General features: G+C 52.5%; 21 protein-coding genes and 1 long non-coding RNA gene across 45 annotated transcripts in view; 10 read left to right on the top strand and 12 right to left on the bottom strand.

Annotated features, from left to right (window-relative positions):
• Positions 1-13,901: 13,901 nt before the first annotated feature.
• On the bottom strand, positions 13,902-16,549 carry LOC128094083 (glutathione S-transferase P 2-like). The gene is made up of 6 exons (XM_052712163.1): positions 16,519-16,549; positions 16,020-16,126; positions 15,828-15,915; positions 14,640-14,743; positions 14,430-14,537; positions 13,902-14,256 (listed from the first exon to the last, which is right to left on the bottom strand). Exons 2-6 carry the CDS (start codon positions 16,110-16,112, stop codon positions 14,068-14,070), a joined length of 582 nt encoding a protein of 193 aa, XP_052568123.1. The 5' UTR covers positions 16,113-16,126; positions 16,519-16,549; the 3' UTR covers positions 13,902-14,067.
• Positions 16,550-24,215: 7,666 nt separating this feature from the next.
• On the top strand, positions 24,216-28,786 carry Cabp2 (calcium binding protein 2). 3 transcript variants are annotated; one of them, XM_052713186.1, is made up of 7 exons: positions 25,122-25,178; positions 25,705-25,863; positions 26,535-26,565; positions 27,246-27,380; positions 27,840-27,949; positions 28,070-28,217; positions 28,761-28,786. In XM_052713186.1, exons 1-7 carry the CDS (start codon positions 25,122-25,124, stop codon positions 28,784-28,786), a joined length of 666 nt encoding a protein of 221 aa, XP_052569146.1. The 3 variants fall into 3 exon arrangements, with proteins under 3 accessions (XP_052569147.1, XP_052569146.1, XP_052569148.1); XM_052713187.1 differs by lacking the exons at positions 25,122-25,178; positions 25,705-25,863 and adding an exon at positions 24,216-24,414; XM_052713188.1 differs by lacking the exon at positions 25,705-25,863.
• Positions 28,787-39,559: 10,773 nt separating this feature from the next.
• Cdk2ap2 (cyclin dependent kinase 2 associated protein 2) lies at positions 39,560-41,674 on the top strand. The gene is made up of 4 exons (XM_052760996.1): positions 39,560-40,157; positions 40,465-40,565; positions 40,653-40,785; positions 41,160-41,674. The coding sequence occupies exons 1-4, from the start codon at positions 40,076-40,078 to the stop codon at positions 41,225-41,227; spliced, it is 384 nt and encodes a 127-aa protein (XP_052616956.1). The 5' UTR covers positions 39,560-40,075; the 3' UTR covers positions 41,228-41,674.
• A 1,049-nt stretch (positions 41,675-42,723) lies between these two features.
• Positions 42,724-56,599, top strand: Pitpnm1 (phosphatidylinositol transfer protein membrane associated 1). 2 transcript variants are annotated; one of them, XM_052760992.1, is made up of 24 exons: positions 42,724-42,901; positions 43,811-43,929; positions 45,379-45,593; positions 45,683-45,804; positions 45,985-46,209; positions 47,628-47,954; positions 48,041-48,136; positions 48,232-48,339; positions 49,260-49,321; positions 49,413-49,663; positions 50,517-50,706; positions 50,810-50,917; positions 51,147-51,304; positions 51,387-51,592; positions 52,365-52,535; positions 53,081-53,245; positions 53,422-53,570; positions 53,659-53,769; positions 54,184-54,300; positions 54,463-54,611; positions 54,692-54,841; positions 54,920-55,103; positions 55,334-55,462; positions 56,096-56,599. In XM_052760992.1, exons 2-24 carry the CDS (start codon positions 43,852-43,854, stop codon positions 56,357-56,359), a joined length of 3,735 nt encoding a protein of 1,244 aa, XP_052616952.1. In that variant the 5' UTR covers positions 42,724-42,901; positions 43,811-43,851; the 3' UTR covers positions 56,360-56,599. The 2 variants fall into 2 exon arrangements, with proteins under 2 accessions (XP_052616952.1, XP_052616953.1); XM_052760993.1 differs by having other exon boundaries at positions 42,813-42,917.
• A 478-nt stretch (positions 56,600-57,077) lies between these two features.
• On the bottom strand, positions 57,078-64,804 carry Aip (aryl hydrocarbon receptor interacting protein). The gene is made up of 6 exons (XM_052760994.1): positions 64,595-64,804; positions 61,750-61,929; positions 58,610-58,798; positions 57,911-58,087; positions 57,685-57,826; positions 57,078-57,392 (listed from the first exon to the last, which is right to left on the bottom strand). Exons 1-6 carry the CDS (start codon positions 64,691-64,693, stop codon positions 57,187-57,189), a joined length of 993 nt encoding a protein of 330 aa, XP_052616954.1. The 5' UTR covers positions 64,694-64,804; the 3' UTR covers positions 57,078-57,186.
• Positions 64,805-69,377: 4,573 nt separating this feature from the next.
• Positions 69,378-75,172, top strand: Tmem134 (transmembrane protein 134). The gene is made up of 7 exons (XM_052760995.1): positions 69,378-69,615; positions 70,458-70,522; positions 70,951-71,040; positions 71,142-71,218; positions 74,485-74,529; positions 74,672-74,725; positions 74,803-75,172. The coding sequence occupies exons 1-7, from the start codon at positions 69,442-69,444 to the stop codon at positions 74,883-74,885; spliced, it is 588 nt and encodes a 195-aa protein (XP_052616955.1). The 5' UTR covers positions 69,378-69,441; the 3' UTR covers positions 74,886-75,172.
• Positions 75,173-77,067: 1,895 nt separating this feature from the next.
• On the bottom strand, positions 77,068-84,402 carry Cabp4 (calcium binding protein 4). The gene is made up of 6 exons (XM_052760998.1): positions 82,838-84,402; positions 82,257-82,287; positions 82,032-82,175; positions 80,229-80,338; positions 79,395-79,542; positions 77,068-79,295 (listed from the first exon to the last, which is right to left on the bottom strand). Exons 1-6 carry the CDS (start codon positions 83,189-83,191, stop codon positions 79,267-79,269), a joined length of 816 nt encoding a protein of 271 aa, XP_052616958.1. The 5' UTR covers positions 83,192-84,402; the 3' UTR covers positions 77,068-79,266.
• A 2,903-nt stretch (positions 84,403-87,305) lies between these two features.
• Positions 87,306-94,354, top strand: Gpr152 (G protein-coupled receptor 152). The gene has a single exon (XM_052712773.1). It carries the CDS (start codon positions 87,827-87,829, stop codon positions 89,432-89,434), a length of 1,608 nt encoding a protein of 535 aa, XP_052568733.1. The 5' UTR covers positions 87,306-87,826; the 3' UTR covers positions 89,435-94,354.
• Positions 94,355-94,597: 243 nt separating this feature from the next.
• Positions 94,598-100,235, top strand: Coro1b (coronin 1B). 2 transcript variants are annotated; one of them, XM_052712774.1, is made up of 11 exons: positions 94,598-94,725; positions 95,370-95,572; positions 95,902-96,024; positions 96,119-96,248; positions 96,433-96,614; positions 96,700-96,819; positions 97,399-97,503; positions 97,586-97,731; positions 98,486-98,543; positions 99,427-99,690; positions 99,797-100,235. In XM_052712774.1, the coding sequence occupies exons 2-11, from the start codon at positions 95,372-95,374 to the stop codon at positions 99,920-99,922; spliced, it is 1,455 nt and encodes a 484-aa protein (XP_052568734.1). In that variant the 5' UTR covers positions 94,598-94,725; positions 95,370-95,371; the 3' UTR covers positions 99,923-100,235. The 2 variants fall into 2 exon arrangements, with proteins under 2 accessions (XP_052568734.1, XP_052568735.1); XM_052712775.1 differs by having other exon boundaries at positions 94,618-94,732.
• A 124-nt stretch (positions 100,236-100,359) lies between these two features.
• Positions 100,360-103,294, top strand: Ptprcap (protein tyrosine phosphatase receptor type C associated protein). Its single transcript, XM_052712793.1, has 2 exons — positions 100,360-101,355; positions 102,479-103,294. Exons 1-2 carry the CDS (start codon positions 101,353-101,355, stop codon positions 103,082-103,084), a joined length of 609 nt encoding a protein of 202 aa, XP_052568753.1. The 5' UTR covers positions 100,360-101,352; the 3' UTR covers positions 103,085-103,294.
• An 80-nt stretch (positions 103,295-103,374) lies between these two features.
• Positions 103,375-110,261, bottom strand: Rps6kb2 (ribosomal protein S6 kinase B2). The gene is made up of 15 exons (XM_052712779.1): positions 110,069-110,261; positions 109,733-109,773; positions 109,515-109,635; positions 109,198-109,266; positions 107,352-107,499; positions 105,977-106,034; positions 105,802-105,902; positions 105,575-105,665; positions 105,402-105,492; positions 105,179-105,286; positions 104,599-104,661; positions 104,411-104,488; positions 104,214-104,321; positions 104,010-104,122; positions 103,375-103,799 (listed from the first exon to the last, which is right to left on the bottom strand). Exons 1-15 carry the CDS (start codon positions 110,144-110,146, stop codon positions 103,610-103,612), a joined length of 1,458 nt encoding a protein of 485 aa, XP_052568739.1. The 5' UTR covers positions 110,147-110,261; the 3' UTR covers positions 103,375-103,609.
• Positions 110,262-113,124: 2,863 nt separating this feature from the next.
• On the bottom strand, positions 113,125-123,061 carry Carns1 (carnosine synthase 1). Of its 2 annotated transcripts, XM_052712771.1 has the most exons (10): positions 122,929-123,061; positions 122,538-122,564; positions 120,563-120,836; positions 119,753-119,842; positions 119,020-119,507; positions 118,601-118,775; positions 118,429-118,514; positions 117,504-117,735; positions 117,138-117,418; positions 113,125-114,741 (listed from the first exon to the last, which is right to left on the bottom strand). In XM_052712771.1, exons 2-10 carry the CDS (start codon positions 122,538-122,540, stop codon positions 113,515-113,517), a joined length of 2,856 nt encoding a protein of 951 aa, XP_052568731.1. In that variant the 5' UTR covers positions 122,541-122,564; positions 122,929-123,061; the 3' UTR covers positions 113,125-113,514. The 2 variants fall into 2 exon arrangements, with proteins under 2 accessions (XP_052568731.1, XP_052568732.1); XM_052712772.1 differs by lacking the exons at positions 120,563-120,836; positions 122,538-122,564; positions 122,929-123,061 and adding an exon at positions 120,238-120,454.
• Positions 123,062-130,361: 7,300 nt separating this feature from the next.
• Positions 130,362-137,778, bottom strand: Tbc1d10c (TBC1 domain family member 10C). Of its 2 annotated transcripts, none has more exons than XM_052712776.1 (10): positions 136,696-137,778; positions 136,337-136,514; positions 135,374-135,473; positions 135,133-135,240; positions 134,940-135,046; positions 134,649-134,763; positions 133,968-134,033; positions 133,650-133,839; positions 131,333-131,487; positions 130,362-131,050 (listed from the first exon to the last, which is right to left on the bottom strand). In XM_052712776.1, exons 1-10 carry the CDS (start codon positions 136,826-136,828, stop codon positions 130,703-130,705), a joined length of 1,500 nt encoding a protein of 499 aa, XP_052568736.1. In that variant the 5' UTR covers positions 136,829-137,778; the 3' UTR covers positions 130,362-130,702. The 2 variants fall into 2 exon arrangements, with proteins under 2 accessions (XP_052568736.1, XP_052568738.1); XM_052712778.1 differs by having other exon boundaries at positions 137,268-137,778.
• A 29-nt stretch (positions 137,779-137,807) lies between these two features.
• On the top strand, positions 137,808-140,849 carry Ppp1ca (protein phosphatase 1 catalytic subunit alpha). The gene is made up of 7 exons (XM_052712784.1): positions 137,808-137,943; positions 138,409-138,540; positions 138,685-138,915; positions 139,444-139,548; positions 139,897-140,120; positions 140,198-140,332; positions 140,405-140,849. Exons 1-7 carry the CDS (start codon positions 137,889-137,891, stop codon positions 140,513-140,515), a joined length of 993 nt encoding a protein of 330 aa, XP_052568744.1. The 5' UTR covers positions 137,808-137,888; the 3' UTR covers positions 140,516-140,849.
• On the bottom strand, positions 140,629-148,465 carry Rad9a (RAD9 checkpoint clamp component A). 3 transcript variants are annotated; one of them, XM_052712780.1, is made up of 11 exons: positions 147,747-148,465; positions 147,593-147,663; positions 147,024-147,152; positions 146,542-146,656; positions 146,339-146,438; positions 143,133-143,242; positions 142,936-143,045; positions 142,798-142,862; positions 142,566-142,703; positions 141,623-141,842; positions 140,629-141,532 (listed from the first exon to the last, which is right to left on the bottom strand). In XM_052712780.1, the coding sequence occupies exons 1-11, from the start codon at positions 147,778-147,780 to the stop codon at positions 141,437-141,439; spliced, it is 1,188 nt and encodes a 395-aa protein (XP_052568740.1). In that variant the 5' UTR covers positions 147,781-148,465; the 3' UTR covers positions 140,629-141,436. The 3 variants fall into 3 exon arrangements, with proteins under 3 accessions (XP_052568740.1, XP_052568741.1, XP_052568743.1); XM_052712781.1 differs by having other exon boundaries at positions 146,542-146,705; positions 147,822-148,465; XM_052712783.1 differs by having other exon boundaries at positions 147,822-147,858.
• Clcf1 (cardiotrophin like cytokine factor 1) lies at positions 141,867-170,839 on the top strand. 8 transcript variants are annotated; one of them, XM_052712792.1, is made up of 4 exons: positions 141,867-141,936; positions 164,737-164,894; positions 167,471-167,637; positions 169,375-170,839. In XM_052712792.1, the coding sequence occupies exons 3-4, from the start codon at positions 167,485-167,487 to the stop codon at positions 169,867-169,869; spliced, it is 648 nt and encodes a 215-aa protein (XP_052568752.1). In that variant the 5' UTR covers positions 141,867-141,936; positions 164,737-164,894; positions 167,471-167,484; the 3' UTR covers positions 169,870-170,839. The 8 variants fall into 8 exon arrangements, with proteins under 8 accessions (XP_052568752.1, XP_052568745.1, XP_052568746.1 ...); XM_052712785.1 differs by lacking the exon at positions 141,867-141,936 and adding an exon at positions 156,967-158,632; XM_052712786.1 differs by lacking the exon at positions 141,867-141,936 and adding an exon at positions 161,490-161,601.
• An 8,365-nt stretch (positions 170,840-179,204) lies between these two features.
• Pold4 (DNA polymerase delta 4, accessory subunit) lies at positions 179,205-211,120 on the top strand. 3 transcript variants are annotated; one of them, XM_052714678.1, is made up of 5 exons: positions 179,205-179,511; positions 179,801-179,890; positions 180,092-180,203; positions 194,851-194,932; positions 209,644-211,120. In XM_052714678.1, the coding sequence occupies exons 1-5, from the start codon at positions 179,415-179,417 to the stop codon at positions 209,893-209,895; spliced, it is 633 nt and encodes a 210-aa protein (XP_052570638.1). In that variant the 5' UTR covers positions 179,205-179,414; the 3' UTR covers positions 209,896-211,120. The 3 variants fall into 3 exon arrangements, with proteins under 3 accessions (XP_052570638.1, XP_052570639.1, XP_052570640.1); XM_052714679.1 differs by lacking the exons at positions 194,851-194,932; positions 209,644-211,120 and adding an exon at positions 180,622-180,940 and having other exon boundaries at positions 179,209-179,511; XM_052714680.1 differs by lacking the exons at positions 194,851-194,932; positions 209,644-211,120 and adding an exon at positions 180,559-180,940 and having other exon boundaries at positions 179,211-179,511.
• LOC128095581 (uncharacterized) lies at positions 185,306-209,758 on the bottom strand. The gene is made up of 2 exons (XR_008213265.1): positions 209,037-209,758; positions 185,306-189,969 (listed from the first exon to the last, which is right to left on the bottom strand). It is a non-coding gene; the product is annotated as an uncharacterized LOC128095581 (long non-coding RNA).
• Positions 211,121-212,261: 1,141 nt separating the features above from the next.
• Ssh3 (slingshot protein phosphatase 3) lies at positions 212,262-220,992 on the bottom strand. Of its 3 annotated transcripts, none has more exons than XM_052714670.1 (14): positions 219,921-220,992; positions 219,447-219,487; positions 218,668-218,899; positions 217,087-217,202; positions 216,940-217,011; positions 216,673-216,738; positions 216,370-216,558; positions 216,187-216,280; positions 215,884-216,012; positions 215,721-215,767; positions 214,935-215,081; positions 214,520-214,720; positions 214,163-214,427; positions 212,262-213,180 (listed from the first exon to the last, which is right to left on the bottom strand). In XM_052714670.1, the coding sequence occupies exons 1-14, from the start codon at positions 219,984-219,986 to the stop codon at positions 212,908-212,910; spliced, it is 1,938 nt and encodes a 645-aa protein (XP_052570630.1). In that variant the 5' UTR covers positions 219,987-220,992; the 3' UTR covers positions 212,262-212,907. The 3 variants fall into 3 exon arrangements, with proteins under 3 accessions (XP_052570630.1, XP_052570631.1, XP_052570632.1); XM_052714671.1 differs by having other exon boundaries at positions 219,447-219,484; XM_052714672.1 differs by having other exon boundaries at positions 218,668-218,895; positions 219,447-219,484; positions 219,921-219,971.
• A 118-nt stretch (positions 220,993-221,110) lies between these two features.
• On the bottom strand, positions 221,111-229,894 carry Ankrd13d (ankyrin repeat domain 13D). Of its 4 annotated transcripts, XM_052714674.1 has the most exons (15): positions 229,621-229,892; positions 228,941-229,076; positions 228,726-228,850; positions 227,975-228,020; positions 227,750-227,893; positions 227,336-227,525; positions 224,439-224,505; positions 223,960-224,041; positions 223,700-223,761; positions 223,473-223,603; positions 222,362-222,519; positions 222,151-222,267; positions 221,897-222,060; positions 221,725-221,816; positions 221,111-221,479 (listed from the first exon to the last, which is right to left on the bottom strand). In XM_052714674.1, the coding sequence occupies exons 1-15, from the start codon at positions 229,708-229,710 to the stop codon at positions 221,266-221,268; spliced, it is 1,818 nt and encodes a 605-aa protein (XP_052570634.1). In that variant the 5' UTR covers positions 229,711-229,892; the 3' UTR covers positions 221,111-221,265. The 4 variants fall into 4 exon arrangements, with proteins under 4 accessions (XP_052570634.1, XP_052570633.1, XP_052570636.1 ...); XM_052714673.1 differs by having other exon boundaries at positions 221,897-222,267; positions 229,621-229,894; XM_052714676.1 differs by lacking the exon at positions 229,621-229,892 and having other exon boundaries at positions 228,726-228,864; positions 228,941-229,036.
• Positions 229,895-233,037: 3,143 nt separating this feature from the next.
• On the bottom strand, positions 233,038-255,092 carry Grk2 (G protein-coupled receptor kinase 2). Its single transcript, XM_052714669.1, has 21 exons — positions 254,861-255,092; positions 242,171-242,247; positions 240,106-240,179; positions 239,887-239,988; positions 239,693-239,767; positions 239,477-239,538; positions 238,897-238,948; positions 238,542-238,633; positions 238,066-238,165; positions 237,902-237,980; positions 237,686-237,816; positions 237,363-237,457; positions 237,186-237,293; positions 236,912-236,978; positions 236,537-236,637; positions 235,727-235,793; positions 235,553-235,648; positions 235,141-235,303; positions 234,864-235,000; positions 234,659-234,772; positions 233,038-234,340 (listed from the first exon to the last, which is right to left on the bottom strand). The coding sequence occupies exons 1-21, from the start codon at positions 254,971-254,973 to the stop codon at positions 234,176-234,178; spliced, it is 2,070 nt and encodes a 689-aa protein (XP_052570629.1). The 5' UTR covers positions 254,974-255,092; the 3' UTR covers positions 233,038-234,175.
• A 12,007-nt stretch (positions 255,093-267,099) lies between these two features.
• The window catches only part of Kdm2a (lysine demethylase 2A), an 85,082-nt gene continuing 80,414 nt past the window's right edge, over positions 267,100-271,767 (bottom strand). For both annotated transcript variants that reach the window (XM_052761202.1, XM_052761203.1), the window contains exons 20-21: positions 271,179-271,394; positions 267,100-270,197 (exon numbers count right to left, since the gene is read on the bottom strand). In XM_052761202.1, coding sequence (XP_052617162.1) covers positions 270,016-270,197; positions 271,179-271,394 — 398 coding nt within the window. In that variant the 3' untranslated portion in view covers positions 267,100-270,015. The remainder of the gene's footprint in view (positions 270,198-271,178; positions 271,395-271,767) is intronic.

The following is a 271,767-nucleotide window of genomic DNA, read 5'->3' as shown; positions in this document are numbered from 1 at the left end:
GAGGATTTGGGCTCTTCCTGTGTTCTTTGGGTTTTTTCCTCCCCTTGTGGAAATAGCGTTTTCCTAACTTTGGGCTTTGTTCCTTGAAGTTCCTGCTCTCTGTTCCTAAGCATGAGGTCTTCTTCTATCCTACATTTTCATCTCTTATTGATTTTTTTGCTTTTACTTTTTTATTTATTTATCTAACAAAGCTCAAGAAACCTGACGGGCCTTGAACTCACTATATGGCTGAGGATGACTTTCAACTCCTGATCCTCCTGCCTCCACCTTCTGAGCACTGGAATCACAGGCTTGTGTCACCTCCTCGGGTTTGTATGGCACTGGAGCCTGAACTCAGGGCTCCATGCATGCTAAGCAAGCACTATAGATTGGTGAACTTTAGTTTATCAGGGAACTCTGCCTCAATTAAAAAAACAAAAACAGAGCAATTGAGGATGATGGCCTGGTGTCAATTCCAGACCCCTACACACATGTGTACATGCATTCATACACATGCAAAGACACACACACGGATATCACATACACATGCAAAAGAAAATTGATCTGAGCTGAGCATAATGGTGCATGTCTAGAATCCTGGTGCTCTGGAGGCTGAGGCAGGAGGATTGTGACTTCAAAGGAAACCTGATCTATATACCGAGGCTCTATCTAAAATAACTCCCTAAGATGCTGTGGAGGGCAGAGAATTCTCTGTTTTTACCAGTGTCATGGAAGGAATTTCTGCATCCTCTCCAGCAGGAACAAATCACATCCCAAGGAGAGATGAACTCCAGTTCCAGAAACTGCATTCTCATGCCTGTGACACTGAGAAAAAGCTGAAACTCACAGGAGGAAACAGGTGAAGGATGGCCAGGAGCAAGGAGGTGGGTGAGGATGTGATAGTTTTATTGCTGAATCATAGTGAATCGACTAGATTGCTGCAGTTCATCCGTTTGCCAGATGTAGCTCACTGGAGCTCATGGAGAGGCTGGAGCCAGCCACGCTAAGTGGTTGTGTGTTGGCTGAGTAAACAGCGGGGCTCACCAACGAGTATGAAAATGGCTGAGTCCTGCAGGAAGAACAGGTTTAAATAGCTGAAGAACACGGCGAAATAGCCGAGACAATGAGCCGGTGCCCTTAACAACCCTACAATCTGCTGACGATTCCGTAATTTTCTTTCCTGCTTGTCCGCCCCACCTTGTGTTTTTAGAGTATAAAATGAAAATACAAACTGGACCCAGAATCAAAGCCTCTTGTGAGCTATCCTGGTTTCTCTCGGAATCTCCTCCCTTGCACTCTTATTGACACTGGAGTGCTTATTCCAGAAAGATCCTCACATTTCTGGGGTCCCACCCAGCGAGATCTCCTTCACCAATTGGTGGAAAGAGGCTGCAGCTCCCGGGACCTCTCAGCCCACCGAAGGTCTCAGGAACTGGGAAGGGCACGCCCTCAAGGGGATTCCCGGGTCCCCTTCCAGTAGCTTAAAGGAACTGTAAAACCCAGGACCGGAATCTCTTGGTGGAAGAGGAGACTAAACTAGGCATCCGGACCAGATAAAGTCGCCCGCATTAGGAGACAAAATTAATAAAAACAAACAGTTTAAAATGTAACAGTTGTGGGCTTTTTGTTATTGTTGCCTTGTTTCTGGATTTTTGTTTTTGAAACAAGGTCTCTCAATGTAGGGTAGGCTTGCCTGGAATTTTCAGTAATCCTCCTGTCTCAGGCTTCCACATGCCGGGATTATAGGCATGAGCCACCGTGAATGACAACCATCACGGTTTGTCAAATTTGAGAAGTCTGCCTAATCTAAGAGAGAGGGAGATCTCTGAGTCAGGCGTGGTGGGGCACAGCTGGACTACACCGGAGGCCTGGAGAACGATGCTGTGTTCTGTCTCTTGGTTTGTTACCACTTAGAAAACGTACACCATGGTTCTGGTGTGACTTCCCTGACAGTCTCCACTGCATCTGCCGCTCACCGTTTCATTCTGCAGTTTAAGCGCCTTGAAGTGCTATGTATTTGTTTACTGACCATGTCCACTCTGACACAGGTGGGCCTCAAACTCTCCAAGTCGTGGGGCATGACCTTGAACCTCTGATCCTCCCTGCTCCTGCCTCCCTGGGAACGCAGGGTGTGCCGCCACACCCAGTTTCTATGGTGCTGGGGATGCACATGCTAAGCAAACATTATGCAAAGGCCCAGCACCCTTGATCCCTTGATTTGTATTTTTTTTTTTTTTTTTTTTTTGGTTTTTCGAGACAGGGTTTCTCTGTGTAGTTTTGTGCCTTTCCTGGAACTCGCTTTGGAGACCAGGCTGGCCTCGAACTCACAGAGATCCGCCTGCCTCTGCCTCCCGAGTTGATTTGTATTTAAGACAGGGTCTCGGGATGTTGCTTAGGTTGGCCTTTGGCTCCCGGGCTCTAGCCATCCTCCTGCCTCAGCATCCCATGTAGCTGCAACCAGTGCCCCTTACTGCAACCAGTTTTTTTTAGCCATCAGTTTTATATGGCAAATGACTGTTATTCACTTTCAACTCTGAAAACTTATTTATTTCTTTCTCTACTTACTGTGTTGTGTGAAGGCATGCCACAGCAGGCATGTGGAGGTCAGAGGTCAGCTTGTAGGAGTCAGTTCTCTCCTTCTCCGTGGATTCCGGGCACTGCAGGTGGTCAGGTTTGGCCGCGAACCTCTTCGTCTGTTCAGCCCTCTTGCTGGACCTTCAACTCTTACTTTTGCATCCACTGTTTCTTCTGTTTCGTATTAGTAACTGTCCTTTGGGTGCTTCTGTGTTTCTAGAATGTGTGTTCTCTCTCTCTCTCTGTGTGTGTGTGTGTGTGTGTGTGTGTGTGTGTGTGTGTGTGTGTGTGTGTGTTTCTGCCGAAAGGGCAAGACATCTTCTGGGACTTGTGAGCCTGTGCCCCTGGTGGGCTTGATTTAGTCTGTAATTGTTTACTTTGTCAAACTATGGTTTACTAAAACTCTGGTTTTAGTTGCCAAACAAGCCAGCCTATGGCTTCAAGAGGGAAGAAGCCAGGGAAATCTTGTATGCCTCCATGTCACCCCCCAAGCAGAGACCCTGGGGGCAGGGAGGAAGCTTCTGGGCTCTAATGTGTCAGTCCTAGGGCATTTAAGGGGAAAGCATGAGAGAAATTCCTCTGCCCCCAGTGCCTCAGCCCAGCAGTCTGAGGCTGTCCCTGGGACTGGGAATGCCCGCAGCTGGGCTGGGCTGCGTTAGTGTGGGCGACAACAGTGACACAATCCGTCTCAACCTACACACACACACACACACACACACACACACCTATATACACAGACACACAGGTTCAAACCAACCATCTATCTCTAAGAAGTATCTGCTCAACAACCCCCAATGTTTTATCATTTTCTTAAAACATTGATTTATCTTATTTTATGTGCACAAGTGTTTGCCCTGCATATATGTATGTGCACCACATGCATGATGGTGCTCCTGGAGGTAAGAAGAGGGCATCAGATACCCTGGAACTGGGGTGGTGTATAGTTGTGAACTACCCATGTGAGTGCTGGGCACTGTACCCAGGTCCTCTGGAAGAGCAACCAGTGCTTTTAATCACTGAGTCATCTCTCCAATCCTGTCTGGTTTTGTTTACTCCATTTTCCCCTGAAACTCCACTTCTCTCTGCAGTCTCCTGCTGGAGTTGAGGTTAGTGTGTGCTAGCTTACCATAGAAAGTGAGGGCTGCCGTGTGGTGGACCTTGGCCATCGCCTTCTCTATAAAGTTTTGTGGGATCCTGGTCATGTTTATTTTTACATGGTTATCTGTTTGCTTTTGTTAAACAGCAGCAGGGACAATGGGCCCCACAGCTTTTGTTCTATTCCCAGGATTAAACAATTGCTCTCTGCCCTGTGTAGAAACCATGATGACCCCTTATACAAACTCCAGTCTTCTGAGACACTGAATCGTGAGCAACTTTCAGTATCATTTGCTTCACCAGGTCAGTTGCTTTGGAGTGCCCCATAGCAATGCCCAGCAATTCCCAACATCCCTGAACAGACCTCAGGGTCCAAGCCAGGGTGGGAGCCACAGGGGTATTCCTGCAGGGTGGGAGCCACAGGGGTATTCCTGCAGGGTGGGAGTCACAGGGGTATTCCTGCAGGGTGGGAGCCACAGGGGTATTCCTGCAGGGTGGGAGTCACAGGGGTATTCCTGCAGGGTGGGAGTCACAGGGGTATTCCTGCAGGGTGGGAGCCACAGGGGTATTCCTGCAGGGTGGGAGCCACAGGGGTATTCCTGCAGGGTAGGAGCCACAGGGGTATTCCTGCAATACGCTCAGAGGGTCATCAGGCAGCTGAAGATCCTACTTCACTGCTCCTGGGCCACAAGAGAACCCTGCTGAGCTGGCTGAAGACTTACATTTTCACAGACTATGGTCCCCCCAAGTGAGCTCTTCTCTCCCTAGAAGAATTAGGGCAGATCCCACTGCCAGGCAATGTGCTGAGGTCATGATGGCCTCCCAGGAAGCAGAGGGCACCTGTGGGCTCAGCAAGGTTCTCTGCACTTTTTAGACACTTTTCTGTTATATGTGTGTGTGTGTGTGTGTGTGTGTGTGTGTGAGAGAGAGAGAGAGAGAGAGAGAGAGAGAGAGAGAGAGAGAGAGAGAGGACAATCAGCTGGAGTTGGTTTTCTCACTGTACCACGTGAGACCCAGGGATAGAGCTCATGCCATCAAGCTTGGTGGCATGTACCTTTATTCACTAAGTTATCTTGATAGCCCATGATTTTCAATTCTTTTTTCTTTTTTTTTTTTTTTTTTTTTTTTGGTTTTTTCGAGACAGGGTTTCTCTGTGTAGCTTTGCGCCTTTCCTGGAACTCGCTTTGGAGACCAGGCTGGCCTCGAACTCACAGAGATCCGCCTGGCTCTGCCTCCCGAGTGCTGGGATTAAAGGCGTGCGCCACCACCGCCCGGCTGATTCTCAATTCTTATTCTGTGCAAATTAGACTTTGATGCAGAAGTCCAGATAGAGAAGTGTTGTGGAATATTATTTTAAGATGTGTTATATTTGTTTATGCTGTGGAATATTTGTTTAATGATGCAAAGATGTGTTGCGTTCTTTTATGTTGCATCTGTTTAACTCTGTGAAGCTGTGTTACTTTGCCTGCCTAAAACACATGATCGGTCTAATAAGGAGCTGAACGGCCAATAGCAAGGCAGGAGAAAGGATAGGCAGGGCTGGCAGGCAGAGAGAAGAAATAGACGGAGAAAAAAAGGGATCAGAAAGCAAGAGAGATCAAGGAGTGAGGAAAGAAGGGGCCAGCCACCCAGCCACCCAGCCACCCAGCCACCCAGCCACCCAGCCACCCAGCCACCCAGCCACCCAGCCAGACACCAAATAAGAGGGAAAGAGAAGATATACAGAAATAGAGTCAGGTAAAAGCCCAGAGGCAAAAGGTAGTTAAGAAAAGCTGGCTGGAAATAAGTCAAGCTAAGGCCAGGCATTCATAAGTAAGAAGAAGACTCCATGAGTATTTATTTGGGAGCCGGGTAGTGGGCCCCCCAAGAAGCCAAAAGAGTAAAAGGTAAAAAACAAACACCAGGGAAGCATTCCCACCTTCTCCCTCTCGCTCAACACCTCCAAGGGCTTGATTTAGAGGTGAGGAGGAAAGGGGGAATGGAAGCTGTGCAGTGGAGCCAGTGAACACTGGCGTCTCCTCCGTGACAGGCGCTGTGAGGATCTCCGTAGCTTAGAATCCCAATTGTAGTGACAGACTAGATGGTCACCGCTGTCAACCTTGACTTTGAAAGATGTTAATAACAAAAGTTAGGGGGTGGAAGCTGAAAGGGAGGTGCCATCACCGAGAACTTTGCAAAGAAAACAATTATAAATTGATGTCTGTAATTTACTACATGAGTAATGAAGATCTTGGTTTTTGAGGTAGGGTTTCACTGTGTAGACCAGACTCACAGATCCATCTGCCTCAGCTTTCTGACAGCTGGGGTTAGAGTGTGTCTATGTAAGTATAAATAAAAAATAAAAATTTTATTTTATTTTTTTTTATTTTTTATTTTTTATTTTTTTTGGTTTTTCGAGACAGGGTTTCTCTGTGTAGCTTTGCGCCTTTCCTGGATCTCGCACTGTAGACCAGGCTGGCCTCGAACTCACAGAGATCCGCCTGTCTCTGCCTCCCGAGTGCTGGGATTAAAGGCGTGCGCCACCACCGCCCGGCAAATTTTATTTTTTAATTGTGTGTGTATGTGTACCCACATCTGTGTATAGGTATGTGCATGAGAGTGCAGTGCCCACAGAGACCAGAAGAGGGCATCAGATCTCTTAGTACTCAAGCAGTAGTGAGCTGTCCCACCTGGGTACTGGGCTCCACCCGACAGTCTTCTGCTGCAGCATTATGTGATCTTAACTGCTACACCATCTCTCCTGCCTCATAGTTTTAGTTCTGTTTGCTCAATTTAAAATTTTCATTTTGATTGTGTGTGTTTGTATGTGCATGATATGTGTTCATGGGCACTTGAGTGCCACAGCACACGTGAAGGTCAGAAGACAACTTTGTGGAGTCAGTCCTCTCTTTCTACCTTCTGTGGGCTGTGGCGATTGAACTCAGGTGGCCAGGCTTGCACCACAAGCCCCCTTACCAACCAAACCATCTTGCCAAACCTACTTTTAGTTTTTGTGTGTGTGCTGGAGTTAAATCTCAGGGCCTTGGACTTGCTAAGTTATTACTCTCCCGCTGAACTCTAACCAATGATATGGTTGTTTGTTTTGGAAACATTGTTCTTTTTTCTTTCCTGAGACAGATTCTCAGTATGTACCCCAGACTGGCCTTGAACTAATGACCCTTCTGTCCCAGCCTCCCAAGTCCTGGTACTGCAGACATGTTTCACCACCGAGTCCAGTTCTACACAGCTTCTTGTTGTTTGAGACAGGGTTCCTCTTTGTGGCCCTGGCTGTCCTGGAGGTGTTTTTTTTTTCCCCCAGTTGAGGAAACACGACTCTATATTAAGAAGGTAATGTGGTTACTATAATCTCATTTCCAAAATAGAGGAACTGAAAATAGTGTTGTGCTCCCTGGGGGAGAGTAGCAAAAGGGATGGGACACTGCCCACCTAGGAAGCAGATCTATAGAGACCACTCCAAGCTGACAGGTTAGAAAACAATGTTGTAATAAAGAGTAATTCACTTTCTCAACAAACAAAAAGAGTCAACCACTGTAAGCCCAGATCTATGAGTTAAAGTGTTTGCCACCAGGGGGCGCTGGCGTACAGAGGCCGAGACAGAGGGTTGCTTCCATCCACCTGCTCTCTGGGAAAAAAAAAAAAAATTTGTTTTTTTTGAAGACTGCTAATATTCTATCAACATGTTTCTATTTTTTGAGTCTTGCATCTTCAGGCTCTCATGGCCACAATTTCAAGTGACAAATGAAAGTCTAGGTCCCCGAGTGCTTTCCTGTGTTCTGCCCAGGAGAGGGCTTGAGCATTCTGAGTCACTCTGTCCCTTCCACAGCTTGCCCCTTGTAGGGCTTCATCCTGAAGCTTTTTCTGAGTTGTGCCTTTTTTAGCAACTACATAAATGTGAGTGAAATTTTGCCAGAGGTCTGAGAGCCATTTTAGCAATTGAATGAACCTGCCGAGGAGGCCACCGGGACCCCCAGGTTTGTAGTAAATTTGTCAGGGTACAGGAGGTCTAGGCTTGCTTTCAAATCCCACCACTGGGGAGACAGAGACAGGTGGATCCCTGTTAGTTTGAGACCAGCCTGGTCTACATAGTGAATTCTAAGCCAGCCAGGACGACATAATGAGACTCTGTCTAAAAAAAAAAGGCAGGCGGCCCGAGGCTTGTGACTGGTGGACTGGTTCTGAAGTGGGGATGGAGGGGGTCGATGAGACTAAGTCCCCTTGGGGATCTGTGTTGGCTTGGGGCAGCTGAGTGTCCGAACAGAGTTGAACTGTGAGCCTACAGCTATGTTGGCCATCTGGTAGTGAGAATGGAAACCATCGGTGAAATCCCTCAGATCTGGTGCCCACACCACTCCACTGCCTGCTGGCACTGCCCCCTTTGATCCCCTTGTAGAAAGCCCACTCTCTGCCCTGGGCACTGGTGCATCAGCCTGTGCTGGAGTATTTGCCCAGTGTGCATGTAGCCCTGGGCTCCACCTCTAGTATCACATTAAAAAAAAGGAAGAAAGGGGGGGGGGCAGGCAGAGGGATAGGGAGAAAAGAGAAGGGAAGGGAGGTTAAAGGCAGAGGAATGTAGTCGGTAAGAGAGCAGGCACTGGGCATATCGAAAATACTTGACACAGTACCTGGCATACAATACATGATCAGCAAAGAACTGAAGACAAATTCTGTGAATCAAAGGTCTGATCAGAACCATTAGCTCTGTGTCATATCGATTTCTTGAGAAATCAGGGTATTTGTCATTATAGCATTTTCCTTCTTGGCTCTTTTTTTTTTTTCCTTCGAGGCAGGGTTTCTCTGTGTAACAGCCCTGGCTGTCCTGGAACTTGCTTTGTAGACCAGGCTGGCCTTGAACTCACAGAGATCCGCCTGGCTCTGCCTCCCATGTGCTGGGACTAAAGGCGTGTGTCACCACCACCCGGCATTTTCCTACATGCATTGCTTAGCTAGTATTCACCCTAATATTTTATTTAGTATTATTATTATTATTACTTTGGGTTTTTGGGACAGTTTCTCTCTGTGACCCTGGCTGTCCTGGAACTCGCTGTGTAGACCAGGCTGGCCTCAAACTCAGAGATCTGCCTGCCTCTGCCTCCCAAGTGCTGGGATCAAAGGTGAGCCTGGCGCTGACACCACCGCCGCCGCCGCCACCGCCGCCGCCACCACCACCACCAAGCTCTTACCTAGTATTTTGTTTGTTTGTTTGTAATTTTTATTTTCTTGTATTCTTTTTTCTTTCTTCTCTCTCTCTCTCTCTCTCTCTCTCTCTCTCTCTCTCTCTCTCTCTCTCTCTCTCTCGGTCTCATGTAATCCAAGTTGGCCTTGAACTCTATATATAGCCCAAGCTGGCCTCAAACTCATGATCTTCCTGCATCAACCTGCCTACTGCTATGATTATAAGCAAATGCCACTATGCTGAGATTGACAGCCCTTTTAATAAGAACTAGAACCTCACAAATCAAAACCAAAGAAGCCTACAAAAAGTGTGCTCAGGGCCGGAGAGATGGCTCAGTGGTTAAGAGCACTGGCTGCTCTGCCAGAGGACCTGGGTTCAATTCCCAGCATCCACATGGTGGCTCACAACCGTCTGTAACTCCAATTGCAGGGGATCCAACACCTTCACACAGATGTACATGCAGGTAAAACACTAATGCATATAAAACAAATAAATCTTTAAAGAAAAATAAAGAAAAAGTTTGCTTTTCAGAGGCTGAGAAAACCCCACCTAGGCTTTTCTACTTGTGTGTGTGTGTGTGTGTGTGTGTGTTGTATGCACATATACACGTTTATGTGTGCACAGGCTTGTGTGTGGAGGCAGGGGGTTGATGCAGGGTACTTCCTCTGTTGCTGTCCACCTTATTTTTTAAGGCAGAACTCTCCATGAACCTGGAACTTATTGATTTGATTGACTAGGTGGCCCCCAAGCTCCAGGGATCCTCCAGGCCCTGCCTCCTCAGCACTGGGGTGACAGGTGTATTCCCTGTGTCTAGCTTTTTACATGGATATTGGTGTGGTGGAATATTATTTTAACTGGGCAAAGATGTATTACATTTGTTTCTGCTGCCTTTGTTAACGATATAAAGATGTGTTACATTTGTTTCTGCTGCATTTGTATGGCCAATAGCTAGGCAGAAGAGGGATAGGTGGGGCTGGCGGGCAGAGAGAATAGGTAGGAGGAGAAATCTAGGCTCCAGAGAGAACGAGGGAGAAAGAGAGAGAGACACCTGGGGCCAGAAGCCAGGCAACTGTGCAGCCAGACACGGAGACAGCCGGAGAGTAAGATATACAGAGAGAAAGAAAGGCAAAAAGCCCCTCAGCAAAATGTAGATGAAGAGAAACAGGTTAAGTTATAAGGGCTGGTGGGACAAGCAGAAGGTAAGGCTGAGCACTCATAACTAATAAGAAGTCTCTATGTCATGATCTGGGAGCTGGTTGGTGGCCCAAAAGAAAAAGCCTGGTACATACTGGCACTCAGTACCCGCTCAGACTCAGTACCCACTGGGACTCAGGTCCTCATGCTTGTGGGCAAACACTCTATTAACTGGCTTGCCTTCCCAGCCCCTACCGCTCCTTCTTGTTTAGACACTGGGTTCTGTATAAATCAGATCAATTCAGATTCAGTGACAGAGACTTCCAATTATGGCAGCTAATGCTTAAACACTTTCCTCAGGCCGGGCGGTGGTGGTGCACACCTTTAATCCCAGCACTTGGGAGGCAGAGCCAGGTGGATCTCTGTGAGTTCGAGGTCAGCCTGGTCTACAGAGCCAGATCCAGGACAGCACCAAAGCTACACAGAGAAACCCTGTCTCGAAAGACCAAAACAAAACAAACTTTCCTCATTCAGTCACAAGTCCAGGGTCATCTGGATGGACTGGTGTACACCTCATGGTGTTATGTGCCCAGTCTGCTGTCCCTGTCACAACGATGGTTACCTCCATATTCCACATCCCAAGCCCTGAGATGGGAGGAGGTGTCCTCTGAACATCCCCTTCTGGGGAGGCAGATTCTAGGGCTTACAATGTCAATGGTAAAATATTCCATGTGCCTGTTTTTCCACCTTGTCTATGAAGTAGAGGCAGGAGTTCAAGCCTAGCCTGGGCTATATAGGTAGATCCTGTCTCAACACTTGTCAACACACAGCCTGACCCCATGGTGTGGTGTGGAAATTCTGACTTCCAATTGACAATGACGTTTAGGGATCACCACACAGAGAGTGAAGAGAGGTGCCAATGTCATTAAGAAGCGCTCTTTTCTCCCTCTTGTGGTTGATTTATAACCCACTCATTATTTAAGGGATCAAGCAGAAGTAGGTGGGAGATATCACACCACATGCAGGTTTTTCCAGTGACATCTGTCTGCTGCTGGGTAAGCTCCCGGTGGTCTCTGACTTTGTGAGGTCACAGTCTTGCCTAGTAGCACAGTACTGGGCTCCAACCCCAGCACTACACACACACACACACACACACACACACACACATGCATACACACACACACACACACACACACACACACACATGCATACACACACACACACGCACATACACACACATGCACATACACACACACGCACATACAAGGGTGCACATACAATTCCTTCAGCTATCATGGGTTTACATTCTTTTCTTTTTAAAATATGCTAATGAACTCCAGGGACCCAACAGGTTTCTGCTTCCTAGCTCACAATTGCTGGGAATTCAAGCACGTGGCTGCTACACTCAGCTTTTACATGGATTCTGGGGTGGAAGTCAGATTCCCACCCTTTATTTATTTATTTTGGTTTTTCAAGACAAGGTTTCTCTGTGTAGTCCTGGCTGTCCTAGATCACACTCTGTAGACCAGGCTGGCCTTGAACTCACAGAGATCCTCCTGCCTCTGCCTCCCGAGTACTGGGATAAGGGTGTGTGCCGCCATGGCCAGGCACAAATTGTACTTTCAAAGGGAAGTGTTTGTGGTTCACACCACCAACCAGGAGAAAGATGGAGAGAAGGTAATGTCTCAAGCCTGGAACCGAGAACCTAAAGTCTCTTCATCCTGCTCTGATGGTGAAGCAAGGAGAGGCAGAGAGAGGATAGAGATGTATATTTAAGTGACCAGAATGAAGCCCACCCCACCTGACCCCCACCTCAGAGGAGGCCTCCTCTCTCAGAAGAGGCTCTACTGCAGAGGAGGGAAAAATTAAGGGCCGCCACGGCGGGGGTGCTCCTGGCCTCTGACCAACTGTGCCAGCGAGATGAGGTAGTCCATCAGTGATGACTCAGTTTGGCCCAGTTCCGTTCCTTGGGAGCTGACCTCTGCTTCCATTGCTACAGCCAGAGCTGGGGCTCTGTGATTGGCTAGCCTGGGGTCACATGTTAATCCTGCATCTAGAGCGCAAGGCCTGGCACAGGAGGAGGTACTGGAGCAGGGAGGAAGAGGTGCCCGGGTGGTTGCCAGGTCGGAACTGGGCAGCCACCCCAAATGTGTATGCAACTGTTGCCTTGGCCGAGTTTATGAGCCGAAGGTCGTGGCCGCCCTATTTTTGGAACAGCAGGAAAAAGCAACTGCTTCAAACTTGCAAAATGGTAACTTTCCACAAAAACAGCCTAGGCAGATTTGTGGGAAGACCTCAGCCTCCTGCACCTGAACCTTGGAGAGGCGGCTACCTCAGGGGGTCACCACACTTTTAAGATCAAAGCAGTCCCAGGAGCAGAAGTCTTCCTGTCATTTTCTCTCCTGCTCTGACAAGAACCAGGGTCAGGACAGAAAATAAGTCGAATGGAAACAACAAAGCTTGTGCCCATGGGTCCAGGGCCACATCTCTACCTTGTGGTAGAAAATAGCCATGCAGGCACGAAGTAGAGCTTCTCCCTCGGGTCTCCGTCCAAAGTCGACAGAAGGGTGTTCAGAGCTCAGGGGTGGGGGTGGGTTTGGGGATTGGAATGTCCATGGGTAGGTGAGAAGAGACTTGTGACTAGAGCCCCACTCCACCCCCAGACTTCGTCCCCCACCCAGGCTGCCGGAGTTTGGACGTGACCTGAAATTTGTACCACTTGACTTCAGCCTGAGTATTTAATATCTAACTACCATCCGTTTTAAATAGCCACGGCACTTGTCCAGGGGACATGCAAAAGTAGTTCCGGGGGCTGGTTGGAGAAGAGTGCAGGCTTAGTATCCACCTGCCTGGGTGCAAATTCCAGTTCTGGTCTCAGTGTGAGGGAGCACTCCCAGAGAGGGTCAGCTACATTTCCAAGGGCCCACTAGGTAAGAGCAGTCAGAGTCCCCTCAGGGTATGGAGAATCCTCAGGACAAGGTGGGGCAATTAGCAGTTGCTGTGGAAGCACCACTGAGTGAGAGGGTGGAAAATTCCCATAGACTTCCCGCCTTCATGATGTAGCCGAGGCATGCAACCCAAAGGGTAAGCGCTGATCCCAGGACTGAACCTTCATCCCTGAGCTAAGCTCTGATCCCAGGACTGAACCCTAATCCCTGGACTAAGCCCTGATCCCTGAGCTGAATCCTGATTCCAGTCCTAAGACCTGCTCTTCGTGGTGAGCCCTGACCCCTGGGTTAAACCTCCTGCCTGAGCTGATCCCTGATCTCAGGTTGGAGGGCTGAGTCCTGCGCCCTTCTTGTTTCCCAGCCCTCTCCATCCTGGGAGGGCTGTAAAAGGACCAATGTTTGTAGAATGAGGCCAGTCCCTTACGGCCGCCCTTTCTGCTCCATCCCAAGCAGCAGCTGGCCAGCGCTTTCCACCTGTGAGCACAGATCTAGCCACTAGTCTCCAAGTGTTCCCACATTCAAATGAGCTGGGAGCCCTCGGCCTGCCTGCCTTGGGACCCTTGCACCGGAGACCTGCTCATTGCCTGTACATGGGACAGAAGCATCCAACTGTCCTCAGAATGCACACGTGACACACCCAAGTATGTGTGTCACTCCTGAGGGTAAGTGTCTGCCCAGAACCAAACGGAACAGCAACTAGCTGATAGCCTTAGGGCTCCAGCTATCTTTTTCTTGGATGAAAGAACTCTGGGCTTAAAGGTCAGCTATTCCCCAGCAGGGACCCGTCCAGTGGGACCTAGGGGTTTAGATCCCCAAAGGCCTTCTTCCCCAGCAGCTCTGGGCCTGATACTGTTGCAGGGGTGACCTAGGTATCAATCCTGAAGGTCCCCAGTGCCCTCGCACCTCCCGTAAAGACCACAGTACCGCTTCCTGCTATTGTTTTTCTTTTCTTTTTCAAAGATTTTCGAGACGGGGGTAGGGGGGGGTGTTCTCTGTGTAGCCCTGAATGTCCTTTAACTCACTCTGTAGACCATCGAACTCACAGATCTGACTGTCTCTGCCTCCTGGGTGCTGGGATTACAGGCCTGCCTTGTGCCCCCACCACCCGGCCCCTGCCACTGTTTTTATCGGTCCATGAGTAGGGGTTGCAGGAGGCAGGTGGGCTCATATCTTTAGGCGAGCAGAAACGGGCCGGTTCACATGCTCAGGGGACTCCAGGAAGGCTTTGAGCTTGGGTCGGGCTCTGAGGCGGGCCACATAGGCAGAGAGCAAAGGGTAGTCATTCAAGTAACCAGGGAACAGGAGCTCATGGTTCAGGAGCAAGTCTAGCAGGCGGTAATCAGCAAAGGAGATCTACGGGACAAAAGTGTAGGACAGGGCTTGAGCTGGGGCTGGAGGGAGAGAAGCTCCACGGAGCTAAACACTGGATGCTTCCTGCCTCCACCTCTCCATCGGGGAACTTGGCCTCAGTTCCGAGAGAGGATCTGATATTGAGTAGAGTGGGAAAGGCCTGACCCCGTACTCACCTGGTCACCCACAATGAAGGACTGGCCACCCTTGTTCTGGGCCAGCAGAGTTTCAAACGGCTTCAGGTGTCCTGGAAGTTCCTTGAGGTACTGGACCTTGGCCTCCTCCTGTGGACGGAAGTGACCCTAGCTGGGGATGTGCAGCCAGACTGACCAAAGTGATCTCCTTTCCTGACCCCCTGCGTGGCACTGGCCTGCAGCCGTACGTACACAGTTATGGAGGAACTGCTGGCTAAGGTGCCGGATGAGGTCTTCCAGGCCATCGTTCACCATGTCCACCAGAGCGGCTTCTTGCTGGTCTCTGCCGTAGAGCCCTGGGTCAGGAGGCAGGCGGCAGGCTCAGGCTCTGTACTCGTCCTCAACTCAGACCTCAGCCTGGGCCCTCCGGACCCTACTCTCTAGCTTTGCTTTGGAGGTCTTCCCTGCCTACCTCGGCCACGCCACCTTCACAAGGGAAGAGTCTACCAGCTCCCAGGGCCACAAGCAACTGAAGCCCAGGCCTGTTTTCTGGGCCACACCTGTCACCTGGAACTGCCACACCAAGGTAAGACAAAGACTCTGGTTTGTCGCTCCCCTAGAACAAGCTGTCTAAGGACCTAGACAGACTAGGGTATGAAGGTCGCTATGCAGATGCATCATCAGATGCACAAGGCAGATGAGAAGATGGCAGGCCCCTGCCCAAGGCCTCAGTCTGCTCTCTGGGTCCTGCAGAAGTTGGAGTTGGCCTGAGCGACTCGCACTTCCCATCTACTCCCAGGTTACCACGTCTTCATGGAACTCCAGGCACCCCTTTCCTAACGAGGCGCACAGAGAGTGCCTTCGCTACCTTCCTGCCATTCTTCACACAGGCTGAGGCCTCCTCACTGTGACTGTGGGTTTCTCAGACTCAGGCATGGCCAGGTTAGGAAGAAATGGGCAGGAAGGTCTACTGGGAAGTATCCAGTCCCACTGTATTGTCACACATAGAAGCTAGTGGCCTCAGCCGGGCAGTGGTGGCGCACGCCTTTGATCCCAGCACTCGGGAGGCAGAGGCAGGTGGATCTCTCTGAGTTTGAGGCCAGCCTGGTCTACAGAGCGAGATCCAGGACAGGCACCAAAAAGCACTACACAGAGAAACCCTGTGTCGAGAAAACAAAACAAAAAAGAAAGAAAAACTAGTGGCCTCTATGAGATGTCATCTAGGAAAAATGATACAAGTTCAGTGGAAACTCACAACCCCTGGCTGTGCACAGAGACAGCCCAGCACCACACCTGGGAGCCTGGAACCTTCCTCTGGGGTGACCCACTTGTCCTTTATCCAGGTGGGATACTGGTTGCTGCAAGTGAAGCAGCTTGAAGCCCCAGGGCATTTGCAGGACATCTGTCAGGTGTCTTTCAGGGCTGAACTCCAGGACTCACCGAAGGAGCGGCCCAGGTGCCGCAGGATGGCATTCGATTGGTACAGGGTAAGGTCTCCATCCTGGAACTTGGGGAGCTGCCCAAACAGCTAGGAGAAGACAGCTTTGTAAGGGGTGCTGAACCTGGCTGCCCTCAACCCTAGTCACAGCACCCTAAGGCTGCGCCCCAACCTGCTGAAGTATAATCACTCACACAGGAAGCCTTGAGTGTACCCTGCCCCCAGGCATCCAAGGTCACCACCTCCTCCTTCCAACTCTGGCCCTGGTCGGCTAGCAGCATGCGCATAACCTCGCAGCGCCCTGTATTGGGGTACAGAACAGGGACTGGGGAACAGTGAAGAGACCTGGGAGAGTTTGGAAGAGTGGAAAGCCCACAGGGGACTGAACCGAAAGGCTAGCTTCGGAGCATCGTAGGGAGGGGAGAAATGTGGTAGAGGCCATGTCCTAACAGTACCTTGGAGAGCCGGGACCCAGCCCCACAACGGCCCAGGAAAGCAAGCCAGATAAAGTGCAGCGGCCTAAGGGGGCCGCGAGGGCAGTCGTGGCCCCACCAACCACAGCTACATGTAGTCCCGCCCCAAGTCTCGGTCCCGCCCCAACACGGCCTTGGCCACGCCCCTCCGGCTCGACTGTCTGGAGCCACCGGAGCGCTACAGCTTGTGCCCTTCATCTTGAAAGCACTGAGTCCACACCTCGGGAGGGGAAATAGACGATGGTGTAAGGCGGCACTAGGAGAGAGAGACAGAAACCATGATGAAGAAAGACCTCATGGGGGTCCGGGGTAGGTGTCAACTCTGCCCAGACCCCGCCCTCACCGCCCAGACCCCGCCCTCACCGCCCAGACCCCGCCCTCACCGCCCAGACCCCGCCCACACCACCCAGCTCCTACTTTTGGGCGAAGCAGTGCGGTGCAAGCTTAGCAGAAAGAGAGGAAGTGACCCAGGGCCTTATATTTACAGCGCAGCTCCGCCTCCTCACACCTCCCACCGTGCCCCAGGAATATGCCAAGTCACCAGGCAAAGGCCAGGCCCGGAGATGGGGCAGTGCGGACCAGATCCGCCTGTACCTCTGCAGTGTTGTACTGTACTGGGGCTTTTCAAGAGGCACGTGTGCTAAGCCTCACACGTTCACACACCCAAAGCACACGGTTCCTGGTGTCCTCAGGGGCTTGAACAGTGCTTTGCACACATGAAGGTCTCCAGCCAACAGCACATAGTAGATGCTCAATAAATGCTCGTTGTAAGATGCTGCCTGGCGTGGTGGCACACGCCTTTAATCCCAGCACTCAGGGTGCAAAGGCCCCCAGCTCTCTGAGTTAAAGGCCAGCTTGGTCTACACCTAGAGCACCATGACAGCCAGAGCTATACAGTGAGACCTTGTCTTTTCAAGAAAAGAAAAGAATAAGGAAATTTTAACAAATGAACTATCCCCTCCTGTCTTGGTGATACTGTAACAGAAAACTCTCAGGCAGCAAAGAAGACTTTGTGTACCACATCCTCAAGACTAGCACTGTTCCTATTTTATAGAGACGGGAACAGAGAGGTGAAGTGGCATGCCCAAGGTCACACAGCTAGTGAACAGAATTCACACTGGCTTGGTCTGGCCAATTCCCTGGGAACCTCACTTTTTAAGCCCATTATTTTTTTCTCTTTGATACCTTCTTGTTGAAGAAAAAAGAATGTGTCCCTTCAAAATATGCTTCTATGACATCAAATGTATCTTTGAGGCTTCCCATAGCCGTGCATACCTGGACTCTTAGCATTTGTGAGGTCCAAGAAGGAAGGTCACGGGTGAGACCAGCCTGGGCTGCATCACCTTTTCTGAGCAGGAGGACAGGTCTCTCACTGGCCGGGCGCAGGGTAGGTTGGTCGGCCAGTGAGCCCCAAGGACCATCCTTCCTCCTTCAGCGTTCTGCCTGTTGTTGTTTGTTTTGTTTTAACTGGGTCCCGGGGGGTTCAAGTCAGGTCCTTGTGTTCACAAGGCAAGCAGCTGACGGACTGAGCCGTCTCCCAAGCCTGGAAGCTAATTGCTTGAGCCCAAACCTCATCAGCCCGGAGGAATCTGGAGACCAACTCCACTTGCTGGTCAGTGGAACCACAAGCCGCCACCTGCCTTTTCTGCCCAAGTTTCTCCCATGACTTACTGCTTTTATAGTTTTTGAAATATGTTTTCAATCTATTTATTTTTGAGGGTCTCACTATGTAGACCGCTGGTTTTCCCGCAAAACTCAGCAAGGTTGAGGGAAAGCATTCCATGCCTCCAGTATGGTGTCTCCAAACCATTTCCTGAACCCGGGTGTCCTATGCCCTTTCCATACAGGCCAGATGTGGCGTCAGAACAGAACAGAATACAGGAGAGCTCAGGCCTGCTGGCATGCCCAGGACCCTAGCCAGTTCCCTGCGGGGTCTCTCGATGGAGGCTCTCAGTGGTCAGAGCCACGAGGAAAGTGGAGGGGCAGAGCCATCCATCTAGAACTTGGGGGGACCAAAATGACCCCATCAGGAGAACTCCAACAACCAAGGCTCATGCTGGGGAATTCCTTCCCCTCCCTTGAGCCCCCGGCTTTGTGGGGCTGGGAGCAAGTGGAGGAGGTGGTGCCAGAGCTGGGCTCTCATCCCTGGCTCACAGCTGGAGGAACATCTGCCCAGCATGGAGCCGCTTACTAAGAGCTTTCATAGAAACGATCTCATTTCATCTCCCATGCAACCCTGGGAAGAAGTGAAGGAGGAAGGGAGGGAGGCAGGGAGGCAGGGAGGGAGGGAGGGAGGGAGGGAGAGAGGGAGGCAGGGAGGCAGGGAAGGAGGGAGGGAGGCAGGGAGGCAGGGAGGGAGGGAGGGAGGGAGGCTTGTTGCCATTATGCAGGTGGGACATGGTGTCTGCAAGACATTCCTTCATTAGGTAGAAGCATCACAGACTTTGGAAAGCAGGTGCTATAGTTTGAATAGGTGACCCCAAAGGTCTATGTATTAAAGACTTGGTTATCAGACTGTGTGGTACTGTTAGGACAGTGGTTCTCAAACTGTGGGTCACGCTATTTATATTACATTACAATTCATAACAGTAGCAAAATTACAGTTATGAAGCAGCAATGAAATAATTTTGTGGTTGGGGGAGTCACCACAGCATGAGAAGCTAGCTGTATTAAAGGGTTGCAGCATTAAGAAGATTGAGAAGCACCACCTTATAGAGTTCCAGGTGACTGCCTGAACTCGCAGGCCTTCGGTTCTACAAGCCCAGACCTTGATCTGGCTCTGGGATCACCCCAGAAGCATATCCTTGACAGTTCAATGGACCAAGCAGTTCCCTCTGTCCATCCCCAACATCTAGACTGTGTGTCTATCCACACATGTTTCTAAGGTAATTCAAAGGCACATACAGCCTCGGTTTATGTAAAATTCACCCTTATATAATGGATGTTCTGTGGGTTTTATTATGTGCAGCACTGAGTAATTGTCACCACCGTCCAAGTCCAAAACATTATCATTGAGTCCAGAAAGAAACCCCATGGCCGTTAGCAGTGGCTCCGCATCACCCGGGTACCGAGCGTTCACTTTTCTGATGAGGTCTATGAAAGGACTCAGACAGTGTTATCTTTTGTCTTTCTGGCACCTTTCATTTAGCATAGCATTTTCCAAAATTCATCCACATTTGGGTATGCGTCAATACTCTATAACTATTTATGGAGGTGGAAGGTTCAGAAGTTCAAGCTCATCCTCCACTACATAGAGAATTCAAGGGCAGCCTGGGCTACATGAGAGTCAGAAAAGCAAGCCACACAAAGCTGGGTGGTGGTGGCACACATCGTTAATCCCAGCACTCGGGAGGCAGAGGCAGGTGGATCTCTGTGAGTTTGAGGCCAGCCTGGGCTACAGAGTGAGATCCAGAACAGTCAGGGCTACACAGAGAAACCCTGTCTGGAAACACCCCCCCCCAAAAAAGAAGCCCTATTACATGTATGACATTTCTTGAGACAGAGTCTCATTATAGAACTCAAGCTGCCTTAAACTTTCTTTTCTTTTCTTTCTTTCTTTCTTTCTTTCTTTCTTTCTTTCTTTCTTTCTTTCTTTCTTTCTTTCTTTCTCTCTTTCTTTCTTCGTCGTCATCATCGTCTTTCAAGGCAGGGTTTCTCTGTGTATCCCTGGCTGTCCTGGAACTCGCTTTGTAGACCAGGCTGGCCACCTCGAACTCACAGAGATCCACCTGCCTCTCCTTCCTGAGTGCTGAGATTAAAGGCGTGCGCCACCGTGGCCCAGCACTCATTTTCTTGAGTATGTACCTAGGAGCTGGCTTTTGGAGTCATGTGGCCACTTGTTCTAAAGGACACTGGACTCATGCGGCAGTGCTCACACCACGGAGAACGGCACCATCAGGCTAGAGCGCTCCAGCTTCCCTGATCCTTGCCTCTTTCACTGCGGCTTGCGTGTGGTGCTTCTGAAGTGCCAAGCTCTGGGCTCGACCTGTGGAGCACCCAGGAGAGAGGGCGCTGTCTTTGTCACCAAAGGTGTTGCAGCTGAAAGTCAGGGGGATGACAGACACATCTGATTAGTAAGGGTCAGTCAGTGACGTGGGGGAGGGCACCCATTGGGCTATGGTTTCCACCCTAAGCCATGATCTATAAACAACATAACCCAAGAGCTAGAGAGATGGAAAAATTGGTAAGTGCTTGTGGTGCCAGCATGAGGACCAGAGTTTTACCTCCAGGACCCATGTAAAAGGCACTGGGTATGGTGGCATGTAGTGCAGTCCCAGGGCACGGGAGAGACGGCAGGTCTCTAGGGCATGCTGGCCGGCAGGTCTACCCTTCTCGGTGAGTTCCAGGCCAGTGAGATATCCTGTCTCAGGAAAACAAAGTCGATGGTGCAGAGGACACTTCTGACATCCACATACATGTCACACACACACATACACATACACAGACACACAAAAGACACACACATGCACACACACATGCACACAACACATACACACAGAGACACACACAGATACACACAGAGACACACACGTGCACACAATACATACACACAGAGACACACACAACAAACAAACACACACTCCACACACACACACACACACACACACACGCACGCATAAGGATAAACAGATTATAACTCAGGCACTGTGGCTCACACCTGTAAGCTCAGCACTGAGGAGGCTAAAGCAGGTGGTTGCCCTAAGTTTGGGGCTAATCTGGGTTACATAGTGAATTCTAGGCCAGCTTGGGCTGCGTGAGACCATGTGTTTAATATATATATATATATATATATATATATATATATATATATATATATATGATCCTGCACTTATCTGTCTGCTTCCATTCATCTGTCTTCCCATCTATCTAGTTATTCAACAAACATTCAGCCCTCACTCCACATACTCATTTACCCGGGCAATCAGCCTCCACGAGGTCATTCAACCATATTTTCATCAGCCCTTTCAGCATCTGTCTGTGCAATCCCCATCTATCCACCTATCAGCATTTGTCTCATCAGATATCATCCATCTATCCGTTTGTACATCCAGCTATCCAATTTCCCCTCCACCGACCCAACTGCCTATCCATGAACCGTTTGTCCATTCATCCCTCCCTCTGTCCACCTATCGATTATCTACCCTTCCAACTACTAACCACTCAAACGTCAGTATATCTGGCTATGCATCCCCCCATCCTTCCTCTCCTCCATCCCTTATCCATCCATCTACCCAGTGCCGAAGGTGCTGCTCCTGCCAGATGGAAGGTTCTAGAAGTAAGGCTAATCTCCTGCACCGAGCACTTGGAGCTGACACACTGCCAACGCCACCCTCTTGCCATCCATCCCCTCTGTAGAGGCCACTGACCCTTTTTGTGCCTCCCGAGGGCCTCTGCCCAGCGTGCCCCGATCTATTGACCGACAACCCTAGACCCCAGGGCTGGAACCTCAGTTTGGCTGAGTCAAATCGAGGTCATGGAGATGAGCTCTCCAGGACACTGCTCCCTGAATGCAAGCCAGGAGGGGCTTCCAGCCAGGAGACAAAGCCTTTGTCCCCGTGGAAAACTTCACCCACTAACTTTTGACCACCTTGGACTGCGCTTTGAGACACACATTTCTCATCACTTCCTTCCTTCCTAAAGGCAAACACAGGTTAGCCTCCATTTTTTTCCTTCTTTTCCGATAAATCACTGAACGTACTGAATGGTGCATGCCTACGATCCCAGCTGCTTGACAGAAGGAAAGGAGAAAGAAAAGAGAGGGGAGAGAAGAAACAGCTGGCAGTGGAGCTCACTGGTAGAGTACTTGTCTAGCATGTATGAGGCCCTAAGTTTAATCCCCAGTGCTGAAAAAGATTGAAAAGAGGGTCACGGGGTAAAGAATTCTCCCAGGGGGCCCAGCCTATCAGCTCCCTCTAAGATCTTGCAGAACTTAGGGGAATGTTTTCAAGGATGTCCCTGCCCGGTGCAGAGGGGCTGAAGAAAGCCACAAGCTGAGTCACCGTGAACAATAACAAGATGCCCTTCCCAACCTTGACCACCTTGGCCAGAGTCCACACACCTCTCAGGCTTGACCTGGCTCAGATCGCACAACTTCCTCTAGGCTGTGTTCAGAGTTCCCTCTTCGTGGAGGCCACCTACTCCCAGTCAAAAGTTCCGGAAGTGAGGCTGGCTGCCTGCTCCCAGGATCAGAGGGTTCAGGGCTGACCCTCAACTGACACCACCCTCTGATGCCCCCATCTCTTGCTGCTCATACTTCTACAGAGGCCACTGGTGCCCTTCCCTGCCTCCTGAGGCCTCTGTCCAACGCTAACGGAGGGTTCCAGCACCCAGACACCGCCAGGTCACTGGTGACGACTGTCAGCCTCAACCAGGGCTAGCCTGACGTCAGCGGACCCAGCCTTTGCCTTCCTCTTACCTGCCTGGGTGGGTGTTCCCAAGCACACACAGACGGCTTGGTGGCCCTTGTTTGAGTTAGAGTCACCCGAAACTGGAGTCCTTAGGGCAGGTGGGGTCTGTTATGTGGTCCCAGCTCCCGGCCTGGGACTAGATACTACCCTGGGGTTTTTTCATGTAATCCAGGCCGGTCTAGAACTTACTATGTAGCCAAGGATGACCTTGAACTTCCGATTCTTCTACCTCCACCCCTGGGTATTTCACAGGTGTACGCCACTATGCCTGGTTTATTGGGTACTGGGAATTGAGACCAGGGTCTGTCTACCTGCTAGGCAAGCACTCTACCTAGTGAACTAGAGGCCCAGCCTCTCTCTTTCCCCTGCCCTGGCCTTGATGTTTGCAAGAGAGTCATTGATGGATGATAGAGTCGCCAGCTCAGATGGCAGACATGGCGTGGGATCTGGTTCCCCAGGACAAAGGCTGGTGCAGAGGGCAAGTGAATAAATCATGAGGGGCCCGCAGCAGGCCAGCAGGCCACAGCTGACCTCATTCTGGAAGTGAGGAAGGAGTGACCAGCTGTGTGGTGAGTGGCTGGGGTGTGGCAAGGGGGAAGGAGGTTTTGTGGCACCTCTGCCCTTGTTCCTTGAGAAGAACTTGCAGGTCAGTGGGGAGGTCCACACAGGAGGTGGGGAGGCAGAGGTTGGAACAGGGGTGTCCTATAAGAGTAGGAAGGGCAGACAGACAGAACAAGGTGAGAAAGAGCCTCCAAGAAACAATGAAAGGGGCTGAGGGGAGCAGACAGGGGCTGAGGGGAGCAGGCAGGGGCTGAGGGGAGCAGGCAGGGGCTGAGGGGAGCAGGCAGGGGCTGAGGGGAACAGACAGGGGCTGAGGGGAGCAGGCAGGGGCTGAGGGGAACAGACAGGGGCTGAGGGGAGCAGGCAGGGGCTGAGGGGAGCAGGCAGGGGCTGAGGGGAGCAGGCAGGGGCTGAGGGGAACAGACAGGGGCTGAGGGGAGCAGGCAGGGGCTGAAGGGAACAGACAGGGGCTGAGGGGAGCAGGCAGGGGCTGAGGGGAACAGACAGGGGCTGAGGGGAGCAGGCAGGGGCTGAGGGGAGCAGAGAAAGGTAAAGGCACAGAGAGAGGCTGAAGGGCCTGAGGGTCATGGGAACACTGCTTGACCAAGACAAAGATGGTAGTTAGCAAAGGCCAAGGCAGATGGAGAGTGAGCAGGAAGATACTTCTCAGACCACCAGCCAGAGACGTGCAGACAGGACATGGGGACGGAACAAGGCCAGCCAGCTTGGGAGCCCGATCACCTGGGTCAGCAAAGAGCCCCAGGATGCAGTCTGTGAAGTATAGGAGTAGTATAGGAGGAAGGTGAAGATTTCAAAGATGTGCTATGGGAGGGGCAATGGAAGAAGATAGTGACTTTAGGGGAGTAGGCTCTACTAACCTCCAGAGCCAGATATATATATGTATGTATATCTCCACACTTCCCACTGAGCCACCTACCTACAGGTCGAGACTCAGCAGGAACAGAAAAGATACCACACCCATGTCCATGGCCCTGCCTGAGGGCCCGGCAGATGGCAGCCTCCCTGAAGGGGACTCCAGCCCATCTACAGACACTCCAGGACCCAGCCAGGACCTAGCCAGCCCCACTGCCCGCAGGCGGGCCCTCCTCCGTGAGCTGGAGGCCCAGGTGCAGGCTGCCTATGGGCAGGTAAGGGCCAGGGACTATCCTTTACTAAGGGACCCCACATCCAAGCTAGAAGTAAGACAGACCTAGGGCCAAGTTCATACATAGGTGACCAGAGGGGTCAGGAGAAGTTAGGGACCCATCTGCCATCTCTGTTGATACTGAGGGATCCAGTCAGTGCCTAGAGCTGGCCCTTTATGCAAGGTATCGGACACTGGTCCAAGCACAGGGTTAATGAGCCCTGAATGGAGACAGGGTCCTGGTGCAGAGACTTCAGATTGGGCCAAGGTAAAAGCAGGTAGGCTCTCTCTCCAAGAACTTCATCCTCCAGTCCCCAGTTGCCACTCAGGGAGAGTTGGGATCCAGCTGGCCCAGGCACCGGGTGCTAGCTTCTTCTGTGGAGATCCAAGCCTGCTTCTAAAGATGCTGACTGGGGAGATTAGTGCAAGTCTGAGAGGAGAAGGGCTAGAGGGGGTGTACAGAAGACCGGGAGGCTGTGCCTTCCAGGGGCCTTGACTCTGAGTACCCCCCCACACTCGCAGAGATACTCAGAGATAATCCCGGATTGGATTAGGGCCCAAGCCCCAGGCCCAGGGTTCCCCGCCTGCCCACCCGCCCCTGATCTTGCCCACAAAACCCCAGGAAAATCCTCTCCAGTGCTCCAGGCTGTCCCTGGAAACAGCAGGGGGCTGGCAGAATCCACAGCATCCTCCCAGGACTCAGGGCCTGGCATGGTTCAGGGACCCATGGGGAACTGTGCCAAGCGGCCCTGGCGCCGGGGGCCTAAGGTAGGAAGACCAAGGGGAGACCTGAGGCCAGAAATCTGGGTGGCCCCGTGTGCTGGGCAGGTAGTAGACAGAGACTTGGAGGTGCTGGGCTGGGTTAGAGGTGGGCCAGGGGCTTTGAAGAAGGTAAAGGAAGCATACGCATAAATGCATGTATGCGTTTCTTGAAGGAGATGTTTTCCTGGACAACACTCCCCCCCCCCCCCCCCCCCCCCCCGTAAGCCTTGGCTAGGTCTCCCCTGCGAAGTTAATAGACCAGCTGCCCATTCTGTGCAGGCCCTACTCACTCAGCCTTGGCCAGAGTGACCAGAGCTACAGGCCACAGTTCACAGGTTTCCTCAAGGACCTGGCCGAGGCCCTCACCTCTTAGAGTGGAACCCTTCCTGCCCAGAGTGTTAACGGGTCTTGTGTAGCCAGAGGCCCCGCCCCCTCTGGCAGGTGCTGAGCTCCAGAGAAAGGAGCCGCTGAGAACTGGAGAGGGTCGGGGGAGAGGGGGCATTGCTTCAGCTCATGGCTGGCTTTGCTACAGGAACGCTGGCAGTGGCCTGGAGCCCCCCTAGGGGGCTCCAGCCCCAACCCTGGCCCCAGAGTTGAGGAGCAGGAGGGCACACAGGGCTACTCGGTGCTCGGCAGCCTGGTGGGGCCAGCCTGCATCTTCCTCCGACCCAGCATCGCCGCTACCCAGCTCGTATGTACAGTCACTCCTCTGCCAGCCTGCTGCTCTGGTCCCTTAGCCTCATCGCTCCCGGAATAGGAGGGAGAGGCTGGAGAGGACGTCAGACGATAGACGTGCAACCCCGGGGTGGGGGGCAGAGCGGTAACTTCAGAAAAAGTTAAGAGTTCAGGGAGCCCCCAGAGCCGTACCAGGCATGGGGGGTGGGTAGGGACCCAGAGAAACAGCCACCCAAGGGTTGGGGTGCAGCCCAGTGGCAGAGCACTTACTTATAGCAAGGCCAGGGTTATACCCTCATCACTGCAAAAATAGAAAAGGAAGTACTTCCAAGGGGAAGATGGCTAGAGGTGGCCGGCTCCTCAGGAGAGGGACAGGGGGCAAGGCAGACTTGCAGTGACATTGAGGCCAGTTGGGTTGAGTCTGAGGCTGTCCGACCCTGGGATCTACCTCTGTCAAAAGGAGGCATGTACCTCAGGAGACAGTGTGGGAACAGGGGTCCTGGGGGTCCCCTGGAAGGTTTCAGGGAAAGGGAACCCCAAGACACCCAGGCAGGTGAGCAGGACTGGGCAGAATATGGCACAGGCCCTGGGTGTGCTGTGGCATGGGCTGGCTGACAAACCCCAAGAAATGGAAGGTGCTGAGGCCTGGGTGGGCCGAGGAACCCCTAAGCCGTCTGTGCCCTGCAGGACCGGGAGCTGAGACCAGAGGAGATCGAAGGTAAAGGGCTCAAGGGGGGCTAGTTGAGGTGGGGCACGGACGGAGATTAGAAGAGGAGGTTTGGGGCTGGGGCCTCTGCAGGGTCCAGGAGGGGTAAGAAGGTCATGGGGTGAGAGTGGGTAGGGAGGGGTGGCAAACCCTCCCTTCTGCTGCTGCCAACCCCTTGGTCTCAGCAACCACACTGGTCAAGGACGCTTTCAGATTTGTCCATCTGGCTGACACTTCCTGGCCCCTCACTGAGAACCAGGAAACACTGCTAAGCCGGTAGATGAGGTCCCCACCTTCTGAGATAGCTGCACTGCAGCTGTGTAGAGCCCTCAAGGAAACCAATGCACGCGCTGGAGGGAAGAGCAGGGACGTCTTCCTGGAGTAGGTGACGTTGAACCCGAGGGGGGAGAATGTAGCCCCCCCCCGAGGTCATAGCTTTTCTGTCTTTCCTCCCTCCCTCTCTTCCTTCTCTTTTTAATCCCCTAGAGCAGAAACTGACACATAGCAGATGCTTCTTAAACAGTTCACAAGAGAACAAAACTTTAAGACCCTATGTGCAAGGCCCTGAGACAACAAATAGGAACTGAGGCTTAAAAGCAAGAAGTGGTGGGAACCAAGGCAATAGATGGGCTGGTCCCAGACGGCAGCCAGGGAGGGTTTGGGAAAAGGACTAACCTCACTCTGCCCGGCAGAGCTGCAGGTCGCCTTCCAGGAGTTTGACCGAGACCGGGATGGCTACATTGGCTACCGGGAGCTGGGTGCCTGCATGCGGACACTGGGCTACATGCCCACGGAGATGGAGCTCATCGAGATATCACAACAAATCAGTATGTACTTCAGACCCACCCACCCTCCTACTCCAGCCCTGGCCCAGACCTGAGGTAGCTGCATGGGCTGTTCCAAGAGCCCAGGGCATAATTGTCATCAAAGAGAGAACTGCCTCCTTAGACTCTACTAGGAGAGTGAGGATGCTGACACAACCCCCCCACACACCACACACACCCCACACTCCCACCCCTGTTCACCAATAGAGACTGAAGCTCAGAGAGGTGAAGTATTTATCTAGAGTCACACAGCAGAGGCTTGGGAAAGAACAGTGAGTCATAAGAGCCCAGTGGAGGACAAGTCCCACCAATAGCTGAAGATGATGTAGCCATTGGTACCCAGGGATGAGAACTCATCTAATGCCATGTAGGAGGGGGCCAGGGGCCAGAGGGAAGGCAGCAGGCTGGGGAAGGCAGGTCAGGTGCTAGGCCGGGGTCTTTAATGGACGGATGTACCCTCAGGTGGTGGGAAGGTGGATTTTGAAGATTTTGTGGAGCTGATGGGCCCCAAACTGCTGGCAGAGACTGCAGATATGATTGGCGTGAGGGAGCTTCGAGACGCCTTCCGGGAGGTGCACCTGGGGTAGAAGGGGTGGAGGGTGGGTGGGACCGTGGGGCTGCAGGGGGGTGAGAGACTGAGTAGATGTAAGGCTCAGTTGGTGACCCCCATGCCACCATTGATGCTGCCACAGTTTGACACCAACAGAGACGGCTGTATCAGCGTGGGGGAGCTCCGAGCAGCCCTCAAGGCCCTGCTAGGGGAACGCCTCAGCCAGAGGGAGGTAGATGAGATCCTCCAAGACATCGATCTCAATGGAGACGGCTTGGTTGACTTTGAAGGTAATGCCTCCCCTGCTTAGCTGCATGTGCCCTGGAAGAGTCTAAACCATCGGTTCTCAACCTGCGGGTCACGACCCCTTTGGGGGTTGCATATCAGATAACTATTATGATTATCAGATAGCATTATGATTCATAATAATAGCAGAATTGCAGTTGTGAAGTATCAATGAAAATAATTTTATGGTTCCTCACCACAACATGAGGAACTGTATTAACGGATCACAGCATCAGGAAGGTTGAGAACCACTGATCTAAACAGACCTGGGTTGAACATGGAGGATCAAGGAGGCAAGGCTGTTACACTCCCTACTGTCGAGAGAAGAAACTCCTGTTAATTCTCAGGAAAGCTGAAGTGCTCACTTAGGAACAGGAAATGGGGAGAGCCAAGATTGTAATCTGGGCAGCTGAGGCCCCTCCCGCCTGATTCACAGATGTCTTTGAAGGTCTCCTCAAGCACACTCTAGCCCACCCTCGGGCAGGCACATCTGCCATCCCCAGTGGAGTCAGGAGGGCAGACCTAAAACCTTGGCTTTGTCCTGGCAGAATTTGTTCGGATGATGTCTCGATGAGCCTATATAGAAGCTGGAGTGGACCAGCCGGGAGGAAACCAGCCTCTGAACCGCAGAGGATCCCATGTGTTCCTTGAAACTCATTATGTACAGGACTGTGTGCCTCCTCTCCATCCCTGCCTGGGCACAGTGCCCTCTCCTGTCATCACCCCTTACTCTCCCTGGTTCTCTGACAATAAAGCATCTTCCAGCTTGTGGAGAAAGAGTTTTCCCCTACTTGCCTATCCTGGAGGCCTGGCATGTGACCCCAAAACTCAACTCCCGGAGCTGTGCTTTCTAACCACAAGTAACCTCAGTTGTGAGCTCCAGTGGGTATGGAGATCCCCTCTTCTTCCTTTCTGGATCCTGGGCTCAGCCCAAAGCAAGTGCCAAAAGGTATCTCTGAGCTAGGCATGCTGGCACGCACCCTTAATCCCAGCTCTCAGGAGACAAGCAGATGGATCTCTATGAGTTCGAGGCCAGCCTGGTCTACAAAGTGAGTTCCAGGCCAGCCAGGACTACCTAGGGAGACCTTGTCTTAAAAACAAAAAATAAAAACAGACATCTTTGGGCTGGTAAACACACACACACACACACACACACACAAACACATGCACACACATGCATATGCACACACAGACATATGTACATGCACACATCAGTGCTTCTGAGTTCTGTGCTTGAAGTTCCCAGGACAAGCCCTTCTCCCAGCTCTGTGGCATGTGTCTTACTGCCACAGCCTGGGAGGGGCACTGCTCAGAGCTCAGCCTTCACCTTCCAGGAGGGAGGCAGCAGACAGATGAACCCCCCAGGAGGCACCTCTGTCTGACAGCTGGGACTTCTTTCCTCCGGGAGCCCCCAGCACTTCCTGAGCACAGTGGGAAGGGAATAGCCTGGCCAGTCCTGTGGGGCTGCAGGGGGGTGAGAGGCTGAGTGGATGTAAGGCTCAGTCGGTGACCCCCATGCCACCATCAATGCTGCCACAGTTTGACACCAGCATAGATTCAAGGCCCATCTAATGGACAGTCTGTGTTGGGGGGCCTTTTAGGTCAATGTAGAACATAGGGCCTGCCTAGCAGGAATCAGGGCCCTCCTGCCCTAACTAGCTACCTGTCCTTTTCTTTACTAGTGTCCTAAATCTTCATGCTGCTAGAGACTCACATCTTTGCACAAAGAGCCTTCACACAAGGGCCTTGTTCTAGCCCTTGGATGCTGGGAAGCTGTGGGTCTCCATTCAATGCCATTTTTGTCTTTTTCCTGAGACAGGGTTTCTCTGTGTAGCTCTGGCTGTCCTGGAACTCACTCTGTAGACCAGGCTGGCCTCGAACTCACAGAGATCTGCTTGCCTCTGCCACCCGAGTGCTGGGATTAAAGGTGTGCACCACCACCACCCGGCTTGTAGAGATATTTTAATTTAAAACTCTCAGGTCTAGAAGCTGAGAAGCCCAAAATCAAGACTTAGGCAGAGGCAGGAGGCAGTGACACACACTATAACCAGCACTCAGAAGGCTGAGGCAGGAAGATCAAGAGTCTGAGGCTAGCCTCAGCTATATAGTGAGACCCTGACTCAAAAAGGGGAAGGAGGGGCAGTTGGTGTGGTGGTGCACACCATTAATCCCAGCCAGTCTAGCCAAAACAGGGGGCTCCAGGTTCAGTGAAAGACGCTGCCTCAAAAAATAAGGAGCCAGTGGTGCATGCCTTTAATCCCAGCACTTGGAGGCTGGGGCAGGAAATCTCTGTGAGTTTGAGGCCAGCCTGGTCTACATAGGGAGTTCTAAGGCAGGACTACAAAGAGAGTCTCTAATGATAATAATAAGGAGAAGGAGGAGAGTGGTTGGGGAAGGCATCATTGCCAACCTCTGACTCACACACACAGTAAATAAAATAAAATGGCTAGGAGTTGGGGGCACACTGGTCCTCACAAGGTGGTCTCAGGTAGAGTATGCTGGCAGGCCCAGTGCCCTGAGCAGCAGCCTGGGATCTGGACTTTGAGGTGCCAGGGCTGGCTTCAGCAGCCTCAGCAGCACCCACCCATCTTGCAGATCCCAATTAATCCTTAATCCTCAATTAAGTGATCCCTCCTGCCAAGCCTACAGCCCCAGTCCCGCGGCTTTTTCCAACGCTGACATAGACAGCATCACCCATGAGAAGACGTCTCTGCAGGAGCTGGGGGTGGCAACCACCACAATCGAGGGGAAAGCAGGCTGGGTCCATCGCCCACTGCCCCCCCCCGCCCCTCCCAAGCCTCTGTGGGTGGATGGTGAAGGCCACCAAAGAAGATCTTAGTCACAGCATGTTTGCTGACACTGAAAGTGCTCATGGACCCCCCCAGAGGTCATGTGTGCCCCCCGACACACACGCACAAAAAGGCCTCTAGTACAGACGTCCCAAAAGATCCTGGTTGGAGGGCCAGGGCCAGGAGGGGAGCCAAAGGTAGGTCTATGCTGGGGGCAGCGGGGTGCTGTGTGTGACCTGGGTTTCCCAGTCATTAATGTGTGCTTCCCTGGGAACAGGTCACTGCCTGGCTCCCAGGGCTCGGGTGTTCTGTGGCCTTTGGCCTTCCAGGTCAGTGGTGGTCCACTCCCAAAGTGGCACCCCTTCTCTGTCTGTGAAACAGCTAGATTACCTACTTGCTTCCATGCTCCGTCTGACTTCCTACATGAACTTTTTTTTTTTTTTTTTGCGGGGGTGGGAGGGTGTTGAGACAGGGTTTCTCTGTGTAGCCCTGGCTGTTCTGGAACTCACTCTGTAGACCAGGCTGGCCTTGCACTCAGATGTCCATCTGCCTCTGCTTCCAGAGTGCTGGGATTACAGACTTGCATCACCATGGCCCCAGTAGATGAACTTTTAAAATTTATGCACATTAAAGTCTGCTCATTGACAAATATTCAGTGTCTTCTAGCCACCCTGATGGAATCATATGAAACAGTTTCACTCTCCTTAAAACACTGCCTAGACTTGATAACCATGCCTTACCTCCAGACCCTTCATCAATCCTCTGACAGCTACTTACCTGCTAGTCTAAGGATAATTTTCCTTTTCTAGCATGCTGTACAATCAGAATCATCCACTCTGTAGCTTTTTCAGGCATTTCTTTTACTTAGCACCGTGCACTTAAGATTTATCTATGCCGAGTGGCTTACACCTTTAATCCCAGCACTCAGAGGCAGAGGCAGGTGGATCTCTGCGAGTTTGAGGCCAGCCACAGAGTGAGTTCCAGGAAAGGCACAAAGCTACACAGAGAAGCCCTGTCTCGAAAAACAAAACAAAACAAAACAAAACAAAAAAAAGATTTACCTACACCATTGTATGGGGCTGGAGAGAGATGGCTCAGTAGTTAATGAGAGATGGCTCACTGGCTGCTCTCTAGAGGACCCAGGCTCTGTTCTCAGCACCCATATGGAGGCTCACAGTGGTCTGTAACTCCAGCTTCATAACATCTTTTGGCATGTGGTGCATAGATATATATGTAGGCAAAACACCAGTAAATATAAAATAATAATTTAAGTTAAAAGATTTATCTATATCATTTTATGCTAGATATGTGATTTCTATTTGTTGCTGAATAATATTCCATTGTATGGATATACCACAGTTAATTCATCTAGTCACTTATGTGGTGATATTTTAATTATGCTGAAATATGATTTTATTTGTATGTTAATAAATAAAGTTTGCCTGAAGATCAGAGGTCATAGCGAGCCAGGGACAGCAGTCAGGTGGTGGCAGCCCACGCCCTTAATCTGATCACATGGCAGGCAGAGTCTCTGTGTGGTCAAGGAAACAGCCAAGCATGGTGAACCTTTAATCCCAGTACCAACCATAGAGACCAGGAGGTCTGTATAGACAGGCAGTGATGAGGAAGTCATGTGGTTGGGTTTAGAGCCAATGAGAAGGCAGAACAGGAAAGCAATGAAAAGACAAGTCAGACAGGAAGAAACTCTCTCTCTCAGGGGAAGCTACTGCTGGTGGTAAGCTAAAGCTAGGTGGCTCTTTGTTTATTTATTTATTTGTTCAATTATTTTTTTTCCATTATCAGCTTGATACAATACAAATTCTTATCCTAATAGTGAAATGTTTCACCTAGGCTTGCCCAGTGATTGAGTAAAACCAAAACTTATTATAAGCCACAGTCATCCCAGGGTCCCCCCTGCTATGTAGCCTCCCTGATTCTGTGGGTTGCAGTCTGATTGTCCTTTGCTTTATATCTAGTATTCACTTATGAGTGAGTATATACCATGTTTGTCCTTCTGAGTCTGGGTTACCTCACTCAGGATGATATTTTCTAGTTCCATCCATTTGCCTGCAAATTTCATGCTGTCATTGTTTTCCTCTGCTGAGTAGTATTCCATTGTGTATATGTACCACATTTTCTTAATCCATTCTTCAGTTGACGGGCATCTAGGTTGTTTCCAGGTTCTGGCTATTACAAATAGTGCTGCTATGGACATAGTTGAGCATGTGTCTTTGTGGTATGATTGAGCATTCCTTGGGTATGTGCCCAAGAGTGGTATGGCTGGGTCTTGAGGTTGATCAATTCCCAATTTTCTGAGAAACCTCCATACTGATTTCCACAGTGGTTGTACAAGTTTGCATTCCCACCAACAGTGGAGGAGTGTTCCCTTTGCTCCAAATCCTCTCCAACATAGACTGTCATTAGTGTTTTTGATCATAGCCATTCTGACAGGTGTAAGGTGATATCTGAGTCATTTTGATTTGCATTTCTCTGATGATTAAGGATGTTGAGTATTTCTTTAAATGTCTTTCAGCCATTTGGGATTCTTCTTTTGAGAATTCTCTATTTAGCTCTTTAGCCCATTTTTTAATTGGATTGTTCAGTATTTTGATGTCTAGTTTCTTGAGTTCTTTATATACTTTGGAGATCAGTCCTCTGTCAGATGTGGGGTTGGTGAAGGTCTTTTCCCATTCTGTAGGCTGTCTTTTTGTCTTATTGACCGTGTCTTTTTTTTAAAGATTTTATTTATTTATTTATTATGTATATGTTCTGACTGCATATATGCCTGCAGGCCAGAAGAGGGCACCAGATCTCATTATAGATGGTTGTGAGCCACCATGTGGTTGCTGGGAATTGAACTCAGGACCCCTGGAAGACCAGTCAGTACTCTTAACCTCTGAGCCATCTCTCCAGCCCCTGACCGTGTCTTTTGCCCTACAAAAGCTTCTCAGTTTCAAGAGGTCCCATTTATTAATTGTTGTGCTCAGTGTCTGTGCTACTGGTGTTATATTTAGGAAGTGATCTCCTGTGCCAATGCGTTCAAGAGTACTTCCTGCTTTCTCGTCTATTAAGTTCAGTGTAACTGGATTTATGTTGAGGTCTTTGATCCACTTGGACTTGAGTTTTGTGTATGGTGACAGATATGGATCTATTTGTAATCTTTTACATGTTGACATCGAGTCATGCCAGCACCATCTGGGGAAGCTACTGCTGGTGGTGAGCTAGAGCTAGGCGGCTCTTGCTCTGACCTCTTTGGCTTTAACTCTGTATTTGGCTCTGTGTTTCTTATTTAATGAAACTGTTTAGAAATTCATCTGCACAGTTGTTTATTTATTTATTTATTTATTTATTTATTTATTTGAAACAGAGTCTCTCTACGTAGTGCTGGCTATCTTGGAACTTTCTATGTAGACCAGGCTGGCCTCAGACTCAGAGTTCCGCCTGTCTCTGCCTCTCCAGTGCTGGGATTAATGGCGTGAGCCACTAAACCCAGCTGTTCCTATTCACCTATGGAAGGGTGTTATAGTTTGTAAATTATTTTTGAGACAAAGTCTGGCTATGTAGCCCAGCCTGGCCTCAAACTCATGGCAATGGTCCTCAGTCTCTCACTGAGCTCTGGGATTACAGGAGTTTCCCACACAGCACCCCTAAAGCTTGCATCTGAATGTCTCCCCAAAGGGGAGGGTTTGGTTCCCCAAGCTCATGGCACTGCTTACTAGGGGTGGTGGAAGCCCTAGGATGTGGGGCCTCCTAAGGCGAGGTCACTGGCACTGTTCTTTTTTTTTTTTTTTTTAAATACAATTTCCTTGTTGTTCTTTGGGAATGTCACATCATGCACCCTAATTCCACTCACCTCCCAGTCCCCCCATATTCCCCCTAAGCCCTTCAGCAGCCCCCCAAGAAATTAAAAAAAACAAAGCAAAGCAAGCAAGCAAACAAACAAAAACAAAAATAAAAAAATCTCTTCAATCCTCCATCTTTCCCGTCTCTCTGACACCTCTTCATCTGTCCTGGTGGCATTGGAACGGTGTGTCACATAGAATACTCTTTAGTCCAATCAGCTTTACTAGCAAATGTTCATTGCAATGAGTCCTTGGTCTGGTTCAAGGCCTCTGGTTTTTGGTACACCATCATTACTGGATCCTCACTGGAACTCCTCTGGGATATCCCGAGGCTGCCCCAAGTCATGGAGATCCTGTGGGTGCCCTTCCACACCATGAGTTCCTTCACAAGCTCCAGGAGGTCCTAGATGGGGTAGATGTTAGGGTGGGCCAACCCAGGGCCACTGGGTGTGGTGCTATATGGCTTGAAATCTAAGAAATAAAAGCTTACCTGAAGATCAGAGGAGAGAACAAGCCACTAGATTAAACATAGAGGCCAGGCAGTGGTGGCACACACCTTTAATTCCAGCACTTGGGATCTCACACCTTTAATCCCAGCACTAGGAAGGTTGAGACAGGAAGTGATATGGCTGGGCAGAGAGAGGCATATAAGGTGTGAGGAGACAGGAACTCACGCACTTTCAGGGCTCTTTCAGGCTGAGGAGTTGGTGAGGTAAGAGGTGGTGGCTGTGGCTTGCTCTGCTTCTCTGATCTTCAAGCAAAATTTATTTTATCAAAATACCACCACAGACAGGGGCTGGGGGTGGAGTCAGCTCCCCTACGCCCATGCCATCAGGGCCAGTTCTCCCAAGTGTGGGGCCAGGTCTCCTGTGACAGGGCCAGCTCTCTTGCTGCAGTGTCACGCAAGAGGCAAGGCCAGCTTTCTCAGGGCCAGTGAAGGGCAGAGCTGGTTCAGCAAGGCCCTCTGATTTCATCACACATGGTTTCTATGGCCCCCTGAGGTGACACAGGCCACAGATTTCAACTCAGTCCCCAGCTGCAGCTAGACTACAAACCCAGACATGGCCCTCACCAGCAGCTTGGTCCTGGAGGACACCATAGCCCCAGGTGGCAGCACAGGCCACCCAGATCAGCGTGGCTCCAGCGGCAGCCCTTGGACACCTCCACAGCCACAGTGGCAGCCCAGACACCGCACATACTTGTGGCCTTTGGTGGCAACATGGGCCATGGATGTCCACAAAGACCCTGGCTGTGGTAGGACCATGGACCCAGACATGTGGGCACTGTTCTTGAAGGGGACACTCCCTGAACAATTCAGATCCTGGCTCTTCCTCTTCATCTTTTTTTGAGTCTCACACACACGAAGTGAACATGTATCCTCTGACACAGGCTCCACCTAGGGTCGAACCACCAAGAACTGAAACCTGAAACCATGAACACACTAAGCTTCCTCCTATTGACTATCAGAGCAGTGAAAACCGACTAACATAGAGCGCATTTGCACTGTTGGAGGTCATGAACTGCCATAGATAGTCATGTGAGCATGTTTTGGGGGACAGACATTTTCAAATCATCTGGGTCAACACCCAGAAATACATTCTCTGGGTCACGTGGTATGACTAAAATTTTGGAAGAAGCTGCTGGAGTACCTTCTGCAGGGGTTGTGCTATTCTGCCCTACCCACCAGCTGTGCAGGAGAGCTCCTGCTGCTGATGTCAGCAACTGACGAGAGTTGATTCTCTAACAAGGGTGTCGAGGCGTCCCCTTGCTCATCCATTCAGATTTTTTCAACATTCTCCTATAAACCTGTATATGGCTGGGTGGCAGTGGTGCACGTCTTTAATCCCAGCACTTGGGAGGCAGAGGCAGGCAGATCTCTGTGAGTTCGAGGCCAGCCTGGTCTACAGAGCGAGATCCAGGACAGCCAAGACTACACAGAGAAACCCTGTCTTGAAAAACAAAAACAAAAACAAAAAAAAAGATGGGCTGTGAGTGTAACGACTTAGCCAACTCTCCAGCCCTAAACTTTACAAACATAAAATGTGGAGAAATATACAGAAATACAAATTGGAACCAGCAAAACAGCTCAGTGGGTAAAGGTCCTTCCTGCCAAGCCTGATGACCTGAGTTCGTTCTCTGAGACCCATAAGGTAGAAGAAGTGAACAGCTACCCAACTCCTTCAGGTTGTCTTCCAATTACACATGCACCATGGCACACACACCCACACACAAAATAAATATACAAAAAAAAAAAATTGAAAGGGACTGGAGAGACGGCTCAGTGGTCGAGAGTGCCACTGCTCCAGAGGACCTGAGTTCAATCCCCAGCACCCATGTTGGATGACTCTCAACTACCTGGAACTCCAGCTCCAGGGGCTCTGACAGCCTCTTCTGGCCTCCTCAAGCACCTGTGCTCACCTGCACACACACACACACACACACACACACACACACACACACACACACACACAGAGGAATGCACAATTCCAGGCCCGGGGAAGGGTTCCCTTGACAAACTGGCCAAGGGGCCTTTGCCATCTCCCCACAGCGAGCAGAGTCTGCTCTGGGTAGGCCACAACTGTCTGCTCTAACATCCCTCAGACGCCTCGTTCCTCAGTGAGGACCCACTTTCTAAGGAGGAGGAACCTCTAAAATCCCTGTTCAGCCCCATGGTTACTTCCCCGGACACACATGTTAAGGGTTGAATGTTTGTGTGTTCCCTTAAACGCAGATGCTGCACCCTTAGTCCCCACTGGCTGAATCTGGAGGTAGGTCTCTGAGGAAGTAATCAAAATGAAATGAGGTCAAAGGGCAGGGCTCTTACCTAGAAACACTGTGTGGGGCCAGGAAGAAAGCCCAAATCAGGAGCTCACCAGGCTGGTACCCTGACCTGACTCTTAGGCCCCTAAGCTGTGTAAAAATAATCTGTGATTTAACTACTCAGTCCATGGCATTTTGTTTGGTTTGGATATTAGTCAGCCCCAACTGCCGAACATATGGAGCAATGGAGAACACAGGAAGGCTTAAGGTTTGAAAGGAGAGGGACTGGGACATTCATAAAGGAATATTTCACAGGAGCTGCTCTTCACACACACCCACTGGAGTTTTTCCCACAGTGCAGTTTTGCTGGCACACTTAGGGGGAGATCTTGGGTAATCTGAGCAGCACTTTTTTTTGAGACAGGATCTATGTAGCCCAGCCTGGCACTGAATTCATGATCCTGCAGCCTCACTTGAGGTTACAAGCACTCATCACCATGCTCAGTCCTTATTTTAATTATGTATTAAAGAATTCTGAAGAGGCACTGATTAAATGCCATGATATATATATATTTAATTTCAGGTTTTGGGGGGTTCTGCTTGTTTGGGTTTGTGTTTGCTTTGTTTGTTTTGTTTTTCTAGACAGGGTTTCTCCGTGTAGCCCTGGCTGTCCTGGAACTTGCTTTGTAGACCAGGCTGTCCTGGAACTCACAGAGCTCCACCTGCCTCTGCCTCTTGAGTGCTGGGATTAAAGGCACTTGTCACCACTGGTTTGTTTTTTAATAGTCTTAAAATGGAGATTTATTTAGCTGGGAGTTGGGGTGCATGCCTTTAATCCTAGCACTTAGAAGGCAGAGAGGATCTCTGTGAGTTCAAGACCAGCTGGTCTATATAATGAGTTCCAGGTTAGCCAGAGATGAATAGTGAGAACATCTCTCTAAATAAATAAATAAATAAGAAGAAAAAAGATTTATTTTTATGTCTAGCATGTTTTGCCTAAATGTATGTTTGTGTACTACATGTTTGCATTGTGTCCACTAAGAACAGAAGCAGGCATAGGGTCCACTGGAAATGCAGTTACAGGTGGTTATTAACTATGTGAATGCTGAGATTCTAACCTGGGTCCTCTGGAAGGGCAGCCTATGATCTTAACTGCTGAGACATCGTTCAGCCTCTTATTTGAGGTTTGTAAAACAGAGTTGGGGGCTGAAGTAGTTCTGCAGACATACATACAGGCAAAACACTCATATTCATAAATATTTTTAATTTAAAAGTGAATCGATTCAAAGGAAGTAGGACTAGATGGCCAGACTCAGGTGGGAGCTTCATTAGTGGATGACGTTAGAAGAATGAACAGCGCAATCAGCTCAGCTCGGTCCACATGGGGCCAGCTCTCATCCCTACTGCTCTGTAACTTCCTAGTTTGCTTTCCAGGGATTATTGTCTCGATGTTTCAGATAAGGAAACTGAGGCACTTTAAGGCAAGAAACTCTGTGGCATGTGCCTGTAAATGCCTAGCATTTGAGAAGTGGAGGTTCAGGAGTCCAAGGTCATCCTCGCCTACACAGTGGGTTCGAGTTCAGACTGGGCTACTTGAGACCTTGTCTCAATCCCACCCAACCTTCCCAAAGGAGAGCCCAGGGAGAAATTGCTAATGAGGGGCTAAGAGACCAACCAAGGGCCTTGACCCAGGTCCTGCTCTTGCCCCAAAGCAGTCCTGGATGCCGGGACGGAGGTGGGAGGCTTAGGGTGCAGGTTTCCAGAGGTGTCGTTGGCTGCCCTGGACCCAGCACCTGCCTCGACCTAAGACTGAAACCAACCCAGAGAAAGAGCGTAGTGATGACTTTGGTAAGGGATCCGTTGCCATGGGAACAAATGAAGGCCTGAGGCGCGCGCATGCGCACAGCCTGAAAGGGGGGGGCGCTGAACCGGTGAAAGGTGACGTAAAGCGCCCGGGGAGGGGCGGAGGGCTCACACTGTAGGAGCTGCAGCCTTTGGTGTTCACAGCAGAGAGAAGGCGCGAGACGGTGAGGACGGAGGGTGTCCGGCGCCCGACCACACGCCATCCGACCGAACTGTGAGGACCACACTGGCCCCGCTGCCGAGGCCCCGCCTCTCGGACCTCGGGACTAATCGGATTGAAAGCGCGCCGGCCCTGGGCCCCGAACTCGCCAATTGAGGAGGGCGGCAGTCACCGCCCAATCCGGGGCAGACAGGTGCGAGGTCCGGAAGGTGCAGGCCAATCGGCAGCGGTTGCGGCCTGCGGGGGCTGGGCTCAGCCAATGAGGAGGCTCGAGTGACAGCTGAGCGCGCCAATCGAGAGTGAGGAGCGGTCGTGCCCGCCCGCCCTTCCGGCCGGAGCTCTATTTACCAGGGGCGTGCAGCCTGCTTGCCAATCAGAGTGCGGCTGAGCGGCCGGACAGCCAACCCCGGAGGAGCGGCCGGCTGGCGGCCGCCGCACCTAGGAGTTGGGATGTCCTACAAACCCATCGCGCCCGCCCCCAGCAGTACCCCCGGCTCCAGCACCCCCGGGCCAGGCACTCCGGTCCCTACAGGTGAGGCTCCCACTCCACCCTTGCTCCCCTTGTCCGGGCAGTCGAGGTCTTGGAAAGGAACGGCTCGAGTTTTGCAATACCGGGCCTGCTAGGCGAGCCTTGCTCAGCCTCAGTTTGCTGGGCTGTGAAGTGGGCGTGGTCACGTAGAGATTGTAGGTGGAGCGCAGGGGGAGGAGTGTGTCTCTGAAGTTGTTCAGCGTGGAATGAAGAAGCATGCCTTTGGAGATAGTCAGGCGAGCGGTCCAGGGATGGGAAAGCTGTGACGGGGCCCTTGCCACACTCTGACCTCTTCCTGGTGCTTTTGCAGCCGGAAGTGTCCCATCGCCGTCGGGCTCCGTGCCAGGAGCTGCAGCTCCTTTCAGACCACTGTTTAACGACTTTGGACCGCCCTCCATGGGGTATGTACAGGTGAGTGTGGCCAAGAGCTTGCTTATGGATGAGGACAGGAGATCCCCTCGGGGTCTGAGGTCACTTCTCTGTTTTCTTTTGACACAGGCGATGAAGCCACCTGGTTCCCAGGGCTCTCAGAGCACCTACACGGACCTGCTGTCTGTCATAGAGGAGATGGGCAAAGAGATCCGGCCCACGTATGCCGGTAGCAAGAGTGCTATGGAGCGCCTGAAGAGAGGTGAGTGAAGACGCGGGCCCGCCCTTGCTCTGCCCAGGACACACACACTGAACGTTAAGACATTTCATCAAGGAGGGAAGATATCTGGAGCCAGTGCAGGACACCTGGGCCAGCCCAGATTGGATCAGAACCTTTACCCAGACAGGTGTTTCAAAATGAACTTGAGTCAGTCTCCAAGACAGTGCCTGGGAACTCAGGGTGAATGTGAGGAGGGTTAGCTAAGCCCTTAATCTCATCTAACTGCATTAGATTAGACCTGCTCTTGCTGAACCGTGAAGGGGGTGGGGGAGCATCTGCTCTAAAGGGTGCGGGTGGTGGCTGTGGAAGGTTGCTGAGACCCTGCTTGTTACTTTCCTGTCCCCACCCCACCTCAGGCATCATCCATGCCCGGGCACTGGTCAGAGAGTGCTTGGCAGAGACAGAACGCAACGCCCGCACGTAACAGGAAGCACCTTGGCCTTTTCGTCGGGACCTTTCCGGCCATTGCAGAGCACCTGCTTCTCCTTGGCCTTCACCCCAAGTTGCTTCCTATCCTGGGCTTCCTGTCCTGTGTCCCTTGGTGGGCGTCCTCCAGGAACCAGGTAGCAGATCTTCTTCCAGTTGGCTGTACAAACTGGGCTCCTCCGTCTGCTGGAGTGAGCGGAGAGGCCACCGTGAGTCCCACCGTGACCTGCTCACAGTGCCGAGCCAACTGTAGCTTGCTCCTGTTTGTGGCCCCACCACATCGCACTTACTTCTTAACTGGTAGTCCAGGCTTCCTCCTCCCTCTCCAACAGGAGTGCAGCAGGTCTCCCTGCCTCATCTCTGGGGCCACAGCCAACTTTTTTTGGTGTGTCTTTTACTAAGTATGCCCTTTTTATATAAATAAAAGATGATTTGGAGTCATTCAGCTCTGAGCCTTTCTGTGTCTGGTTCCTCTGGGGAAGCTGGGTGGCTCCGGCAGGAGGGGAATCGGGGAGGCTGCTTGAACCGAGCTTTGCCTTCCCACCCAGTCCATTGCCACCTCCGGCTCTGCGCCTTCCAGCTGGGGGAGCAGCTGCAAGGCCAGACCACCAGTGGTGGGGACGCCTGCATCGTGCGGTGCCACCAGGGGGCAGCGCAGGACCTTGGCTGCCTTCACAGCTGGAGGCACTGTTGGACAGCCAAGCCTGGAGGGACCTTCCTCTGGATTGGCAGGCATGCCTGGCAGGGTGGAAATACCAGTTCACTTAAGCCTCTCCCTCGAATGCCCTAAGGCCCCTACACTACCCTCCGCTTTAAACTGTCCTTGGAAGGCACTGCATAGACCGGGTCTCTTAACTCCTCGGGGAGGCAGGTAGATGTTCCCTTTCCCCAGTACCTTGGCTTGATGCTGCTCTCCACTGTCCCGACAACCTCCACCAGGCTGGGTGTGGCTCCGTGAGCCAGCCTCGGTGTCTTGGCCTTTGTTCAGAGTCGGGGCAGCTCAGATGGGTGGCCAAATTTGAGACCCTAGCAGCCATGAGTAGGGAAGGACTTGGGCTCCATTAAGGGGATGGCCCAGAGAATTGTAGCGACAGAGACCTCTACCTGGGTATGTAGCTCAGTGACCCTGAAATCCCAACCCTAGACCAAGGTGAGAGCTACCAGTTCCTGGCTAACTTTGAGATGCAGCGTTTCCTCTACCCTGGGACCCAGCCATGTCAAATTCCACCTCTTCCACACACACACAGGAGGGCTGCCCTGGCTGGGCCAGGGTGGGAAATGAAACCAAGAATCCTCTGGGTGTCCAGACAGCACAGAAGTGAAGAACTGTGGCATTTGGGTTTCGGCCTCTTCCCCATCTGCCTTGGAGAAGGAAGGCAGGGGCCTGCCCTGCTGCGCTGCGGGCGGGGCTGCCCCGACCCTGCCCGGGTGGGGAGGGCTCGCCGGGCCCAGGAAGGGGGCGGGGCGGCCGCAGTGACGCGGCGGGGAGGGACAGCAGGGGCGCCGGCGGGCAGACCGGGAAAAAGGTCGGGACTATGGGCCCGCTCTGCGCCTCCAGAGGGTCGGGCTCCATCTGGAATCCGAGGCCGGGGCTGGGGGCGCAACGGACTCCAACCCTGGGGCCGGCCGCCCCTGCCCGGGCCGGGTGAGGGGCGCCCGCCAGAAGCTAGAGGTGAGAGGGGACATCGGTGAGTCGGCGGGTCAAGAGCGCGCCTGGCGACTGGGACGCTGAGCAGAGGGAAGTGGGGACAGAGGGCCTCTCGCCCGCCCGCTGGGTGAAAGGTGGGGGTAGGAGGGGTGTCTGCAGCGGAACTGTGGCGCCGGGCCGGGACGCAGGTGGGCAGAGCGGGCCTCCCAGGGCGGAGGCCGGAGAGACCGTTCCTGCACCAGCCCGGAATGGGCAACCTCGTGGGAGGATGATGGGGTGGCTGCAAGGACGAGTGGAGAGTGGGCGCGAACCGAGGGAACAGTTCAGGACCCGGGTACCCACTAGGGTGGTGAAGGCAGGTTTGGGGGGCGCAGAGGGGTTTATCTGGCCCCGAAAGGTAAGTTAGCATTGGCAGAGTTGCAGAGACACATGGGGCCGCCCCCCTGAGAGATACCTTGGGGGACAAGGGTTTAGGTGGACGTCTGGGAGTGGGGTCTACGGAACCCCACTGACTTCGGGGGATGAAGTGGTGAAGGGGGCGGGTCCCTAAGGTTCTGGTCTTAGAAAGCGGGCGCGGCTCGGAGGGATGCTGTCTGGGGAGGGCGCTGGACGAGGCCACGGTGAAGACGCGAGGCTGGCCTTGCGGCGGCGTGTCGGCCCGCGTCCGCAGCTCTGGGGGGCCCGCGTCAGTGCGCGGTTGCCATGACGACAGGCGGGCGGGGGGGCGGGGGCTGCGTGGAAAAGAGGTCAGCTCTGAGCCTCGTTGCTGCTCCGGGCTCCGGCGGTGCGGGAGGCAACACTGGGTCCGCCTCTGCCTCCTCCGCGGTGGGCCCGGGCATGGGGTTCCACGACTCAAGCCCCTCGGCGGGCGTGCAGGGCTCGGGATCGCGCACCGCCGCCCTGCACTGACAGCCGCGCGGTACCCTGCGCTAGGTGGAGAGGAGGCCGCACGCGGTCAGCGGAGCGTCTTCAGGATGCTCATCAAGGAGTACCACATCCTGCTGCCCATGAGCTTGGACGAGTACCAGGTGGCCCAGCTCTACATGATCCAGGTGAGAACGGTGGGGAGGGCTGTACTGGAGCCGTGCTTCATGGTGGAGTGAAACAGGAATTCACAGGCCGCAGGGGGTTCGTCCCGCTGGATCCCCCCAACCAGTTCCGATAGTGGGTTCTGTAGCCCAGAAGAGGAAAAGACATCCTTTGGATATTAAAGCAGAAGGGAGGGACAGGGGGCAGAAGGGCAAGAAAGGCCATCGGGTGCTTCCCATCCATTAAATGCCCAGCCTGCACAGCCCACATATGGTCTCCTTTAATCCTAAGAATCTAATCCCGTGGGGGAAGGGAAAGCAGTCTATGAGGAGCCGGGGGAGCCAGGGACACTAGATGGTAGGTAGCTTAAGCAGGAAGAGGTTCTGGGAAAAAGTGTAGAATCCTAGCATTTCCAGGAGATCAGAAGGGTGGCAGGTAGATCAGGCCCCAAACTGGCAGGGACGGGGCAGGCAGGAACTGGATGGTGAGGAAAGGCATCTGGCTTTGGGCTGTAAGAAAGATGCTGGATCAAGGCAAGCTATCAGGGCTTCAGGGGTCTGGGCCAGGTCTGTTCCCCAGACCTGTAGAGTATGAGTCTAGGAGTGGAGAAGGCTCCCTCCCACCTCAGTGGGCTTGAGTGAACCACTTCTAGGCTTCAGAGCTATAAAAGGACAGCTGGAGGCCTTCACACTATGAAGGATGTCACAGGAACTGGGAATAAGGTCCCAAAGGGAAGGGGCAAGTCAAGTCTGTGGAGAGGTGGTCTTGCTGCTACTCCTGAACATATTCATCATGCTCTACCACCAAGCTTGCCCAAACTTTCCTGCTTTGAGTCCCCCACCTGGCTCCAGCCCCCTGTGTACACACACACCCCATGTGCAAGCCATGGTCATGTTGTCCTCTCAGTCAGATCTTCTGTGACCATCTTACACATTCAGCTCTTTACCCTTGGTCGTGCTTTTCCTCAGAGCACTCACTCACTTCCTGTTTTCTATTTCCCTCTGCTGCAGCCTAAGTTGTGGCAGGTGGAGGTTCTGTTTGTCAACAAATCGCAGTTCTACATCCCAAACAACCCATGACCAGATCAAGTGCTAGGTTGTAGAACCCTATGGGAACTGGGCAGAACCTGTGATCCCAACCTCAGGAAGTTGCAGGGACCTGAAAAGGCTACACAGGCTGCAGAGCTGGTTCGGGAGTTAAGAGCACTCGCTGGTCTTACAAGAACCTGGATTTTGTTCCCAGCACCCATATGGCAGCTCATAATCAACTGCAGCTCCAATTTCTGGGGATCCAATGCCCTCTTTGGGCACCAGACAAGCATGTGCTTCACATACATATAGGCAGGGAAACACTCATACATTTAGAATAAACAAACCTTTTTTAAAAAGGCTATGCAAAGAACTAGAACCAAGCTGAGGACCCCCGGATTTAAGCTAGGGGCTGAGTTCCCTATTCTCTGTCCTGGACTGCAGAAAAAGAGCCGGGAGGAGTCTAGTGGTGAGGGGAGCGGTGTGGAGATCCTGGCCAACCGGCCCTACACAGATGGGCCTGGAGGCAGCGGACAGTACACACACAAGGTGTACCACGTGGGCTCCCACATCCCAGGCTGGTTCCGGGCACTGCTGCCCAAGGCTGCTCTGCAGGTAGAAGAGGAATCCTGGAATGCTTACCCCTACACTCGAACACGGTGAGTGTGTGAGGTAGGCACAGGCTCAGGGCTGTTAAGGAAACAGTGCTTGTGGACACAGCAGTGACTTTCATACTGCCCTCTGCCAGGTACACCTGCCCCTTTGTGGAGAAATTCTCCATTGAGATAGAGACCTACTACCTGCCTGATGGGGGGCAGCAGCCTAACGTCTTCAACCTGAGTGGGGCTGAGAGGAGACAGAGAATCCTGGGTGAGGCCTTCTTGGGCCCCCTGCTGTATTGGCCTTGGCGGGCAGTCTCGGGACAAGCCCCATTTCTAACTCTCACCTTCCTGTCTCTGAAAGGCTTTCCTCCTAACCCTTGGGGTGGGGTGGGGAGTAGAGATTAGACCAGGGGCTTGGTTTGCTCAGTGCTGGCTGAAACCCCTTCAGACACCATTGACATCGTGCGGGATGCTGTAGCCCCAGGAGAGTACAAGGCAGAAGAGGATCCCCGGCTGTACCGCTCAGTCAAGACCGGCCGCGGGCCACTGGCTGATGACTGGGCACGGACAGCGGCCCAGACAGGACCTCTCATGTGTGCCTATAAGCTGTGCAAGGTTGAGTTCCGCTACTGGGGCATGCAGGCCAAGATTGAGCAGTTCATCCATGATGTCGGTGAGCATCCGGATAGGGAATACCCAGCATGCACTAGGCCCATGTTTGGAACCAGGAATGCTCTCATCCACTGGGGACATGGCAACATGAAGCTGTCATTTCCATCTAGGGTAGAACACAGAGTGGGAGGGGGGTGGGGGGGTAGTGTAGCCTGGCTAGGAGTCAAGGGAGCCTGCTTTGAGGTACCTGAAAGAATTAGAGACAAGAAGCTGGCAGCATGGTCTCCAAGGCCCGTGCTGTCTCTGATACTCAAAGACGTTGCGGCCTTTGTGAAGTTCCTGAGTTTGGGAATACTGTGAGGCTCTCAGGAGGGTCACCAGCCCTCACAGGATTGGCTGAGGATTGCAGGCTAAGAAGCGCTGATTCCAGGACCCTTTTCCATAGGGTGCCTCCTTTCCCCAGCACCCAGGGTCACAGCTATGGCCCTGATGCTGAAGACCCAGTTCTAAGCCTCTTCTGAACCGACCTCCCCACCCCACCCCCAGAGCTGCTACCCAGCCCTGCTTACTTGTCAGGTCCGAGAGACCATCCCCAGGTGCTGGAGTTCCGTAGTCTGGGTTCTACTTCATCACTACTGACCCCCTGTGGCTGTCCCAGCAAGCTGTGAGCCATCTCAGCATCTTAATGTTCCTTTCTGACAGGAGAAAGAGGTGAGGGTGGTGACAGCCAGTGCGGAGCGGTCGGCATGCACCAGATCCCTGAGAATTCTTTGACTGCAGGATCTCCTTTAGCTCCCATGACATCCCTATAAGAAGGGCTACTGCCATTCCCATTTTGCAGATAAGGACACTGAGTTTAGAGAGTAATTCAGACTCCCTGTTATGCATTTGGAAAAAGACCAAAAAGTACAAATAAGAAAATGAAAATCACCAACATAGAACCTCTATGAGGATGCTAATGCATCTCCTTCCAGAGGCTTGTAATTCAACCATTATTACTTTACTTCCTAGGTTCTTCGGAGTCTCTTAACTTTATTTTTCTCCTTAAGATGAAAATATCCCAGGATGGGTATTATCTTTCACTCCACCCTCTGAAGATTGCCAAAATTTCCATTAACTATTAACACCTTCATTAACCATGATGATTTCATTAACTGTTAACACCTTAATTAACTGTTAGCTCCTCAGCAGAAGTCAGCAGGAAGCTGCTGAAAGCAAGCCACAAGCCTTGGTCCTGTCTGCTAGAGTGACAGGGTCAGTGCTCAGAGTGTCCAAAGAAATAAGAAGGAACACGGAGACAAATGCCCCTGTCTCCTCTCCTGCCCCCTAGAGATAGCACAGGCCCTGCTCTACTGTGTGGTTCTTGGTGGGCTGTATGCTTAAGGGAGTCATTACCTAACCTTGCAGACTGGGCATGTGGCTGCAATGGTAGGGAAATGGTGGTGGGAGGCATGGTTCTGACGCCTGGGGCATCTGCAGGTCTGCGCAGGGTGATGCTTCGGGCCCACCGCCAGGCCTGGTGTTGGCAGGATGAGTGGATAGAATTGAGCATGGCTGACATCCGGGCTCTGGAGGAGGAGACTGCTCGCATGCTGGCTCAGCGCATGGCCAAGTGCAACACTGGCAGTGAGGGGCCTGAGGCCCAGACCCCTGGGAAAGCCAGCACTGAGGCCCGGCCTGGGACCAGCAGTGCTGGCACCCCTGACGGGCCTGAGGCCCCTGCTGGCCCTGATGCCTCACCAGATGCCAGCTTTGGGAAGCAGTGGTCCTCATCCTCCCGTTCCTCCTACTCATCCCAACATGGAGGTGAGACAGGGGTACAGGAACCAGGGATGGGAGGGAGCCACTCACCCTACCTGATCCCCCAAGCTGAAGCCCAGGTGGTCCTGCAGGTGGTGTGTCTCCACAGAGCTTGTCGGAGTGGCGCATGCAGAACATCGCCCGAGACTCTGAGAACAGCTCCGAGGAAGAATTTTTTGATGCCCATGGTCAGCATAGAAGCCATATTTATGGAGGGTGGGGGTACTGGAGAGTACCTAAGACAAGACACCCCACCCCATGACACAACCATTTGTCCCCTCAGAAGGCTTCTCGGACAGCGATGAGGTCTTCCCCAAGGAGATGACTAAATGGAACTCCAATGATTTTATCGATGCCTTTGCCTCCCCAACTGAGGTAGAGGGGGTACCAGGTAAAGACCTCATCTCAGGGTACCAGACACCAGCACCCTGTGTGTAGCAGGGACTCAGAACAGCTCAGCCCTGAGGAGTGTCAGTCTGGAGAGAGTTCTCGTCAATACTCAGATGGCGAATGGATAGATAAAGGGTAGAATGATGGATGAGAAAAATGCAGACAGGTCCAAGTGGCACCAGGGAGACTCCTGGGTATTGAGGAAGACTTTCTGTTGGGACTGATGTCTACGCTGGGGCTTATTTAAAGGATTGAACCAAGCTGTTCAAGAGAACTAAGATGTTGGAAATGTTCTAGGTCTGAGCACCTTATGTGGTAACCACTGGCACCATGTGACTTAAATGTGTTTCTTTGTTTTGGGTTTTTTTTGTTGTTGTTTTTTGATTGATTGATTGATTGATTGATTGATTGAGGCAGCATTTCTCTGTGTAGTCTTGGCTGTCCTGGAACTCACTCTTCAGACCAGGCTGGCCTCAAACTCAGAGATTCACCTGCCTCTGTGCGCCACCACTGCCCAGCTCTTAACATTGCATTTTAATTCATTTCAATATAAATAGCCCTGTGTGGCTCATGGCTGCTCTGTTGTTCTCTTGAGGTGGTTGCTGATACTGTTTTGTTGATCTTTTGTGATTTTATTTGGAGGTAGGATACTAAGCCCTGACGCTTGCTAGGCAAGTGCTCTACCACTGAACTAAATCCCCAGTCCTGTGATTTACTGTCAGATGGGTCAGGATGAGAAATTTGCCAGACAACTTTGTGGCAACATCCCAGAGCCAGCATGAAGAAAAGCCTAGAATATAAAATGGCCTGGAGGTTTGGGTAAGAGTAAAATAGGGAGCACCGGGCAGTCTTCATGACTATGGTACCTGAAGTGCCAATGAGTGGCCTCTGGTCCCCTTCATTGGCTCCCTCTTGCCTTAGATCCTGCAATCATGGCTACCAAAGGCGTTGACGATGGGGCCCGAGCTCCCAGGGACTCAGAGGCAAGTATGTTCAACTACTCTATGCCCATGTTCATGCTCACTTGCTGACTGGCCACTGATCTGACACCTCATACTTCATTGTGTCCCTCAGGGCCTGGATGGAGCAGGGGACCTAGGGGTTGAGGCATGCTCTGTGCATGCCCTCTTCCTCATCCTACACAGCGGCAGCATCCTGGACTCTGGCCCTGGAGACACCAACTCCAAGCAGGCTGATGTGCAAACACTGAGCACAGCCTTTGAGGCCGTCACTCGAGTCCATTTCCCCGAAGCCCTGGGCCATGTGGCGCTCCGGCTGGTGCCCTGCCCACCCATCTGTGCAGCTGCCTATGCCCTTGTCTCCAAGTACTGGCCAGGAGTGGAAGGGTGGAGCACACACAGGGTCCCCAAGGGGCAGTCATCTATTTGGGGGACTCCTAAGATCGGGAAGGTCCTGGGGGTGGGAGAAGAATCATATACCTGTATCAGTCCTGCTCATGAATGGGCCAGTTCTGTATCGGTTTGTTTGATTTTGCTTTTATTGCTATTTTATGTGTGTGGATGTTTTGCCTACATGTATATCTGGGCCACACATGAGTGCTTGGTGCCTAGAGGCCAAAAGAGGATGTCTGATACCCTGGGCTGGAGTTACAGACAGTTGTGAGCTGCCGTGTGGGTGCTGGGAATGAAACCCAGGTCCTCTGGAAGAATAGCTAGTGCTTTTAACTGCTGAGCCATCGTCCCAACCCCTGACTTTGCTTTTTTGAGACATGGTTTCACTCCAGCCCAGACTGGCTTGGGATTCATTATAGCTGAAGTAGGTCAACTTGTGAGAATCCTCTTAGCCCAGCCTTCAGAGAAACGGTTCTCAGCCTATGGGTTGCGACCCCCAAAGACCATCAGAAAACACTGATATTTATATTATGATTAATAATGGTAACAAAATTATTATGAGTTACTATGAATTGGCGATAAAATAATTTTATGGTTGGGGGTCACAACATGAGCTTTACTAAAGGGTCTCAGCATTAGGAAGGTTGAGAATCACTGCTCTGGAGTGCTGGGGGTAACAGGGTGCACCATCATGCCTGGATATGCCTCTCAGGTCTGACACCCCACAACAGGATGCTTGCTAGGAGGCCCAGGGGGCCCAGGGGACTTGGTGGCAGTGGTTACACTAAAGGCCTTTACCCACCCCCCACACCTTCTCCTCCTGCAGCCTGAGCCCCTACAGCCATGATGGTGATAGCCTGTCCCGCTCCCAGGACCACATTCCGCTGGCCGCCCTGCCACTGCTGGCCACCTCATCCTCCCGCTACCAGGGTGCTGTGGCCACTGTCATCGCTCGCACCAACCAGGCCTATGCAGCCTTCCTGCGCTCGTCGGAGGGCACGGGTTTCTGCGGGCAGGTCAGGGGTTAGACATGCTCCCAGGAAGCGTCCAGTACCCGTGCAGCTGTGGCCCCACCTGGGTGGTGACAAAGCCTCTCAGTTGTACCACCTTCTCACCCAGGTGGTGCTGATCGGAGATGGTGTTGGTGGCATCCTGGGCTTTGATGCGCTCTGCCACAGTGCCAGTGCAGGCACAGGGAGTCGGGGCAGCAGCCGCCGTGGGAGCATGGTCAGTGTGGCCAAACCCAGCCTCCTCAGGAGGGGGGTTTTCTCCATCTCTAGGTCTCTGCCCCACTGGAATATGGCCTCTTTGCATGTGGGCAGGGCCCCAGCTACAAATTTGAGTCTCCTCTGGGACTCTGCCCGACCCAACCCCAAGCCTGTCTCCTCACTTCCAAATTAAGTAGGAGTCATATAGTCTCAAGCCTAAGGATGCTTCTGTCCTTTGTTCCTTCCAGAACAATGAGATGCTCTCCCCAGAGGTTGGCCCAGTACGAGACCCGTTGGCAGATGGGGTGGAGGTACTGGGTCGTGCTAGCCCAGAACCCTCAGCCCTACCTACTCAGCGTACCTCCGGTGACATGGCCAGTTCTGAGCCTGATGGCTCTCAGAACAGGTGACATCCCTGCCCAATAAGCCCTGCCCTGCGCATAGGCTGGACTTCAGAAGCAATACACTGAGTTTCTCTTCCCCCACAGCCTACAGGTAGCCTCCACAGCCACCTCTACCGGGGATCCCCGTCGGGCAAGCACAGCCTCCTGTCCTCCTTCCGCCGGTTCTGAGGCTCCTGATGGCCCCACTAACGCTGCTCGCCTGGACTTCAAGGTCTCAGGCTTCTTCCTCTTTGGCTCCCCATTGGGCCTGGTGCTGGCTCTACGCAAAACCGTGATGCCTGCCTTGGAGGGTGAGCCCTGGAGTAAAGGGGGTGCCCTTCACCTGCTTCTGTTTGCTTCTTCCCATCTCTGCTAGCCTTGCTGGCTCGCCTGAGACAGGGGGATTCTTACTGTTCTTCTTCAATGCAAAGTCATAGCCTGGCTAGAAACGGGGAAGTGAAAGGCCCAGGAAGGATATGCCAAGGCTGTGTCCCAGAGTGGATCAGGAGGAACTTCCAGGGGGAAGGTATTCTATATAAGAAAGGGCTCCCAAGGCTGGGAAGCTGGCTTAGTGCTTAAGAGTACTTGTTGCTCTTGTAGAGGACCTGGGTTCAATTCCCAGGAACCACATGGCAACTCAACACCATCTGTAACTCAGCCACAGAGCTCACCTTCCTGAACACCAGGCACATGCATGGTACACATACATACATACATACATACAAGACAAACACTCATATACATAAAGTAAACAAATCTAAAAGAAACTTTAAGAAATTCTTAAAAAATAATGGGCCACATGCAGGAAGTGCTCCATCCCAAAACACAGCCACTGGAGGCTTCCACTGCTGCTTGGCCAGGAGACCCGTGCAATGCCTGGCTTAAACCTCCACCTTCTCAGGCCAGGTGGAGTGGCACACCCCTTTAATCTCAGCACTCAGGAGGCAGAGGCAGGCAGATCTCTGAGTTGGAGGTCAGTCTGATCTACATAGTGAGCTCCAGGACAGCCAAGGCTATGTAGAGACCCTGTCTCAAAACAAAACAAAACAAAGCCCTACCTTTCTCTACCTTCTGGCTACACAGTGGCTCAGATGCGTCCAGCCTGCGAACAGATCTACAACCTCTTCCATGCCGCTGACCCCTGTGCCTCCCGCCTGGAGCCCCTGCTGGCCCCCAAGTTCCAGGCCATCGCCCCCCTGGCTGTGCCACGTTACCAGAAGTTTCCCCTAGGAGATGGCTCATCCCTGCTGCTGGGTACAACTCCTCCCCTAGCCAAAATTAAGGAGAGACAGGAACAGTAAAAGACAGGAGGTAGCCCCCCGCATCATAGGTAACCTATCATGTCACCTCTCCCAAGTCCAAGGACCCCTCCCTTTGTCCCATAGGCAGTCAGGATTCCCAGGACCTTTGGACGTGGGTCAAGTAGTAGCCAGTGGTGACTAATTCTAGAGAGCGACTGAGGGGCATTGGCATGCCAATGTGCATATAGCTGCTGTGCCTGTGTGTAAGGTTGCACCATGGCCTCCATGTGTACTGGTTACATGTACTAGAGGGGAACATGTAGTTTATGTTTGCATGTTTGGGGGGTAGCAGGCATTCTGATAAGGATGTAGTTGACTACTGGGTATAACCAGAGACAACACTGTCCCTCCCCTGAAAATCTTCAGCCTCAGCCAAGCAGAGAGGCTAGAAGGGAAGAGCGTAGAGGCCCAGGAGCTGAGTTATTGTGGGACATCTAGAAGAAGAGACCTGGGGGCAGCCTGGCCTCGCCTGGTGCTCAGGTTGGTCCTCTTCCCCAGCTGACACTTTGCAGACCCACTCAGGCCTCTTCCTGGAAGAGCTGGAGATGATGGTGCCCTCCACGCCCACCTCGGCCAGTGGTACCTTCTGGAAGGGCAGTGAATTAGGCAATGAGCCCGCAGCCCAGCCAGCAGCCCCCAGCACCACCAGCGAGGTGGTTAAGAGTAAGTCAGCCAGCTACTGGCCTGCACTTTCAGCCTGTCTGGAAGAGTGTTATTTCATAAAGTCCACACCTTCTCCTAGGCAGATGGAAAGGAGGGAGGGAAGAGTCCCCATAGGCCAGGTAGATGGGCAGTGGGCAGCAGGCCACCCTGACTCGCTGCCCACCATGGCTGTGTAGTCCTGGAACGCTGGTGGGGGACCAAGCGGATCGACTATTCACTGTACTGCCCTGAGGCACTCACCGCCTTTCCCACGGTCACGCTGCCCCACCTCTTCCACGCCAGCTACTGGGAGTCAGCCGACGTGGTGGCCTTCATCCTGCGCCAGGTGAGTGAAGCCAGGGATGTGGGCCAGAAGTCAGGAAGCCTAGGACTATGGAAGAGGGCTAGTGTTTCCTACTGGGTGTCCCGAGCAGGTCATTGAGAAGGAGCAGCCGCAGCTGACAGAGTGTGAGGAACCATCCATCTACAGCCCCGCCTTCCCCAGAGAGAAGTGGCAGCGCAAACGCACGCAGGTCAAGATCCGGGTAAGTGCCCTGGTGCCAGGAGCCAACCTGAGCATCTCCCCGGCATCCTCTTTAAGTCCCATCCTCAGGGTCCTCCCTCAATACCCTTCCTGCCTCCGCTCGGCCCCTGGAAACCTCAGGTTCCTCTGTCTGCCTCTCCTGAGCTCAGGTTGTCAGCCTGGATCCTCACTCACCCTCACCTGACATCAGTCTTGTGTCCTGCCTAGCTCTGACTGTCGGGACACTCCCCCACCACATACACCAGACTTCATATGGGTCTGGAGATGTCCACATGCTCCTCCATTGTCTCCCACAGCAGTCCTACCTCCTTCATGCCCCACCCTGAGAGTGGCCCCGAATCCACCCCTACACTGACCCCTCCTCCCTACATCTGCATCCTTATCCAGTCCCAGCTTACCCTCTCTTTCCCACCAGAACGTCACTTCCAACCATCGGGCAAGTGACACAGTGGTATGTGAAGGCCGTCCCCAGGTGCTGAATGGGCGTTTCATGTATGGACCATTGGATGTGGTCACACTCACTGGAGAGAAGGTCAGGATCAGATGCCCATGCTCCTGGTGCTTCCTACCTTGCCCTAACAGCTGATCTGTGGGGCCTAACCCCCCCCTCCCTGCCCAGCCAGCCTCTGTTCTCACCTGCCCGAAAAATGGTGCCCAAGAGCTCTGCCTCCACAGCCCTCTGCCATCCTTTCAGGTGGATGTCTATGTCATGACACAGCCACTGTCGGGCAAGTGGATCCACTTTGGCACTGAAGTCACCAACAGCTCAGGCCGTCTCACCTTCCCAGTGCCCTCAGAACGTGCGCTGGGCATTGGCGTCTACCCTGTGCGCATGGTGGTCAGGTAAGCAGCAGGTCTTGGGCTCCTGTGGGGCTGGGCTCTGCAGCCTTGCCCCACCTCACTCATGCCTCCCTGGACCATAGGGGCGACCACACCTACGCCGAGTGCTGTCTGACTGTGGTTGCCCGAGGCACTGAGGCCGTAGTCTTCAGCATCGATGGCTCTTTCACAGCCAGTGTCTCTATCATGGGCAGTGACCCCAAGGTGCGCGCTGGCGCTGTGGACGTGGTCAGGTAGGAACTGCAACCCTGCTGGCCACAATGACTGGTCACCACTCTGGACTGTGGCGCTGACTGGCTTCCATCTCACAGGCACTGGCAGGACTCAGGCTACCTGATCGTGTACGTAACTGGCCGGCCTGACATGCAAAAGCACCGTGTGGTAGCCTGGCTCTCACAACACAACTTCCCCCATGGTGTTGTCTCCTTCTGCGATGGCCTCACCCATGACCCGCTGCGGCAGAAAGCTATGTTTCTGCAGAGCCTGGTGCAAGAGGTACTGAGACTGAGAATGGGCCCAACCTGCCCTCACCCCATTCCACATGACAGGGGTCCCACTCCTATCAACCTGGACCTAAGGAAGTCTTTGTGGTCCTTAGGGCCAACAGGGCAGACTGAGCTGTGTTGACTGGGACCTTGCCCCCATCTCCTCACAAATAGTGCTGCCCCTGAAACAGCAACTGGGGGATGCCTGCCATGCCCCCAGCCCTATGGCTCCGCCCACAGGTAGAACTGAACATCGTGGCTGGATATGGGTCCCCGAAGGATGTTGCGGTGTACGCAGCACTGGGACTGTCTCCGAGCCAGACCTACATTGTGGGCCGTGCTGTGCGGAAGCTTCAGGCACAGTGCCAGGTGAGACCCAAGGGAGGCTGGGAGCAGACTCCTGGGGCCAAGGCCAAGGGCTTCCCACTGTGCTGGGTCCCACAAGAGAAGGGCAGATGTAAGGCCTTCGTGGTCCCGGGAACTGTTCCTCCTGAGACGCCCATAGGCTAGACTTGCTGTAGACAGACTAGAAGTGCTCACAGAAGCTGTGACTGCTCAAGGCCTCAGATACTATCCTTTTACCATGGCCTTGGGCAGGTGCTCCGACCTTGCTTAGCCTCTGCTGTGGGTTGCAAATGATGCTAGCACTGTCTGTACTCAATTAGCTTATAACAAAGGTCTCATCATTTACTGCAGGTCAAAGGCTCAGGGCAAGGCCCGAGTGCTCACTAAATGCTAACTGCTGTTATTTCCCCAAGATGCCAGCTGAAGGATGAGTCAGGTCTAGAGAGAGGCAGATTTGGGAGTCAAGCCAAGGTGCCTGGCTCACGGTCCGGGGATATTGCCTATAGGAGGAAGCTTCCTGGCCAGGCTGAGCCATGCTGCCACCTGCCAGTATCACTCATTCTACCTGTCCTGTGCAGGAGCCTAGCAAGAGCAGAGAAGGTGGAATATGGGCTTGAGGTTGGCAGTACCCTCATCCCTACCTCCTTCTGCCCACAGTTCCTGTCAGATGGCTATGTGGCCCACTTAGGCCAGCTGGAGGCAGGCTCCCACTCCCACACCACCTCAGGACCTCCAAGAGCTGCGCTGGCCAAGAGCAGCTATGCTGTGGCTGCCCCTGTGGACTTCCTCCGCAAGCAGAGCCAGCTGCTGCGCTCCAGAGGCCCCAGCCAGGTGGACCGTGAGGGTCCAGGAACACCTCCCACCACCCTGGCCAGAGGCAAGACCAGAAGCATCAGCCTCAAGCTGGACAGTGAAGAGTGAGCGGACTGTGGCTGGACCTGGGTTATTTATTGATACTCATGGGGCCTCAGTGACTGTGTGGAGACTGGGGCCTAGACCTGCGGCCCCAGTCCTGGCCTCACACCCTGTATGGCTACTACTCCTCAGTATTACTTCCATTTGTTGGGGGAACCTAGCCCCCAGGGGAAGAAGGAGGGAGTGGCCTAGGGCCCATCAGCTTTTCCAGTGTGTGAACCCACAAAAATAAACAACTGCACCCTACCAAGTGCCCTCTTGTCTGGGACACTGAAGTGCTGAAAGGGGCCAGGACCCGCTCAGGGTCATGAAGTAGGGCCAGGCTGGAGGCCCCTTCAGTTTCCCCAAGGGTCCTGAGTGTTTTCCTCAAGGTCACTTCCTTCCCCTGCCCCCAGCCTCAGATAGTGTTGGAGTTTTTGTGTTGTATGGCTTCCTATTCTGCAGCCTTTCTTACTCCTGCCCCCAAGGAAATCTCTGTCTCCAAAAGCCACAGCTAGGGGACCACGGGACCTGAGGCTGGAATACAGTGGCCTGTATGGGTCACGCCTGCTTTATCTACTACTTAATACTAGAGGCTCCAGACGCTGCTCAGTACTGGCCAGAAATAAACACTCCCAGAGACCTCAGAAAAGACCAGTAGGAACTAGGATGAGAACCTGATCTCTTGCCTCCCACTAAGCCAGTGATGACCAGCCTTTTGGATGGATTAGCTCTGCAGACCAGAGAGATAAATAAGGCCTTTATATACACAGAAGCGCAAAGTGGCAGTGGGGGTGGACAGGTGGTGGCAGCAGTGGGCTGGGCAGGGCAGGCAGGACAGGAATGAGGCCCTGTCAGTGGGAGAAGATGCCTCGGAAGCGGGCCTTGTCCTCCTCATCCTTCTGCCGGATCCGTGTCTCCAGGGCCCGCAGTTCTCTGCTTACCACAGGCGCCAGGGCAGGATCTAGCTCTAACACTTTGGCAAAGTCAGCCTGGGCTTCCTGGGCATTCCACACAGCAGCATGGGCCTTACCCCGCTTGAAGTAAGCCTTGACATTGTCTGCAGGACACCAGAAAGGAGGCGGCAGACTAAGGCATGAGAGGAGACTGGCCAGCCTGTCTTCCGGCACCTGGGTCCACCACGGGGAGATGTGCTCTACTCTGAACAGCACCCCAACGCCGCCCCACCCCACTGTGTCACTCATACTTCCTGAACACAGCCCTTACCCTCTGGGATGGAGGCTCTGGTCAGGCTCTTGGAAGGAACTCAGAATGGGGAGATCTCAAAGCTAAGAGCTGGACCCAAGCGCCCATAGCGCTGGGTGGGAACCCCAGGGCCGAGAGCTGCTCACCGTCATACTTGTTGAGGATGGAGGAGCAGTGGTCCAGCACTTCGTAATACTCCTGAGCCACCAGCTTGCACTGGCAGTAGTTGAGTAGCAATGGTGTGATCTGCATGTCCAGCTGGATCCAGTCAGGTGACCCAGGCTGCTCCTGGGGTGGGTGGGGGCAAGGAAAGCGGAGACACTGAGACTGGCCCTGGCTCTCCCCGTGTCCCCCGCGGCCTCTGGGACATACCTTCATCTGCAGGTTCTTGAGGCAGGCGATGGCATCATAGTACTTGGCGGCGGCCTCTTTCACCTGCCCCTCACGGTATAAGCGGTTCCCCTCTTGGTGGATGAGTGGTACGGCTTTAGCTTTCTCCTCATCTGTCATCGCCCACGGGTCCTGCTGGTATGTGCCTGGGCTCTCCACCTGCCAGGGCAGGGACCACTTCAAGGCAGAGCCCATGGGGCACCTCAGAGTCCTCTGCAGCAAACTTGACTGGCCAGCAAACCCGAGGCTGGCCCAGCCATACCGAGCACCAAGATCATAGCAATGAAGACGATGGCAAACACCCATGCCCTGGCAGAGCTTATGTCCCATGGCAAATAACCTAGGTGGACGAAAGGAACCACCTAAACCCTTAGTACTTTCCAAGTATGGCCAGCTGTGGAGGAAAAGATGGGCTCATGGACAAAGGATGAAGGAGTTCAAGGTGGATGGTCAGTCCTCCCCAAAGAGGCGATCACTGAGGCCTAGGGAGAAGTGTGGGGTCCTAGGAGCTTCCACAAAATTTTCCTGTCCTTGCCCCTTTCCACAGCAGACCAACCCTGGACAGCAGGGTGTAGCGGGGAGGTAGGACCAGTGCCCACTTTGAGCCAAAGCAGAAGGCCTCACCTTCAGCATCAGCAGGGGGCCCCACCCCTTACCTTCCGCATCAGCAGGGGGCCTTACCTTCAGCATCTCAATGTGGAAGATGAGGGGCTGAGGGTTCTGCTGCAGGGCGTCCAGGTCCGCATGACCCAGGGAATTATGCTCATGCATCTGAGCGATCCCACAGCAATGCCGCTGGCCCTCCAGGGGGTCCTTGCCCTCAGCGATGTTGCGGAGGCTCTTGGCCACCAGGGGGTACAGGACTACATGCTGCAGGAAGGCAGCAGAGGCTCTGTCAATGTGTGCGCATGCTCACTGGGCACAAGAGACGCCTCACCATCATCATCCATACAAGGAAAAACCCTGCTCAGAGGGTTTTCCCCTCTGGTGCCTTGGTTTGTTTTTCAAGACAGGGTTTCTCTGTGTACCCCTGGCTGTCTTGAACTCACTCTGGAGACCAGGCTGCTCTCAAACTCAAAGCACCACCTGCCTCTGCCTCCCGAGTGCCGGGATTAAAGGCGTGCACCACCACTGCCCAGCTTCCCTTGGTGCCTTTCTACCCTCTCAGCCTACTCTCTCACTAAATTCTTCAGCTTTGCCATGATCTCTGGCCACCAAATCCAGCACCTGCCCAACCCACAAACAGAGAGACCCACAATTCACTTCTGTCTCCTGTCCTAGCTCCAGTATTAGTGTCTCCTCTAGGTCCCTTCCCCCTTCTCTCATTAGGGATGAACCCCCAAGCCAAGCTCATTACCACATCCTGTTCCCAGCACCACCTCCTCCCCCCACACTCCTCTTCACGTCAAGGCTCATCTCAGAGCTGGGCTCAGGGCAGCAACTTCAAATCCCCAGAGAACTGGGAGTGTCCACACACACCTTGGCAGGCAGATCCCTGAGCCCTGAGTTCGAGGCCTTCCTGGTCTACAGAGCAAGGTCTAGGACAGCCAGGACTACAGAAAGACCCTGTCTCCAAAAATAAAAACAAATCCCCAGGGGGAGCTACCTTGTTATGAAATATTAGTTGAAGATGTGTTACATTTGTTTATGCTGAAGAACATTTGTTTAATGATGCAAAGATGTGTTGCATTCTTTTATGTTGCATTTGTTAGACTCTGTGAAGCTGTGTTACTTTGCCTGTCTGAAACACCTGACTGGTCTAATAAAGAGCTGAAGAGCCAATAGCTAGGCAGGAGAAATAGGTGGGGCTGCCAGGCAGAAAGAATAAATAGGAAAAGAAATCTAGGCTCAGAAAAAAAAAAAAAGAGTGAGGAGCAAGAAAAGGAGGACACCAGGGGCCAGTCACCCAGCTACTCAACCAGCCACAGAGTAAGAAGGAAAGAAAGATATATAGAATAAAGGAATAAAGGAAGGCAAAAAGCCCAGAGGTAAAACATAGTTAAAGAGAAAGGAATAATTCAAGTTAGAAAAGCTGGCTAGAAACAAGTGAAGCTAAGGGTGAGTATTCATAAGTAAGAATACATTTCCGTGTATTTATTTGGGAGCTGGGTGGTGAGCCCCCAAAAAGTAAAAAACAAAACAAAAACAAAAAAAACCCCACACTACCTGGTACTTTGGTGCACCTATTATCACCTACTCAGGAAGCTGAGGCTGGAGGACCATTTGAGTCCGGGTAGTACAGAGATCCAAAACAACAAAACAAAGCAAATCAGGGGCTTGGGCAGATGGCTTAAAGGGTAAAGTGTAAGCACCTGCATTTAGATTCCCAGTACCCATGTAAAAGCTGAGTGTGAGTCCCAGTGTGCCCGAAACTCCAACACTGGGAAGTAGAGACAGGTGTATCCCTGGAGTTCCCAAGCCAATCTAGAGCACCCATACACACACACACACACACACACACACACACACACACACACACACACACACACACATACACATACCCCAAAACAATAAAACACCTACTTCTAAAGAATGGGGCTGGGTGTGTAGTTCAGAATACTTGCCTAGCATGTGCAATGCCCTGGGTTCAATTCCCAGCACCACAACAAACAAAACTCTGGGAAGATGGGAACAGAAGACTCAACCTAGAACTCTTCCCTTAGAAAGGATGCAAGGATGTTGGAATTCACATAATGGACTCCCCCACTACCCCCTGCTCTCTGCATATGGTGGGCTGCTGGGCAGACATTCACATGCAGATGTTTCTGGACATAGAGCTCTGGGTTGGCTCCATTTGGAAGCAAGAGATAAGAAAAAAGCCAGTTCCCAGAGTGTGTAGGTACAACCAAATAGAAGGCCAGATCTTGACCATACGGGCATGAAGGTAGGAGGACGAAGGGGAGCAATTCAAGAAAACCCCAAGCAGTCAGGGGGACCTTCCCAGGCGTGATTACCAGGAACTGGTTTGAAGTAGGAGGGAGGGTCCTAGCTACAGGAAATGAATGAAAAGTAAGGGCAAGGGGTTGTATATGAGGAGACATTAGCAGGGAACCAGACTCCAAAGGTACATGTAAACAGCCACATTATGCTCCATCCAAATAGTGACCAAGAGCCATAGAAGTGTGAAGTAATGGGTCCTATGGGCCATTGCACTTAAAAATGAGTTCTCTGGGGCTGGAGAGATGGCTCAGCAGTTAAGAGCACTGACTGCTCTTCCAGAGGACCCAGGTCCCATTCCCAGCACCCACATGGTAGCTCACAGCTGTCTTTAACTTCAGTTCCAGGGGACCCGACACCCTCACACAGACATATGTGCAAGCAAAACACCAATGCACATAAAATAAATATAAATAACTTATTGTTTTTAAAAAAAAAAAGAAGAAGAAGAAGAAATGTGAAGTAATGGGTCCTATAGGCCATTTGCACTTAAAATGAGTTCCCTAAGGGCTGGAGAGATGGCTCAGAGATTAATACTGGCTACCCTTCCAAAGGTCCTTAGTTCAATTCCCAGCAACCACATGGTAGCTCACAACCATCTGTAATGAGATCTGGTGCCCTCTTCTGACCTGCAGGCATATATCATAGTAAATAAATAAATGTTAAAAAAAAAAAGAATGAGTTCCCTGGCTGGAGTCTAGTTCATGGACAGGAAAAGACAGAACACTGGCCAGGATGCAAGCCAGGAGACTGGTGGCAGTTTGGAGAGAGTGCTGTGATTAAAAGTGTGTACCACCACCTCCCAGCTTAGTCTGAAGTGGCTAAGCCAGGGCAGGGGCCATAGGGCATGGCCAGACAAATGCCATAGACCCCAGGACTGATACCTTGACATCACAGAGGAACTGGGCGATCTCCCCTTCACGCATGGTGCACACGATGGTCTCCCACACAGGCAACTTGAACTTCTTGCCAATGATGAGCTCCATGGGCTTGCCCCGTGTTCGGCTGTCATCGAGTATGGCGCCTTCATCATCGCTGCGCAGCGTCCGAAAGTGGAATGTGGCCTGTGGGGCCACATGGGATATAAAGCTCAGCAAGATCAAATCTAAAGATGTGGCAGGGGACAAAGCTCCTCCTGGACCACCAGCTGGCTTTATCCCACCATCTCAGTGAGAGCTAGGCCACAGGCAGAGAAGTGAAAGGCCCAGGGCACATGGCTGCTGGGTGACAGGGCTGAGACAAGAACCTGTTTCCAATCATGCTTTCAACAAGGATTTACTGAGCTCCTACTATATGCCAACAGTCAGTGCAGGACACAAAAACCCAGCAGTAAACCACACGGAAGCCCCAGACCCACCGAGCTCTCCTTGTCTTTCTAGAATACAGGAAGGAAAGTCAGACAAAACCTTATGCTGTGATGGACGAAGGTGATTTCCTTCGTTCCTTTTTCTTCTTTTCTTTTTTTTTAGCATTTTGAGCAAAAAATAAATAAATAAATAAACAGAACTGGGGGTACGGTGGGGGTGGAGCTCTCCAAGGAGGCAAACTTAAGCAGAGATCTGAAAGGAATAAAGAAAAGAGTGAACAAGGCAGGAACTAAGTAGGAACGTTCTAGGCCAAAGGAACAACAGGTACAAAAGCCACCCCGTGGGGCAACATGCAGGGTGTCCAAATGCAGCAAGGCCAGTGCCACAGGGCAGAGTGAACACTGAGTGCAGGCTCCCTGGAGTCCCAGGGATGACAGAGATGAACTCCACGGGGCACACAGGCTTTGGTAAGGACCTGAGTTTTTACTCTGAGATGAGAGCCACTGGGCTTCTTCACCTAACAGAAGTGGAACATGATCCAACTTAGGTTCTGTGGCTGTGATGTGGTCACTCTTAAGAGGGACAAGGACAGGAGGAGGGGCAAGATGGACGGTTTCTGTACGTAGTGCTACAGCTGGGCATGGAGGTGAACACCTTTAATCCCAGCACTTGGGAGACAGAGGCAGGCAGATCTCTGTGAGTTCAAGGCCAGCCTGGACTACAGAGAGAGTCCCAGGACAGCCAGGGCTACTCGGAGAAATTCTGTCTCAAAAAAAAAAAAAACAAACCAACCAACCAAACAAAAAGACTGCAGTGCTATTCCAACATCAAGGTCAGTGGGCCAACGAGAGCCAGACCTCCACGTGTGAGAGTAATCTGAGGAAGGAGTCGTTTCAAAAAGTTGACTCTAGATAAGATCACGTCAGAGTAAGGCAGACAGAAAAGGGCTTGACACGGACACCTCAACAGGATACGGTTAGCCAAGCCCACGCTACAAGGCTGTGCTGCCTCTCTGAAGTCAGTTTCCACAGCAGTAAAACTGAATCAACAGTATCTGTCTAGCATCGTGGGAGATAAACCTATGAACATGTACCACCATGCTCACCGCTGGCTGGGCTTTTCCCCCTTTCCTTCTGCTGGGGATGAAATACAAGGCCTCTAGGTCTTAGACAAGTACCACTAAGTCACATCCCTAACCCTGGTGATATTTTTAAATTACATTTATTTATTCGTTTGGGGGCACATATGTGCCACAGTGCCTGTATGAGGTCAGGGGACAGTATGCAGAAGTCACTTCTCTCCTTCACCAACTGGGTCCTAGGGATCCAACTCAGGTCCTGGCCAGTCTTGGCAGCAAGTGCCTTTACCCACTGAACCAACTCACCAGCAGGAGATTGCCTCCACTCCCAAACCCCTCATGACTGTTTAATCCTGCCTGTTCCTGTTTACTGGGTGCCCCTGCTCACAGATTTCTCTACCCTTACATGACTTTATCCTAGTCTGTTCCATCTAGAATCCCCCTTGCCAGGCTTCTTCCAAAGCCTGCTTTCTACCTCTACCTACTTTTTAAGAGGTTGCATTGCTCAAGCTGGCCTGGACCTCATGCTGTAGCCCAGGTTGGTCTTCAACTTTCAATCCAGCTGCCTCAGCTTCACAAGCAGCTGAGAATCTAGGCCTGTGTCACCAGGCCCAGCTTGAAGATCCCTTTTTTATGCACAGTTGATCACTACCACCAAACGCCTGCTCTATGCTCTAAGCATTTATCCCTCACCACATTAGGCTTAACCCTACTGGCCAGGGGGCACACATTCATTCATGTAATTCTTGCTTTTGGCTTCACTGGTATCAGCTCCCAACAGTGATTAGAGATCTACAGCAACAGAGCAGGGAAGCCTCGGGATATGGAGTGTTTCGGGGAGGGGGCACCTGAATTTGGTGCCTGGATATAAAAGCAATGCTACTATCAGAAAGTCGACAAAGAGGTTTGGTCTGGAAAACTACATCTCTGGGATCCTTCTCTGGGTTTCCAAGTTCCAGGGCCTGTTTTCCCATCTAAACAACGAGAGTTGTTCTAGATCGTTTCAAAAGGCCCTTCACTCATAAACTGCATGAACTTTGAACCTTCTGGTCCGAGTAACAGCACTGAGGTCACACCCACCCCCAAACCAGTTTGAGATGACTGACACCCACCCCTGTCCAATGCAGTACTAAAACAAAGCCAAGGGGCGGGGTAGACATATCTGAATTTACTCCCACTTAAATCCAAACCAATCAGCGTCGAGCTCGGCATGCGAGAGGTAGGGTGACTGGCGGCTGCTCTCTGGGCATGCGCAACCTCTCACCTACGGCCTCCTCCCGCCTCGCATGCGCACCGCGCCTCAGAAGAGAGACGGGGGGAAGGGGGGAGAGGATGGACACAAACCTTTGTGCCATCCTGAAAGTCAGGCAACTCTCCTTGGCCCTCCTGTATCAAACGCTTTTGGATCCCGTCCTCTCGAAGTCTTGCGATGAGATCCGCCATCCTCTTTCTCCGCTGCTCTCTCTCGGCAACTTCCGGACTCGCTCGGTAGCTTCCGGACCTGCTTCGGCAACTCCTATAGCCTCGGCAGCTTCTGAGCAAGCGCCATTTTGGCTGAGGGCAGAAGCCAAAAAGGGAGGAAATGAAGAAAAGAGCCGTGATTGGCTCTCTGTGCAGCGGCTTTAACGCGGCGCCGGGGGCGGGGCCTGAGTCTGCCTAGGGGCGGGGCTTGGTTGGCCAGTGGGGCGCGGCCGGAACCTCCCCCAGCAATTGTGCTGTTGGCTTTATTGGGACTGGTGCTCTCCGGGCTGTGTGCCACTCCATTTAAGTTACATATGCCCTATTAATAGCATTCCAGTTAGGAAAATGAAAACCGAAAAAAGTTATTCACCCGTGTATTCCCTTTTGGCCCTCTTAATTTTGCGTACTTAGCATACATTATGATTTATATAGCTTCTGGCCTTTTGTCTTCAGAAAAAGGGAAGGAAGCCTGGTGTGGTGACACACACTTAAAATCTCAGCGCTCCGAGGATGGCAAGCAGGAGAATCAGGAGTTCAGGGTCATCCTTGGTTATACATAGCGGAACATGGGGTATATAAAACCCTGTCTTTAAAAAAAAAAAAATAAGAAAAGGACTGGGTTGGGATGTAGCTCAGTGGTAGACCGCTTGCTTGGACGTGCTTAGCAGTCCTCTCCCCAATCCCACTTCTTAAAAGCGAGTTGAGGGTCATGAGAACCCCAACACCTTGGGGGTTGGGTGAGTCTATGGGTGCTTTCGCATAATAGGTGCCCACAAATATCAGGGAAAAGATGGATGATAGGAAAGAGCTACTTTAGGGGAAGAAATGGTCTTTGTCTCCCCACTGGGAGTCTAGCTGTAAACAACAGCTGTGAGACTTGCCTGCTCTCACAAGGTAACAGGAGTCTCCAGGCCTCTGCGGTGCCTTCATCCTGTCCTCATAACCCGGAGGATTATCGTCTTTCCCATGAGTCCCAGGTGCTAAGTGCTTCACATATTCGGACTGGTTCACTTTCCAGTAAGAAGTCCTCAGAGAGGGCAGGGCTTCTGAAGGGAAGGGGAAACATGCTTGGTTTTGTTTTTTACCAACACAGAAAGCTATATCAAATTTTAATAAAAAGTAGTCTGCTGTACTCATGTTCCAGAAAGTACAGCAGGATGGAAAGCTGACCAACATGGCTGATTTACTTTGATCCATGAACCAGATATGCCACATCAGGAAAGAGGAATATAGATAAGAAAAAAGTATTAATGCAGGGGCTGAGGGTGTAGCTCCATATTAAACACTTGCCTAGCATGTGAGAGGCCCTGGGTTCTTCCTCCAGCATGCATACCCACAAATTAAGATAACTAAATACACTACTTTACATAAACTTATCAGTATTCTCAGTGAAATATCAGTTGTGAAAAAATACTGTATGGGCTGGAGTGATGGCTCAGCAGTTAAGAGCACTGGCTTCTTTTTCAGAGGGCATAGGTTCAATTCTCAGCATCCACACAGCAGTTCATAACCTGTAAATCCAGTTCCAGAGGATTAGACATGCTCTTCTGGCCTCTGTAGGCACCAGACATATGTAATGGGCATACATACATGTTGACAAACACTCATACACATTTAAAAATACTGTATGATCAGGATTACTGAGGTGTCTGAATAGCCAGTTCGTAGAGACAGAGAGTAGAATTGTGGGATTGGAATGGGGAAGTTGTTTTTTAAGTAAGTACTGAGTTTCTATTTTGCAAAATTAAAAAGCTCTAGAGACTTGCTGCACAATAGTGTGAATACATAACAGAACTGTACAGTTTGAAACTGTGAGGATGGCAAGTTGATGTTATATATACATAATATATATACATATATAATACATATATACATAAAATACAATATTTTACTTCAAGAACATTTTGTTTCATACACAAAACAATGCATGATGGTAAAGACAAACAAAAGATCAAGTTGGATTTTCCTCAACAATTGAAGATTGAATTAACATGAGAGGTATTTATTGCTAAGGCCAGTAAGATACATCAATGGGAAAAGTACTTGAGACAGGACAGAGAGATGCCTCCGAGGTTAAGAGCACTTGCTGCCCTTCCAGAAGACTAGAGTTTGGTTCCCAGCGCCCACATGGACACTCACAACCATCGATAACTTCAGTTCCAGGGGATCTGATCCCCTCTTCTGGCCTCTACAGACACCAGGCACACATGTGATGCACAGACATACATGCAGGCAAAACACTAATACACATAAATGTAAATCTTAAAAAGAAGAAGGGGGAGGGAGAGAAGGAGGACCGGGTAAAGGCATCTGCCACAGAGCCTGACAATCCAAGTTAGATACCCCCCCACCCACACAGTCGACAAAAAAACCCTACTCCCATTAAGTTCTCTGACCTACACGTGTACCAATGCTTGTGTGCACATGCACAATAAATAAGCAAATAAATGAATAAATAAGGAAGAGCAAGAGAGAGGAGAAAAAGGAAGAGGAAAGAAGGGTGTGGCAGGGAAGGAAGAAAGGACTAAAACTAAGTGTAGTGACGGAGGTCTATAATCCCATCATCAGAGAGCTGAGGCAGGACCTGTAGCAGTCTAAACAGTAAGCTCTGGCCCGGTAAGAGCTACATAGAAGATAGCAGTGTCAAACAAACAACCACAAACCAACCAACCAACCAGCCAACCAAGGGAACTTATGGGAAGGAGTGAAGTACCGCCTTGTACTCATCAGGCCTGCCTGCTCTTAGGAAACTGGATGACACCAGGGGCTGAGAAAAAGCCAGAAGCCTCAGGACGGATGTCAATTCTCCACAACTCAGGGGAGCATCTGCAAGCTCTGTGAAGCCACCCAGGTAAATGCCCCATGGCCTGGACATCCACCTGCTGGAAGAGGAGTCCCCCCACCTTTTGTGGGAGACAACAGTGATGTGTACACGAGGTCAACCTGAGTGGGCTCCCTGTGGGCCTGAGGGCTGGAAGTCCAACTGGTACCGGGCCTACAACTAGTAGAAACAGCAAACAAGATGCATGTGGAAACCATTATCACTGAGTGGAAAAACAGAAAAATGTAAACAACAAAATGAGCTTGATACGTGACACCATGTGTGTAAATTGCAAACACATCCACACAGAAGACAATGCCATATGTGGGACAGGACAGGCAGGGTCTGCTGAAGCACAGTAAGGCGAGATCTCGGGAGAAGTGGAGAGCAGAAAAAGTGGGAGGTGGTGAGGGAAAATGAATTACCATAACTGGATGGGAGCCTCTTTCACAGTAGGAAGGTGCCATAAATTGAGAAATAGAGTCAACTCAGTTCTTTATGCGAGATCATAAAATGAGAGGGTGGGTGGGCATGGAGGAGGACAAAACCTTTGTGAACTAGGAAGATGTGGGTTCAAATCCCAGATGCACCACTTTGGCAACCTGCCCACTCAGTCCTGCCACAGATATTTATTGAGCATGTATTCAGTTCCAAACACTCCTGGGTACTGAAGAGAACAGTGAACAAAATAATGCCAAAAACTAGGGGATAGAGAAATGGATTGGGAATTAAGGACAAGTATGGCTCTTGCAGAGGACCTGTGTTCAATTCCCAGCACCCACGCCAAGCAGTTCACAACTGCCTATAACTCCAGCTCCAGGGAATCCCGTCTTCTGGAGTCTGCTGGTACTCACATGTGCGCATGCACCACACACATAGAAGCAGCCACTCATTAACACAGTGTTGGGGAGATGAGGCAGGAGCATTGAAAGTCTGAGGCCAGCCTGGGCTACAAAGTGAAATCCTGGAACACACACACACACACAGTGCCTAGGATTCACTGGGCCCTAGGTTCAATTGCCATCATAGAATAAACTAGGCATGTTGGTACAAGGTGGAAGAAGCAGCAGGAAAAGTTCAATGTCATTATCCACTACATATTGAGATCAGCTGCACTACATGCAATCTTGTTTTAAGAGAGAGAGAGAGAGAGAGAGAGAGAGAGAGAGAGAGAGAGAGAGAGAGAGAGAGAGAGAGAGAGAACAACATGGTGGCTGGTGTATGCCTGTAATCACAGTACTAGAGAAGCTGAGGCAGAAAGATTCAGAGTTCAAGGCCAGTTTGAGCTACATAGACAGACCCTCTCCTAAGAAAAATAAAAGACAGAAGGGAGTGCAAGACGCGGTGCGAGAGAGAATTTAAAAAAAAAAAAAAAATCACTTTGGCTGCCTCATGGATTCTGAATCGGAGAAAGCCATACAAGATCTGAGTCTCAGTTTCCATAGCTGCAAAATGACAAGAACACCCCTCCACCGGAAGCCGTGGTGAGTAGGATGGAGTAACAGGTCCAAAAGTCTGGATGGCACAGGAGTGCAGACTGGTATTCAAGCCAACTCTTGAGGTCTGAGCCTCTGGGCATGGGCATTTCTTCTCCCTCCTACTGGCCCCTGCAAGCATGAGCCTAAATTGCGCCTGATCACAGTCCGGGCTGTCGCTCACCAAGGCAGCCTCTGGGTGGCGCCGCGGGTCCCGCTACCCGCGAGACGCTGACGTGATCCCGAATCCACTCGGCGCTCCGCAGCTCAGGCCTGCGGAGGACGAGCGGACAGGGCGGGGCCGTTGTAGAGGGCAGGACTTCTCTCCCAGGGAGACGGGGCGGGGCCTGCGCGGGGGCGGGACCTGTTTGGTGGGCGGGGCCGTGGCGGGCTCGGATGGCGGCAGCGCTTGGGCGCCTAGGCGGGCGGGGGCCATGAGCGCCACCCGACCCCAGTTCAGTATCGATGATGCCTTCGAGCTGACCCTGGAGGACGCAGGGCCTGGGCCTGAGTCCAGCGGGGTCGCCCGCTTCGGGCCGCTGCACTTCGAGCGCCGGGCCAGGTTCGAGGTGGCTGATGAAGACAAGCAGTCCCGGCTGCGCTACCAGGTGAACGGCCCGGCCCATCTCACTCTCTTGTCCGGGATAGGGCGGGACCCCAGGCCGGCCCCGGAGAACCCTAATTCCGGAGACTCTGCCTAGAGACCCCAGCGGAGTGGGAAACTTTCCCCCAGACGTGTCTGCTCACCCAGAATTATATCCTTGCCCTCTGAACTCCGAGTTCGGTCCCCATGCAGCTTTGGGGAGCCGCAAGCCCGGACCAGGAACTCAGACCTCAGCATCAGTGGAGAGCCCACCATCCTGGATACTGACACCCCATTACCACCCCTCCGGGTTTGGAGAGCACTTTGTATCTAAACTAGACCTTGCGGGTCCTTGCAGACCACATGACCTATGGAGAATCTGCATCCTGCTTTGAGAATCACCCTAGCAGTGGAGGTCCCACACACATGATGTGTTAGCCCATCTCTTGACTCCAACTACACCATAAATCATTGTCCCAGACAGCCGCCCCCAACCCTAGCGTTCTTTGAGACATAGGAACTAGAGACCTGCGCTCTGCTAAACCAAGTCCAGAGCTTCTCTATGTTGGGCCCCAGTAAAACCCTAAGAACCCCATTTGGGTGGTCACCTGTTCCTGGGATCCATGCTGAGAGCCCGCCACCCACTCCTGCTGACTTCTGTGTCAAAGCCCCCAGTAGCCACCTACTTCCTACCTGGGTTTCAGTTTCTGAATCATCAAACCGGTTGTGCTGGGAGGACAGGGAGAGCAGAGAGCAGCTGCCAGGCATGCCAGGCAGAAGGTGTCTGGCTGCTTTTCTCCTCTCCCCAGAGGGGGAGTGAAAAGGCCCAAACCCAGCAACCTCTCTGAACCCTGTGTTCTGGAACAGAACCTGGAAAATGATGAGGATGGAGCCCAGGCCTCTCCAGAGCCCGATGGGGGAGTCAGCACCAGGTCAGGGCCAGGTGGGGACCCACCCTGCATCCCAAGACCCATGTCTCCGGCTCCCGTCTGCAGGAACCTGCCCGGTCCCCACCCTGCTGCACTCATCTGTCCTATGAGGATCCCTAGCCCTCCTTCCCTCATGGGATCTCCTGTCCAGCTGGGTCACCTCACCTTAGTGCCCAGTGCCTGCAGCTTACCACTGCGAGGCTTTTTATCTCCTAGGAATCCTCAGTTTAACTCGGCCCCCACCTTCCCTTTTTCATTTCTCTTAACACACACCCCACTCTATAATTTACTCTCACCCCCAACCTTGTCCCCTTTCGGGGCCCTCTATCCTGCAGGGTTTAGCCTCAGTCCCTACACACAACCTCATTTTATTTTGACTCTATCCTCCTCTTTATCTCCTCCTCCCCGCTCCCCATCCTTCTGTCCTTCAGGGATTCTGGGCACATGTCCATGCGTAGTTCTCAGTGGTCCTTCAGCACCATCAGCAGCACCACCCAGCGCTCCTACAATGCCTGCTGCAGGTGAGAGCCTCTCCCTTGGAGTTCAGCGTCTGTCTGCCAGCCAGCCCTGGCTCCCCACTGCCTCACCTCCTTGACTTGTGTCCATCTCTCTTGCCACCCAGCTGGACCCAACATCCTTTGATCCAGAAAAACAGACGGGTAGTTCTGGCCTCCTTTCTGCTCCTGCTGCTGGGGCTAGGTGAGTGTCCTGATGGCCTGTCTTCCCTCCCTCCTATGAGCAGGCTCTGTAGCCACTTGGCATGTTGGGCCTTCCTGAGCAACTGGGGCTATGAGAGGATTAGCCTTAGGGTCCTGATCATCTGTCCAGAGAGCACCAAGGGTGAGACTGGAACCTGATTCAGTGCTTTTTAAATTACTATTTCCTTTTTTAAAAAAAGTTTTTTTAGGCCGGGCAGTGGTGGCACATGCCTTTAATCCCAGCACTCGGGAGGCAGAGGCAGGTGGATTTCTGTGAGTTCGAGACCAGCCTGGGCTACAGAGTGAGTTCCAGGAAAGGCGCAAAGCTACACAGAGAAACCCTGTCATTTTTAATATTTATTTTTTATGTATATGTACCATGTGCTTGCAGTCTCCAGTGAAGTCAGAAAAGGGAACTGGATGCCTTGGAACTGGAGTTGTAGAGGGTTGTGAGCCACTCTGTGGGTGCTAACCAAACCTGGGTCCTCTGCAAGAGCAGTAAGTGCTCTTAACTGAGCCATCTCTCCAGCTCCCCTACCCCTTTTAAGTTTTTTGGTTTTTTTTGGGGGGGGGGGTTGGTTTTTCGAGACAGGGTTTTTCTGTGTAGCTTTGTGCCTTTCCTGGGACTCACTCTGTAGCCCAGGCTGGCCTCGAACTCACAGAGATCCACCTGGCTCTGCCTCCTGAGTGCTGGGATTAAAGGTGTGGGCCACCACCACCCAGCCCTTTTAAGTTTTTTGAGACAGGGTCTCATGTAACTCAAAAGTGAAGTATGTTCTTGAACGTTTGATCATCCTGCCCCTACGTCCCATATTCTGGGTTTACAGGTATGCATCACTATGCCCAGCTTACTTTATTTTATTTATTTATTTATGTATTTATGTATCTTTCCATCTATTTATTGTTTTTTTTTTGAGACAGAGTTTGTCTGTGTAGACTTGGTTGTCCTGGAACTTGCTCTGTAGACCAGGCTGGCCTCAAACTCAGAGATCCTGCCTCTGACTCCTGAGTGCTGGGACTAAAGCCATGTGCCTCACCCCCCTCCCACACCCTACCCCACCTCCTCACTACTTATTTCCTTTTTAAATTTAATCTGTTTAGTCTACCATAGGACCAGAGAATGGAGAGGTAACAGCTTCCATTTATTCTGTGTTGACTACTGCCAGGTCCATTTCCCCCCACCTTACAGAGGTGGCAAGTAAGAGGCAGAGGCCAGAGCCTGTTTGTGAAGGCAGCCCAGTGCTCAGGACACTAGTGTCCCTGAGGCCAGGCATCAGGCCTGCTTCTTCTTCTCTGGGGTATGTGATCTGACCAGGACCTTTTTCTATCTCACACTGTTCAGTAGGGAAACTGAGGCCCAGCACAGGCAGGTTTCACAGCCAGTTATTTCTGACTTCTTTACGGGACGGAGATGAAAAGTCCTCAGAACATCCAGGGTTGAGATCAACAGGGGTCATAAGGAAGGACCAACTGTGGCTGCCACCCTTGGTCTCCTTCCCTTCCTTCTCCAGGAAGGTCAAAGGCCCCAGCCAGCTAGGTCTCCTGGCCAGAAATCCAATCTTCACCTCTAGGTGTTTGAGTGCAGGGGACAGAGCTGCCACCTGCCAGCACCACTGCAGGCCAGGCACTGGTGACACCTACTGCCAGCTTCTCCTCAACCCAGCAAAGCCAAGCATTGATAGCGTCCTGATTTTGGAAGTAAGGACACAGGCTGGGGCTGGAGAGGGGCTTCCTCAGGTTGCAGCTGGGAGGAAGATGAGCTGGGATTTAGACCCACACCGGTGACTGCCAAGGCTCATAGAGATCACCAGAGAGCCACCAAGGGCTCTAGGGAATTAGAAAAAGATGTTTACTCTAACAGCAGAACCTGCAGCCCTAAGCTGGTTCAGGGAGTGAGTGTGAACCTCCTTCTGAGGTGCTCTTTGTAAAACATGATGTCTACAAAAGTCCTGAGTGGGGCTGGAGAGATGATGGCTCAGAGGTGAAGAGCACTGGCTGCTCTTCCAGAGGTCCTGAGTTCAATTCCCAGCACCCACATGGTGGCTCACAACCATCTATAATGAGATCTGGTGCCCTCTTCTGACAAGCAGGCATGCGTGAAAGCAGAATACTGTATACATTAAAAAAAAAAAAGTCCATGGTGGCCCCACAGGCCCCCTGGCTCCACCCTACCCCAAGAGTCCTCGAGGACAGATAGGAAAAGTGGGTCCAGGTATGACCTGTCCACCAAAGGCCACATCCCAGCCTGGGACAGCAGGCCATCCCAGACTTCTCCAGCCCAGGTTCTTCTTGTTCAGTCTCATCAAGTGCTGGTGGCTCTTATAAAGCCTCGGGTTCCCTCCAGACTCTGAGTTCTCTCCTGAATTCTTTCTCTGCCTGGATGACTGCCACGGGAACAGCTTCTCTGTGTCCCACTGGGGCGTGGTTTAGTTCATCAAGGCATCTCATAGAATGCTTAGCTCGGGGCCTGGCAGTGCTGTTACTGTTCCCTGGACTGACTGGAGGCAGCTGCTTCAAGTTCCCACAGACCTCTTCCCGAATGTGGATCATAGCTTTCAGGGTCTTGTTGGTCCCTCCAGTAAGAAGGGCCATGAGACAAAGATCTATCTGCTTTCCTGTTACATTTATTTTTTCTTTTGTGTGTATGTAGGGGTTGAAGGAGGATACATGCCACAGCCCAAGTGGGGTCAGAGAATTATTGCAAGATTCAGCTCTCTGCTTCCACCATGTGGGTCCAAGGGATTGAAGTCAAGTAGCTGGGCTTGATGGCAAGCTCCCCTACCCATTGAGCCATCTTGCTGTCATCCCCCATCTGCCTTTTTTCTGGAGGAAACAGGGTCTCTTTGTGTAGCCCCAGTTGTCCTGGAACTCACTCTGTAGACCAGCTTGGTCTCACAGAGATCTGTCTGCCTCTCCCTCCTGAGTACTGGGATTAAAGGTATGCACTACCATGCCAGGCCCCTATCTGCCTTTTATGGTGGAATTCTTGGTACCAGGCATGCAGAGGACGTTCAGTAAGTGTTTGTTGAGTGACTGAAAGGTCACACCAAACAGCAGTAAAAACTCCCATTTCATAGCTATTTCCCAGGGCCTGCCAAGTATGCCGCCCTGAAAACACAGCTTGGTGAGCATCCTGGGGAGGTATGCTGCCCAGTGGACAGCAGTTTAGGTGGGCGACATCAGGTGGGAGCCGGGCTGAGAGGCAGGTGTGGAAGATCCTGCCCTCACTCCGCCTGTCCTTCCCTCCACGACCCCATGTGTGTGCAGTGCTTATCCTGGTCGGCGTGGGACTGGAGGTGGCCCCCTCTCCAGGTGAGCGCCCCTCCTGCCTGGGTCCTCGGCAAGCCCTCCCAACTCCCAGCACGAATCAGCCACCTTCCAGGAAGGAGGGAGGTCTTCCCGGACAGCCCCCAGGAACCCCTAGTCCCGAGCTGTCCGTTTCTTCCTACCACAGGTGTCTCCAGCGCCATCTTCTTCGTGCCAGGCGTCCTGCTGTTAGTCCCGGGAGGTGAGAGTGGCGTGAAATGGGGCGGGGCATGGGTGGGGCGGGGCCAGGCCCCCTTACTGACAGACACCGCCCCGCAGTCTACCACGTGATCTTCATCTACTGTGCTGTCAAGGGCCACCGGGGCTTCCAGTTCTTCTACCTGCCCTACTTTGAGAAGTGAGCTGCAGCTGGCCAATGGGATACCAGAGATCCAAGGCCTCAGGCCACCTCCACACGTCCACAGGGCGGACCTCCAACCTACGCCCAGTTCTGTCCCTTTCGCCTGGAAGGAAAAGGCCCTCTGGGAGCCTCACGACCACCAGCCCCGTCTGGATTTGCTCAGGGAGTTTGGGGCATTGCCAGCCTGGGGATGTTGCCCCTTAACCTGATGTGTGCCTTAGTTTATTCCTGGGCCCTGGAATCCTGGGTTGGTGTAATTTTGTGCTAATAAAAGTGTAATTATTCCCAGCAGGGACAGTCACTTTTCTGTCCCACCAGGCCTGGCCCAGCCCACTAACAACCACAGCTCTCTTCTACAAAGGTTTAGTAAAGGACTCAGCTGGGGCTGTGGAGGACCACCAACCTCTCACGGCATCTAGGACAGCCTGGTGATCTCAGCAATGCCCAAGGTCACCATCATGTCCAGGGCAGAGCTGGATGAAGAAGCGGTCCCAGCCTCCCTGCCTTCAACCCTGAGGAGACTCAACTGTCTTCGTTGTGTAACAGACCAGCACCTGTCCTGGTGGCCTTAGCAAAGGCCCTGAGAGATGACGCAGGCCTGGGGTCTGGAGGCTGCTATCCTGGTTCCAGCCGGGCTCTAGGGCCCTAGGCTGCCAGAGCCATCTCTAAATGTGGGTCATGTGGGACAGCAGTGCTCCTCCACCCACTGCCCTACTTCTAGGCCCAGAGATTGGGAGCACAGAAGAGCAGAGGGTGTGGGAGCACAACTTCTCAGCGGAGCACCACAGTGACAAGGAGACTTTTCGAGTCACCAAATGTTTGAAGCACCCACCATTTGGAAAATTTGGGCCTCTAATAATGTCTGAAACTTAAACAAACAAAAACTAAACAAACAAAAAACCCCAAACTCTGTAAGGAAATCTGAGTTCACGGTAGTTCTCACGAAACAAGCTATGACAAACACTTCCCCAAATCAAGTCTTGGAATCCTTACTGCCTCAGTCCCATTTCATAGATGAGAAGCCCAAGGCCCCCAGTTTACAAGTGAGGACCAACTCACCAAGGACAAAAACACAACCCAAGCCCCTTCTAAAACTCAGGTAGAGGGGAAAAAAACGGAACAAGGATGGTGTCCTCTGCAGGCCACCAAAAGACTAGCTGAGTGGGTGTTCCATCTTCCAGACCAAAGCATGAGTGTCCACACAACAGGATGCTGCACACCTGAGTCCATGCCTTTATTGAAGGAGTGGACACCTAGTCTTTTTTGTTTTTCAAGACAGGGTTTTTCTGTGTAGTTTTGGTGCCTGTCCTGGATCTTGCTCTGTAGACCAGGCTGGCTTCGAACTCAGAGAGATCTGCCTGGCTCTGCCTTCCAGTGCTGGGGTTAAAGGCGTGCGCCACCACTGCCCGACTTGGACACCTAGTCTTTTGACCTGCTCCTCTCCTGACCCACCCAGACCTTCCACCCTCAGACCTCCAGTCAGAACACCTTAAGTAACTTGCCACTCTGCAGCTAGCCGAACCAAGGACTGATGCAGTTATACAATAAAGGTCTAATGAGATAGCCGAGCGTTGAGGTACTGGCTGCCAAGCCTGGCAGCCTGAGTTCACTCCCTGGGACCCACGTGATGGAAAGAGACGGACTCTCACAAACTCTTTTCTGACCTCTGCATATGCTCCTTGGGATGGACGCACGCACGCACGCACACAGTAAACAGAGAACTGAGGGGCTGGGAGATGGAGCGGTAGAGAGAGCCCTTGCTTGCAATTGTGAGGATCTGAGTCAGAATCTGGAACATATATAAAGCCAGACGCAGTAGTGTATGTGTCATCCCAGCTTCTATAGAGAAGGGATGTGGAGGCAGGAGAATCCCTGGAAGCTTGCAGGCCTGGTATCTGAAGTTCCAAGACAGCAAGAGCTGCACCTTTCTCAAAGTGGAAGGTGACGACCAGCTGAGGTTTCCTTCTGATCTCTACGTCTGTGCTATGGCATCCTCATGCCCCACGCCCAGATTTTTTTAATTTTAAATTTATTACTTTTTTTTTAAATTTTGTGTGACTAAGTGTTTTGCCTGCATGCATGTCTGTGGACCACATGTATGCCTAGTGCCCATGGAGGTAGTGAACCTCCATGTGGATACCGGGAATTAAACCCAGGTCGTTTGCAAGAACCACTGCACCAACTCTCCAACCTGATTTGTTTTTTAACTAGCAAAGTGAGAAAGACAAAATCCAAGCCCACAGTTTGTATTATCAGCACACTCACACAGTTATAGTCCAATAATCACAATGAGAACAAAGAAAACAAAGGAAAATTTCAAAACTGTTCACTGAGGCTGGCAAGACAGCTCATTGGGTAAAAGCACTATTACACATTCCTAACAGCTTGCATCCAGTCCCCAGATCTACTGCTGAAAGACAGACTGACCCTCAGAATTGTCCTCCATATGTTCACCCTGGCAGGCACTCACTTGTACTCACAAACAATAATAATGGTTTTTTTAAAGACAGTTTCTCTGTGTACCCTGACTGGCCTGGAGCTCGCTACCTAGACCAGGTTGGCCTTGAATTCACAGAGATCTACCTGCCTCTGTCTCCCCAGGGCTGGAATTAAAGATATGTACCACCATGGCTTAAAAAAAAAAAATTGTTAAGTGAGTAGACTCAATTGCGATTCCATTCTTTGACCCAGTATGCATCGCTTAAAATTGTATTGTAACCAATGAGCTTTCTTCTTTTGTTATAATTGCACTACTTATTTGGGAGTAGAGGTTCATATGCACTATGCCGTGTGTACAGGTCAGAAGAACTGAGAAGGTTCTCTCCTTCCGCATGCGGATCCCAGGGCCTGAACTCCGTCTTCAGACTTGGCAGCGTCACCTCCCGAGCCGTCTCACCGGGCCTTCCTTTTCACTCTTGCCTTTTTTAGTGATGCACTCAAGCCCAGGACCTTGCCAGTGCTTGGCAAGCACTGTGCCATTAAGTCACACTCCAACCCAGAGCTTCCTTTTATTGGTTAACCGCTCTAACCCAGATGGCGCTGGCCACGACGCTTCTCAAAGAACGCCGGAGACCTAAACTCTAGACACCATAAACAGTGTTTCTTTATCGTGAAGCACGCTGATAGGAGGCATAAATATTTTCTCAGTGGCTGTGGGTGGCTGGTGCATGCCTTTACTCCCAGCATTCGGGAGCAGGACAGAGGCAAAGAGGGTCTCTGTGAGTTCCAGGCCAGCCAGGCTACCCTGTCTCAACGAAGAAAAGAAAAAAAAAAAGCTTTTCCCCAGACTTCTAGTGTAAATCAAAATTCTTCATTTTCCTCCTTGCCTCCTCTGTTGGATTTTTGAATGGTATACTCTGTGTCTGTTACCCTCCAGGCTAACCTTAAGTGAAGTCCACTCAAATGGGTGTCCGTCGCTGCCGAGTGTGAGAGCCCAGGCCCGCAAGCCTCAATCCCTCAGTGTCGGCTCCCCCCAGGCCCCACATTGAGCTCCCCAAGCTTTGGAGACCTCAGAGCAGCCCCTCCTTCCCAGTTCTTTCGTTGTTGGACCATCATGCTAGTACTGGGATTACTAGCATGTCCTGCCACACCCAGATTCACATTCACTTTTCATTCATGACAGAGGGCGGTAGGGGGGGGTTGACAGAGCATGCACATGCTAAAGAACAACTTTGTGAAGTTGGTTCTCTCTTTCCATCATGTGAATTTTATTTATTTATTTATTTATTTATTTATTTATTTATTTATTTATTTATTATTTTGGTTTTTTGAAACAAGGTTTCTCTGTGTAGCTCTGGCTGTCTTGGAACTCACTATTGTAGACCAGGCTGGCACTTGAACTCATGGAGATCCACCAGCCTCTGCCTCTGCCTCCCAAATGCTAGGATTAAAGGAAGGCACCACCACCGCCCAGCCCTCAAGGATCTAGTTCAGGCTTGGTGGCAAGAGCTTTTATCTGCTGAGCCATTTTACCTGGTCCAAGTTCACTTTTCAAAGCAGCACTTTATACACGTAAGTATCGGGAAATGATCCGGTCACCCTCTCAATCTACCATGTCCTAGGAGTTCCCCCACAGCGCACTATGCCTGGTTTCCTGGTTTCTTGGAATGCAGCCAATGTTGGGGAACTCCCTATCGCTCCAGGATCTGGAGAGATTCGAATCTTGTTCTCCACTGGGAACTGCAACCAGCTGCGACTTTTCCCTCTACGGCTTGGGAGTGGGAGAAAAAGACAGCAAGGCAGACCCTGGAGTCGGTCGGGTGTGGCCACGGTAGAGGCATTCTACAGTTGGGGAGGATCTCTCCATCCTGGGGAAGGGTGTGGTCGTCTGGATCCTGCCGGTATCTGGGCCTCAGGGGCAGTAGGTTGTCCCTGCAGGCGCCTCAGCCAGTAGACAGCATCATTACAAATTCTGCAGGAGAGACAGGTCGGGGAAGGCCAAGCCAGGTCAGGGATGGAGGAGGTTCAAAGTGCTAGAGGCATGGGAGAGGCGTCTGCGAGGGTGACTCACCATCGAAGTCTATGGTGCCATCCCCATTGAGGTCCATCTCCCGCAACATCTCATCCAGCTCAGTGCCCTCCAGCGGCTCCCCCAGCAGAGCGGGTGCTGCCTGCCGCAGCTCTGCCACTGTGATCCGTCCATCCCTGTCCTTGTCAAACTGTCAAGACAGAGAGTCCGAGCGGGGCTCCTACCCACGTTGTCTCCCGAAGTGGCTCTTCTTGTTTTCTTTCTTCCTTTTTTTTATTTGAGATAGGGTCTCACTATGTCATCCTGCCCAGGCTGGTCTCAAATGCACAGTTTCTCTTGCCTCTGCCTCCCAAGTGCTGGGATTAAAAGCGTGGGCCCACATGCTTGGCCTCCTTGGGTTGCTTTAGGTGGTTGGTTTATATTGTTGAGACAGTGTCTCATGAAGACCTGGCTGGCCTCAAACTCACTATGTAGTGGAGTATAGCCTTGAACTCCTTAGCCTCCTGCCTTCGCCATCTCCCAAGTCTTTGGATTACATGTGTACCACCATGCCCTGGTTTTGTTTGTTGCTAAGGATTGAACCCAGGGCTTTGGGCATACTAAGTATTCACTTTACCAACTGAACTACACCCTATTCTTGGCTCTACTCCTGCCACTGCCTGATCCAGGGCAATGATGCTTCCCACCAGGTATCTAACCCTTCCCATCCTCAGGAGTCAGGACTGCCTCCTAGAGGAGGATTCTCTGATCGAAGACCTTATGGGAATAAGCCGAGCCCTCTCTACCTGTCCCCAGACCCTAGTCTTGCCTCTCTGGGTCTCCTGAAGGTTCCCAATAAGGACGAAGTCCATGCTTGCCTCCACGTGCACTCCTTACCTCTCGGAAGGCGATGCGGAGCTCTCGTACACCCAACATGTGAGCTGTCTCCTCCCTCAGCTTTGGGCTTATCAGCTCCACAAACTCTTCAAAATCCACAAAGCCACCCACTGTGGACCCAAGCAGAGCGTCACAATCTACTCACTGAGATGCTACATTCTCTGTCTTCCCACCAGGGCTCTGAGCTCAGGAAGGCTCGCCTAGGTCCTTGCTCAAAGAGGGGTTTCTTGGCTATTGTGGGGGTCAGGGATGCTCCTGTTCTCCATGAAGCCCCAGTGGGCCAGAAAGAGACCTGGCTTCAGAGAAGGCAGCCCAAGTTCAAATCCTGTTGCTGTTTGAGGTCTTGGGTGGCTTACCAGCCCTCTTGTTCTCACCCTGGGATGGACCTGGAAGAAGGTACTCCACAGAGCAGTGCTCTAGCTGAGTAGGGCTAAGCAGGAAGCTCTAAATTGTGAGATATTTGTACACTGTGAATAGGTGTCACTGTGATTGGTTTAATAAAGAGATGGACGGCCAATAGCTAGGCAGGAAGAGGTTAGGCGGGACTTCCAGGGACAGAGAGGACTCTGGGAAAAAGAAAGGCAGAGTCACCAGTCAGACACAAAGGAAGCATCATGGAGAGTATGGAGAGATGAGATAACGAGTCACATGACAGAACATAGATGACAATAAGTGGGTTAATTTAAGTTATAAGAGCTAGTGGGACAAGCCTAAGCTAAGACCACACTTTTACAATTAATAATAAGTCTTTGTGCCATTATTTAGGGCTGGCAGTGGAAAAGAAAGCCATCTACACAGTAAATACCTTCTAAAAGCACTGCCATGCCATTGTCAGACCCTCAGTTCTAAAATGTCATTAGTCCCCTACAACTCCAAGGGACAAGTAAGAACTTCAGGGGAAAAGAGATGCGTGATCCTAGAATGTGCATTGTGCTTTTTGAGGCATGGTCTCTATTCAGTCTTCACTGGTCTGGAGCTCACTATGTAGACCAGGCTGGCCTTGAACTCACAGAGATCCTCCTGCCTCTGCTTCCCCAGAGACATTATTAAAGGCATGTGCCACCATGCCTGGCTCTGGTTAATTTTTGTGTGTGTCCATTTGACATAAGCTAGGGTCATTTAAGAAGAGAAATTTCAATTGAGGAAATGCCTCCCTCAGAGTGGCCCTGTCTGTGGGACATTTGCTTGATTAATGATTGATGTGAGAGGGCCCAGTCCATCATGAGTGGTACCACTGCTGGGAAGGTGGGCCTGGGAAGTATAAGAAAGGTAGCTGAACAGGCGCCTGGAGAGCGAGGCAGTCAGGAGCACTTCTCCACGGTTTCTGTTTCAGTTCCTGCCTCCAGGTTCCTGACTTGAGTTCCTGCTCTGACTTCCCTCAACGATCGATCGATTGTAAGTTGTAATACAAATAAACGCTTTTCTCTCCAAGTTGCTTTTGGTCATGGTATTGATCACTGCAATAGAAAGCAAGCCAGGATGTGTACATCGATGGCAAATCCCATGCTCATTTTGGAAATTGTTGTAAAGTGAAAGAAAGAACCAAGAGCAGTAGATGACCCCAAGGGATAAAGATGCCCGTCACCCAACCTGATGACCTGAGTTTGCGTAGCTCTCTGGGACCCACCTGATAGAAGCACTCACTCCCAACAGCTCTGTTCTGACCTCCAAATGCACACTATGGCACACACATCCCCCACTAATCATAACTAAAATTAAAAATCACATGACTGTGGCCCGCCCACCCTCTAGGTAACTGGGCTGGCTCCCGAACCAATCACCCAGCAGGGCTCCATCACTGACTGCGCATCTTCACGTGCTGTGACACTTCAAGGAGCTCCATCTCCGTGGGCATGTAGCCCAGCGTCCGCATGCAGTCACCCAGCTCCCGGTAGCCGATGTAGCCATCCTGGTCAGTGTCAAACTCCTCAAAGGCGGCCTGAAGCTCTGCAGGGTTAGCAGAAGTCAGACCAGGAAGTCAGACCCAGGGTCACCTTCCACCTCCCAGCAACAGTGAGAGACACTCACCCTCCAACTCCTCAGGGCCCAGTTCACGATCCTGTAGGGGAGTAAGCCAACATGTCCCTGTTTGCCACAGCTCCTCCAACCCCTCCAAGTGCCCTGTGCAGGGCTGGCCCCACCAAAGCAGCTGAAAGACAGCTAGAATCGAGCCGGGCATTGGTGGCGCACGCCTTTGATCCCAGCACTTGGGAGGCAGAGGCATTGCGGAGGCAGTGACATCCTACAGAGCGAGATCCAGGACAGGCTCCAAAACTACACAGAGAAACCCTGTCTCAAACAACAACAAAACAAACAAACAAAAAAACAGGTAAAATCCTACAGAGCCACCTTTTCCCCATCCTCTTGGAACTTCAGATGAATTCTCCAAGATGCCTGGTGTGAGGACTTCTGGTCACTATACCAGCAGTCCCAAAGCCAACCTTGTCCTGCATTGCCTGCCCCCCACCCCCGGTCTTCTGGGGTACAAGAAGCCACCACTCAGCCCTGTCCTGTCTTTCCCAATCTGGCACAAAAAGCAGGAGGCCTGGACATGCAGGGATAAAGATAAGGATAGTTATCCTCAATCCCCCACCCCTATACCCCCTGACCTTTCCAAAGATGCGGTTGAGCAGGGGCCCATAAGTCCTTTGGGCAGCGTCCTGCTGGGGGTCAGGACGATGTCGGTGGGACTGTCGGTGAGAGGCTTGCCCAGGCGGTGCTGAGGATGGCTCATCCTGCCCCGCTCTAGTCTTTGGGGGGTTCTTGCTGCTTCCTGAGGCTTCAGAGCCCTGGCCAGAGGACTGCTTTCCAGAACTGGCCTTCTGAGACCCTGGCAGCTGCCTCTCCTTCTTGCTCCTTCTTCTGGTCAAGGTGAAGCCCTCAGCAGCACTCCCAGGAGATGCAACTCCTTCGGGGGTCTTCTGGGGGTCAGGAACCTGCTGTGAGCCATGCTCTGTTGCCATGTAGAGGATAACAGGACTCAGAGATGCAGCTCCCTGGAGTGCCCTTGGTTCTCAGGACCCAGAAAGCTGCTTATAGCCCCCCAGGCTTGAGCTGATCACCTGGGAGCCACAGTGAGGGGGATTAGGGTAAACGAGTCAGGCAGCCAGCCTAATCCCTGCCCTCTGCCCCAGGGTGGCCTGGCAGCACCAGATGGGTCTTGAAAACTGTTCTCAGGAGTGAGGGTGCCAGGACACAGCAGCTGCAGTGAGCTCATACTTAATTAAGCTCAGCCACTTATCTAGTAGAAGCAGCCAATTCATCCTTCCAACTCTCAGTTTACCCATCTGTGAAATGGGGGCACACTGCTGCAGAGCTACGCACTCATCCCAGAGTGTGACATGGCTGAACTTAGTGTAGCAAAGGCCCCTTTGGCAGGAGGAGCAATACTGGAAAAGGCTGAGAGTTGTCACCTTGGGTCCCCCATGGAGTGACATCCTAGTTGGGGCAGAGGGAATATGGAACTTTAGAAAAGAGGCCTTGGATGCTGACAGAGGGGTGGAGATGACACAGAATGCCCTGGGCCTTAGGAGCTCCTGCAAAGGGTCTCCATTATCTAACCTTGTTGGGATGGGGGGCCCTGGCTGGTGACTTAGCCCTATGGGGCCACGGTTAGGGTTTCCCAGAGAGCAGACCCATGAATGATTGATGCTCCCTCAGCTTGAGTTTCCTGCCTGTCCGCCTTCATATTGCCACTGGGCGCCATGCGGCAGGCCCCATCGTGGGGCTGGTTGGTGGCTGGACCTTGGGAAAGCAGGCAGCACCCTGCTCCTTCTACCCGGCCTGCACCTCCCAGGTAAGCCAGACAATGCTACAGGCCCTGAGGGAGGGCGTCCAGACTCTGAGGCCAGCAGAGCTAGAGCTCATAGAGGAGACTCTGCCAAGAAAGAGAGAGGTGGAGGTGGGGAGCCATGGGGATACTGGCTACGACCAGGGGTCCAGGTGTGATCTGGCATGTTCCATAGGTAGCTGGTAGCCAATTCCTCTCCACCCTCAAAGGGATGCTTTCTTCCCTCCACCAGCTGGGGGAGGTAGAGTAAGGGCAGCAGAAGGCACTTGGGACTCCTGCCTGGGTGTGTGTCCCTTCCCCCACTCCATTGTGATAATCCTGCCTCCTCTGTACAGCAGCCCACTGCCTCCTCAACACAGCAGTCCACTGCTCCTCTATACAGCAGTCCACTGCCTCCTCTACACAGCAGTCCACTGCTCCTCTATACAGCAGCCCACTGCTCCTCTACACAGCAGTCCACTGCTCCTCTACACAGCAGTCCACTGCTCCTCTTTACAGCAGTCCACTGCTCCTCTATACAGCAGCCCATTGCTCCTCTATACAGCAGTCCACTGCTCCTCTATACAGCAGCCCACTGCTCCTCTATACAGCAGTCCACTGCTCCTCTATACAGCAGTCCACTGCTCCTCTACACAGCAGTCCACTGCTCCTCTATACAGCAGTCCACTGCTCCTCTACACAGCAGTCCACTGCTCCTCTATACAGCAGTCCACTGCTCCTCTACACAGCAGTCCACTGCTCCTCTGTACAGCAGTCCACTGCTCCTCTATACAGCAGTCCACTGCTCCTCTATACAGCAGTCCACTGCTCCTCTACACAGCAGTCCACTGCTCCTCTGTACAGCAGTCCACTGCTCCTCTATACAGCAGTCCACTGCTCCTCTATACAGCAGTCCACTGCTCCTCTACACAGCAGTCCACTGCTCCTCTACACAGCAGCCCACTGCCTCCTCTACACAGCAGTCCACTGCTCCTCTACACAGCAGTCCACTGCTCCTCTATACAGCAGCCCACTGCCTCCTCTACACAGCAGTCCACTGCTCCTCTACACAGCAGCCCACTGCCTCCTCTATACAGCAGTCCACTGCTCCTCTATACAGCAGTCCACTGCTCCTCTACACAGCAGTCCACTGCTCCTCTACACAGCAGCCCACTGCCTCCTCTACACAGCAGTCCACTGCTCCTCTACACAGCAGTCCACTGCTCCTCTATACAGCAGCCCACTGCCTCCTCTACACAGCAGTCCACTGCTCCTCTACACAGCAGCCCACTGCCTCCTCTATACAGCAGTCCACTGCTCCTCTACACAGCAGTCCACTGCTCCTCTATACAGCAGCCCACTGCTCCTCTATACAGCAGCCCACTGCTCCTCTACACAGCAGTCCACTGCTCCTCTACACAGCAGTCCACTGCTCCTCTACACAGCAGTCCACTGCTCCTCTACACAGCAGTCCACTGCTCCTCTACACAGCAGTCCACTGCTCCTCTACACAGCAGTCCACTGCTCCTCTACACAGCAGTCCACTGCTCCTCTACACAGCAGTCCACTGCTCCTCTATACAGCAGCCCATTGCTCCTCTATACAGCAGTCCACTGCTCCTCTATACAGCAGTCCACTGCTCCTCTATACAGCAGTCCACTGCTCCTCTACACAGCAGCCCACTGCCTCCTCTACACAGCAGCCCAAAGGGACAAACGGCTCCTCTGTCCAACTCTGAGGTGCAGGAAAGGAGCACAGGTGCCATTGCCAGACCCGGAAGAGTCCTAGGCTACTCTCAGGACCCTCCCAGCCAGCCTGCCTGGGCCTGGAGGCTCAGACCTCACCTGGCATCCTGAGAAGGGTACTATTGGAGCTTTCCCTCCTGGAATTGTAAATATTGGAAACCCCAGTATATCAGGATCTTGTGAAGGGATAATCCTGTAGTTTTCTTTCTTTTTCCTTCTTTCTGTTTTGAGATAATGCCTCATGTATCCCAGGCTGGCTTCAAAAGCCTAATTATGAAAGGCTAGCCTTGAACTCCTGACCCTCTTGCTGCACTCTCCAATGCTCAAGTTTCAGATATGCACCAGTTGTTGCTCTTGTTTGAGAGAAGGTTTTAAAACCCTGTAGTCTAGGCTGACCTTGAACCTATGGCCATTCCCCTGCCTCCACCTCCCAAGTACTGATATTACCAACATTGCTACCTTTAAATGGTTTTCAACCCTGTCTTCTGGAACACTGCGGGTGGGGGGGGATGCCCCCACACCTTTCATTCAGAGCACCCCCTCTCCGTTCACGTAGATGGTCCAATCTAGAACTTTATCTTAAAACAAGACTTGAAACTGTGGGGAAAAGAGCTGAAGTTGGGCATGATGGTGCACTCCTTATAATTACCACACTCAGGAAGCAGAGGCAGGAGCACCATTTAAACTTTGAGACCGGCCTGGTCTACATAGTGACACCATCTCAAGGAAACAAGACGCAGGGGCAGGGGATGTGGCCAAGTTGGTAGAATGCTTCCCAGGCATGCACGAGGCCTCGGGTTCAATCCTCTCAGTACTGCAGAAGCTGAACACAGTGGCCCACGGCTGTGATCCCAGCACTGGGGAGGTGAATATGGGAGGCGCAGGAGTTCAAGGCCATCCTCCACTCTGTAATGAGCCTGAGGCTAGTTTGAGCTACATGAGATCCTGTCTCAAAAATGTAAAAACCAGGCAGGCTGGAGAGATGAGATGGCTCAGCTGTTAAAGCATTTGTTGCTCTTGCAGAGGAACCAGGTTCAGGTCCCAGCACTTACATAGCAGCTCTCAACTACCATGTAACTCCAGTTCTAGGGGATCCAATACCCCTTTCTGGGCTCCACAGGTACCAGCACACACAACGTGTGTGTGTGTGTGTGTGTGTGTGTGTGTGTGTGTGTGTGTGTGTGTGTGTGTGTGTATGCAGACAAACACTCAAACCCATAAAATAATAAATATTTTTTTCTTTTTTGAGACAGTCTCACTATGTAGCCCTTGGCTAGCCTGGAACTTGCTAAGTAGACTAGGCTAGCCCTAAACTCAGACTCCCCTGCTTCTGTGTCCTAAGTGCTGGAATTAAAGGCATTTGCCACCATGCCTGGCCCCCCCAAAAAAAATCTTAAAAAAAAAAGATGCCGAGCGGTGGTGGCGCACGCCTTTAATCTCAGCACTCAGGAGGCAGAGGCAGGCGGATCTCTGTGAGTTCGAGGCCAGCCTGGTCTACAGAGTGAGTTCCAGGAAAGGCACAAAGCTACACAGAGAAACCCTGTCTCGAAAAAAAAAAAAAAAGAAAGAAAGAAAGAAAGAAAAGAAAACAAACTAAAGACTCAAAGCTGGCATGGTGGTACATATTGGTAAGCCCAGCATTTAAAAGACTAAGACAGAAGGATTGCCTCAAGTTTAAGGCAATCCTGATCGACACAGTAAGTGCCAGGCCAGCCAGGGTTCCACAGCAAGACCCTGTCTCAAGACAATATTTAACAGTCTCCACAATAAACTTGAAATCCTCTGGTTTAGTCCACTTAGGCACGTGGATTCCATGTGGCAAGATGGTTAAGTCTAGTTTGAGCTGCTGACCATATCTGTAACCTTCACCAAGTCACAGAGTTAGTGGACTGGTAAAATTGACTCCAAGGGGACCACATGAGGTTATCTATTTAAGAGCCTGGCACAGGCTAATCACTGGCCCAGAGAGGAACAGTGACTGGCCTGAGGTGCACAGCACCGTCTCTCTCTCATACCAAGCCATCACACATTTGTTGATTCAGCAGACTGGCACTCCATGTCCAGCGCTACTCTGAGGACCCAGAATGGACACTGCCATGGAAGCCAACCTGGACGCTGCTGGCCACGGTCCCCGCACAGAGCTCGATGACGAGGACTACTACCCTCAGGGCAGCTGGGACACAGTCTTCCTGATAGCCTTACTGCTGCTGGGACTGCCAGCCAATGGGCTGATGGCATGGCTGGCTGGCTCGCAGGCCCGGCATGGGGCTGGCACGAGACTGGCCCTGCTCCTGCTCAGCCTGGCCCTCTCTGACTTCTTGTTCCTGGCAGCAGCGACTTTCCAAATCCTGGAGATCCAGCATGGAGGGCACTGGCCGTTGGGCACGGCCGCCTGCCGCTTCTACTACTTCCTGTGGGGTGTGTCCTACTCCTCAGGCCTCTTCCTATTGACAGCCCTCAGCCTGGACCGATGCTTGCTGGCGCTGTGCCCACGCTGGTACCCGGGGCGCCGCCCAGCCCGCCTGCCCCTCTGGGTGTGCTCTGGGGTCTGGGTGCTGGCCACACTCTTCAGTGTGCCCTGGTTGGTCTTCCCCGAGGCTGCTGTCTGGTGGTACGACCTGGTCATCTGCCTGGACTTCTGGGACAGCGAGGAGCTGCCTCTGAGGATGCTTGAGATCTTGGGGGGCTTCCTGCCCTTCCTCTTGCTGCTGGTCTGCCACGTGCTTACCCAAGCCACTGCCTGCAGGACCTGTTGTGGGCACCAGCCTAGGCCTACGGCCTGCCACGGCTTTGCCCGTGTGGCCAAAACGATTCTGTCAGCCTATGTTGTTCTGAGGCTGCCCTACCAGCTGGCACAGTTGCTCTATCTGGCTTTCTTATGGGATGTGTACCCTGGGTACCTGCTCTGGGAAGCCCTGGTCTATTCTGACTACCTGATCCTGCTCAACAGCTGCCTGAGCCCTTTCCTGTGCCTGGCAGCCAGTGCTGATCTCCGGGCCCTGCTGCGTGCCGTGCTCTCGTCCTTTGCGGCTGCTGCCTGTGAGGAACGGCCTGGTAGCTTCACACCAGCCGAACCACAGACCCAGGTGGCCTCTGTGGGCTTGACTCTGCCAGAACCAACAGCTGAAGGCCAGTCACGGTTGGATCCCTTGGTCCAGCCTCAGAGGAATCCCTCTGTCCAGCCACAGTCAGATTCTGTGGTCCAGCCTGAGGTGAGCCCCTCAGTCCAGCCACAGTCAGAGTCTGTGGCCCAGCCTGAGGTGAGCCCCTCAGTCCAGCCACAGTCAGATTCTGTGGTCCAGCCTGAGGTGGACTCCCTGATCCAGCCACCCCTGGATCCTGTAGTTCAACTTGCAGTGAACCCTTTTACCCAGTCACAGTTGGATCCCATGGCTCAACCTCAAGTGAACCCTTCAGCCCAACCACAGTCAAATTCTGTGGTGGAGACTCAAGTGGACTCCTTGACCCAGCCACAGTTGGATCCTGTGGCCCAGCCACAGTCAAGCACGGAGGCCCAGGCCCCTGCCTGTGGGGTTGAGTCAGCCTCTAATCCTGGTGAGGAAAGGTCCCCCAGCCCATCCCCAGATCCCACTCCTGGGGCCCCTGAGAACCTAGACAGACCAGCTGTTCCTGAGGAAGAAAGCCCCGGCAGTGTCCCGCCAAAAGAGGCCCCCAGCACCGGCCCTACTTGAGTGACCGGGACGCCCAGGCCTGCCAGGGCAGTAGGAGAGTCAGAGAGAGCCAATGAAGCAGCTAGGCAGAGAGGTGGCAGCACAAAGAAACGCAGCAGGAAAACCCCCATTGATTCCCTTGAGCCTGCCGCCAGGAGGGCTGGGGAGAAGTGAAACCAGTAAGCCAAAAGTCCCAGGCAGCGCGCTGTGAGTGTCGCCTCCCTGGTCTCACCCGGCTTTCCCATTCCTACCCCAAACACACAGCCACCCAACATCCTTGAGCCGCTGAGGATGGTCCTGCTGGGTTCTAGCCCCCAGTGCCCCCAGGGCCCCCAGTCCATGCTTTCCCCCTTATTGCCTCCATCCTGGTGGAGGAAGACAGCAGGGGGTACTTCCTCTGGGCTTGATCTGATGGCCCTCTAACCCTTCCCTCACTTTCCCCATTCCTGTCTGGTTCTCTGGCTTGGGCACCAAATAGAAAAGTTCCAGTAGAGAGGGGAGGCGTCCAGCCTAAAGCAAGAGCCAGCTGGCCCAGCGTAGCCAAGCTGTCTGAGACATTCACCTGCCCCCAGCACACAGAGCCTGGGACAGGATTTCCCTAGCAAGGTGCAACCAGACAAAAGTGAGGAGCAGCCAAGCCTGGATTCAAATCCAGCTCTGCCACACCCTGGCTTGGTAACTGGGCATGCTTTGAGGGGCATTTGAGGATTAAATGAGAAAGTGAGTGTGGCACCTGCAGGAGCCAGGCCCACAGTGAAACTCCCGGAGCAGACCTTTTCCTTCCCTGACCTTTCCCTTCCCTGACATACAAAAATGGCCCTTCAGGGGCTGGGACTGGAGGGCAGGAGGACAGCGCCACCATCTGCCTGGAGCACCTGAGAGGTTGCAGACAAGCCACCTCTTGAGGGTGGGAGACTCAGGAATCTTCGAGGTCCGACTCCACTCAAGAGCTGAACTACTAATGTCACCTGCCGCCAGCCCTCAGGGAGGGTCGGACAGGATCTGGGGAAGGTGCAGAGTGTGCTGGAATGTGAACCCCAGGACACAGACAGGAGGCTGCCCAAAGGCGGAGAGCCCTGGGCACCATGGTCCCAGGAAGGGCAAAAGCTCTGGAAGTCAAAGGGCTGAGCCAGTTCTTCCCCTCCGGCTGCAGACGCTGCAAGGGAAAAACAAAACAGGAAGTGCTGAAAATTGTTTCCCACACACTTCCCTCCAACCACCCCCTCTTCACCCAAACAAGGGTTCTCCTCTCAGCCTCTTGTGCTCTCAGATCAGGTCTCCCTCCCTTCCCCCCACCATCCTTTCCCATTCATGAGTGGCTCAGCAGCAGGTGTCCATGACAGGGGTAGTTTAGGTGAAGCTTTTGCCTGGGAAACTTGCATCATAAAAAGGCACGGTAGCAGGCTCTACAGGCAGCTGGGAGGCGTGCAGTCAGATCTACATGTTTATTGCAAACTCCTTCTTAATGTCAATTTTCTGGTCTGTGAGATGAGGGTAATGGGCTGGGTATGGCTAACTCCTGTAATCCTAGCACTCTGGATGCCAGGGCAGGAGTCGCATAAGTTCAGGGTCAGCCTGGGCTACATAGTGAGACTCTGGGTCAAAAAAGCAAGGGCTGGTGGGACCGGAGAGATGGCTCAGCAGCTAAAAGCATAGAATATTCTTGTAAAGGACCAAAGTTGGTTCTCAACACCCGCATGTGGCAACTTACACACATGAAACTCCAGCTGTAGGGAATCCAGTGCCCCCTCTGGTTTCCATGGGCACCTGTACATACGTGTGCACATATACACATGCAAACAGATACACATATAAGTTAAATTAAATAAATCTAAAGAAAAGAAAAAAAGGAGGGGCTAGAAATATGACTCAATAGTAGGGTGCTTGCCTAAAACATTCAAAGCCCTAGGCTCAGTTACCAGCACTGCGAATAATGGATGTTATGTTCTCTTGCTGGTGATTACAAGTATGGGGGACACACATGAGAAGGCCACAGAGTGGCCATGGCAGTTTCCAAGTATAATGGTAGCCTGATGGGGTGACAGGTACCGTCTTAGTCACTGTTCTATGGCTATGAAGAGACACTATGACCAAGGCAACTCTAGAAAAGAAAGTAATTGGGAGCCGGGCGGTGGTGGCGCACGTCTTTAATCCCAGCACTCGGGAGGCAGAGGCAGGCGGATCTCTGTGGGTTCGAGGCCAGCCTGGTCTACAGAGCGAGGTCCAGGACAGGTACCAAAGGTACATGGAGCTTGCTTGCGGTTTCAGAGGCTTAGTCCGCGATCATCATGGCAGGAAGCATGGCAGCAGGTAGGTGCTGGAGAAGTAGTTGAGAGCTACATCCTGACCTTAGTCAGAGAGTGAACTTGGCCTAGATGGGCTTTTTAAACCTCAAAGCCCACCCCAGTGACACACTTTCTCCAACAAGACCATATCTACTCCAACAAGGCCACACCTCCTAATCCTTCTAATCCCAGAGTTTCTCTCCCTGGTGACCTAAGCGTTCAAATATATGAGCCTATGGGGGCCGTTCTTATTCAAACCACCACAGGCAACAAAGCCAGTGGGAGAGATGTTTCTGAAGTATTTGTTGAATTAATTCCTCTAACAAATTATATATACATTTGGTTTTTTGAGACAGGGTTTCTCTGTGTGTAGTCCTGGCTGTCCTGGAACTCATTTTGTGGACCAGGCTGGCCTCCAACTCCAGAGATCTGCCAGCCTCTGCCTAAAGGCATGTGCCACCACCACCCGGCTCTAACAAATACTTAAAGATCATTTACCAGATAGCTTTCTGAGCAGCCTTCCATTTTGGAGACACATGTTTTGGGATCAGAGTGTCTCTATGGGTTGTTGGGCTCTGGCTCCACCATTCATTCACTGTGTGGCCTTCAGCAAAGCTCTTAGACTTTTTGGGACTTGCTTTGCCCATTTGTAAAACAGGTATTATAATGACTGGCCTCTCTGCTTGGCTCTTTGGTAGAGAGTAAGTCTTCAATCACCGACAGCCATTAATTTGATATGCTAATGGACACCCTGAGACCAAACGAGGCCTAGGTCAGAGCCCTCCTGGCAGGTAGCCTGGGCACCCATTATCCATCTTCTTACACTGCCATGGTGCCTCCTCCACAGGAAGGTTTACCTTCCTCTTGTCCCTGCCCATTTGCTGGAGTTCACAGTCTCCAAGGGCAGGCAGAGCCTGGATTTCTGTCTCCCTTGGGGCACTCCGCAGCGACCCTCTCCCTTCTCCTGACAGGGGTCCCAAAGCCTCCTCAACATCAGGTCAGAGAAAAAAACTTCCCTGCCACCAACTGTGACCCACCCACAAGCGCTACCTCTTAGGGAGCGAGCCAGCCCCACTTCCAAGGTCCCTAAGGGAGTCTCACCCATACGGGAGAATTGCTCCTCAGAAGGAAGAGCTGCACCCTGGGAAGTTGACAGGATAAAGAGCAGTTTTCCTTCCTAGTGGCCCACACAACAGGTTTGTGTTAGAGAAGATGGAGACCTGAGTCTCCAGCATCCAGCTCAGGGAATACACCCCAGGGGACTTGTTGCCTTCTGGGGGACTCCTTCCTCCAGGTGAGATCCCTGTGTTCCACCCACCCCCCCCCACAAAGGAACCAGATGTTGGTTCTGAGGACTGTGAATATGAATATTTCACAATTCTATATTCAGGCCTACTGCTCATTTATTCATCCAGGACCAAGTGGTTTTAAGCTGGGTGCTGGGTGGGGTCTCCTTCTGGGCACCGGAAGGACAGGGAGGGTCGTGACAAAGTCCTTGTCTTTTGTTTGCTGACAGGCATCTTAGCAGAGTGCCAACTAATTACACAGTGTAGCATCTGGGACTAAGAGCAACAAATGGGAATAAGGAAAACCAGACAGTCACAGGGTGAGAGGGGAGCCCAAAAGGGCCCTCAGGGGAGGTGACACTTGAGCAGGGCCCTGGAGTCATTGAAGGATGAGGCCTTCTCAAGGCCAAGAAGAGCTTCCAGAAGAGAAAGGGGACAGAATGTGCTAGCCTGAGGTGGGAGTGGAGGTCTGGTGTCATTAGGACACATGCTGAGGATAGTGGTGGGTGCCCTGGGATGCGGGGCAGGGGTCAGACAGGAATTCTAGGAGAGGAACATGGGAACTGTGGATTTTATTTGAAGTGGGGTGATGTAGGAGTGGGGGAATATGGAACAGTAGCCACCTGGCCTGATGTGGGTGGGCTTCCTGCAGAACCCCTGCTACCCAGTCAAGCCACACTCCTGCCTGCCTGGGTCCAGGGTTTATGAACAGTGAGAAATCCAAAGTCTTTGGAAACAACAAACGAAGACTGAATCCCAGCTGGGAGGCCTCAATCAAGCGCTTGTCCGCTCTCTGCCTGTTTCTTCAGAGTGTGGTGAACACTGAAAAGGGACACAAGCCCACCTACCCTCCCACACACAGTGGGGGGCTTGGTGCCTGCTAAACAGAAGCACTTCTTACCTCTGCTCTTGCCTCCTCCCATATCCCTGTTCTCTTTCTGGGAAAGACATCCGCCCATCACCACTGCTCACCCAGGGAGGTGGGCACAGAGGAAGGAATGCTACCTTGTGGGTCCTAAGGGGGCACCTAAGGCCTCCAGGATGAGACAAGATAAGGTGAATCTGAGGAGGCAAATCCAGGCTCTGAAGAGACGGAAGAAAGGAAGGAAGGCGCGCGAGATCCACAAGTCATCTTCTACATCGATTTTTACTAAGCCCAAGCAGGAGCCACGGATGTCCTTCAGGATGGATGATGGACTTCCATTTATATAGTCGACTGACATCATGCACTCCCAATCTTGAAACTGGCACCTATGGCTGGGTGTGGTGGCACATGCCTTTAATCGCGGCACTTGGGAGGCAAACGCAGGTAGGCAGATCTTTTGAGTTCTGTGCCAGTTCGAGGCCAGCCAAGTGTGCATAGTAGGATCCTGTCTCAAACACAAAACAAAAAACACGTGAAAATGTTGGAGGCGGAGCGAGAGGATCCTGGCCAGCAGCACTGGGTAGGGAAATCGGAGGGCAAGTTTCACTCTTCCCCAGGAGACTCCTAGGCTGTACCTGTGCACCTGTGCGGCAGTTCCTACCAGCTCCGCCCGGTGCAACGCTGCTGGCTGAGGGCCGAGCGGCCAGGCCTCGCCCCGTGGGCGGGGCATGACAAACCCCCGCCTTCTGCGCGTGACCTGCCCCGCCCCCGCCCCACTCCTCTGTCACTTCCTGATTCCCGCTTCCTGCTTCCCAGAGGCCGGGATCCGGAGCCGCCCGAGGTCGCCGCCGCAGTCCCCGGCGCCCCTGGCGAGCGGTGAGCGGTGAGCGATGAGAGCTGCAGGGCCGAAATAGGGGCGCAGACGTGGGCCTGGGGCGGGGGGCGTGGTCCCGAAGAGCGCGTTCCCTCCGCGGCGCCCCACCCTCATTCCCAACCCCCCCCCCCCCCCCCCCCCCCGCAAGTCGCCCATCTCTCCTTTCCTGGGCAGGAACCTTTGGAAGTTGGGTCCCTGGTTCTCCTTGGACCGTGCTCCGAGGCTACTTTGAGGACCTGGCAGCATCCTCGCGACCCCTGTTCTGCCAGGGTCCCTAGGCCAGACTTCCTGCACTCTTTGCATATTGCCTGGGACTCAGCTGAGGCCTAGTAGGAAGACCAAGCCCCTTTTGCTGCCTCTTCTTTCTTCCCATCACCCAGCCTCCAAACTCTTGTCATGTAAAGCTGCTTGGAACCAAGCTACAGAAGATCTAAGCTCTGTCTTCCTTTCAGCAGCATACAAACACACACACCCCAGAGCCACGGACGGGCTTGGGGGAGAAGAGTCTGTTGGTCTTCACCTACAAACCCATTCTGTAACTGGGGAAACTGGAACTCCCAGTGTCATCGTGACCAATTCCTTGGTGGCATGGCTCTGTGTGTCTCTTTGGAGGGCCAGAACTGATCCAGGTGTCTCTGCCCTGCAGACATGTCCTTCCGCAAAGTGGTGCGACAGAGCAAATTCCGGCATGTGTTCGGACAGCCAGTCAAGAATGACCAGTGCTATGAGGACATTCGAGTGTCCCGGGTGACCTGGGACAGTACCTTCTGCGCGGTCAACCCCAAGTTCCTGGCGGTGATAGTGGAAGCCAGTGGTGGGGGTGCATTTATGGTGCTCCCTCTAAGCAAGGTGGGCCTCCGTGGGTCAGGGTAGAGAGGGGGAATGAGGACATGCTGGCCACACCTGTGGGCAGGGCAGTTCATGCCATTTCTTGGCCCGTGGCTACGGCTGGATAAGTCATAATCCAGATTTACTGCCCAGAAGGTGTTGGTGCAAGTAGAAGTATTTATTGCACCAAGTCTGGATAGGAGGCTGCAGGCATTTCCTGCACAGACTCACATCTGGGCCGCCAGGAACCAGGGTCGTCACATCATGCTTACACCGTGGAGGGGTCACAGATGCTGGGAGGAATGGGCACCGGGGCTTTTGGTTCTCTGACTGCACCTTAATGCCTACAGACAGGCCGTATTGACAAGGCCTACCCGACAGTGTGTGGGCACACGGGACCTGTTCTGGACATTGACTGGTGTCCCCACAATGATGAAGTCATTGCCAGTGGCTCAGAGGACTGCACCGTCATGGTGAGCCTAGGACGCAAATGAGGGTCTCGGGGTGTGGCTGATGGATGCTGGCAGCGGGGCAGGCCTGAGCCCATCCTCCCTCTCCGCACCACAGGTATGGCAGATTCCAGAGAATGGGCTGACCTCCCCTCTGACTGAGCCAGTGGTGGTGCTTGAGGGGCACACCAAGCGTGTGGGCATCATCACCTGGCACCCCACAGCCCGAAACGTGCTTCTCAGTGCAGGTCTGCACCGCTCCCTGCCCCTTCGTACTTCTCACAGGCCGAGCTAACAGATGGGGAAACTGAGACCTACAAAGAGGGAGACCCAGTTTCGTGCCAGAGGAGTGGGCAGAGTGGGGCTAGCGGGCTGATGGCCCCACAGCTACGTGCCTGGGCCTGGCAGAGCTGATGGTCGCTTGCCCACCAGGTTGTGACAATGTGGTGCTCATCTGGAATGTGGGCACTGCCGAGGAGCTGTACCGCCTAGACAGCCTGCACCCTGACCTCATCTACAACGTGAGCTGGAATCGCAATGGGAGCCTCTTCTGCTCAGCTTGCAAGGACAAGAGTGTCCGCATCATCGATCCCAGGCGGGGCACCCTGGTGGCAGTAGGTATCCCCGGAGGGCAAGGATGGCAGTGTATAGGCTGAGGGTCTTCATCTGCACTGCACTGACTACCTGTCCGTCCTACAGGAGCGGGAGAAGGCTCATGAAGGGGCCCGGCCCATGCGGGCCATCTTTCTGGCCGATGGCAAGGTGTTCACCACCGGTTTCAGCCGCATGAGTGAACGGCAACTGGCACTCTGGGACCCAGTGAGTGATGTAGCCAGCCTAAGGCAGGCAGGCAGGCTTGAGACCTGGGCCTCACCCTAGGATCCTCCTCCTGGGCCAGGCAGACAGAGATCAGCATGGAGGAGAAGCCTGCACTGCTTAGATCCTCAGCCTGGCCCTTGAGACTTCAGGACCTTCCCAGCCCCTCCCTTCCCTGTCTCCAGCTCTCTGGCTCTCCCTGACACTCCTCCAGTGCCTCGCACATTCTTCTCTCTGCTTGCACAAACCATAAAGGTACCCTCCTCCTGGGAGCCCCCAGTCCCTGCCCTGCTACGCTCCATCTCTCGGCAAAGTGAACTCCCAGGCCCTTTGAGGCCTGGGCTGGTACCATCTGGCCCCTCGGCCTTCCTGTAACCAGACTTTCTCAGCACTTGCCTATCTGTTTGGGAATAGTCTTAAGACCTGGAGAAGGCTGGGAGAGTGGGACCTGGTAATGGAGAAAACCATTAGCATGTTGGGGAGTGTTGCTGCCTCCTGCTGTGTGAGACTGACTGAGGCCAGTCCTGGAGTGTTTGGAATGAGAAGATTCTGATTTGGCCCAATTGTCCCCCATGTGCTTAGGAAAACCTTGAGGAACCCATGGCCCTGCAGGAGCTGGATTCAAGCAATGGGGCTCTGCTGCCCTTCTATGACCCAGACACCAGTGTGGTCTATGTTTGTGGCAAGGTAAGGCTCGGTGGGGCAGCAGACTGGGGCTGAGAGGCAGGGAAGGGGTCTGGTCAAGTGCTGAACTTCCTTACTCCCACAGGGTGACTCCAGCATCCGGTACTTTGAGATCACAAATGAGCCCCCCTACATCCACTTCCTGAATACATTCACCAGCAAAGAACCCCAGAGGGGTATGGGTAGCATGCCTAAGAGGGGCTTGGAGGTCAGCAAGTGTGAAATTGCCCGGTAAGAAGGTCCTCTGAGGCAGCTGTCTATAGGCAGAGTTTATTTGAGGACCCAGCCAGGATGGAGGGTGGGGGGATCAGGCTGAGCAAGGCCAGGTCATCAGCATCCACAGTAAGAGTTCAGATTGTGGAGGCTAAATTGGGCATGGTGCCATATACCTGTTACCCCAACATTTGGGAGTTAGAAGGTCTGCAAGTACAGAGGCCAGCCTGGGCCACATAGTAAGTTCAAGGTTAGTCTGAGCTGTATAGCAAGACCCTGTCTCAAACAAAAACCAAGGAAAGGGCTGGCAATGTTGCTCAGTTGGTGGACTGCCTAACACAAAGCCCAGGGCTCCGCCACAGCCCTGTAACACAGAATCCGGCACATCCCTGTAATTTACTCAGGAGGTGGAGCTGGGAGAAGTGCGTAGTCATCCTTAGCTCTGTAATGAGTTCAGAAAATAAAGGGACTAGCACAGGCCTTTAATCCCAGATTCCTGCAGAGGCAGGCTGATCTCCATGAGTTTGAAGCAAGGATGTTTCAGACTTCTAAGGCTACACAATGAGACCCTGTCTCCAGAAAAAGAAAAAAGAAAAGAAAAATCACAATCACAAAGTTGCCTAGGGTCACTCTAGAGGAACCCTTGAGATAGGGAGGCCACAAGCACAAGTCACGTACTGGGCGGGTGTCTCAGGCCAGCATGTGGAAATGTCCAGGTGAGGAAACTAGAGAGCTGCAGGGGATTCCACCATGGCTCTCCTCCCTTTTCCAGGTTCTACAAGCTGCATGAGCGCAAGTGTGAGCCCATAGTCATGACTGTGCCAAGAAAGGTGAGGCTGCTGTGACCCGTCCACCCACCCGTCCACCCACTCTTCCCTCGCACAAGGGCCACACCAGGGCAATGGGAGAGGCCGGTAAATGAGGTGGAGGGATGACACAGGTTAAGCTGAGGCCCTGCGGTGACAGAGGCTAGGCACATAAGAGCAGGGTGCCAGGGAGAGAGGGCCTCCCATAGGAGGAAGGACCAACAGTCGGTTTGGGATGGTGCTCTGTGGGGGATGGGGCTAGAAGGACAGGGGCCCTGGCCATGAATCTCACTGGGAGGGGCCTGGCCACATACGGCTTGGCCCCAGATGCCCAGCCAGGAGCCTGGAACACATTCCCACTGTCCTCCAGTTGCTGTTCACAGACGTAGTGTGCCAGGCATGCCCTGGAACAAAGCCCACAGACCATCTGAGGGGCACAGATGTGGCTCACAGGACTCACAAAGCCATATAACTGGCCCTTGTGGTCTGCTGGAAAGGGTGCCAGCAAGGGTTGTGCCAAGGAAGATCAGGCAAGACTTCAGTGGGAACATTCAAAAAGAAAGTGAAAAGGGAAATTTGAACTCGGAAGGTCCCTGGGGATCAGGCCTTTGGAGGATGGGTTGATAGAGTACAGGTCAGGCAGGGTGGTGGTGGTGCACACCTTTAATCCCAGCACTCGGGAGGCAGAGGCAGGTGGATCTCTGTGAGTTTGAGGCCAGCCTGGTCTACAGAGTGAGTTCCGGGACAGCCAGAGCTACACAGAGGAACCTTGTCCCAAAAAAACAAAAACAAGCAAACAAAAGAGTACAAGTCAGGAGGATGTGGAGGATGCAGCCACTCAGAGACCAGATGTGAGACCCCTGGTAGGGCCCTCAACTGATTCTGACCTCCCCTACCTGGTGCGCAGTCTGACCTCTTCCAGGATGATCTGTACCCTGATACAGCCGGACCTGAGGCTGCTCTTGAGGCAGAGGATTGGGTGAGCGGGCAGGATGCTGATCCGATCCTGATCTCACTACGGGAAGCCTATGTGCCCAGTAAACAGCGGGATCTGAAGGTCAACCGGCGAAATGTGCTCTCGGACAGCCGGCCTGCCAGTTCCAGCCGCCCTGGACCCTCCACAGCCACCACAATTACTGATGTTCCCAGTGGCATCTTTGCCGGGGCTGGTGTATGTGTCCTACATTTGGGGGTGCTGCCCAGTTGGCTGGGCCTCAGGCCGCTACCATAGGGGTGAGTTGTGGTTGGTGGCCTCTGACTTCCATATGTCCTTGCAGGAATCTGGGAAACTGGAAGAGGTGATGAAAGAGCTTCGGGCGCTTCGGGTGCTGGTCAAGGAACAGGGGGAGCGTATCAGCCGCCTGGAGGAGCAGCTGGGCCGCATGGAGAATGGGGATACATAGGACCGCCAGGGACCTGCTCCCGACACTGCTTCCCCCTCCTCCTCCACCCCTTCTCACCTAGCTTCTGTGGCCAGGCCGCACCAGTTTGTGCTCAGTGCCTCTTGGGCAGGTCGTGACCAGTTTGCACCTCTCCACAGCCTGGGGCCCGGGTGGGAAGTACCACCCGGCTTTTGGAAGATTTTTGTACCAAGGCAAACTCCCAAGTACTTCAAGGGACCATCTTCTCAACCTGCCCAGCCCACTGCCCCCTCCTCAGAGAAAGCAGAGATGGTTCTATATTTTCATTCTAAATAAAATGCTCTTTCTAAAGCCAGGTTTGACCTGCTGCCGTGGAGGGTCAGGGGGTGGGATGCTACCAGGAAGGGAAGCTGCAAACTATGTGGGAAGTAGCCCCTGCGTACCTGAATTTCACCATGCAGAGAAACTGAGGCAAAAAGGCTAGGGATGGGTGTGAGAGATGGGTTAGTAGACAAAACGACTCGCTAAGCAAGCCTGATGGCCTGAATTCGATCCCTGGAACCCACGGTAGAGAGGTAGCTAACCCCCTTCTATGCCCACACGTGCACACAGTTGGCTTTTGTTTGAGACACGTTCCCTGTGTGGAGCCCTGGCCATTCTGGAACTCACTCTAGACCAAGGTGGCCTGGAACTCGGAGGTTTACTTGCCTCTAACTCCAGAGTGCTGGGATTAAAGGCGTGCTCCACCACTGCCTGGCTTAGTTTTTTGGTTTTTGGAGACAAGGTTTGTCTGTGTAACAGCTCTGGCTTGTCGTGGAATTTGCTTTGTAGACCAGGCTGGCCTTGAGCTCAGAGATCTGCTTGCCTCTGCCTCTTTTTTTTTTTTTTTAAATATATTTTATTTCTATGTGCATTTGTGTTTTTGCCATGGGTGTTGGGGTCCCCTGAAACTGGAGTTAGAGACAGGTGTGAGCTGCCATGTGGGTGCTGGGAATTGAACTCTGGGTCCTCTGGAAGAGTCGGCGCTCTTAACACCTGAGCCATCTCTCCAGCCCTTGTTTTGTTTTTTAAAGGCTAGCCAGGTACACACCTTTTAGTCCCAGCATTCCAGAGATAGAAACAGAAGGATCTCCTTGAGTTCCAAGCCAGCCAGAGCTCCATAGTACGTAGGTGGATGTCCTGCTTTGAGTTAGATGCACACTTCCTCTCTTTGGAGTTGTGGTCACAGATCCTGTGGCCACAACCTCACCTAGAGAGGCCTGGGAAGATTTGGTATGGGTCTGGGTGATCCTGAGAGGCCGAGACCCCATAAGGGTCCTGTGATAGGCAAGAGTGGGTGGGGTGTTTCTGGCAGGAAACGGAAGTGCCAGTAACTTCTACACTAGTTAGTATACTTGAGAGCACCGGGGCTCACTTCTCACTCAACACAGCCAGAGTCAGAGGTGGGTGCCTACGCAAAGGCCATCGGATCAATGGTAAGCTGTGGAGCCCTCTGGGTTCTTGGGGCACAGTGGGCTGGAGATGGATTATTGAGGTTTCAGGAGCTAAGGAAGGGTCCCGTCACAAGAGACCTGGGGTAGCAAGGCCCAGGACTAACATGGGGTGAAACCTAGCCTTCACCTCAGAGCTGGGCTCTCTGGAATTCAGGGCAGGTCCTGCAGTACCTCACTCTAGGTCTAGCCTTACTCTGAGACCCTCGGGATAATCCCTCATCTGGTCCCTTCATGAGCTGAGTTTGGGTATAACTCCTTCCGTGGAGCCTGGTGTGCTAGGGAGGCTTGTACCCAGCACCCCTCCCCCACCCCTGCTACCACACCCCCCACCTGCTCTGTTCCAACCGCAGGCTTCCTCTGATAGCTACACATGCTACCCCAAACTGAGTCGTGGCCCTGCATGCCTGAGGCCCGCCAGGGCAGAATGGGGAGCTGAACGGAAACCCTGCAGTTGGGGCAGCCCCGTGGTTGGGAGGAGGGGCTTCAAAGACCCCCATCCTAGGACCAGCCATCCTCTGAGTTGGTCTAGATATTTCCATCATGGCCTCCAGAGAGCCACCTGCCTCTCATGCCCTTCAGCTCCCTCCACTGCCCAGGCAGGCCATTTACCACACCCAGCTAATGCCCATTGGGCATCTGTGCCACCATGGTTCTGGGTGCCGCCACTCCTCCAACCCCATCATCCAGGAGCTTATTCTGGTGGGAAAGGCAACAGAATAGGTAATAGATTTTTCTTTGCTGAGATTTGGTGGGAAAAGAGTAATTAAGGGACCTGAGTCAGACCAGGTAGTAGAGAGGTCTGGTAGGGCCTCATCAGCAAGGCCTAGGCCATGGCAAGCAGGTGGCCTTGAGGCTGTGAGAGCACAGCCTCTGAACAGAGGGCCAGCCAGTGCACAGGCCTCAGGCGGCGGCAGGCCAGGGGCAATGAGAAGTGGATTACGGGGTTGAGTTGAAGTGATCTCAGTAGGGCAAGGCCTTGACCAAATAAGGGTTGGGGATTTTCTGCTTGACTGTCCCTGTTTTGCCTGAGGCAACTAAGGACCATGTCAGAGATGAGAGATGGCTGGGCTCATGGGTAACAACTCCTCCCTACTGTCTCCCACAGGCTCTGCCTGCTCCCCTCCGATGGAGGGTGCTGTTGGCCCTGCCAGGGGCCTTGGCCTCCGGGGTGGGCACAGAGGACGGTGCGGGCTCCAGCGCTGTCACCATCGTCCTGCTGTTCCTGCTCCTACTGCTGCTTGTCACTGCCCTGGCCTTGGCCTGGCGCCGCCTCAGCCGTGTCTCAGGGGGCTACTACCACCCAGCTCGCCTGGGTGCTGCGGTGTGGGGCCACACCCGCCGCCTGCTCTGGGCCAGCCCTGCAGGCCGCTGGCTTCGGGCCCGCACTGAGCTGGGATCCCCAGAGGAACCAGAGCAGCAAGAGGACGAACAGGATGCCGAAGAGGATTTCATGATGGACGGTGGCCCCGAGGAAGCTGGTCCCCGGGAGGAGGAGCAGCGGTGTGAGGCAGGAGCTCAAGCAAAGCAGGGCCCAGAAGCACAGGACACAGACAGTGAAGGGGGCCTGGACCTCAGCTCTCAAGTTCCTGTGGGCTCAGGCAGCAGCGCTGAGGCCCTTCTGAGTGACCTGCATGCCTTTTCAGGCAGTGCAGCCTGGGATGACAGTGCCAGGAAGGCAGGGGGCCAGGGCCTCCATGTCACCGCACTGTAGGAGCCAGCTTGTGGGCCTGTCCCTGCCCCAGCCCCTGACTATCTCTCTTCCCATGTTGTCCTGATGAAACACAAGCTTCCCCGGACCTTCACCATCCCATCCTCACCTGCAGCTTCTCAGACTGCCACCCGACCAGTTTCCCAGAGTGTGCCCCTCCACACACACACACACACCGGGCAGACACTGAAAATAAAACTTCTCAAGTCCTGAGATCTGTAGTCCTTTAGCGTCCCCTCCTCTCCCTAAACGGGCCATTCTTGTGTCCTAGAGTCCATCGAAAGCCACTCTGCCATGATTCAGTCCTTTAATTCCTTCTATAAGGACACGGTGAAGTCCCTTCTGATGGAATGGGCACTGGGAACCGCTGCCAGTGGCTGCAAGCTGCAGCCTTCCATGTACATGATTGTAGGGCTCAACCACCCCGCAAAAGATACTGTCCTCTCCCAAATCTAGCCAGCTTGGAGGCAGCCAGGTTCTCACAGCCGGCAGGAACCAGCACCAGCGCTGCCCTCCTGCTCCAGTCTCTTAGCGCCCTGGGCGCCCGCGGCCCTTCTTGGATTTCTTGGTCCCTGAGGGAGGCCGGATGGGAAGAGGGGCAGTGCTTGTGGGTGGTGGTGGTGACGGTGGTGGCAGGAGTGGAGGTAGAGATGGCTCCATGGGCTCTGGCGGGCCAGGGCTGGGCCGGAACCCCTCAAAGGGAGAGAACTTGAGGGGGCTGCAGGAGAAACCAAAGCAGAGTGAGAGCCTCCTAAGCTTAGGGTACTGGCAGTAGGTCCACAAACTGCCACTTTAGCAACCCCTGTTACAGATGTACAGGGGTCCCATGGGCTAGCCCTATAGAAGAGCTTGGCCAGAGCAGCCCAAAGGTACTGGTCTGTGCTAGAGAGCCCCTCCCCAGCCACATGCCTGCCCTCTCCCTGGGTACCTGATGGGGGTGCGGGGACTGCTGTTAAGACGCCTGGGGGACCGCAGTTTGGGCTGGAAAGAGAAGCCCTCCTTGATGCTGTCCAGGACAGAAGGTGCCACGTACGTGAAGCCCTGTGGGGAAAGGCCAGGGCAGGCAATGCTTAGCATTTCCAGCCCCTAGCTATAACCCCTGCTCTGGTCCCCAGCAGCCCCAGGCCCTCACCAGGAAGGCTTGGTTGGCGCTCTCGCTGAGGGCTGTGTCGTCAGGACTATCTACCGGCGTCTGCCGTGTGAAGCGTGTATCAAACTGACTCACATCCTCTTCTGACTGCTGTGGGAAGATCCATGTGGCGAGTTAGGGGGATCCAAAGTGCAGGGTCTCCACCTGCCATGGAGCCAAAAGGACCCCCAGACACTCACCAGACTCGGTCTGAAGGGAGGGTCCACACGGCGGGCCAAGAGGTCATCCCAATTGATGTGCCGGAAGAAGGGGTGCCTCTGAGGGTAGAGGGTGCCCAGGAATATGTCAGTGATTCACCTTGCCTAGCTCCCTGTGGTAGCCTACTTCATTCTCTGGCCCCAACTCCTTACGATAATCCCAGACTTACCTGCACCTCAGCAGCATCTCCTGGGCCACCCCCAATTCGTTGAACAGGATTCCGCTTCAGAAACTGCAGAAGCAGAGAAAAGCTGAGGGTAGGGAGCAATTGATGGTATGTGCCCAGCCTCCAGAATGGGGAGAAGGCAAGCAGAAACTAGGTATAGGCTCTGGAATACGGGCTCTGCTCACTGAATCCTCAATAGTTTCAGAGCTTGGCTGAGTGCCCTCTTCATGAAGCCTTGGCAAACTCCTGCTCATGGCCATCTCTTTAGAGGGCTTAGGATCGATGTGACTCTCCTCCCCGCTTAAGAGGCTGGTGCCGGCATTTCTGATGGAACAGGGCTAGTTTATAAGAATACCCTGCTGATGAAGACACAGACCCAGGACTGCTCAGGCTCTCAGAGTCCAGGCCTGAACTCAGGGTCTCAAACCCCAAAGCATTCCTATCATTCCAAAAGGCAAACTGCACAGGATGGGGGGCCTGGCCTTCCCTGGGGCCTAGGGACAGTCAAGCATATGTACAGAATTGCTGACAGAGTTTAGGGGAAAGAGATGGGAGCCTGTCCCTAGACAAGAGGGAGCCCCACCTTTTTGGCAAGATCCCGAGCATCCGGGGTGAGGTAGGGGGGCAGCACCAGCTTCCCTTTCATGATTTTATCCATAGTTTTCTTTCGGTTCTCTGCGGTGAAGGGCGGCTGGAAGAGGCAGAAGGTGAGAGCAGCCTAGGGGGTCTTCCCACCCAGTCCTGCCCCAGCCTGGAAGGGGGGGTTCTCCCCAACACCCACCCTCCTCCCAAGGAGCTGGACTTGCCGATCCAGTGAGCATGTCGTACATCAGGGCCCCCAAGCTCCACCAGTCCACTGCCCGGTTGTGGCCACTGCGCACTAGAATCTCTGGGGCCCTGGGAGGCAGGTGAACTGTCAGTAAGGGCAGGGCCTCTCTGGTTAGTCTCTCAGACCCAGGACCAGCCAGGTGCTACTTACATGTACTCAATGGTGCCACAGAAGGTGTGAGTGATAGCACCCTCATGAATGGACTCTTTGCAGAGTCCAAAGTCTGTCAGTTTGATGTGGCCTGAGGAAGATTGTTAAAAGGGATGACATGGGATAAAATATGGCCTAGATCTACTTGTGGGCTCCTCAGTCCTGCCCTGCAGACCCACCAAGACAGGAGATGTGTGTGTATGCATGCATGCACGCAATATGCTCACCCTGGCTATTGAGCATGATGTTCTCAGGCTTGAGATCCCGGTAGATGATGCCTTGGGAATGGAGATGGCCCAGGGCCAGTGTGATCTCAGCCAGGTAGAAGCTGCAGAGACAGGACAAGGTAAAGGCAGGGCAAAGGTGGGGTGAAGGCAAGGACAAGCACCCCCAGAGACCCACCAGGCTGTGTCTTCCAAGAAGATGCCTTCTCGCTCAAGATGTGTGAAGAGCTCACCACCTGCGACACAAAGCACATTAGCAGCCGTAGACTCAGACCCAGCCCGTTGCTGTCTGAGTGTCAGTTTCTTCTAGAGAAAAATGGGACTTGTAGATCCCACCCTACCTGCCTCCCAGAGCTGCCGTGGGGACTCAATTCAATCAGCAAACATCTACCGTCGCCTACTCACTCGGTGCCTGGCCCTGTGCTGGGTGAAGCTGGGGCAGAGTTGAGGAGACCCAGCCATTGCCCTCAGGATGCTCAGTCTAATGGGGAAACAGACATTCGCACACTGCTCTAGGATTCCAGGTAAGAGCTCTGAGAACTTCACCACAGAGCCTCGTGGTAGAGGCCATAGGAAGCTAATCTCAACACAATGATGGAAAAAGGGCAGTGAAGGTGTGGCTTTCAGGGTGCTGATAGAGTGAAGAGGGATACCGAGCATGCACGTAGAAGCTTGTAGGGCTCAGCAAGTAGTGGCGAAGCAGGTAGAAAGCGTGGGCCTCAATCACCCCTGGTAAGCAGTGGCGTGACCAAAAAGGCCAAGGCTTTGTTTGGGTAGTTAGAGAAGCATGCTCGAGGAAGATGACACTTGCAATCAGTGGAGGACATACAAGAAGCCAGGTGAGCTAGACCCTCAAAGCTAGTTTAGAAACAGACCTGCCGGGTGTGGCGGCACACGCTTTTAATCCCAGACAGGGGCAGGGGGTGTCTTTGAGTTCTGTGTGGTAAGTTCCAGGCCAGCCAGTGCTATATAGTGAGACCCTGTCTCAAAAAGACAAAACAAGTAGGTGTAGTGGCACATGTTTTTAACTCCAGCACTCAGCACGCAGAGACAGGCATATCTCCCGAGTTTGAGGATCTGAATTCAAGGTGAATCTCCTGAGTTCAGGGCCAGCATGGTCTACATAGTGAGTTCCAGGCAGGCCAGGGCTACACATAAGCAGACCCTGTCTCAAAAAAAACCAAAAAATTTAAAAAATAGATCTTATAGAAACAGTAACTATTCATGAGACTTTCAAGATGCAGTTAGATAGGGACCTGGGTGTCTGGCACACAGGGAACAGTCAGAAAAGGTAGCAAAACTGGATGAAATTTCCCTCTGGACATCAACACAAACTTCCAGCAGCCCCACACACCCCACAAACACTAGGCACTGGATGGATGTTTGCTGAATGAATGAACAAATGAAGGGACAGACAGATGGACATGGCCAGGCATGGTGTGTGAGCCTCCTAGCCGTCCTCTACAACCGTCTCTTTCAGGACTCCCTAATTCCCCCGCGTTTCCCAGGCTGGCCCCCTGCCACCCACTACTCAGCCTAGCCCACACACCTACCACTGAGGCACTCCAGGATGAGGTAGAGTTTGCCACCTGTCTGGAAAGCGTAGGCCAGTTCCACAATGAAGGGATGCTTCACGGATTCTAGAATGTTCCGCTCAGCCCGGGTATGTGCTGTGTCCTTGGCATTGCGTACAATCTTGGCCTAGAGATACAGGAGTGGCTTAGAAGGTGAGGTACCCAGAGTGCTTTCCTTTTCGCTCTGTGGTTTGATTGTCTTGTAGACTGCTCAACCCTAATATTCAACCATGCAAAAGGGGAGCTAGCGTTCTAGTAAGTACAAGAATACAAGTCAAGACTCTTGTTTGTTTGTTTGGGCTTTTTTGTTTGTTTGTTTGTTTTTCCGAGACAGGGTTTCTCTGTGTAGCTTTGGTGCTTATCTATCCTGGACCTAATCCTGGATCTCACTCTGTAGACCAAGCTGGCCTTGAACTCACAGAGATCCGCCTGCCTCTGCCTCTCAAGTGCTGGAATTAAAGGCATGCACCACTTGTTTCATGACTCTTGTTTCAAAAATAAATTGAGCCGGGCGGTGGTGGCGCACGCCTTTAATCCCAGCACTCGGGAGGCAGAGGCAGGTGGATCTTTGTGAGTTCGAGGCCAGCCTGGTCTACAGAGCGAGATCCAGGAAAAGGCGCAAAGCTACACAGAGAAACCCTGTCTCAAAAAACCAAAAAAAAAAAAAAAAAAAAAAAAAAAAAAAAAAAAAAAAAAAACCAAAAATAAATTGAAACACAACTTGGTCATATAAACATCTAGACTCTAGGTCTGTGTAGACCATGGACACCCAGCGATCTTCCTATCAGTAATCCACCAACAGAATCAGGGTGCCAATGGTAGAACATGATCACACTGAGCCCTTTTTCTAGAGGCTTCTCCAGTTGCCCTCCACAAGACCTGGTCAGGACAAAGATGATTGGAGGACTGGGAACAAGACTCAGAAGTTGAAAGTGCATGCTATGCAAGCAAGGAGATCTGAGTTCAAATCCCCAAGTACCCACATAAAAAGCCAAGGATGGCTGCGAGTGTGTGTGTGTGTGCCTGTAACCTCAGCACTGTGCGGGGTGGAGAGAGAAAGATCACTGGGGCTTGCTGGCCACCAGTGAGAGACCCTGTCACATAAGATAAGAAAATGATAAAGTAGGGAACCCTATACTCTCCTCTGGCCTCTATACATGTATAAATCACCTGATGCCTGCCCCCAGTTAGTTTAAGATGATTAGACTTTGTGAAAGATCCTTAGTTAGTTATAGTCTGCCCCCCTGCCCCCCGCCCCATACCACATCTGTCTTTTTCTTGCTTCTCAGCCATGACCCTTCTGCCATCTTTTGTCACTTGAATTTCTCTGAAATTCTGCTGCTGTGAGCAGTAAACCTTTTCAGGAACTGGTTTATCCTCTGAGTTTCTCAACCCTGACACTTTGTTATTCAAGACAAGGTATCATTATGTAGCCCAGGCTGTCCTAGAACAACTCAGATCCTCTTCCTGCTTCATCCCTTCAAGACTACAGGTGTATCCTCCAAATTCAGCTGAACTTGACACTACTGACACACCAAGCCTGACGATTCCTTGTTGTGGGTTCCTGTTTATCTGCACCTCTGCCTTCTAGTCACTGATTGTCAACAGCACTCCCCCAACTAGTCCTGACAATCAAAACTTCCCATGTCCCCTAGCAGGCAAGTTGCCTTAAGAACTACTACGAAACAGTATATGTGACAGAAGACACTAAGCCAGCAAGTGCCAGGACAGGGACTGTCTCCATCATACTCACAGCTGTCTTTCCTGACACAGGTTGCTGGGGGTGGTAGCTACTCAATATTTGCTGGCTGAGCAAATGACTCACCTTTCTCAAGACTTTCATGGCATATATTTTGCCCAAGTTGGTGCCTTGCACTTTTCTCACCTGGAACACCTGTAGGGCAGGGGAGACAGGATCAACTTCCCTCACCCATCCTATTTTCAAGGAGCCCCACCCTAAAGCTCTAGTACTGGGACCAAAAGGCCTAAGCTCAGCTCAAGGGTGGAGCAGTAAAGATCTCTATCAGATATTGAGAGGATCTGCCCTTCCCTCCCTCAGGTTTCCAGCCTTTTGGGTGTGAGGGATGGTATGCTGCCTCAGGCTAGAGCTGAGGTCACCACAAGGGGAAGGGGTGCTAGTACCTTGCCATAGCCCCCCTTGCCCAGCACACTCAGAAGCTCAAAGCAGTGGGGGCCGATGCGTTCGGGGCTCAGGTTCACGCTGCTCTCTGTCAGCTCCACCTCCTCATAGTGTCCCACCGTCCTAAAGACACAGTAAGTTAATGAGGACAAGGTTCCAGTGTACCCCAAGTCCCATCCCCTACTCCGTGCCCCCATCCCCCAGAAAGACCCTCACTCACTCCAGGCCAGCAGCCCTCAACTCGCCAAGGGGACACACCTCCTGTGAGAAACCGAGGGGTAAGAACCATGGGAGGTGCCAGAATATCTCCTCCCAACCCAGACTGAACTGCTTGTCCCATGGGAAAGGACAAGGGTAGGAGAGAGCAGGGATGGGGAAAGGTTGGGGAAGTGAGACCAAGGATAGAAAAGGGAAGGTCGGGTCCAGGGGCTGGGAATGGATCTGGGAAGAATCGGGGTTTGTAGGGGGTCAGAGCTCACTCAGAGTAGGGAGTGCCGTGCCTTTGGTTAACTGGCTGGGCTCCCGGGTCCAATCGCGCCCGGCGGGAAACACTCACCGCAGGGCTGAACTCTGGTTCGCCCTCGCCCTCGCTGCCTTCCTCGGTCTCCAAGTCTATATCAAACACGGCGGCCATAGCTCCGCCGGCCCCGCGGGCCCCTTGGCCGGGACCAGGCGGAGCTCTGACTGACAGTCCCAGGCTTGGGATCTGCGTTATCTCTCCGCGACGGCAGCTGCGCGCGCTACTGACGCAAAGTAGCTTCGCCCACTCTCCGGTAAGCCCTTTAGCCAGGTGGGAAGGAAAGATGGCGGCTGTCGCAAAGCCTCTCGGGAGTTGTAGTTCCAGCGATCTGGACCACTCATCCTGCAGCCTTATGAACCGACTTTACCAGACCACCTCTTTCTAATAGGGCTTTTCTGTGTTCGCACCCGACACGAGCAACGCAGAGCCTCCCGTTTTGGCTCTGGGGCAAATTCGAGATTGAATGGGCAGAATCACAGGTGCATTCAGGTTTGAGTTTGAACGGCAAATCGTCACCCCTTTTTGGAACTGTGAGCTGCCAGGCAAGTTTGTTTGTTCGACTGTATTAGGGACGCTCCGCACAAATCGCCCTGAAGCTCTTAGACCCTGCACGTCTGACATTTGCTGGGTGATTGCCTCGGCTTTGTTACCAGGCTCCCGTTCTGAAGGACTCAGCACACCTAAATATGGGCTTTTATGAACTTAAGCATATTAAGTATTCCTGCTGCCTGGTTCAGAATAGGTACTTTAATAGAATATGTTTGAAAGACCGGGCGGTGGTGGCCTTTAATCCCAGCACTCGGGAGGCAGAGGCTGCGAATCTCTGAGTTCGAGGTCAGCCTGGTCTATAGAGCGAGTTCCAGGACAGCCAGGGCTACACAGTGAAATCCTATCTCAAAAAACCAAACCAAAAGAATATGGTTGAAAAGATGAAGAACAGCACCTCATGTTTATGCAGATTTGTGACTGTTGGCCATATTATCTCAGAGGAATAAATTGTAAATATATATAAAAAAAAGAAAAGATGAAGAAGACCTATCGAGATGATTGGGGGGCGGGGGGCGAATCACTTGCCACACAAGCCTGACTACTTGGGTTCTATTGCCTGTGATTTTGGATTGGAGTCTGTCTGGATGGGCCTTCCCATTGTGATACAGGGTATGAACTCAGATGAACAGGACTTAGGGGTGTCCAGGCCAGCAGAGGGTTTACTGTCTGGATGTGATGTAGGGTTATAGTTCAAGCAAAAGAGATCCTCGAATTCAGGCCTAGATGTAGGTATAAGGGAGGCCCCTGCCAAAGGTCAGGGTGTTTTTCCCACCTCTCCTTCCCAGTTTCCAGCTCCACACCTATTGAACCTGGGCAGGGCATTGTCCAAAACAAACCTATTCCAGGAAACTTCACTGGTTTATAAGCCTGTATTTGGGTAGGCATGACTGGGGAGCTGTCCACAGCTTCTGTGCTGGACAGAAGCAGGCGTTTTCAGAGTAGCTTCCCAGAGTGAGGAAGGGGTGTAGACCGACGTCCTGGAGCCAGGCTGGTTAGGTATGCCAGAGGACAAAGCAATGAAGCGGTAGAGAACGTGTGTGTGGTACATTGGAGAGAGGTGTTCAGGAGTCTGAGTGCTGGTGCTTGTGAAGAAGGGGAGAGAGAGGACCTGGAAGCTGAATGAGCATGTGAACAGTGAAGAGAAAAGGCTGGCCTTTGCATCCTGTCTACATCCACTCAGACAGGACCTGGGAGGCAGCCATTTTTCCTCTCTGAGTCTTCTTCCTCATCTGTGGCATGGGGACACTGGTGTCTGCCTGGAGGTGTGAAGGGAGATGATTATTCCTACTGCTCATCACAGGCCGACGGACACAGTGAAGCATTGCTAGATATTTCCAGCAGGCTTCATGACTACCATGGACTTTGCATAAAGACAGGAGCAGTGATCTCAGTTTCCATGCCTTTGCCCAAGGCCAGAGGTCCATGTAGGTTCCCTCCTCTTATAGGTAACATGAAGAGACAGATCTGGAGGGGTGGGGGGAGGCCAAGGGTTTGGACCCACTTCCATCTGGGCTGGGCATGACAGTGTGGAGATGAAGCTGCTGTTTGTTAGTTCCTTAAAGGCCAGTGTGGTGATATTTTGTGTACCCTAATAAAGCTTGCCTGAGGATCAGAGGACAGAGCCAGCCACTAGATTAGACATAGAGGCCAGACAGTGGTGGCACATACCCTTAATCCTATCACTCGAGAGGCAGAGATGGGTCTGGATCTCTGTGAGTTCAAGGTCACACTGGAAACAGAGCCAGGCAGTGGTGGCACACATCTTTAATCCCAGTACTGGGAAGCACACATGCCTTTAATCCCAGTAAGTAATGGCAGGGTGGAGAAAAAGGTATATAAGGCATGAGGAAACAGGAACTAAAGCAGTTCAGCTGAGACCCTTTCGGATGAGGACTCAGAAGCTTTCAGTCTGAGGATTTGTGGAAACAGGATCGGCTGAGGAGTTGGCAAGGTGAGGTTGGCTGTGACTTGCTCTGCTTCTCTGATCTTTCAGCTTTTACCCTGATATCTGGCTCTGAGTTTTTTTTTTTTTAATTAAAAGACCATCTAAGATTCAAACAACAGGCTAAACTGTCCCAGGCTCTTTCTTTTAGGTCACCAACCAGCTCCAAAATCATGACACAAAGTCTTCTTATTAGTTATGAATTCTCGGCCATAGCTTAGGCTCGTTTCTTGCTAGCTCTTATAATTTAACCTGTTTCTCTTCAGCTACATTTTGCCTTGGGGTTTTTTAACTTTTCTTCCTTCCTTCCTTTCTTCCTTTCATTCATTTTTCTTTCTTCCTGTGTATCTTCCTTTCACTGCTGCTCATGTCTGGCTGGCTGGCATCTGCCTGGTTTCTGGCCCCAGGTGTGTTCCTCTCTTTCTCCCTCGTTCTCTCCTCCCTCTTCTCTCTCAAGCCTGGAGCTCTCCCCCTACTTATTCTCTCTGCCCACCAGCCCTGCCTATCCCTCTCCTGCCTAGCTATTGGCCAATTGGTTTTTTATTAGACCAATCAGGTGCCTTAGGCAGGCAAAGTGAAACAAATGCAGCACAAACAAATGTAACATCTTTACATCTTTAACACATCTTTACATCATTAACAAGGGCAGCAGAAACAAATGTAACACACCTTCACATAGTTAAAGTAATATTCTGCAGCATAAATACATGTAACACATCTTTGCCTAGTTAAAGTGATATTACACAGCACTAGAGTCCTGGGGATACCTGGGACTAGATGGAGGCTTTTGGGAAGGCAAGAGGACCCAGAAACGTCCAGATGATTATTTTATGGTCCTTGAGTCCAGAAGACTATGATATCAAAACGGCTGTACTGCTTTGGAATAGACCTGAGGCAGAGGAGTGTGCTGAACTAGGTTTTGGACAAGGTGATAGAAAGAGGGGCAGGGAAACAGAGCACCACAACCCCTCCCCCTAGCACTTAATCCTTGCTATTTGAAATGAGACAGGAAATGGGCAACTGGGTAGTTGGGCCTGTCAATGCCCAAGCCCTGACAAATGCCCAGCAGGCGGAGACGGGCCTCAGCAGGGCTGGACCCAGCACAGGCCACATTGCAGTAAGGCTCCTCATACTGGCCAGGTATCAGGGCCTCCTCCAGTAGGTTGAGTCGCAATAGACCCTGGTCATGGAGGGCTTGCAGAGTCTCTCGACTGCTAGGGGAACTCAGCAGCTCTATGTGCTGGGACACCAGGCACATGATGCCCACCAGGTAGCCACGGGCACGAGGGTGGGCAGGCAGGGCGGGCTGCAGGCCACAGGCCACCATGGTAGAAGCCAGCAGCAAATCCACACCATAGAGCTCTAGGATCCAGTCTCGAAGGTAGAATCCTCCCATTCGAGGGTTGATCTCGATGAGCTTTGGCCCAGCCCCAGTCATCTTGAGCTCCACATTGAAAACCCCATCTAGCAGCCCACAGCCTAGGCAGCAGCGAAAAGCTGCCTGCACCATCTGGGCCTCCTGCTCTGGTGCTAGCCCAGTGGGCATGCAGGCTGCAGTCTCTGTGAAACCAGGCAGCCTTGTGGGGCCATTATCAGAGACAAAAGCAGCCAGCAACCGTCCACCAAACACCACCAGGTCCACATCATGTTCTGTGCCCTCGACAAATTCCATCAGCAGCATGGCATTGCCCCAGCCCAGTCCAATGCCTGGGTGGTCAGCTTCACCCTGCAAGTCATGGAGGATCCGGGAAAAGTGCTCATGGCACTGTGGCCCATCCTTCACCAGCTGTACACCCACTGCTCCTGACCCAAATTCCAGTTTCATCACACCTGGCAGGGGTACCTGGTGGATGGCTCTCTCCACATCAGCCTCACTCTCCAGTGGGCAGCAGGCCACAGCATGGAGGGAGGTCGCAGGCCAGGGTGGGCCCTGGCAGCGCAGCAGGTGTAGTTGGGTACAGCTCTTCTGCTTTGCCAGGCACATGGCAGCTGGGGGGCTGCAGGGCAGACCCAGCTCCTGGCAGAGCAGAGCAGTAAGCACCAGGCAGTCATCCCAGAAGGAGAAGCAGCCATCTAGCTTCAGGTTGCGTGTCCGGACCAGCTCAGCCAGCAGCTGTGCGTTCTCCTCATCTCTCCGGTGCTCAGTCACATCAAAGTGGATGAAGGTCTGCACCAGCTGGGATGCAAAGTGGTTGGGGTCCGATTCCACCAGGTGCAGCTGCAGAAACATAAGCAAGCAGGAGGGACAGCATGTCACAGGTGTTGGGTCATGGAAGAGACAGGATGGTGTCCCACAGGAGAGACTGAACCATGAACACCAGGTGCTAAATGTATGTTTATCGATGGCTTGTTGGATAAATGGGAAGTGCAGAGGTGAGACACCTTCACCCTGGAGGGGAGGGAAGTCAGAAGGAAAAGCTTCGGGAGGAAAGGGCAGGCTGAGTGTGAGAGGCCCGGTGCAAGAAGAGAACACCAGAGGGCTCACTAGGACATGCTCCTGAACAGTTTTCTGGCCATCAGGGTTGCAGCTGGAGACAGGTGGCTCAGTTATCATTCATTCCGAATATTCTAACACTGTAATGTGATGTGCAGGATTCCTGAGGGGCCCTGTGTCTCCAAAGCTTGTGGCTTGCTGGGGGAAGCACAGATACAGGGCAGCTGATCCTCGGGACAGCGGTAGCCACTGATGCGGGAGGGAAGTGGCTGTCTGTAAGGCAACTTGGCATCAGGAGTCTTTCAGAACTTCAACGGGCACACACGCTATCAGGTAGGAACTGTGATGCCAAGGCTGCTGGGAATTCCTCAAGGACCATGCATGGTGGGGAAAAAGGCAAGGAGGCCACTGTGGTAGACTAGGGCTAGCCTCAGCTTTCCTATCTGTTTCAATAGGAGTGAGAATGTCTATTGCCTGGTTAGCTCCAGATCCTACCATGTGAGCCCCTGCCTCCTTCCAACAGTAGATTTGACTTGAGATCTGTGAACTGCTCTTTTGCCCCTGGAAGACCCTATGTGCCAAGCTGCAGGAATTCAACTCCAAAGACCTTTTCCCCAAGACAGAGCTAGACTCCTTACCCAGCTATTCCAGACGTAGGAACTACAAGATTTGGCAGTACATGCATGTAATTCCAGCATTTAGGAGGCTGAAGGAAGGAGGATGGTGTTACAAGAACCAAGTCTGAGCTACATAGTGAAATCATTTCAGAGAGAGAGAGAGAGAGAGAGAGAGAGAGAGAGAGAGAGAGAGAGAGAGAGTAATCCTAGCACTAGGGAGACAGAGGCTGGAGAATCTCAGGAATTTCAAGGCCAGCCTGATTTTCCTATTAAGTTTCAGGCCAGCCTGAGCCACAGAGTTAGACCCTGTCTGACATAAATAAACAACCACTGAAATAAACAAAAATATAAAAATAAAATAACATGTGTGAAATTCCAGAAGCTGGAGGTAGAAGTAGGAGGATCAATTCAAAGCCAGCTTCAGCTATATTAGGAGTTTGAGGCCAGCAAGAGTTATGTGAGAACCTATCTCAAAGGACCCAAATTATTGAGGGCTGGAGAGATGGTTCAGCCATTAAGAGCACTTGCTGCTTTTGCAGAGGGCCAGAGTTCAGTGCCTAGCCCCCACATCAGGTGACTGTGGATCTGATGACACCCTTTTCTGGACTCCACTGATGCCTGCATGTATATTCATCAGGCCCACACACATAAATCTTTAAAAGTAAAATAAATCAGGGCTGGAGCGATAGCTCAGCAGTGAAGAGCACCAGCTTCTCTTCCACAGGACCAGGTTTGATTCTCAGTACCCACATGGCAGCTAACAACTGCCTGTAACTCCGGTTCTAGGGGATTGATGCCCTTTTCCGGCCTCTGAGGACACCAAGCACCACCTGGTGCACAGACATACATTCAGGCAAACACCCATACACATAAAATAAAATAAAATGAAAACTGGGGCTCTAGCTCAATGATAGAGTGCTTGCTCGAATAGAATATGCATGACCCTGAACTCAATTTCTAAAACAGCAAGGAAAAACAACAACAAGAAAAACAGCTGAGCATGGCGGTTCAGGCTTTAATCTCAGCACTAGGGTGGAAGAGGCAGGAGGATCTCTGGGAGGTTGATGCTAGCCTGATTTACATAGCGAATTCCAGTCAACAAGGGCTATATAGTGAGACCCTTTCTCAAAAAAAAGGAAAAAATGCCGGGCGGTGGTGGCGTAAGCCCTTAATCCCTGCATTCGGGAGGCAGAGCCAGGCAGATCTGAGTTCGAGGCCAGCCTGGTCTACAGAGCGAGATCCAGGACAGGCACCAAAACTACACAGAGAAACCCTGTCTCGAGAAACCAAAAGGAAAAGAAAAGAAAGAAAGAAAACAGAGATCTGAACTCCGCTGCTGACCTGGAGTACCGCCTGCCTCTGGCACATTCCAACCCACTTATCCCAGCTCCTTTTCCTCCTTTACCCTCTGGGAGGGGCCTCTCACAGCAGCCGGCCCCGCCCCCGCGAGGAGGCCCCGCCCCCGGAGTGACAGCCTCCGCCTGAAGGACTAGCCCCGCCTATTCAGGCCCCGTCCCCCTCCTCCACCAATCAGACCGCGATTTGGGGCCGCGCCCCGCCCACCTTCAATCCGTAGTCGCGCGCAGCCTCCCACACGAACTTCTTGCTGACGCCGCCGGCGCCGATCACCAGCAGCTGCTTCCCGGCCATGAGGCGGCGCCCTGAGCGCCGTAGCATGGTCTCCACCAGCGGTGCTGCCGCCGCCTGCTCAACTGTGCGTCCCAGGCGCGGTGCGGCCCACAGCCCCTCAAGCGCGCCGCACGCCTCCAGGCACAGGCCACTGTTCAGCTTAAGGACCGTGGGGGTCAGCGTGCGGCCGGCCACTGTGAGAACGAAGTCCACGCCTGGGCCGGGCGAGGATGCACGGACTGAGCATCCCCCAACCCGGCCCCCACGCCGCCCAGGACGAGCCGCGCCTCCAGTGCTCACCGAGGAAGTCGATGTGCACTTGGCGCCCACCACGCTGCTCAACGCTCAACCCGGCCTCCAGGGCCAGCACTGCGGCCAACGCGGCTTCAGCTGTTTCTTTGATGCGCTGTTCCAGAAGCGCCACCTGCGCCGCCTCTTCTAGGCCGCACTGGGCCAGCGCCACCCCCAGTGTCCTCGGCAGGGTGTTGTGGTGCCGCACGAGCTGGTCCCCACGGCCCACGCCGCACACCACCTGACCACAGTGCAGCTCAGAAGGGGCAGGCCCAGGAGAAGCCCTGCCGAGGCTCACCTTTCTAAGTACCCCTTCGACGCCTGAGCATCTTCCCCGCACCAAGATACAGGCCCCACCTTCCCTTTGCTTCAAGAACCCCCTTCTTCCATCAAGACTTAAACTTTATAAATCACTCTTGGCTTCACTGGCCATCTGGTCCCCAGATCCCTCGGGGTTACGCTGGCTTTCAGGCCCAGCTCGAAGATTCCAAGCATGCTTGCTCCTACATGCTGTAGCCACCCTGGTTTTTCCTAGCCTTAGGGTGTCTCTTGAAGACCCTCATCATCATCTCTGGAGTTCTGCTGAGTACCCAGGAGGTCCCCCAAGCCTTTCTAGGTTCCCCAGCTTGGAGCCCTTCCTGTGGGATTGACCCTAAATTAGTTTTTTTTTTTCTGTGAGGAGGAACATGCTAGAAAAGAAATCAGGCCCCTAGGTCCTGAACAGGAGTTGAACACAGGGCCCGGGGCTCCTGATATAGAAGGTTCAGGAGGGTTAAAGAGGAGGAAGTGTCAACCCCAAGAGTCCCCTCAGAAATAACCAGAATCCCTCCTCCCCAAAGATCATGTCCTCTCTGTACCAGGCCCTCATCAGATCAGTGGGGATGGGCAGAGCTGGGGTGGACAGGGCCATGTCCTACACCTAAGCCGTTCTCACCTTGCTCAGTAGGGGTCTGTCACCCTGAATCCGACACACCACCGCGCAGATACGCACAGCCAGCTCAGGGCCAGGTGCAGGACTGCCTGGGGGAACATGGAGAAGTTTAAGCCCAGAGGAGGTCTAGGAGGCCAGTTACTGCTCCCGATTCCTGGCTAGCCCAGACAAGAACCTGGTAAGGGCAGCCGGGCAGGTGGGCACATGGCCTCCACAAGGACACTCTCCTCTTCCTCCAGCTTCTCCAGCAATGCCATCACTGTGTTCACCACTGCAGATGACTCCACCCGCAGGTGCAGACGCAGTGCCTGCTGTCCCCGCCAGCGCCAGCCACTGAGCCTCACAGCCACCTACAGAAGAAAAGGGAAAGGACCCTCCTCACCACCACCTCATGTGCCTGAAATGTAGGATGTTCATGCTACAGATGCAGTAGGTAAACTGAGGTAGGAAGGCACAGGGCACTGCTGTGGAGAAGTGAGATAGTGGCAGCTAAGAGTTTGGGATCGTTTCCCAGCAGGACTTGGAAATCATGACATAGGTTCCCTCCTTTGGGTACCCGCAAAGACCGCAGTGCACAGAGGGACCTGTTGTTACCTGTGATGCATCACCCAAGGCCTCGGAGTGCACAAAGGCCTCTACTTCCTCTTTCACCAGTGTTTCCTGGCCCTCCTTCCCACTCAGCTCCACCAGCCGTAGTCCAGGGCTGGCATCCCCTCCCCGAAGCAGCCCCGGAGGCCTATAAGTGAAAGCCAGGGTAGCTGGCACAGCCACGCCACTCTGCTGGGACAGCAACCACCTCATCAACAGCCGGTCCTCCAGCAGTCCTGCCAGCTCTGCTGAGGCGCCTGTGGGGCAAGTGAGGTTCCGAGCCAGCTCTGCTGCCTCCCTGCCATGGCCAGATTCCGGCCCCAGGCCCGCCAGGAAGTAGGTGGCATGCCGAAGGGGAACAAAATCATCCAGGAATGTCAGGCCCCCTGGATAGAAGCTCACAGCCTTGGAGACCAGCAGAGATGCCTCACCCTCTTGGCCTGGAGCTGCCACCTTCATCAGCCAGGCAGGGGACAGGCAAAGGAGCATGTTTCCTGTGGGCAAAGAGAAGAAGGCGCCTGGCCAGGGAATGCTTACGTGGTGCCAAAACCCTCAGCCTCCAGCCTGGGCTTCTGTGTCATGAGGGTCAGTGATTCCCAGAACCCACCCCTACTCAGAGCAGTTGGTCCTGTGGAATGCAGGCAATTGCCAAGTTTGGTGGGTATTTTGGGATATAGCTGGGCTAGGGCGGGGCTGCCCTTTCTGTAGGAGAGGGTAGGGAACTTGGGCACACACTCACCAGGGCTCTGGACCCCACCCTCCAGCAACAGAGATAGGAAGGTGCTGGGGGAACCCAGAATGCACAAGGTCACCTCTGCCCCAGGGCAGCCTGGGGGAAGAGAACATGGCCGTGTTCACCAAGAGTCCTTCTCTTGCTGCCCCTCTGCCCACTTCCCGTGACCTTCCCATCCCCACCCTCACCCTTAGGCCTCCCAGATCCTTCTTAGGGGTCAAATGAGAAGAAGGCAGAGGACAGAGGGAGCTGAATATGAAGGGGGAGACGTCTGCTACGCTGCCTTGAGACTGGTTCTGTTTTATCTGCATCTGTTCCAGAAGGCACTGCAGGATGAGTCTAACCTGAGTTTGGATTTTGCTTGTGACCTCAGAAGGGCCACTGTTTCTCTAAGCCTCAGTTTCCCAGTCTGTGTGATGGGAACAAGTCTGTGATTCTCATGTATTCTAGCTGCAGATCATTTGGTCCACACAAAATGATTCATGACCCACCTGATCTATGAAACAAGGAGGCATCTTGGGATCGCAACTGCTCAGCTGCCTCCATAGCATCTCCTAAGACATCGCTCTAGAAGTTTCAGCTCCACAGAATATGCAAAATGATATCGTGGATTTCCAGGGAGCAGGGTGGGGTAGAGTGGGACATGGTGTGGAGCCCTGACCTGATGTCCTGGAGACAATACCTGCCTGCCTTAGGCCCTCTGGTTTTGCCTTTAGAGCCTGGGGGAGGAACCAGCCTGAACAGACAGAGGGAAACAACTGGACTGAAGGTCCCTCCCTGTCTCTGGGAGACCCCCTTTGTGGAGTCCTGAGGCACCTGTACGAGGTGCCTGGCTGCGGTCCTGGGTCTCAGGAAGGCCAGCTTGCTGCAGACAGCTCTGAAGGAGACCGTAGTAGTACACAGTCCAGGCCCGAGCCTCGGGCTCTTCTGGGGAGCCCTTGCAGTCCAGGCTCACATCCTGGCGCCAGGGCCCAGGGAAGCAGCCTGCGGGTGGCAGGCCAGTGCCTCCTTTCCATGGTCCTTCCTTTCCATCCAGGTCCTTGGATCCCAGGGGATAGTCCCACTCCTTACTCAGTGGATCCAGGCAGAGCTGAGCAGGGAGCAGAAACGGTACATCTTGGGCAGGATTGGCAAGGGAGCATTTTAAGTCACGTAATGGAATAAACCCGCTTCCCAGTCCCAGTCTTCCCACCTTGCTCAAGTTCAAAGGATCAGAAGAGGAAGGGGTTAGGTGGAGGGAAGGCTTACCCAGTGGGAAGTGTGGCTAGGTGTGGTGTCTGAGAATGGGAAGGGAAGTCCTCCTGACGGACTGCTGAGCCCTATCCCACACTAGGGTCCGTTCTAGCTGGGTTTGCAGGAGCCCAGGTTTGGTTCTTTTCAACGTTGCAATCCCGGCTGCACACAGTGCCTGACACACAGTAACTGCCCCACGGCTGGTTCCTGACTGCAATATCTCAACCATTGTCCAGCTCTGTTCTCTCTGGGCCTCAGTGACTCATCTACTTTCACGGACTTTGCTGGCACCTAGTAGGTGAATTTATTTTCTGTTCCTCACCCCCATGCAGTGCCTCTGGGTGAGGGCTGCTATCCGTTTTACCTTCCTTTTTTTCCGGCAGGGTTTCATATAGTTCAGGCTGGTGTCAAGCTTGGATGTAGCAGAGGGTGGCCTTGAACCTCTGATCCATCTGTCTCTACCTCCTGAGTGCTGGGATTACAGGCATGTGCCACCATGATTTCACCAGATTTCCATGGCCTCCTGGATACTGAACTAGCATTCTACCAAATGCCTTGCAACCTCGGTCTCTCCCTTCCCTCCTCCTCCTCCTCCTTCTTCATTTTTCCTTTTCTTTTTTAGAGATGGGGTTTTGCTCTTTAGACCAGGCTGAGAACTCAAGACACTCTACTTCCCAAGTGGAGGGATTACAGATGTGCACCGCTACATCTGGTTTCATAGGGAGCTGGGGATTAAACTCAGGGTCCACTACATGCTAGGCAAGCATTCCTGTAAACAATGACAGCTTCAGCCCTGTTTTGCTTTTGTTTTTGCTATGTGACCCATGCTGGCCTTGAGTTGGCAATCCCACCACACCTAGCTAAACATCTCTACAGGTGTATGGTGTCCTGGCACCATTTTCTTTGCAGGAAGTCTGACGCTCCTGTCCCTTCTCTGAGGCTGGGAGTCTCAACGTGATAGAAATGGAGACATTACTCCTTGCAGGGCCTTGGCTTATCCAAGCCTGGCAGCTGGGCCTGTCTTTCAGGAGATGGGCTGAGCCACCTTGGACAGGTTGGTAGCTCTTTCTGGCTTGGTGGCTGCCTGTGCCTGCCTTATTTCCACCTCATGGGTTCTGAAGTGATATCTGGCCTGGGGGAATCATCTGTTGGCTCAGAAACTGTAAGCTACGGCCCAGACATCCAAGGTCTGGGCCTCAGACCTTCACTTGCATCCCAGGACACCAGGGCTGAATTCTTCGAGCCCTTTCCTAGGAAAGTACTCTGGTGTCATGGACTGTAGGCTCATTGCTATGTCCCCAGACCCAGACCAGTGCTGGGCACAAGGGCAGTAGTCAGTAGGTGCTGTTGGAATGAGGGACTATCACTGGGGTGACAGCACCTACCTCCTGGGGATAATGTGGCACAGGTGAGTGCCTGGTACACTGGGTAGGGGTCAAGGGGTGGAGTTGGTTATGGGGTGGGAGCTGTCAGAAGCAGGACTCTCTGGGTGCCAGTCCTTGCCCTCCCTCTATCCAGGGACTCGGGCCTTTGTGGGAAGGGACCACAAGAGACTCACCATCGTGGAGGTGGAGAGGCTGAGAGACTAAGGGACAGAGAGACAAAGCAGAGATCAGGGCAGCCAGGTCCCTAACTGATCTTTCAGCCCTTAAGACTTCAAAGAGCCCAGACACCCTCTGTCCTATCCCTGCCCCGCCCCCACCCTTAAGGAAAAAGAGAAACTTCTGCTCCATGGACGCCAAGAGCCATGCATCTCTGAGTTCTCCAATCGCCACCCCCCATGACTGCAGCTATACTGGGGTGTTGCAGTGGTGATGGTGGGGCTCCCAGGGTCCCCGGGAGTGTGTAAGGTTAGTGGCCAGCTCTCCAGGTTTTCAGGGTCCCCAGCCTGCATTCCCACTTATCCCTGCTCCCTGGCTCCCCTGGGGGTAGGGCAGGAACCGGGGTACCTGCTGGTAGCAACGACTGGACCACGGTGGGCAGTGGAGCGGCTGGGCAAAGACCAAGGGAGTGCTGCAGTGGTGGCGGCACCCTAGCAAGTGGTGTGCCCTTATATAGTGAGCCTGGCCATCCTGGGGCGGGGCAGCCCGGACTCCTGCCAGGGCCCCGCCTCCCGCTTTCCCTTGTGGCTCCCCCACTCTGCACCTCAGGCTTAGGAAAGGGACCAGTGGGAGGGAGGGTGCCGGGATCTGACAACCGAAAGAGGCGGTCCACAGAACAGAGGAGTATCCTCAGACACACAACCCAAGGCCAGGACTATCCAGACACAGATAGATCTCCAGTGAGGTCCACCGGGAGGTGAGAGGGAGAGCCATGGACGGTGGCAAGAGGCAGTGTAGGGAGCCTGGGCCCAGCCTGTTACTGGAGCCGCCTGCCTGGGGTCAGGCAGAGGCTGAAGCCTGTCCTTAGCTGGAGCAGAGCTCCTGGTGCTCCCAGCCAGGCAGCTGTCAATCCTAGTCAGGAGTCCCTGGCCACAGGGCACACTCACAGTGTCTCCTGAGCCAGGGTCTCTGCCTATTAGGGAGCGTGAGGACAGCCCAATAAAATGCTGGTGTGAAGCCAGCAATATATACTCCTTGGGGTGGCAGGGCCAACAGCCAGGAGTAGAGCTTCCAGAGACCTGCATACCTGACCCATGTACCTGCAGTTACACCCACAATCTCCCTAAGAACCCACAATTATACCTGAAGGCTCATGCAGTCAATCTGCTGGTGTGTATCACACTAATCTTAGCTCTGGGCTGCAAGGATCTGGACATCTACCCTTTTAGTACTGAAGTTCACTTTCCTTCTGCCCCTAATGGGGCCAGATCTACCATAGGGTCTAGCCCCATATGGCCTCTGCCTTGCCCCCAAACACTATGACCCTCTCTCCCCCTGCTTGGCTCCCCAGGACCTCCATTGTTCTCAAGAGCATCTTTGACAAGGAGAGTGTTAAGGAGCCAGCAGAACTCCTTGGGGACAGAGGTGGCAGCTTTTGTGGTTTTCCAGGAAATACATTCACAGTAGTCTGACAGGACCACCTCTGTCTCTACCACTCAGAAGGGAAGGTGATTTACCCAGGGCTCCCTAGGTCCCCGCGTCCACCATTGGACTTTCCAGAACTGCTATGAGATACCTTGCTCCAGGTCCACGTGTCCCCAGTTGTCACCACTCTGATTCCTACAATAGAGGCAGCCACCCCAGGAGCCCCACCTCTTTGCTACTTGCATGGCCTGAGCTCTAGAGGGGTCCTACTGTGGGGACAAGGTGGAGTACAGATGGGTTATGCAGCCTCTGGAGACTCAGTTTCTCACTTTCAAATGGGAGTTACTGTGCATTCTTTAAAGTCTAGCTGAGGAGGGGACTCTAGATATTGGTGAGCTTGTGATTTCAGCAAGTGATTTCTTTTTTCCTTTTTTTTTTTTTCCCCTTTCTTTCTTTGTGTAGTCCTGACTGTCCCGGAACTCACTCTGCAGACCAGGCTGGCCTTGAACTCACAGAGCTGGGCCTGCCTCTGCCTCCCGAGTGCTGGGATTAAAGGTGTTGTAACAAGCACTGTATGAGAGCATGCATTATCTCAATTCTTAACATTGTGACAGCTGTTATGACCCTGTCCTCATGCATAGGGAAGCGAGGCTCACTCACAGAGAGGTCGTGTGATCTGTCCAAGGTCATTCAGCTGGTAAGCCAGCTGGGATCTTTCCTGTGATCTAATGCATACATGCTGCTCAGGGAAGAGCATGGTGCTGTTCCACCCCCTGGTCAGCCTGGCTGGGCATCAGGTCATTTGTGTTTGCCTAGCAGGTAGAAAAAGAAATCCTGAGACATCTTAAATTTATTTACAAACAGTGGAGGGGAGGGGCAATAACAGAAGCAAACCAGCTAGCAGCCTCCTAAACAGAGGTTGAAAGATTGGTGCACACTCCAGGAGCTGGGCCATGAGGGTGCCATTATTATTACAGTCCAACCAGTTCAGAAGCGATACTGCAGGCCAGCGATGGTCGTGCCCACCTTTAATCCCGGCACTCAGGAGGCAGAGGCAGGTGGATCGCTGCAAGTTCGAGGCCAGCCTGGTCTGCAGAGTGAGTTCCAGGACAGTCAGGGCTACACAGAGAAGCCCTGTCTGGAAAAACTTTAAAAAAAAAGCAATATTGCTAGGCATGATGATGCAGCTTATAAATTCAAGCACTAGGAAGGAAGGAAAACTGCTGCAAATTCCAGGCTAACCTTGGCTACTTAGTGAGACACTGTCTTTAAAAAAAAATCAAAATAATACTAAAACTGGGCCTGGTGTCACAGGCCTGTCATCCCAGATACTTGAAAGTTTGAAGCAGGAGGATGACAAGTTTATACCTGACTGGGTTACAAAGCAAGCTCAGGGCCAGCATGGGTCGCTTTATAAGACCTTGTTTCAAAATGATAAATCAGAAGGAAGACTGGGCATGTGACTGAGTAACAGAGCTTGCTTGGACGAGTTAGGGTCTGGGTTCAACTCCGTTACCTCAAACAAAATAAGACAGCTAGGTGGTGGTGGTGCACACCTTTATTCCCAGCACTTGGAAAGCAGAGACAGGTGGATCTCTGAGATCGAGGCCAGCCTGGTCTACATAGTGAGTTCTAGTACAGCCAGGGCTACACAGAGAAACCCTGTCTCGAAAAAACAAACAAACAACAATAAAACCCAACAAGTCAAAGACACTATAGCTGAGTGCAGCAATCCCAGCAATCAGGAGACTGAGGCTGGAAGATGGTGAATTGAAGCTAGCCTGGGCAACATAGAAAGACACATATAGACACACAGGCAAAACACTCATACACATAAACAAACAAAAATGACTGATAAGATGGTTCCGTGGACAAACACACTTGCTGCCAAGCCTGAAACCCGAGTGCAATCCTTGGAAGCCATACAGCCAACCCCTGCAGGCTGTCCTCTGACCTCTATACACGTGCTATGGCGCACACAAAAACAACATAAAAAACGTGAGCCTAGGTCTCTTTGCATTCGACCTCCCTTACCCCAACCTTTGCCCAATCTGTATAGCTCAGTCCTTTTATCCATGGTCAATGTAAATCAATTATACTTTCTTTCCCCCAGTTTTCATGATAAAGATGCTCTGACTTTGTAGATTCTGGAGCCATCTTTACAACTGCTACCCAGCCTTGCTGCTGGGCAGTACCAGAACTGCTCGTCTTCTGGCCAGTATCATTGTGATGATTCAATAAGCCATATTATTTCAGGGAAATCTCTGTCTCAAGAGTTATAAAAGGGGTGACCAATCCAAGTTGGGCAACTTCAGTCTGGTCTTGGGGCACTGAGATGTGGTTCAGGCATGTGGGAAGAGCTGTCTCAATATCTTTACCAGGGAAGAGGTGATGTCACCCAAGGCTGAGCTGGGCAGGGTTAGGATAGAGTAAGATGGTGACTCTGCCCAGATGTCACTATGAGAGTAAGATGGACAGGGAACCGAGAGGGAAGCTGGAATAGGAGTGGTAATCTATCCATCATCTGTAGGGGAAAACTGAGGCTCAGAAAGACCCTGAAAGTCTTTCCTATTCAAGAATTTGGCAGGAGGTCCAAATCTCGGTTCTGAATCTGGGAGGCTTCAGGGATGGGAGACTTTTGTAGTGGGTGAAAGTACAAGATGGAGATCAGGTGTCCTCTAGGGTGTGGATTCACTTGATCTTCCTCTCACCTGTGAGCCCTGCTCCTGTCCCAGTCCATATCTTTGTGATGATACAGGTTGGCAGACCCCTCTGGGTGTCATCCCAGTTCATCTCCACAGCTGAACACCCCAGGTGTGCTTCCTGACTCAGCCCCTTTCCAGACAGTTATTTGTTTTGTTTGTCTTTGGGTTTTTGAGACAGGGTCTCTCTGTGTGGCTCTGGCTGTCCTGGAACTCACTCTGTAGACCAGGCTGGCCTCAAACTCACAGAGCTTGCCTGCCTCTGCCTCCCCAGTGCTGGGATTAAAGGTGTGCGCCACCACACCTGGCTTCCGGGCAGTTTGTAAAGAAGCTACTAGGTTCATAGAAAATGGTTGATCAGTTGCTCCCTGCATAAAAGCACCTAGCTGAGGGGTCATTGCCACTATCTCACTCAATATATCCCGACAATACTGCATGGGTCCATGTTGCCTGGAGTACAATGTCTTTTTCCAGCTGGTGAAAAAGTGTTGGAAGGATTGAAACTGCTTTCTGAAGAAGGGCTCATCAGAATGTGTGAATACAAGTGTTCACATTAAAGCTGGGCATGGTGACACATGCCTTTGATCCCAGCAGAGGCAAACCTGCGGATCTCTGTAAGTTAAAGGCCAGCCTGGTCTACATAGTGAGTTTTGAGACCAGTCTGGTCTACATAGTGAGTTCCAGGACAGCCAGAGCTACACAGTGAGACTCTGTCTCAAAACAAAACAAACAAAAAAGTTCACATAAACCAGGCACGCTTGTAATCCCAGTGCTTGGGAGGTAGAGACAGGCAGATCACGACCACTTTGAGTCCAACCTGGTGTACGTAGTGAGCTCCAGGTCAGACAGGGTTGTATAGTGAGAAGCTGTCACAAAACAAAACAACTGTGCTTGCACAGGAGGAACCTGTTTCTCCTCTCTGACCTCTCAGGATTGCCATGGAGATGGCAGGCAACAGGACCTGCTTAAGTGCTGCCCAGAAAATGCTTCCCAGAGGAGGAAGGACAGCGACTCTGCCCCATCCAGGGCCCTGCTGGGAAGTATCTACTGCTAGAGTCTGTGTCCCGGGAGCCACCGCCACAGAGGCTGTCTCAGCTGGTGGCTGCAAAGCTTGTCCCACCCCCTTGGTGTCCTAGAAGAGCTGAACTGCAGAGGGGAAGGAGCATGTGGGCTGCAAGCCTCAGACCCCACTTTTTGCTGTCGTTTTTGTTTTTGAAACAGGGTTTCTCTGTGTAGCCCTGGCTGTCCTGGATCTCACTCTGTAGACCAGGCTGGCCTCAAACTCACAGAGATCTGCCTGCCTCTGCCTCCCGAGTGCTGGGACTAAAGGCATGTGCCACCACCACCTGGCAAGAACCCCACTTTTGACTGCCAGGGCTTGGGCACTGACTAAAGGCTCTGAGATTATGTCCTGGCAGCCCTAGCTGCCTCTGCCTCCCATTGTGGCCTTGGGCTGCATGTTCAGCCTCCCAGCCTCCCTTTATCTAGTAAGGCTATCAGGACCTGTGCAGAGACCCTGGGCAGGGAATCTGAGGAACAGCCTTATGAACCCCACATCAGATAATAATTAAGCTGTGGATAGCCTAGTGAGTAGGGAAGAGGAGGGAAGGAGACCCCAGAAGTTTCATTTGTCTTTTCTCTTTCCCTTATTGTAGTGGGGATGGACTCCAAAATCCCACACAAGCTAGACAAGCACTCCTCCACTAAGCTATCTTCTCAGCCCTCTATTTACTTTCGTGTTTTAGAGTCAGCCTCCCTAAGTTACCCAGGCTGGCCTTGAACTCACTCGGTAGGCCAGGCAAGACTTGAACTCGTGACTCTCCTGCCTTAGTCTCCCATGTAGCTGGGAATACAGGCCTGCACCACCACCAGGCCTGGCTTTTCTAGGTGTTTAACACAGGAGCCATCCAGAAGAGTAGGGCAAAGTAGATGTCCAGGGTTGGGGGATGGGGGACTGCTGGTTCATGGGATGCCAAGTGTGGATGTTAGCCTTGGGTCTGACATGGTAGTAAGGATTTAGCCAAGTTCACTCTACTTGTAAGCCTCAGTTTCCCTAGGGAAATGACAGATAAGGGTCTGCTCTTCTATAATTATTTCCTATGGAGCAGGCTTCCCGTGAAGGAGACAGGTCTGCCTGGACCTGGCAGGTACCACAAAAACACATATGGGGTACTTTTCTTTTCTTGCTTTTTTTTGGCTGGGGATAGGGAAGGGGGTTGAAACAGAGTCTCACTAGGTAGCCCAAGCTGGCCTTAAACTCCTGATCCTCTTACCTCCACTTCCTAGGTGTTGGGATTACAGATGTGCATCACCTGGCTCAGCTCACAGGACGCATTTCTATAGCCCCATCACTAGAACATTCCAGATCCAGATTCTGACAGGACCACGCCAAAGTCCCAGCACAGCTGATAGGAAACCTCCCGCCCTAAGCAGGGACCCACACCTACTACCCTAAGTGTGTGTGCTGGTATGTGGCTTCCCATGTGCACATCTGCTCTTTCTCCAACACTGTATCACAAGGAACTGATACCAGGAACTTTGTCATGGCCAGGGTAGTGCCACCATACTCCAAGGACTGACTTTTTTTTTTTTTTTTTTTAGTTTTTTGAGACAGGGTTTCTCTGTGTAGTTTTGGTACCTGTCCTGGATCTCACTCTGTAGACCAGGCTGGCCTTGAACTCACAGAGATCTGCCTGGCTCTGCCTCCCAAGTGCTGGGATTAAAGGCGTGTGCCACTGCTGCCCGGCAACATACTGACTTCTAATCCAAATCTTACACAGGAGAAAAACTCATTTATAAAACAAAACGACACACTCCTGAGCCGTGAAAGATTATCAGCTCTCAGCCCATTGCCTCCTAAGATTTGTCTCTTCCTTTGTTTGGGGTAGGGGTGGGTTGCTGGCCTCCCCCTGAATCAACACTGTCCCTTGCTCCTTGAGAGGAACATGTCCCTCTCTGCCTTCTCTCTGCTCAGTCTCATTGCTGTTGCTTCCACCGCAGCCCCAGGATGGTTTCCCATGGGAAGGAGGGCCTCCAAACCCTTCTCCCCAGCTCCTCCTGCCTGGCCCCCACCTTCAGGGTGCTGGGAAGTTACCCAGGGAGCCAGAGAGCCAGGGCAACTAGGCCCAGGCTTTGTGGAGACAAGAAGCCAGCATCAGAACCAGCCCTGTTGTCTTGACAGTGACTCCTGTCCCAGGCACCCTAGGCACCCACAGGGGCAATTAGTGAGTGTGGGAGAGGGTTTCCATGGTGGCAGTCCCAAGGGGTACACCAGGGCTTAGGGAAGAACAAGGGCTGGCAGGACCTTTCTCCTTTGTCCCAAGCACACTAGGTCTTTGTTCTTGCCTGGCTCTCTTTGACAGATGGGACCAGGAGCATGGCTGGGGAGGCCAACATGGCTTAGAGTCCCCCACCCAAGGGAGGCCTGAGCATCTGGGGGGGGGTGGGCAAAGAGAGGCTGGAGTCCCCCTCTGGGGCCCAGCTGTCATTGGGGACCTTCCTCTTGTGGAGAAGCCTGACCTGTACCCTGGAGGCTGCTGCACACTGGCTCAGTATTGGCTCCTTTCCCCGTAAACACCTTACCCAGCAGCCAACGGGCAGCCTTGGTGTGTCCCCATGTGGGACTATGACAGGAAGGGGGAATGTGGGCAGGAGGAAACATGGCAGTAAGTCCAGAGTGAAGAGCTGAGGAATATTGATCCAGCTCTATCCAAGTATCTTCTCAGTCAGGCTTTATTTGAGGTTCCCCAACAAGAAGCCCATGGGGGTACTGTATCCCAGCCAGACACTTCACCCCCACACTCCTTCAGTGCTGGCTTTGAGGCTGGAAATGGCAGGCACCAGATAGCTCCCCACAAACTCCACTCAGTGGCCTTCCTTTATCTTTGTGCCTGACACAGTCCTCAAAGTGGGGAGATACTCACTCCCCTCCTCCAGGTGGTCCTTGCTGGGATCAGTGAGCCACACAGTTCAGAAGTAAAGTGCAGTACACATTTCTGGGGCTGGCATGGCTGCTCAGAAGATCGAGATATGGTGGCACTAAGTACACTGTATACTCAGAAGCGGGTGTCCAGGAAAGAGGCGGAGCCTCGGTGGGACCTGGAGGGACCCTCAATAGGGGGACCCCGGGCCCTTGTCAGGAGCCCATGGAAAGTCTTGCCACGGGTCTGTGGCTTGCGCCGTGGCGGCCTGGGCTCCTCTGGGGGCTGCACGACTATTCGGGGTATCTCAGGTTTGGTGCTTCCTCGAACCCCTGCCAGCTGCTGGGACTCAAAGATGGCTTGGGCCCCAGGAAGGCGGGCCTGTGGCAGAGGTGCTGGCCCAGGTGATGACTTGGGCAGCTGGGCCAGTTGGATCCTGATTTCCCGCTGCAGATCTCGCTCAGACAGGGCTACACTGTGTACCTGTGAGGAACAGTTGATGCTGACTTTGCCTGGACTGGGGTGGCAGGGAGCAGGAAGCCTTGAGGTCCCCATGGGGCAGGCAGTACACCACCCCAGGAAGTGGCTGAGGGCTGAGACACAGCTTTGCTGGGACCCAAAGAAAGACAGTTGAGGCCTGGGGTTCTCACATTTGCTGCTGCTCAGAGCACAGGAACTGCACCTTACTCTCCCCTGGGCTCACTCTTCCCAGCCGTGCAGCATGGGCAAGGCCCGTGAGGATGACTAGCTGAGGGAGATACCCACCTGGGACATGAAGGCCTCTTCCTGCAGCTGGGTGGTGGGGATGGTTCGAAGGGCCCCCAGGGTCTCCAAGAGCCCTGGGCATGCCGTGCGCTGCTCCACGGTACCCAGTGCCAGCCGCATCAGTGTCAGCCCCACACGGAAGAGGACCTTGGCACCTGCGGGGAAGGGAGCTGCTCACCCCCAAGAAAGCAGTCTGCCCCCCTCAGTTCTTCAGCTGAATCAGCCCTCAGACACGCGCCTTCTACCTCACTGTGGCTCACTTCACCCAGCTCAGGCCAGGAAAATGGCCAAAGGCTGCAGTTGGTTCCTTTGCTGAGACAGGGTCTCGTGGAACCAGGCCTCCGTGTCTGCCTGTGTAGCTGAGATGACCTTGACCTCCTGAGCCTCCTGTCTCTTCCTCTAGAGAGCTGGATTACAGGCTCATGACACAAGTGCTCAGTTTTTTGTCTTGTTTTTTGAGATAGTCTTACTTTGTAGCTCTGGCTGGCTGGAACTTACTATGTAGCCAAGGTTGGCCTCCTACTTACAGAGATCCATAGCCTCTGCTTTCTAAATGCTCAGATTAAAGGTATGTGCTGCCATGCACGGAGCCATCTCAGCTCACGCATCTGGCTGTTTGTTTTCTTGAGATAAAGTCTCACTCTGTAGGCCATGCTGGCCTGGAACTATGTGACCCAGCCTCACCTTGAACTCACAGCAATCCTCCTGCCTCGTTCTCTGAGCTGGGATTCTAAGTGTGAATTATGATGCCTAGAAGACTACAATTTGAGGGCACAGGACCCTGCAGGGGGCAAGCCAGTCTCAGGACACTAGACACTTCCAGGCAGGGCAGCTAGCCAGGAGCCAGGCTTTTTCAGAGTCTCGGTACCCTGTCTCCTCAAGGAGCAGCTGGGTTGGTGCCTATTAAGGACTTTTCATCTTGAATCTGCCACCTTCTGATTTGAGGAGGGTTCTGGGCAGAACTTCATTTCTTCCTAAACCAAGAGCATAGCACTGGTGTACACACACACACACACACACACACACACACACACACACACACATACACACACAGGAGAGAGAGGGGGAAACATTGGCCAGTCCTAGGGCCTCACAATCCCTTTCTGGCACCCTCTGAACCACTCAGAGCAGATAGGATGCCAGGGGGACCTAGTGACAGCTGTTACTTATAAAGGAACCGTTGCTACGTCATCACTGCTATTAAAGGGACCTGTGCAGTGCTTGTCCCCATGTACAGGGGACAGGGGTCAGTTGAAGCACCACAATCAGCCCTGCTCCTTAAGGTCAGAGGCTACAGGAGAGTGACACATGTGCTCTGGGTACCTAGGCCATGATTTTTGTTTGTTTCTTTGTCTTTTAAGATTTGGAGATAGAGTTTCACATAACCCAGGTTGGCCTCAAACTCACTTGCCAAGGAGGATCTTGAACTTCGGATTCTCTTGCTACTGCCTCCCAAGTGCTGTGATTACATGCCTAGTTTTAGACAATGCTGGAAACTGGGCCAGGGGTGTATTAGCATACTAGGCAAGCACTCTACCGACCGAGCTAACTGCATTACCAGCCCAAACTTGAGCCTGACTGTAGGAGAAATCTCTAGACATATGGGGCAGCGTAAAGCAGAGCCCTGAAGTCCCAGAGTCCAACTTGCCTCTGCTCCAATGCCCCTTCCACTCTTGGCCCCCAGGCTGTGACCGGATCTCCCTGCCTGTGGTGGCCTTCCTGGCTTCTAACCTCCCTCCACCTGCTTACCTCCTTCACAGAGCAGCCAGAACCATCTTTAAAAACAGCAACCACCTCCTGCTGCTCTCCTGACACCCTGTCACATCCCTTGATTTATTTTCTTCATGGCACTTATGACATTCTATAAATATCTTCTTAATTTGGGTACTGTCACCTCGTAGCCCCACCCCCACCAAAATGAAAGTTTCATAAGCTAGCTGTCAGAGTCAGCTTGCCGGGCCACTCAGGAAGAGCTGTGGACACACAGCCCCGAGGAGCATCTCCTATTGTTGTGAACCATGACTCAGCCTTGCACATCCTGAACCCCTCACATCCCACAACACGTGCCTCGACCAACCTGGTTCCTGCCTAACAGACCCCAGGCCCCTATCCCCATCAGAGACGGACCTATCCTTGTACTTAGCCTCCCACTGTGGTCCTTGTGATAAGTAGAGGCTCTCATTCATGACTCTGAGATCATGTCAGTGAGGTGGGCTATTTTCTCCACAGACACACTCAGGTCCAAAAGGGACGAGAGTGGGCGCCTCAAGCACAGCAAATTCAGAGACGTGACCTAGCCCCCCAAGGCCCCACTCACCCTCACTAAGGAAGGCATCCCAGATGCGCAGCACCGTGGGGAAGGGCAGCGAGCGGGTGAAGAGGCACAGGAACCACTCAGGCAGGTAGAGCAGGGGCCCAACGCCTGCCTGCAGCAGGTGCTTGTACACACGTGGAAGCAGCCGCCGCAGAAGGGCCATGAACACTTCAGCATCCAGCTGCACTGCTTCCTACAGCCAGGCTCCTCGTCAGTCTGCCTAGCCGGTGCTACAAACCTCCACTCCCAAACCCCAGGCTTCTGATCCCTCACTCCCCTGACCCCCACTTCCCATTTTCATATCCCTACCCAGCTTCTCACCATGTGGGGCCCATAGTAGCCTGGGAGGTAGACCTCGCAGATCTGCACCAAGCACCAGAAGGCTTCCTGAGGGCAGGGCACAGGCCTGTGAGTCCTCACTAAGGAAGGGTCCACAGAGCAGGAGGAGAGGTAGGGAGCAGGCACAGGGGGGTGGATTCATGCCACTGTCACCCTGCTCAGAGCCTGCCCTGACCTGGGGGTGAGGGGTTCTGTATTTGAGGGCCATAAGGCCCTTTGGGGAAAATTTGGGAAGTTCTCAGAGTCTATGTCCCAGAATCCTAAGGTCACTGGGGTCCTCCCCGCCCCCCGGGGCCAAGGTCATGGTGCTCCAGACTCAGTTCAGTGTCACAAACGATAAGCTAGGGAAAGCCAGTGTGAGTGGATGCTCCTGGCAAGCCTGGGCACGGTACAGAATTCAGAATGCGAAAGGGAAGTTTTTCCAGACTCCTAGATCACTGGGGTAAAGGTCCAGGAGTAGAAGTCAAGGATGATAGACTTAAACCTTACTAAGACTGGTGGACATGAGGCTTTGGTCACTAGAACAGGGCCTGGAAGGAAAGGACCACAGGATCCTGAGGTCTGAGTACCGGGGTTGGAGGTTGGAGGTCTAAAAGCTCAGGGTCACTGGGGGCACAGGTGAGTAGGAATTGGGGGTCTCAGAGCAGGGTCAAGGTCACTCACCTCTGGGGGCAGATGCATAAGCAGTACCGCAGCTACAGGGCCCTGAGCCTGACAATAGCCCTGTTCCGGCCGGTACAGGGTGTAGGCCTTGAGAACCTGCAGCAGCCCCTGCTGCCTGTGCCAGAAAATCTCATCAGGGCCAGCCTCCTAGTTCTGCATCCCTTCCCCGCCCTCTGTGGCCTCCGCCCGGCCACAGTCTCCCTCAGCCACGGATGGAAATGTGAAGGAGGGAAGTGGGCTGAAGCATCGTGCATGAGGACTTGGGGTCCCTGGGTATCCCTGGCCTCGTACCCGTGTCCCTGGGGTGACACAAACATCTCGTGCAGAGGGAACTGGCGGTGCAGGTCCCTGCCAATGGTCTCCATCCACTGCGGGTCTCCAGGGGCCACGGCCAACTCCTACAGGTGGTAGGAAGGTGGACGTGAGGGCTCAGGGTGGCATGATCTCTGAGAAGGGGAGGTAAAGGGTCTGCCAGCTCCCTCACCTGATAGGTGCCAGGGTTGTTCTTCTGGCACATCCGGGCCCCACACAGCAGGGGCCAACACCGGGCCCGCAGGGCTGAGGGGATGCCCTTTCGGCACTGTATCTTGACCTGTGGGTGAGGTCCAGTTGGCATGTTAGGTCCGCTTCTCACAGCTTCTCATTGGCCAAGGGCCCAGTGCGGGGGGGGGGGGGGGGGGGGCAGAGGCAGGGGGACCAGTACTCACAGAGCCCTCTTTCCTCACCTTCTTGTACCGTCGAGACATGGTCTTCTCCCAATGTGAGGTCATCTCCACCCACTTCATCTCCCGCTGACGGATGAGGTCTGCAGGGGGGTGACCAGGCCTGGAGGCACAGGACACAGCAGTCCTTGGGACCTTCCCCTTCCAGGCTATCAGAGAGACCCGCAGCTCCTGGCCTGGGGATCACTGAGGAGTCCTGGAAGGGGATCTGTGGCCCAGAAGCTGCCCATGGTTGTCACAGTTAAAGGAGGGGAATCGGGCCTCAGCAGGGAGAGAAGCGGGAGAGACTGAGGCGTGAGGAGGTGTGTATTGAGGGAGGGTCTGTTTAGCTGTCACCCACAACAGAGACACAGACAATTCACAAGGGGTGCTGGGTGGACAGTGCCCTGGACTGGAAGCCAGAAGTCCTGGGTTTGAATCTGCTTCTCTTTATGATCTGCTGTGTGATGTGGGGCAAGTTTCTGTCTGTCTCTGGGCCTGTTTAACTGTGGGAGGTAAACCTGAAGAAGAGCATGAAAGAGGTTCCGATTTCCACCTGGAGTTCTTGGGTTAGAGATTAAAAGGCTGGGAGGTGGTGGCGCACGCCTTTAATCCCAGCACTCGGGAGGCAGAGCCAGGCCGATCTCTGTGAGTTCCAGGCCAGCCTGGTCTACAGAGTGAGATCCTGGACAGGCACCAAAGCTACACAGAGAAACCCTGTCTCAAAAAAACAAAACAAAACAAACAAAAAAAAAAGGGGGGGGAATGCAGCAATAAATGAGGGAGCGTTCAGACCCTCAGAAGATAAGAGACATAAGGACATTGCCTCCACTACCCTCCTTACCTTAGAATTCCACCTGGGACCTGAGGAGTAACACTGGCTGAGTTCTGGGCTAGTCTCTACAGCCAGACCCCTGAAGCCGGGCCTAACTCCAGAACGCAGTTCTCAGTCTGTGTACCCAATCTCCCCACCCATGCCTCACTTACCCCGGTTCTGCTGAGTTGCCCCCAATGAAGCCATAGCGGTCAGCCTGGCGATATGGACTAGGCCCACTCAGCTCTGAGTCCGACCCTAGAGAGCTAGAATCATCCTGTAGTTCTGACGGCAGCACCAGCTCTTCCCCCAGGGCCTGGGCCATTGTGCCCGAGACCCCAGTGTCACAGGCTGCAAGACATACGGGAGTTGTCAGACCGAGGCCGGGGGTTCCAGTCACCAGTCCTCAGCCACAGGGGACTAAGCCTCCTCTTCTACAGGGTTACCACAGAGGCCGAGCCCCAGGTACAGCCCCAGCCCCAGGCCTGGCCCTGGCCCCAGCAGACCAGCTCACCTCCTTGCTGCACCTCACCTCCTCTCACTTCCTCCTCAGTCTCAGCTTCAGCAGCCTGTTGGGGGCCCCTCCCAGGTTGGGGGGGACTCCCCCCTTCCTCTATGAGGTTCTTCCTGCTTGCCCTAGTGCCCGGGCCATGATCTCCTCCCATCCACAGGATGCTGGTGTGATGAGTTCCCTGGCTTGCCAGAGATGAAGATGACAGGCCACCATCACTTTTGGGGTCACTAGCATGAGAAACCCAATTCAAGGTTCCAATAAAAATTATGCTTTACTGTTTTGCACGCCTGCATCTTTCTTTTTCGGGAGTGAAGGGGTACTGTCTGGGAACAAGGGTCTCATGTAGCCCGGGCAGGAGATGAACTCTCTATATAGTTGAGCATGACCTTGAACTTCTGATCCTCCTTGTCTCCAGACTCCTGAGTGCTGGGATTTCAGACACTGGAACTGCAGGTTTATGACACCATGCCTACCTTAATGCTCTACTGTTTAAAATAATACCTTTTTTTCTTTTTTGCTTCCAGAACCGGAGATGGAACCTAAGGCCTTGCACATGCTAGGCAAGTCCGAATACTCCACAAAGTACTTACAACATGAACGCGGTGCAATACTATTACATCACTCACAGAAGAAAAAAAAAATTGACATAGCAGGCACCAAGGCAACCTGGACCAAAATATGCTCAGAGTTCAGTAGCAGGTGTCCATGGGTTTGGCCACAAAGACCGAGGTGAATGTGAGGCCTGGTCTGGAGCCCACTCTCAAAATCATAAAGCCTTAGTGTGAGAAGCCAGCGATTAACGCGCTCACACCACAATCTCACAGAGGGCTGGGGTGAGAAGAGACTTTTGAGGGAGAAAAACAATTTCCACAGCACTTCCGGCCCTAACTCCTCTGAACGCCGCAAGGCGATTCCTCCGGGGTGGAGCCAACTCGACCCCGCCCCACCAAGCCCCGCCCACCACCCCAGCTAGGCTCCGCCCGGCCTCCCGAGACCCTCCCGGCTGCGGCGCTCGCCGTCCAGCAGGGGCGCTAGAGAGCAGGGAACTGCGGGCGCGGCGGGGCGGGGCGGGGCGGCCAGCCGAGAAGGCGGGGCGGCGGGCTGGGGGCGGGCTGGGGCGGGCGGAAGGAGAGACAGGCCGGAAGGAGGCTGCGAGAGGGCGGGAGGCAGGAGAGGGCCCGGAGCTGCTGGGCCGGAGCGGCGGCGCCGCCATGTCCGACAGCGAGAAGCTCAACCTGGACTCCATCATCGGGCGCCTGCTGGAAGGTAGGCAGGGGTAGGGAAGGTGCGCGCGTGCCAAGCCCGGGCCCCTCGCCGTCCGGAAGTGGCGCGCGGGCGGGCCTGCGGCTCCCGGGGGCCAGCGTCGCTTGGGCGGGGACAGGCCGTGAGGTCCTGTGGCCACGGCCACCTCCCCGTCCGCGCGCCTCGGCTTTGGAGCGCGCTCCGGGGCCGGGGACACACGCGCGTGGCCCGGACTCAGGGTGAGAAGCCTGCGAGGCTAGCCTAGGAAGAGGTCCCGGAGCGAGGAGGCTTCGGTTGACAGGGTCTTGAGAACAGGCGTCTGTCTCGGGCCTCCTGGGTGGCCGAGGGGGGTCGGGTCTTGCCTTTGGAGGCCGGAGGCAGAGGTTTCGGGGCGGCTCCCTGGCAACAGTTGCCCGCGTTGGGGAGGCATGACACCTGTCCTCATCCTGTCTGCGAGGCCAGGGTCCTAAGACCCCATTCCGTACCCAGTGCAGGGCTCACGGCCTGGAAAGAATGTGCAACTAACAGAGAACGAGATCCGTGGTCTGTGCCTCAAATCCCGGGAGATTTTCCTGAGCCAACCTATTCTTCTGGAGCTTGAGGCGCCTCTCAAGATCTGTGGTGAGCCCTTGCTCAGAACCCCTTAGCGTCCTGGAAAGACCCCCACTGCCGCCTCACTGCTTGGTTTTCTCCTCCCTGTAGCTCATGGCTGGCCCTGGGTTCAAGTTTAGATCTTGCACCTATCTAGTCTTCTCTGCTTCCTAGGTGACATCCATGGCCAGTACTATGACCTTCTGAGGCTGTTTGAGTATGGTGGCTTCCCTCCAGAGAGCAACTACCTCTTCTTGGGGGATTATGTGGATCGTGGCAAGCAGTCTTTGGAGACCATCTGCCTGCTGCTGGCCTATAAGATCAAATACCCTGAGAATTTCTTTCTGCTCCGTGGGAACCATGAGTGTGCCAGCATCAACCGCATATATGGCTTCTATGATGAATGTGAGTGTGTTAACGTTGCTGGCTGCCCAGAACTACATTCCCTGCTCTTCATGGGACCCTTATATTGGTCTGGTGCCAAAAGACCCCTGATGTTCTGTGTATGAGCCCTGTAAGGCCCCCTCATATGCTGTCATCCCTGACACTCAGGAAAGACCTGCTGAATGGAGGTTCCTGGAGCCCTGCCTGATGACACTCCCCTCTATCACATCCCTTACTTAAGCATGTAGGGTATCTGTGAATAAACCAGACCTGCATTGGGTTTGGCCTGATTCATGGGACCAGAGTGGGTGCCACCATCAAGGTTGGGCTAGACCGGAGTTCAGGTTCCTATGGACCCAGGTGTTAGCACTCTGGAAGGCAGATGAAGCTAATGCAGGGAGAGAGACTGAAGCTGCCCTTGCCTTCCCATCTTTCCTCCCAGCTATACCAGAGTAACCCACAAAATACCCCGGAGTGCACAGCAAACTAGGCTGAGGGTTCCGTGAGGTGGGTGGTCTTCCCAATGAGCCATCTCCTCCTCCTCTGCAGGCAAGAGACGCTACAACATCAAACTGTGGAAAACCTTCACTGACTGCTTCAACTGCCTGCCCATTGCAGCCATTGTCGATGAGAAGATCTTCTGCTGCCATGGAGGTAGGAGTGGTTGTGGGGCCACATCCTCAGGGGCCTTGGGAAGTTGCTAGCCGAACTCTGTTTCCTGGAATAGCTCTTCTTGAATCTCATCTTGGCTGTCACTTCTTGTAGGAAGTCACTGGCACCCAGTTTGGCTGCACTGTTTCCTGTTGTGCCGCTTGGCATCCTGTAGGCAACTCACTCATCTCCTTCCCCATGGGGGTCTGCTCTTTGCACTTTTAAAAGCTGAGGGATGAGCTCTCCCTCCTTGGACTTCCAAGAGTCGAAAGATGAACCCATTGGGGGAGGGGAGGGCTGGGCTGATTCCCAAGAGCTTCTGGTTGAAGGAATGGTACCCACACCTTCCAGGCCTCTCTCCAGACTTGCAATCCATGGAGCAGATTAGGCGTATTATGCGGCCTACAGATGTGCCTGACCAGGGCCTACTGTGTGATCTCCTGTGGTCTGACCCTGACAAGGATGTTCAAGGCTGGGGCGAGAATGACCGTGGTGTCTCCTTTACCTTTGGGGCTGAGGTGGTAGCCAAGTTCCTGCACAAGCATGATTTGGACCTCATCTGCCGGGCACATCAGGTAGGCCGGTGGCCCTGGGGTAGACTGGGGTGGCCAGCTGGTAACTTGTGGACCAAGCAGTTCCTATCCTTGCCCAGGTTGTAGAAGATGGCTATGAGTTCTTTGCCAAGAGGCAGCTGGTGACACTCTTCTCAGCTCCCAACTACTGTGGCGAGTTTGACAATGCTGGTGCCATGATGAGCGTGGATGAGACTCTTATGTGCTCCTTCCAGGTGGGTGTGGGGAAGAGGCTGTCGGGCTGCCTGGCTCAGCACCGGGAGCCTGACCAGCCTTTTCTCTTTCAGATCCTCAAGCCCGCTGATAAGAACAAGGGGAAGTATGGGCAGTTCAGTGGCCTGAACCCTGGAGGCCGTCCCATCACCCCACCCCGCAACTCTGCCAAAGCCAAGAAATAGCCTCCATGTGCTGCCCTTCTGCCCCAGATGATGGATTATTTGTACAGAAATCATGCTGCCATGGGTCACTGGCCCCCCAGGCCCACCCGTCATGGGGAACACAGAGCGCTAAGTGTCTTTTCCTTTCTTTTTTAATGAATCAATAGCAGCATCTAATCCCCCAGGGCTCCCTCCCACCAGCACCTGTGGTGGCTGCAAGTGGAATCCTGGGGCCAAGGCTGCAGCTCAGGGCAATGGCAGACCAGATTGTGGGTCTCCAGCCTTGCACGGCTGGCAGCCAGATCCTGGGGCAACCCATCTGGTCTCTTGAATAAAGGTCAAAGCTGGATTCTCACCACGGCCTCTGTCTCACTTGTCCCAGACAGCGGGCCAGCAGTCCTTTGGTACAAAGCCACCTGGGAGGGCAGACTGACTGGCTGGACATGGGCCTGGCCAGGGCAAACCCCAGTGGCACACTTGGGTCCAGAGGCTATTAGGATTCCAAGCCAAGGCCCAAGTATTGGGAAAGCCAGAGAAATAGTCCCTACGAACCACTGGGCCCCGGAGGATTGACAGGGAGTCCATGATTGGCAGACGGTAATCAGCACTGTAATTTTTTTTCTTTTTTAAGAGGCAGGCAAGCCTGAGGAAGGTAAGTTTCTAGCTCTAGCCAGATACCTAGGGCCTGTGGCTGGCTCTACAGTGAGAAAGAGGTGAGGAACCTGTCAGGTGGCAGCTGGGCACCAGAAAAAGACATGATTGATACAGGTTGAGTGAAACAGTCCAAACATGGTTGCCTAGGCAGCTCTGCAGCGGACAGCCAAGTGGGGCCTACCCCAAGTACAGCCCTTCCCATGCCCAGGGACCGAGTTCCAGCCCTGCCAGTGGCTGGGCATGCTTCTGGTCCATGGGCCTTTGGACACAGGCTTCAGTTTCTCAAGTTCAGCCTTCACCATCACTGTCTTCAGCCAGAACAGGGCTGGGACCCTGGGGGGAGTGTACAGGGGCCAGGATGGAACCAAAGAAAAGTGAACGAAACTGGAAAGAGAATAGAATAGAAAAAGCCCAATTAGTCTGGGAGCTGCTTTCCTTCTCCTCACAGTTCCCACCCCACCCTCCAGCTCCTACCTTCTTGGGTGGGGGAGTCCCAGGCACTGTACTGGGCTCAGCTTCTTCCTCTTCTTCCTCTTCCTCCTCCGAGGGAGGGGCAAGGTCATGAGAGGGCTGAGAGACAGGTGGGAGGGAAGTGGAAGGCTGTGCCCGGGAGCCCTCACTGCCCACGGTGGTTTCCATGGCAATCATGTAACAGTCGATGTCATCATTGGTAAAGTCATCTAAGTGGGGTATGCTGTAGGCAGAGACAATATCAGCATGGAACAGGGAAAGAAGAGGGATACAGAGGCAGGCCCCACTTTGGAGGGCTTGAGGCCTCAAGACTTCTGGTGAGCTTTTGATTTTATTACTTCCTGATTTGGCTGGGAGGAAAGGATGCAGGGGTTAAGTGGGAGCTTCCTGGAGGGGGTGGAACTGGAACCCCTTTGATCAGAGTTCAGGTAGGGGCCTGAGGGAGGCATCCTGGGGGCCAACTTAGCTTAGCTGGGGGAGGGAAGCAACAAGTCCTGTGAACAGGGCCACATGGGGCCCAATCCTTCACCTTCCCAAAGGATAGGAGCTGGAGAGCACCAGAGCCCAGGGACATGCTGGGCTGTGGGCCAGACCAAACTTCCTCTGCTTCCACTGCACTGAACCCATCCTCCCAGCCCACCTGCCCTTCCAGCCACCTGCTTTCCTACACCAGGCAGCTCCCGGCCTCCTGGCAGCCCTTTCCCGCCTAGCCTGGGAGGAGGCTCAGAGGGGAGGCCTCAGCCAGAGAAGGAAGCCAGCAGGACCTTGGGGATGCCTCTTTGGATGGGAGGGGTCTCAGTACAGCTGACCATGAAGGCTGGAAGCCCTGTAGAGGCTGGGGCCTGACAGGAAGGAAGTATGTACTGGGGGAGGTTCACAAACTAGTACTGGCAGGCCCAGCCTGAGGTGTAAAGAGACGGAAGAGCTGGGTGGTGGGTGTCTTTACCTCTGAGCCTGCTTTTGAGGCACTGGCTGGCGAGGCTTTGGGGAGCACAGGTCCTGGGAACATGGGTCTTGTTCTAAGAGTGTGGCCAAGACAAAGTGGCCATCCAGCATAGAATCCTCAATGGTAAAGATGACTGGCCTGGGTAAAGGAATGGGGGTGAGCCAGGTCATCCTGCTCTGCTCGGGGCATCCCAGAGCCCTACCTCCTCCCCAGTCTACAAGCCTAGAATTACCTGCCTGGAACATCAAAGTGGATGGTAAGAGGCAAGTTGGCTGACTCTGCGAAGCTCAGGAGCCCCTGGGATGGAGGAAGCAGGCAGTGAGAGCCTGTGTGGGCTTGAAAGACCAGGTGGTGGTGCTAGTGAACTCACCCGAAATTCCTTGAGGCAGAAGGTAACAGCTATCCCTCCTGGGGTGTGCAGCTGCTGGAAGTCCTCCTCTCCAATGCTAGTCTCAGTCACCATGGCTTTGTTGGTGCTATCTACAGGGCAGGCACAAGGGGTTAAAAGTCCTTGAGTTCTGGCCTCACCCCAGCTGTTCCCTTTGGGGGCAGATCTAATTTCCTCACCTGCCTCCTCCTCCTGGTAACTGCGCAGAATGACCCGTCGGCCATGGCCAATGCCCAGTGTCACCTCAGTCAGCGCAGGGGGAAAGGAAAGAACAGCCTCGGCCAGAACCCTGTGGCAAGGGAAACAGCAGATGTGCACAATGGGAGAGGTATGAGTAAGGTATGCTACCGGCCTGGTCAGAAGCTTAGATGATGGGAACACAAACCAAACAAAAATAAAGCCTAGGCACAGCAGAAGGATGGGCAGGCGGCACTGTGTGGTGCGGGAACAAAGGGCTACTTGCTAAAGGACGAACACTTGACCAGCAGGGCAAAGGGGGTGCATCCCTACTACAAAAGGGGGAAAACGGAAAGCTGGGGGTAGGGCACACTGCTGTCAGTCACAGCTACTTTGACAGGTGGGTGGGGTTGTTCAGTGTGACTGGATTTATGTTGAGGTCTTTGATCCACTTGGATGTAAGTTTTGTGCATGGCAATAGATACGGATCTGTTTGCAATCTTCTACATGCTGACATCCAGTTATGCCAGCACCATTTGTTGAAGATGCTTTCTTTTTTCTATTGTACAGTTTTGGCTTCTTTGTTGAAAATCAGGTGTTCATAGGTGTGTGGATTAATGTCAGGATCTTCAATTCAATTCCATTGGTCCACATGTCGGTTATTGTGGGGTGGGGTTGTTTAAAAACAGGTTCTCTTTATGTAGCCCTGGCTGACCTCAAACTTGGAGCAATCCACCTGCCCTCTTGACTCTTCTTAAAGAGCTGGGATCACAGGTATACACCCATACCCAATCCAGCTACTGAACCCAGGAGCTCAAGAACAGCTGTGTAAAACAGCAACATCCTGTACACATACACAATGGAAAAGAGGATAGCTCCTTTTTTGTTTTGTTTTGGTCTTTTTGAGAAAGAGTCTCTATATAGCTCGGGTTGGCCTGGAACTCAAGAGAGACCCGCCTGCCTCTGCCTCCCAAATAATGGGACTAAAAGTGTGCGCCACCACCCGCCACCACCACCAGGCCTTGGCTCCCATCTTCCAAGGATACATACATATTGCTGAATGTTTGCAGAAAAATAACACCTAGATTTGCTTCAAGACAACTCTGGGAGCTGGAAATACAGCTCAGTGGAATGCACAGTCTTTGGGTTACAGCCCCAGCACTGGAGGCTGGGGGAAGAGCACCTGGCATCTATATTTGAACTTTTTAACAATTATTCTGTGTGGGTGTGAATGTGCTGTGGAGGGGAGAGGAGCTCGGCTGCCCTGTGCACATGAGAGATCAGAGAACAATTTCACAGGACTCAGTTCTTCCACCACGTAGGTTCTGGGGATTTGAAATCTAACAACTCAAGCTGTCAGGCTTAAAGCAACAGCCTTAACTGCTGAGCCAGCTTACTGACTTCTATAGTCGAAATTTTGTGAGAAAGAGAAGCAGTTGGAGGTTGAGAACTTAGCTCCATGGTAGAGAGCACCTACCAAGCACAAGATCCTAGGTTCTGTTGTCAGTATTGAGGGAAAAAGTAAGAAAAAATTACAATTGCTAATTTTTAGTAAGAAACAGCCCTTAGTGCCTTTTTTTTCTCCAAAAAGGAAATCCATCACTATTAACAGACCCTAAGGAAGTTGACATTGGGTCCTGAAGGGACTTTCAGTCACTCTGAGAAATGAATGGGACCTTGGGCTAGGTGGATGAAAACAATGTCTAGTGCAGGCAGGGGAGAGTCCACTGTGCTCTGGGCTGGTCTTCAGGGACCTTCACCTCTGCTAGAGCCCACATTCTCCTGGCCCTGCGGTCCCTTGATGCTGACTGAATTTGCTCAGCAGCCCTCCTAGACTCCAGCTTCCTTGCCCAGGCCCTTCCTCTGGCTCAGAGCCTAGAGCCCGGGCAGTTAGGAAGCAGCTGCTTTTTTTTTTTTTTTTTTTTTTTTTTGGTTTTGCGAGACAGGGTTTCTCTGTAGCTTTGGAGCCTGTCCTGGACTAGCTCTGTAGACCAGGCTGGCCTCGAACTCACAGAGATCCACGTGCCTCTGCCTCCCGAGTGCTGGGATTACAGGCGTGCGCACCACCACCCGGCCAAAGATTAATTAGTTAATTAATTTTGTATACCATGTGCCTGTGTGTCAGAAGAGGGTACCAGATCTCACTATAGATGGTTGTGAGCCACCATGTGGTTGCTGGGAATTGAACTCAGGACCTCTGGAAGAGCAGCCAGTGCTCTTAACCTCTGAGCCATCTCTCCAGCCCTGGAAGCAGCTGCTTTAAGAGACACTACCAGAAGAATGAGCAGGCCAGAGGGATCTGAATCTGTGACACAGGTTGAAGATAGACCTTCAAGGTTATTGAGGTCATACAAGAGATCTGCAGGCAGGTCACAGATACTCTCTAGAAAAGTAGTCAAAGCATGCCTGAGCAGCAGAGAGCCAAGCCACGCCTCTGGGATATAGAAGGTAGGACCCCACTGTCAGTGGAAATGGAGAGGCAGCAGCCTGGTTTTGTAGAGCCAGGTAAGAGCCCAAATGTGCACTGAGCTGGGTGGTCTTGACACAGAAACCTCATAGAGAAAGAGGTGCCTTTATGTATGTTCTGTATGAATGCACACAAGTAGAAGCCAGACTTCCTTGGGTGGTGGTTCTTCTCAGGGCTATCCTTGTTTACTTGAGACAGGGTCTCTCACTGGCTTGGGGTTGTGAGCTCTAGGAATCCTGTTTCTACTCCCTATCCGCCAGGATGAGAATTACAGGTGGACACCACACATTTTTATGAGCTCTGGGACTGAAAACCAGGTCTTCATGCATGCACATCAGACATTTTACCAAGTTGCCTCCCTAGCACACACACCCTTTTTTTTTTTTTTTCCCCGTTTTTCGAGACAGGGTTTCTCTGTGTAGCTTTGCGCCTTTCCTGGGACTCACTTGGTAGCCCAGGCTGGCCTCGAACTCACAGAGATCCACCTGGCTCTGCCTCCCGAGTGCTGGGATTAAAGGCGTGCGCCACCACCGCCCGGCCCACACACCCTTTTTTGAGACAGAGTCTCGTATTCTCTAGGCTAGTCTAGAAACTCCGATCCTCCCACCTCCATCTAAGAACTGCTGGGGTGACAGGCACAAGCTCACCATGCCTGTTGAAAGTGGTGCATTCCCAGAAGGGCACCTCAAAGCCCCGGAGATGGAGGAGACTAAGGCTAAGCCTGAAGCACAGTGTACTCACCGTGCTGGGGCACGGAGCAGGTGGGGGCACGAGGCTGGGTTGAAGACAGCCTGCAGGGATTCACAGTCCTGGAAGGAGAGGTTGTGTGTTTTCTTGACCCCTGGACAAGGAGAAAGGGTCTCAGTGGGCTTGGCAACCTTCACGTCACTTCCCCCCACACCCACAGAGGGAACTCCTGGCTGGCCAGCTAGCTGCTTGCTCACCATACTTGCAGTGGAGCTGGACCACCAGGTGGCTGTTGCTGCCACTGAGGGAGATGCAGCATTTTTCCACAGTCTTCTCCACCATCGCCAGAGAGCGGAAGACCGACAGGAAGGACTGGGCAGGGTAGGACATCAGCCTGGTACTGTGCCTCCATGGACCAGATCTACATCCCATGTAGGTCCTGGTCCATCACTGACCCAACAAAGCTTTAAATGGGGCTCCCACTGTATCAGGACGTCTGCACATTTCTAGGCCTTGTCTATGCTGTTCCCTTTGCAGGGAAGGGCTGCTAACTTTTTCTTGACCAATTCGAATGTCACCACCCTCTCCACAGCTCTTATAACCCTCTAAAGTCTAGACATCTTTACCTCACTGCATTTTGCATGGAATGGCTCCCATATGAGGCTAACTCCCTAGTAATTATTTACTGAGTACCCTGGCACAAAGGCACAGCTGTGGAGATGCTTCGGATGGTCCTCACCTTCATTAGGATCTTACAGCGCAGCAGGTCCTGACCAGGGGAAGCCGCCTGGTACTGCTGGAAGAAGAGTGGGGCAAAGAGGAAGCAGGCATAGGCAGAACGGGAAGAGTTCACAGTCCGCAGGGAGAGCTGAGACACAAAAACCAGGGAGGACAGAGTCAGGGGCAACGGCTGGCCCACCCCAAAGGCATGCTTTTTCACCCTATGGCCGTCCTCTTCAACGCTTACTGAAACTCTCCTCCTCCTCCTCCTGTGTAGCAAGATCTTCTGCATGCGGACCTCCCGGTCTTCCGCGGCCTAGGGTCTGCCACGCTTGCTTTCTTTCCCCCTAAATTACTGCAGTCCCACCCTGCCTGCCACTTGGCGCTTTAGGGAGGCAAGTGCCCTCTGTACACACATGCAGCCTCAGAAGACAAGACAAAGAAGATGATGCCCCAACAACCCAAGAGGAAAATAACTGCGCCAAAATACCTGCCCGCCATCACCATGTACGGCGGAGAGCGAGCGCCAAGTCTAGGCTCCCCACTCCCCATTGAACCCGCCCCCACCCCTGAGGCCTGGTCTCTTACCCCGTCCTTTAAGGGTTCCAGATAGAGCTCGTCGCCGATTCGGGAGAGCGAATGGACAGCCTTGCCCAGCACTGCAAGGAGGAGAGTAGAAAGAAATTAGGAGGACTCCTCGGGCTTGCTCACGTGTCCCGCCGCCAAGCACATCCAAACTCACCCTTCACGTTGCTGCCGGCGATCAGGCACTTCATGGTTCACCAGCACTGAACTCGAGCCTAATTTGCAAGCATACCTGGACGGATCCGACCGACAGCGAGTCCCAGCAGCCACTACGGACGACTTGAGTTCCCTTCCCGCGCACCGTCCCCGACCCCCGCGCCAGCCCGTCCTCTGCATCCTTATTGGTCCACCCGAGGCACCTCCGTCACGTGAGAAAAACGTTCCCTAGCTCTGGTGTCACGTGATTCGGTCAGTTCCCGGGGTGTGGCCTTTGTCACGTGACTCCGGAGTGCGAGCTCCTGAGTCATTCATCAGGTCTGGGTCTCCCTACCCAACCCTAATCTTCCACGCCTTGCAGAGCCCTGCATTGGGCTCCGCTGGGCACACGGGGTGAAGGCCACATAGACGGAGCTCCGAGAAGCAAGGTGCCTGCACCAAGGATCAAGCCCTGGACCAGAGTCCAAACTTGGGAGGAGTAGACCCTCCTGGGTCGTTAAACTTAAAGTGAAAGGGGTTACAGGGTTAAAGCAAGACAGCCCGTGCTCAATCTGGGCTGGGGAGTTTGTCGTGACTGCAACCACCGGCTCCCCCCGCCAAAAGTTAACGTAACTTTCTTCAAGAGCCAGGAGGAGGAAGGGGCTGTTTATTCTGGTTTCGAGGTCCTTCATTGATCTCCATAAATACACGGAAAGAGCAGGAGGAGCATTAGCAGAGGTGAAATGGGGTGTTTGGGGGGGGGGGTGTCCTGAGCCTTGCAGGGGGTTGGGGCTGAATCGATGAACCGGGAAGCCCTGGAAAGGCTTAAGCACTCACTCACTACACATGGTTTGTGTGCATTTTACCAGTTACCTCAAACAGTGTGAAAGGATGAGGGTTATCAGCTGGAAGTCATTCCCTTTGCCCTGGGTTAGTGCCTTCAAGTGTTGAAGGGACTGCCTGGAGCAACACATCTCCCATTACCCCTGCCTGCGGTCCTGTGGGTAATGGGGAGGCTCTGCGTGTTACCCAGACCCTCTGTTTTTCCGGACTCCTCTCCCTCTTCAGCTCTTTGTCCTTTTTTTTTTTTTTTTTTTTTTTTTGGTTTTTCGAGACAGGGTTTCTCTGTGTAGCTTTGCGCCTTTCCTGGAACTCGCTTTGGAGACCAGGCTGGCCTCAAACTCACAGAGATCCGCCTGGCTCTGCCTCCCGAGTGCTGGGATTAAAGGCGTGCGCCACCACCGCCCGGCTTCTTTGTCCTTTCTTAAGGCCTCCTGGGAGGAGGTTGCTTTCCCTTTCCACATCCAAGCAACCAGTGTAAATGTAGAAGCCTTCAGCTCCTTAGACTAGGAGTTAGCCGGTACAGTTCTCCCCTCCCCTCCTGTTCAGTTCTTCAGTAGATCTTGACTGCTTCATCTCCAGAACAGATGGCAATATGGCCCCCCTTCCATCTCCACTGCCCGCCTTTCACCTGGCCAAACACAGTCCCCAGTGATCTGCCTCCACCACTTTAACTGTCCTGGCCAGGGTCCGGTCTCTAGATCTTGCAGGATCCAGGCCCCTCCCATGTCTCCCACCTGTGCCCACCTCTCTCCAAAGCCCTGTCATGCCCTTTGACTGCCACTTCAGCTGCTGCCAAGGCTGTGGCCTGCCTCTCTCATGCTGGTTTCTCTTCCTGGTCAGCAGCCATGGTTCCCTTCGTAGCCATGGTGCTTATCCGTTTTCCTGTGTGCTTAATATTTGTGTTCCCTGCTGTTGTGGCAGCCGCTTGTGGGCAGGGACTGCTTCTGTTTTGTTTATTACTGTGTGTACCTCGGACACAGCGTGTTAAGCCGTGTATGCTGGCTCATATTAAGCCCTACCACTAGGGAGACTGAGAAATTGAGAGGCCAACCTGGGCTACATAGCAAGACTCTGTAAAAAAAAAAAAAAAAAAAAAAAAGTTAAATATGTGTCACAGCTAGGCCAGGTTGCTCCAAATCACTCTGAGTGGCAAGAAAAAGAAATCTAGCTTCCAACCTCTGCACATAGTACCCCCTTTCCTTATAACTACTGTCCCCATATTCAGCTCCCCAAAACGTAATTATAGGGCCAGGCTTGGTGGCACAGGTTTGTACTCTCAGCTTCTTGGGAGGCTGAGACAGAACGATCACAAATTCAAAGCTCATTGAGATTACATAGAGAGTTCAGGGCCAGCCCCTGGCAACTTAAGACAGGGCCGGTGGCCAGGGAGATGGGGGTGAAAGTGTTTGCTGTGCAAGTCTGACAACATGAATTCAACCTCCAGAAGCCACGGTGGAAGAGGAGCGCTGATTGCTGAAAGCTGTCCCCTGACTTCCACAATCACTTTGTGGCATGCAAGTGCCACACTCTCAAACACACTAATAATAGATGAAAGATGAAATAAGGGGCTGGAATGTATCCCTGAGAGAGCATTTGCCTAATATTCAAAAAGCCCTGGGTTAAGCCAGGCATGGTGGTGGAGCATGCCTTTAATCCCAGAAATCGGGAGGCAGAGGCAGTTGGAGGTCAGCCTGATCTACAAAGTGAGTTCCTGGGCAGCGAGAGCTACACAGAGAAACCCTGTCTCGAAAACAAACAGAAGCCCTGGGTTCCATCCCTAGTACTACACTGACACAGAATTAGCTGTTGATTTCCTGTTTCTTCCTCCCAAAATATCCTCCCACCCTGCCCAGGATTGGGGAAGTGTGGTCCTCAAACATTCTCTACTTCCTCCCTTGCCCCTGCCTAAGCAACCAGACTCAGCAGGAGGCAGACCCCCAAGGCTCCCTGGAGATGAAGGAGAAGGCTGCCGACACATTGAACTGGAAGATACTGTCCACCTGAGGTCATATGCACTAGGAAAAGGAGACAGGAGACACTTTGGAGTAGCCACCCTCCCACTCCCCGGCTCAGTGTCGGAAACCATCTGAACCTTCTGCTGTACACTGGGCTGGGGAAGACAAGGAACACAGGATGCTCACCCTGACCCCTTCCAGTCTAACCCTCAGATCCTGGAAGGCCTCCCTGTGCTGTATTCCTGGGGGACAAGCTACCCCTGGGATCTGCTTCCCCATGCCATGCCTGGGTGAGAGTCCAGTGGAAAGCTTTCCAATCCACCTCTCTGTCTTGCAGTTAGCACGTCCAGTCATGCACTTTTGCCCCAGAAGCACAGTGGGAGAGGGGAAGGTGGGACCTGTAGAGACCTTGTCATACTGGGTGGGAGACGGATCACCCAAAAAGGACTTGGGTCCATCCTGAAAGTTAGGAGAGCAAGGTGTGACTCCAGCTCTATTCATAGATGGCCTGGAGCAAGTCAAGACCATTTTTTCCCGCAAATGCAATTGGATGAGATGATCTCTCAGGGTTCAGCCCCCAAACTTACAGTATTCACCTTACCCATGTTAGCGGCGTCTTCCTACAAGTAGGTACATCTGTGTAGATGCAGGTGTATCTGGGGACAGCGATGAAGACTGGTTACCATTCTAAACTTTGAAATCATTATCTGTCAGGGATTCCTTCCCTTCAGTTGCCACTTCTTACCCAGCTGGTTAGGGCTGAATCATAGGAAGCCCAAAACTGGGGCTTGGTGCTCAGCCATTCACCAGTTCAGCACATACTGGGTGTGATTTTCCAAGTATGGGACAGACACGATAAAGCTCCCTGCTCTTGGAGTAGTGTTTGGGTGACAGGTGCTGCGGGGGAAGGGCAGAGGGATGCTGATGGAGGAGCCTCTAGGAGAGCGTGGCCCTGAAGCCCTGAGGGAGTGAGCTGCACCCGTGAGAGTCAAAGCTCTGGGCTGCTGGAGGGACTGAGACCAAGGGACACAGCTGACAAAGAACAGAGTCTCACCAAAGCCAGCGTGAAGCCGCACTCGGAGAAGGCCAGGAATCTGTGGCTCTGGGAGCATGCTGTCAGTCAGATCAGGCACATCAGGAAGCTTGCCCCTCCAGGCTGTGTCCTATACAGTCCTGCTATAATCAACAGCTGGGGTGGCTCTGGGAGTTTTGCTGGACTGGAGGAATTAAAAAGCAGAAGGACAAAGGAGTTTGGGGAGTTGGGGTTCACTTGGGTTTGTCTTGATCCATGCTGTACATACCAGATATGGCATTTGTGTACTTACTCTGGGATAACCGACGGGACAGGGTAGCTCTGACTGTTGGGCATTAGGAAGGGAGAACACCACTTGGCTTGCTCCTGATGCATGCGTGGCATCCCAGGTGCTGGCAGCCCCCACTGCCAAGTCCTGCCCAGGCTTTCTTGTTTCCTGGCATTCGTCCCAGCAATCAGAACAATGTTTGGCAGGTAGCATTGGTCTGATACATTTATGATGAATAACTGAAGAGCAAAGATTCAGAATCTTGCCTTGAAGGTTGTCTGCTGAGACACAGAATGAGGTCTAGGTGCCAAGCCTGCCTGGGTTTGAATCTTGGCTCCATCAAAGTTGTGTGAAAACGGCCGTGTGGCTGGTGTTCTTAAAGTCTGAATTTTCTTTTTTTTTTTTTTTGGTTTTTCGAGACAGGGTTTCTCTGTGTAGCTTTGCGCCTTTCCTGGAACTCGCTTTGGAGACCAGGCTGGCCTCGAACTCACAGAGATCCGCCTGGCTCTGCCTCCCGAGTGCTGGGATTAAAGGCGTGCGCCACCACCGCCCAGCAAAGTCTGAATTTTCTAATATGTGGACTGGAGGTACTCAGGGTCACTCTTTCCAGGAGCTGCTGTATCAAACTCTTCCAGTCTGCTATTGCAGTGATGATGGTATCCTACCTACTCCATCTGTGTAGTCCATCCTTGCTGTAGCCTAAGCATCAGAGAGGGCAACAGAGAATCGTCAGTTTAGATACAGGATGAGGCACACGGGAATCCTGGGGGAAAGTCTCCCCAGTGAAATGGTATAGAGAAAGGTGTGGAACCCACAGGCTGGCGAACCTTCCGCGGGCTCTCGATGGGGCAGAAGAAAGAATCAGCCTTGAGGGCAGTTAAGAAAGCAGGCTGTTCCTGCTGTTGCTTTGAGCCACCACATGTGGTCCTTCAGTTCTGGGCTTTTGCTGGTCCTTAGCCTCCAGAGCAGGGAGAATGGGAGTGCTTATGGCTCTCAAAAACTCCCCGAGAAGGCCTGGTGGTGGTGGCACAGGCACATGCCTTTAATCCCAGCATTCGGGAGGCAGAGCCAGGTGGATCTATGTGAGTTCAAGGCCAGCCTGGGCTACAGAGTGAGTTCCAGGAAAGGCTCCAAAGCTACACAGAGAAACTCTCTTGAAAAAAACAAAACAAAACAAAAACCCCAACAACAACAACAAAAACACAATTCCCTGAGGCTCCCATGAGATAAAGACGTGGCCATGCTCCAGACACACAGACGCGGTGCACACACGAGGGACCAGGTCTTTTCGGTCTGCGTGCGTGGCTGGAAGTGGAAGGGAGATGGAATGGAATTTTTCAAACCCACAGAGGGATGGAAAGGGGAAGCTCAGCTTGTTCACCAAAACCTGGCATGCTGGAGCTACAGGGCCCCCTTGGAGTGCAAGTGAGGTAAGTTTAGGACAAATCAAAGACAGCATACTTCACCCAGCAGGGGAGGACACCGATGGAACTCATTACCCCAAGATGTGGTCCCGGTTGGAAATATAAATAGCTTCACAAAAGGTTTAGATAAATCCATGGATGACAGCTCCATTCATGAGTTAGAAGGAGAAAGAGGCTGTTTGGGGCCCCCCTGGGCAGACATCAGGAGGCAACCTGACCTCCCTAAAGACCACCCCTTGGAGGTCTTGTTAAAGACAAGCCTCTGGCCACAGGGACCCCAGAAGGTGATCCTGGTGTTTCTGTGCATCAGGGTGTGGCCTGAGTCCCTCAATTGTTTCCTCAACTGCCCCCCCTCCCCCTCCCCAGCCACTGCCGGGGAGACCAGGGCATCAGCCAGCTTTGAGGAAAGCTGTTCAGCTAGGCTGTCCCCTATGGGACCAGCAGAGGGAGACAGACACCGCATCCAGTCCCAGATCCCAGGGCAAGGCTAGGGTGGCTGGTCCGACGGGGTCAAGCATGCATCTGTGGGTGCCAGTCTTGGGCCCAGCCTTATGACAGGCCCCACCACAGGGGCCAGGGGGCAGGGAAGGTATCCTCCTAGGGTGTGCTTGTAGACATGAAGATGGGAAGGGGCTTTCAGGGACATAGGGGCAGAATGGGGAAGGGGTCACTGGTTAAAAGTAGGATGGCTAGAGAGCCACGTTGATGGCCTCTAAGTACAATGTGTGCCTTGTATTTCGCATGGTGAGATGGGACTGCAGCAGCGCCTGCCTCAAGAGGACTGTGTGAGATTGTGGGTGGCCAGTATTCAGATTTTTTTTTTTCACTGCCAGGCAGATAGTGTTCATAAACAGTAGCTACATACATGGGTGGGAGACCAGGAGTCTCTTGGGTCTCCTTAGAGCTTAGCAACTCTGGGGATTTTGTGAAGTTAGAGGGTCAATTGTAGTCGGTAGATCTGGGCCTCCACTCTACCTCCAGTGCAGGGGATAGAACTCAGGGCCTTATGCATGCTCAGCCACGGAAAATTCTAGTCTGGAATTTCTGATACATACATACATACGTGTGCATATATATATATATGGATCTGTCTAGAGTTCCTTGTGAGTCGCAGGTTGAGGAAGGGTCAGCTCCAAGTGCCCTAGGCTACATTGAGCCTCACAGCAAGCTGCCCACATCACTGGCCAGTACTAAAGTCACCTTTCCATATGGCCCTGGAAGGCAGGTTGTCTCTAGGTCCACACTGGACAGCAAGGCATACACAGCAGCTGTTTTGGGACACCTTTGGGAGGTAACAGGACAGCCAAGACATGGGTACCAGCTCCCTCCAGCTCTACCTGCTCTTCTGTTTGCCATGCACTTTTCTGACCTCTCAGGGAGGTCTTCCTTGACATCTCCAGACTCCATAGTCCTCCATGTACCATGAGTTCCTATTTCTTTATCACTGCTTTGTTCTGAGGCAGGGGCTCACTGACCGTGGATAACCTGGAACTCACAAGGATCTGTCTGCCTTTACCTCCTTAGTGTTAGGATGAACTGTGTGCTCCTTATAACTTTGTTGGTGGTGCTGTTCATTCGTCTCCAGTGCTGGGGATCAAACTCAGTACCTTGTGTGTGCTAGGCAAGCAGTCTGCCACTGAGCTACAACCCTGGCAGGCCCAGTTCCCACTGTACTTATTTAACAAATTTGCCAAGTTGACTCTGACACAAATTCATGCCGACACTCTACTAAGGACCACAAGAAAGGTGCTACTGCCCTATTACCACCATCCCTGTCTTGGAGAGAGGACACTTAGGAGTAGACGGGATAGTGACATGCCCAAGGTCACTTAGGGGAGGGACATGTTCTCCCCTCTCCTTCTGCCACTAAGCCCCCTCACCCATCAGTACATCATCGATGGCCTCAGGGAAGGGGGTTATCTCTGACCCTTGGTCTGGACAGCCTGGAAAGGCCTGGAAAGAGAGTAATGGGGAGAAGGGAGGGGACAGGGCGGGAGGAGCCAGCAGTGACTCAGCAGGGCAGGATAAGGATCTCCCAGCCCAGGGAGAGGTAACCCCACTCCTCTGCCAGGGGAGACAGAGTCACAGAGCCCGCGGCATGGGTTGGCCAGGGCAATGGAACATCCTGGGAGAATGGCAAGGACAGCTCCTGGCAGGCAAAGGAGGAGTCAGGCACCTGGGGGTATCCCTTCTGCCTTGGCCTCTGGCCCACACCCATCACCCAGACACTCTGATGGATGACAGAAAAGGCCACGGTAGGCCAGAGGGGAGACAGCCTCAGAACCACAGAGCTGAGTGCCTCTCAGCTTCCCTCCAGCTTCACAGGGGAACAAGGGTGGGGTGTCCTTTGGGGAGGCCTGCATTGGGCCAGGTATGGGTGGGGGAGCCAGGGTAGGGCAGGGAAGTTGCTGAGGTAAGAGGAGCCCTCTGCCCCTGGGGTTTGCGCTGACATCAGGGCCAGCTCAGGGTGAGGCAGGGCCCTCCAGGCTGGAGTGTGCTGGGGGAAAGGAAAGGGCCCACTCTCCTACCTCTCCCATCCTCAGCTTCCTCCTTCCTCCTCACAATACTGCAGTTGTTTGCACACCCTGCAGAACACTCCAAAGAGTGTCTGGGGTTGGGCCCCTGAACCCTATCTAGGGACTCCCTTTGTGAACCAGGATGGAGGCAAGCCCGTGTCTTGCTGCTTTGGTGGACATCTTCTAACTCTACTTTAACGCTCATTGTGTGGCTCCAAACTCCCTGCTAGTGGAATTCAGAATCTAGCTGTGGTCTCCAGTGCTCTTAGGACCCGGCCTCTCTTGGACACAGGAGAGTGATGTTAAGTCACTTGGGCCAGCTTACAGTGCATGTCAGTGGTGGAGGGCCAGGAACCCTCAGGTCCTAGAATAAGTTCTACACGTCTCAAGGAACACCTTGGTATCTTGAAGGACACCCTGTGCTCATAGCCACAGGCCTCATAGCCAGGGGACTCAAAAAAAAATTTTGCAACACAAAACTTGCTCTTAGACTCAGTCTCTTCTCTCCAGAATACTCATCTCAAGGCAGCCCCCAAATTGGTACCTGTACAGTGCAGTCAAAAGGACATGGTCCCTGAGGTCAGACAATGCCAGGTTTCCATGCCTGTTCTATCATTCAGCCTAGTGTAGTATGATGAAGTGACTCAATTGGCTAATCACCTGTTTCCTCATTTAAGAACAGGAGAAGGGGTCAGGTGGTGGTGGCGCACACCTTTAATCCCAGGACTCAGAAGGCAGAGGCAGGCAGATCTCTGAGTTTGAGGCCAGCCTGGTCTACAGAGTGAGTTCCAGAACAGCAAGGACTAAACAGAGAAACTCTGTCTTGAAAAACAAACAGAAGAAGAAGAAGAAGAAGAAGAAGAAGAAGAAGAAGAAGAAGAAGAAGAAGAAGAAGAAGAAGAAGAAGAAGAAGAAGAAGAAGAAAGCATCGTCTCATAGGTTTCTTGCAAAGGTATGATGAAGCGGACAAAAATGGACCTGAAGCCGGTGGTGGCGGTGGCGCACGCCTTTAATCTCAGCACTGGGAAAGCAGAGGCAGGTGGATCTCTGTGAGTTCAAGGCCAGCCTGGTCTAGAAAGTGAGTTTCAGGACAGCTAGAACCCTCTCTAACCCTGTCTCAGAGAGAGAGAGAGAGAGAGAGAGAGAGAGAGAGAGAGAGAGAGAGAGAGAGAGAGAGGAGGAGAGAGAGAGAGAGAGAGAGAGAGAGAGAGAGAGAGAGAGAGAGAGAGAAAGAAAGGACCTGAAGAGGAGTACTGTTGTTGGGGGTGGTGGTGGTGGTGATGGTGTTTTAAAAAGCTATTATAATGCTTAAGCCAAATAACTCCAAGAAAAGAAGAATTAGCACTCAGGAGGCAGAGGCAGGTGGATCTGGATCTCTGCATTCCAGAGACAGCCAGGGCTACACAGAGAAACCTGTCTCAAAAAACAAAACAGAAGAAAGCTGGGTGGTGGGGGCGGCACACACCTTTTATCCCAGCGCTCAGGAGTCATAGGCAGGTGGATCTCTGTGAGTTCGAGGCCAGCCTGGTCTACAGCGTGAGTTCTATGACAGCCAGAGCTACACAGAGAAATCTCTGTCTTGAAAAACAGACAAACAAAAGGAAGAAAAAGAAGAGGGGGTGGGGGGAGGTGAATTACTGGCCTGGCCCCAGGCTGAGGAGTGACCTGTGGCTCCAGCCCTTCTCATCTACACACAGGTCAACATCTACCCTTCCACCCCACAGCCCCTTAAGGCTCCTCTCTTTTTCCCTGGCAACTGACATAGAGGAGGCCCTCAGGAAATGTCTGGTGACAAATGAATTAGAAAATGTCTCCACACCCTCGGTGGGCTTATCCAAGCCCTCCCTTGATCACCTGTCAAGAGGGGACCAGATTAGAGGTTTCTCTAGTTCAAGAATTGGAATTTCCGTGGGCCAGGATCCCTTCAATGCCGATACCCTTGCCAGATACAGTATTTTGGGGGTACCTGGAGAGCTGCCTCCCATGAGTTATGGGAGAAAAGAGGAAAGGGGGGAAGGGGAAGGAGGAAGGGGGACTATAGCCGGTCCCTGAGCCAGCACCCAGTCATTTGTTTGTTCGTTTGTTTTTCCAGACCCGTTTTCCTCTGTGTCGTTTTGGTGCCTGTCCTGGATCTCGCTCTGTAGACCAGGCTGGCCTCGAACTCACAGAGATCCACCTGGCTCTGCCCCCCCCCTCCCCCCGAGTGCTGGGATTAAAGGCGTGCGCCACCACTGCCCATCACCCAGTCATTTTTAACCCTTGGAGGGCAACCTGGTCATCACCATTGCCAGCTCTGCCCCTCACCCACCACCCTTCTTGGGTCTACCACCCACCCACCTGTGGTCTGCTGTCTGGAAGGTCAGAAGAGGTGGCAAGCATCCTAATCCATCATTAACCCACTGAATCCTCTCAACATCCAGGAGAGAGGAAGGTAGAGGTGGCCAGTTGGAACTCAGGTAGCCCGTCCTAACCTCACTCTCCACCCTGCCTGGGGCTGCTGGAAGCTGTATGGCTGGTGCCCAGTGGACCCTCCATAAGGCCCTCTCAACTTCCTGGGACCCTGAGAGCCGTTCCTACCACTAGGGCTAGTGATGGCATTTTCTAAGTGCCCCCAAACTGAAATTCCTGAAGGCAATGTTGGGATTTCCTCTTCTTCCGTTACAAGACCAAGCACCCCAAAAGAAGCTGAGAAAGCACCCTTCCAGGATCCCACAGGACAAAGAGGATGGTTCTCTCTACCAAGGATGCTTATCTGGAGCTGGGGGAGGAGCCCAGTTTCTCCTCCTGCCTCTACTCCACCCGCACTCACACTCCCAGAGTGCTGGAGTTGGAAGGGAGGGCCCTGAGCAGCTTCTGAGAGCCACCACAGGTAAGGAGGGAGCAGGGGCTTCATCATTCTTCACTGGGGACCCGAAGTCAGCACCTGTCCTGCCCCACCCTGATCCACAGAAACCCTGGGGGGGCTCTCCTGATTCACTCTCCTTTCTTCCTTCTCCCCCAAATTCCAGCAGCCCACCCCTAGTGGGGATTTGGCAGGAGGCAAAGTCTTTACTCCAGCCCCCACCCCACCCCAACTGGCAGCTTCTAGCTTGCTGCCTTTGCCCAGACATGGCAGAGGGGCACTGGCAGCTTGGAGATGGAGTTGATTTTCCCTTTGGCACTGCAGGAGTTGGGGGGTGGCCCCCACTGGGTGAGGGGAGAGGGCAGGAAGGCAAGTCCAGACACGGGGCTAAGGGAGAATCTGACTTTCCTAAAATGTGGGGTCACTACATTAAGAATCAAAACAGGGGAGCCCCACAAAGTCATGTATGAACCCAGTTGTCCTGCTCCTCATTGGTCTGGATCTGCTAGGAGCTGCCCAGGGTTCCTGCAAGCCAATGCCTTGGGGATGCCTTGCTGTGGCTGGGTGGGGTAACCTGTAGATCCTTCTCCCCAGCTTTACTAAAAGGCTATTGCTCTTCATCCAGGGTCTTCCTCTTCCCTTCACAACTACAGCTCTCCTCGTTCTCAATCTCTGTCTCCTCTCTCCTTTCCCAGGTCCCTTCTCCTTTATCCTTCCTCTTCTCTCCCCCTCAGTCCCTCTTCCTTCGCTCTTCATTGAGCCTGCTTTCCCCCTGACTCAGCAAGGTGCTTTATAAGGTGCTGGGGGGACTCAGCCAAATCCAAACCACATTGTCTGCCAAGCCTTTCCACCAGGGGTGAGCTGTGGAGCCGCAGAGCCCAAGCTGGGCTTTCAAGCTGCTCCCCCCTCCCCTTCCTCTCTCCCTCCCTCAGAAGAAGTAGGAGATGCTTGGAGGACCTCCTGGTCCACTCCGGGCCAGTTACCGGTGGGCATCTGCCTTCTTGACCTTGGCATGAGCATCAAGAGGGGGTTAGGCTCATTGGCCAAGAATGTCATTGAAACTCCAGAGCCCTGGCTGGTGGGGGGTGGGGAGGAGGTGGGGGAGGGAGGCCCAGCGCTTTTCACAAGGGCCCCTCCAAGGCTCTTAGAGCAGCTACTGATGCTCTAGAGTCCCCTGCCCCCACCCCAGACCAGCTCTCCATTCTTAGCTTTTTCTTCTTGTTCAGGGAAAAAAAGGGGGGGGGGGGGTTGAGGGAGAGAGAAAGGAAGGGAGAGAGGAAAAAAAATAGAAAGAAACAACCCAACAACAAAGTCTGTCCCACTCCAGTGAGGTAATTGAAAACAAACTTCTTCCCCACCCCCCCCACCCCCCCACCCCAGTTCTCCAGTGCAGAAAAGGGAAGTGCTGCCCTGAGAAACCAGCACCGGCCAGGACTGATGCCTACTCTGACCCACAGGCTGGAGGGGCTGAGCTAGACTGGCAGAGAGAGTGCCCTCCTTCCCCAGGGGCACCAGCAGAAGTGGGGGATGAATGTCTCATGCCACTCCAGAGACAGGCATCACTTCCAGGTCTGGCTGCCACCCCTATCTGCCCCTGTGGAGAGTACAGATAAACAACACAGCAGCTTACTATCAAATGGCTTCATTGGTGCTGCGCTTCTACAAGCACCCAAGACTTGGGGACCAAATGACTGAACCCCAAGAAAAATCACCAAGTGAGGCTGTCTCCCAGCCCCAGAAGACAGCTGTTTCCTCTGCACTAGTGCTCTTGCTCACTCACTCTCCCTGGCAGCCCTTTGGAGAGGGAGGAAGGGGGAGGAAGGGAGACCCTCCTGGGAAGGTCTAGGCTTATGGGTCCCCTAGGTCTCCCACTCAGCAAGTCCCAACCCAGGCCTGAGGGGAAGGAGGGAGAAGAGTGCTCATTGCCAAACCACCCCTACCTCACCACCGGAAAAACCAACAACCCAAAACCCCAAAGGGAAGAGGATGCCAAATGTCTCGATGGGGAAGCATTTCACAAACGGGATGCTGGGTCTGGTCTGTTCATGGCCTTGAATCTGCGCGTTCCCGCTGAGTCACCCGTGAAGCCTCTGGTGTTGAAACTGGTCCGGTGCCTTGTGCTGATTAATGAATTACAAATCCCCCACCCATGTGCACTCTGCCTGGTCACTGGGAAGAATGAAAACCCTTGTGAACTTGAGGGAGAAGCAGGGCCCTGGTGCCCTCTCCCCTCCTCAGGGGGCACTATGAGCTGGTTAGTCACCTGCCCCGGCCGCTGGCGCCTCACTTAGCTCTAGCTTTTGGAAAGGGGACAAGCACAAGCGGCGGGACAATAGGCAAGTGGGGCGGTCAGCCCAGACAAAGGGCAGCAGGAAAAACACCATCACTTGCTTGGAGGCCAGTTTGCTGGCATTTGAGAGAATGTGTCATTGCATTTACTCAAGTGGGAGGGGGAGGGAAGGTTAGAAGTGAAGAGGCAGAGGTAGGGTGGGCACAGGGACCCTAAACCCAGCAGGGAACAGAGGGAGGCCAGCATGCCCTGGCCGACACCAAGGAAGAAGCCCACACCAAGGCCAGCTCCCTCTCCAAGCTCTCAAGGGTTTGCAGAGGGACGATGCCCTCCCTGCCCCCTCCCCCAGGAGGCCTAGGGTGGTACCGTCGCAGCCTTGCCTCACCTCACCCCCCCTCAGTGTTGTGGGAGGGAGAGGAGCCCCAGAAGCCCTCCCTTCCCTCCTCCCCCCTCTCCCCCCCACCCCGGGGAGGGCTGCTACAATTTGTGGTTACAGCTTTACACGTCAGAAAAAAAAAAGTTTGCAGAATGTCCCACACCGAAAAAAAAAATGCGAAACCGAGAGAAAAAAACCTGCGAGTGGGCCTGGCGGATGGGATTATTAAAGCTTCGCCGGAGCCGCGGCTCGCCCTCCCACTCCGCCAGCCTCTGGGAGAGGAGCCGCGCCCGGCCGGCCCGGCCCCCAGCCCCATGGACCTCCGAGCAGGTAGGAGCCAGGCGTCCGAGGCCTCGGCCTCCGCCCCCGCCCAGCAGCAGTGAGATCCGGTTCCCGTCCTCCTCCCCACCCCCGGAGCCCCACGCCGGGGCCCGGCCGGGGAGCACAGCTCGGGCTGGGGAGGTACGGCCGGGAGCCCTCGAGAGGGGCCGGGTGGGGACGCGGCATTCCTGGAGTCCGCTCGGCGGAGCCGGGAGGTGGCCGGGAGCGCGGCGGGGGAGCCTGGACACCCCTCAGACCTGGACAGGCGGCCACCTGGAGCCCCAGCGAGGCGGGGTCCCAGAGAACCCGAGGACACAGAGCCCCGCGCCGGAGTCGGGGCGAGCGACTCCGAGGCGGGCAGCGAGGGTGCGGGGGTGGGGTGGGGGGGACGGGACGCGGCGCGAGGGAGGAGGGGGCCAGGAGAGGAAGAGGGAGGGAGGGAGGCAGAGGGGGAGCCCGCGGCCGAGCAGCGGGAGGCGAGGGGAGGCCGACACCTCGGGCCGCGCCGAACTCCTTCCTCGGCCGGCGGGGAGGGGAGGAGGGCGCGCGGGAGGAGGGAGGGCAGAGCGAGCCTGGCTGGGCCGGGCGGCCGGCCGGCCGGGCCGCGGGACTCCCGGCTACTACGCTGCGCGCCGGCGTGGCCGGAGCCCTCCATGCTGCCCACCGCCCGGGAGCCGGCGGCAGGTAGGGGCGGCGCGGCGGGGCGGCCGGGGCCCCGGGCCCGCGGTGGCCTGGGAGTGATTACTGCGGGAGGGGGGCGGAGGCGGGGGGGGAGACGCAGCCCGGCCGGACCCAGCAGGAAAAAGTCCGTCAGCGGCCCGGGAGCGTCGAGAGCTGCCGGCAGCCCCTCGAGCTTGGCCGGGCGGCCGGTGGCAGGAGGGCGGGCAGGGCAGGGAGTGGACGCGCCGGAGCGGGCAGCGGCTCAGCCGAGCCCCGGAGCCCGGCGCCCGGACCCCGCCTCCGCCCCCGCCGCCGCCGCCGCCGCCGCCGCTGGGAAGGAGCGGACGGGGGGGCGGGGCCGGGGGCGCCGGGGCCACACAAGGGGAAGGCGCCACCGCCGCCGGGAGGGCTCCGGGATGAGAGGTCACGGTCGAGGAGGTAGGGCCAGCGAGCTGCCAACTCCTCCCGCCCAAGTTCTCAGGGCTGAGCCCCTCAAGCCAAGTCCGCGCAGCTTCTCCGGAGTCCCCACACCCGTGTTCTCACCTACCTTTCTATTACACTGGGTTCCAGGAGGCTTCCCTCTGGGAGACCCCCCCCCCCCCCCCCGATCTCTGTGTTCTGCAGAGCCCAGGGGCAGGAAGAACCTGCCAAAAGAGGAAGAAGGGCAGACACTGGAAGCATGGTAGCGGCAGACCGAATCTTAGAGAAAAGCTAGAGGTGGGGAGCATCAGGCGCACCTCTGTCTCCCCCGGAATCTGACCTAGGGAAATCTCTGGCGTGCATTGTCTGTGACAGGCATCCGTCTCAAGCCAGTACACACTGCCATACCGTCCTCCCTCCCCGCCACGGAACACAAGTTCTTAGTTCCCTAACAGACACGGCGCACCCCTCTAGCCCTAGTGCCCTCTACCCACACCTCAGAGGTAGAGGAGGAACAGCTAGAAATGGCAGCCACTGTCCCTGGGCAGTCCCAGAAGTGTCTGCTGACTGGAGTCATGGGCCCCCGGGCTGCACATTGAAGTGTCCAATTCACACATCTGCAGGCCACCCCTACACACTAGCTACTGGTTTCCTGACACTTCACATTCTTCCCCATAATCCCACCTGACTGTTCACACCCTGGCTCCTGGACTCTGCAGCCCCTCCCACACCCTCCTGCACACTCTTGACCACAACACCCTTTCCAGTTCACCCACACACTTGCTCTGAACTATTTCCCTCATTTCTTTTTCGGCGGCTTCTGGCCTCAGTGGGCTGCTCAGCCTATGGCTGTGGGCTTCACTCATCTTCCTGAGTTCTTCAAGAGCCCTCTTGTGGCACATCGGAGCAGCTTTCCCCTCAGCCCTAGCGCAACTCCTGGACTGACTTCCCAAGGACTGATTTGCCTTGCCTCTGCTTCTTCCCCTGACCCTGGTTTCTTCTACTTTCTGGACTAGAAAGGAAGAGGATGAGAAAGATGGGAATGTTGGAAAGGATACAGGGATGGAGCCCACATGATTCAGCTGAGAGGAACTTTAGCAAGCACATGCAGTCTCCTTATGGATGTCCACTGTGAATAGATGGGTTCATGGCAGAGCTAGGTCTCCTGATCTCCAGGTCTACCTCCCCACCAACGCTCCGCTCCCGTTCCTCAGCAGCCTTGGGGGAAGGGAACCTGAGAAGGCAGAAGCGAAGGAAGGAAAAAAAAATAGAAGGGGGCAACCAGTCTTGAGGACGGAAAGGCCTTTCCCTGGGTAGGACCCCTGGATCTCACACCCCTTCTTAGGCTACTCCCTCCAGCTCCCCTCAGTGGACTTCTCCAAGGTCACCCAGATGCTGGTTATGATTTGGACTGAGGGCAGGACCTTTCCTCTGGCTCGCATAGTCAGCCTAGACTATAGGACTTCTGGACCCAGCTACAGCCCTTACAGCTGTTAGCCCCTAGTCCCAGGTGCGGTCTCCCCCATCAACCTTGGACATCTGCACTGCTGAGCCCCCCACCCTCACTGAGGGTGGTCAGCCTATGAGATGGGCCAGGAGCTGAGGGGAGGTTGGCTAAAGCCTGCCTGCGTAGCATGTGGGGGTGGCCCTTGGGCTTGATGGGGCTAAGGCAGTGTGTGTGTGTTCATGAGGGGGGGCCTTGTTTCCCAGGGCCCAGGGATCTGGATAGAATTAGGGGCTGGCCCTGGCAGGGGCCAGGATGGGGGGTGTAGGGGTGCTGCAGCAGGAAACGTGAGCTGCACTCATTAGCTCCTCACGTGCTCAGCCGGATTTATAAACACAAGGAGAAGGGATGTAAACAATCAGTGGGCAGCAGCCAGAGGCAGGGCTGGGGCTGGGGACCAGGCTGGGGGAGGGGCTGGGATGCAGCCTGATGGTGGGGTCCACCTGCATACCATGAGCTAGAGAGGGAAGCAGAGAGCTGGGCTCTACCAGACCTGCCCCCTGGGCACTGGGAGCCCCTGGCTCAGTGCTCACAACTAAGCTCAGGTGTTCTCTGTCCAGGCCTTCCAGCTTGGCTGCCGGAGAGTCGAGCACATCTTGCCCGAGATCAGAACTGCCACAGGACAGCAGAGTCCTGTACTTCACCTGTCCTTTCTCCTCTACTGGCTTCCACTCTGATTCCTACGACTCCTGCTTCTTTCTGCTTCTCTCCAGGACTGGTCAGTAGGCTCCTTCTGCTTTCTGGTGTCCCCCACCCCCCAGCCTGCAGTGATACAGTTACCTCAGAACTGAAATATTCCTGGAAACACCGGCCTCGTCTGGTTAATTTCACAAGCCGTTTTTCTGCCCAGATGACTTAGCTGTTGTTTATCCAAAGGCTTCTTCTCCTCCTGTTGCCCCCTGTGTAAGGAGCTATTCTCCCCAGGGATGTCCCACAGGGCCCGGGAAGGGAGAGGAAACAAGCTCCAGGCTGGGCTCCTGCCTATACCTCCAGTTACGGGGCAGACAGCCTAGTCCAGGATTCTGGATGACAGGGCTGCCTTTGGCAGGGAGGGGTGAAGAGGCCAGCCAAGCCTCCAGTTTCTGCTTTGGCAGGACTTTGGCAATGCCACTAACTTCCAGCAAAACCATACTTCATCCTAAAAGCTGTCTCAAAGCTGGAAGGGCTACTGCTCAGCTCATGATGGTTCCAGTCTCCAAAACTAACCCTAGGAGATACGCACAGGCTCCTACAGGGGACTTCACCAGATGCCCAGGCTTGGTGCAGAGGAGGAGAACTTGGACGTATTTGGGGATTCGGTAATCAGGGACTAGAAAGGAAAACAGAGTTAGGTAAGAACTAGGGATGGCAAGGACCAAGGAAGGACCAAGGCTACACATAGGGGGAAGCGAAGTGGAGCCTGTTTGTCCGGGGAGCAGTTAAGTGTGATCCTGCTGTCTGAAAACACATGTGTACTTGCACACGTATACACGCACACGTGCGCACACACACTCAAGCTAAGACCCTTTCATGCCTGTGATGGGATACACACTCCTCCCATGCTCCCTCCACCTGCAAAGCTGACTTTGTCAAGCACCTGAGAGTCTGTATTGAGTACCCATGCCACAGCTGAAGCCCTCAGCTGCCTCCTGTATTCTGTATGTGACGAAGAGTCCCAACAGTGACTTCTATAGGCTCAGCATATGACAGACTCTAACCTTAATCTTGTCTTCATGGCTTCTTACATCCAAACCCTGTCCCGAGTCTGAATACAGGCAAATTGTTAAGCCTATCCACTTGTTTCTAAGAAACATGTCATTATAGAAAAATCTGGAAGTATAAAATGTAAACTAGAGTAAAGAAACCACTTGACCTCATACCTATCCAAGCTTAAAACCCAAACTATCCCTGCTTTTTGTGACTTGCCAAACACCATTCCATCTGATGTGTAAAGCAACAAATTCACAGATCTTAGTCCCAACTAACCTTCTGCCTGCCCAAACGTAACCACATCCCCTTCCTGGACTCAAATCTCAACCACGCTCACTCAACCAAATCCCAAGTCTAAATTCATCGGAAATGTTAAGACTAGCCTAGTCCTTCAGCCTAACCTAGCCCACAGCTACTTCTATTCCCACCCTATCCTAGCCCAGATGGGTACTGATTTTGATCTTTGGACGTCACCTAAAAAGCCCTTTAGGAAAGTGTTTCCCACCTGACTCTGGCCCTTCTGCCGGCCTCAACTCCTGGTTTCTGGGACACAAGCCCTCCATTGTCGCCTGCGGACCAGCCTGACTCTTCAAACCCCCATCTTTCCCCTTGATGTTGCCCCTCCAACACTCCAGATACAGACAGGGCAGACGTTGGCAGGGGCCGCTAGTACAGGCCTGTAATCCCAGCTCCTCAGGAGGCTGAGGCAGAAGGATCGTAAGTTCACAAGTAGGGAACTTAGGGAGAATCTGTCTCAAAAAACAGAGAAGAGCTGGGGCTGTAATTCAGTGGTAGAGCACTTGCCTGCATGTACAGGCCCTGTGTTTAATTCTAGCACTACTGGAAAAAAGGGGGGGTATCAGACTTCTATATTGCTACTAAGGGGAACACTACGTCTCCTTCAGATCACGCCCTCAGACCCTCATCACACCCAGGAGCTGTACCCTAGTGTATACCCACTACTTCTCACTCCCAGGAGCTGTACCCTAGTGTATACCCACTACTTCTCACTCCCAGGAGCTGTACCCTAGTGTATACCCACCACTTCTCACTCCACAAACCCTCTTGGACCCTTCAGGCTGACCTTGGCTGCGGAACCCTATTCCTGCCTCACGTGCTGCTGCCTCCCTTCACTCTTCCACAGGGCTCGTGCTCACGCTTGCCAGAATTAACATAGGCCGTAGTCCCATCCCTTAGTTCCTGCTGCAGTGAGACTAGAAGACATGGAGAAGAGGCTGGGACACACCTGGAACTCGACATACTGACATAAGGTCCCTCAGGCCTGGCCTGCCCCTCTCAGTACACACACGCACACAGTTTTGGCACATAGAGTGACATACATGCCGAAGACTTTGAGCTGACAGATGCAGTCAAGTATCTACTGATGGACACAGATGCCAGGCCTTCGTCCTTGCAGACATACCTCCACATCCACTCTTGGACCAGACGTGGTTCCCTTCCCCCACCCCCTCCACCTCCCATCTGGTCTCTCATCCTCACCCCCCTTCCTAGCCCAAGGTGGGGACAGACACCTGAGGGGCTGCCAATTGTTTCCCCACTTGGGCCTGGGCCCACCCTCATACTTCTTGCCCATCCTGTCCACAGGGGACTCGTGGGGGATGTTAGCTTGCCTATGCACGGTGCTCTGGCACCTCCCTGCAGTACCAGCTCTTAATCGCACAGGAGATCCAGGGCCTGGCCCCTCCATCCAGAAAACCTATGACCTCACCCGCTACCTGGAGCACCAACTCCGCAGCTTGGCTGGGACCTATGTGAGTATCCCATTCACTTTGGGCACTGGGTAGAGGGAGCAGAGGCTTTTGGGGGGGGGGGAGAGCATGGTGCAGGGGTCCTGGTGAATGATGGGGTGATGAGAGAGGCCTTTTGGGTTTCTCCATCTGGCCTATCTCCTGCCCTTCCCTCTCAGGTGCCCCCCCATCCTGGCCCCAGGACAAGGCATGTGGGCAGGCCTCGAACCCGCCTTGGCCCATTGCCCCATTGGCTGCCAGCCCAGCTGCCTGCCTCCCCCTGGGGGCTGGGGAAGTCTCCTCTGTTTACACCGTGTTGTGGTGTCTCTTGCAAGGGCGGGGCTGGGTGGGGATGGAGGGGCCCCACCTTCTATGCCTGTGTTCCAGCTTGACTCTACCCCCAGACCTGGGGCCCTGCTGCTCTAGACCCATGGGCCTCCCTCTGTCTGCCTCTCCCATCCTTCACAGGCCTCTTAGGGGGTGTCGGAGGAGGGGTCTACAAAGAATCCAGGGCAGTGACAGCAAGGGATTCAGGGTATGGAGGGTGGTTATACCCTAAGAATCTGAGGGTAGTCCAGAGAACTTCCTAGAGCCCAGGAGAGAAGGGAAGAGGAGGCTCTGAAGACCATGGGGAGCAGGCCCCCTCTTCCCGTGTTCCTCTTCCACATCCCAGACCCTACTCCTGAGCCAGGGAAGAAGGGGAGGAGGGTGGCGGGGGAGCTGGCTCCAGCCCCAGGATACACCGAGGAAATTAGTTTGTCTCTGTGCTTGTCAGCGTGCGAACCTCCCCCTGGGCCCTTGCCTCTCCCAGGCCTCGCCCCTCTTCTCTCTCCCTCCCAGTTGCACATCTCCCACATCCCCTTCCCTGGGCCTCAGGCCGATCCCCTGAGGCATTGGCAAGGGCTTTGCCCTCTTCCCTCTACTCTACCGCCTTGCATGCCCTTCTCCTATCCCTCTTGAGATGTCCTCAGTTTCTTCCTTTACAGCTCTGCTCCTAGCAGCCGAACCCTCTTCTGGGGTGCTGGTGAGTATCCCCTATCCCTTGTCCCTGTGGCTTGAGGAACTGGGCCTACCGAAGAGGAGTTTTGGTGCCACCAGACCCCTCGGCCTTCGATACAGACTCTCTTCTGGCTGGTTTCCCTGCGCAGCAAACCTCAGCTTGAGTCTGCTACCCTCTCTAGTTCCCGACCCTTTCTCTCCTGACTTTCTCTGCCAAATTTCTTCAAGGAGTCGTCTACACCCTCTGCCTCCACTTCCTCTCCACCCACTCATTCCTTAACCCCCTGCGATCTGGCTTCCAGGCCACAGCCACCGCCTCTCCCAGGTCATCAAGCATCTTCTCACCAAACCCGACAGCATTTTCTGCGACTCCCTCTCGCGTTCTGCAATTGCCCTGCGGAGCTCTTCCCTGGCCTGAACTCTCAGAGGCCACCTTCTACCTCTCCAGCCTGGCTTCCGGGCTCCTCGGGGTCTTCTTCCTCTCTGCCCTGCCCTGTGGTGGGCACTCTCCGCCCAGCCAATCAGCACGTCCTTGGTCCTTCCTGAGCGGCTCCTTGGTGATCTTCTCTTTCTACACCTCTCCATAGGAGAGCTCATCACCCCACTGCTTCACCTGTCACCTCCATGCAAGTGACACAGTGGGCTAGAAAAACTCAGGAGGTCTGTGAACAGAGGCCTACCATGTTTGGGAGGAGGTATCCCTCTGGTGGCAGGCTGGCAGCTCTGCTCTCCTCCTTCCCCATCGCCCTCTCCTTTTCACAGCTGAACTACCTGGGGCCCCCTTTCAACGAGCCCGACTTCAATCCTCCTCGGTTGGGGGCCGAGACCCTGCCCAAGGCCACTGTCAACTTGGAAGTGTGGCGAAGCCTCAGTGACAAGCTGCGGCTGACCCAGAACTATGAGGCCTACAGCCACCTCCTGTGTTACTTGCGCGGCCTCAACCGGCAAGCTGCCACCGCCGAACTCCGGCGCAGTCTGGCCCATTTCTGCACCAGTCTCCAGGGCCTGCTGGGCAGTATTGCAGGTGTCATGGCAGCTCTCGGCTACCCACTGCCCCAGCCTCTGCCAGGGACTGAGCCAGCCTGGGCCCCTGGCCCTGCCCACAGTGACTTCCTCCAGAAGATGGATGACTTCTGGCTGCTGAAGGAGCTGCAGACCTGGCTGTGGCGTTCAGCCAAGGACTTCAACCGGCTTAAGAAGAAGATGCAGCCACCGGCAGCTTCCGTCACCCTGCACTTGGAGGCCCATGGCTTCTGATTTCTGACCCTTAACTCCTCCCAGTCCCCTGCCCCAGTCAGCTGTGTTTCCATTCTGGGGTGGAAAAAACAAACCTGTATACCAACATTTGTTGAGCCAGGAAACAGACAGTGGGAACTCAGTCCTCCTCTGCCTTGGATGGGGAGTGTAACTCGATAAGCCCTGTCCCCTGACCAGCTCCTAGAGTCCTAGGGTCTGGGGAAAAGGTGAAGTGGGCATTATCCTGTTGCCACAGAGATAACGCTTGAGGGAGTGGAATGGCTCAGGTGGGTATAAAGATACTCCCTGCCTCCCGCTTTCTGCCTGCCACTTGCCAGTGCCCACTCAGTTCCTCATGTGGCACTTGCAGAAGCACACCTGGAGGGCATGGGTGGGGCCGCCGTAGCTTGTGCCTTTCTGGGGTAAAGCCCCCTGGCTTCCCTCCCTCTCCTTGGATGGGTGTTGCTCCCCTACCCCAATAACTACATATCCAGTTCAGGAAACAAGGTGGCCAGTCTAAAGAAGGGTGTGATAGAAAGCGGAGGGGTAGGGTCTGTGCTGGAGGTGGTCTAGAAACCAGAAGATGTAATACTAAGAGAGCAGGGCAGGGACAGACCAGACCCAGCAGTCGCCAAGGCCGTTGGTGGCACAGGGCAGAAAACAGAAGCCATGTGGAGCATCAGGACCTCGCCTTGAATTGTCTTGCCGGCATCTCGGTGCCTCCTCTCCACCCCTTTCCCAGGGTATCTGTGGCTGCCTGGGCTGGGGAGGGCAGCCACAGCCACAGGGTTTCCTGAAAGTTTACATTGCAGTAGCATTGTGGGGTGAGGGGGATGGCTCCCCAGGCCCTACCCCCAGCCCCCACCCACTCATGACTCTAAGTTTGTTGTATTAATATTTATTTATTTGGAGATGTTATTTATTAGATGATATTTATTGCAGAATTTCTATTCTTGTATTAACAAATAAAATGCTTTCCCCAGAACTTGGACTCTGCCTGGCCTGACAGTCTTCCTGGGGCACATTGCTGGTGACCCTAGCCCTGCCTGCCAATTCCCATTGTTTCCTTATACCTAGAGGTATACAGAGCTTGGGGTGCAGGCTCTTTCTGCTGGTCCTGGTGCAACACAGGCTCCTGGAACCCATCCATCCCTTTGCCACACCTGAAATGCCTCGGTCCTCCCGAAGCTGTGTGTATTACGTTTGCTAGTCTCCCTTGCCTCTGGACTGCTCTGCTGGTCCCCCAGGCCTGTCTGGCCTTGAACTCTCCACTCCAGTTCAACCTGCACAGTGGGAGAGCTGTTACGCTCCCCTCTGACTCTTGCTAATCGCTAACCCCTGACATGCAGCCCCAAACTCCCCCGGGCTCCCATTAGTGGCTGCCTTCCTGGAGCCCTCACCCACTCTTCTCCTAGGGAGGGTGGTGGACACTAGCCAAGCCGGTGTTCTTTGTTATGGGTCTGTTCTTTTCCCTCCAATGTAAAACCCTATTTGGAGGAAGAGAATGCTTAGTGGATTGCAAGAGAATGGGATGGATGGGAGGGATAATCTAAGCTCCAATATCATTTTATAGCCTGCTAGCTGGATGGCCTTAGACAAAGTTTTCTTGTCTTCAGTTTCCCTATCTGTAAAATGGGGATAATTAAATATGCTTATGCAATTGTTAGAAATATTAAAGGTACTTGGCTATAGCAGCAGCCATTGTAGTAATTACTGATTAGTTGAAACACACCCCTATGCCATGACATTCTAACTATGAACTACTGGATAAATTCATGGGTTAATTGCTCCCAGGAAACACATGGATATTTTATGAGAAGAGCTTCCTAAAGATAATGCCTTAAGGAAGGAAGTAACAAATGATGGTAGTGCCAGTCAGTTGACAGATACTTTAAAGACCTCATTACCTGCCCTCCACTCTGCTGGCTGGGTATACTGAAGCCAAACGAAGACTCAGGCCTAACTTGGCTCCTGCCCTTAAGAAACTTGCAATCTCCTTGGGAAGAAAGACCAGCTTCCCTGAAATAACGAGGTGTAGAAGCACATTCGTGTGATGTAGTGGGTAAGGCAAGTGCATGACCCCTAGAAAAGGGAGAAAGAAGGGTGACCATGGAGGAGCTTCTGACCGCCCACGGGCTGGCCAACCTCAGTGTCATGTCCTAGAGTCACCTGGCCCGAGTGGAACGGGCCCTGCTTCTATGGACTGAGACACCTGTCCAGACACTCACAAGACTCTGCCTCTGCCTGAGACACTAGAAAGGGCATCAGGGCTTTCTCTACACACAGGTAAAAGCGTCTTGGCTTGTGATACGGAAACATTACATGGGCTCGGAGGAAGGCAGTAGGTTCTTCGAGGAGTTCACGAGGCTCCAAGTCTTTCTCTTTAGTATCCTCCTCCTCTGTTCCTTCTTTCCTTCTGTCTCTCCCTCCCCGCTTCCTCCCTCTCCTCTCTCTCTCCCTCCTTTTCCTCCCCCATCTTTTTTCCCACTCTGTGACATAGGCTGCCTTTGAACTTGAAGTCTGCCCTCACGCCTGCAGTGCTGGGCTAACAGGCATACACCACCGTGCTCTGCTCTTAGCACCCAGCTCAGACTCCAGCCTAAAGGTGTATTCTGTAAGGGGGAACAAAACAATTAAAAAAGGGAGTAGGACCATCTCCCAGAAATGCTAGGATGCCACAAGGCAGATTTGCTTAAATGGAGAAAGACCTAGGCAATGGGCCGGCAAGATGGCTCAGTGGGTAAAGACGCTTGTGGCCAAGCCAAACAGCCTGAATTTTATCTCTGGAACCCACATGATGTTTTGAAAAAGAACCAATGAATATCAAGAAGGGTAGGGAGTCAGGCAGGCAGACCCCTGCAAAAGTAAGTCTAGGACAGAGGGCTGTACCTAATGGGGTGAAGGGTCTAGGCTGTGGTACTTGGGAAGGGAGCAGTGCCTGAAGCAATTGACGTATTTATAGTGCGTGGTACAGCAAACGCTCAGTGCACTCTTTGAAAACAGCACAGGGTGGGATTCAAAACCATTCTCAGAAGGTGGGAAGATTTTGGACAGGTGGAGGAGACAGGGCAGGACGCAAGTGAGTCTCCTCAGGCAGACAGCATTTTGAGGGCAGGCTCCAGGACTGCCTACCCGTACATCCAGACAGTGTTTCAGCATATTTCCTGACAGTAAAGTCCTTGGTAATTCGATTTAAACTGATATAAAACCTGTCCAAAACAAGAGAGTTTTAGAAGTTGAGAGCTGATCAGCAGTCTCATGCTCCAGAGAAACTGAGAGAAGAAAGTGGAGGTTTCTGCTCACTGCTCCAGTTGGCAAGCAGATTAAACGTGGCCTCCCTCAGTGTGGCAGTTGGGGTGGGGTCAGCACTGTACACACACAAACACATCCTGAAAGCCCCTCTCCCCAGTGTAAGTGGGTCATGTGGAGAGCGCCAGGTAGAGCTGAGAAGATGGGGCACGGAGAAGAGAGGACGAGCAGCTGCCCAGGGCTCAGTGGGGATGGAAGGGTACCCCACTCTATCCCTGTCTTTAACCCCACCCCTTCCTCAGGCCCTGCCACTCACCCTGAGCAGGAGATCAGTCCAGCGCAGAGGATTCTAGGCAGCTGGATGAACACCCCTGAAAACACACTAAGGCAGTTAGGAAAGTACAGGTGATTTGTTTGTTTTGGGATGTAGGGAGCTATGTAGACTAGGCTCACTTAAATTCATAGTGATCCTCCTGCTTCGGTGTCCTGAGGCTGGATGACAGGCATGTGCCACCGTGCCCACCCCATAGGAACCCTTGAAATAGTAGGAGAGAGTCCAAGAAAGATACAGTGTGAAGAACGCAGAAGTGAATACATATTCTCAGCGTCCTGTCATGAAGGGACAGTATAAAGGGAGGCTTATTGTTAGTCCGTTTTAAAGAAAAGCTATCTAAACACGCTATTGCCAAATGTGGGGGTGGTAGCTGAAGAATGGAGAGATTTGGGGTACGAACTGAAGAGACGAAAAGGAGAGAATCTAGGTGCTTGCTGGGAAGAACCAAATGATCTGAGCAGACACATTTTTCTTGTGAGTCCCCTTAGTGGCATTTCCTACCAAACCAGAAACAGCTCGCCCCTGCCCAGAGCCTCCTCAGTGCTGGCTCTTAGCCTCCAGGAAGCTGCCTTTTCTCCTCGGTGCCAGTTTTGTCTCCCGTGCATCTTCTCAGACACAGGTGCATCTCCAAGCACTTAAGACAACAGCGAGGTTTCCAATACATATGTGTTCTCTGGAGACAAGGAGGGTGTCAGCCCCTTTCTTCTCCCCTCCTGCTCCCCCCCAAGGACACAGGGCTTCTGGAGACCGTGCCCTCCCTCTATGACACTGAAGGGTCCAGGTAGACTTGTGTATTGGTTTCTCAGTACCTGGACTTCTGACTCTTAAGACCACACTTAAGAGTTGTGCAGTGTTGTGCACGACTTTAATCTCAGCACTCAGGAGGCAGAGGCAGGTAGATCTCTGAGTTCAAGGCCAGCCTTCGTTTACATAGTAAATTCAAAGTCAGCCTGAGCTACAAGAGACTGTCTTGAAAAACTAGAAACAGAAAGAGAGAGAGAAAGAGAGAGAGAGAGAGAGAGAGAGAGAGAGAGAGAGAGAGAACTAAAGCTCTGAAATGCTCTCTCTGAACCTGTTCTCACCTGTGGCTACTTTAAGCCCACACTAGCTTTCTGTACGTGGGAATTGCAGCGCTCCCCACAAGAAGCATCTCTTCCGGTCCATTCCCTGCTCTTGGTCCTTCTGCTGTCTACTCTGCTTTTAGTGTATGGCACAACGGCTCACAACTGCCCAACAACCCCACTGCTAGCGCCCTGGGGTCCCTCATGTCCCGACTTTGACTTTGCCAATCCTGTCTTGCTGGTCCTTAGTCTTGAAAAGTGCCCCCTCTTACTCTGCCCCACCTCTTGCCTAGATGCACGGTCTCCAGAAGCCCTGTGTCCTTGGGGGGGGAGCAGGAGGGGAGAAGAAAGGGGCTGACACCCTCCTTGTCTCCAGAGAACACATATGTATTGGAAACCTCGCTGTTGTCTTAAGTGCTTGGAGATGCACCTGTGTCTGAGAAGATGCACGGGAGACAAAACTGGCACCGAGGAGAAAAGGCAGCTTCCTGGAGGCTAAGAGCCAGCACTGAGGAGGCTCTGGGTCGAGGCGACTCAACATAGCTCACCAGAGAATGACAAGCACCCAGGACACAGGGACCCCTCAGCAGCGAGGGAACTCATCCAAGCACTTCTCTTAACACAAACACATTCACCAGCTGCCACTGCCACAGCTACCCAAAATGGAGAAGGCAGAGGGCGGCCCTCTGTTCCCCGAGCCTCCAGCACAAAGGTCAGCGATTCAGGCCTGGCTGCATATTCTGACGGTTGTTTCCGCTGAGTTCTCCCTTCTTCTCTGGAGCCGTAATTACCCCTGCCTTTGTCCTCTGGATTCTTGAGCTCCCTGACTCAGTCTGGTATCCAAATTCCCTAGTAGGAGGGGACAAAACCCTTGTAGCAGGGCAGTGACAGAGGTAGTGAGGGAACGAGTGTGAGAGAGCTGTGGGTCTGGGTTCCAGTCCCTTTTTATCTTAACCTTCAGGGTCCGTAGCCTGGCTAGTTCAGAGATAACTTGGAGGTCCCTCCCCAACTTGCCTGACCTCTAGGACGTGGCTCTTAGGGACTAGCTAGGACCTCTTCCCTTCTGGACAAAGTCTGACACCTGGTGGCCACAGTGAGGAATGATCAGAAGGATGCTTTTTCAAATCTTCCCCAGAATTTCTTCTGACCTGTTGGTTGACCCAGGTGAAAGGGGAGCTGATCGGAGTGGGTACAGGAAATTCCTGGGTACGGCAGAAAGGACACTAGAGACCCAGGGAAGCCTTCCTATTCTCCAAGGTTCCCAACCTTTAAATCCATGAACCCCAGAACCTAGCAGGCTAAGGAGCTGTGTCTGAGAGGGGAGAGACTAGGAAGGGGCTGCTGAGGGAATGTGGCACATGGGAAAGGGATGAAGGGAGGGATGAGTAAGAAGCTTTTGGGGTGTTCATCTGGCTGCCTAGAATCCCCTGAGCTGGACTGATCTCCTGCTCAGGGTGAGTGGCAGGGCCTGAGGAAGGGGTGGGGTTAAAGACAGGGATAGAGTGGGGTACCCTTCCATCCCCACTGAGCCCTGGGCAGCTGCTCGTCCTCTCTTCTCCGTGCCCCATCTTCTCAGCTCTACCTGGCGCTCTCCACATGACCCACTTACACTGGGGAGGGGGGCTTTCAGGATGTGTTTGTGTGTGTACAGTGCTGACCCCACCCCAACTGCCACACTGAGGGAAGCCACGCTTAATCTGCTTGCCAACTGGAGCAGTCAGCAGTGAGTCTCAGCCCCAGAAGGGTGCTGGCCTTCTCTGTTCACATTATTTGCTTTCCTCGTCTCCCCAGGACTTTGACCTTGGACATGGCAAGGTTTTAGGTATTTTCCAAGGTGCAAGAGTTAACTGCTTCTAGTTCTATCACCGGCTTAGGGGGGTCAGTGCTGACCAAGGATACTTTGCATACAAGACAGAACTGAGCCCCAACTCAGACTACCAACCTGGTCTCCAATCCGAGAACTGAACAGCAGTTTGGTGGATGGGCCTGGGAAGCTGCCTGAGTCAGGCAAGGTGTTCCAGGCAGGAGGAAAGGATGAGATTAGGAAAGAATGGAGGAAAACATACAAAGATAGAAGGCCAAGAGCTAGTCATTTCCCCAGACACCTGAGAGAACCATCTGATGTTGAGCAGGCCAGGGTGGTCTCAGTGCTGACTGGGAGAAAGAGCATGCTTCCTGGGGAGAGCTGTCTCACCCCAGGCCAGAAGGCCAGTCCTAGGGTCCCTGCATTCAGGTAAACACTTTGGACCTCTCTCTGGGGCTGAGGGAAGCTAAAGCCCATGGGAGATATCTTTCCAGACAATGTGGGAGAGGCTAGCTGGGTCTGAGCCAGGCAGAGCTGGGAGGGGGAGCAGGTAGGGATGGCCCTCCACAGAGCAGGTTGGGGTGTCAGGGGCTGCCAAAGGAGAGAGGGGAATGGGCCCAGGCAGCAGTGGGAGCTGCTGTGGCCGCCCAGCGGCACACCCCATTTCACGCTCCCTGGGCGGTGGCAGGCCCCACGGCTATCAGCTTTCAGGGGTGGGAGGGACCAGGAATGAGGAGGGGTCTGCCCCACCCATGGTTCCCTGCTCCCTCAGGGCTTTGTGGACTCAGGAAGTGGGTGCCACATACCTTTGGGAACGGTCCCAGAGTCCCTTTCTGAGGCCCTTTTAGGGAGGAGTGGTCAGTCCCACAGAGCCTAGAAGCTAGCCAACTATAGGGCACTCAGCCTGACCAGACCTAACACCTATGCCCTTCCCTTCCTGGTAGAGAATCCTCCCTGTCACCCTCCCCAACTCTGCAGGGTCCCTTCTCACTAGATGTGGGCCCCACTTGTCCAAGAGACAGATGGGGGATCAGACCTGGGCCAATCCAAACAATGGGGCAGAGAAGGGCCTTCCAGGTCTTTGCAGTGTGCCTACAGTCCCTCCTCCTCAAGAAGCTGATGGGGAAGGCCAGGCAAGGGGAGGCCCCTGGGGACAGAGCCTTCTCCTCCCCACTGGTGGGCTCCTCGCTAGAGATCTTCTTCTCTGTTGCCACACACATGAGAGGCCCAGTGCTTGCCAAGCCAGATCTCAGAGCTTCAGAGAAGGGGGCGCAGGCCTCCAAGCAGCCATCATTAGACCTTGCACCCCTGGAAGGAAGGACTGGATGGGATCTCCAGAGGGTGATTAGTGCTGGGTCAGTCCAGTGCTGGTTCCCAGACTCCCACTGGCCAGCACTTTCACCCGCTGCCAGGAAGCTGGTGAGGGGGAGGTGGCAGTCAGGGTGAGTCAGCCATGAGAGGAGCCCCAAGACAAAGGTCATGGGTGGAGAATTGAGAGACACTGTTTACAGCAGTCGGCCTCCTGGAGGCCTTCTCCCCATGCCTACCTCCTCCTCTAGCTCTGAGGAGTTCTTTCTTCTGCTCTCCCGTCCAGGACTGACAATTAGATGCCCCTCTACCCTGCAAGCCTGTGAGCTTCTGGAGCACAGGGAGGGTAGTTACACAGGGTTACTAAGAACCCTGATCACAATTTACCTACACCCTCTTGCAAAACTCTTTTTTCTTTTTCTTTTTTTGGTTTTGTTTTGTTTTTCCGAGACAGGGTTTCTCTGTGTAGTGTTGATGCCTATCCTGGATCTCGCTCTGTAGACCAGGCTGGCCTCGAACTCACAGAGATCCTCCTGGCTCTGCCTCCCGAGTGCTGGGATTAAAGACGTGCGCCACCACCGCCCGGCGCGAAACTCTTTTGATGTCTATTTTGAGTTAGTATGTGGGAAACACTTAGGACAGCACTTGGTACATGGCAAGTCCACTATGAGGGTAAGGTTTATGATATTGTTTTCTGCCCATATACACATTCATAAGAAACAGAACAGGTCTGTCAATTAAGAACTGGGGATCTATGCCGGGCAGTGGTGGCGCATGCCTTTAATCCCAGCACTCGCGAGGCAGAGGCAGGAGGATCTCTGAGAGGTAATCTGTGAGTTTGAGGCCAGTCTGGTCTACAGAGTAAGTTCCAGGACTGCCAGGGCTACACAGAAAAACCTTGCCTTGAAAAACCAAAAAGGAAAAAAAAAACAAACAAAAAAAAAAACAAAAAAAAAAACAAAAAAAACAGCCTGGGGATCTGAACCCATGGGACTAGACTTTTGGCGTCCTGCTTGGAATGGAATCTTCCTGACTAGCAAAGTGGACAGCGGCAGGCTGTCGGGCCTGACAGTGGACACAGCAACCGCATGCCTGGGCTGGGTGGACAGTGTCTCTGCCAGCAGACTGTGAGAAAGGAGCCTTCTGAGCCCATGGGCTTCTCCAGCCAGGTCTCCTGGGGCCGGTAGGAGCAGGGAAGGGCCCGGATTCGTCCAAACTCTCTTTGGACCTACAGATCTGATCCCACAACGCTCTGGGGCCAACCAGCAGGAGTAAAAGGTTCCAGCCGGGCTCAGGGGACTTACAAACTGGCCACGGGGATTAGTGAGGCTGAAAAGAACATTTGCCTAGGAAGGAAAAACGGGAAGTGAGAGGCCGAGGATAACTCTCTATATGTCCCTGGGGACCCGAGTGGACCAATGAGGGACCAGGGGAGGTGGTGAAGTCTGGGGCATCTTGACAGGTCCTTGGTTCCGCCTAAGCTCTCCTCGCTGCGAACGCAGCAGCAGCTGCCCCGCCCCCTGCCCTCTGCCAACTGCCATTGGCTAGCGGTGGGGCCCCGCCCCACAAAGGCCGCTTGCCATTTGCTTAGGTCTCTGATGTTTGCGAGCTTGTGGGGGCGGAAGACAGGCGTCATTCTCTGGAACCTAGGGACTTCCTCTCTCTGCTTGTCTGGGTCAACTTGTCTGTCCATCGCTGGCCCATCTCTCTCTGGCCCTCTCTCACTCTCAGCAGCTGTCTCTCACAGGCCCGCTGCCCTGCCTTTTCTTTCCCGCTATTGCCTCCTGCTCCGCCTGCCTGGGTGGCCGCCATGGGCCGGAAGCGGTTCATCACTGACTCCTACCCTGTTGTGAAGAAGAGGGAGGGGCCCCCTGGGCACTGCAAGGGGGAGCTGGCACCAGAGCTAGGTCTCTGAAATGTGGGAGTGGCAGGAAGAGTGGACAAGCAAAGACCAGAAAGGACTCGTGTGCGTGCGTGCGTGTGTGTGTGTGTGTGTGTGTGTGTGTGTGTGTGTGTGTGTGTTTGTGTTGGCTAGTAGGGGAAGCTAGCATGTCTCGCACTTCCGATGAGCTGTCTGGCTGCAGGATGGCAAAGGCAAATGAGTGAGGAGGCTATAGCCAGGACACAGTGGCACAGCTGTAATTCCAGGGTAGGGCAAAGGCCTGGATGGCCCTGAGGAGCCCCATGTTATTGCAGGGGAAGACATCCAGTCCCTCAGCCAGGAGGACGCAGAGCTGGAGTTGCTGAGGCAGTTTGACCTGGCCTGGCAGTATGGGCCTTGCACAGGTGAGAACCCCACCTCCAGCCCATCAGGCACATCTCTGAACCAGTTCTGTCATCGATGTGTCTCAGAAATAATCCAAGTCCCTGCCTAACTCTTGGACACGGTCTCCTGAGCCTGACATGTGTCATGCTCCAGAAACTGCCCTCTGCATTCTCTAGCCTGAACTCTTCTGCCCATGCTGAGTCTTCTTTCTGCCCTGGCAGGTATCACACGGCTACAGCGCTGGCATCGGGCAGAGCAGATGGGCTTGAAGCCCCCCCTAGAGGTGCACCAGGTGCTGAAGACACACCCTGAAGACCCCCGCTTCCAATGCAGGTCAGGACAGACCGCTCAGCTTTCAGGGGAACCAGGGCCTTCTCCAGGAGTTACCACCCTCTGGTCTGCGTAGGGGCTGCCCTGACTAGGAGACAGGGTACAGACTTAGGGGTCCCTCCTGACAAGCAAGAAGCGTCTTCCAGGTGCCTGGCTCCAGATAGACCCCTTTAGTGATCCTTACCTTATGAGCTAATGGTGGGGGAAGAGTATATACGGGGCCCATGGGCCTATCTGTGAGTACCGAGGGGTTCGCCAAAGCCCCAGAACCAGAGGCAGTAGTTAGGAACTGCTGAGGTCCATCAGGGAATAGAACTGACTCTGCTCTGCATCCCTCCTCCCACCCTATCGTCCACAGCCTCTGGCATCTCTACCCGCTCTGAGGTACCACCTAGGTTGTCCTTCCCTTAACACCTCCTAGCCACCAAGAAGTTCAGGAGAGAATCCATGGCCAGTAGATGCTGCTCTGCTCAGCTCAGCTTTGGAGAAACATCAGGCTGACTGTGGAGGTCTTCCTGGTTCAGCCTCTTCTCTGTCTAAGCAACAAGCCCCTAATGCTCCTGAGAACCTGTGTAGCTGAAGCCAAACACCTCCAGAGCCTAATCATGACCACCAGATGCTTGCCACACTCTGACCTGTGGTAAATCCAGCACAGCCTGGCACAAAGCCACATGTTGGCAGATGAGAATCAAGGAATTCACTAACGCTTGCAATAAAGTATATTAAGCCTGAAATCCTGACCTTTAGTCCCTTAATATGGCTCTACTCTACCCAGCAGCTCCCAAATGGTACGCAGGCAGGAGAGAGAGTCAGCTCAAGGCTTTTGTGTTGCTGGCTTTTTTTTTTTTTTTTTTTTTTTTGGTTTTTCAAGACAAGGTTTCTCTGTGTGGTCCTGGCTGTCCTGGAAGCTCTCTGTAGCCCAGGCTGGCCTCAAACTCAGAGATCCATCTGCCTCTGCCTCCTGAGTGCTGGGATAAAAGGCTTGTGTTACTACACCACTGGGCTTCCATATCTGTCTAAGGCAGTCTTTTCAAGAGCTGAGCAGCCTCGGTGTCCCCTGGTAATACTTAGAAAAGCACTCTGAGTCACGTTCCCTGACAAGACAGCAAAAAACCTGCCTGACGTGCCCAGCTTATGAGCAACTATTAAATTCCTGGCACCGTAGCTCTCCATGGGTGTTACTACCACTGAAACATAACAAAACGAGCATGGAAATTAGTTCCATGTCATGTGGTGGTCAACATTAAGTAGATTAGGGTGAGGGGGTCTGTAGGGCGTCAGAGAATGCTGAGGTGATATTTGGGAGGAGGTGGACAGGAAGCGAGATTGCGTTGGAGAAGAGACGTGAAGGAAGGAGGGGAAAGGCTCGTACCTGTGTAAATGTTCCAGACAGAAGGAATGACGGGAAGAAAGGCTCAGCGGCAGGAACGCTTCCAGCCTACCCACACAAGAATGTGAAGGTCAGAACCCAGGGGACAAGGGGAAGACAGCAGGGAATGAGGCCAGACAGGTAGCAGACCAGTCCCGCCGGGCACTGCAGACCGTGATAGAAATGTGGATTTTACAGAGAGAGGAGACACTGCGCGGCTTTACGGAATGACATCACTGAACTTATGTTCTGAAAATATGACTGCAGCTGTGGGTGGAAACAGTCTGTGGAGTTGGGGAAACAGACAGGTGGGGAAAGCATTCTGCTCAGCAGGCTAATGAAGTCTGTCTGGAAAGGGGGACAGTGGTGATTTGGAGCAGGGTGGGGAGATGGAGCTGGCAAGAAGGGGTCAGATTTGATTTTGAGGGGACAGCTGACCACTAGGGGTTGCTGATCTTGACTGGATTTGAGGGCCTGGAGCCAAGAATAACAACTCCCCACTCAAGTTTTGACTTGAGTGACTAGAAGACCAGATATCTCATAGTAGATAGGGAGGCCTGTGGCAGGGAGGACTGTGGCAGGGAGGCCTGTGGCAGGGAGGACTGTGGGAAGAGGAGAGTAGGAAGAGAACCAAGACATTTTGGCTTTGGGGGAGTGCTGTGGGTGGAACCTGGGGTCTTGCCTATAATAGGCAAGTGCTCTATGACTGAGCTACACCCCCAGTCAATATGTTACATTTGAAGTGTTTGCAACGCATCCTAGTGAAGATGGGGTGTAGGCAGAAGATACGGTAAATCTGGAAGTCTGGAGAGGTCTTAGATTTGAGATCTAACTTTGGGGAACTTTCAGATGGCATTTAAGGTCACAAGAATGAGCTGGGCACAGTGGTGCTCATGGTAACCCCAACACTCTAGAACCTGATTCAGGACTGAAGTTCGAAAGCCATCTGGTAACGCAGCAAGACCTTTCTCCAAAAACTCAAGATCTCCGTGAGTTCAAGGTCACGTGGTTTATGTAGAGACTAATAGGACAGTTAGGACTACATAGACAGACCCTAAAAAGTCTAAAGAAAAATCCACCAATCAATCAGTCTAACAATATATTAAGCATATAGAGAGCCAGGTGGTGGTGATACACACCTTTAATCCCAGGACTCAGGAGGCAGAGGCAGGAGGATTTCTATGAGTTCCAGGCCAGAGTGAGTTCCAGGACAGCCAAGGCTACACAGTGAAATGCTATCTCTGGGGGGAAAAGGTAGGGGTATAGAGAGAAGAGGGATCCACAGACAGCCCAGCCCTACACTTAGGCCAAAGAATGGGAGGATAAAACAGAGGAGATGGGGTGGGAGGAGCCTGTAGAGCCACAGGAAGACCAGAACAGCAGAGGGGGTGAAGGGGCTTGAGAGTCTCGGCAGAGGGTCTCAGCCTTTAGGTGTTCCCAGGAAGCTGGGAAAATGCAATCTGAGAGGGTCCTGCTGGATTCAGCCTCACAGAGGTCCCTGGAAACTGGTAAGAACAGCTCTGTGGTGTGATGGCAAGAGGCTGCCTGGAGAGCTGGACACAGGGAGCTTGTCGGTTTGGGTTTGTTTTGAAAGGAGGAAAGATTTATTGTGGCTCATGGCTAAAGTCAGTATTATGCTGGGGAAGGGACAGCGGCAGAAGTGGCTTCTGGCTCCACCAGTGGACTATGGGAAAGAAAGATCTGGGGTGCTTCACAGATTCCATTCCAATGTTAGTGTATGCTGCCCACGTGAGCACATGGCAGTTCTTCGAGGAACACTTTCCTGTGAGTGGAGACTGGAGTGGGGGCTAGAAAGTGGATGAGATCAAAGGAACAGTTTGCTTTTGTCCTTCGTTTTAGATGGAGTCGCACAGCAGCTTAATTACACAGTGTATACAATCAGGAGTGGTGCCCCACGACAGGACGTGTGTGAGTGAGGTCAGTGTTAAGGGAGGGAAGTCTGGAAACTCTAGGTAAATCTACTGTGAACATGCAGTCGTGGGTGGAGGAGGGGTGCCGTGAGGGATGGGGATACTGGAGGAGCAGATGCTCTCTGAGAGCCTGGCACCGCTGGGCAGGGTGGCAGGTTTGCTAAGTGCTTACTCTTTCCTGCTGTGCTCAACACTTCATGCATGTGATCAGCTGAGACCTGAGGACAATCTCATTAGATGAGTATTGTCTATGCTTTACAGATAAAGAAACTGAGGCTGAGAGGGAAAATGCTCTCTCTGCACAGTCAGCAAACAGCAAAGCTAGCAGCAGCGTTCACAGCTGCCCCACCAGGCTAGCCAAACACCTGCACTCCAGATGTTTAGGATGGACTTGGTGAGATAAGGCCTACATATGGGGACAATTAAAAAACAAACAAACAAACAAAAAACTCATGTAATATAAGCATTGCCCCCAGGCAACCTAGGAGTCTAAAGACACAGAGGTGCCCGTTCCTAGGAAGCGGAGCATCTGGGGTAAGGGCCTAGAGCGACCATCCTGCAGAAGCCTCCAGTGCAGGTGACGCCTCCTGTTGGGCTGGAGTTACCCTGCTTACCCTCATGTGTCCCGAGCCTTTGGGCTCACAGTGTCCCTGCCTCTTAAACCTTCCACTGCCACACCGATGCAGTCTCTGAGTATTCTCAGGAGTTCTGTGTTTTGTCTTTTTTTTTGGGAGGCGGGGAGTTTCTCTGTGTAGCTTTGGAGGTTTTGTCTTTTTAAAATCTGCCAATTTTTAAGCCTGATGTGGTGGTGCACACCTTTGATCCCAGCACTCAGGAGGCAGAGGCAGGTGGATCTCTGTGAGTTCGAGGCCAGCCTGGTCTACAGAGTGAGTTACAGGATAGCAAAGGCTAAACAGAGAAACTCTGCCTCAAAAAACCAAAATAAATAAATGAATGAATAAATAAATAAAATCGGCCAATTTTATATTTGACTCTAGACTCCAATGATATGTCTGAAGTAGTTGTTTTAACATAAGAATAAATGAACTCCAGGCGGATCTCTGTGAGTTCGAGGCCAGCCTGAGCTACCAAGTGAGTCCCAGAAAAGGCGCAAAGCTACACAGAGAAACCCTGTCTCGAAAACAAAAAAACAACCCCCCCCCCAAAAAAAAAAGAATAAATGAACCCTTCAGGAAAATGTGTTTGTGTGGCCTAAGGCTGGTTTCATAAGCCTCTGACATCTGTCACAGCCTAGGTCAGTCTGAGCAGCACTATGTAACAGTAAATAAGTACTCACCTGGAGGAAATGAGAGGTATCCAGTGTTAACATTCTGACCTGCCCCTTGGCACCATCCTGCGTCCTGACGTAAAGCCCCCTTTTGAAGAAAAACTCCTCCCCTTCCTCTCTTCTGCTTTTTCCTCCCACGAGGTGTGCACCCTTGACCTCTCTCTCTTCTCTCTTTCCTATCTTTCTCTTCATCTCTCTATTATAATAAACTCTCCATGTGGATGCAGCGTCTGGGTTGTGCATGCCCGCATGGCATGCATCTGCCCAGCATGTTTCCCCTGCGCAGGCAGGATACCCTCAGCGCCCCCCCCCACCCCCCACCCCCCCCCCCCCCCCCCCCCCCCCCCGCGCGCGCAATAATTCATAACATCAAGTCCTTTAAGGGTGAGCTAGAGCTGGCAAGCAGAGAATGGCATTCTGGGCTGAGCAAACAGAAAGGTGGTGGTGGAACATTCAGTGGTTTTTGTGCACCCTGATAGGCCTCTCCGCTGAACACAGCAATCCAAATCAGACCGGATTAGAAAAAGCCCTGGTTTAATGGGTAAAGTGTTCCCAGGTGATTCTCCAGCACCCCCGCCCCCCAGAGGAAACGGGGATGAGAGACCAGAAAACCACCTGTCTGTTTTTTGGGGTGCAGCTTATATACCCTGTGGGAGTGGTCTTGAGCATCTCTGGAGGAGGAGCTGTGTTTGGCGGGCTTTGAGGAGGCAGGTTTGGAGAAAGAGATGGGGGAGGGGAGTTGAGGTGGATCTTCCACTAGAACATTCCAGATTCTTTGGGTATATGGATGCCAGGGTGCCAGGGGTTGAGGTGGAGCTCCCACCCAAACATTCCAGACTCTTTGGGTATATAGATGTGAGAGTGCCAGGGCCTGAGGTGGAGTTTCCACCAGAACATTCCAGACTCTTTGGGTATAGAGACACCAGTTCAAGTCTGGCTCCTTCCTCTGGGCATGGGGCGACGTGGGGAAGTGGGGAGTCGCGAGTTCATGGGCTCACATTCAGCAGGTGTGAGTGAAGGAGCATTGGTTAATTGTCATCCTGGAGACCTCAGGCACCTGTTTTTGAGTTCAATGGAAAGCTTGGTAAGCTGTTGTTTGATGAGCCCACTGGCCTTCTCAACCTTTCCCGAGGAGGACTGTGAGCTATAGGGAATGTGGAGCTCTGGAGATGGTCAGAGCTTCCGATAGGAGCACCATGACACTGCCAATCCTCGCCGGGTTGGTGGCCTCAGCTGGTGCAGAGGCCGACGTATCTGGAGGGCCCCTGTGACTGGACCTGTGAAATACCCGGGAGAGAGTGCGGTGTCCAAGAGCGCAGGCCATCAAGGTGACCTGCAGCGTCACCCTAGGCTTGAAGAGGGCAATGGGAGTCACCAAGTCTAGGCCGCCTCAGTCTTCCGCCAGGCTTAGAAGTTCAAAGGCCAGAAGAGTCTCTGTTGCCAATGTTGTTGAGGCTGGACGTCCATGGCACGGCATAGAGGACGAGCCCACATGGGGGCATTCCGATTTCCATTGCCCAGGCTGTCGGCAGTCAGAGCATGGCTCCTGGGCAGCTGGGGGTCAGGGCAATACTGTGACCAGTGGCCCTGCTTGCTGCATTTGAAGCAGGTTTCTGGCAGAGTTGACTTGGGCTGAGCTCTGGCAGGATGGAGCCTTGTGGTGAACTTCCCTTGTCCCCCTTAGGGGGGCCCTGGTGGCCTCAGGGCAGCTGCTAAGGCTTGGGCTTGGAGCATAGACTTCTGTTGCAGCCTTGTCTGTCGGGTTGACTCGGCTATCTCTTCTCGAGCATTAAAAACTTTAAAAGACATTTCATCAATTCCTGATGGGGAGTTTGGGGACCCTGCTCAGCCTTTTTAAATTTCTTTATAATATCTGATGCTGACTGAGAAATGATATGGGTGGGAAGGCAGAGACCGAGTATGAGAAGAAACCGGGGAAAATTCGGGGGTGTTAGGCCAGTGTGTAAAAGGGAACCAAGATGTAGGTTGAGGCATTGGAAGATGGGGGAAGCAGTGGGGAGGGGAGGACAGGAAGGAGGGTAAAGAGGAGGTATTTGGTCTTCAATTTGTGGCCCCATAGGAGGGGGTTGGGTAGGTAGAGTTCTGGGGAAGTGGAGGAGGGGCCAGGGTTCCTGCCAATGAATGGAACATGTGGCCCCATGGGAGGGGGTTGGGTAGGTAGAGTTTGGAGAAGTGGGGGAGGGGCCAGTGTCCCTGGCAGCATGGTCAGAGTGGAATTTTCAGGATCCCAGTTCCCAAATAGGCGGGAATCTAGAGGCACCATGACCCTAGCCAACAAGACCAGTGCTGTGGGACATTGGCCTCTGCGGGGAGGGTGGGAATGCAGAACTCAAAAACCATGGACATAGGGCAGTTCTGTCCAATTATCTCCAAGCCAACAAAATTTTCAAGATCACAAAGGACGGAAAATTCTAAAGTTTTCTCAGGAGGCCACCTTGACTGATAATCGAGAGCATACTGTGGCCAGGCCTTAGTGCTCAGAGAAATCAAGCGTTCAGGACAGATGGTATTAGATAGCCCCAATTTGAATAGATTTTGTAAAAGACAGCCCAGGGGCGTTTGGGGATCCAGCTTCAAATTGCATGTGCCCATTTCACAAGTCTATGCTGGGGACCCAAAGCCTAGCAAAATGCCTCCACTGTGGTAGGCCTTGGGTCAAAAAATGGGGGTGGGGTGGGGTGGGAAATTCCCTTCAACAGAAGTCTTCTGGAGAAGGGGTCCCACAGAACAAAGGCAGCCCTTTGTTCTGGAACAGGTCAGGGGCCTGGTGGGGCCGCATCTTTGGCAGGACTCCCCAAAAATCAGAGGCCCTCCTAGGCAAGGACTTGGAAAGGACAACTTACCCAGCTGAGAGCCGATCTTAGTCTGGCAGAGAGCAGGTATGGGGGAGAGGGGTGTTTTCCCACGATGTGGCCCTGGGCTGGTGGGGGAAAATCCACCTCCCTCGGTGGAACCTCCAGATGAAAGGTTTTTGCATCCCGATAGCCCTCTCTGCTGACGCAGCAATCCAAATCAGACCAAATCAGACCGAATTAGAAAAAGCCCTGGTTTAATGGGTAGAGCATTCCTGGGTGATTCTCTAGCCCCCCAGAGAGGAAACGGGACAAAAGACCGGAAAACTACATGTCTAGTTTCTGGGATGCAGCTTAAATACCCTATGGGAGTGGTCTTGAGCATCTCTGGGGGAGGAGCTGTGTTTGGCAGGCTTTGAGGGGATGGGTTTGGGGAAAGAGATGGGGGAGGGGAGTTGAGGTGGATCTTCCACTAGAACATTCCAGATTCTTTGGGTATATGGACGCCAGGGTGCCAGGGGCTGAGGTGGAGCCTCCACCAGAACACTTGACACAGAGTAGAATCATCTGAGAAGAAGGAATCTCAGCTGAGAAAATGTCCCCATCAGACTGGCCTGTGGCAATCCTGTAGGGGTATTTTCTTGATTTATGATTGATGTGGAAGAGTTCAGCCCAAGGTAGGTGATGCCATCCCTGGGAGAGTGGTCCGGAGAACACGGACTGAGCAAGTCAGGAGGATCAAGGCAGTAAGCTGCATTTCTCCATGGCTTCTGCTTGAGTTCCTGCCTCCAGGTTCCTGCCTTGCTTGAGTTCCTGCCCTGACTTCCCTCAGTGGTGGACTTTCCTGAAGTATAAGATGAAATGAACCCTTTTCTCCTCTAGTTACTTTTGGTCATGGCTTTTATCACAGCAGTAGAAATCAAACTAACAGGGGCACGTATGGTGAGGAGCGATGTGTGCAGAGGCATGTGTGTGTAGCACACTCTCTGGGAGTGGCAATACGATCAAAAGCTAGCATCTGCTGGGCGGTGGTGGCGCACGCCTTTAATCCCAGCACTCGGGAGGCAGAGCCAGGCGGATCTCTGTGAGTTCGAGGCCGGCCTGGGCTACCAAGTGAGTTCCAGGAAAGGCGCAAAGCTACACAGAGAAACCCTGTCTCGAAAAACCAAAAAAAAAAAAAAAAAGCTAGCATCTTGGGGGACTAGAGAGATGGCTAAGCAGGTTAAGAGTACTTGTTTTTGCAGAAGAGCTGGCGTTGGTTCCTAGCACCCACATGGCTACTCACAACCACTCATAATCCTAGTTCCGGGGACTCTGACACCCTCTTCCGGTCTCTGCTGGCACCAGGAACACAAGTGGTACATGTGCACACACACATAAAACAACACTAAAAAAAAAACCAGCAGATGTGCTTGTGCTCCGTGCTCAGCACTGCTCTGTGGACATTTTCTCCTGACAGCCGCTTTACACACAGCTGTGACACTTCTTACACAGTTATTTTAAAGAGGATGCTCAGGCAGAGAGAGGTGAAATAGTTGCTCTGGGCAACGCAGCATAGGAGGCTTGACCCCAGAGTTCAGCTCCAAGCTTGGACTCTTTGTCCTGTGTGATAAAGCCAATGAGGCAGGCTCGGGCCAAGAGAGGGCTCTTGAGCTGGACATTATCGATGGTAATGAGGGTACCTGAAGGTTTCTGGGTAGAAGAGACGAGATCGAGAGAGCCATCCTAAAAAGTCTGTCTGACCTGGTATGAAAGAATGAAAGAAAGATTGTCACCCAGCATGGTGGCACACACCTTTAGTCCCAGCATTCAGGAGAGAGAGGTAGGCAGATCTCTGAGTTCGAGGCTGGCCTGATCTATATAGCAAGCTACAGGATAGCCAGGGCTACATAGAGAGACCCTGTCTCAAAAAACAAACAAACAAAATGGGGGGGGGGAGTGAGTCTTGGAGCAGGGAGTAGTACAGCAGAGAGAAAGACCAAGTAGGAAGCTACTGAGTATCCGAGTCATGGCATACGAAAACCTTGGATTAACAGGGACAGTGTGAGGGACAAAGACTGTTGTGAAGGAAGTTGGCAAAGACTAGTATTTGGGAATGGAAGAGCAGGAGGAGGCTCCAGATCTGACTCAGGGCCTGGGTTTGGGTGGTTGAAAGAGCATTAATGCCGGGAGCAGAAAATAGAGCTGGGCCAGGAGACAGGCTCCATTTCACACATGGGTACCTGAGATGATGCTAGATATCCAGATGGGAATTTTGGTAGGCGATGTAAACAGAGTTCAAGTCCAGATGAGAGAACAGGAGATGACATACAGAGACAGAGAGACTCATGTACAGAAGTGACCATTGATCCTAAGAGTATGGGTAAATCTGTTGAGAGAAAAGAGACAGGAGAATTCTCTTTAGAAGAGGGTGAAAGAACAAAGTTACATGCTCAACTATGTCCATAGCAGCATTATTCATAATAGCCAGAACCTGGAAACAACTAGATGCCCCTCAACTGAAGAATGGATTAAGGAAATGTGTACATATTCACAATGGAGTACTACACAGCAGAGAAAAACAATGACAGCATGAAATTTGCAGGCAAATGGATGGAACTAGAAAATACCATCCTGAGTGAGGTAACCCAGACCCAGAAGGACAAACATGGTATGTACTCACTCATAAGTGGATTCTAGATGTAAAGCAAAGGACAATCAGACTGCAACCCACAGAACCAGGGAGGCTACATAGCAGGGGGGATCCTAGGATGACCGTGGCTTATAGTAAGTTTTGGTTTTACTCAATCACTGGGCAAGCTTCAGTGAAACATTTCACTATTAGGATAAGAATTTGTACTGTATCAAGCTGATAATAAAAAAATAAAAATAAAAAATAAAAAAAGGTGAAAGAAGATGTAGCCAATCAGAAGGGAAAGTCTCAGAATGGCAGACAGACCAGTGAGGTGCGATGTTGTCACCAAGGCTGATGAGGCAGTCAGCTGCAGAGCTATCTAGACAGGTGCTCTTAGGAAAGACATTCGGAGACAAATCCCAGACTCCAGCTCCGCATTTCCCCTCCTGTCTTCTTGCTTTGAGGGCTTCCTCAATGTCATGGCAATGACAAGGACCACAGTGACTCATTCTCACTGATTCAGGTGTGGCAGCATTCACCCACCCTCAGACCATGCTGCCAGCCAGAGCAAGCCTGACGGGAGGACCCACAGAGGCTGCCTGAGTACTAGACAGATGAGCCCACAGTGGGGCTCAAGTGATTGGAGACCATGGGCTAGCTCGGTCCTAGGTCCTTCTTGGGCCCAAGTTTGGCTCCTTGTAACTTGAAGGAAAAGGCCTCCTACTCCAACTTTGAGGCCACCTCTGACACCACACTACGGAGTGCTGATGCTTCTGCTCTTGCTAGCTCTAGACCTTCCGGTACCTGTTTTTCTCTCTGTAAAACCTTGCCTAAGATGAGCTAAGATCCCTCCTGCTCTCTTTGGTGGTCTGGTTGTATTTTTTGTTTTGTTTTATTTGTTTTTTCGAGACAGGGTTTCTCTGTGTAGTTTTGGTGCCTGTCCTGGATCTCGCTCTGTAGACCAGGTTGTCCTCGAACTCACAGAGATCCTCCTGTCTCTGCCTCCCGAGAGCTGGGATCAAAGGCGTGCGCCACCACCGTCCGGCTTGTCTGTTTGTATTTGTTACGGCATGTCACATTAGGACAACAATCCATGCATCGTCCTCACTGCTACAGGGGATTTGATCTTTGCCTCCCTACAGCAGGGTCAGCTCTACGGCTGACAAGCTTCCCACTTCATGTTCACATCTGGTTTTGGTCTACATGTCCCACCCAGCCTGTCAAATCATTTACGGTACGAAGGCTGCTCCTAAACTTTAGTGAAACCTCAGCTCTACCTAAATCACTCCTCTGTCAAGTTCAGAAGAAGGCGCTTTCCTGTTTCCAAGCCTTGGCCTCTAGTGCCCAGCCGACTGACTGCAGCTTCTCCAGGTCCACTGAGGGATGGAGTAGAGACAATCATGTCGGGGGCAGTTGTCACTGTCTAGCTTTCTTCATGTGCTCCTAGGTCACCAGCCAGGCTCCTGCCAACTCAGCCCCACACTGCTGAAGTGCAAGTCATCCAACCCCAAAGGTCTTTGTTTGACATCCTTCATTGAAATCACAAATGCAGCTGTCCCTTTCGGTCTCTGTCTGGAAACCAGCCCTGCAGGTCCACTCACACGTGTAAAATGACGTGTCTAAGGTTATTGACTGTAACACTTTGTGAGAACAGATCATAAACAGCTTAAAAAACAGTGGGGCCTGCTAGAGTTTTATAACTGATGGGTATAAAACTGCAAAAGTTCCAGACTTCTTCATATACTGACTGGCTTATTTGACTTAATTCTAAGATGTACAGAGAAGTAAGGAAAAAGATTTGCAGAAAAGTATGCATTTGAGCAAAAGTGTGTATGCATAAGGCTGAACGTGCAGCTCAGTAGTAAAATATGTGTTTTGTATATGTAAGATCCTGGGTGTGACCCCAGCAACACACACATACAATTTGTTTTATGCACACAGTACCTCTAAAAAGGCAGCCAAGAAATTGGCGCCATTAGGACTAGCAGGATAGCTCAGTGGTAAAGGCACTTACCACCAGACCTGATAATCTGAGTTTGATCCTCATGACACACAGTGGGAGGAGATAACTAACTCTCACAAACTGTCCTCTGACCTCCACACATGCTCCATGGCATGTGACCCACTACCATAACAAAATAATATATAAATATAATTTAAAACAAAAAAAATGTATACTATTAGTGGCCTTCGACAGGAAGGTAATTTGTGCCTTGGAAATCAGGAATAGCCAGGCAATGGTAGCACACATCTTTAATCCCAGCACTTGGGAGACAGAGGCAGGTGAGTTTGAGGCCAGTCTGGTCTACAAAAGTGAGTTCCAGGACAGCCAGGGCTGTTACACACACACACACACACACACACACGCACACACACACACAAAAAAAAAAAAAAAAAAAAAAAAAAGAAGAAGAAGAAGAAAGAAGAAGAAGAAGAAGAAGAAGAAGAAGAAGAAGAAGAAGAAGAAGAAGAAACCTGGGTATGATGTGCACGCCTTTAATCTCAGCAATCCGTTACCTTGTTTTTTGTTTGTTTGTTTTGGTTTTTGGTTTTGGTCTTTTATTGTTTTGTTTGGTCTTTTTGTTTTTTTTTTTCTCCCCCCACCCCCAGCAATCAGGAGGCTGAGGCATGTGGATCTGTCAGTTCAAAGCCAGGCTGATCTACTTAGTGAGAGTGAGAATGAGTTCAGGACAGCTAGGGCTAGAATATGAGGCCCTGTCTCAAAAAAGAAAAGAAAAAAATTTCATTTGAGTAGTAATTTTGAATTATTTATAATTAAATCACCTATTCAATCAATTAAAAAAACCCTTATTACCAGGTTCATGCCTGTGTGTTTAGAGAATATTAAAGGTGTGATGAAACACACCTTTACACACCTTTAATCTCAGCACTTGGGAGGTGGAGGCAGGAGGATCAGGAGTTCAAGGGCATGACGATGATGATGACGACGGAGGAGCAGGAAACAATGTCGTGGGTAAAAGGCCACTGTGCAACATTTCTGTGGCTATGTCTGGACTCACAATGCTGCCCTCTCTGCCTCACATTCACTGGGAGAGAAGGGATTACTACCTAGTCCTAGGGTAGGGATCCTTTCAAAAGGCTCTTCCTAGGGGGCTCATTTTCCCTTTTACCTGGCAGTGCCCATCCCTGGCACAAGGGGCAGCTTGTCAAGACGAGAGGTTTAGCAGAAACTCAAACGTGATAGCTCTAGCACGAACACAAGCACCTGGGGTAGCTGGTTAACAAGCATGTGTAGAGGACACCTGTTGGTGAGGGTAGCCTGCGGAAGGAAGAGGTCCGTCACCCCCCCCCCCCCCCCCCCCCCCCCCCCCCCCCCCCCCCCCCCCCCCCCCCCGACGCTGCCCCATTAAAATATGCTCGGCCTCACTCTATAACCTCAGACAGCACTCTCTGCTAGCCAGGTGCAGCGGAAACAAGTAGAAGCTCAAAATAGCCTGGCTCTGGGAGGGAGGGTCTGAAGGAGGCGTGACCACAGGCCGTCCATCACTCGACTCCACAATCCCAGTGATACAATTTACCCTGCAGAACCGCTTCAACAAACAAAACAAGTGTGCATGAGCTTACTCACTGCGGCATGATGACTGGTAGAGAACCCCCTCTGACCCTGTCTTCAGGGGCTGATTAAATAGCCTGCCCTGTGTGGCGCCATAATTAGAGAAGTGAAGAGGACTTCCTGACCTGTGTGCAGGCACCGATTTCCCAGATCAATTGTAAAATATGTAGTAAACTCCCTTTGCTTTAGGAAAGAAAGAGAAGTAAACTGTGTATTTGATTTAAAAAACAATACAGGAAGGGTAAAATAGAAACGTTGGGGCAGGTAGGAATGGAAGAAAGACGCAAAGCCAAGCTTCTCTAAGGACAGTTTACACAGTTTGACTCTTGAACTATATAACTAATTAAAGATGGTATATGAAGAGACTTTTAGGACCTAAGTTAAAAACAAACAGCTGGGTGGTGGTGGCGCACGCCTTTAATCCCGGCACTCGGGAAGCAGAGGCAGGTGGATCTTTGTGAGTTCGAGGCCAGCCTGGGCTACAGAGTAAGTTCCAGGACAGGCGCAAAGCTACACAGAGAAACCCTGTCTCAGAAAACAAACAAACAAACAAACAAAAAGAATACACAGAAGTTAGGAAACAGGTCACATGCTGTGAAAAAAAATGGAGAAAAATTATGGAATAGGAAGGTGAGAGAAAACTCTTCCAGGGTAGGACTGGAATTGGAGATAGTAATGTGCATTTAAAAAATCATCTTTACTGAGGTATAATTTATCTGCAACAACATTACAGTTTTGTTTGTTTGTTTTTTGCTTTCGTAGTGTTGACTCAAGCCCAGGGCTTTGTGCAAACCCAGCAAGTGGGATCAGATACATGCTCAGCCCCCCAAAACTGGATTTTAAGTGCACATCTCTGATAAATGTACACACTATCATAACCACCAATCCCACGATGATCTAGAACATTCCATTAGCCCAGAAAGCTTCTTACTTTTCTTTGTATCTAACTCTTTTCCCTCATCCTATGCAATTTGGTTTCTGTAACCAGAGATATATCTTGTCTTTCCTAGAACTTCTCATCAATACCACCATGAGCATGTCTGGTTTATTTCACTTTATAGGATCTGTGGGAGGGTCAGGAGACGGCTGAGCAGACAAAGGTGCAAGTCTGACAACCTGAATTTGATTCCTGGAACCACAGAGGTGAGAACTGACTCCACAAAGTTGTCCTCTGACCTACACATCATGCCCCCCCCCCCAATGAAACTATTTTAAAGATCTAAAAAACAGTCATCTCCATGAGCTTCAGCCATGCTGTTGTATACTAGGCACTTCATTCACTGTGTGTGGAGTGGGAGCAGTGAGAACAGAGAATAGATGAGTTACAGGTGAAGGGAGATATAGGAGTCAGCTAGAAGAGGAGGCCTGTGAAAACTAAACGAAACCAAGTGGAGAGAGCTTAGAGGAAAAGAGAGACAAGGGGATGGGGAGGGATGTTCAGGCCACACTCCCCTCCCTGCTGACAGCCAGGGAGCAGATGTGAGTAATACACGTGGGCTCAGGAGTGAGATCAGAAGATAGAAAGGTTTGTGCTTCACCAACAGTTAGCCAGAGAATGAGTGAGGTCTTTGTTAGGACGGAAGGAAGGAGGAAGACTTGATGAGTCTGTCCCCATGGCCACAGGCCATCGGCCTGGGGGAGAGGCAGGCCGCAAATGAGTCAAGCTGAACTCATTCATTTTTATGGCTGAGTAATATTCCATCATGTGAATAAGCCCAAATGAATTAGCCATTTATCAGCTTGTGGACATTTTCAATCATTCCTAGTTTTGGACCCTGATGAATAAAGCTGTTATAAACAGTCATGTGCGCGCCACCGCTGTCCGGCTCAGTCAGTCTTTTAAAAAATGTTGCTGGGCAGCCATGGCACACACCTTTAATCCCAGCACTTGGGAGGCAGAGCCAGGTGGATCTCCGTGAGTTCAAGGCCTGGACTACCGAGCAAGTTCCAGAACAGCCAAGGCTGTTACACAGAGAAACCCTGTCTCGAAAAACCAAAAATAAAATAAAGTAAAAACAAATAAAATAAAATAAAAATGTCTTTATTGAGGCTGAACAGATAGCTCCACAGCTGAGTTTACTGCTGTGTCAGAGGGCAGGGCATGACATGTATGTGTGCAGGTGTGCAGTCAGAGGGCAGGGCATGACATGTATGTGTGCAGGTGTGCAGTCAGAGGGCAGGGCATGACATGTATGTGTGCAGGTGTGCAGTCAGAGGGCAGGGCATGACATGTATGTGTGCAGGTGTGCAGTCAGAGGGCAGGGCATGACATGTATGTGTGCAGGTGTGCAGTCAGAGGGCATGACATGTATGTGTGCAGGTGTGCAGTCAGAGGGCATGACATGTATGTGTGCAGGTGTGCAGTCAGAGGGCATGACATGTATGTGTGCAGGTGTGCAGTCAGAGGGCAGGGCATAACATGTATGTGTGCAGGTGTGCAGTCAGAAGACATGTCAGAGGATGACTTTATGAAGTAGATGCTCCTTCTACCTTTACATGGTTTCTGGGGACTGAACTTAGGTAGCCATGCTTGGCAGCAGGGTCTTTTCTCTGAGCCATCTCAGCAGTCCTAAAATACTTTTGATACCTTTAAAAATATTTGCCTGCCCCAAAAGAACAAATATCTTCTCCTGTCTTCTTCTAGATACTTTATTGTTTGGGCATTCACATTTAGATCTAATGTTAATTTCAAGCTTTCATTTCTCTTTTTGTTTGTTTGTTTTGTTTTGTTTTTCTGAGACAGGGTTTCTCTGTGTAGTTTTGTGCCTGTCCTGGAACTCGCTCTGTAGTCCAGGCTGACCTCGAACTCACAGAGATCCACCTGCCTCTGCCTCCCGAGTGCTGGAATTAAAGGCATGCGCCACCGCTGCCCGGCTTCTTAACAACTTTTGGTTTTCTAGCTTTACTCTTCATCTGTGTACATGTGCATGTGTATGTGGCATGCGTATACACGTGTTTACATACATGTGGAAGCAGGACAACCTCAGGTGTCACTCCTTGGGAGTCATTCATCTTGTTTTTTGAGACAAGGTCTCCTGCTGTCCCCATATCCCAGATCTGGATTACAAGAACGTGGCTCTGCATGGGTCCCAGCGCTGCAGCTGAGGCCGGCCTGCTTACAGAGCAAACACTACTGATTGGCCTAGGTCCCCAGCAGCTCGTCTTCGTGTAGTTTAAAAAAAAAAAAATCCCATTAGCAGAAGTAGAGTTCAAGGTTCAGAGATTTTTTTTTTTTAAATGTGTGTGGCAGGGGTATTGTATGTGCGTGTGAGTGCAGGTGTCTGCAGAGGCTGGATCCTGCTAGTGCTGGAGTTACAGGTGGCTGTGAGCCATCTGACAGGAGTGTTGGGAACTGAACTCGGGTCCTATGGAAGAACAGTATATGCTCTTAACCAGGGGGCCATATTTTTAACATGATTACTTCATTCAGCAGCATTCCATTCACTCCACAGAGAAAGTCTGCAACTCCTGGCAGGCAGTTCCAAGTCCCCTTGGCAACAGCCAACATATTTTCAATCTCTATGGATCTGCCTGTTCTGAACATTGCACACAGAAAGAATCACACAGGGCGGAGAGATGGCTCATCAGTTTAGAACACTTGCTGCTCTGGCAGAGGGCCTGGATTCAATTCCCGGCACCCACATGGCAGCTCATAACCACCTGTATCCCCAGTTCTAGGGGATCTGATGCCCTCTTCTGACCTCCAGGGCACCAGGCACACATGTACTTCACACACATGCATGCAGGCAAAACACTCATACACATAAAAGAAGAACAAATAAATCTTAAAATAAAAGAAGAAAAAATAAAAATCAGGTACCTGATGCCTCTTCTGGCCTTCGTGGGCATTGCATGTATGCACATACAGGCAAAACACCCATAGACATAAACGATTGTAATGAAGATAAAGAAACAGAACCATGCAGTGTGTGGGTTTTTTATGTCTGGTTTCTTTGATTTAATACAAGGATTTCAAGACTCATTTTATTTTATTTTTTTATTTTATTTATTTATTTATTTATTTATTTTTTTGGTTTTCCGAGACAGGGTTTCTCTGTGTAGCTTTGTGCCTTTCCTGGATCTCACTTGGTAGCCCAGGCTGGCCTCGAACTCACAGAAATCTGCCTGCCTCTGCCTCCCAAGTGCTGGGATTAAAGGCGTGCACCACCACCGCCTGGCTCAAGACTCACTTATTAAAAAAAAAAAAAAAAAAAAAGATTCACTCATGGCGTAACCCACAAGCGCTTAATTTATTTTGATGGTTGAATAATAATTCACTTTTAGAAACTTAATTATTGAAGCCAGGTGTGGTGGCATATACCTTTAATCCCAGCACTCAGGAGGCAGAGACAGGAGGATCTCTGTGAGTTCGAGGCCAGCCTGGGCTACAGAGCTAGTTCTAGGATAGGCTCCAAAGCTACACAGAGAAAACCTGTCTTGAAAAACCAAAAACAACAACAACAAATTAATTATTTATTGGGTGCTGAGTAGGTGGCTCAGTGGTTGGGAGCATTGGCTGCTCTTCCAGAGGAACAGGGTTCAAATCCCAGCTCCCACATGGTGACTCCCAACTTTCTGTAACTCCAGTCCCAAGGGATGAGACATACTCTTCTGGCCTCTGAGGACACTGCACACATGTGGTTCACTAATATACACGCAGGCAAAATGCCCACACACATAAAAATTAAAAAAAAATTAATGTATTTCTTTTCTGTGTATGAGTGTTTGGACTGCATTTCTGTATGTACGCTGTACATGCCTGGTGCCTGAGAATGTAAGAGAATAAAATTAATTATTATTTGTAGATTACTTAGTCAGAGATGCTCTATTCCAACAGCAAAAAAGAACGAAAACAGGCTTCTGTAACAAAGAACCACAGAGTATCTTTTTTTTTCCCTCAAGGCAAGGTCTCTCTATGAAGTCTTGGATGACCTGGAATTCAATATGTAGACCAGGCTGGCCTTGAACTCACAGAGATCTGCCTGCCTCTGCCTCCCAAGTGCTGGGATTAAAGGTGTGCACCACCATGGCCCAGCAAGTTTTAAAAATTAAAAGAAACACTTTATTTTATTTAATTTTTATTTTTTGCTTTCTTTTCAAGACAGAATTTCTCCATGTAGCTCTGGCTGTCCTGGAATTCACTCTGTAGACCAGGTTGGCCTTGAACTCACAGAGATCTGCCTGCCTCTGCCTCCCAAGTGCTGGGATTAAAAGCACGTGCTACCGTGCCTGGCCTGGCTGAAACACTTTATTTTTATTTTATGGGCATGAGTGTTTTGCCTGCATGTGTGTGTGTGTGTGTGTGTGTGTGTGTGTGTGTGTGTGTGTGTACATGTGTGCACGAGGGCCTGTGTATCTGTGTATCTGTGCACCTGTGTGGGATGCCCACAGAGCCAACAGAGGGTGCTGTATCCCCTGGAGCTGGTTGTGAGCCACCCTACATGAGTACTTATCCAAATTCTGGTCCTCTGAAAGAGCAATAAGTGCTCTTAAACGGCAAAGCCATCTCTCCAGCTCCCTGTCCTCGAACTTCTTTTTTGTTGTTGTTATTTCAAGACAGGGTTTCTCCATGTAGTTTTGGTGCCTGTCCTGGATCTCGCTCTATAGACCAGGCTGGCCTCGAATTCACAGAGATCCGCCTGGCTCGGCCTCCCCAGTGCTGGGACTAAAGGCGTGCGTCATCGCCGCCCGGCTGTCCTTGAACTTTTTAAGTCTCCCTTTCAGGTTGTATTAGGCAGGTTTGGCATAGCTTTGTTGTACAGAAGGGCTTAGAAAAGAGCTGTCCTCTGTAAGAGCAAGACAGTATTGTCAGCTATTTCAGTCCATATGGTCTCTGCCACTGTAGTAGAAATCAGCCAGGAGAGGACGTAAACAAATAGGCAGGTTGTAGCGGGCCCTGTGGTGGGCCAGACTGGACAGGCTGTAGGTTATCTTCCCAGCTTCTAGGTCACGGTCCCTACGACTACAGCAGGACTTCACCGAGGTCTCCTGTCAGCGAGAATATTACTGAAGTATTTCCATTCTGATGAACCCACAATCCAAATTCTCATGGGGCTGTGGGATCTTTAGATCTCCACTTCACTCCCACGCACAGCAACAGTAAATCTGTCGGCTTCACACAGTCGCCCTGCACACTAGCTAGGCTCAGCTAAGGATTCATAGAGAAGTCACACGACCTTGGGCATTCTCCTTCTCCATAGCTATCTTTCCTGCAACTTGCCTTAGAATTTCCTTCCCTCAGTGATCATTTCTACCTATTTCTAAAACCCAATATTAGTGGCCATACATATTTCACCCAATTTTAGAGCCATTTACCATAATGGGAACGCTCTGCCATGGTCTGAATCAGCAGACCTAAAACTCAATATTTTTTTCCCATTTATCATTCATCGTAAAATCCTACAAGCAAAAAACTCTGTAGCAATAAAGATATTTAGGAGCTGGAGAGATGGCTCAGGGGTTAAGAGCACTGACTCCTCTTCCGGGGAACCTGGGTTCAGTTCCCAGCATCAACATGGCAGCTCACAATTGTTTGTGACTCCAGGATCCAACATCCTCACACAGACATACATACAGGCAAAACACTAAGAGAATAAAAATAAATTAAAAATTAAAAACAAAGCATATCTGGAGTCACTCTTAGTTTCTGCAAACAGCTTTCCCACTAAAGACCTAAGGATCTCTGGATACATGGCTGGTTTCATCAGGATAGATACAGGGTGTACCTGGAACAGTGTCCTGTGGTAGGGAGCAACAATGTGCCCAAAGATCTAGAGCCAGCTCTACAAGCTCTTGCTGCCCCATATAGGACAATCTGAGGACCAGAAAGAACAGTGTGGGGTTGGAAAGATGACCCAATGGTTGCTGCTCTTGCGGAAGATCCAGGTTCAGTTCCCAAAGTCCAACCTTCTGTCACTCCAGTTCCAAGGGATCCAACACGCTCTTCCCGCCTTAGAGAGTGCCCGAACACATACATGGTGTCCATAAATACATTCAGGGACATACATACACACATAAAATAAATAAGTCCCCAAAACCAATACAGATGGCAATGACGGACACACTGAATCTGGAGTGATAAATGTGACAAGGAAAGATCTTTTTTACTGAAAAATAATAGATTACTACATCAGCTGCGTAATATAGAAAAATGATACAACTTAAACAATACAACAAAAAATATAATTCAGGCAAGATTATCATCTGATGCTAAAACTAGCGGTTGGGGGGTTGGAGGTGCCACTTAATAACAGAGAACACACGAGGCCTTTGATTTGATCTCCTACACACACAAAAAGTAAATAAAAATAAAACCAAAGGTTGATAGATTATTGGGGAACAGGATAGCCACATGGTTTCAACTTATCACTTGGTAGAAACAAGGTTTTAATAGTGGAGATGCTTCAGATAGTATTTGAGTTCTTGTTTGTTAAATTTGTTTATTTTAACTATGGTCTATAGTCTAAACCTTCCTCATTATTTCTTGGTTGGTATGGAAAACAGTTTGGCAGTTCCTTAGAAAGTTAAACAGAATGACTTTATGATCCAGCAGTCCAACTCTTAGGTATGTTCCCAGACCAAATGAAAGCGGGGACTGGAGCAGACACAAACCAATGCCCACAGCAGCAGCATTCATGACAGTTAAAAGACTCCAAATGCTTCTGAACATGAGAATGGATGAATAAACCCTATATACATAAAAGGACTATTACTACCTTAAGAAGGGATGAAATTCTGGACCATGGTACAACTTGGCTAAAACCTGAACACATTATGCTAAGTGAATTAAACCACACTCAAAAACCCAAATTAGTAAGGTAAGATCCCATTTACACGTAGTACCAAAAGAGGCAAATTCACAGACAGCATGTTGTATAGCAGGCTGAGTTTCTGTTTTCGACAATGAAAAGGTTCTGGAAATGACGGTGCTGAAGGATGCATAATGCTACAAATGTACTTTGTGTGTACATATGGGGAGTGAATCTAGTATCTCACTCGTCCATGCTAGGCAAGTGTTCTGCCATTGAGCGGCCCTGTGAATGTACTTGATGCTACAATTATACGCTTTAAATCCTTTATTGATGTATTATATATGTATGGGTGTTTTGCCTGCATGTATGTCTGTAACATGAACTGTTAGAGGGTCTTATTAATAAAAACAAACCCGGAGCCAGGTACCGGGCTCAATGCCGGAAGATCAGAGAAGCAGAACAAGCCACAGCCACCTCACCTTGCCCAATTCCCCAGCTGATCCTATTTCCTCAGACTGGAAACTTCTGTGTCCTCATCCAAATGGATCTCAGCTGAACTGCTGCTCAAACTCCTAAAAGCTTAACCAAGCTAGTTCCTGGTCCTCATGCCTTATATACCTTTCTGCTTTCTGCCAATACTTCCTAAGATTAAAGGCGTAAGTCACAATGTCTGGCTGTTTCCAGTGTGGCTTTGAACTCACAGAGATCCAGACAGATCTCTGTCTCTGGAATGATAGGATTAAAGGTGTGTGTGTCACCATTTTCTGGCCTCTGTATCTAGTGGCTGTTCTGTTCTCTGACCCCAGATAAGTTTATTAGGGTGCACAATATTTTGGGGAACACAATACTACCACAGATGTCTATGCACCACATGCAGGCCTGGTGCCCACAGAAGTCAGAAGAAGGCATCGGATCACCTGAGACTGGAGTTATAGAGGGTTGTGAGCCACCATGTGGGTGCTGGGAATTGAAGCCAGGTCCTCTAGAACTTTTAATGACTCTTAACCACTGAGACATTGTTTCAGCCACCAAACAATTACATACTTTATTTTTATTGTTGTTGATTTCTTGAGACAGGGTCTCTCTACAGAACCCTGGCTGTCCTGGAACTTGATATGTAGACCAGATTTGCCTTGAACTCACAGAGAACCACCTGCCTTTGCCTTCCAAGTATTGGGATTAAAGGTGTGTGCTCCCACACCTGGCCCAATTATATATTTTAAAATGAGTAAAGTAAATTGAGTATAGTAGTTCGTGATCAGTGTTATAACCTCAGCACACAGAAGGCTGAATCAGGACGAGTTTGAGGCCAGTCGAAGCTATAGCAAGAACCTGCTTCACAAAAAGGGGTAAAAGAGGGGTTGGGGTTTAGCTCAGGGGTAGAGTGGTTGCCTAGCAAGTGTAAGGCCCTGGGTTCGGGCCTCAGATTCGAGGGAGAGTAAACTTTGGTATGCTTTTTTTTTTAAACCAAAACCTTTTATTTTGTTTATTTTTACATTAATTTCTTACATTTATTTATTTATTGCTGGGCAGTAGTGGCACATGCTATTTGCAGATGATATGATAGTATACTAAGTGACCCCAGGAGTCCTACCAGGGAACTCCTACCGTTGATAAACACCTTCAGCGAAGTTGCTAGATACAAGATTAACTCAAAAAAACAAAAACAAAACAAAACAAAACAAGTAGCCCCCTCCTATATGCAAATGATAAACGGACTGAGAAGGAAATCAGGGAAACAACCCCCCTCACAATAGCCATATATAATATAAAATATCTTGGTGTGATTCTAACCAAGCAAGTGAAAGACTGTATGGCACACACACACACACAAAGTCAATGTAATGATGCCTAACGATATTCTGCTATATTCATAGATAGCTGCCTAGCCCAATAGTCATCAGAGAAGCTTCATCTAGCAACTGATGAAATCGGATGCAGACTCACAGCCAAACATTAGGTGCCCTTGGGGAATCCTGTGGAAAGGGGGAAGGAAGGATTGTAGGAGCCAGAGGGGTCGAGGACACCACAAGAAAACCCACAGAATCAACTAATCGGGGCTCAGAGGGGCTCACAGAGACTGAATCAGGGAGCCTGCATGGGACCGACCTAAGCCCTCTGCATATATATGACAGTTGTGTAGCTTGGTCCTCTTCTGGGACTCCTAACAGTGGGAGCAGGGGCTGTCTCTGACTCTGTGGCCTGCTTTGGGGACTCTTTTCCTCTTACTGGGTTGCCTCATCCAGCCTTAATAAGAGGGAGGTGCCTAGTCTTACTGTGCCATGTTTGGTTGATATCCATGGTGACCTACCCTTTTCTGAAGAGAAATGGAGAAGGAATGGTCTGGGGGTGGGGGTGGTAGGAAGTATTGGGGGAGAAGAGGGATGGGGAAATGGAATGTAAAAAAAAAAAAAATTAAAGAGGAAGAAAAAAAAGGAGAATGAAAGACACAGAGAGGGAGGTCCTGGAAGATAAAGCCAGAAAGGCAGGCTGGTGCGGGTGTGAGAAAGGCCTGATTCATGGGGGAAAAAAAGTCAACATGGCACTTGTCAGGCCATGGAGAACACCACTGAAGGTCCTGGACATGGGGTGACAGGAAAGTAACGTATGCTTGCAAAAGATGAAGCTGGTATGTGGCTGACGGCATGACACCACCCTGAGCCCAGAGTCAGCAGAGAAGGCGTGGTCACGGGATGGGGATGTTTGAAAGACCGTTAGAATCTGATCATCGGTTGTGTCAAAGGGGACTGTCACAGGCCCTCACACCCCGACATGGGGCCAACCAGAAAAGGAATCCTTCTTCCAAGGACAGTTCCTTGCTCAGAGCAGCCCTTGCCTGGCCCTACAACCCATTGTCAAGAACCTTGGGGCCCAGGCCACCTTAGTTTCCTGGCCTTTGGTTCCAAGATTGAATCCCTTTAACATGGCCCTTTCCCACGTAGGCTCCAAGTCCCTGGCGTTTCTGCCCTCCCCTCTGACCTGAGTCCCTTCTCCTTTGTCAGAGAATAGGAACCAGAGATATAGTCCCAGAAGCACACTTCAACAGGACACCCCTAAGACTGGATGCTGGGGCCCACCAAAGGGCATGTGCTCCTGTGTTCAGCAGCTTCTGCTGATCTTGCCTAAAAAGAAGGGACAGCAGCAGCGAGACCTTATGAGGAGACAGAGTTCAGCCCAACACAGAAGCATTCAGGACAATGTGGTCATCAGAACGCGGGCAAGGCAGGAGACATGTAGCTGAGCCATCAGTGGGGGATGGTATGGTCTCCTGAGGGCTTCCTAGGCAGGGAATCAGTCAGCCAAACCAAGATGGCTACTTGGAAAACTCGGCTGCTGCTGTCCTGGGTAAACGCACCTATCTCCAAACCTCCTCAGGACACATGAGGACATATCATGTAGGACACATGCAGGCTGCTCCCTCTTGTCAATATAGCCTTTTACCCAGACCCCTCTCACCCCACGGCTGTCTCTGACTTGATCAGGTCAGCAGACAGGGTCTGCTTTGGCACGGTCTTGCACCCTCTGTGTGCCCCTCCCTGTGATGCTCAAATGGGACTATCCACATGGGGATGGGTTTACATCTAACGAGGCATGGGAATGAGAGACTCTCTTCTAATATATCTGACAACAGATACTGGAAGGTTGTAGAAAATAGGCAGGAAATTCTAGCTGAACTGGAAAGAGAGCTGCTTTCCGGAATCCAGCAGAGGTCTGTTGTGCCCCGGTAGGAAGAAGACATCCCCCTTAGTGATAACAGGCAGGAAAGCTAACTGGTCTCAGTACCATGTTGAGCTTTTTGCTCTACACCCTAAGAACCCAAACCTTCAGGCTGAAAAGTGAAGCTATCTCCCAAGAACCCGCTGCTACTGAGAGCAAATGAGATCTGTTAGTGGCAGCTTTGCAAATGGTAAAAGACCCTCATACTCTTGAAACCAGCTGACTCAAGCCTCCCTGGTAAACACGGGCTTATCCTGACTTCTCAGCCATCAGGCGGGAGGTAGCAGGCTTCCCTGGACACTTAGCTGCAAAGGACTCTCCCACACCCTTCAAGCACTTACCAGCAGCCAGTGAGTAGGAGCAAGCGCAGAGCAAAGGTAGGGCTCCAGGTACCAGCAGGGGCCAGCAGGAGGGGGAGGGCTCTCCTTGGCTCATTTCTCCAGGAAAGGGAGCACTTGTAGTCCCCTGCAGTCCTGAACCACCCCATATCTAGAGACAACTGGCTGTTCTCTTGCCTCTCTTTTATACCATTTCCCGTTTTGAAGGTGACTTTGCATCCACCTCAAGCAAGAGGACTAGGAGAACTCAGACCCTTGATAAGTTCAAGGTCCTGTCCTTGAACCTTTCTTCTTTCAGTCTTATCTTGGTTTGTTTGTTTTATGTTTTTGGTTTTTTCAAGACAGGGTTTCTCTGTGTAGTCCTGGCTGTCCTGGAACTCGCTCTGTAGACCAGGCTGGCCTTAAATTCACAGAGATCTGCCTGCCTCTGCCTCCCGAGTGCTGGGATTAAAGGCATGTACCACTGCCCGGCTCAGTCTTACCTATTTGTGCCTTCCCCAAGAGACACCACTGCCCTGCATCCCTAGACACCTGTCTCTGAAGGAGTAACTTCTGGGTAGAACTGGAGAAAAGCAGGACCCCCCAAACCACCCTGAAGATGGAGCTGCTGGTGCTAATGCCATCCTTTTGCAGCAGTCTGGTAATCTAGTGTGACGGATATAGCTTCCCGAAACCAAAGGGGTTACAGATAGAGAGAAATGTCCCTGGGGAAGAGTTGGTCATAGGAAAAGAAGTCCAAATGTAAACAAAGGGATATCCACTACTGTTCTTTATGATTGTTTCAGTCGGGCGGTGGTGGCATGTGCCTTTAATCCCAGCACTCAGGAGGCAGAGGCAGGAGGATCTCTGTGAGTTTGAGGCCAGCCTGGGCTACAGAGCGAGATCCAGGACAGGCTCCAAAGCTACACAGAGAAACTCTGTCTTGAAAAAACAAACAAACAAACAAACAAACAAACAAACAAAAAGATTGCTTCCTGGTCTAAGTTTCATCCCTCCTGTCATAGCTCTTCCCTTAAGCTCCAGGAAAGGAAGTTCATAGACCTTTCTACACCCTTAAGAGACTTCATGCATTTGTTTTCTCAGTGGGACTGTAGGAGATATGCCAACCATCTGGCTCGTGCCCCATAGCCATCTGCCTGGTCATACCCTTCCTCCTATAGGAATGGCTGTATGAAGGTGTAGGTGATTTACAGGCCCCAGCCTGGTTCCCCTTTGTGGAGAACTAGTCACTGATACTTGTACTGTGTCAACCATACGTCAGGCAGGGAGTAAGTGAGCAGCAGAGTCTGTCTTCACGGACCATCGAGTCAGGATACAGACCATTCTCTACACGTCACAGGCTCTAAGAAGGGCCCCTAGAATCTCTCTTCTCTAATTTTTTACTTATACACTTTACACATATATTAGGAAGCTCATGTGCAGTCTCCTCTTATTCTTGGGAGCGGTCTCTCCTGCTTTGGAACTCCAGAGCACAGTGACCTGGGCCTTGAATGCTACATTAATTTCTACTTAAATTATGTGTTTGGACTCATAATTACTTCCCTGTCAGATCCTATGTTTCCAGGGGAAATGGTTGTATTATACATCATATTCCTCAGAGTACCCCACACAGTACCACATATATAATAGGTGTTTAAAAATGTTCATGGGAGCCAGGTGATGATGGCACACATCTTTAGTACCAACATTCAGGAGGCAGAGGCAGGCTGACCTGAGTTCAAGACCAGCCTGGTCTACAGACCAAGTTCCAGGACAACCAGGGCTACACAGAGAAACCCTATCTCAACCCCTCCCCACCCCCACCCCCACCCAACAAAAAACTGTTCACGGGACTGGAGAGATGGCTCAGTGGCTTAGGGCACTTGCTGCTCTTGCAGAGGATCCAGGTTTGATTCTCAACACCCACATGGCTGCTCACAAGCATCCCTAATCTCAGTTCCAGGAGGATCTGATGCCCTCTCCTGACCTCCATGGGCACCAGGCATGCACATGGTACACATACATACATGCAAGCAAACACATATCCACATAAAGTAAAATGAATAAATCTACAAACAAATTTCATGGAATAGCTTCCACATAAAAATGTTGGTTAGATGAATGGAGGTTCTTTGTGAAGCTATGGAAGACCCAGATTAAAGTATAAAGAATATTCATGGGCTGGAGGGATGATTTAGCAGTTCAGAGCGCCAGCCACTCTTGGTTGAGTTCCCAGCATCTACATGGCACCTCACAACTGTCTGTTAACTCCAATTCTAGAGGCTCTGATGCCCTCTTCTGACCTCTGTGGGCACTGCATGCATTTCACAGAACATGTAAGTGCTCACTTCCTCTAAGAATCTTAAGGGAGGAAAAGTATCCTCCCCAGTACCAGATGTTGGACCTTGGGCCATCCCTACACACTGTGCCAGTGAGTGCACTGGCCTTCAGCATCGAACCTGAGTGAGTAGTAGACTCAGCTGTAAATATATGATCCTACCCGAAAAGAATGGGTATGCCCAGAAATAAAAGAAGTTACTTCAAAAATAAGGGATCTGGCTGGACAGTGGTGGCACACGCCTTTAGTCCCTGCACTTGGGAGGCAGAGGCAGGTGGATCTCTGTGAGTTCGAGGACAGCTGAACTCACAGAATTTAAAGTTAATGAACCTTAAAACAAAGACAAAAAACACGAGTTGGCACTATCCTTACCCTTATTTGTGCACATGAGGAAACAGAGGCTCAGGAGGTGTAATAAGTCTGCACCCAAATCACAAATCCAACTTTGACTGGATCACATCCCAGGCTAGGATTCCTGCTTAAACCATCTCATCCCCTGGGGGTGGGAGGAGAGAGGACGGCGGAATCCGTGGCTGATACATGAAATTAAGTTAATTATAAAATAAAAATACTATTAAAAAATAAAACTATCTCATCCCCACCACCATCTTTTTTTTCCTCTTGCACTTGGTGAGGGGAAGCGACTCTAGCTGTAGGTAAATTGTATAGCTAGAAAACACCTTGGGGATTATTTGCTCCATGCTCCTTTTTACTTTATTTTTAATTTTATTTTTTGAGACAAGTTCTCACTATGTAGCCTCGGCTGGCCTGGACTCGATATGAACATCGGGCTGGCCTGAACTCACAGAGATCCACTTTCATCTAAAAGGGTACACCACCATATCCTGCTCAAAAGTTCCTTCCTTATTTTAAAGAGACAGGAACTCGGGTTCAACGAAATAGAGGGACTTGTCTTCCTCTATTCCAGGGCAAATCCCTCTGCATTGGGCGGGAACAAGGACGAATACTGAAACTGAGGGTCAACCTGGGGTCCCAGTTCTTTGGAGGCAGAATCAGGTCCAAGCCCGAGGTGCGCTGGTCTCCCAGGCATAAGAATTCTACTTCCACATTCACTCAGCGCCCACTACTACCCCGCCCGCTGTCCGCTCGAGCCGGGGGAGTACCTGTGGGTGGCGCGCAGGCCCTCCGCTGAGGGCGACAAGATTTAGAGACTGGCTCAAGACGAGCCGCACGTTGCATGCCAGAGCAAAACATTGGTCTCGTCGGGTTCCTCGGGACGCTGAGGCCCCGGGAGAGCGCGGACGCCGGGAGACCCAGCAGAATTTGGCAGCGCTGGTCCCGGGAGGCAGTTCCCCACTTTGTTCCCGTAATGGTCTGCAGACCTGGTCACCTAGCTCCTAGCTTCTAAGGGAGCAACATTCTAACCCCTCACAGCACACCTATCGGGCTTCTCCGGGGGGTCGAGGTTCCCATGGAAACGAGAGGACGTCCTTTGCGCCTGCGCAGTTGCGCTAGACACGCTGGGACATGTAGTTTCCAGTTTGCCGCTACTAGGTCTGAGGAGTGGCCACGAGATGGCGCCCGAGCGTCGCGGTTGGTGCTAACGAGCCGAGAGTCCCCGCTTTCGCTGTTGCTGCGGCCTGACGCGAGGCCGCCGCCGCCTGAAAGGTCGCTCTCTGGGACGGCCCTAGCTCTGAGGCGTCTTGCGTGCGAGTGGAGGCGGAAGCGCGAGCTATGAGGAGGGTTTGATTTTGTTGTGTCTTTAAACAGCCTGAAGAGGAGCTGCCCCGGGCTCCGGGCCCGGAGAAGGCTCTGAAGATGAGAACTAGCCCAAGGTGGGGCTACCGGGAGAGATGCGAGCGAGCTCCCCATTACCGCGAGTGTTCAAGTCGGGGCTGCCGAGTCAGGCGGGAGTTGAACGGAGACCCTGAGCGCAGGGTTTTTCTGGCCCTGCCTGTCGGAGTTGGGTGTTTCCAGGCGGTTCTGCGCCGCTTGAGCACCGGTGTAAAATCCGTGAGTTGATTCGAGAAACAGACGTCTCCGTGCCCGGAGTCAGGCTCCTGGATTGAAATCTAGAAACCCAGGATCGGATTGAGGCTCTCTCAGACACTCGGCAGTTTCTTCTGAGTCTTGGTTCCTCAACACCGGTGGTTGTAAAGCTGACCTTTGTCACTCTGAGAGTATTGCAAGTTGACTTGGGCGGGCAGGCTGGATGGCCCGTGAAGGAGGTAGACTTTCCCATTTATTGTAAATAGGTGCAACTTCCTGGAAGGAAATTAGGCAATGTCTCGCGAAATTAAAAATGCATATCTTTGCTTTAGCAATTTTAGAACTATGTCCTACAGACTTAGTAGCAAACAAAATATTTTTTTGCTGCGGACAAGGAGAAGAGACCTTAGTGAAATGTTACTTGGAATGGGATTTTTAGAAAACGTAAACAGACTGTTCATCAATAAATGGTTGCTTATATAGCCGAGCAAGTGGCATAAACCTTTAATCCCGACACTGGGGAGGCAGAGGCAGGCAGATCTCTGAGTTCAAGGCCAACCTGGTCTACAGAGTGAGTTCCAGGATAGTTAGGGTTACAAAGAGAAACCTTGTCTCAAAAAATAAATTAAAAAAAAATTAAAGGTTACTTAAATACATAAGAGCCTGTGAATTTGAATATGTATGGTTATTTTTTTTTTATGTGTGACGCTTGGTGTTGAACTCAGGGCCATGACATGCTAGGCAAACCCTTTACCACTGAAAAAGCTATGGCTGGCATTTTAAAATTGGGGCATATCTTTATGTGAAAGTTATGTGAAACTTATGGTTTGAAAATTATTTCAAAGTGCTCTACAGAACTTTGTTGCTGTTGTTGCTTGGAGACAGGGTTTCACTCTGTAGACCAGGCTGGCCTGGAACTTCCTCTGTAGACCAGGCTGGCCCAGAACTCACAGAGATCCACCTGCCTCTGCCTTTTGAGTGCTGGGATTAAAGGCGTGCGCCACCACCGCCTGGCCTAGAATTTTACTGTGCTGTTGTCTGGGGCCAGTGGGAGGACACCTGCCACCGAGACTGAATACCTGAGTTGGGTCCCTGGAACCTACATGTTGGGGGAACCTGACTCCCTCCGGCTGTTCTCTCGTTCTCACCACAAGCCATGGCATCTGTGTGCACATGCACACCAAGTACACAAATGTAATTAAAGATTGTATATGCTATCACCTACATTTCCAAAGAATACACACACTAGTATATTTGATTACGTAATCATGGATCGTCTTTGGAGGGCCTCACAGGCTGTGAATAGCCATTGCCTGAGAAGATGGAAGTGAGTCACTGAAGAGCAGGACAGAGACTACATCCTCATTTTCTGTTAAGCGCTTTAGCAGTTTGTTTAAGCTTTGTATACGCAAGTCTTTTTATTTAATTAATTTATTTTGGTTTTTCGAGACAGAGTTTCTCTGTGTAGCTTTGGACCCTGTCCTGGAACTCGCTCTGTAGACCGGGCTGGCCTCGAACTCAGAGATCCACCTGCCTCTGCCTCCCAAATGCTGGAACTAAAGGCATGCGCCGCCACCACCTCCCAGCTGTATAGTTTCCTTTCCAGTCTTTGTTTCCCTGATGCCAAGTCCTTATTTCTTAGGGTCCTTGTGAACAGGGGTTGGGAGGAGCTAAGTTCCTGACTGTGTCCCAGCTTCAGGAAGCAGGGCTGTTCAGCACTGAACACACTTAGCCCAAACCAGTGCAGTATGTCATAGTGTCATAAAGCACAGAGCATGATCTTGGGACCAGGACGGAAATGACTATGATGGAAGCACTAACTCCTCTTTTCTTTTTTTGGTTTTTCGAGACAGGGTTTCTCTGTGTAGCTCTGGCTGTCCTGGAACTTGGTCTGTAGACCAGGCTGGCCTTGAACTTAGAGATCCTCCTGCCTCTGCCTCCCAAGTGCTGGGATTAAAGGCGTGCCGGGCTTGGAAGGTGATTCTTGGAACCCAAATATCCTCAAGGAGTGGCACAAATGTCCTAAAGGAAGTTGAGCCTTAAGGACAGGCTTGGTCTAGTCCAGGTAGGCGGCGGCGGCGGCGGCGGCGGCGGCGGCGGCGGCCGCAGTTCCTACTTACTCAGAGTTAACTTCCTTTAGCTACCCCAATCAGGCTTGTTCCCCCTGCACCTGTTGATGGGCAGGATGGCTAACATTTACCCAGGCTGTGCCCTAGAGATGAGGAGATAGCACTGGCTACCCCTTCCCCTCCCCCAACATACCAGTCAATCAATACAGGTCTGTCACAGGACACCTGAGAGACACAAAGCTGGAGTGGGTAGGAGAGGGGGAGTGCCGTGTGTAAACAGAGAAGGATCTGACTGAAAGGCAGATGGCTTTGTCACCAAATGGAAAGAACTTCATATGAAAATGTCTTTATTTCTCAGCACAAAGCCAGGTACTGTACGACTGTGAAAAACTTGACTGGCCAGAGATCTTCACGAACAAGAAGACTCTCTTTGGCCCAGTGCCCTGTGACCCAGTGAGGGCCACAGGAGACTCAGGACAGCAGCAGAGGCTCTGGTCGGTTGTGTGTGTGTGTTGGGGGGTGGGTGAGCCCCTCAGAGCCTGTGGGGCTGGGGACTGAAAGTGCTATCTGCCTTTGTGGCCACTGGTTCCCTGGCCTAGCTGCCTGCAGTGGGAGAGGAAGGAACAGGATGGAATGGCCAGAAGTTGAGGGCACCAGAAAACCTGCCCTAAAATTTTCTGCTTTTAATTCCATGGCTGCATAAAGTGTTAGAGAGTGGGTGGGAAAAGAAACTAGGGTCTTCTTACCCTTCAAGGCACCTTGAACGGCTCTACCCATATACCCTATGTAGAAAAAGTCTTAAGCCCTTGACAGGTAGACATGGGTCTGAGCCCTAAGGCTGCAGGAAGTGACAAGGTCTGGGAATTGCTGGGGAGGAGCTACATGGAGTGTTCAGGGTGTCCATAGGTGGAAAGGGCGCCCATCTAAGGAGCTGTGGCCAGCCTCGTTTAGTGTCTAGGGGACAGAGTAGAAAGGCTTAGGCCCCACCGTCCTCCCTGCTCTCATCTACACTGGCCTGCCTCACCACTTTCCGGAGCCTAGGTGCAGAGGACACCCCAGCCTCCCCCTGCTCTTGGAAGGCCCGGGTCCTGCTGGCCACCAGGGCAGCACTGTGAAGGGCAACCACAGACTGGCGAGACTTCAGGGCAGGCCAAGGCCCCTTGCGAACCCGTTGACCACCTTTGGCTGTTGAGAGCTGAGAGATGGGATGAAGAGGCTCTTCATCTGAAGACTCACGGGAAGAGAAAACCTGGGTGGGGGAGGAAGAAGAGCCACAGGGAGCTCAGAGCCAGGAAAGGAGTAGGCACACACTTCCCGGGAAGACAGCACCCAGCCGTTCCTTGGCCCCCCATCCCTGAGCTTTCTTCTGGTCCTTAGCAGCCTTCTTAGGCCACCAAATCTAACTTCCACCACCTAATCCTCCCACCTCTCTGCCTTTGTACATTCAATCCTGTGAGCCACAGCGGAACCCCTGACAGGGGCCAGGCCCTGCAAAGAGCTCTGTGGATACCAGTGTCTTGGTGCCTCATAGGACAATAACCCACCATCAATCCCATGCCTCCCTATTGGTCCATACCCAGCACCTAAACATTCTGCCTGCCGGTTCCTTCTGAGTCAGCCCTGTGACCTCATGTCACATGTGGGGCCTGGCTTCCTCAGGCAAGGGCCAGCTTCCTGTCCTAGCTTGCGCCCATCAACTCTCAGCACACAACATGCTTGTCCACCTAATCCACTGGGTGAGTACAAAGGCCCTTCTCTGCACTTGGCTGGGTGGCTCCTCGGCTTTAGGAGGGCATCAGGAATGCTCTTACCTACCCTATCTAGTAGAGGAAGATTTGCCAGCCATCAGCTGGCAGTGGAGCTCACAGCTTGAGGAAGATGCCCACTCCAAAGCTAGAAGCCAAGCCCCCTAGGAAATGGGCCAGTTTGTCAGGCTGGGACGGGACTGTTCTTGTTTCCAGTCAGACCTGCAACTGCTTAGACCCTGGGACCACCGCTCTTGCCTGGCCTGGCATAAAAGGAGGAGCCCAAAGGTGGTCCCCACCTTTAGGTACTCAGGACAGTCCTGAGTTGTCTGGCACAGAAAGGTGTGAGGCAGTCAGTATGGAGGAAGCGAGGACAACACCCTACTGTGAGGGACCTACCGGAGCCTTAAGTCAAACTCCAGCACTTTGCCCCCACATTCTCCTCTGCAAGGCTACTGCAGGCCGAGCTCTCCAGCCCAGACTCACCTCCGGCAGGTCTCCAGCCTCTGGGGTATTCTCTGGCTCTGAGGAGGGCTCCAGGAGGCTGATGGAGCGCATGACTCCTCGGAGGTTGATGCGGGGCCTCAGTCCAAGCTCTTCTTTTGGGGTCTCCTCTAAACTCATAACCATTACCTCCCCACTGCCCCCTGGTTCTGGTGGAAGAGGTGGCAATGGTGTAGAAACTTCGGGTGCCAGGGGCTCCTCTGGGGAGACCACACCCACTTTCTGCTCCCAGACATGGCTCTGCCGGCTGTGAGGAGGAGGCTCTGAGTCAGCTCTGAGTGACACAGCAGCCACCCCCCAGTATACACATCACCTTCTCCCTCGTCCCTTCCCCCATACCTGGCAGTCAGAATGCCCTGGTAGGTCTGTAGCTGGCGCAGGAAGCCAGGGTTGGGGCGCACGATGGGCCGGAGCTCCTGCACATGGACCAGGGCTTGCTCCAGGCCCCAGCCATACTGTTTCATGGCATAGGCCAGCACCGTGGCGGCAGAGCGGCTGACGCCCATCTTACAGTGGACCAGCACCCGAGTGCCCTGTGCTCTATGGAGGTGGGACATGGTCAGTCCACTCTCCCTCAGCCCCAGTGGCCTGCAGACTGGGAAGGGGCAGGGAAGGGCTGAGGACCCAGCAGAGAGAAGGCAGTGAGGCCAGAGAGATCAGTGAGGGAAACAGAACCAAAGGCAGCATGGGCAGGAGGAGGGCACCAGTCTCCGCCGGGAGCTGGGGCTGGGGCAGCAGACTGGGAGGAGCCCACCTGGCATCCTCAATGAAGCGGTGTGTCTCCTTCCAGTGCGGCAGCAGCTGGGCCGATTCCTCATCCCAGACACGCACGTTGTGATAGGTGAAGCGCTCAGGGAAGAAGTTGTCGATCTCTCGGGCCATGTTCAGGATGTGGCTTACCCTGTACCAGAGGGTCCAAACTAGACTGACTGTGGCAGAGGAACCAGGCTCACTGGCCACTTCTGTTGGGTTCTTGGTTCTGAGTCAGGGGATGGGAACACTTGGAGTAGGAAGAGAACTGAGCCAGCCACCTGCCAACTGGCCTTGGGTACACTGTTTTACTCCGCGGATTGAGTTTCCGCGTTAAGTCAACACTAACTCTCTTCCATGACTCTGACTACAGTTAGCTTTCAAGCTTAGCTGAGATTAGGGGGCTCTCAGCAACAGGTGGTAAGGGCTACAGCAGGTCTCCCAGAAGCCCAAGGTGGGGATGGCAGATTCCTTTCAGAAGTGGCAACCACATCTCTACTAGAAGGCATTTTCTTCTGCTGGAAGAGGTGGCCAGGTGGGCAGGAACCTCCTCTGCTGGCACGTGCCCACCAGCACCCCTGGTCTCATTTCTGCACTGTCCTGTGTGCTTAGTGGGGCAGACGGCGTGCTGCTGAGGCCTCAGAGCCCACGTGAGTGCAGCCTCCCCAGCACTGAGTTAAAAGCAAAACCAGCAGTGTGGGGGGTGACCTAAGGTCCCAGAAACTGGCCAGGCTACCCCACAGGAAGACTGAGAGAATGACTGGCAGTCCTGAGGCTGGGGAACTCTTACCTGTTTCTCTGAAGTTCCTCCAGATTGGCAGCATTCCACTCAGAGCCCTGTGGAACGGGAATGGAAGAAGAGGACTGGGCTCCCGTGGCTGGCCTCTAGCTCCAGGACCTGTCACAGTAGCTGCACGGGTGACCTGGTCCCACCTCCAACAGCCTGCACTCACCAAGTAGAGGTGGGGGAAGATGCGGGAGGCCCGGTCTTGCTGGGCCATGAGCAGCAACATCTGGTTGTCGATAAAATCGCGGTACTGTTGGAGAGGGCGTCCCAGGCGCAGCTCCAGGGCCTGGCGGATCTACGGGGTGGTGCACGGGAAGAGTCCAGGTCCCCAGACCGGTGAGGCCTCTGAGGATGGTACCCTGTCCCCTCTACACAGCTGGAGTTAGGGGGAATGCCTCAGGACTGGAGGAAAGCAAGGTGAGAAAGGCCCCAAAGCAAGGCGAGTCTCAGGCCCAGCCACGCTGCCCACCTCTTTGGAAGTGACACTCTCTAGGTCACTGGTGTCCAACACCTGCCACAACTCAGCCAGGATCGCCTGCTCCATCTGCTCCTGTTCTGAGGCCCTAGAAGTGATCCTTCGGTAAGAGGCCATCCCTTCACTGCGGTACCACCCCTCCACCTTTCCTTCCCCTCCCCCAGCCCCAGCACTGACTGTCCAGGCTCAGCAACAGGTGGGCGCAGGGACTCCAGGTCAGACATGGCCATCCACTCGTTGAGGCAACCCTGGTCAGAGTTCAGCTTCTCCTGGTAGTGAGCGGCCCAGACAAGGGCACTGCCACCAGGCACAAGGCCACTGCCTAGAGCCGCCTCACAGGCCTGGTGCAGTACCTGCAGCGTGGCCCTGGGACAAGAAAGCGAGGCTAAGATACACAGTCTTACTTGGTTCCCTCTCCTGGGCCTGGAGGCCATCTCCCAAGAAGAGGCTGGCCTAAGGCTAGGCGACTGCAGCACTTACCACATGGTCTGGATGGAGACTGGCTTGAAGATTCGGCTCTGACCACCAGACGTCACACTGAAGCCCCTGCAGAAGACCCAGGGAGGGTAGAACCAAATACCAGGCCCTCAGAGAACCTGTTCATCTGTCAGATGGGGGAGGCTGAGGCCCAGAGCTAGGTGACTTTCCCATGATCGTAGGTAAGATAGAGTGGGTCCCAGCCCTAGTCCCACTGTCCTCAATGCCCGCCTCCCTTCCTCCTCTTTCCCTCCCATTACCACCTCTTACCCATCACCGTCCAGGTACACCTGGGTATCACTCCAGAGGGGCAAGACCAGGCCCAGGGTGCAGCTGTGGGAGCTGACAGGAGACAGGAGAGCCATTGTCCCTCAGCATCTCATATCTTTGCCCCAACCCTCCTCTCCCTACTCCTACCTGCTGTCAGGAAAGTCCACCCCCAGAAGAATGGTCTCCTGACTCAGACACTCTCCTGTGGACACTACCAGCAGGTAGCGGAGTCGTGGGGGCCGGGCTGCCTCCAGCTGGGATGCCTGGGAAAATGGAAGAAGCTGGGAATCATAGGGGCTCCTGGCTCTGCTCCTTCACTCCCACATAGACACACCTTGTGCCTTGCTGGCCCCTGTTCCCAACTCCCAGACAGAAGATCAGTGGCTACCTGAGAACACAGTGATACTCAAATTTTGCAATTTATGGCTCAACAAACTGTCTTTTTAAAAGCCTTAAATGAGGAGTGTAAGAAAAGGAGGGAGGCTGGTGGTGGTGGCGGCACACGACTTTAATCCCAGCACTAGGGAGGCAGAGGCAGGAGGATCTCCATGAGTTTGAGGCCAGTCTGGTCTACAGAGTGAGAACCAGGACAGGACTACACAGAGAAACCCTGTCTTGAAACACCACCTCCCTCGTCCCCAAAAAGGGGGGGGAGGCGGGGAGGACAGCATTAATAGAGGCAGCCTCATTTTTGTTTCTGCCTAGCAAAGAGGTTTTATCTTTTGAAAAATTATTTTATTTGTAGGGATGCTTTGTCTGCATGTATGTCTGTGCACCACGTGCATGCCTGGCACCCAGAGAGACCAGAAGCATGTCAGCTATCCTGGGATTGGAGTTAGAGATGGCTGTGAGCTACCATGTGGGTGCTGGGAATTGAACTGAGGGTCCTCTGGAAGAGCAATCAGAGCTCTTAAGCCCTGGATCATCTCTCCAGCCCTGCAAAGAGATTTTTTTTTAAACTCTGACACTCGCCAATATTTTATTTGAGAAATGCCTTCAACCAAAGGAATGATGTAGGGCCTCATACATGCTAGAAGGATTTCATCTTATAATGGGTTAGAACAGCACTTCTGGGGCTGGAGAGATGGCTTAGTGGTTAAGAGCACTGGTTGCTCTTCCAGAGGACCAGGGTTCAATTCCTAGCATCCACATGGCAGCTCACACTTGTCTGTAACTCCAGTTCCAGGGCTTCTGACACCCTCACACAGACATACATGCAGGCAAAACACCAAACAACATAGAAGTAAGTTTAAAAAATTCCTGTTGTAAAGCCTGCTTTACCGAAACCTGCACCTTGTTTTTCCTACTTTGCTGCCAACAGCGAATGTCTGCCTCCACAGACTTTCAGGAGCTGGCTCTTAGGTTCCAGTAGACCCCTGTCTTCTGTGGCTGCTGTTTGCCTGGCTGGTACACCAGCTGCCAAGGCATGCTTCATAAACCCTGGGAGTATGAGTCCATCTCTGGGCAACTCACTAGTATCAACAGGGGCCTCTTGTGGATCAACAGAAACCTCCCTCAAGTAACCCCCACCTCTTGGCTCACACAGGACAAACCTCCCTTGTCTTTTCACAGCCCTCTGGAGACAGACATGACCTTGCCCTGCTAAGATGCCTCTGGCTGAAGTGGCAGAGTTCCTGGGGTTTGGGTAATCCTCCCTCCAACTGCCTGGGTGCCCCCTAATCTCACAGCATTGCTCCTCAATCGATAGAAGCTCTGCACGGCCCCTACCAGGCGGATGTCGTCCTGTGGTCTCAGCAGCTCCACCATGAGGTGCAGATGCTGCCTCTGCACTTGTTTCCAAGGACTCTGGAATTCTTGCCCATTGTCGGTCTGGTCCTCAGTGAGCTGCTTCTCACCCAAGGGTTCCTCCGTTGGCTCAGAGCCAGCCTCGGCTGCATCATTACTGTCTCCTCCATCCTGAAGTCCCAGGACAGCCCCTCGGAGCACCGCAAAACTCTGCCTGGCAGAGCGATAGGGAAATGGTTCCGGCCATAGGTTTTCAAACTTTAGCAAGGGTGAGTCCCCCCAGGGGATTGCTGAAATGGATTGCTAGCCTGCTCTCCTGAGTCAGCTCTCCGGGAGTGAGGCACAGTTTGAAGTTTTAACCAGGACCCTGATAATGGCCAGTACCCAGAGGGCCAGCCTTGAGCTCACATCTGAGGATGTGTCCCTTTCCTGGGTGGGCTCAGATGCTCTAAACTTGTCTAAGCACCTATACATCTTCAGGTCCTATCCTGCCCTTGAGCCTGTGATCACTGGCCTGAGCCAAGGTCCAGGGAATGTGTGAAATCATCCACTGACCAGGGCCAAGGTAGGCCCGCTGGTTCTTCCACAAGCCAGGAATGTGATGCTTGCCAGTTCCTCCCACAGCACCTGGCTCCCACCTAAGCATGAGTTTATCAGAATACTTCAGTGAGTCCTCGGTCCACGCAAGACACCTGGATTCCACAATGGCAGCGGCCAGGGCACAGGCTATAAGGAAGCCTATGTCTGGAGAAGGGACTCACCTGCGCTGTAGCCGGCCTCTGCGCCTGGCCACTCGGTCCTGCTGAGAAACAGCGCGGGGACAGAGTGAGAGAGCGGCCCCCAGGACAGGAAGTACCCAAAAGCTCTGCTCCTCTTCCCTCAGGGGACTCCTAGGTGGGGGGAATAAATCTCCCTCTGAAGCCGCTCCCCTCCACAGGCCCCAGGGGAGCCCTGGCACCGTGGGGCTGCAAGGACAGGGGATTGCAGAACGTGGGAGGGATCTGAGAGGATCTGGGCCTCTGCAGGCTGGGCTGGCTCTCCTGGCTCTCAGGACTTCGCATCTACCTAGGTCGAGCTCTTGGGAGCTTCAGGACCTCCCAAGTGCCCTGGAACCTGAGACCCAAGGTCCCTCTCCGCCTACTCCTAGGCGTGAGGCCGTCTGCCAGGGGCAGGACGTGCTCCCTCAGGCCCGGCTGGCAGCCAACTGCGAAAGGGTAAGACCAAGCTAAACTCACCGTGGGTCCCACAGGCGTGGAGTGGCCGCTAGCCGGCGGCGAGCGACTCACTGTGACCAGCGCCATAAGGCCAGGCCCGGGTCACCTGGGCGAACCCGGTACGACCCCTCCCACAGCCCTACGGTCAGTCCCTGCCTTCGCACGACCAGGAAGAAGAGGTTGGAGCCACTAGGGCCTGGCACCTCCTCGGGAGCGGCCCTTAAAGGGCCCGACTCATGCCCAGTCCGGCCTCACGGAGCTAGCACCGAGCGGCCGGCCCCTCCCCTCCAGGCTCGGCTCAGCTCGCCCCGCCCCGTCCACGCTGGAGGCGGGGCTGAGGGTGGGGTCAAGGGCGGGGCGCAGGTGAGGAGCCGGACCTCGCTTTCTCCCTCGGCTGGTCCCGCAGGAGGCGCCTAGCCCTCCTTGCTACCCCTAGCAAGATCAACTGAGTAGCTTTGGACCTCCCTCTACTGTTTGGTTTATGCTCTGGCTCCTGGGAAGGAAGGAGCAAGGACAATAAGTCTTTTGTTTTTTTGAGACAGGGTCTCACAAAGTAGCTCTGACATGCCTGCAACTCACTATGTAGACCAGGCTGGCTTGGAACTCTCAGAGATCCACCTGCGTCTGCCTCCCAAGTGCTGGGATTGAAGACTTCGCCACCATGCCTGGGGGACTGGGTCTTAAATCTACCATCCCATCCAAACTTGCTCTCCTTTACACTTGGCCTTCTTTCCTCCACTCTGAGGAAATTTGGAGACCAGCAAGCTTGTGAGGAAATGAGTCGGAGTCTCAGCAACAGTCCACAAAGCCCGGAGACATTTCAAAAGGTCCGCTCTAGCGCTGAACAGGACGGGCTGAGCCCCTCCCCAGTTACTGTGTGCAGAGGGTGGGGTGTGACTGGCTTAGTCACTCTGGTAGAAGACATTTGAATCTGGGTAGGAACCTGTGCCTAGGCTGCAGCGATGAGGGAGGGGGCTTTCCCCAGAGGGTAGAATCGGAAGCCCCAGCCTCCCCCGCCAGGGAGACCAGGTGGCATTGGGGTAGGCAAGGTAGCACCCAAGGGAACCTCAGACGCCCCTGGAGCACCTGTGAGGGGATGGCCTTACTTTACAGCTGTAGAAACAGGTTCCAAAGCTAGAGATGAGGTCACCATCCTTCAGTAATCCCCATCCAGTGTCCCCTTGGTTCCAGCCCACGGAGCACAGCACGTCTACTGCTGATGGTCTCTTTATTTCCACCTCGGCCTCACTGCCAGCCTACCTCTGGGACCCCAGACCCCAAGCTCAGCAGCAGACAGTTTATAAATAAATAAATACAAAACAGGCAGAAGGAATGATCCTGGAGAGCCTTTCTAGGGCCAGGCAGCTCAGTGCTCTGTGAGGGACAGCTGCAGGATCCGCTGCAAGTCTTCTTCCTCCTGCTGACCTCGTCGCTCCCGCTCCTCCTGTTCCCTTGAAGACAACTCCAGAGCCAGGCGAAGCTGCTCCTCAAAGCTTGGGGGTGCAGGGGATGGAGGTGTCCTCTGAGGAGATTCTGGACCCCTGGACTCTGTGGACAGCTGTAGGCTTTCCTGGAGGGCCCTTCAGGGCCAGGGTTGAAGGAGAACAGACCAATGAGAAGGCTTGAGGAGAAGCCAAGAGCATGAAATTGTGAGGGACAAGATGTCAGGGAGAGAGACAAGCAAGACTCTTGTGGCCCTTCCTGCTTCTGGTGGTGAGCAGCATTTTGTCTTGTGAAGGTATGGAGCCCTCGATCAGAACTCCCTCGCTTCCCACCCTCCCCACCAGTCAGCCAAGGACCCACACACAGTTCGTGGGGGACTCACTGCTCCAGCTGAAGCTGCTCTTCAAACACTGTGACTTGGGGAGGAGGGAGAACGCCAGGCCGTGTGTTGGTCAGGGCCTCCCACACAGTCACCTGCAGCAGTCAGAGCCCAGAACTGTCACCTCAGGCCTGTGGCCGTGGAGGTCATGACCCACCTTCCGCTTGCACCCCACCTGCTCTGCCTCTGTGCCCGCCTCGAGCAGGCTCTGCTGGATGGCAAACTGAAGCAGGTCATCATCCTCATCCCGAAGGGGTTCGCTGCGTTCAGCGCCCAGCACACTGTACCCCTCAGGCACCTCGAACACAGAGGGGTCCACCTCACATGGAAAAGGGTTTCCTGGGCAGGGTAACAGAGGGGTCACGTTCAGCCCCAAGGCTGATCGGGGAGCCGCACAGCCACCTAGCTCTCCTGCAGCTATAGCCATACCTGAAGCAGAACCAGCAGAACTGGGGGCGGGGACCCACACGGAGCTCACAGGCTCATCACAGCCACACAGGTTACTGAAGGTGATACGGGCATTGAGCACGTGGAAGAGGGGAATCTCTGAGAGGAGAGAGCCAGGTTTGAGCTGCTTGCCCCTTGCAGTAACCCCAAACCTGAGGAGGGTGTCATGCCCAAGTCCTGGCTGCCTTCTCACCAATCTTGACCGGGAAGCCTGGTGGGAGGCGGAGAGTGATGAAGTCCCGCAGCTTGGCAAAGTGAGCATTGCTGATGGCCATCAGGTCGATGATGGGTGTCACCTGGTCACCCAAGGACAGTGGGTGCTCCTCACTTAGCCACAGTGTTGCCTTGAACCTATCCAGCCAACCAGAGAAAGTGGGTCGGGACCCCTGGTGCCTCACACTTTCTGGTCGCCTGCCTGTGGTGCCCTTTTCCCTGCCCAGCTCCGATGGACTGTTGCCCCGGGAACTCAGCACTGGCTCTAAACCCTGATGTGTCTCAGCTCCTGGCCCATTCTGGTGCTGATGGCTCTTTTGATCTGCATGAGGAGAGGCAAGAGCCAGCCTGTGGGCTTATCTGGGCCTTATCTGCAGCCTGGTCTTTGTCCGAAGCTAGTCAGCACTCTACACTTGACTGTGCTGGACACAAACACAAAAGCGCCGTGCTTGGGTGTTGAGCCCAGCCCAGAGGTCAGCACTCTGGGGTTGAATCTCATCTCCAATCAATGTCTGAGGAGAGCCACGTGAGGCTGTGTGACATCTGTGGGACCCGCTCTAAAGCATCTTCACCGTGACTACATCCATGTGACCATGGACATCTGGTTGACTTTTTGTTTTTCTGAAAAAAACAGACTCCCAGAAGGGAAGATTATTTCCTTGTGCTATAAACCACTGGACAGCAGAGCTGTGGGCCCTTCCCACTCTGCCATGCTCTGGTCCCAGGCACATGCTCACTGAGTTGAACAGAAAAACAAGCCAGGAATGGTGTAATCCCACCACTTGGACTGTTCTGAGTTGGAGGCCAACCTGAGCTACATAAAGAGCTACAAGCCAGGGCTACAAGTGGGACCCAAAACAAACAACAAACAAACAAGCAAATACATTGGTGACGTCACCCAAATATGCCCAGGTGCATGCTAGGTGTCCAAACCACGGCAAAGACAGACATGGCTCCCACCCTCTGGAGCTGGCCAGGGAGAAATCTACTAGGTGAGCAGATCCCTCGCTGTGATGCACTCCATGCATGACAGGACCCTGCTGATGCTCAAAGTCTTTGGTGGGACTCCCCAACCTGCCCCCAGACCTCACCTCTGCACTTTGCTGGACATCTCGATGGGGCGGCCAATGTTTCTCGATTCCAGGCTGAAGCTGGGGTCAAAGTACTCCTCGGGGGAAATTGCCGTGGGGTTGGTGGGGCTGGCGGCCTGCTGCACGGGAGCCTGAGTGGACCCCAGGATAGGACTTAGCCCTCAGTAGGAACAGGAAAGTGCCCCACCCACCCAGGCTTGGCCTAGCCCTTCCCCAGTCAAGCTCACCCCACTGTGGGAGGAGTGCTGCTGGGCCATCCCCAGGAAGGACTGGAACGGAGTCTTCCCCCCTGAGAAGAAGTAGTCAGTAGTTGGAACCGTGAGGGAACTTTGGGCAATTCCCTGGCCTGTGTTCATTCTCTGCCTGGGAGCCTCCTGCTGAGTGGGAGAGGGCTCCGCAGGAAGGAGCCCCCCCCCCCCTGCCGGGGCTGTTGAGCCCTGGCCCGACCACTGGATGACGGGCAGCGGGCAGGCGCACCTGGGTTTACCTTTGCTCCGTAACTTGTCCTGATCGGAGAGGTGCTCTGTCCTTGTGCGTGTCACCAGCTCCACATTGGTGGCACTGTACACCTGTGGATCGAGGGGAGACACAGGGAACTCAGGGTTCAGAGCCTGCTCTTCATCAGCCCAGGACCCAAGTCCTCTGTTCCCAGAGATACACAAAATTTCCCCACAGGAAAGCAAGTGGCAGGGTCTGAACTCCAGGAGTCACTAACAGAGACATGTAGTCAGAGAACCAAGGAAAACAAAAGAAAACAAACAAGCCCCATTACTTCATCTCAGAGCCCAGGGAGGGGTCAGCAGGGGCTGGGTCTCTGGGCCATAGGAAGTCACTTTGGTTGATTAGGCTTCTGGGGTCAAAAAACCAATTCCACCTCTCTCTCCACAGCATGAGGAGGTGAAGGAGCTTAGCCTCCAGGTCCCACAAGGCTATCCCCAAGTCCCCTAGCCCAGTAGCCCTTCCTGCCTTGGCCTCGTAGCCACTAACAGTCTCCATCTTCTCAGACCGCCATCCCCAGATGCCACATTTGTTCCTGCAACAGACCAGACAGGAGAGGTGAGGACACGTACCCCTCCCCCAGTCCACAGCAAGAGCCCTTCACCTAGCTGGTGGCCCCGACTACTCAACTGCCAAGGTCCTTGCCTACAGTGACACACGGAGGGGCCTGGACCAGGAGGACTGGACGGCTATAACATTCGCACAAGGCCAAGGACTAGAGGCACAAGAGCAATTCTTTATTTTATTAGGTATGATAATGGTGTTGGGGCTCAGTTAAAAACTCGGCATGAATGCAGAAACATTTATTATTGAGATGATAAGATATCTGGGATGATTGGTTCTTGTTACTGTTGTTTGAGAACTCACTATGTAGACCAGGCTGATCTTGAACTCACAGAGAATCATCTGCCTCTAGGTCCTGAGTGTGCACACACACATACAAAAATATAATAGTAATTTAGATGAAATGGACAAATTCTTTGTAAGGCCTGAACTACTGAAACTGACATAAGAAGAAATAATCTAAACAAGGTCTACAGCAAGTGAGCAGATGATTCTTTTTCTCTTCACCATCGTCTACCTGGAGAGAAAAGCACAGGACTGAAGGCTTTACCATGGAATTCTATCAACAGTTTAAAGAATCAGTGCCAGGTATTTGCCAACTCTTCTATAAAATGGATGATGAGGTCATACTTTTCAACTCATGCTGTTAAATTTTGCCCACATATCAAAACCAGACAAAGATATGAAAAGGAAACTGCCAGCTCTGGTATAACTCAGGGTGCTCGCCTGGCACGCACGGACGGACCACGGTATAACTCAGGGTGCTCGCCTGGCACGCACGGACCACGGTATAACTCAGGGTGCTCGCCTGGCACGCACGGACCACCATATAACTCAGGGTGCTCGCCTGGCACGCACACATGGACCACCATCACAGAAAGAGAGAGAGAAGAAGTAAGGGAGGCACGTAGACTGGCTACAGACCAATATTTCTTATGAATATATAGACAAGATCCTCATCAAATTATTAGCCAACAAAATCTAACAAGCCGGGCGGCGGTGGCACACACCTTCGATCCCAGCACTCGGGAGGCAGAGGCAGGTGGATCTCTGTGAGTTTGAGGCCAGCCTGGTCTACAGAGTGAGTCCCAGGAGAGCCAGGACTACACAGAAAAACCATATCTTGAAGAAGAAGAAAAAAAAGCTGACAAAATGGCTCATTGAGTAAAAGCACCTGCCACCAAACCTAATGACCTGAGCTAGGTCCCCAGGACCCAACTGGTAGAAGGACAGAACCAGTTCCCTAAGGCTATCCTCTGACTTCTATATGTGCATCATGGCATGCATGTGTACATGTGACACACACACATACACACACACAATAAATAAATATTTTTAAAAGCACAAAAAATTATTACAAAGCAACAGTCATTATGATAGTGAAGGTGCTTGCCTTTAATCCCTGCACTTGGGAGGCAGAGGCAGGGGGATCTCTGTGAGTTTGAGGCCACCCTGGTCTACAGAGTGAGTTCCAGGATGGCCAGGGCTATACAGTGAAAATGTCTTGAAAACAAACAAACAAACAAAAATAAAATAAATAAAACAAACTCAAGAATTGGAATAGACATTTGTCAAAAAATAAAAATGAATAAAATGACCCAATTTGCACATAAGAAAATCTTCAGCATCATTAGTCATTAGAGAAATGCCAATCAAACCCATAGTGAGGTGTCTGTCCCATTCATCAGCCTAGCTGGAATGCCAAAATCAAAGAATGACCAATAAGGAACACTGGTGAGAATGTGGAGAACAGACTGTTGGTAGCAATATAAAATGATTCAGGCCACTTGGTAAAGAGTCTGGCATTTCCTCAAACAAAAAAAAAAATATATTGGGTTGTTATATAGCCCAGCAGTTCCACTCAAAGTTTAGTAATATATCTAGGAGAAATGAAAACACACCTTCACATAAAACTTATATGAAAGTATACAGTTTGATTATTCCTAATAGGCAAACTGCAGGAACAACCCAAATGTGATGGAATGATATAAATAAAGAAATAAAGACTAATTATCGGGACTTGAGAGATGGTTAGGAGCATTTTACCTCTGTTTTTGCAAAGGACTGGAGTCGGTTCCCAGTACTCACATGGTTTACCACCATCTATAATTCCAGTTCCAAGGGCTCTGATGCCCTCTTCTGGTCTCCTTGGGCACTGCATGCACACGGTGCTCATAAATACATGCAGGTAAAACCCTCACACACATAAGATAAAAATAAATCTAAAAAAAAAGTAATTATGATATGTTCGTACAATGCATTCATCCATAAAAAGGAGTGAAGAGTCACATCCTACAGTTACAGTTTGGATGGACCTTGAAAACATTATAAAGTGAAAGAAATCAATACACAAAAAGCAACAGATTTTCAAATTCCATTCATGTGCAAATAGCAACAGAGAATAGATTAGTGGATACTTAGGGCTGGGTAAAGGAAGATTGCAGCCAAAGAGTTACTTCTTGAGATGATAAAACCTTTAAAAAATTGACCGTGATGATGGCATATATTTGTTAACAAAAACCACAGTAACCCCTGAACCCCAATCTAAGCAGTCTCTAGTGCAGGTGGGGTCAGCCTCCCACAGGTGTCAGGAACCTTAAGGATAGGTCTGCTCTTATTAAGGGTGGTTTATGTTGGGTGTGGTGACACACACCTACAATCCCAGTACTCAGGATTTGAGGCAGGAGGGTCTCTAGTTCAAGACCAGCCTGGGCTACACAGTGAGACCCTAACTTTTAAAAAATGTGTGCTCTCCTATCTCTCTTCCACGCCCACCCATGCTGTGCCAGGCCCCAACCGACCTCTCAAAGGCCACATTGCGAGTGTCCAGGTGGGTGGAGACAATAGGAGACGTGAGGCGACTGGCCACATGTTCCTCACTGGGCCGCATGGCAGCCAGCAATGCTTCCGGTTCATGCAGAGCTGGACCAAGGGTCTCGGTGTGCACCACCTGCCGGTCATGGTCCACTTCCATCACCAAGGCTCCTGCCTCTGTCAGCCACAGGGGTGTCACAGGAGGGGAACATATCAGTGCCAGGCCCCACCAATGAGCTATCCTCAGCCACCTGCTGCTAAGCAGATCCATCCTCAGCCCCTTGGTCCCCCCTCCACCCTCAGCTTCTGTCTCCACTCCCAGAAAGGGCAGAGAGAGAAGTCACAGGAGAATCTGAGGGTGCCCGAACACTTGTTCCTGCCACGAGTGCCCCAGAGCTCACCCTGGCCCCTGAAGATGAAGCTCCTCCGACCACGCTGCCAGGTCATGTGCTCAAAGCCCAAGAGACTAGTGTCCACTCGCAGGCTCTCACCACGCTTCCACACACGGTACACGTCGCTCGGGCACATCTTGGACACAAGGGGTACTGCAAGGGGTCTCAAAGTCATCGGGAATCTTCCCCAAATAGCCCGCTCCAAATCTTGGCAGCCCATCGGTCCCCACTCACCCCAGCTGGTGAACTCCCACTTCATTTCCACGTAGAAATCAGGGGCCTAAGAGACCAAAGCTACCGGTTAGGGCCTGTGAGTCTGGTGCCATAGCCTAGGAGGCCTTGGGGCTCACAGTCCATCACTCCTCTTTGGGAACCCACAAATTGGGCTGCAATGCTGTGGCCCAACTACACTCCCACTCCAATCAAACCCTGCCAAGGAGAGGGCCCAAGTAGGCCCTAAAATGGTCTACAGATAAAGAAGCTATCAGCACTGGATGGCCTGGGGTCAGTCAACATGGCCCACAGGCCACTGTGGGGCCCTCCAAGGGCCTTTGTCTTTTCTGTGTCTCAGAGTCCTGATCTGTAAAGGGGACACAATGACACTTCCAGGAACAACTGTGCTTCTGTCCTCTGCATGCTTAAGGATGAAGTAGGCAGTCCAGGGTCCAGGCCATCTCTACCCAGTCACCCTTCTGGAAATTTACCTTCTCTAGGAGGCTCAAGGCCTACCATTCTGCCCAAGAGATTCCTAGCATCAGGAACCCTTAGTGCTGTTGAATGCTTTCCTTCCAAAAGACCTAGTCTCACATGCATGGGCCTGGGAGCCTCTATTTCTCACACGACCTTTGGCAGAGGTAAAGGCGGTGGGAAAACATACTGCACAGTCCAGGTACTTACTCTTCAAAGGCCAGGCCTGTCACAGGGACCAGGGTGACCCTTATGATACCCCACTTCCTTACTGACCACGTCCTATGCCCTACCACACCTGACGAAGTTTGTTGAGCAGTTCTGGAATGCCAGCCAATCTCTGTGTGGCCCTCTGGAAGTCCCGATACTGAAGTACCAACTGCACCATCTCAGGGTCTCCAGTGCTGACTGCCTCCTGCAGGACTGGAGATAAACGGCTGCTGGGGAAGTCCTCTTAGTGACCCCAGGCTTGACTACTCACTCCCACCCACCACCCCCTGCCCTGCATAGTACCTGCCCAGCCCTGGTGGCTCTCTTTGCCCACGTTGGCATTATGTCGAAGAAGGACTCTCACAGACTCCAGGTTCCCCAAGGACACAGCCAGTTCCAGAGGGGTCCGCCCTCGGGGATCCTCCTGTTCAATGTCGTGCTGAGGGAGATGGGACACTCAACACAAGGCAAGAGAGGGCCAAAGCAAGGAGGTCACAGGGTTGAAAAGGGTTAGAGTTACTATGGGAAATAAAGAGAGTAACCGGGTCAGTGGGAAGATAGAGGGTGGCCTATGTGGGCTGGAGGATGTCGGGGTAAGGGAGGCAATGAGAGCCAATGGCAAGGGTCTGTCTGCTCATTTCTCCTGCCCGCTGCGACCCAGAGAGTCGGGGGCCTAGCAGCAGAGTCTAGTGAGGGATGTCAAGAGTCTGGATCAGCTTGAGTACCAAGAGCAAGGTTCTTGTCCTCAATTTAGCTCAGAGGTGGAGGGTGAATCCGGAGCTTAGTGCAATACGAAGTGGGCAGAGAGCAGAGCTAGGCCCAGCGCCCGAAGATGCAGCTAAAGGGCAGGTGACCTGGGCTTCCGACAAGGCTGGAGCTAAGGAGTCAGGATGCGGCTGCGGAGCAGAGCAGGGGCAAGTGGGTTGCAGGATGGATTCCGCACCTCGGCACGGGGACCAACCGGATCCACCGCAGGGCCTCACCTGGCGGCTGTGCAGCGCGGCCTCCAGTTCGCGGTGCCGGTTCGCCCAGACTAGCCGATGCAGTGGGAAGGTGGGGCCCAAGCCGGCCATAGTGGGCCTCAGCGCCGCATCCCGAGGAGAACGGCCCAGCCCTTCTTGGCCTGCGCCTGGCACTGCCCCCGCGCCTCCGCTCCGAGCCGCACCTCAGCTGCGCCGGCCACAGCCCCGCGGACCCCTGGCAGGAGCCGCGGCAGCAACAGCGAGGGCGGCAGGGAGGGCGGGCCGGGGAAGCGGGGGCGGGGCTACATGGGGATAGGGCGTGGCTTCGGGCTCCGCGCCCCCTCGCCTCCAGCAGCCATGGCAACCACTGCAGGCCTGCGCGCTGGGGGCGGGAGGGGGGGTGTTGTCCAGTCTCCAGGGCAACCACACGCGCCCCTGGAACAGCAGGAACCTCGTTTCGAAGCCGCCAGGGTCGGTAGGGGGCGTTCCGGAGGGCGGGGCCTAGCTGCATCTCTACCCGTGCCTGCAGAGGGCGCCCCATGCCCTGGGCAGACCACCTTCCTAGTGGTCTGGAAAGGGAGGGAAGGGCCGGGAGGAGGGCGGAGAGGCTTGGTGGAGCGGGTTTTGGGCCCTGAGACCTACATGTGCAATAGGCCCTAGTCTGTTGCTCTTACAGACCCTCGCGCACACCGTGTCCTTCCACCCAGCCCACTCCTGGGTTCCACAGACACCGACTGGCCTTTTGTGTGCGGGTGAGATGGGAAATCTTGACCTCATCCCTGCCAGGGAAGGCACTCAGCTTCTGGAGATGAGCAGCACCCAGCAACAGCCCCTAAGGCTGACCGATCTAAACCTCTTCCCCAAGGATCTGCCTGGCCCTGATTCCTGGAAGACATCACACCGTGAACGGGAACCCTCCAACAGCGCTGGAGTCGGGAACAGGAATACTGGGGTTAGAGAACACAGGCTTTCCTGGTGGGAAATTGGCCGTGGTGCACACTGCCACCACGTGGGTCCCTTTTGCAGAGGCTGCATTTTACTGTCAATAGGGAAGGAAGGAGAGTTTTGAAACAAGGCCGGCACTTCCACCCACACAGGAACTAGGGTGCAGGCAGTCATCTTAGGTCCGGCCCGGTTCTCTTCAGTCCTACCATGGGGTCTCTGATCCTGGTCTTGGTGAAGCCGTAAGTAAACCAGATTTCCAAAACCGATCCACTGGTCTGTTTCTCCATTTTTAAAACTTACATTTGATTAATTATCCATTCATTCTTGTGTGGGGGTGCCCATGAGTGTAGAGATCAAAAGACAACTTTTGAGTTGGTTCTCTCCCACCCTTGAACTCAGGTTGTCAGCTTTGACAGCATGTGCCTTTATCTGATGAGCCATCTTGCTGGCCCTGTCTCCCTATCTGTAACAGTTAATGGGTGGAGAAAGGCCATTAACTTGAGGCTCCCTTCCTGCCCTAGGATGTCCTCATTTCTGCAGCCTGATTGCCACCTTTCCCCGCTTTCTCTCTGTGGTCAGGTGGCTTATAGCTCTCTGAGATCCATGCTCCCCACTTTGTGTGGTGCAGTCAGGTCATCTGTGATGTCTGGACTTAGGGAGGAGTTCAAAGGCTTCTGAATGTCCGGAGCTCTACAGTTAGGTTCTGCTGGCCTATGCTTTCGTCAGAGACTGTCCTGTCCCCACATCCTCTCCACCCTGAACCTGGAAGGGCTACAAGTTGCTGCAGTCTTGGGCATTTCTCCACCAGCTCTTACTTCTCTGCCAGTGAACCTCTTTTCCAAGCCTGACACCCATGTGAGCCTCTCCTGGCTGAGCCTGTCTGCTCCATTCTCCTACCGCCACCCGATGCCACCTCTCCACCATCTCTGGTCTTAGGTACTCCATGTTGCCTCATTAGGGGGTCAAAAGCCATATCCAAACACCTTTACCTTCTTCCTCCCAGGCCAGCTGCGCTCTAGGCTGTCTTACTTACCTTTTTGTTGTTATTGGGGTTTTTTGTGTTTGTTTGATTGGCTGGTTGGTTTTTTGAGATAGGGTTTTGAGACAAGAGTTTCACTGTTTAGCCTTGGCTGTCTTGGAACTTACTCTGTAGACCAGGCTAGCCTCTAACTCATAGAGTTCCACCTGCCTCTGTGAGCCGCCACCACTGCCCAGCCTTTTGTCTTTTGAGGGTCTCACTATGCAGCTTTGGCTGGCCTGGAACTCACTGTATAGACCAGCCTGGCGTCAAACTCATACATTCACCTGCCTCTGCCTCCCAAAGTACTGGGATTGAAGGTGTGTGCCACCATGCCCAGCTCTATCTAACCTCTTGAATAACATCATGGCCTTCCTACTATGCTCCAGGGTTGACCACCTACTTCTCATCCCTAACCTTGGCCTGGCCTACTACACTGCTCAGCCATTTTCTCCTCTCTGGCCTCTTTCACTTCTTCCTTTACAATTACCATTCCAAGATCATCTTCCCTGGACAAAAACAATGACCCTGTCTTCTTTCTTCTTGCAGTGACCAGCCATTTGTTTTAGAGAACTGAAACTTGAGAACTAAGCCAGACATGGTAGCAAACACTTGTAATCCCAGTACTTGGGAAGTGGAGGCAGGAAGATGAGGAGTTCAAGGCCATCCTTGGCTATATAATGAGTTCGAGACTAGCCTCTGCTAACCACCCAGAGCCAAGCAAGTTCAACCCCTCAGTCTGTTCATATCTCCAGGTTGCAGTCACTGAGTATTCTGGGCCTGTGCTGAGTTAAGGCTGGCCTTTCAGGGCCCCAATGCCTGGTTCCTTCCTTTGTGTTTTGCTGACTGAGACACTCGTAAGTGCCTGACCCTTCCTGGTCTTAGAAACATCTCCACCAATGACCACTCCAATACTGGAGGCCCAGCTCAAATGCCATTTCACCCAAGACGACACAGTATCTGCCTTAGAACTATCTCCTTCTCTGTGCACCCCACCCCTGCACTGGACAGGGCGGGCAATGGTGCTTACATGCTGTCACCAGTTCCAAAGACCTGGAGCAAGGACGCAGGAGAAAGGAGTTCATTCTCAGGAGATAGGCTTGATGTTGGGGCACCCCTTAAGTCCAGTGACCCCGGTAGAGGTTGTACGGTGAGGCCACAAGAGGCCAATGCCAGACACAGCCGAAGGGCCAGAAGTTGCAGTGTGGACGAGAAAACTCACGTGCTAAGAGGGAGCGGGGACTGACATATTGCTTGACATGCAGGGGAACGTGATAAGGTCAATATGTCCCCAGCCATTCCAAACATGACCTCTGACGTGGACTGCAGGCCACTCCTGCTTACTTGGGAGGTGGGCAAAAGACTCCACTCCTCCAGGGAGGGAAGGATGGGTTACTAAGATCCTCCCCTCTCAGGCCCCAGATGGAAGTGACTGAAAAGTGGTCACCAGGCACGAAGAGCGAGACAGCGAGGAGTCAGGCACCATTTTTTATAAAAACGCATAGTCTCATTTTCCACTCTTTAAAATCACATTCAAAAATCGGCAAAGAAACGCCCCAGGAGTGAGTAGACAAGAGGGGGGAGTGCGCTGACCCAGCCCCAGGGGGAGAGGGCCGACACCACACACGGCTGCGCGACGGGAACAAGGGGGCATGCGGTGGGTGAGGTGGCACCTGTGGGTGGTGGCACTGACAGGACACGGGCTAGGGGCTGGACAGTGTGGGTGGGGACACACTGACCAGTCAGGACAAGGAGGACTGGCCCCAGCTGGGCTCCTATGCTGTGCCACCCACCTGCCCAGGCTGTCCCACTGTGGTCCTGGGCAGGTGAGCCTCACACAGCCCAGGGTTGGGGACCTGGGTTCAAGCCAGGCCAGTGTGGCCCAATCCACGATTGCCTTTTCTGTGCTCCTGAGTCCGGGCACGCCACGGGAAGAAGAGGGGGCTGGCATGGAGGCCAGCAGCCGCCACTGCCGATGCCAGTCTTCTGACCCAGCCCTAGTGTCCACGAAGCGGGGAGGGGGCAGTGACATAGAGGCTTTTCCTGAACAAGGACCTAGGAGCCAGTCACTGGGGGACCTCCAGGTCTGGGGAGACGAGGGCCTTCTCTCACCAGTGGCAAGAGGCCAGAAGAGCAGGGGTCTGTCCCTCTGTGGCACGAGGGCTGTGATAGGAGAGTTCAAGTAGTATCACTGTGGTGCACGTTCCTTCGTGGGGGTGCTGGGCCACTCGGCTGGGCCACAGGCTGAGCACAGCCCACAGAGCCTGACGTGGCCCACCTACCAAGTGTGGCTGGCTTTACCCCAGGAGGGGCGAGAGGGCTGCCGAGAGTTGCTCCTCTTCCCTACAGGAAGACACTGGGGGCAAGGACCCTGGGTGGGGGGGGGTCAGGGCAGGGGTCTTAGACAGTGGCTGGGTTGGTGGCAGCAGGAGCCAAGGCAAGCGGGGCCCCTCCCTGGGGGCTGGGCCAGGCTGGGGCTACAGGAAATCACAATAATTACAAAATAAAAACCTTTTCCGCTTTGCGGGAAAACAAAACAAATAATAAAAATTCGACAAAATAAATTAGAGGTTTATAAAAGGCGGGTGGGCAGGCGGGCAGCGGATGGGTGGGTCAGAGGCCGTTGGCACTGCCACGCTGGATCAGTGGCACTTTGCTCAGCTCCACCACAGGTGAGCGTGGCTTGTTCTTCATCTTGGGCACTCGCTGTACCAGCTGCTGGGCCTCACGGTAGGCATCACGCAGCTCTTTCTTCCACTGCACCAGCTCAGGATCACTCTGGACATGTCCAGGCTCTATCAGGCTCTGCTGGCCAGGCCCCCACCCGCCTGCACTCTCACCTCCAGGCCCCCACCCGCCTGTACTCTCACCTCCAGGCCCCCACCCCCCTGCACTCTCACCTCTAGGCCCCCACCCCCCTGCACCCTCACCTCCATGCCCCCACCCCCCTGCACCCTCACCTCCAGGCCCCCACCCGCCTGCACCCTCACCTCCAGGCCCCCACCCGCCTGCACTCTCACCTCCAGGCCCCCACCCGCCTGCACCCTCACCTCCAGGCCCCCACCCGCCTGCACCCTCACCTCCAGCCCCACTTACGTCACACTGAAGGACGAACTGCTTGCCCCCGCGGATCTTAAGCAGGAGACACTTGCGCTCCTTGATCTGCGTCTCTTCCACCGACTGGATCTCCTCCATGGTCAGGAGGCTCTGCTGCAGGGTGGGAAAGGCAGAGCAGGCAGTGAGGGAAGGCCCCGGGATCCACCCTGCACCCACACCATGTTCTACCAGCACCCCTTCTTACCGGAGCCTCGCCTTCACCCCGCCACTCCAGTCGGTTGGGGAAGAGGTAGAAGTAGCGCCGCTGCCACTGAGTCAGGAAGGGGTTGCCCATCTTGGACATGTAGCCATGCATGATGCAGTCCTTACCCAGGGCATAGTCTGCACAAGAGATGGGATGTAGGCTCAGCACCCTACCCCGCCCCCTTTCTGGCTGTGATCTTGGTCAGTTTCTTAGCAGAGACCACTTCTCATTTCTGCAGTGTGCAGAGGCCTGGTGTCCCCATGTCACGAGTCCTCACCCTCCTCGTGGCCCAGCTGCTTGTTTTTGGCTTTCTTCCGTGCCTCCAGCCGATCTGTCTCAGCGTTGATGGTGTCAAAAACAGTCTCTGCCACCTCCTGCTGCCACCGCTCCGAGATGGTGAGAGGGAAGTTGCGGTACAGTTCCTGGTCGCTGTCCAGTAACTTCACCAGGGAGGCATGGCAGGGAACGTGGAGAGACAAAGGATGCCAGGACATTGTCAGCCATAGGCCTGCATGTGGCCCTAAGGCAGGGATGATCTCTTGTGACCACCGTCCCCAGGAAGGTTGGGGGATGAGGAAGTAAGGCCCACAGCCCCAGGGCTACCACAGTGTCTCATGGGGCGGAGGAGGGGCAGGGGCCGTCCAGAGCAGGCCAGGCTCAGGGTTCAGGGGCCAGGCAAGGTGCAATACCTTGATTCCCTTTGTGTCCTCCTCATCAAAGGAGCCAATATCAAAAGCATCAGCTGCATTCACCTCCCCACGTGGGGGGATCAGTGGGGGTGGGTACTGCAAAGAGCAGGGGTTGGCATCAGCAGGGGTGAGAGGCCATGGAGTTCCCCGTCCTACCCCTGGATAGACTCTTACCTTCTGTAAGAAGACCATCTGCCAGTCCAGTGAGCGGAAAAAGGGGCTTTCCTTTACCTCCTGAGCTCTGTGGAGAGACACACTCAAGTTGGGCTAGGTCCAGACTGTGGGGTCATTAGCTCAGGCTTGCCTCCTGACTCAGTCACCCTTGGCTCTATGATCTTAAGTGAGTCCCATACTCTCAGCCTGTTTGTTCATCTCTAAATGGGAGAAGCAGTTCCCACATCCTGGGCTGGTGTGAGTTCTAATACCGCTTTGCTTGGCAATTAACAGATATCCCAGTGGACATAAAAAGCTGCAATTAAGCTGGGTGTGGTGGCATAGACCTCTAATCCCAGCACTTAGGAGGAAGCAGGAAGATGAGTTCGAGGCCAGCCTCAGCTACAGAGTAAGGGTAGTCTAAGCTACGGGAAACCTTGTCTTGAAAAATAACCCCCCACCTCATGCAAAAAAAAATAAAAAATAAAAAAATAAAACAACAAACAAACAAACAAACCACTTTCTAATTATGGTCATCATCACCTTGCTACAAAGACTCTTCTGGGTCTTTTGAAAGCTGATCCCTAGTTGGTTCCAACAGTGACACACCCAGTCAGCCCTGCCACCTTGAGGACACTGGACAATGTGGGCCATGACTTCTCTTGTGAGCCCCTTACAAGGGGGTTGAGACCATGGAAGAGTTCAAATGATGGGATACAACCATGGTTCTAAGGGGGCACAGTCAGAGGCCCAGGAAGGCTGGCCCAGCAGCCCACAGCAAAGACTGAATACGGCCACATGCTGGAGGGGCTGGCGGGGCTGGACACTCACCCACGGCCCAGACAGCCTAGCCTCCGATTGACGTCCCTCTGCAGCAAACCTTCCAGCAGGGATCGGAGTTCAGGGGAGAAGGAATCAGGCAGTTCAACAGCCTTTGAGGAAGAGAAGGAGGGAGTCAGCAGGAGCCCAGGAAGAGCCCTTGGCTCTGGGGGAGGGTAGAGGCCAGAGCAGGAGATGAGGCCCAGCTTCCTGCTGGTCCCCAGCAAATGTAAGCTCTGACAGAGGAGGCAAGAGGCTACAGAGCAATAGGCCTCTCCCTTAGGGCTAGAGAAGGGATCACTGGCTCAAGAGCTGTGCTGGCTGGAGAGAACAAGAGCTTACAGTTCTGGCACCACTGTGGACCTTACCTGCTACCCTCACACTCACCATCGTCAAGGTCATGCGATCAATCTCATGCTTGTCTTTGGTCTTGTGCTGCCGAAAGGGGCTGTGTCTGGACAAGAGGTCAAAAAGACCAACGTCAAAGACCAAGAATGGGTAAACTGAGGCAGACTGCATGAAGGAGGCCTATGAGAAGTGAGGGAGGGCTCCACCCCTAATCCCCAGGCCCTGGAGGGCTCCCCTCCCTGCTTCCTATCCTGATTGGTGAACAGTGTCTCAGGGACTCACCCCACTTGCCCTTCTGGGATAGCCTACTCACCCCCGTAACAACTTGAAGAGCATGCAACCCAGGGAGAACCAGTCGGCGCTGCTGTCATAGGCCACGCCCTTCTGCAGGACTTCGGGGGCCATGTACCCGTGCGTGCCCCTGTGGGAGCACAGAGTGTAAGTGAAGTGGAGGAGGTTCAGGAAGGGAAGGAATGGCTTGGGCACTCACACACTGGCATGGGGCTTCTTCTTGGAGAAGTCACAGGCTAGGCCCAGGTCCGAGATCCTCACGTGGCCATGCTCGTCCAGGAGAATGTTGGCTGGCTGTGAAGAAAAGCCCAGTGAGCTGCTGGGCCAGAAGGAGGCCAGCCTGGGCCTTCACTAGAGGAAACTAAGTTTCTGGGACAAGGCCCCAGGTGGGGCACCCCCTCCCCCACATCACAGCTGAACTCAGAAAGCGGCTCAGGCAGGGAGGGGAGAAGGGCAAGGCAGGGAGACAAGCTGACCTTGTCACAGGACTAGAGGCAAGGATGGGTGGCGGCAGCCCCTCACCTTCAGGTCCCTGTAGACTACAAAACGGTTGTGCATGTGTTCAAGACCCAGGATGATCTCAGCTGCGTAGAAGCGCATGTCGGCCTCAGAGAAGACTCCATGCTGAGACAAGTGGTAGTGCAGATCCCCACCTGAGGGGCAGCCCTCCAGGTGAGACTCAGCTTTCTGCCCAAGTCCAGCCCTGGGTCCACCCCCTAGGGCTGGTCCTGGGCTCACCATTCATGAGATCCAGGATGAAACTGAGCTTGTCTGGTGTGTGGAATGCATATGACATGCACACGATGAAGGGGCAGTCCTAGGAGGGAGGGGAAGGTGAGCAAAGACCAGCTGAGGCTTGGGTCAGAGGTCACTACGGGGGCCCGCTTGGCCTCCCAGCTCACCCCGGTGCTGACAAGGGAAAGCATGATCCGCTCGTTCAGAGCCAGGGTCTCTCCCTGCTTCATCTTGATGCGTTTCTTGTCCAGACACTTCATGGCATACCTATGATGGAGTAGGAGGTCAGCTGTATCAGCACACCCTGCAGGGCAGAGCCCCAGGCTGCCTCAGCAGGCTGCTGATGAAGACCAGACGCAGGACAAACACGTGACACAGCCAGTGCTTTAGAGAGGGCAAAAGGTGCTGGCAAGTTAGTCTCTGAGGAGCCTGAAGAAGACAGAACAGCCAAAGCAAGACAGGAGGGAAGGCAGCGGCAGGGGACAAGGTCCTAGGCAGAGACTGAACACGTAGGGACGGCAGGCCTGGGACACTGGTCCCCACAACAGCTCTTCCCTAGAAGCCCCAGTCCCTCATGATACCTCTGGAAGCCTGACTCCTCCCTCAGGCATCCCACCCAGTGCCAGCTGATCAGGGTGCTCACATCTTGCCTGTGTCTGCTTTCCGGCACCCATAGACCTCACCGAAGCCCCCACGCCCGATGATGCGATGCACACTGAAGTCATTCATCGTCAGCTGCAGGGTAACAACAGCTGAGGTCACTGCAGGCCTCCTGGGCCCAGCCCCACAGCACAGGCATTTGGGTAGCAGGGACAAGCCCAGGTACTAGGGTCCTCTACGCCCGAGATCTAGCCACACACTTACCTTTCTCCAGCCTCCCCAACTGGGATCCTAGCACCGGCCCCCCCCTCCCCTCCAGAGCCACCACTATGAGGCTGCCAGCAGAGCCCTGGCATTTCCCAATGGTCCCCTGGCACACCAGCACCCCGCCCACTCACATGGATGTTGAGTTCAACATTCTTCCACTGGCAAAAGCGTGTGAACTTGTCACTGGGAAAGAGAGAGGGCACACACTTAGGTAAACTTCAAGCCTATCCCACCCACTGCCCTTCCAGAGTCCTGGCAAGTAGACATGGAGACCCCCTGAACCTGTGGTCAGCTCAGGCCATACACCCTCAGCAGCTGAGCCAATGTGTCCTACTGGATCAGAGAGATGGTCTCCAGTCAGACTTCCACCAGGGTATAACACCTGCTGTGCACACACCTCCAGCCAAGAGTTCATTACCAGGAAGTCATCTTCTCAGCCACCCCACCCCTTCTATGGCTAGGTAGCTAGGACTGAATATGCTGCTCCTTGCATTCAGCCTAGACTCTGCAGGTTCAAGGCACAGAAGACAGTATGGACTTCAGGCCTAGCCCTGCCTGGACCCTGACACTCCATAGCACAGGGAGACCAGCAAGGTGACCCCAGAAAGACAGAGAGAAGAGGACAAAGTCTATGTGACCTCCCACGAGTAACTTCGATAGGACATGGACAGACCTAGCACCTGCCTATTCAGAATCTCTTTTCCCTCTTACCTCTCAATGAACTTCTGGAACACATCCCCTCGGAGGTTCTGACAAATCTCCTCAATGTATGGCTGTGGGGAGGGAGCTGGGAGTTGGTGACCAAGTCTATTAGCCCCTGGTGACCCTGGTCTGCATCCAGCCCAAGGCTCCAGAACTGCAGCTGTCTGAGGCAGGAGGACCTGGTCTGGGGAGGGTGGGCCATGAAGAAAGGAACCCAGCACGCACCTGGAAGAGATCTGGAGGCACCTGCTTCTTCACCAGGTGGCCCTGGACATGCTCGGTAGCACTCTTTGAAAAGGGCTGGAGAAGACAGAAGTGGCTGTGCGCCCTATACAAGGCTCTTTCTTCCCTTCCAACCCCAGGTTGCTGGGGGCCAGCACATGAGTTGGCACCCAAGGACTGCTGACCGAGACACTCACATGTGAGCAGGCCAGCAGTTCTTTCATGATATAGGAGTCAAAGATCTCCCGGCTGCGGACCACACGCTCCTCCTCTGTCTCCAGCTTCTCATATTTTTTGATCTGGAAGGCACACCCATAGATGGTCTGTGGCCAGGGCATGGGGCTAGATCCCAGGTACCTCACAGACTCAGCAAAGGTGCCAAGCACCTTTCTCTCAGTAGACCTTGACTGTCGTACCTCTTCATAGAACTCCACCAAGGGCTTGGCCTCTTCCAGATGGTTCAGGCAGAAGTCTCGGAAAAGCAGGTACCCTGAAAGCAATCAGGCCTGGTCACGCTGAACCATGCACACCCTCCTCTAAGGGGCCTTCCCATCAACATGGGGAGAGTGAGCTTGGGGGTTCCTAGACAGAACTAGCCAACACAGCAGGTGTGATGGAAGAGTCTAGGCAAGGTGGACTATGAGGCTGCCACCAGCCTGGAGTCCCAGATTCCAAGTTAGGGTCCCTGCACTTCTGCACTGGCCTCAGATCTGCCTCTGCAGATGATGGCTAGAAAACCCTGGTGCTGTGGCGAGGGAGGGAAGGAAGTGTGGCTGGCTCTCAGTCAGTGTGCCCTAACCTCCCCTGCACTGGTGATACTGCCTACTGTGTGCTATGGAGACACAGTAAGGCTATTTTTTTGTTTTTTTCCAAGACAAAGTTTCTCAGTATAGCTCTGGCTGTCCTATAACTCATTCTGCAGACCAGGCTAGCCTCGAACTCAGAGATTCACCTTCCTCTGCCTCCTGAGTGCTGGGATTAAAGGCATACACCACCACTGCCCAGCTTATAGTGAGGTTCTTAGTGGGGACATATGATGTCCTGGTCACCTAGGCCAGGTCAGGCTGTAGCAGGAGGAAGGTGGCAACCAAGAGAGAGTCTCTCTCCCTACCCCCTCCCTCACATCTAGACAATTTCTCACATCTCCCTGACCAGAAAGGCAAGCCCAGTTGGGGAAACCGAGGCTCAGGGAGACCTGTTATGAGAGTTCAGAGCTCCTTAATCCACTGGCAGATCCCTTGGAAAGCCAGGCCACAGGTGGAGATGTCAGAGCAGCTTCTGGACGAGGCACAGGTGAGGGCAGCTGCTTCCCAGGCTCTAGTCTAGCACAGATGCCTGAGCTGCTGACTTGTCTGCTTTTCCAAGACAGGGTTTCTCTGTGTAGCCCTGGCTAGCCTGGAGCTCACTCTGTAGCCCAGGCTGGCCTCCAACTCAGAGGTGCCTCCTGAGTGCTGGGATTAAAGTCGTGCACCACCACCTCCCAGCTGGGATGCCTAAACTGTGCTTTCCTGTGTGGCTTTCTAGGCGTCTTTAAGGCTCATCGGCGGCCTAGTGTTGTTAATGGCCTCTAATCCCAGGTGTCTCTGCTAGTGCCCAAAGCCATCATTTCTTCTAAGGATAGCCTGATCTTTCATTGTGGAACCTTTCAGTGACTTGTGCACAAGGCTGTGGGGAGAGGTGTGAGATGGCAAAGTGCTCTTCCTGACGCCACTGGTTCAGGTCCACCCTGTCTACCATGCACAACTGGGCTCAAGGTCCCATTTCACAGATCTGAACAGCAAGAGGTTCAGAGAGAGGAGAGACAACTTGCCCAAGGCCAAGACAGCACAGACCTGTTCCCCAGGCCTACTTCTCGGTCTACTGCTGAGCTGAGGCTGACCCCCAGTGCCTGGTCCCTCCAGCACCCTCAGTTCCATACTGAGGTCCCATCCTCAGGAAACCCAAATCTATGCCCCGTGTGACTACAGTGGCTTCTTGGGACAGGACCCAAAGCTTTCCCTAGGCTGGGACACGGGGTGAGCAATATGATACTTCCAAGACAAGGGTAAATACCCACACACACCAGAGGAAGGATGGAGGGGCCAGCTCCAAGGCAGGTTGCTCACTTAGGGCCTGGGGGAGTGGGGGTGGGGATGGTTTGGGTGGGGGCGGGGCCAACCACAGCTCTACAGGCACCACAGGAAGGGCCCCGCCTCTTCCTGTCAGTTCCACCAAAGGCCCAGAGCAGCTGTGGCTGCGCCAAGGGGAAGCTGCAACTCTCAAAAACAAAAACCCCAAAGGAGGAACTTCCCTGGCGCCTGGGGAAGACTGATGGGTCCCCACCCCCACCACAGGGCTCCCTGGGCAGAAGCCAGGGGCTGGGAGGCACAAAGGGTCATCATTCTTTACTGGGGAGCAGGGGACAAGTAGCTGGGGGAACAGGAAGCTGACCCTGGAGTCTTCCTGGAGAGACCTCAGGCTGGGAGAGGTGCCTGCACTCACCTAACTTCTGTGAGAAGATCTTTTCAAAGGTCACCTCTCCTCGGTCCTCTAGGTACTTCTGCATGACGCTGCGGATGCTGCAGGGGAAAGGGGCACCGTGAGAAGGCCTCAGAGAGCTGGGGCTACAGGCCCTGCCCAGAACGCACTATTTACTGTGTGTGTGAGGGTGCACACATGCCAGCCTGTGCAGGTCAGGGAAGAAGGCATGGGGGTTGACAGGCTTGGCAGCAACACTTACCCACCGAGCCATCTCCTCTGTGGTCTTTTTTTTTTAAAGACAGACTCACACTAAAGCCCAGGCTGGCCCTGGACCCAATGAGGCCCTCTTTCTTCAGTCTCTCTAGTGCTGGAAGTACAGGTAAGCGCCACCATGTCTCGCTCGAATGGAACTACCCTTCAACTCTGTGTCATCAAGCCCTCCAGGGAGCTCCCAGACCCCTAGCTAGCCTGCTCATTCGTCCTGTCCATATGGGTCACCTCAGATGAACCCAAGGTTATGGTGGGCAGCAATTCCTCACCTGTGCCTACTGCCTGCAGAAGTGTATGTCACACACCCCATACACTGACTCTGGTAACTTAGCCCAATGGCAAAGCCAGGACCTGTCCATTGGATAATGGACAAATCAACAAAATGTGTCTGTTATGTTTGGTCATAGGAAGGAACGAAGCACCCACACCCGCTACCACATGGGTGACCCTTGAGGCGCTGACACTCGACCAGCTCAGGAAGAGGACCACGTCAGGGATGGCAGTCACAAGAGGACTCAGGTTTGTATGAGCCCATCCACATGACTCCATGACGGCTTCATTGGCAGCAAATCATATTTGTAGGTGCTAGGGACTTGAGGGGAACTGCCAAAGGGGCCGTGGGTTTTTTGTTGCTCGTCTGGATTGTGTGTGTCGATCAGAGGACAGCCTTTGGGAGTCAGTTCGCTCCTCCCAGCGCGGGGCTCACAGGCTGAACTCAGCTTGCTGTTTTAACCCGCTGAGCCATCTCACCAGCCCAGGGGTAACGTTTCCCTCCGAAGAGAGAGGACTGGGATGAAGGCAGTATAACACAGTGAACACATCCAGAAAGCACTGAATTCCGTTTTCACTTTTTGCTTTGTTTTGTGAGACAGAGTCTTGCTGCTGTAGCTGAGGACGGCCTCAAACGTGTAGCAATCCTGTGTTGGGCTTATAAGCAGGCGTTACCACACCCAGCTTTAAAGTGTATACTTTTTTCTTTCTTTTTTTTAAAAATTTTTTCAGAGACAGGATTTCTCTGTGTCCCTGGCTGTCCTGGAACTCACTCTGTAAACTAGGCTGGTCTCAAACTCAAAGAAATCTACCTGCCTCTGTCTCCTGAGTGCTGGGATTGAAAGCGTGTGCCACCCACCCAGCCTGAATACTTGTGATGAATTTATATGGTATCTCATCTTTATCCTAGCATTCAGGCACATCAGGGGTTCAAGGCCAGCCTGTTTCAAAAAAGAAAAGTTCAAGCCTCAGTGTGTGTCCCTAACACGTAGATACATGACCCCTGCCCAGGGCCACAGGGGAAGGACTGGTCACCCAAGTTCCTGAGACAAACTCCACAATCATCATCTTGTTGCTCTCACTGAACTCCTGCAACACTGTACATGGTGCAGGGAGTCTCACTGCGATGCATTCCATGCTTAGATGCCTTGTTGTCTCCACCCTCTTCTGGGCCACTGGCATGCCAGACCTGCCAACCTGCCCCAACAGCCATCTCTGCTCCCACCGGCCTCCACCAGCCTGGCCTCTTCAGAGAACACACAGCTGCCCGACTGAGGGCACCTGAGATACCAGGGGCTGTGTGAGGCCAAGTCCTGGTGGACATGTGGAGCCCCAGCAGGTAGGTCTCTGCCCAGGAGACTTTGTTTGGCACTGTCGCCCATAGAATCCTTGGCAGGTCAAGCATAGGCTGGCCAGGTCACCCCGGCTAGAGTCAAGGCACTGTTCATGGTGTGAGACCCATACTTGCTTCTAGGCAGGTCTGTCCCTGGTACAGACCCCTTCTCTGTGGTATCAGTGGGTGCTGAAGTCTTGGGGGCCTGTGGTCAGATCAGCTCTGGGTGATGGGGAGCTGCTGTGTGGAGATGGTGGACGTTTGCTGGCTTCCTGAAGTGCAAACAGGATGTCACCAGGTGGCGAAGCTCAGGTCAGGAGGGGGTGGGGTGTTAAGACAGGTGAGGAAAAACTGGCCCAGCACCAAGAGACCCACAGAGCAGGGAAGAAGGTACAGCAAAAACTGCAGGAGCTGGAGCGATGGCCCAGCAGTTAAGAGTATTGGCTGCTCTTCCAGAGGACCCGGGTTCAATTCCCAGCACCCACATGGTGGCTCACAACCATCTCTAGTGGGAACTGATGCCCTCTCCTTGCATAAAGGTGTACATGTAAATAGAGCACTCATATACATAAAAAAATAAATAAATCTTGGCCGGGGATGGTAGAGCATGCCTTTAATGCCAGCCCTTGGGAGGCAGAGGCAGGCAGATCTCTGTGAGTTCGAGGCCAGTCTGGTCTACAAGAGAGAGTTCCAGGACAGCCAAAGATACACTGAGAAACCTTGTCTTAAAAACCATTAAAAAGGCCGGGCGGTGGTGGTGCACGCCTTTAATCCCAGCACTCGGGAGGCAGAGCCAGGCGGATCTCTGTGAGTTCGAGGCCAGCCTGGTCTACAGAGCGAGATCCAGGAAAGGCGCAAAGCTACACAGAGAAACCCTGTCTCGAAAAAAAAAATAAAAATAAAAAACAAACAAACAAACAAACAAACCCACATAAAGGGAGGAGTAAGGTGCTGGGGATTTCAAAGTTAGGGTCCTTAGGAGGCTGGGATCCAAGACAGAGCCGAGACCTCATTGGGTCACTATGGAAGGAACTAAGTACAGGTAGACACTCTGATAAGGTGAAGGGAAGAGGGGTTGGGGAGGCACAGGCTATTGGGCTGTGGGTGTAGGAGGGGTGTCTGCCAGCCCTACCTTGCACTGTGGGTGGGCTTCCAAGTTCTTGGAGAAATGACAGTTCCAGTCAAAGGTAGAACTGGAGAAAGTATTTCCAGGGCACCAGGCTCAAGGCCTAGCCCTCCCAGGATCTAGCTCCATCGCCTTCCTCAGGAAAGGCCTCTCAAGATAGTGAAGTATGCAGAGCCACCAGGGCCCAAGCCTGAAACTGTGACACCCTGGCTCCACCAAAAGCTGGCTCTGACCAGAAGCAGGGCTCCGGTGACCAGGTCTGGCCTTGGTGACTTCTTTCCAGTCTGCAACTCCTGCCCAAGCTCAGGGACCCCCACACTGTCACCTCAGAGCTGGTTCCCTCTGGGACAGCAAGACCATTATTCTCTGGTCAGTGGGAGAGGCACCAAGGTTACATATGCCCTTCATCTACACTGGCCCAACTCTGCTCCTGGGGACCACCCACCACCAACATACTTCCTCATCCTTAGAAAACTCAGAGGGACTCAGGGTAGGACAGACTCAAACCTCACAGACATGTACAAACAATAGGAACTTGAAGAAAAGCTGAGCCAGGCAGTGGTGGTGGCCCACGCCTTTAATCCCAGCACTCGGGAGGCAGAGGCAGGCGGATCTCTGTGAGTTTGAGGACAGCCTGGGCTACAGAGTGAGTTCCAGGAAAGGCGCAAAGCTACACAGAGAAACCCTGTCTTGAAAAACAAACAAACAAACAAACAAAAACCTAAGGAATTTGGGGCTGGAGAGATGGCTCAGCAGTTAAGAACACTGACTGCTCTTCCAGAGGACCCGGGTTCAGTTCACAGCACTCACATGGCAGCTCACAATGTCTGTAACTCTAGTTCCAAGAGATCTGACACCTTCACACAATGCACATAAAATAAATTTAAATAAATTGTTTTTAAAAAAAGTTAAAAAAAAAAAAAAAGAAAGAAAGAAAAGCTGTTAGACTCAGAGAGACAGAGTCCAGCTGGGTGGTGACGCCTAAAATCCCAGCACTCAGGAGGCAGAGGCAGGAGGTTTGCTGTGAGTTTGAGGCCAGCCTGGGCAACAGTGTGAGACCCTATCTCAAACAAACAAACCTTAAGTAAGGAAATAAATCAGACACAACCCTTGCTGTGCCTGCAGCTGGCAGCCTGGCCAGGCAGCCCTCCACACAGCTGATCCCCCAGACCCTGCAGGGCAGTGGCACTTCTGAAGAAACTGGCAGGAGGGCCCAGGAGCATGGGGCTCAGGAACCTGCAGAACCAGGCGCCTGGATCTCACCTGGCAGAGAGCCCAGGAGGTGATACTGTCCCCACCCCAAGTCCTGGGAGCTCTGCTCGTCACCTAATCTTTATATTCTGGAACATTCTGGTCCACAGACAGGCCAGGCCGGGAAGCAATAAAAGGAGGAGGAGGAGGGCAGATATCCGCACGTCAATCTTCCATGCCGTGGAGGGTCAGATGGACATGGTCAGGCAGCCTCAGGTGCGATGTATGGACAGGAGGATGCTCATGACAGGCAGACATCCCAGCTGTTAGGGAGATCTCATCAGGAGCTGGTGCAGGGCACTGGGAATAGGGACCCTGGGCATCACTGGGATACCCTCCCAACCTCATACTGGCTTTCTGAGAACTGGTAAAGCAGGCCATCTTGGCTGAAGGCATGCCCGCCCAGGGCCAGGAGCTGCTGCTGCCACTGTTTCTCACCATGTGGCCCGGAGCAGCCGGTACGGGAGATACAGATACAGTGCTTGTAAGAGACCCTGCCTTAGACAGCCAGGGAGCCAGGGAACCAACACGGCAGGGCTTTCTGCCTTTTCACCAGGCCGAGGGCCTGCAGGAAGCAGGACCTCAGGCTGGAAACGGTCCCTCCCATCAAGAGCTACACCTGGGCATGGCCATAGCATTCTTCCCAGCCCACAGTACTTCATTTTCTTCCTTAAAAAGAAAAAAGGTCTTTTTAAAATAAGATAAATACTATCCCCCAAAGCAAACATCCGGCCAGTCCTGAGCAGAGTTCTTGAGTGGAAGGCCCTCTAGATGGCAAGTTTAGGGTTTCCAGGCTAGCCCCCCAGAGGTGGAGGCTATGGAAGCTGGCAGGTTAGAAAAGGTGTCACTGGACGAAAGTCCGGGCCAGAAAGCAAGTGCAGGCTTGCCTGGGGAGCAGCAGCAGTCTCCTGGCAGTGTCTAGAGGTGTGACATGTCCTGAGTGGCATCTTTATCCCCACCCAAGCCAGTAACCCCATCCGTCCAGAGGTACATGGTTCTAAAATTCCCCTCTGGGTCATTAAGAAAATCAAATGTATGCCAGGCAGTGGTGGCACATGCCTTTAATCCTAGGACTTGAGAGGCAGAGGCAGGAGGATCTCAGTGAGTTTGAGGCCAGCTTGGTCTACAGATGAGTTCCAGGACAGCCAGGACTGTTAGTTACACAGAGAAACCCTGTCTCAGAAAAAAAAAAAAAAAAAGAAAGAAAGAAAGAAAGAAAAGAAAAAGAAAATCAAATGTGCTGGCCATGGTGGCAGACGCTTGTAAGTCCAGCACTTGGGAAGCCGAGGCCAGCATGTAGTAAGCTCCAGGTCAGCCTGAGCTACAGAGTGAAGGGCAGTAAGTTTACCACTACTACTCTGGGCGGGAGACACTGGAGACCCCTGGACCTTGGCAGCTGGAAGGGCACCCTGGCCAGGTTCCAAACAGCTCTCTCCACACTCCCCAGAAGGTCAAGTCATAAGCTGTTTTATTTACTTCTTTGGTATATGTACATATGCGTGGTATGTATGCATGTTCACATGAATTTTGACCCAGTGTACACAGAAGCAGGTACATGTGCTTATGCTTCTGGAAGCCAGAGGTTGCTGTTAGATGTCTCTCTCGGTAACTCTCCACGTCATCTACTAAGGCAGAGAATTTTGCAGAAGCCAGAGCTGGTGGTTCAGCTGGTCGAACTAGCCACCTGGCCCCAGGGGTCCTGTGGTCTCTGCTGTGGCAGTCTGGGATAACAAGTGAGCACAAGCCAGCCCGCCTCTCGTGTAGGTGCCAGGGGTCTAAAGTCTGGTCCTGGAGTGTGCACAGAAGCTCTTTGACCCACTGAGCCATCTCCCCAGGCCTATTTTGGTTTCCTGATATAGGGCCTTGTTATGTAGCCCAGGCTGGCCTTGAACTAGCAATCTTCCTGCCTCAGCTTCCAGAGTGCTAGAGCACCAGTGCCAGCATGCTCACTCAGCTAAATGACAGACTTCACTGCTGGTTTCCTCTTTTGTAAAACATGTCAAGGCAATGAGATGGTCACTTCTGTACTGCACGTCAGAAAGCCTGAAAGATCTAAAGGGGGGGGCTCATCTAAAGGGGGGGCTCTCCTGAAGCGTCAGGTTTTCTGTGCCACTGTTAGCCTGTGTCTTCCCTCCTGGACATTAAGACCCGCTGCTTTAAGCCTTATTATCTGGCACTCCACAATCCCTAACTGCCTACACTACTCCTAGAACACGATCCTATGCTACACTAACTAGTCCACATTTGTCCTGTACTCAGAGGAAGGGGCTCTAGCCAGGCAGTCTCCTAGGGGCAGACATGGGCCAGAACCAGAGGCCCATCGGCAGGAGGTGACCAAACAGTGGCTGTCACTCCTGTGGCCCTGAGAGCAGCTTTAAACACTCCCGTGACTCCACCCTAGAGCCCATCAGAGTTCTGCCAAAGATTGAGGGCACCTCCACTGACACGCTTCATGCCAGGGTGGCTTTCAGGTTGTAGAACATCCACCCATCCCCATTCCTGCCCTCCACCAGCCAGGGCGCTCCCATAGTTTGAGGAGTGGGAAGAGGGCACTTCCCTTCTCTCAGCAGCGACTGAGGTGAGGCGCAGCAGGCAGGGAGGGAGGGAGTGGTGTCTAAGCTCGGCTTCTGCTAAGAGAGGTACGACATGCTTCAGTAGGGGAGCAAGTCCCACAGTCTGGCACAGTGGCCTAGCATGGCAGACCCTCATAGATGGCTCCCACATAGGGTCAGGGAGCTTAGCTGTATGGACTGGGAGAGCCCACAGGAAGGAGTCTGAGCCTAATGCGCCCATTTTGATAGTGAGGAAACTGAGGGTGGGAGAGTCCGTAAGACCACAGAGGGCAACAGTAAGTCTATGACAAAGGAAATATCCAAACTGGTTTTGAGGAGTGTGTCTCAATAGGGCCTCCTTCACCCTCCCTTCAGCCTCCACAGGGATGCTGGAGGAGGGTCTCCAAGGATCAGGGCAGTACCCAGCCTCTTCCCTGATGCCCTCCTTCCACCTCTCCAGGGGCTTTAGAATATGGCAGCATAGCCGGGCGGTGGTGGTGCACACCTTTAATCCCAGCACTCGGGAGGCAGAGCCAGGCAGATCTCTGTGAGTTCAAGGCCAGCCTGGTCTACAGAGCCAGATCCAGGACAGGCACCAAAACTACACAGAGAAACCCTGTCTCAAAAAAAAAAAAAGAATATGGCAGCAGATCTCCCCAAGAGCCTTCCAGAGTGGAAGGAATAGTCTTGGCTGGCACCATGGTTCTGGTATTTGTGTGACAGTGACTGATACTGTGACACCCCAAGAAGCGGGTGCAGAGGCCACAGGCCTCCAGGCTGGCAGGTCTCAGCCAGCCACCCTGGGAACTGCCACACTCTGGTAGGGGACAGTTAACAAGCCGTGGATGCAGCTGAGGCACTCCCTGGCGGCATTTCCAGGAAACCTGGCACAGAGGTGGTAACAGCAGGAGGAAGTCCCCTGGGGCTTCTTATTAATATTTCTTGATGACTCTCCCTGGGGCCTGACAACGTTCTCAGAGCTCACGGATGGGGCCACTACCAAAGAGGAAAGACCAACTGTATATAGCCAATCATGTCCGTGCAAACCCTTGGCCAATGAAGGACAACAGTGGTTGACCCTGACCCTGGTAGATATCCAGTGAGCCCCAGACTCCCAGGTTCTCCTGCAGGGTGTTCAGGAAGACACTTGAGCCACCACAAACAAGACATAAACAGATACCCTGCAGCTTCCTGCCTACAGTCTACAACGCGTAGACAGATTAGTATGCACTGGAAACACAAATCTAGGGGTTCTTGTCCCATAGCCCCTGGAGGGGAGGTTGATCCCCATTCCAATTCCAAGGCAATTTCCACCCTCAGAGAAGTGACCCCCATTTTACCACCAAACACCCACGTCTGCATCACCAAAACCGCCCTTTTCAGCAAGCAGTGATGCGAGACAAGATGTCGTTACAGAAATACGCTGCTGCCAAACGCCTTACTTTCAGGATCTCACTTGAAGTGGGCCTGAAATAACCTGAGTGTAACTGTCCAGAAGAGGAAACGGCCTCAGGAGCCAGCGGGGAGTAGGGAAGGGACCCAGGGAGAAACAGCAGGTAGGATGGAGGCTGTGCATTCCTCAAAAACCGTCACATGCTCTCGGCTTCTGTTGTTTATTCCATAATATCTTGAGAACAACAGCCATGTGCAGGCTGCTGGAACTCCCTGGGGCTCTCAGCTCCCTACACAGCAGCCTGGGCACAAGAAGCTGCTGCAGAGTGTGTGCCTGCACTTGACGTCACCCAGGATTTACTACTAGCATGGGTTGTACATTAATAGGACACATCATTCCCAGGCTGACAGAGCCCAGATTCCTGTGCTCCGATCCCAACCTCTGACGCTCATGCTCCCTTCAAATCCATTTACCGAGCGCACAGTGGAGAAGCAAGGAGAGCTGAGCAACTTAATAGCAAATCCATGAGAGCCTTGCTCCAGAGAGGAGGCCAGATGGGAAAAGGCATCTCCGAGAGCCATTCCCAGGGAGCAGCAGCGGCTTCCAAGGCCCGCAGGGATAGACTGCAGAAAAGATAATCTTGTTTTCAGGGGCAGGAGGGGGTGGGTCGCTGCTACTGGAGTGGAATGTTCTGGTAAGGGATAAAGGCTGGCAGCAGCAGGCTTTCTGCTGCTGATGGAGAAGTAGAGGGAGGAAGAAGAGCAAAAGTCTTCTCAGCACTCCTTCCCCCACCAATCCGGGCAGGAAGTCCTGGCTGCAATGAGTTAAGAGGAGCGAAGACACGAAGGAAGAGTAGCAGGGTCTGAGGAGACCGGGGAAACAGGCAAGGGGCGGGCAGCAGCAGCAGCAGCAGCGGAGGAAGCTCATGGTGGGGGAGGGACCAGGAAATAGCCCAGAGAACCAGAAGGCTGCAAGAGGCACCCAGCTCCCACATGCTGCTGCTGGGGCTGCCACTGTCACTGGGGAGAGCAGGGACATCTCTTGGGACCGCCCAGGCAGGGCTCCTCAACCAGGAGCCCTGAGATTAATTACACAGGGCCTCAGTGGTCATATTAAGCAAATGATGATAATTATGAGACTGCGGCAGCTGCTGGGAAAGAGGCAACAGCGTCTGCAGGGCGAGGCCCAGACCACACAGTCCCACAGCCCTGGGAGGTCATTGGTGAAGGACCAGCCTCCTAGTTTTACCAAAGCAGATAAACTGAGGCAGACCCAGTCAGGATTAGTGTGTCTGGGGCCCATGTGAGCCAATATTGCAGGAGTGAGGAGCAGGACCCCTATGCTCTATCCATGCAATACTACCTCCTGGGAGAAGGTCGGGGATGGGTCTGTTTCCCCAGATCCTCTAGGTGACAGAAGGGGAGGTTCCTTTGCCAAGTTACAGTGGCACTATGCCCAACAGTTCCCATTCCCCAGCCCTGGGAAATAAGAGCTGTGATGCCAAGCTCAGCCAAGCCACAACCCTGGGCACCAGGCACAGAGAGGCTGCCAAGATGGCCCACCCTAAAGTAAGAACAACTCCCACTGCACAGGAACAAACCCCATTGCCTCTTTCCCTAACCGTGACTTCGCAGTGGGGAAGCAGGCCCTGCATACGATGGAGCTCTCGGCATGAAGCTGTCCTTCTATACAATGGCTTCGCCAGGGCAGCCTGTTTCTGCTTCAGCAAATGGCGAAGGGTTGGGTCTTGTATACCATGTCAGCTGATGGCCGTACCAGAAGCTGCCCTGCTACTTTCAAGCCACCACCTCAGACCCACAGGTACCAAGACAAGGGGTGTCCGCCATCCCACAGTCAGTTACATGGGATGGAGACAAGCAATCAGAGTGCTGTGGCTAGGACTCCAGAGAGCTGGGACCCAATCCTAGATCTTTTGTATGACACGCCTTGATCAGTAAGTGAGACAAATACTACCTGCTGGGCCAGCACAGCAGAGCTGTGAAGACAAGGCACTTGGAAAATTGGGACATACTGGGCAAACGTGAGACAGAACCATAAACCACCTTCAAGGGCAAGAGACAGACACCTCGAGAATGTGTGACATGCATCACAAAGGTGACTGCTTTCCCTCATGGAAGGCTTGCATGCTTAGGGCCAGGGCCACTGCAGGGGACTCAGGGTCCTTCCCTGGCCTGAGCACCCGAGTGTTCAGAGTCAGAGGCTCCTCACCACTCACAGATGGAACATTTGTTTCAGCAGCAAGCTACCGATGGCACCCTTGCACCAACGCCTATGGTGTCGTCATTCCCTAACTCACAGCCTGCCTCGATTCTGCTCACAGATTACCACCCCGTCCTGGTACTGTTGAGCAACTAGTCCATGTAGGCATGGCCTTGCCAACTTCACATGTTGGTTTTTGGATCAACTGAGATGACAGATGTCAAAACAAATAATGAATTATTAAAATCTCCATTCTTATTCCTATCTCATCACCACTACCACCAAACAAAAGGGACAAGGGAAAGAGGTCTGGTTCATGTTATCAGGGTTCTTGAACACCTGCAGAGGCAACCTAAGGCGGGGCCCATCAGGAGCAATGCATTCTGGGGGAAGATTATCCAAATATGGAGAGTTCTAGAAAAGGCACCACTTCAAACTTTGCAGACCTCACACCTGCGCAGACTCTCATGGCTGTGGCTACCCAGGAGAGCTAGAGAATGCCCTAGATGCTAATTGCACGCCCCACCCTCTTCCCCTGAAGTTTTGTCATTTCTGAACTCATTTCGTCCTAACTGCTGCTGCCCCTAGACAGCCCTGGCTGACACTTCAGTCTAGTTCCTGTTTTGAGAAATCTGATTGCAAATGTCTTAGAAAAAAAAAAGGGGGGGGGGGACCAACGGCCTCTTCAAAATGCAGACCAGTTTTTCCTCTACTGGGCTTGATTCTCAGTCAATCCGAAACCCAGTGAGCAGCCACTGGAGGAGAGGCATGGTTGGCTAGGTACGACAGCATCCCTGTACGCTGCCCACCCTGCGCCAACGACTGCAGCCACCAGAGACCTATTTCACACGACCCACATTTCACAGATGTAACAATTAGAAAGGAAAAGAACTCGCCCCATGTCCTATGATAAGAGTGTGGCAGTAAAGTCAGGTCCCATTCTTGGCAGCTAAAGAGGCTGGCACGAAACACTACTGGGACTGGCCTCACCACCCACCATAAGGCATCCTGATAGGTAGACACATTTGCTCTTCCAGATGCAGGCCATCTAGGCCACCTTTCAGGTCAGGGCAGTGAACAAAACATATAGAGAAGCTGAAAACTCTGATGTGGAGGCCAGGTCCCCCCATGGATTACCTGGGTGACACTGCACAAGCCACTCAAGTGTGAGCTGTACCCCCTCTCTCTCTCTCTCTCTCTCTCTCTCTCACACACACACACACACACACACACACACACACACACACACACCCCTTCTATGGGCACAAAACTCCATCTGTCTCAGTCTCTGGCCTCTAGTGCAGTTCAAATGGGAAGATAAGTCTATCTGCCACAATATACTGGACAAACCCCAGCGGCACCTCTCACATCCTGCCTGATTCTGCACCCACATCCTGAACAGTTTAAACTTTGATACCAGGTGCGATGACATCAGGTGTCTCACAGAGAGGTGGCAGCAAGGTCCAGTTGCTGTAGGATGGGTGTCCCTTAGTCAAAAGTACCCACAAGGCACCACATGTGGGGTAACGGGTGAAGAAGGGACTTCCCTCACCTAAGTGCAGCCCCCGGGGTTGGTACACACATCACTGCACTGTCCCCCCAAAAAACCTCTCAAACCCAAGCCAAGGGCCGTGACACCACGAGAGGAGAAGGCAAAAAAAGTCTCCAGACTCGTCCTCCCCTCTCTACAAACCTCCCAAGAGCGTTACCCCACTCTGAGGGGAGTGGAACACCGAGGAGGGGGGTGCTGGGAGTAGGGGCAACAGACTGGGTAAACGGAGGCAGACGTGGGGAAGGGAACCCCAAGGGGACACAGAGGGTGGAGGGCAGCGCCCAGCACCCAGAGTGGGAAGACGGCTGCAGCAGAACCAGGGGCTGACAGCGACCAGGCCCGGCAGGGAGATACAGGAAGCGGCAGCGCGGCCCGGGGAGCGCGGCTGGGAGCTTGGAGTTGGGGCGCTCTGGGCTCGCAGGCACCGGGCCTGTGGCGGCCGGGACAGGGGAAGTCCTGGGTCCTGGGGCGGCCCAGATAGTGAGGTCGCCGGGGCAGAAGGCTCCCGGAGTAGGGGGCTCCCCGGGTCCCGGAGCAGCCGGGATAATGGGGTCCTTGGGGCCGAGGGTCACCGGAGCAGCGGGGGAGGGGCCCCGGGGTCTGGGGCAACCAGGAGAGTGCGGTCCCTGGGGCACAGGGTCCCCGGAGGAGGTGAGTCCCCGGGGCCTGGGGCAGTAGGGAGAGAGGGGTCCCCGGGGCATGGGACCCGGGTCAGCGCGTGGGGCCCGGCACAGGCGGGCTCACCTGGGCTCTGGAAGCAGGATCTTCTTGCTGGCGCGCGCGGCCGGCGTGGCCTTGCTCTTCTCCATGGCCATCAGGTAGCTCACATCGGCCAGCACCGCCTCCAGGTCGGCCATCTTGGCGGCGGCGGCGCTGTTCCTCCCGCCGCCCGAGGCTCCGCTCCGCTCCCGCTCGCTCGGCCCGGCCTGGCCCGCGCGGCTTGTCGGCCTCGGCGGCGCCGCCGCCGCCCCGTCCGGTCCCCGCTCGTCGCCCGCTCACAGGCGGCGCCGCCCCATGGCGCCGGCTCGGGCCCGGCCCGGCTCGCGCTCCGCTCCCGCCGGGACTGCAGTCGGGGCGCCGCCGCCGCCGCCACCACCACCCGCCCTCCCGCCCGCCCGCGCCCGGAGCTGCCGCCGCCGCCTCCGGCCCCGCCTGCCGCGCACAGCGCCAGCGAGCCGCCGAGGGGCCGAGCCGGGCGGGCGGCGGGCAGGCGGGGCGGCAGCGCCCCCTAGAGGCCGCGCCGCTCGGGTCCCGGACGCGGCCGGCAGTCCTGGGCTGTTACCTGAGTCCTGCCCTCGGGACTCCGGGACGACCACAGACTCAGATCGCATCTGAGGATGCTAGACGTGTCCACGCTCCCACCAGGGCGATGACCCCAGACCGTGAATCATAACAAGAATCCTGACACCGAGCGAGACCCCAGACTCAGATTTCAGAACATTCTCTCAGGACCACCCCATCACAACCACTTCTGACCCCAAGACCTTGAGTGACTATCCTGACTTCAAACTCCCAGCGGAGCCCCAGACTCAAACCTTGGGCCACACTCCTGAGTATGAACATTTTGTTGTTGTTTTTCTTACTTTAGACAGGGTATTGCCATGTAGCCCTGGGTGGCCTGTAACTCACTACGTAGACCAGGCTGGACACTAACTCACAGAGATCTGCCTGCCTCTGCCTCCCAAGTGCTGGGATGGATCAAAGGCGTGCGCCACCAAACCACACTCCGATGAGGGCTGAATTTTTTATTTTATTCCATTATTTACTTATTATGCAACACATGGAGATCAGAGGACAGACAATTTGACAATCAGTTCTCTCTTTTTTACCACATGGGTCCCTTGGGATGGAACCCAGGTCCTCAGGCTTGATGGCCTTCTTCCTTAGCCAACTCCTGCCTATTCCTTAGCCAACTCCAGCACTTGCGAGGCAAAGGCAGGTGGATTTCTGTAAGACCAGTGCTACGGAGTGAGACCCTATATCGAGCAAATAAGTGAAAAAAATTTAAACACCGTACACCTCTCGAGAGCACCTCTCCAATTTCCAAGCTGCCAGGGCACTTCAAACCCAGCCCTGGACACTTAGAAACTGATTCCTGTGCCAGTTCATGGGCCAGCAAAAAAGTACCCCATTCCCTTTGCACTTCTTGACTACTTTAGATCAATCAAATCAGACGGAGGGGCGGCTCTCAGTGGATGAGATCCCTGGATGTTCAAGTCAAAACCCAGGCTGCTTTTCCCTGACTCCTGCCTCATCCTCCCCTCTCCTCTATGTCATCACTACAGCCTCCTGAGAATCCTTTGACCTGTCCATATCTCAGGATCCCTCTAAGCACTGCCTTGCTGATGCAGGCCCTGACCAGAATGGCTGTTCTCAAATCTAGATGGAATTACTGCCCATTTAATGCCAAACAACAGCTGTCTAGCCTAGCCCCCCCTCCCCCAGCACTACCAAGAGTGGAAAGTATTGCTTTTGTTTCTGGTAGACCAGAAGACCTTGAACTCAGAGATCTGCCGCCTCTGCCTCCCTAGAGCTGGGATTAAAGGCATGTGCCACTACACCTGGCTGAGAGTGTCGTATTGGTGAAATTATTAAGGCCATTCCACGCAGTTAAAAGGGAGGTTTATTTAGTGTTATTATAAGCGTAACTTACAAATGAAGGGATGGGTAGGTTGTAGGCTCTAGGAAAGACGTAGCGCAGTCCGGTGGTATTCTCTGGAGAACTCTGCTCGGTCTACCTCCAGCTTCCAGGGTCCAGGAACCAAGAGAGGTGCACATCCGGATCTCGGGTCTTCAGGGTCCTCTCTTGGCCCCGCCTTGTAGGTGTGACAGTTACCGAAGCCTCAAAGGGGGTTGGAACTTTCAGATCAAAGCTGGAATGGCTACCCACTACAGTGTCATCTTTTTTTTTTCAATGTATACATGTTTTGCCTGTATGTAGTCTGTACTCTGTGTACAATGTATGTGCCTGATGTTCATGGAGACTAGAAGAGATCATCATCAGATCCCCTGGGACTGGAGTTACAGACAGTTGTGATGTAACATGTGGGTCTGGGAATTGAACCCAGGACCGGGAGAAGAACACTCAGTATTCTAAACTTCTGAGCCATCTCTCCAGCCTGAGTGTCAATCTTAAGGGGGCACTTTGGACCCCAATCTTCTGCTGCCCAAGCCAGATTAGGTGCATGAACAGTGTCTTGTTGTTTTTTTGTTTGTTTTGTTTTGTTTTTTGAGACAGAGTTTCTCTGTGTAACAGCCCTAGCTGTCCTGGAACTCCCTTTGTAGACCAGGCTGGCCTTGAACTCACAGAAATCTGTGTGCCTCTGCCTCCAGAGTGCTGGGATTAAAGGTGTGCGCCACCACACCCAGCATTTTTTTTTTTTTTTGAAATAAAGTCTCACTAGACGAGGTTGGCCTTGAACTCATAGAGATCTGCCACCTTGTACCTGACCTAAGCGAACAGTCTCTTAAACTGCAAGTTGAAGCTTGAATGGTGAAGCCCTGTGACCCTCTCTATCTTGGTTCCCACCATCCCCCAGGGAATCCCCTTTCTCATTGTTAGTTCTCTGCTCTGGGCCTCTGCTCTCCCCTGGACTGGAAGCCCTTTTATTTGACTTCTTCCCTAACCAACTCCTGCTCATCCTTTCAGACTCCCCTCCTTCCCCGACTTCCAGACCCTAACTGCACACATGCTCCATTCTACCCTGACCACTACCTCCTTCCTGCAGGAGGCTGCTACCCCGACTTCCAGACCCTGACTGCACACATGCTCCATTCTACCCTGACCACTACCAGGTCCTATTGCTTTAATTTGAAACTATCACCAGTCAAAACATACATTGCTGTAAGTTTTACGGTGGGGGGAGAGCAGACACTATGTTATTACATGTCTGCATTCAAATGTCAGAAATGTTGATATATGAGGGGGAGGATACCCACTGTCTTCCACTGTAATTGAAGTTCCATGGTTCATCTCTCTCTTGTGTGTGAACATGTATGTTACAAGCATGTGTGCATGTTCATGTGGATATGAGTGCATGTTATATTCAAGTGTGTGTTTTTGTGGAGGTCAGGTCAAACTTAGATATCATTTTCAGGAGTCATTCATGTATTTATTTTAATTAATTAATTTTAAGACTAGTTTTAATTTTTAAAAATTATAAGGCAGGCAGTGGCGGCACATGCCTTTAATCCCAGCACTAGGAAGGCAGAAGCAGATGGATCTCTGTGTTCAAGGCCAGCCTGGTCTATAGAGTGAGTTCCAGGACAGCCAGGGCTACACAAAGAAACCCTGCCTTGAAAAAAACAAGCAGTGTGTGTGTGTACTATGCATGTATATACATGTCTGAGTGTGGGTTTGTGCACATGAGTGTAAGTGCCTGCAGAATTAAGAAGAGGGTGTTGGAGCCCCTGAAGCTGGAGTTACAGGAGGTTGTAAGCTACCTGCTGTGGGTACTGGAAACTGAACTCTGAGTCCTCTGTGAGAGCAGTATATGCTTTTAACCCTTAGCCAATGAGTCATCTCTCCAAGCACCTGATTCACTTGCTTTGAGACAGGGTCTATCACATGGGACACGGGCACGCCAATGGCTAGTCTGGGTTGCTAGCAAGCCTCATAAATCCACCTGTCTCCACCACCTCAATGCTGGGACCACAAACAGGTGTCACTGTGACAGGCTTTTTCTGTGGGTCCGACGATTGAAGTAAGAGCCTCGTGCTTTGCACCAAGCACTTTATCATCTCTTGTCCCCCCGTGTCCGTCTCAGGACCAGACTCAGGCAGGCATCGATGTTTGATGAATGAGTGAGGGGCTGTACTCTTGGAGTACAGGAAGGTTGAAGCAGACTAGAACTAGATGCTCCAGCAGGACCAGATGCCTGTGACCTTCTCCCAAACCCTGCCCTGACTCTGTGAGCACAGCCCCACCCCGCCCTGGGTTTTCTGGAACAGCTCCTGTTTAAAAAAAAAAAAAAAAAAAAAATCTGCCTGAAGAACTTGTCAGACCAGAGTCTGAGTGTGGGTTTGGAAATGTCAGCCTTCCCCTCACTACCTGGAAACCCAGATGGGCCATCCCACCCACCAACCCCCACCCACTGCCCTAGCCAGACCTCCTCCTGGAGGGGCTCTCCAGGGCAACCCTCAGGGATCCCTGAGATCTGAGAAAGCAGTTTTAGGAAGCCCCAGGACCCAGAGGACTGTGTAAGAAGGCCCGGCCTGGTGAGGCTGGTCTTTGAGATGGTGCTGCCCTCTGGTGGTGTTTGGAAGGTGGATTGTCGACTTGACCTTTCAGGCCTGTTTCAATCATTTCCTTCTTTCTACAAACCTTTGTCTGGCATGCAGAGTGTGCTGGATTGAGCCAGGATGCTGGCAGTGCAGACGGCAGAGGAACATCATTTCTGCTCAGCTTGACACAGCGCTGCTTAGATCACCACTGGGTGAAAATAAGTGTTGAAAACTCAGTCAGCCCACACTGTCCTGCTCCCACATCCCCACGAAGCCTCCATTTTCCAAAACCTCATTGAGTCTCCTTCAATTCCTTTCTTCCTTTACCTGTCCCTGATCCCCATATACACACCAGCCATCGTCTATGTGACTGGTCCCTTTTAGGGCTCCCTGTGTCTCCATTGTGGCACCACTGGCTGAATCAGACTGTTCTAGGGCCTAGGATAATGCCCACCCCCTTCCAGTGGCTTGTGAGCCCTAACAGCCCTGACCTCTGCATCTCTCAACTTGGCACGTTCCCCTCCTCCAGTCTCTAGCCTCTCTGCCCCTTAAACAAATCTGTTATATTGTCCACCCCACCCCTCCCAGCCTAGGCTGGACTGGCCGCTGCTCCTCGCACACAGTGGGCTCTTGCTCAGCCTGCTGTTTCCTGGGCTGAGAAGTTTATGCTCAAAGGGCAGAGGACTCGGGCATACTGTTCCTGTGCTTCATCCCTCAGGGCCAGCATGCAATTCAGACTGGCCTTGAACTTGTGACGATCTTCCTGGTTCTGCTTCCCCAGAGATGGGAACCAACTACTACCTCCTCCCCTAGGGCAGGGGATAGAATTTAGGACCTTTCAGGGCTGGCTCAAGTGGTTAAGAGCACTGGCTGCTGTCTTCTAGAGGACATGAGTTCGATTCCTAGCACCCACATGGCAGTTCACAACTTCCTGTAACTCCAGGTCCAGGGACTCCAGTGCCCTCTTCTGACCTCTTCAGGCACCAGGCACTCACACAGTACACATACACAATGTAGGCAAGACAAACATACACATGAAATGAAATACAATCAAAATTAATAAATAAATAAGGAATTTAGATTTAGGACCTTTCACATGCTAGGCAAGTGCTCTCTAGCACTGAGAGCAATTTCATTTGTTCTCTCTCTCTCTCTCTCTCTTTCTCTCTCTCTCTCTCTCTTTTGTTACAGATGGTTGAGCCACCATGTGGTTGATGGGAATTGAACTCAGGACCTCTGGAAGAGCAGTCGGTGCTCTTAACCTCTGAGCCATCTCTCCAGACCTCCCCCCCACCCCTCCGTCTGTATTTGAGGGCCTCACTATGTTGCGTCACTGTCTGGCCTGGAACTTACTATGTAGCAGCCTAGCCTCGAACTCACATAGCCTCCTTCTTCTGCCTCCCAAGTAGTACTTGGATAAAAGACATGCTAGCACTGGTGGCCTGCTAGCTGGTCTTATGTTAACTTGACACGCAAACTAGAGCTTTATGAAAGGAGAGGACCTTACCTGCCTTCATGTGATCGGGCTGTGAGGGGGCTGGAGAGATGGCTAAGGGCCATCCATAATGAGATCTGCTGCCCTCTTCTGGCATGCATGCATGCGTGCCGGTGGAACATTGTATATATAATAAATAAACAAACTAATTAAAAAAAAAATCTGGCTAGGCAGTGGTGGCACATGCCTTTAATCCCAGCACTCAGGAGGCAGAGGCAGGTGGATCTCTGTGAGTTCGAGGCCAGCCTGGGCTACAGAGTGAGTTTCAGGAAAGGTGCAAAGCTACACAGAGAAACTCTGTGTAAGAAAAAAAGAAATCTGGCTGTGAGGCATTTTTTAGTGGTTGATGGGGGAGGGTCCAGTTCACTGTGGGTGTGGCCATCCCTGGGCTGGTGGATCTATGTTCTATAAGAAAGCACACTGAGGGATGGAGAGATGGCTCAGCGGTTAAGAGCACTGGCTGTTCTTCCAGAGATCCTGAGTTAAGCTCCCAGCAACCACATGGTGGCTCCCAACCATCTGTAATGAGATCTGGCACCCTCTTCTGGCATGCAGACAGAACACTGTATACATAATAAACAAACAAACAAACAAACAAACAAATAAAGCAAGCAGACCGAGCAAGCCATGAGAAAGAAGCCAGTGTGAGCAGCACTCCTCCATGGCCTCTGTATCAGCTTCTGTCTCCCTGTTTGGTTCCCTTCCTGGCTTTCTTCAGTGATGAACAGTACTGTGGAAGTGTAAGCTGAATAAACCCTTTCCTCCCCAACTTGCTTTTGTTCATGGTGTTTTGTCACAGCAATAGAAACCTAAAGACACGTGGCCTAAAAAATCTGTTTGTTTTTGAGAAGGGGCTTACCATATACCCTTGGCTGGCTTGAAATTTGCTATATAGCCGGGCAGTGGTGGTGCACGCCTTTAATCCCAGCACTCGGGAGGCAGATGCAGGTGGATCTCTGTGAGTTTGAGGCCAACCTGGTCTACAGAGCCAGGACAGGCACAAAAACTACACAGAGAAACCCTGTCTGGGGTTGCGGGGGGGAGAAACTTGCTATATAGACTAAGGTGATCTTGGATGTTCATTGATCCTCCTGCCTCAGCCTCCGAAGTAACTGAGTTCCAGACATGAGTCACCATACTCTACCTTTTTTTTTTTTTCTCCTCGAGGCAGGATTTCTGTGTGTAACAGCCCTAGCTGTCCTGGAACCCACTCTGTAGACCAGACTGGCCTTGAACTCAGGGATCTGCCTGCCTTGGCCTCCCGAGTGCTGGGATTAAAGGTGTGTGCCGCAACCACCTGGCTACCATACTCTACTTTTTATATTGTTTTGTTGTTGTTGTTATTATTATTGTTGTTGTCATTATTATCGTGTATGTGTGCTTGATGTGCATGTGTGTGGGTGCGTGTGCCATAACACAAGTGTGAAGGTGAGCAGACAACTTTGTGAGGTTTGTTCATTCCTGCCACATTTCCATGGGTTCCAGGGACCTAATTTAGCTCCCCAATCTGGCAGGCCCTGTTTTTTTTGAGACAAAGTCAATGTATAGTTCAGGCTGGTCTCAAACTCAAGATTCTCCTGTCTCAGCTACCCCAAACGCTGGGATTACAGGTCCCCTCCAACAGGACTCAGGTTCTTGGCTCCTTTGTAGATTCTCACGACCCTCTTCTGAGGAGTAGCACCCTCCCGTGGGACCTTAAAAGTCACGCAGTCCAGTCCTGTCCTGGCCCTAGCCACAACCTGCTTTTCGAGTTTTTGCAGAGGCCGGGACACCAGCTGTGATCTTCCGGACCTGGGCTAGACCCCTAGTTTTGGTCCCGCCCAGCCCCGCCCTTCCAGATCCAACGCGCATGCGTTCCTGCACTCCAAGTCAACCTAGCTGAGTAGTGTTCGTGGCGGTTCCTTCTATGACTGGACACTTGCAACTGGCGTGTGAACGTTCGATTTACCGTCTCTTAGCCCTCTCGCTGGTATTTGCTGTGGTGTTGTGGTGCGGTGGGGGATGGATCCGAGAGCTATCTTCTACTAATTCCGTCCAGTGCCTTGGTCAAGTTGCTTATCCTTTCTGAGTCGGCATTGGTTAATTGAGATGGTGTGCGAAACTCTGGGGTAGGGGAGCTGACCTGGCCGCCAGTTGGGAGTTTTCTGTCTCACTTGTTCTCCAGGCATCCTCTAAAGTCTTTTCTCTCATTTCTCTCCTGCCCTCCACTTCTGATACTTTTCCTTTTCTGGATCTCTCAGGTGTGCATTACTGTCTCCCTGCACCCTTCTGACTCATTGGAATCAGCAGCTAGAAATCTCGGCTTTCAGCCTCCGGAGAGGGATCGGCAGGACAGGGAGAGGCAGGTGACTGGATCAGAACCTGGACAGGGTCAAGCCTAGTGCTCTCTGGCTTTTCCGTTTTGATTTGGACTCCTGTATCTGTGGCCTGGAAATAAGTACGCAAGAGGTAGGGCCCTGCATCCAGTGGGTATGAAGCGTAAGTTGCAGTCAGTACCCAAGCCACACTTAGCAAAGTTGGCCAGGGAGGAATTGGGACCTACCCTCCAACACCAAAGTATTACATCATTTGAAGGGCCCGATGCAAATAAAATAGTAAGCCTCTAGGCTAGAGAGATAGCTCATTGGTTAAGAGCATTTGCAGCACAAAACAATCATGGGGCTCTGATTTCAGATTCCAGTGTCTAACAAGCCAGGAGTCTTCTTGCAAATACCTGTAATTCCAGCTCCAAGGGATCTGATGTCCTCTTCTGGCTCCAGAGCACACAGACATATACACCTTCCAGCTGAACATACACATACCCATACACTTTAATACACTCGAATGAACAGATACATAAACACACGTTTATCTTTTCAAATAGTAGGCTCTAGGCTGGAGAGATGGCTCAGTAGTTAAGAGCACATACGGCTCAAAAACTGCTCTTACTAGACTAGAGTTGGATTTCCAGCATCCAAATTCAACAGCTCACAACCTTCCACAACTTTAGCTCCTGGAGATCCAATGCTTTCTTCTGTCCTCTGAGGGCACTGCACTCGTGAGCAAACCCACGTTCATCCACACACATATTCACATAAATAAAAAGTAAAAATTGGGTTGGGGATATGGCTTAGCAATTAAGAGCAATGGTTACTCTTCCTGAAGACCTGGGTTTAATTTCTAGCATCCACATGGTGGCTCACAGTATCTGTAACTCAGTTCCAGGGATCTGATTCTTCTTTGGCCTCCATGGACATCAAGCATGCACATGGTACACAGACATGCAGGACACACACACACACACACACACACACACACACACACACACACACACACACACGCCAATTAGAGTGGTGCACGACCTTAATCTCAGCCCTTGGGTGGTAGAGGCAGGTGGATCTCTATGAGTTTGAGGCCAGCCTGTTCTACATATGAGTTCTACAGCCAGGGCTACATAAAGAGACCTTTGTTTCCAAAAAACAAAACAAAAACAAGAAACCCTAAGTAAATTTTAAAAAATTTAAAAACTTTTTGAGACGGGTTCTCTGTGTAGCCCTAGCTATGTTAGAACTCACTCTGTAGACCAGGCTGGCCTCAAACTTACAGAGATCTGCCTGTTTCTGCCTCTGGAGCACTGGGATTAAAAGTGTGCACCACCACCACCACCTAGCTAAAATAAAAACCTTATTATTTTAAATTATTTGTAAGGTATGTATATCTGCATGTGAGTAAATGAGTGCAGTGCCTTCAGAGGCCAGAGACATCAGATGCCCTGGAACTGGAGTTACAGATGGCTGTGAGCTGCCTGAAGTGCATATGGGGAACTCAGACGGTTCTCTGGAAGAACAAGTACTTTTTTTTGTTTGTTTTTGTTTTTCGAGACAGGGTTTCTCTGTGTAGCTTTGCGCCTTTCCTGGATCTCTCTCTGTAGACCAGGCTGGCCTCGAACTCACAAAGTTCCACCTGCCTCTGCCTCCCGAGTGCTGGGATTAAAGGCATGCACCACCACTGCCCGGCAAGAACAAGTACTTTTAACTACCGTGCTATCTCTAGCCCTCAAATGAATACATTACAACTATGTAATCCCACCTACTCAGGAGGCCAAAGCAGGAGGATAACAAGTTGTTCAAGGCCTGAACAATTTAGGTGAGGCCATCTCAAAATCAATTTAAAAACAGGGGATGTGGCTAGCCTAGCATGTGCAAAAACCTGAGTTTGACAACCCCCTAGTACCATAAAAGTATAAAAAATGTCCACTGAGACATCTTTACATGTTCCAGTCTCTGTTGTACTAAGCAAGTCACTTTGGACAAATTATTAAGTTTCTCTTTTTTCTTAAAGAATTTTTTTGAACTTTTTATTTCATGTGCATTGTGTTTTTTTCCAGCATATATGTCCATATGAGGGTGGATACCCTAAAACAGGAGTTACAGTTGTGAGCTGCCATTTGGGTGCTGGGAATTGACCCCGAGTCCTCTGGAAGAGCAGCCAGTGCTCTTAACCACTGAGTCATCTCCCCAGCCCATTTTCCATCTTAACTGGGACAGAGTAGGAATGTCATAATGTATATAAAGTGCTTGTGGTCTCGGATGTCCATCAATCCTCCTGCCTCAGCCTCTGAAGTTACCAAGTTCCAGACATGAGTCACCATACTTTTTTCCTTCTTCAAGACAGGTTTCTGTATGGCCCAGGCTGCCTCTGCTCCAGAGTGCTGGGATTAAAGGGTGGGGCAGCATGCTTAGTCACTTGTTTCTTCAACTTTTTTTTTTTTTTAATGTGTATATGTGGGTGTGTACATGGCATAGCCTGTATGTGAAGGTAAAGGACAACATGCAGGAGTCTCTTCTACAGGGGCTCCAGGGATTGACATCAGCTCAGCTGCAGGGTGCCTCTACCCAGGGAGCCATCTCTCAAACACAAGTTTTAAGTAGAAGTAGTACCTGGGTCAATCACTGAAATGGGTCTTGCTACTGAGTTGGACTAGCACAGTGGTTCTCAACCTTTCCAATGCTGTGACCCTTTAATAGTCTTCATGTTGTGGTGACCCCCAAACATATAATTGTTTTTGTTGCTACTTCATAACTGTAATCTTGCTAGTCATGAATCATAATGTAAATCTCTGTGCTTTCTGATGGTTTTAGGTGACTCCTGTGAAGGAGTTGTCCAAAACCCCAAAGGAATCGCAGCCCATAGGTTGAGAACCTCTGGACTAGGATGAGAACACAAAACAAAGGGTTTGATATAATGGAGGAAAAACTGACAATTCCCTGTTCTCTGCTAGCGCCCAAACAGCACATCTTCAGAAAACTTAACTAGTCAACTTATCCAATGTCCCATCTGTTTCTGGAGCACACAGCAGACCTAGACAGGCCTTTGCTGTCAGTTTAGGGCAACAGGATGAGTAGGAAAGGAATCCAAACCTCCTAAGACAGTGATCATCTCTGGCAGCAGGCAGTGTTGTCTAGAGGTGAGAACTAGCTTTCAACTTACTAAGCAACAGATCTGGTCTCATGGTTAAGTTAGAGAGTGGGGGTAAATGCTAATCACAGCCCATCTGGAGGCTTCAGGTTGGCACTAACCTCAAGGAGGGGCCTAGTCTGTTGCGTTAGCAATGTGGAGGTTGGTCTTGGTTACTGGGGCTGAAAGATGAGGAATGTCCAAGTTGTTCCCAGGCACTGCTCCAATACTGCCTGTTTACTTTTGGAGATGTTGGATAACCTCAGCACATAAAATACTGATTCATCCATTAAAAAGTTGGCTTTGGGTCAGGCAGTGGTGGCACATAACTTTAATTCCAGCACTCAGGAGGCAGAGGCAGGTGGATCTCTGAGTTTGAGGCCAGCTCGGTCTACAGAGCTAGTTCCAGGACAGCCAGGGAGGTTACACAGAGAAATCCTCTCGACTGCGCCCCCCCCCCAAAAAAAGTTTGCTTTTGGCTGGAGAGATGACTCAGTAACAGCACATGCCACAAAGCCTGACAACCTGTTAGAGCCCTGGAACCCACGTGGTGACAGAAACAGACTCCTCCAATCTGTCCTCTGACCTCCACATGCATGCCGTGGTGTATGTACATGTCTGCAATCATACACACAAAGTTCCAGTTTTCCTTGATGAAGTAAGTGCTACCTTTTGACATTAAGAAAGCTAGTAAGTACCCTGACTTTTACCAGTGTCACAGTGGTTTCTGCCCAGAGTGGTGGGTCAGCACTCCCTGGTCTGGTCTGAACACATCTTTATGACCTTCTGACTTATCCTTTCAGACATACACATACAAAGGAGAAAGGGGTTAGTTTTTGTTTTTAAAGTCTTTTTATTTAAAAACAAAAACAAAGAAAACCAAATCAAAATATTTCCCATTGGAGGCTATTTCTTTCTTTTTTTGTCTTTTAAAAATTTTATTACACAAATATCTCCCATTCCCAAGTGTTCAGAAGAAAGACATCTTTGTTCTTTCTAAAACCAAGTGGGGAACTTTTAGAAAACAAAGTCCGACTAGCTTCCTTCCTTCCCTGACCCAAAATAATGCCAATGTGTCAGCTGGCAGCCTAAGACTCATTCCCTTAATGCTTACATTTAATTTAAAAATCTTAGCACAACATTGGAGATTGACTCTAAATAAGCAACAGAAAAATATATATTTACAATATTTCCCCCCAAAAAACAAACCCTTTAAACATAGTGACTTTAGGAGTTTTATTTATTGAGCAGTTATTTTTTTTTAATCACCAAGTGATTTTATATTATATATATATAGTTATATATATATATATAATTTTCTTCCTTTCCTTTGTGGTTTTTTGCCCCAGTATGTGGAAAGATGAAGGCAGAGGTCTGATCCTACAGTCTGAGGAGGCCAGGCTCTGGCAAGACCACAGCTAAGAGGAGATGCAGGACTATGAACTTACATGTTCTTTGCCCCCAGAGACACTTCTCTCCTTTGCAAGGACCAACCCTCACCTCTAAAAACCATTCACCCTCACAGTCCTAAGGAAAAGAAAGACCCAGCAAGGGCATCAATCCATCTGCCGCCATCCTGAGCTCCCTTTTCAGCTGACAAATTTCTGTGTGGTAAAACATTCGCTTTTTCCAAACCCCAGACAACCCGCCAGCTTAGAAATTTCTGTGGATGAACTGTCCCAAAGGTCAGAGGCACTCTCCCGGCACAATCCCTGCTCTGAAGGGGTCTCTCTCCACCTCCCCTTTTATAAAAAGACGACAAACAAAACTTAGTAATTTTAGTATTTTTCCACAGGAGCAACCAAAAAGAAAAAAAAAAGCAGGAAGCTTCTAATTATAGGTCATTAATAATATTAATAAGGTTTTTGCTCAACACCCAGGGTTCTTTACAGAAGTTCCCCTAACTGAGGCACTCTGGAATAAGTCACTGGCATTTCCTCAACATTTCAGCCCCAGAATTCTGGGTCCTGAAGACCAATGGAATGGCAGAGGGTCATGGGAGCAGACTGCTGTTTAGGTGCAGCCAAGACAATCAGCAGATTGGAAGAAACAATGCCACCCCTTGCCAGAACCCAGTTTTCCTGGAAAAAGTCTGGTTAATGCCAGGGTCAAAGCTGGGCTAGGCGGCAAAGAGGGGACGCTTCTGCCTCTATTGCTTTGGCAGTGGCAAGGGTGCAGTTAGCATCTCTCCTTGGGCGGTTCACACTTCAGACTCATGGTGCCCGGGCTCTGTCCCCTCCTGATGGAGTTTAGGAAAGCCTGAGGCTGGGTTACAGGAAATGGGGTGGGAAGTGGGAAGGGGTATAGCTGGGGAAAAGAAGGCGGGGCAAGGCTGTGCTATCAATCTCCTACAGATGGGAGCAGAGTGCAAATTTGCATGTATCACTGACAAACTCTGGCCACAGGCCTCTGCTGAGCATCTCCTCACACTCTAAATATTGACCCAGAATAATTCCGACCATTTTTTCTTTCTTTCTTTTAAAGTGCAAAAAGCTCTCTGCTGCCCTAGAGAGAGGATCTTTGGACAGGCCGTTCAATGCAAAGTAAAAGGGGGCAGCTGATGGGGCTTGAAGAAGGGTGGTGGAGCAGGAGGCATCATGCTCCCCTCCTTCCCTGCACACAAGTGCAGCACACTCAGCCAGACACACAGAGGCACATGCACACACACTTCCAAGGCTGCAGGCAGAGGGCAGGTGACTGGCTTCCAATCAGGACTCCCCTTAAAAGGCACCAGGTCAGTGAGCTGCTAGGCTATACACAGGCCTGGGCTCAGAGGGCTAGGCTAAACCAGAGGCCTAGAGGAGCCTGGCCTGGAGGCAGGTGGGGACTCAACCAGTCCTCTGTTCCCCCAACCTGAGGAAACGGGCTGCTCCTTCGGAGGACACGCATTCTAGGAAAGCCCTGTTCAGGCAGGAAAGAACACATGGAAAGGGCAGTTGGTGGGAGGTATTGGGGTGGGGAGGGGAGATGATGCCTGTCTTAGAATATGCCTGAGTGGCAATGAAATGGAGCATCTCTGGGGGTACAGTTCCAGCTCCTTGGAAGAGCTTTTAATAACCCCAGTAAGTGCAACAACAAACTCAGAGACTAGTGGAGAAGTTTGGGGGGATGGTAGAATGGGGACGATATCATGTGAAAGAGCATGAGTGTTGGACAGCATCAAGCCCAGGGGAAAAAAGGGCTAGCACAGACACAGAGCAAAGCTTCCGACATCTCACAGCACCATTGAGACCTGCCAGGCCTGGTATTCCTAGGGCTGTTGGCCCCTCCTGCAGAAGCCGGGAGAGTATAACGGAGGAGAGACACGCAACGGACACCATGAGGAGAACCTGGCCAGGAAGGCAAGGCCACCTTCCTCCCTGGAGTTTGCTCAGAACCAGGCACTGCTGGGGGACCATGGGTGAGAAGGAAGGGCTCTTGGCCCAGTGCAGGTGAAAGATGCACAAATTCCCCAAAACCGTGAGCCCAGCTTCCCAGCTGGCAGATGAGCAAGCAAGCAGGCACCGGGACAGCAGAGCCTGTGCTTTCTCCTTGGCCGACCTCTCCTCTCTTTTCCTTGGGAGGGAGAGGAGCAGGCAAGTGACCTTGGTGTCCACCATCCTCTCTGCTCCATCTGTGGGAGAAGGGCTCAGAGAAGAGAACAGAGAAGGGAGTGTCATTGGCCTCAGAGCCTGCAGCAGGGAGAGACTCTCCTTGGTGGGAAGGCAGGGGAAGATTTTCCTGTTCAGTCCGGGCTGAGCATGTCTTAGCTAATTTTCTGTATCAGTTTCTCATCAGACAGGCAGTAGAGGCTGTTGATGGACAAGTCTGAGATGAAGTGCTCACAGGCTTTTCTAGTGATCTGTTTGCATCCTCGAAGGTCAATCAAGGTGACATTAGCAATTCGCCTTAGGAAGAACAGGGTCTGGTCTGTCAATTTATTGCAACCTGTGGGCAACATGGCCAAGAGAACAAAGATCATAAACACGCAGTCACAGATGTCCACCTTTGCCTTCAGTTCTATCCTTCTCCAAAATGCTAAATCAAAGCCCATTTTTGTCACACGCTGAGAGACCAGAGGTGCCATATGTACTGTGGCTCTCACTGCCTTCCTCCAAGTACCATGGACAATTGAGCAGCCCAAGGACCACTGGCAGTCTACAGAAGATGGCAGTCATACATGCAAGCACCTAGGTTTATAACCTGCCTCCTACATCTTTTGGGTAAAAAAGGAATAGAAGTCTCTTGTTCTACTGCAGATGTAAACTTTTTGTTGTTGTTGAGATAGTCTCTCTATGTAGCTCTGGTTGGCCTTGAACTTCTAGAGATCTGCCCCCCAAGTGCTGGGATTTAAAAAGGGGTGTGCCACCACAACTGGCCAGACATGTATTTTGTTTGGAGACAAGGTTTCTCTGTGTAGCCCTGGCTGTCCTGAAGTTAACTCTGTAGACCAGGATGACCTCAAACTCAAGAGATCTGCCTGCCTTTGCCTCCCAAGTGCTGGGATTAAAGGCACGTGCTATCACGACCTGGCCCATATGTACATTTTCAAAATTTATTATTTATTTTTTGAGACAAGGTCTCACTATGTACACCTTGATGACCTCAAACTCAAGAAATCCATCTTCCTCTGCTTCAAAAACACTGGGATTAGATTAAAGGTGTGGTGCCACCATGCCTAGCTGTGAATTTTCAAAAAGGATTTATTTTTGTGTGTATGTCAATGTGTGTGTAGGTGCTCAAAGGCTAGAAGATGTCAGATCCCCAGGAGCTAGAGTTACAAGTGGCTGTGAGCTACCTGACTTGGGGGATGGGGACCACTGAGCCAGCTCTCTATCCCCATGCAGATGTGAATCAATAAATGAGCATAGTTTAGTTCAGAAAGCATGGATATCACCTAATATCCCAAGCATAAACACTGAAGCATACCTGCCATATTGAGTTCTGTGAGGGAGTATCGAGTGGAAGACCCGACAGCAGTGAGTAGGTTGGAGGACTGATCTGTAAGGTGGCTGCAGTGACTGAGGTCGAGTCGAGACAATAGGGGCATGTGGCGAATGATGAGTCGGAGAGTGGCATCTGTGATGTCAAGGCCTGCCAGCCGGAAGTCAGTCATGTTCCGGAGCTTGCTTCGATTGTCCTGACCTGCACAGGCAAGGAAAGAACTTATGCCAGGTGGTAGTGGCACATGCCTTTAATCCTAGCACTCAGGAGGCAGAGACAGGTGGATCTCAGTGAGTTCAAGGCCAACCTGGTTTACATAGTGAGTTCCAGGACAGCTAGGCTACATAGTGAAACCCTGTCTTGAAAAGAAAAGAAAAAAAAGCTTAGATTAAAACTTTTAATTCTCTACCAAAGCCCCAAGGTGGCAGCAGCTATGTGCTTGCTAGGACACACAGCCCTTCCCACAGGGAGTGCTCATTGTCAGAATGTATACCCCACTTCCAAGGTGATGTGTGGAGTGGGCCTTCCAAAACTTCTCACAGTCCAGTGTGCAAAGAGCTTTTAGTGTCCTACT

Source organism: Peromyscus californicus, unplaced genomic scaffold, assembly GCF_007827085.1.
Source record: "Peromyscus californicus insignis strain IS unplaced genomic scaffold, ASM782708v3 Scaffold_4__1_contigs__length_199733344, whole genome shotgun sequence".
NCBI classification, from domain to species: domain Eukaryota; kingdom Metazoa; phylum Chordata; class Mammalia; order Rodentia; family Cricetidae; genus Peromyscus; species Peromyscus californicus.
This window is presented reverse-complemented; position numbering and strand designations above follow the sequence as displayed.

Excerpts from the sequence above, each read along its gene's own strand:
- Tbc1d10c (XM_052712776.1), bottom strand. The coding sequence starts at position 136,828 with ATGGGAGGAGATCATGGCCCGGGCACTAGGGCAAGCAGGAAGAACCTC. Across the intron at positions 135,474-136,336 it reads GGCAACTCAGCAGAACCGGG|GCCTGGTCACCCCCCTGCAG; the intron begins GTAAGTGAGGCA and ends CTGTGCCTCCAG. Across the intron at positions 131,051-131,332 it reads AAGAGGCCTTCATGTCCCAG|GTACACAGTGTAGCCCTGTC; the intron begins GTGGGTATCTCC and ends TGTTCCTCACAG.
- Ankrd13d (XM_052714673.1), bottom strand. The coding sequence starts at position 229,710 with ATGGCCGGCTTGGGCCCCACCTTCCCACTGCATCGGCTAGTCTGGGCG. Across the intron at positions 222,268-222,361 it reads AGGCTTCCCGGTCAAGATTG|AGATTCCCCTCTTCCACGTG; the intron begins GTGAGAAGGCAG and ends CTCTCCTCTCAG. Across the intron at positions 221,480-221,724 it reads GAGCAGCTTCAGCTGGAGCA|GGCCCTCCAGGAAAGCCTAC; the intron begins GTGAGTCCCCCA and ends CTGGCCCTGAAG.
- Aip (XM_052760994.1), bottom strand. The coding sequence starts at position 64,693 with ATGGCGGATCTCATCGCAAGACTTCGAGAGGACGGGATCCAAAAGCGT. Across the intron at positions 58,088-58,609 it reads TCCACATTGAGATGCTGAAG|GTGGAGAGCCCAGGCACATA; the intron begins GTAAGGCCCCCT and ends CTGCCCTGGCAG. Across the intron at positions 57,393-57,684 it reads CATCCTCAACAAGTATGACG|ACAATGTCAAGGCTTACTTC; the intron begins GTGAGCAGCTCT and ends GGTGTCCTGCAG.
- Pold4 (XM_052714678.1), top strand. The coding sequence starts at position 179,415 with ATGGGCCGGAAGCGGTTCATCACTGACTCCTACCCTGTTGTGAAGAAG. Across the intron at positions 179,512-179,800 it reads GGAGCTGGCACCAGAGCTAG|GGGAAGACATCCAGTCCCTC; the intron begins GTCTCTGAAATG and ends ATGTTATTGCAG. Across the intron at positions 179,891-180,091 it reads GCAGTATGGGCCTTGCACAG|GTATCACACGGCTACAGCGC; the intron begins GTGAGAACCCCA and ends CTGCCCTGGCAG.
- Cdk2ap2 (XM_052760996.1), top strand. The coding sequence starts at position 40,076 with ATGTCCTACAAACCCATCGCGCCCGCCCCCAGCAGTACCCCCGGCTCC. Across the intron at positions 40,158-40,464 it reads AGGCACTCCGGTCCCTACAG|CCGGAAGTGTCCCATCGCCG; the intron begins GTGAGGCTCCCA and ends GTGCTTTTGCAG. Across the intron at positions 40,566-40,652 it reads CCTCCATGGGGTATGTACAG|GCGATGAAGCCACCTGGTTC; the intron begins GTGAGTGTGGCC and ends CTTTTGACACAG.
- Ppp1ca (XM_052712784.1), top strand. The coding sequence starts at position 137,889 with ATGTCCGACAGCGAGAAGCTCAACCTGGACTCCATCATCGGGCGCCTG. Across the intron at positions 138,541-138,684 it reads GGCGCCTCTCAAGATCTGTG|GTGACATCCATGGCCAGTAC; the intron begins GTGAGCCCTTGC and ends TCTGCTTCCTAG. Across the intron at positions 139,549-139,896 it reads GATCTTCTGCTGCCATGGAG|GCCTCTCTCCAGACTTGCAA; the intron begins GTAGGAGTGGTT and ends CACACCTTCCAG.
- Rps6kb2 (XM_052712779.1), bottom strand. The coding sequence starts at position 110,146 with ATGGCCGCCGTGTTTGATATAGACTTGGAGACCGAGGAAGGCAGCGAG. Across the intron at positions 109,774-110,068 it reads AACCAGAGTTCAGCCCTGCG|GAGGTGTGTCCCCTTGGCGA; the intron begins GTGAGTGTTTCC and ends GGTTTCTCACAG. Across the intron at positions 104,662-105,178 it reads CTCGGGATCTTGCCAAAAAG|TTTCTGAAGCGGAATCCTGT; the intron begins GTGGGGCTCCCT and ends CTGCTTCTGCAG.
- Rad9a (XM_052712780.1), bottom strand. The coding sequence starts at position 147,780 with ATGAAGTGCCTGATCGCCGGCAGCAACGTGAAGG. Across the intron at positions 147,664-147,746 it reads CGCCGGCAGCAACGTGAAGG|TGCTGGGCAAGGCTGTCCAT; the intron begins GTGAGTTTGGAT and ends TCCTCCTTGCAG. Across the intron at positions 147,153-147,592 it reads TGGAACCCTTAAAGGACGGG|CTCTCCCTGCGGACTGTGAA; the intron begins GTAAGAGACCAG and ends TTTGTGTCTCAG.
- Coro1b (XM_052712774.1), top strand. The coding sequence starts at position 95,372 with ATGTCCTTCCGCAAAGTGGTGCGACAGAGCAAATTCCGGCATGTGTTC. Across the intron at positions 95,573-95,901 it reads TGGTGCTCCCTCTAAGCAAG|ACAGGCCGTATTGACAAGGC; the intron begins GTGGGCCTCCGT and ends TAATGCCTACAG. Across the intron at positions 97,732-98,485 it reads AGCAAGTGTGAAATTGCCCG|GTTCTACAAGCTGCATGAGC; the intron begins GTAAGAAGGTCC and ends TCCCTTTTCCAG.
- Grk2 (XM_052714669.1), bottom strand. The coding sequence starts at position 254,973 with ATGGCCGACCTGGAGGCGGTGCTGGCCGATGTGAGCTACCTGATGGCC. Across the intron at positions 239,539-239,692 it reads TGCCTCCAGATCTCTTCCAG|CCATACATTGAGGAGATTTG; the intron begins GTGCGTGCTGGG and ends CCCTCCCCACAG. Across the intron at positions 234,773-234,863 it reads GGGGTGAAGGCGAGGCTCCG|CAGAGCCTCCTGACCATGGA; the intron begins GTAAGAAGGGGT and ends CCCACCCTGCAG.
- Tmem134 (XM_052760995.1), top strand. The coding sequence starts at position 69,442 with ATGAGCGCCACCCGACCCCAGTTCAGTATCGATGATGCCTTCGAGCTG. Across the intron at positions 69,616-70,457 it reads AGTCCCGGCTGCGCTACCAG|AACCTGGAAAATGATGAGGA; the intron begins GTGAACGGCCCG and ends GTTCTGGAACAG. Across the intron at positions 74,726-74,802 it reads CCTGCTGTTAGTCCCGGGAG|TCTACCACGTGATCTTCATC; the intron begins GTGAGAGTGGCG and ends ACCGCCCCGCAG.
- Cabp2 (XM_052713186.1), top strand. The coding sequence starts at position 25,122 with ATGGTTCAGGGACCCATGGGGAACTGTGCCAAGCGGCCCTGGCGCCGG. Across the intron at positions 27,381-27,839 it reads CGAGATATCACAACAAATCA|GTGGTGGGAAGGTGGATTTT; the intron begins GTATGTACTTCA and ends ATGTACCCTCAG. Across the intron at positions 27,950-28,069 it reads TTCGAGACGCCTTCCGGGAG|TTTGACACCAACAGAGACGG; the intron begins GTGCACCTGGGG and ends ATGCTGCCACAG.
- LOC128094083 (XM_052712163.1), bottom strand. The coding sequence starts at position 16,112 with ATGCGCATGCTGCTAGCCGACCAGGGCCAGAGTTGGAAGGAGGAGGTG. Across the intron at positions 14,744-15,827 it reads GCACCTGGGCCGCTCCTTCG|GGCTCTACGGCAGAGACCAG; the intron begins GTGAGTCCTGGA and ends CTCCTGACCCAG. Across the intron at positions 14,538-14,639 it reads AGCAGTTCCTCCATAACTGT|GAGGAGGCCAAGGTCCAGTA; the intron begins GTACGTACGGCT and ends TTCCGTCCACAG.
- Ssh3 (XM_052714670.1), bottom strand. The coding sequence starts at position 219,986 with ATGGCGCTGGTCACAGTGAGTCGCTCGCCGCCGGCTAGCGGCCACTCC. Across the intron at positions 215,082-215,720 it reads GAGGAACTTCAGAGAAACAG|GGTAAGCCACATCCTGAACA; the intron begins GTAAGAGTTCCC and ends CCTCTGGTACAG. Across the intron at positions 214,721-214,934 it reads CGCTTCATTGAGGATGCCAG|AGCACAGGGCACTCGGGTGC; the intron begins GTGGGCTCCTCC and ends CCACCTCCATAG.
- Carns1 (XM_052712771.1), bottom strand. Across the intron at positions 119,843-120,562 it reads CAGCCAGGCACCTCGTACAG|GCTGCCCTGGGGCAGAGGTG; the intron begins GTGCCTCAGGAC and ends CTCTTCCCCCAG. Across the intron at positions 118,515-118,600 it reads TGCCCGGCTGCCCTTACCAG|GCAGTCCTGCACCTGGCCCT; the intron begins GTTCTTGTCTGG and ends ATGTTCCCCCAG.
- Clcf1 (XM_052712792.1), top strand. The coding sequence starts at position 167,485 with ATGTTAGCTTGCCTATGCACGGTGCTCTGGCACCTCCCTGCAGTACCA. Across the intron at positions 167,638-169,374 it reads GCAGCTTGGCTGGGACCTAT|CTGAACTACCTGGGGCCCCC; the intron begins GTGAGTATCCCA and ends TCCTTTTCACAG.
- Gpr152 (XM_052712773.1), top strand. The coding sequence starts at position 87,827 with ATGGACACTGCCATGGAAGCCAACCTGGACGCTGCTGGCCACGGTCCC.
- Pitpnm1 (XM_052760992.1), top strand. The coding sequence starts at position 43,852 with ATGCTCATCAAGGAGTACCACATCCTGCTGCCCATGAGCTTGGACGAG. Across the intron at positions 43,930-45,378 it reads CCCAGCTCTACATGATCCAG|AAAAAGAGCCGGGAGGAGTC; the intron begins GTGAGAACGGTG and ends CCTGGACTGCAG. Across the intron at positions 53,571-53,658 it reads TGGCCTTCATCCTGCGCCAG|GTCATTGAGAAGGAGCAGCC; the intron begins GTGAGTGAAGCC and ends TGTCCCGAGCAG.
- Cabp4 (XM_052760998.1), bottom strand. The coding sequence starts at position 83,191 with ATGGCAACAGAGCATGGCTCACAGCAGGTTCCTGACCCCCAGAAGACC. Across the intron at positions 80,339-82,031 it reads ACAGCACGTGAAGATGCGCA|TGGGTGGCTTTGTGGATTTT; the intron begins GTCAGTGATGGA and ends TTGGGTCCACAG. Across the intron at positions 79,543-80,228 it reads TCCGCATCGCCTTCCGAGAG|TTTGACAAGGACAGGGATGG; the intron begins GTAAGGAGTGCA and ends CTGTCTTGACAG.